General features: G+C 49.8%; 2 protein-coding genes and 1 pseudogene across 2 annotated transcripts; 1 reads left to right on the plus strand and 2 right to left on the minus strand.

Moving 5' to 3' along the window:
• Positions 1–71,604: 71,604 nt before the first annotated feature.
• On the minus strand, positions 71,605–193,614 carry LOC138563973 (zinc finger protein 154-like). Its single transcript, XM_069642877.1, has 3 exons — positions 193,289–193,614; positions 181,778–182,427; positions 71,605–88,234 (listed from the first exon to the last, which is right to left on the minus strand). Exons 2-3 carry the CDS (start codon positions 182,286–182,288, stop codon positions 87,309–87,311), a joined length of 1,437 nt encoding a protein of 478 aa, XP_069498978.1. The 5' UTR covers positions 182,289–182,427; positions 193,289–193,614; the 3' UTR covers positions 71,605–87,308.
• LOC138456868 (Golgi reassembly-stacking protein 1-like) lies at positions 112,733–167,384 on the minus strand (annotated as a pseudogene).
• A 5,544-nt stretch (positions 193,615–199,158) lies between the features above and the next one.
• Positions 199,159–201,555, plus strand: LOC138580534 (uncharacterized). Its single transcript, XM_069651188.1, has 4 exons — positions 199,159–199,839; positions 200,224–200,508; positions 200,992–201,108; positions 201,496–201,555. Exons 1-4 carry the CDS (start codon positions 199,159–199,161, stop codon positions 201,553–201,555), a joined length of 1,143 nt encoding a protein of 380 aa, XP_069507289.1.
• Positions 201,556–248,829: the final 47,274 nt, after the last annotated feature.

The following is a 248,829-nucleotide window of genomic DNA, read 5'->3' on the forward strand; positions in this document are numbered from 1 at the left end:
TCAAGTTTTGCCATGGATAAAGTTCTTGCTCCACCAGGTGCTTTCAGGAGTGCCAAGTACATCATCTCAGCCTGCTGTGGGTTCCCCTGCTGTCTATATAGGTTTCTTACCTATACTCCACCCCTTTTAGGTAAGCTGTGTCACTGCATCTTGTTTGCTCCCTCTGCCAATTGCCTTTTGGGTGTTTCCTTGATTATAACCCTTTGCCTTACAGCACTCAGGGGTCCTTCCGGCGTTCCTGGTACCAGGCTGACGACGACACTCCCACCTGTGGCCTCAAAGATTGCTAGGGCAGTATTTTAGATTCTGCTCGAGCGGTACTTGGGGACGGAGGCATTACATAACTGCACGACCATCAAGTCGGACCCATCAAGTTAGAACAGCACCCTTGAGTGACTTTGCCTCTGTTTCACCACTTCCATCAGGAAGCAATGACACACTGTTCACAGATCACGCAGTGCCTGGAGTCTTAAGGTACGATCTGCGCCCACGGCACTAGAATTACAGCATAGCACAGCTGTGCCCACAGGAAACGACTGTTGAGCTCGTCCTTTGCCACTTTTGCGCTGAAACATAAGTAAGTGGCTGGGACCGGCAAAAGCTGTCTTCAATCAAGATCACGTGGTCAGGAGATCACAGGCAAACGAACTACGGTGTTTATCGCAGAAACTTTTTGGGAAAAGAGCTTCGAGGAACAATGCCTGTCGCTATCTCTACTCGTACGGAGCAACCAATCGTTTGTGTGGTTAACAAAGACATTGGACAGAAAAATTCATGGTCCTTGAGGACGTATTGTTTCCTTGTAATTATGTTAACCGGTCTAACAGTAGTAATTGCTATTGGGTTTTGGTATATTGAGGGGGTGAGTCCACTTGAAACCTTTCTACCTACTGAGAGTGTTCCCACTATGTCTACACCTTTCGTACATCTGTACACTCTATCTCCTAGGGATTCCTAACACAGACAGGGTTATCACAATAATACGCTTTTGTTAATCATGAATGCGACTCATGCAATCTTAAAAAAAATAATTGCTGGATATGTTTGTATCTGCCACAGCACGGGGGAAAAGGGTTGGGCTGGTATATTCATCCTTTGCCTCTAACTACTACTTGTTACGGCTCCCTAAGGGCACTATTGTTTGGTCGTTGGAATGACAGCATCTCAGGGAATTTTGACAGGACTAATTTAAATGAGTTCGAAAGGCAAATAGGAGCAAGCTTAATGTTGCTTCTATTAGGCCTTTCGATAGACTACTCTAGACCTTTCCAATCGCTAATTTCTTTCAAGATGGCTCCCGTAGGCAACCGGATTTGCTACGCCTCCTTCCTATACTATCAATCACAGCCCCAACTCTGTCTCCTTCTGCATACAAAGGTATGGTTCTCAGTCAATGGGTACTTTTGAGGGTGGGTTGGCAGGGTACTTGTTATTTGGGTATCTTGCTACCCGGGGTATATGTAGCTAGCACCTCTGAGGTCTCTAGGGCTCGTCGAAGGCGGGACAAGAACAGTGATACTCCTTCACAAGTCATGGGCGATGTAGCGAAATCTGTGCCATTTTGGGGACAGATCATGAATTCCGAGGATATTAGGAGACTAGCAAGAGTATTGGAGAGAACCATCAACCGGACCACCGATATACTCTACAACATGACGATAGAACAAAAGGCAATTAGATTAGTGGCTCTACAGAACCGGATGGTGTTAGACATCATCCTGGCTGAGCGTGGCGGAGTATGTAAATTGGTGGGATCTGCTTGTTGCGTTTTCGTACCCGACTCCTCCCCTACCATATTCAAGGCAATACGAAATCTGCACGTCCCAAGTATAGGAGTACATGTTCCCGAGGGAAACTGGGATCTTGTACTTGGTTCTGGGATGTTTTGCGGTCTTGGGGATGGAAACTCCTTTCAGTCTTAATGGCAATCCTTGGTATTCTGTTGTTCTGTTGTTGTTGCATACAATGTCTTCCTGCCATATGTTCGATGTTAGAGGATGTTGTGCGCAAACTGTAGGAACATTAGGATCAAAAATACACACACTGAAAAGATTACTAATGTTTTTTTAATGAAGGATATACCTGTTAAGGATTTAATGGCAATTGATATATCTGATGAATGTGATTCAGGATGTACGGACATTGAAACGTGGAGTTACGAGTAAAGCGAATATTTTTAGTAAGGCTTTTGGCTTAGGCTAAAAGGAGGGTTTGTTTAACGGTAATTATATTGTGCCTCCAAAGTTCCGATTTTTGGGTTAACTTCGCCGCCATTTCAAGATTCATCCGCCATTTTGATTTCTACTCGGGTGTTCTTCGTTCTAAAATGGTGGACTATGTTTTCGACTTGCAACCAAGCCTTCCGACCATTGAGTTCTGTTAATGTTTAGGCTGTCCGAGAGCCGACTGTTTAGACTAAGCAATGAGACCTTGTGCTTCATATGAACTGTCGTTTAAGTGTTGTCTGCACTCGCAAGCCTCATCCTTGTATAAACATTGGGACAATGAAGAACAAACCTCGAGCGTATGTGTTAGCTGAACTACATTGAGAAGGAACTTAGTATAAGGCTTACAGCGGTATCCGAGAACATACATCACTATAGTGTCTTCATGGAAATGCAAACCTATGTAATCCTTCGCATAATATTGTATAATCTGAATGTGAACTGGGCACAAACTCTAGACCACAAATTATTAATGTGAAGAGAGGCTGGACAATATTACACGAATTGTATAAAAGCACAAATGTTTAGATGCTCATCTCTCTCTCACCTCTCCTTGTCGGCTGGTACACACTGCGAGGTTTTGAGAGCCAGCTCGCTATCTGTTTTCCTTTTCAGACTGTACAGTAATAAAAGATCTGTGAATCTTTTTAGCCCGTGATTGGTGTATTTCCTTTGTGGTACTCATCCTCGATCGATATTTCTTTGTTCTTTCATTTCCTATACCTATCAATGAAGATTAGATAAGCAGGAGCTAAAAGCAGCTCCTGGGTATCCATCATTAACCAGTGACAAGAAGTTACCACTGAGGAGCTAGCCCCTAGCATACTACAAATCTAACTTCCTGGTGAGATGCAAACATATAATTGTGTCTATTATTCATGACCCTTTATCCTTTAAATGTCATATGCATGTGTCCTAATGTTTATGTATAGATTGTCCCAAATGCTTAGAATGAAATTCACATAGGTGTGCTTGACATCAATCGGCATGGGGAGCCAAAAGTAGCTCTTGGTAGCTGTTGGTGTCAAGCTATCCAGGCTCTTCTAGGCTACAAGCAGGAGCTAAGTAGCCCCCAGCTCCCCTCAATTTCAAAGACTGCCTATCATTAATCTCACTCACATCACACCACTCTCACTGCATCATCTTCACACCACCCCTTCTCACCTCACAAACAAAACCAGCCATCTAACAGCTCTGCTCATATCAGCTAGCCATTCTGCCTCACACACAGACCCTTAACTCATTTACTCCTCCCAACCACATCAGCTGAACATCACACTCTGGAAATCTCAATCTGTACACAACAAGACTCCCTCCATCTATAACTACTCTCACTCTAGCTCTCCTCCAAAACGTTCCTTTTCTCCTCACCTGACAGGCAAAGGCGCTGGTGTCAGGCACCTATTTTCTTGCCACCATAACATGTCTCACTCCCAATATCTCATCTACGTCTTTGAATTTACACTCTTAACCATTGCTCTTCCTTACTCGCCTTATTTTCATCTAACATCCTCCTTGTCCCACTGGTCCATTCTCTTTCCCCAGTTTGTCACCTCATACTCCTAGGTGGCTTCAACCTTCCTTCACCTAACACCCCACAACAATCTGACCTTCAGTCCTTCCTCAATGACCATGCCATCCACTCTATTCATAACCTTCCCACTCACTCTGCGGGCAACTCTCTTGACATCCTGTTTATCTCCAACTCCCTCTCTATAGCTAACACTACTGTCTCACCATCTCTTTCAGACCACTCCATTGTTTCCACCACTGTTAGCTCTCAGCCCTACCCTCTTTCTTACTCATCTCCTCCCATGTCTGAAAGGAAATGTACCCACTCTACTAGTCCTCTGTTCCTCTCTGACCTTTAGCACTCACTCGCCTCCTTATCTCCAGCCCCCTCCTCCACTGACACTGCTTCCGCTAACTTCTAGTCCATACTCCACGACTCATTGACTTTACTTCCCACTGCATACTTTCACCCCTAAATCCTAGCCTCCTCAACCCCAGGTCACCCCATTCATATGTGTTCTCTGTACTTCAATGAAACGACTCCTGTGCAGATGGAGGCACTCTAACAAGCACCTCCAACTATATCTCTCAGCCCGCGACTCTCTTAATTCTTCTCTCAAAAGTTCTAAAAGAGATTTCTATCTTTTCCTCATTGATATGCACTCCAACCATCCTCGTTAACTCCAAAACACCCTAAACTCCTCCGCAATCATCAACTCAAGTCTTTCAGTTGATGACCTTGCTGAACACATTGCTTCCAAAATCTCTCTCCAGCTTTCTCTTACTACCGCCTCCTACTTTCTTCACTCCACCTGTTATAACATCTTCCTCTACCACCATCTCTCACTTCAATTATACCGACATGAAGGCCACTCCTAACGAAGGCTAACCCATCCTGCTCCCCATCTGATCCTCTTGCGCCTCAGCTTTTGTGATTTATAATTTTGTGTTAGGGATTTATAACGTGCCATAGACAAACTAAATTGCATCAAGGCGCAACCAAAATACGCAGACAAACGTATCAAACCTATTGTCCCACTAGAGGCATCTCAGCTTGCTAATCTCTTCAACCTGTGCCTTGACTCTGTCTACTTTCCCTTCACTTCCAGAATGGCTGTGTCCATCGCTCTCCTATAAAAAAGGAGCTGATCCCAACCTTCCAACCAACTTTAGGCCAGTGTCATTCATATCCTTTCTGGCTAATTAACGTTCTCTTGTTTTAGCTTTAATTTATCCGGGTTATCTCTTATCTCATCAACCCCTTTTAGCTGTACTTTATATCCTCCGTTCTCTGGTGTGTTCCATTTGGAATCTCTTGAAGAATGGAATATTCTCCCCTCTTCCGAGGGTAATCCTATCCACTGTTTAACAGTCTCTTTCTCAGGTTTACTTACAATTCTATTTTCCTTAGTATTACAGTTCATGTTTATCAACTTTGCATTTTGGACTTCGTCAATTTCACTGCAACGAGTTTCTCCAATTACATAACGACTCCCACTTGGTCTTCCGGTCCTCCTATTGTCCTGGTTACCTTTACTATCACAGGGGTTTGTATCCAGGGCCTGCAGTCACTCGGGACCTTCTCTCTCTTTTGGTTTCTCTCTCGGCTTGATCTCGCCAGCTCCTGAGTTTTACTCTTCTGTCGTCTGCCATTCCAGTGACCCTTCTAGTGACAGGCTCGGTTGCTCATATTTCAGCAGGGTGGTGTCGGTGCTGTCAATCGGGCAGACTGCCCACCAGGGAGCTTCCCTGGTCACGACACTACCGGGATGCATACTCCTGTTTCCTCGGTTCTGAACTGACTGTACATGCTGGGTCTCCACTGTCTGCTCTTCTCGTTTGGAGCAGTGCTGAAGTTCGCAGGCTCCATGGCTCTTCGCAGCTCCACCTCTTACCTGTGTTACGCTGTCAGGGGCCACCCCTGTTCGCACATGCGTTTCACGTCCTCCCTATGATTCAACGTGTCCTCTATAATCAACCTCCTCGTCACAGTTGATTGGAAGTTTGTTCTTAAAGAGACAGATTTTTTCCTTGATGATCATGGAATACGTTAACTTTGCCTTCAGCCCAGTCTCTGGAATTGCTGCTGTTTTGTCTCTCGGATAGTCGCATGTATGCCATCAAGGGAAACGGTTTAGGGAGTTCCTGACAGGAAGAAGAGTCCTTTTACCTAAGGGGAGTCTCTCCTAGGAAGGTCCCCTCTTGCCTAGACTCCGAGGGAGGGTCTTGCGGCACAGGCTCACCTCCTTAGCCTCAAAGGGGGAGGCGCCCCATGGGGAGAAAGGACGAATTCCCTGAATTCATCACAGTCCCCATAGTGAAAATCAAACGTTGGCCCCCATGAACCCACAGTTCAGTTTTCTAATAACTGATGTAAGCACAACAGAAATGTTTAATTTCAATTAAGAAAATTGCCAATAACATCTTTATAAGTATACCCGGCGATAAAATACTCACAAGAAGGAGCACAAAATTGGCAGGGATTTTGTGGGGGGTTTCCTACAAAACAGTTAAACACAGAATCAAGTAATGGTTTCACCCGGGCCAGGCTCAGCAAACAAAGAGCCTTGCCCACAAATTGCTTACCTTTGCCCTCTAGTGTGGAAAGTGCCAACGCGCCTATGCTGCAGCTGGGAGGGAGAGTCTCTCTGAGCAATCGGGAGAGTTGAATTCCCCGTTCGAATGCATTGAGGCTAAACATATTTTAGATGGGAGCCAGTAAAAAACAGAAACAATTTTTGCTAACAAAATCAGGATTCACCCACCTAAATCGTGAGGATTGGCTTCTATTCTATGGTGAGTGGTTGTTCTGGGTCATGACCCTAGCTCATTAATGAGGTATGTCTGTGCTCATCTTTTACAGCTGTTAATCTTTTTTCATAGTATGCATTTTTCTTTGCTGCTGGCTGAGTGGATAAAGGACATAATGTGTAATTGAAAGCCTCTAGCCTTGACATAGAATTTGGTACCATCTTCCTATGCCCTCCCCTCACTGGCCGGGTCTCTAGGTGGCCACGGCCTTCGTGCTCACTGGCCGGGTCTATAGGTGCCATGGCCTTCATGCTCACTGGCCGGGTCTCTAGGTGGCCACGGCCTTCATGCTCACTGGCCGGGTCTCTAGGTGGCCACGGCCTTCGTGCTCACTGGCCGGGTCCATAGGTGGCCACGGCCTTCGTGCTCACTGGCCGGGTCCATAGGTGGCCACGGCCTTCATGCTCACTGACCAGGTCTATAGGTGCCACGGCCTTCATGCTCACTGGCCAGGTCCATAGGTGGCCACGGCCTTCATGCTCACTGGCCGGGTCTCTAGGTGGCCACGGCCTTCGTGCTCACTGGCCGGGTCTCTAGGTGGCCACGGCCTTCATGCTCACTGGCCGGGTCTCTAGGTGGCCACGGCCTTCGTGCTCACTGGCCGGGTCCATAGGTGGCCACGGCCTTCATGCTCACTGACCAGGTCTATAGGTGCCATGGCCTTCATGCTCACTGGCCAGGTCCATAGGTGGCCACGGCCTTCATGCTCACTGACCAGGTCTATAGGTGCCACGGCCTTCATGCTCACTGGCCAGGTCCATAGGTGGCCACGGCCTTCGTGCTCACTGACCAGGTCTATAGGTGCCACGGCCTTCATGCTCACTGGCCAGGTCCATAGGTGGCCATGGCCTTCATGCTCACTGACCAGGTCTATGGGTGCCACGGCCTTCATGCTCACTGGCCAGGTCCATAGGTGGCCACGGCCTTCATGCTCACTGGCCGGGTCTCTAGGTGGCCACGGCCTTCATGCTCACTGGCCGGGTCTCTAGGTGGCCACGGCCTTCATGCTCACTGGCCGGGTCTTTAGGTGGCCACGGCCTTCGTGCTCACTGGCTGGGTCCATAGGTGGCCACAGCCTTCATGCTCACTGACCAGGTCTATAGGTTCCATGGCCTTCATGCTCACTGGCCAGGTCCATAGGTGGCCATGGCCTTCGTGCTCACTGACCAGGTCTATAGGTGCCACAGCCTTCATGCTCACTGGCCAGGTCCATAGGTGGCCACGGCCTTCGTGCTCACTGACCAGGTCTATAGGTGCCACGGCCTTCATGCTCACTGGCCAGGTCCATAGGTGGCCACGGCCTTCGTGCTCACTGGCCAGTAGCATATTGCACCCCTTGACATGTTGCCCCAATAGGTTACTCCACACCTCACTGTAGCTGTAAAATGCCACTTTTTTGTATTAATCTCATTTTTAAATTCTCTTTTTATAAAAACTTATTTCCCCCCCATAACCACGGTTATATTAGCAATATATATATATTCCCGGTTATCTGTAAATGGCAGCAAATAACCACGGATATCCATGTGATGTACTTTTGTTTCCGATCCTGTTTTCTAAAATAACTCGGCATATGTGAAAATACCCCATAATATGCGAAAACATCCAAGCTTGGTTTCCAGACCCGCCAACTCCCCAATTGTAAATAGGGTCCTCTTTCCCCCTCCACACCACTAGCCTAATGCAAATTCATCCTTTTTCCTCAATATCATTTTTTCCACTTTTTGTTTTTGGCTAACACCAGATATTCCTTAATATTCACCGTTATCCTCTTACATCTTAATAACTTTTTCATTTTTTTGACAAATTGTTCCCAACATTTCATCCATTGTAGCTTTTTGCACCCCACATTTTACAATGCATTTTTGTGCCCTGTTTGATTTTCGAACCTAGGTGTGTGTGTTTGCAACTTACTGCACTCCATATTTTTCATTCATTGCATTTATGTGCCCCTCCTGTAACTACTAGGCCACCTGGTGAGCTTGGGCTAAGACTGTGCAGTGCAGCACCCCTCTTTCCTTCAACTATCCTCTGCCACTCTGATGGCATTCACCATCTCTCCTATTTTCTCGAACTGCTACACTAGCACCTACTCTCTCTCTCTCTCTGTCTCTCTCTCTCTCTGTCTCTCTCTCTCTCTCTCTCTCTCTCTCATGAAGTCTGGAAGAAAAAAGACATTCTGAGTGCAAATCCTGGCCTTCCTATCGCAGACACCTATGTTACTGCATCGTGCAGAGAGATCTTCACTGATATCCCTTTCTCTGTCCCCTCTCCAGATAAATGGACTTCTCATCTTATCTCTACTCTCTCCACTTTCACATCCTCTCCCATTAATGACACTAATGTGGTTCAGGATCTTCAACCCAACCTCCTTCTCTTTGACTGGCACCTGCCATCCCTCATTAACTTCCTTCCCTCACCTGCCTCTCCCCCAACTACTCTCTCTGTCCCTGCCCCTCCGACTGGTGTACGAAGCCCCTGTATTCCTTGGAAAACCTTCAGAGGCAAAGACCTCCTTCACCTGGCCACACTTGATGCCTGTTCAGCCAACAAACACTCCACTGTCATCTGCCTCCTTGAAGACATTGACCTCAACATTCTCGCTCTTATTGAGACATGGTTCAATGCCAGCTCAGTCACTGCTTTTGACTCCCTTATCCCCGATGGCTACAGGATCATTTCCAAACCACGACCTAACCGTGCTGGCGGTGAGGGTCCCTTAATCTTCCCTGAGTGGGTTCCTTCCTCCCTCATACCCAACCAGCCTTACTCCTGCTTTGAGCAGTTGGCCTGCAAGTTGGTCATTTCTCCCTCCTCCTCTCTGACCATTGCCACTATCTACAGGCCCTCTGGCTCTACCACCATGTTCCTCTCTGAATGGGCTGATTTCTGCTCCTGTCTCCTCACTACCACCTCTAAACTCCTTCTCTTGGACGACTTCAACATCCACTTGGACTCCTCTGCATCCACTCTCTTCCAGAACCTCTGCACCTCGCTCTCCCTCTCTATTTTCCCGTCTGGTCCAACTCACTCGGCAGGACACACTCTTGATGCGCCTGACTACAGCAAACCCTTTATCGTCCAGATGGATGCCTGCAACACCGGAATTTGAGCTGTCTTGTCCCAGTTAGATGACAAAGGGAGGGAACATCCTATCGTATTGATCAGTAGACAACTCAAGGGTAGAGAACTTAGGTGGGCTACTGTTGAAAAGGAATGTTTTAGCATAGTTTGGAACCTTAGGCATTTTAGGCCCTACCTTACGGGGTATACCTTCTAGGTCCAAACAGATCATAAGCCCCTGAAGTGGCTTATGCAGATGAAGGGTGAAAACCTGAAACTGCTCAGGTGGTCCATTAGTCTTCAAGGGCTAGACTTCACCATAGAGCACAGACCAGGGAAGAGTCACAATAATGCAGATGGCCCTTGCAGAAGGTATGTTGACTGTCTGGATGAGGGTTTCTATCTCGTGGGAGATTAGACACCCTCCACCTCAGTCTGTGGGGGACTGTGATGCTGGAAATGAGTTTCTCTTCTCAAAAAAGAAGAAGTCAAAGAAGAAGCTCACCCGGCGAGAGACCTCATCAGAAGAAACAGGTGAGGAGGAAGGGGAGGTAGACATTGATATAACTGACAACCCACCTATCTCGGCAGAGCTTGATACCTTACGCCTTTGCCTCCCTATCAGCATGAAGAAGATACACCCTGTATTTCACTCCTCACTGTTAAAAGAGTACAAACCAGATCCTTACCATAGAAAGATACCGAAGCCAAAAACCTCACCCCCTTCAGAAAGTGGATTCCCGATATAGAAAAGGGAGACTGCAATACCTGGTACAACGGAAGGGATACTCTGAAGCAGAACACACTTGGAAACCAAGAAGGAACATGTATGCCCCTTTTCTCATTCCGCGGTTCCATAGATTACATCCGGGGAAGCCAGGGGGCTCCCCGAGGAGAAGGGGGTATACTGTCAAGCCTTCCTGGACGATTTGGAATCGGTGGAAGTCGCCATTAGGATGTTCCATCACGTATTAGACCGTTGATGTATGCACAGTTTAGTTGTTCTTTTCAACATGGCCGCCACCAGGCATATACTGCAACACAATCGGCTCGTCGGTGCGTTGCACCTTGGATCCTTCCGTGCATGACGCTCTCTCTAGTCCTCTTGTTTGCTATTCTTAGCTGATCCCATATCTCTTTCTGTGCTTAAGTTTTCGTCCCTGTTTTGCCTGCCTTACGGTTCCGTTCTGTTTTGGAATCCTTGGGCTCCGGCACACCCTGTGTTATACTTTCTTCCATACTTCGCGGTGCACCCGCTCCTCTCTTTTTTCTTACCGGTCCTGTCCGCTTGTGTACCTTTCGGCACTTTCTCCTGCCGCTCTCCTTTCTCTTTCATATTCGCTGGACTCTTCTGGCGTCCTCCCGTCAGTTGCCGTTGCTACTCCAGTCACCACTCGGCTACGAAGCCCCTTGATACTGGATCTTCCGTATTTGTTTATTTACTTCCTGACTAGCTTACATTCTGTCTCGCGTATCAGAAATCCATCGGAGGCTATGCTCTACGGAATCCACCCGTCTGATTAACATAGAAGCTTTCGATCAGCTATCCTCGCCTTTCAACATCACCTGAAGATTGCAGGGTTTTTCAGCCTGGAGGCTTTTCCCTGCATTCGGGGCTTGCTCCAGGGGAGGCCACGCTGTTGGGGGTTACCCTACCGACAGTGTGGCATCCCGGGGAGACAGACCTTACTTGCTGCAAAAGAAGGAAAGGAAGAAAGACATTACATCAAGGAAGTCTAGAAGGAAGACGAGGGATACAGAAGAAGACACAAGCTTCAGTGAAGAACCAGGTGAGGAGAAAGGGAGGGAGTTTAATAAGGAGTTTGACATACATGCTGAACTCCTGGCAGTGCAGCTCTTCCTGTTTTTGGTTTGGTGTACAGAACCAATGGGATACTCATATGGCACCCATGAGTGGGGGTGCAACCCTGTGCCCCTAGTGTATGTTTTTGGGCACCTGTGTGTGGCCCACAGAGCAGGGTATGGGCTGGTGGCAGCTCCATGCTGAATGTGACAGTGTCAAGATTAGTCAGGCGAGTACAAAGGCAGCGAATATGGCAAGGGAAATGTGCACCCAGGAACTATGACTCAGGTATGCTAGAACCCAGGAGTGCAAATAGAGTGTGACATCAAAACCAATATATGAAAAGGGATGTGGGGTAAGCACCTGACCGCGAGGAAAGTCGGCAAGCGCCTTACCCCCAATTGCTGTTACAGGTACTGACAGCGCTAAACCCACGTGGAGGGCAAGCAATGACAGGTTCTGTGTACTAACACTCTTGATGGTATTACATAAGGGAACTTAAGAACTGTACTCACGAGGACGAGATAAACCTCTTGAATGTCAGCTAGCCCACGAATCCTGTTGAAGAAACTGGAACCCCGAAAGGCTAGTACAGCAATGGAAGGAAAACTAAATACCTAAGTTGGAATAGTGTTTACAAAATAGTGAGGAAAACATAAGCATTCACACAGGAGCTAGCTACAACCGCACACCACACCTAATAATCAAAGGGAAAATAAATGCAGAAGTGCAGTGGAAAACATGGAATGGATCCTCTAGAAAGTAAGGATCAGGAGCAGGGAAAAACGAAATAACCTATGCAAACTTCTCCCTACCCCTCGAAGGAAAAGACAGGAAACTAAACTAAGAGGAAGGCTAAGGCAAATGGGTAACAGCAGCAAAGGACAGAGTCAAAGAAATATAGAACACAGACAAACTGGGCTGCATCTAAAAGGGGAAAGCACTGAGAATTGCTGCCTGCAAACAGAGGAAGACAAAAAGGGAAATCAAGGGAGCAGAAATCAATTAGCCCATGAATCCGAAATTCAGGGCGGAGGAAACAAGAAAACAGGAACAAGGAAGTAGGTACAAAGGCAAGGAACCAGGAACCAGGGACTAGTTGAAAACAGGAACACTGCAAACGATGACCAGCGCTGGACTGAAGTAAGACAGAGGCTTTTAAAGCTGCTTAACGAGCACACGCCTCGGGTGTGCTGATTGCTGCACCTGCCGCCACAGCTGTTACCTATCCTCCACCCAACCTTGTCCTGCAAGGGTGGAGGTGGAGCAGTGGGCCAGGCATTCTGGGAAGCATAGTCATTTGGTTAAAGAAGCATGCTGGCTGCCAAAAACCTGGAATGGATCCGGAAGGGAAGTAGCTGGGAAAATAGGGATTTAGCGCTCCCAAATCATCACAGCACTGTAGCATAAAGTTCGGAGGAAAAGTCCAGTAGGGAATAAACCCCAAATCATGCCCCCAAATGGTGGGAACGGGAGCAAAGGGAGCGAGTCGTGACAGACAGGTGCCCTGAGTATCCTCCATTTTGGGATGCCCAGGCCCTGCCATTGGAATCAGTTGATTCCTGATAGGAAACAAGATGGCCCCTGTGGCCTCTTGCTTTCTATTGCCTGTTACCTTCTTTTCCTAAAGTCCTGGGAAGCCCTGACTCTGTCCCTTCCCCCTAACTGGCTGTTGGGTGGAAGTTCCATATATGGTGCTGTTGTGAAGTCCAGGCCAGACTGGCTGGAGCCGTCCCAGTGACTTTATGTTGTGGGTACACCATGTGGGTGGGACCTGGGTGAATGGAGTGTGTGACCAATATGCACTTCTTGTTGTGGATGCCTAGTATCTGGTGTTTGACGCAATGACTGAGACAGTCCTGCCCGAAACTGGTATGAATGCAGTGTGTAGTGTTGAATGGCTGGGTACTTGTCCCAATACACATTCCTTGTTGTGAGTGTCTGAGAGGGAGAAGAATAGCCTGAATTCACTGTATGCCTGATTGGCTAACTTACTGCTGAATGCCCTTCTGAGTGATTGGTTGCCTGAGTGTGACCCAGCAGAATGAATGGGAGATCAACTAGTATATCTGGGGGCCTCTCACTGCTAGAATTCGATCAGAAGCTGAAGTTGAAACTGCTGCTTGATCTCGACAACCGAGCATGAAGAAGAAGGTGGAATGCTGTCTCCCTTGGCAGAAATATGAAAGCCGCCGAGCCGTCGAGACTGATCCAAGAGAGGACCTGATTAGGCGCCCTCTTCCCGTGCTCCGAGGGACAATCGAGCACTGCTAACCTTCTCTGAAGCTCCCTGGAAGTCACACCCTCGACAGGCTGCCAACCAGAGACAGGGACCGCCAAGGAAAACAAAGATAAGCACCGGACATTCTGTCCACGGTCGTCAACCAGGGTTCGCAGGCTTGCAATAACCGCTGGAGGCCCATCGAAGCCGCGTTGCCCAGAAGCAGGGACCGCTTGACGCCGTGCCATCGATGACCGGAGCCGCAATGCTCCTTATCCTAATACTTTTGATTCACCGACGCGCTCGTCCACACTGCCGCCCGCCTTATCCCACCGGAGAAGGCCAGGCTGTCGACGCGCCAAGCAGCATCCGCCAGTGGGTTTCCCGCCACCCAAAGATCGTAGAGACGCCGGACGACTCGACACCCTTGCTGGGCCACAGTTCTTCACAAACTCTTTGTGGTCCTGAACTATCGACATCGAGGTGCCCTGCACGCCTCTTCCTTGCAGGACGTCTTCGTACCTTCGTCGATGAGCACCGCCAGGACTGAAGCTGCCGCCTCAACGCCAAGTTCACTTTTTTCGAGGGATCTCGACAAACCGTGGCTCCTGCTTTACAGGGAGCCGCTCAAGGACGACCCATCGGTGAACTCTACTATTCCAGGTACATTGGTGTGGTAGAAACATTATAGAAGGAAATAAGACTTATTGAACAATATTTGGACTGGGCTTGTAGTGTATCTTTATTTTACAGGTTGCCCAGGTGGGGGGATCTCACACAGAACTGTGTCTAATGGTAGGGGCCAGTATTCTGCCAATTGTTCTAACCAACTGCTTTCCCTCCTATATCTATTGTTGCTTACTTTTATTAATTGATTTGTGTGACATTTGACCAGAGTATAGTTGATGCACTTTAATGAGATCTGATAATAATTGTGGTACCACTTAGAACTGCATATATTTGCCATTGTAGATTTACTGAGCATAAAGTGAGTTATTGTGATTGTGTATATAACCTTGAACCTTAATTATATAAAGACTGTGTTTTAACCAATACAGTTTGCGGACATTCCTTTGTGGGTGCTTGGGGACTACACTGTACTTAAGAACCAGCCTGCATCACCTCCTAAGAAGCTAGGCCTTGATTGCTCGTCCATTGCTACCAAAATAGAGAATCTTGGCTGGGGTCCTCTGTGCCTCTCCTCTAACATATTGAGAGCAGGAGTACAGCCAGCCCCCTCCAGTCTTTACAGTGTGTATGTGGAGGGTTTGGATATCCTCCAATAGATAGAAGCATTTGAAATGGCTTGTGCAATTCATGATGTTGATAAGATAGATTGGGCTTAGTGTTTTGTAGGCAGAGTGCCTCAGACTGGATATGACTGTATTCTGAAACTGAGTGTGGAAGAAAGGGGTCAGTATGAGTGCATGAAGTCTGCTTTGATTGCCAAGTTTAGCAAGACACCTACTCAATACCTTAAAAGGTTCAGGGAGTTTAAAAAAGAGAGAATGTGTCTTGGGTTGACTGGGTGAGTGCTGCACATATGACCATAATGGGATGGATTGATGGATACAAGGTGAAAAGTTTTGTTGAATTGTCCCACCTTTTGTTTTTTGAGCATTTTTCTAAAGCCTGTTCACCAGAGCTGCGTCAGTATGTTGCTGATGAAAACATTTTGGATCCCTTTAAACTGGCCAGGCTAGCTGACAAGTGGGTCTCCCACTGGGTGTCCCCTAAAGACTCCAGTGGGAAGGACAAGGACAAAGAAAAGGGGACCTCTCAGTAAGCTGAGGAGTCCCCGAAGCAATCACAGTCGGGTAAACCAAAACCTTCCTCTCCTAAGACCCAAAAATCTAGTGGGGATAAGTCATCTGTGGGTGGGAATAAAAGGAGTGGTCCACCTGCTGCAAAGCAGGCTCCAAGTGGTTCCAGTACCATACCCCCCTGTAGAGATTTCCCTAGTGTCCCTTGGAGCCTGGGACCAGTACGCAGAAGTACTGGTGACAATCCCACAGAACACCTGTAGGTTTTTGAGAAGTGTCCTCTTGAATGGCCAGCCTTCTACTGGCCTGAGAGACACTGGGGCAAGCATGACAGTGGTGGACAGGACCCTGCTCAAGCCAGAGGACTATGTAGGTGCTCCTCTGAGAACCACCAGGTTAGCTGGTGGGCCTCCCAAATTATCGCCTGTAGCCTTAGTCACACTCATGATTGGAGACAAGACAGCAAAGCTTCCTGTCCTGTTTCAGGACAATGTCCCTGCTAACATTCTGTTAGGTAATGATCTAGTAGAGTTGGGGTTGATCTCGGATGGTCTTCCCCTGACTGCTGCTGCAGTCACTAGGTCACAGGTGACACAGGGTCTGGCTGTGAGTTAGGTACCCGAGCCAAAGGCGAGGCCTAAGGCAAGAAGACAGAAGAACAAGAAGGTCACCTTTGTGAGTGGGGCTCCTTCTCTTCCTGCTGGTCCTATAGCACCCATTGGGATCAATGCTCTGGACGGGCTGGGTCCAGTGGAAAACCCAACTCAACTCCTGAGGGAGAAGAGGCAGAAGACCCTACTGCGGGAGAGGTTCTCAACCCGGAGGACCACCCCGACCTTCAATGCCTGCTGGCTGAAGGGGGACCCTCCCGGGCAGACTTCTATAAAGGACAGAGAGAGTGCCACCCTCCGAGGGTCTGAGGAAACAGGCCCTGTCCCAGGCACAAGGAGAAGTGCCTAGGACATTCTGGATCTATTGGGAGGGTGAGCTCCTTGTTAGTGATCCCACTAAGCCCAAGAGGTTGGTGGTACACCAGGTTTACAGGCCCTTCCTGCTGCAGTTGGCGTATGAGGTGCCCTTAGCTATTGATATTGATATTTAATTACTATCACGCTCATACACAAGTTTTTCAGAGCACGACCAGGCAGGGAAAGGGAACAGGGGACAACAAAAACAACGATCTTACTAGGCCCAGTGACATTGAGAACGTGCAAGTGCAGGGTAGAGGGGGAAGGGGGAGAAGTGCACGGAAGGGGGAACAAAAGGAGAGTGCGGAGCGAGAAGGAAAAAACAAAAATAATAATAAAATAATAAATAAAAAGGCAACAAACGATGGGAGTGCAGCCAGCAAGTGGCAAGTGCTGGGTTTATGGCAGCAGGCTGTGTAGGTCTGAAAGTGCAGGAAGAAAAGGGGAGGGCTGTATGGGTACAGATACAGACCCTAGTGCAAGGGGTGGCCCGGAGGCAGTGCATGAGGGTGGCAAGATGAGCAGGTACCTGGGCCGGGAGGACAGAGGGGGACCAGGTGCATGGTGCCGAGGGAGAGTAGAATCAACAGGGGAGAGGAGAGGAGAGGGCAGAAGCAAAGAGGAAGATTTTGAGGTGCTTCCGGAACCGGAGATGGTTCTCCTCAAGTTTTAGATTTGCAGGGAGGCTGTTCCAGAGGGAGGACCCAGCCGAAGGCAGAGATCTACCCCCAGCTTGTTTCTTTGAGAAATGACTGACCCTGAGGGAGTTAGAAGTAGAGGAGAGGAGTGCTCGAGATGGGAGGTATTTGCAGAGGGATAGCTGAAGGTATTTTGGACCCAGGCCCCAGAAAGCCTTGTGGACAATGCAGAGGGTTTTGAATTTAATCCTTGCGTCCACTGGGAGCCAATGGAGAGATTCCAGAGCTGGAGAGATACCATGCCATGGCTTGAGACCAAGGACAAGTCTTGCAGTCCTGTTCTGGATAAGTTGTAAAGAGCAGAGAGTAGAGGCAGGTAGATTAAGAAAGAGGCTGTTGCAATAGTCCAACTTAGAGAGAACCAGAGCTTGGGAGACAGTGAGCTTCTGGGGGAATGAGAGGAAAGGAAGAATTCCTCTGAAGAGGTGCAGTAGGAAGTTTGACTTTTTTGATACATCAGCGATGTGGGCGGAGAAGGAGAGTGTGGAAGCAAAGGTGACACCAAGGTTCTTGGCCTCTCAGGTGGGGATAGGAGGAGGACCAAGGGAGGCCGGCCAGAGAGTGAGGCGAAAGGAAGGTGATGGTGTGTCAATGAGGAGGATCTCAGTCTTGCTGGCATTAAGACAAAGATCGTTGTAGAGATAGCTGGTCATCTTGGTACCAAGAAGACTAAGCAGAGGCTCGCAGGGCAGAGGCTCTCTGCCCATTTCTACTGGCCTCGGATGGGAGTAGAGGTGGAGTCCCACTGCAGGACCTGCCCAACTTGTCAGTTATCTGGCAAGCCTGGAGGCAGTGTCATTGCCCCACTGCAGCCATTGCCAGTGGTTGGCACACTGTTTGAGAGGGTGGGCATCGACATTGTTGGTCCCCTTGACCCTCCCACTTCAGGTGGACATCAGTTCATCCTGGTCTTGGTTTATCATGCCACCAGGTACCCTGAGGCTATACCCCTTCAGACTGTTACTGGCAAGGTGGTTGCCAGGGCTCTCCTGAGCATTTTTACCCGTGTCGGATTCCCTAAGGAGGTTGTCTCTGACAGAGGATCCAACTTTATGTCTAGTTACATGAAAACCATGTGGAAAGAGTGCGGGGTAACCTACAAGTTCTCAACCTCTTACCACCCTAGACCAATGGTCTGGTTGAGAGGTTTAATAAAACTCTCAAGGGCATGCTAGGCACTTTGGAAGAGCCCTAAGGAGGAAATGGGATCTCCTCCTGCAATGCCTGCTGTTCGCTTACAGAGTGGTACCTCAAGAGGGTGTTGGCTTTAGCCCCTTTGAGTTACTCTTTGGACATCCTGTGAGGGGGCCCCTTGCCTTAATCAGAGAAGGTTTGAAAGCCACCCCTCCAGGTCCTGCCAAGCAAGTGGGGGTCTATGTGTTAGGCCTCAGATGGAGGATGACACAGATGATGGGTCAGGCAACAGCGAATCTCAAGGCCAGCCAGAAATTGAATACGTACTGGCATGACCTTAAAGACTCACAAGTGGATTGGACTCCGGGACAGGAAATCCTTGTGATGGAGCCTACCAAGCCTAGAGCTTTGACAGACAAGTGGACTGGACCCCTCAGGATCATCTCCAAGATGGGAAAAGTCAATTATCTGGTCGAAATGGGAGTCCCTGGTGTAGCCCCTCAGGTATTCCATGTTAACAGGCTCAAGTCTTTCCACAGGCGAGCATACGTCTCATGTCTCTTGCTAGCTTCAGAGCAAGAAGAGGATGAGAGTGAGCCCCTTCCTGATTTGCTGCATAACAACCCTCAGGATGGCTCAGTGGAGGGAGTACATCTCTCTCCAGATCTGATGATAAAGCAGCAGAGGGCCTGCAGGGCTTTGCTCCGGCAGTATGCCTCTTTGTTTTCACTGACACCAGGCCTCACACCGTGGTGTAGGCACGAAATTGACACTGGTGACAGTGTGCCTGTCAAAAGCAGGTGCTATCGTATGTCAGATACCGTTAAGAACCACATCCAGGCTGAGGTCCCCAAGATGTTGGATCTGGGTGTTATTGAACACTCAACCAGTCCATGGTCCAATCCCGTTGTTCTTGTCCCCAAGGCAAGTTCCCAGGCTGGTACCAAGGATTAGAGGTTTTGTGTGGACTACCGAGGAGTCAATGCCGTCACCAAAACTGACGCGCACCCATTGCCAAGGGCTGATGAGCTTGTGGACACCATATGCGCTGCCAAATTTGTGAGCACCTTACCTCAGACTGTTGGCAAATAGCTCTGACGGACCATGGCAAGGAAAAAACAGCATTCTCAACACCCGAGGGACTCTACCAGTTTAGGTTCATGCGTTTTGGTTTGAAGAATGCCCCTGCCACCTTCCAGAGATTAGTCAATCATGCGCTCAGTGGGCTGGAGGCCTTTTGTGTGGCCTACTTAGATGACATTGCCATCTACAGTTCCACCTGGGAAGAGCATTTGACACATCTGGATAAGGTGTTGCGGGACTTGAAAAGGGCTAACCTCACTATTAAGGCCACCAAGTGGTAGATAGCTCAGGGGAAAGTCACGTATCTTGGTCATGAGGTAGGAGGGGGTCAAATCCAACCTCTCTCCAGTAAAGTACAGGATGTACATGACTGGGAGACTCCCACTACACAAACACAGGTGAGAGCTTTTTTGGGCCTCACCGGGTATTATCGCAATTTCATGGCAGACTATGGAACCATAGCTGCATCACTGACAGCTCTGACTTCACCCAAACAACCAAGGAAGGTTAATTGGACTGAAGACTGTCAGAGGGCCTTTAATGGCTTGAAAGAAAGTTTGCGTAGGGCACCTGTGTTGTGTGCGCCTGACTACAGCAAACCCTTTATCGTCCAGACGGATGCTTGCAACTCCGGAATTGGAGCTGTCTTGTCCCAGTTAGATGACAAAGGGAGGGAACACCCGATCATATTCATCAGTAGACAACTCAAGGGTAGAGATCTTAGGTGGGCTACTGTTAAAAAGGAGTGTTTCAGTATAGTTTGGAGCCTTAGGCGTTTTAGGCCCTACCTTACGGGGTCTACCTTCAAGGTCCGAACAGATCATAAGACCCTGAAGTGGCTTATGCAGATGATGGGTGAAAACCCGAAACTGCTCAGGTGGTCCATTAGCCTGCAAGGGCTAGACTTCACCATAGAGCACAGACCAGGGAAGAATCACGATAATGCAGATGGCCTTTCCAGAAGGTATGTGGACCGTCTGTATGAGGGTGTCTATCCCATGGGAGATTAGGCACACTAACCTCAGTCTGGGGGGGCGACTGTGATGCTGGAAATGCATTGGAGGGACAGGGCCTCCCTGTCCTTGTCCTGCAGTCCTTTTTCATTTGTGTTCTGTATTGTCTTCTGCCCAGGAGTCTATGTGGCACTCCTGGCAGTGCTGCTCTTCCTGTTTTTGATTTGGTGTACAGACCCATGGGATACCCTTGTGGCACCCATGGGTGGGGGCGAAACCCTGTGCCCCTAGTGTATGTTTTTGGGCACCAGTGTGTGGCCCACAGAGCAGGGTATTGGCCGGTGGCAGCTCCATGCTGAATTTGACAGGTGCCCTGAGTATCCTCCATTTTGGGATACCCAGGCCCTGCCATTGGATTCAGTTGATTCCAGAGAGGAAACAAGATGGCCCCTGTGGCCTCTTGCTTTCTATTGCCTGTTACCTTGTTTTCCCAAAGTCCTGGGAAGCCCTGACTCTGTCCCTTCCCCCTGACTGGCTGTTGGGTGGAAGTTCCATATATGGTGTTGTTGTGAAGTCCAGTCTAGAATGGCTGGAGCTGTGCCAGTGACTGTATGTTGTGGGTACACCCTGTGGGTGGGACCTGGGTGAATGGAGTGTGTGACCAATATGCACTTCTTGTTGTGGATGTCTAGTATCTGGTGTTTGACACAATGACTGAGACAGACCTGCCTGAAACTGGTATGAATGCAGTGTGTAGTGTTGAATGGCTTGGTACTTGTCCCAATACACATTCCTTGTGGTGAGTGTCTAAGATGGAGGAGAATGGCCTGAATGCACCTGATTGGCTAACTTACTGCTGAATGCCCTTCTGAGTCATTGGTTGCCTGAGTGTGAACCAGCAGAATGAAAGGGAGATCAACTAGTATATCTGGGGGCCTCTCACTGCTAGAATTTGTTCAGAAGCTGTAGTTGATACTTTAAGCTTATCCTTGAAGCTCAGCTGTAAGAAGAGGATTTGCTGCTGCATTTGCTTCGACCCGATCCGAAAGCTATCGAGTTCATCGAGGACTGATCCGATAAAGGACCTGGTTAGGCACCCTCTTCCCGAGCTCCAAAGGACCATCGAGCACTGCTAATCTTCGCCGAAGCTCCATGGAAGTCAAACCCTCAGCAGGCTGCCAACCGGAGACCGGGACCGCCAAGGAGAACGAAAATAAGTACCAGACATTCCGTCCACCGTCATTGACCAGGGTTCGCAGGTTTGCTATAATTGCTGGAGGACCGTCGAAGTCGTGTTGCCCAGAAGCGGGGACTGCTTGATGCTGTGCCGTCGATGACCGGAGCCGCAACGCTCCACTGATGAAGACATTCGAATCGAAGGAATCTCTCGGACGCACTGCCAACCGCTTTGTCCCACTGGAGAATGTCGAGGCTGCCGACGCGCCGAGGAGAATCCGCTGGTGGGGTTCCCGCCACCCGAAGACCGCAGAGATGTCGGATGACTCGACTCGACACACTTGCTGGGCCAAAGTTCTTAATAGACTCTTTGCGGTCCCGAACTATTGACATCGAGGTGCCCCGCACACCTCATCATTGCAGGACGTCTTCGACTCACCATTGACGAGCACCACCAGGACGAAGCTGCTGCCTCGATGCCACCGAACTTTCTATCGAGGATCATCGACACCAAGTTCACTTTCTTCGAGGCCCCTTGACGATCCGTGGCTCCTGCTTTCAGGGGAGTCACTCAAGAAGGATCCATCGACGCCTCATCGAGGAATTCTGCTATTCCATGTCAATTGGGGTAGTAGAAACACTTTAGAAGAAAATAAGATTAATTGAAAAATATTTGGACTGGGCTTGTAGTATATCTTTATTTTACAGGTTGCCCAGGTGGGGGGGATCCTCATACAGAATTGTGCCTAATGGTAGGGGCCCAGTATTCTGCCAATTGTTCTAACCAACTGCTTTCCTCCTATGTCTATTGTTGGTTACCTTTATTAATTGATTTGTGTGATATTTGATTAGAGTACAGTGATGCACTTTAATAAAATCTGAAAATAATTATGGTACCACTTAGAACTGTATATATTTTCCATTGTAGATTAACTGAGCACAAAGGGAGTTATTGTGATTGTGTATATAACCTGGAACCTTAATTATATAAAGACTGTATTTTAACTTATACAGTGTGTGGACATTCCTTTGTGGGGGCTTGGGGACTACACTGTACTTAAGAACCAGCCTGCATCACTTCCTGAGAAGCTAGGCCTTGATTTCTCGACTACGTTACCAATAATATAGAATCTTGGCTGGGGTCCTCTGTGCCTCTCCTCTACCATATAGAGAGCAGAAGTACAGACCCCCCCTCCAGTCTTTACACCTTGTGTTTCATGGTTCCAAGAGGAGCGCACTGTGGAAGGAGCCTTGTGTTTCATGGTGCCAGGAGGAGTGTACTGTGGAAGGAGCCTTGTGCTTCATGGTGCCAAGAGGAGCGCACTCTGGAAGGAGCCTTGTGTTTCTTGGTGCCAAGAGAAAAGCACTGTGAAAGGAGCCTTGTGTTTCATGATGCCAAGAGGAGCGCACTGTGAAAGGAGCCTTGTGTTTCATGGTGCCAAGAGAAAAGAACTGTGGAAGGAGCCTTGTGTTTCATGGTGCCAAGAGAAAAGCGCTGTGGAAGGAGCCTTGTGTTTCATGATGCCAAGAGAAAAGAACTGTGGAAGGAGCCTTGTGTTTCATGGTGCCAAGAGAAAAACACTGTGGAAGGAGCCTTGGGTTTCATGGTGCCAAGAGGAGCGCACTGTGAAAGGAGCATTGTATTTCATGGTGCCAAGAGAAAAAGTCTGTGGAAGGAGCCTTGTGCTTCATGTTGCCAAGAGAAAAGCACTGTGAAAGGAACCTTGTGTTTCATGGTGCCAAGAGAAGTACACTGTGAAAGGAGCCTTGTGTTTCATGGTGCCAAGAGAAAAGCACCGTGGAAGGAGCCTTGTGTTTCATGGTGCCAAGAGAAGTACACTGTGAAAGGACCCTTGTGTTTCATGGTGCCAAGAGAAGTACACTGTGAAAGGAGCCTTGTGTTTCATGGTGCCTAGAGGAGCGCACAGTGAAAGGAGCCTTGTGTTTCATGGTGCCAAGAGAAGTACACTGTGAAAGGAACCTTGTGTTTCATGGTGCCAAGAGGAGTACACTGTGGAAGGAGCCTTGTGTTTCATGGTGCCAAGAGAAATGCACTGTGAAAGGAGCCTTGTGTTTCATGGTGCCAAGAGGAAACACAGTGAAAGGAGCCTTGTGTTTCATGGTGCCAAGAGGAGTACACTGTGGAAGGAGCCTTGTGTTTCATGGTGCCAAGAGAAAAGCACCGTGGAAGGAGCCTTGTGCTTAATGGTGCCAAGAGAAAAACACTGTGAAAGGAGCCTTGTGTTTCATGGTGCCTAGAGGAGCGCACAGTGAAAGGAGCCTTGTGTTTCATGGTGCCAAGAGGAGTACACTGCGGAAGGAGCCTTGTGTTTCATGGTGCCAAGAGGAGCGCACTGCGGAAGGAGGCTTATGTTTCATGGTGCCAAGAGGAGCGCACTGCGGAAGGAGCCTTGTGTTTCATGGTGCCAAGAGGAGCACAATGTGGAAGGAGCCTTGTGTTTCATGGTGCCAAGAGGAGCGCACTGTGGATGGAGGCTTGTGTTTCATGGTGCCAAGAGGAGCACACTGTGGAAGGAGCCTTGTGTTTCATGGTGCCAAGAGAAATGCACTGTGAAAGGAGCCTTGTGTTTCATGGTGCCAAGAGGAGCACAATGTGGAAGGAGCCTTGTGTTTCATGGTGCCAAGAGAAATGCACTGTGAAAGGAGCCTTGTGTTTCATGGTGCCAAGAGGAGCACAATGTGGAAGGAGCCTTGTGTTTCATGGTGCCAAGAGGAGCACACTGTGGAAGGAGGCTTGTGTTTCATGGTGCCAAGAGGAGTACACTGTGGAAGGAGCCTTGTGTTTCATGGTGCCAAGAGAAATGCACTGTGAAAGGAGCCTTGTGTTTCATGGTGCCAAGAGGAGCACAATGTGGAAGGAGCCTTGTGCTTCATGGTGCCAAGAGGAGCGCACTGCGGAAGGAGCCTTGTGTTTCATGGTGCCAAGAGGAGCGCACTGCGGAAGGAGGCTTGTGTTTCATGGTGCCAAGAGGAGCGCACTGCCGAAGGAGCCTTGTGTTTCATGGTGCCAAGAGGAGCGCACTGTGGAAGGAGCCTTGCGTTTCATGGTGCTAAGAGGAGCACACAGTGGAAGGAGCCTTGTGTTTCTTGGTGATAAGAGAAAAGGTCTGTGGAAGAAGACTTGTGTTTCATGGTGCTAAGAGAAAAGGACTGTGGAAGGAGGCTTGTGTTTCATGGTGCCAAGAGAAAAGCGCTGTGGAAGGGGACTTGCGTTTCATGGTGCCAAGAGAAAAGCACTGTGGAAGGAGCCTTGTGTTTCATGGTGCCAAGAGGAGCGCACTGTGAAAGGAGCATTGTGTTTCATGGTGCCAAGAGAAAAGCACTGTGGAAGGAGCCTTGTGTTTCATGGTGCTAAGAGAAAAGGACTGTGAAAAGAGGCTTGTGATTCATGGTGCTAAGAGAAAAGGACTGTGGAAGGGGCCTTGGGTTTCATGGTGCCAAGGGGAGCGCACTGTGGAAGGAGCCTTGTGTTTCATAGTGCTAAGAGAAAAGGACTGTGAAAGGGGCCTTGGGTTTCATGGTGCCAAGATAAAAGGACTGTGGAAGGAGTGTTGTGTTTCACTGTGGAAAGAGTCGTAGAGGAAACTAATGTGTTTTATGGTGCCAAGGAGGAAGCACTGTTATATTATTGTGTTACCTGTAACCGCAGGAGAAGCAGTACACACTTTTAAAAGAACTTCTTGAACTATGTTTCCTGGATGATCTTTTCAGGGGTGAACTGTGCAGTGTTGGATGTTTCATTCAAGCAAACAGACTTTATCAAGAGCTGTGTTGGAACTCTGTTGAAACCTTGGATTTCCTTGTTGATTTGTGTTAGACCTGACATTGGGCCTCATTCCGAGGTTGGAGGTAAGGGTTAACGGTCACCGTTAATGGCAACGGTGACCGTTAACACTTACCACCATATTCGGAGTTCCCCTTTGCGGGTTGGCATTTAACGCCTGCTTTTAGCAGGCGTTAAAAATCCAACCCGCAAAGGGACCTTGGAGTAAATTACGGCACCGTAATTTACGGTGCCGTAATTTACTCCTTCCCCATTCCCATTGAGCCCTATGGGGGCAGGAATGGGGATGGGGAACCGGTATGGTGAATGGGGAGTTACCGGTCCCTCCAACCTTGGAATGGACCGGTAATTACTCCATTGACCATGCCGGATTTCCATGGAGTAAATAGCTCCATGGTTGCTTACCATGGTGCTATTTACTCCATGGATAGCGCCAGCCTCGGAATGAGGCCCATTGACTTAACACCTGTGGAAGGGGAATTCACTCATTTATAACTTGCCATATACTTTCCTGTTTATGTTAATGTGTAAGTGTGTGTCAGGGTTCCATTAGATGTCTCTTTGTCTGATCATAGATCAATCTCGCACAGGAACAAACATTCCAGAATCCCCAGTAGAGCGAACAGTTTTCATTCCAAATCGGGATTCTCTTTAGCACCTCGGAACTATGGTACGTCTTTGTCTACGCGCTCCTTCAGAGAACGCTATGGGTTGCCTTGGAGACGCTGGCGCTCTTTGCTTTCACGTAGGTGCTCAGGCCTATGGTGCCGTGTTGTGCGAGCGGTCAGCTGACCAGTATTTAAGTCCTGCCCCCGCACACGGCGGTGCTTCTGAGTTTGTAATTTTCAAAGCTATGCATCTTGTTACCTTGCCTTCTGGCTCCTTGAATCCCTGGTCTGCCTTGTGACTTTCCTTGCCTTGTTCTTGTTTTTGTCTTCGTCTTACTTGCTCATTGCCAAACCCGGAACGGTCACGGACTGCAATCACCTCATCCCTCAAGTCTTACCTGCTCATTGCCAAACCCGGAACGGCCACGGACTGCATTCGCCTTATCCCTCAAGTCTTACCTGCTCATTGCCAAACCCGGAACGACCACGGACTGCATTCGCCTTATCCCACAAATCTTACCTGCTCATTGCCAAACCCGGAACGGCCATGGACTGCATTCACCTTATCCCTCAATTCTTACCTGCTCATTGCCAAACACGGAACGGCCACGGACTGCATTCGCCTTATCCCTCAAGCCTTACCTGTTTTTGCCAAGACAGAAGTCTCTTGGATTACTCCAACTACAACCAGTGTCACGTCTTCACTCTCTTACCGCTCAAAGACTCTAAGGAACTGAAAGGACATTGGCGCATTGGCGCAAGCATCAAAGCGCATTAGCGCAACGGCGCAAGGATCAATAGACTCCTTAGGCGTCCTCGTGCCGGCGGGAATAGGAAACAAGACATTGTGTTTCCAGGACTACCACTCCTTTTCCAAAATTTCATCTGCAACATCTATCCAGATCACTCCTTTGGTAAGCACACACATTTGGTTCTTCCTTTCTCTTACTATTCTGTACTCCTGGTAATAGTTACCTTTCTTGTTTCAGGATACTCACCAATCTAGCTTGGAACTTTTCAGTCCCAGTCTGATTTTCTTGCTTGTGAGTATCGGTTCATCACTTTGTTTTGAGATTTCATTGCCTTAAGTCATATGTTAATACTTGGTTAATTTTTCTTGCAGCCAGCTTTCTAGGTACCAGGGTGTACCATTATTTTTGGGCAATACTCTCTTCAATCTGTCCTTTTGTACTCTTGAGGGGTATATTGTCAGAAAGACTCAATTGCATCATGACGTGTCAAGCCACCACTACTGGATTTAGCCGTTGGGCCCTATCAGTGTGAGGGCCAGAAATTATATGTCAAGAGTGTTTTTCCTCAGTTTATTTAGGCTGGGAAATCTCTGTTAGAGTAGGGCAAGTGAGGTGTTGGATTTACAGTTTTGGTTTAATAAAATGGCACCGTTTGAAACACCTCTAAAATGAGTACACCTCACATTTCTGACCCCTCACAGTGGTTACGGGAGATGCAGTTTTCCATCCACGATCATGTGAGAAAATTAGATTGTATAATTTTGCAACATGTGACACAGCCAATGTGATTTATGGTGCTCATGTGGCATCTACTACATTGGACAATCTACAAGACCTGCAGAGAACCAATTGAACACAGATCTATCAAACATACGCACCACAAATCAAAATTATGCAGTGGCACGTCATTTCAACAGTCATCCGCATCACATTGCATAGATTAGATCCCAGATTCTAGAAATGGTGACCACAAAAGTGCATGGTAATATCCGTAATTGTTTGGATTGTAGAGAATCCTACTGGATTGGCAGATGGGACTCACTAACACCTGGAGGAATCAAAGAGGAATGTAATCTGTCCTACTTCTTATGACTTGAATGTACTTTTGGGACACTATTTCACATATGATCCTATATCTTGAAACGGTTATTCTCTTTTGAGAACATAATGTACATTAATTCAATGGACTTCCATTCAATGATATTTACGATGCAGCTGTTTAGCTATTTTCTACTACACTCATTTGCATTTTTGATCATATTATAGTATCATTAGACCGTATGTCCGCCATGACATCCCTTTTCCCGGCATAATTAGCATACTCTTTCATGCTCTGGCATGTGTTTTTCATGGCAATGACTTCACAACGCTTCGGCCATGACCCCATGATGTTAGATATGTACCTTAGCACTCCCGAACCTCTCGATACATGTATTTTATTGTAATTTCTGACGGCATCTTTCTTTTTATGCATTTTTTTCACCCTAGCATTTACTTGGATTATTGTAAATTGTATTCAACACTTTTTGTAGCATTCCCAGATATGGCGTCACTATGCCATGATGTCATCACATGTTTCGGCGCACCCTGCAGCATTTGGGAACCTTGTCACCGTTTCTTTACGATTCCATCCACTCACATCGGTGTGCTTCATAATGCTCACTTGTATTTGGTGGGCAGTGGACAACCTGCCTTTGTTATTTTCTCTTTGGTATTCTTGACACTTTTCCTGCCTCCGCCTTCCACACACTCTTTCCCTTGCAACATTTCCAGATTGACAGCGTACAGATTGGAAGGAAGGGACCCACTATACACGAGTGACACAGGTATATACACAAACATTGTTTATTGACATGAGTTTTTTCTATTTGCTCAGTTGTTGACATGGCTTTACACAGTTTCCCTCTGTTCTCCTCCAGTGTTTTCGGCTGGCATTGACTGTGGATTCATATGTTGCTTAGAAGAGCACCCAGGTATGATCTGCTTTGTTGCTATTTTTCCGTACGCGTGCTGCGCAATGCAAGTCACTTCCTTGTATTTGCATTGTATTTATGATGACTGTTGTTTTTCCTCCGTAGATTTAGTCCTGAAGACGGGCAATGTTCCGAAACACTTTCAAGCATGAATCCGTCTGTTTTCCTTGCTATTCATTTTATCAGTAAGGATTAAAGCATTGAATCATAACATGTAGTTCTCACTTAATTACTTCAGATATGTGCTTGTTCTATGTCTACTTTATATATATATATACTTTGATAGGTATGTGTTAACTCCGTGTCTCCGCGGCCCTGGGCGCCATGAGACCGGATGAATGTGAGGCTAGGCCGCAAGGCCCTTATGTCACAGCTCCAGCGGGAGCTGCAAATAAACACACGCACACAGAATGCAGGTCTGCCCCGGAACTGCCTCCCATGCTCGGGGGCAGGGCTTTCATTGGCACGCCCTGCGTCACCGCGTAGCGGGACGCAGGGCGGATGCAACATTCCTCCTTTATTTCAAACAAGACTAACGATAAACACAAATACTATAAATTCAACTTCAAACCAACTGTTCATGTCCAGAACCCTTTGTGCTCACGGTCCACAGGGGTCCGACTACCATACGTAGTCTTTGAGCCAGGAGGGCGGTCTCGTGGCAGTTCTCAAACTATATCGCCCTCCTCGGGGACCCCAGCCCACCCATCGGGTGGCTCACCTTCTCTGTCTGGCCCCCCCAGGTCCGGCTCGCTCCACTGCTCCCACGTCCTGTCACCCGCTGCTGCCTCATCCTGGAGGGGCACAGGCTCTTCTTCGTTGGACTGAGCTTCTTCATCTTCATGGTGGCCCTCGCCATCAGTCCACAGATTGCGTGGCACCGCCTTGAACCATGACGCATTTCTTCTCACCTGCCGGTGCCCTCTCGTTACCGTCAACATGGTCCCTTGCCTGCCACTGACGGTCCCTGGGAGCTCGTCATATCTGGTGTCCAGTTTTGACTTTGTGGGGTTACATAGCATGACCACTTGGTCTCCCACCCGGTGATCAGACGGTCTTGCCCTCCTCTTGGCACTCATGTGTGCGTTGGCGCTCGTTCTCCTCCTCTCCGTGCGCTCCTCATCAACTTCGTCCGGGGTCCTGCTAGGGTGATGTGGAATTGAGGATTTTATAACTGTGCCAAACATGAGGTCAACTGGCAGGACGCCCGTCGTGCTGAGGGGCGTGACCTGGTAATTCAGCAGAAAACGGTATAGGTCAATCTTCCACGGGCTGTCGTTCGGCTTTTCCACGCTTAGTACTTTGTTTAGGGTCCTCATGAAACGTTCTACTTCGCCGTTCGCCTGAGGCCACCTTGTCATGATGTGATGGTACTTTACGTTCAGTTCGTGCAAGTACTGTTTGAAATCCTCCCCCGTGAAGGGGGCACCATTGTCACTCTTGATGGTGGTGGGTAGACCATATGTTGCAAACATTTTCTCCATGGCAGGGATGACCACCTCCGCTGCCGTGGATTCCACTATTTCGACCTCGGGTTATCGGGAATGGTCATCAATGGCCACCAGCAGGTAGAGGCCTTCCCGTAGTGTGCAGAAGTCGATGTTGATTGCCTCCCACCGGCCATGACCACGTTCTGCCGACTGTATGGGTGACAGGGGGGCATTGCCCAGGGTTCCAGGACCCCCTGCTCCTACAAGCTAAGTCCTAGACTCCATAGACCATGCCACTTCGGGCGGCTACCCCGATCTCAACTCGCATCCTGGTTGCAGCACGAACGCGAGCAGTGCATACGTTTTGCATGCTAATTAGCCACGTGTAGCGGCTAGCAGAGCAGACGCGATTGAGACGCCTGCGGTTCTTGACCACACCACAACTTGCTGCCTGCAATCTAAGGCACTAAAAACACCCGCCGCAACTGACGGACTGAGTCAGGGGCTACATTGGTCAGGAACCGCACGAATTTCAGCGCGGCCTAGATCCGCATTGAATGGGCTGCAGCCCATAGTAGCCAATATTTTAACACTGTAGTGGACCTGCAGCAGCTGCCATAGGAAGAGAGAGTACTAACCCCTGCATGGGCAGAAAACTGTACCCAACCAATGTGTGTGTAGTGTGTGAGGTAACACACTAGTCAGTAACTGTCACTCTCTTTGCAGCACTGCATCTGCTCCGGATTCTGGACCTGAGAGTGCGCAGGCAGGAGGCCAGCACTCACCCCAGAGATAAGTCTCTTCTGGTTTGCCTAAAGTGTGTGAATGGAAACGTAGTATTAGAACTGTATTGCATTGTGTTTTCCTGTGTTCCCCCTTCCCTAACCACTTCCCTTTTTCCCCAACCCTCTTTCCGGTGATCCTGCATGTCTCTACCTATCCAACCGACGAGATCTTAACCCTCTTTCCCCGCTGGGGTCTCAGAGGCTTGTGTGAGCATTGCCTTGCAGAGCGGTTGGTTCACGCCACTCCTGGGCCTGGAAGCCACAGCTGTGACAGAAGCACAAGCCCAAGTGAATCAGGCTCCTGGGTGGTACGGACCAACCATGGAGGAGCTTATGAAAGTTTTGCAGGATCTACAGGCTGAGCTCACTGCCACTAGACAAGACTATGCGGTACTCGCAACGCAAGTGCGAAGTTTGACCGCTCAGGCGTCCCCTCTTTCCGGTGCAGCTACGGGGCCCTCGCCCGTGCAGGTCCATGTTTCTCCAGAAGCTGTGGTGCCTTTGGCTCCACCAGAGAGGTACTCTGGGGATCCCCAGAAGTACCAAAATTTTTTGACTCAGTGCAAGCTTCACTTTCTAACAAAACCTACAGCGTTTCGGGCCACCCAGGCTAGGACAGCGTTCGTAATTTCGTATTTTACTGGGGATGCAGCAGCCTGGGCAAACCCGTTGGTTCAGAGGGACGATGAGGTGTTGTATAATTGGGATGAGTTTCAACTAGAGTTCGGGAAAATATTTGATCGTAGAGCAACAACCATGTGCAAGGATAGGAAATTGTTAACCCTGCGCCAGGGCAATAAAGAATTGGTGACTTATATCACTCATTTCAATTGATTGGTGGTAGAGACGGAATGGCCACGTGAGAAACAGATGTCCCTTTTTTACCAAGGTCTGCGCGATGAGATGAAAGATCTTATAGCTCAAGTAGATCCCCAACCCCAAGATTGTTCGGCAATGATGGATCTTGCGCTACACCTAGATCACCGTCAAGCAGAACGCCGAGGAGACAAGAAGCGAGGGGAATTGAGACCCATAGCAAGGTTTGATCAGTTCCGAGCTTCTCGTTCTACCGTTCCCCCAGTTAAGGGAATAATGGATGAGCCTATGCAAATCGGTTCTACACGGGGCCCACTTGCAAAAGAAGAGAAGGAATGCCGCCGCAAGGAAGGCTTATGTTTATACTGTGGAGCTACTGGGCATTTTGTAAAGGAATGTCCTAATAAACCCAAGTCACAGGGAAACGCCTCGGCTCGACAGTTGTAGGGGTAGTGCGGTCGGGCCAAAGGGAAGAAGTTACCCCAGCCATTGGGTTTGTTAAATTTGCCCCGCATGTCACTATGCCGGGGGAGTTAGGATTCCTAGATAAGGTGGTTCATGTTACTCTCCTTTTAGACTCTGGGGCCACGGGTAACATCATCGATATAGAGTATGCTAAACAGTTGGGAGTGCCTTTGTCCTATAAAACAACCCCAGAAACTGTAAGGGCTGTCGATGGCACAGCATTGCGTTCTGGACCCATCACTCATTGTACACAGGTTTTAACATTACGATGTCAGTCCAATCATATGGAAAAAATCCAATTCGATTTAATCGCAGCACCTCAATTTGGTATAATTTTAGGTCTCCCGTGGTTTTACAAACATGACCCGCACGTGACATGGTCCACAGGAGAGGTTTCCTTGACCTCCTCAAAGTGTTCAGATCACCATGTCACCTCTGTGCTGGAGCAGTTGCCAAAACAGGACCCACAAGTGGGTATATGTCTTGCAACAACAGATGGCATAGACTTAAGTTCCCTACCCTCGGAGTACCAGGAATATGAAGATGTATTTAGTAAACAAGCCGCAGAGACGTTGCTTCCCCATAGGCTGTTTGATTGCCGCATCGATTTGGAGCCAGGGGCAGTACTGCCCTGTAGCAGAAACTACGCGCTCACTGAGGCTGAGACTGGGCATTTAAAAAATTACATAGACACAAATTTGCGGAACGGATTCATTAGGCATTCTAATTCACCCGTCTCGTCCCCCCTCTTCTTCATACCGAAGAAGACCAGAGACTTGAGGACGTGAATAGACTATCGCGGGGTGAACAGAATGACCATAAAAAATCGTTACCCGTTACCTTTGATACCGGTCCTTTTAGATTAAGTGCGTAGTGCAACTATTTATACTAGGTTGGACCTACAGGGTGCCTACCACTTGGTCAGGGTTCGCTCAGGAGACGAGTGGAAAACGGCATTTCGCACCAAATTCGGCCTATTTGAATATCAGGTCATGCCGTTTGGTCTATGCAACGCTCCTGTGGCCTTTCAGCACTTCTTAGACGAGGTGCTGCACGGATATCTGGATGTGTTTGCAGCAGTATACATAGATGATATATTGATTTATTCTCAGAACCTACAGGAACACATAAAACACGTAAAGGCAGTCCTTCAAAGGTTGAGAGAACACCGTCTGTTTGCTAAGATAGAAAAGTGTGAATTCCACCAAACCACTGTAGAATTCTTAGGGTATTTCCTAACACCTGCTGGGGTACAAATGGACCAACGAAAGGTCCAGGCAGTTTTGGATTGGCCAGCTCCCACAATGGTTAAAGAGGTGCAAGCCTTTTTGGGATTTGCAAATTTCTACAGGCGCTTTATAAAAGACTTCTCTGACCTTGTGACCCCTATTACAGCATTGTTGAAAAAAGGGAAAACATACCAATGAAACAAGTCTGCAGAGTAAGGGTTCCACCGGTTAAAACAGGCCTTTACCTCAGCCTCGGTGTTAAGACATCCAGACCTTGCTTTACCATTTATAGTAGAGACTGATGCCTCCAGTCATGCCCTAGGAGCAGTATTTGCTGACAGGGAACTGTTGGCTGTGAAAACAGCATTTGAAGAATGGCAACACTATCTCTTAGGGGCACGACATACGGTGACGGTTATAACTGATCACCGCAATTTACAATTCATAAAAACAGCAAAAACTCTTAGTCCACGTCAATTACATTGGGCATTATTTTTTGCTGATTTTGACTTCCTTATTACCTATCGTCCTGGCACTGATAACAAAAAGGCCGATATGTTGTCACAATATCCCGAAGGAGATACCAAGGAAGATATAGAACCTCGCCCAATTATCCCTGATTCATATATCATAGGAATCGTGGGTAGACCTAATATTTTCGAGGACGTACTTAAGGCTATGTCAGTGCCCTATCAGGGCCCACAGACTTGTGTTTAAACACTGTATGCAGAAGCAAGGTAAAAACAAAAGAATCCAGCCATATAAAGGGCTTTGCTGTCCCTATTCCAGAGAGAACTGCCTACAAACTACATTTCCCAAGAAACCCTAGGCCAAGAACTACTGTCTCAGGCCCACGTTGGGCGTGGCACGCACACGCATGCGCACGCATTGGAAAGCACAGGGCTTGTGCTTAGAAGTTCAACCGAGGAAGACGTGTTCCTGGGAGCTCCGAGCACGGGGATCTGCATGAGGGGCTACGCCCCATCCGACCTCATCTCAGGCCCCTCGCCTGCAAAAGCTAAGTACAGCGGCCCTGGGGAGTCACGGCCACATGGGGGGAAGCAGTCTAACGTCTCAGCGTAGCGAGAGAAAGGCGGAGCGGTGACGGCAGCAAGGAGAACGCACAGGGGGGCATTTCCCAGGGTTCCAGGTCCCCCTGCTCCTACAAGCTAAGTCCTAGACTCCATAGACCATGGCGCTACGGCTGGCAACCCCGATTTCAACCCGCATCCTGGTTGCAGCACTAACGCGAGCAGTGCATGCTAATTAGCCACGTGTAGCGGCTAGCAGAGCAGACGCGATTGAGACGCCTGCGGTTCTCGACCACACCGCAACTTGCTGCCTGCAATCTAAGGCACTAAAAACACCCGCCGCAACTGACGGACTGAGTCAGGGGCTACATTGGTCAGGAACCGCACGTATATCAGCGCGGAGCCACACCCGGCGTAGATCTGCATTGAATGGGCTGCAGCCCGTAGTAGCCAATATTTTAACACTGTAGTGGGCCTGCAGCAGCTGCCATAGGAAGAGAGAGTACTAACCCCTGCATGGGCAGAAAACTGTACCCAACCAATGTGTGTGTGGTGTGTGAGGTAACACACTAGTCAGTAACTGTCACTCTCTTTGCAGCACTGCATCTGCTCCGGATTCTGGACCTGAGAGTGCGCAGGCAGGAGGCCAGCACTCACCCCAGAGATAAGTCTCTTCTGGTTTGCCTAAAGTGTGTGAATGGAAACGTAGTATTAGAACTGTATTGCATTGTGTTTTCCTGTGTTCCCCTTTCCTAACCACTTCCCCTTTTCCCCAACTCTCTTTCCAGTGATCCTGCATGTCTCTACCTATCCAACCAACGAGATCCTAATCTCTTTCCCCGCTGGGTCTCAGAGGCTTGTGTGGGCATTGCCTTGCAGGCACTGAGACCTTGGAGGGGGCGGTTGGTACGCACCACTCTTGGGCCTGGAAGCCGCAGCTGTGACAGCACCACTGCCTGCCTTGATACCCCTACTCCAGCAGTCGCCACTGAGGCACTCCACTGCCTCTGATCGCTCATACTCTCCCTGGCTCTTAGAACCTCCCTTTCCCGATCCTCACCATGACTAAAGGATCCGGTGCCGGGAAAAAGCAAAGTTCACTGAACATGTTCTCCAAAACACTGTCCAGGCCGGCGTCTGACGCCCCTGCGGAGGCGACCACCACCTCGGCCCTCTCAACCCCAGATGACTCACCGAAGATGCTGGAGTATATTCGGGATGGATTCACTACACTGCAGACTAAACTTGACGATATTAATGGTACCATCTCCTCCATAAAAGTCCATATCGAAAAAACCGACGGGTGAGTCGCTGAAATTGAAACTAGAGTGGGTGCTGCTGAGGATGACCTGGGTTCTCTCCGCACCACGGTTTCCACTCTTACCAATCGGGTCTCGGCAGTGGAGAAGAAAAATGACGATCTCGAATCCCGCTCGAGACTAAATAACCTGCGCATTGTTGGGGTACCCGAGGACAACATCATGTAACCCATGGAGGACTACGTGGAACGCATCCTCATGACACTCCTGGATACACCTAAACTCTCCCCGCAGTTTGCGGTCGAAAGAGCACACCGGTCCCTGACAGCTAAACCCAGACCGGGTGCCCCCCCCGCAGACCATCATAGCCAGAATCTTGAACTTCCGGGACCGTGCTGCCCTTCTGCGGGCAGACAGGATTAAGGGAGAACTTTTCCTTGGTGCGGCCAGGATCCACCTTTACCCAGACTACTCCGTGGCAGTACAGCAGGAATGTAAATCTTTGATGCTGTGAAAAAGAGACTCTGAGACTTAGGGGTTAAATACTCCATGCTGTGCCCCGCAAAATGAAGGATCGAACACTCCAACAAAACTTTTTTCTTCACGATCCCGGAGGAGACCTCTAAGTTTATCGATGAGCATTTCCCTGGCTGAGCCCTCATCACCACAGTAGAAGCTTAGTCCGGTGTGATATCTACCAATCCGGCCTATGCCAGCAATAGGCCGTACTCCCCCTTGCTCATAACAGTGTCTAGAACTTCCAAGAATACATCTGTTATGAGTCTGTTCCCTCTTGTTAAGCTGATCCTCTGATTTCCGGTCCTCGCAGGGCGCACAGACTCATTGTGATTAGCTATCACCGATACCCTAATGCCTTCCCTGTTCCAGTTATGGCGAGGCATCGTTTCACAAGCCTCCAAACGTGATACCGGGGACCTGATTGTGGTCAACTAAACTGTAGCATTCCTAACCCTCACGGGAATACATTAACAGGCAGCCTGTGGCCCTCTTGGGTGAACCAATAATCCCCTACACGTGTAACCTACACCACACACTAGCTATTCAACTGTATTGGAAATCTCACAATCTCTCCAGTCCGCGGCACCATCGCTAGGCCAGCTAACAGGCCCCCAGGCGCTGATGCTGAGAAGTTTTTTGTTGTTATGGTTGGGTTGGGGTATCATTCCTCTGTTTGGAGGAGGGATGTGGGTGGGGGGAATGGGATGTTATGAAAAAAAAGTCTCGACAACCACCAGAGATGACACACGTAACGCATTAGTACATCTCAGGTCCACAGATAGGGTGACACACCTGCCCAGGCTGGTGTGGCATAGTCCAACACAAACCTCTAGAGAAAAACTCAAACAACCCCCCGCCGCCAATGGTGGATATCAGCTTAACCTTCATGAGCTGGAATGTGAGGGGACTAGGCAACCATAAAAAGATGCGTCAAATACAACTCTATGCTGAGCGCCAAGGAGTTCAGGTCCTATGCCTACAAGAAACCCACGCTCGCTCTGAACAATGCAAGAGATTCGCTAAACAGTGGGGACCCCAGAGGTACTACACTAACTACTCCACCCAGAGTCGTGGTACACTCACTTTAATTCAAAGGAGCCTTAAGTTCTTCTGCTCCCATTCACCATTTAGACCCCCTCGGGAGATATATACTTATATACTTATTATTGGCAAATTGCAGAACCAAGAAGAAGCCATCTTGAATATATACGCCCTAATATTGACGATCCCGAATTCTACCTTCACCTGGCCACAGTCCTGGAATGTTACCCCCAAATTCTGATAATATGGGGCGGCGATTTCAACACTATCCTGGACGTTAACCTAGACAGATCAGGCTCCAGACCTCGCCAGCTCTCAAGGGCAGCCTACACGATTCTCCCCCGGCTAGCAGTAGTCGACGCTTGGCGCCTAATGTACCCTGACTCCCGCACATATTCCTATTATTCCTCAGTCCATGGCTCACATTCTAGGATAGACAGGTGGCTCTTATCAGACATACTGATCAGGTGCCTGTCCCATCTGGCCATCCTTCCCAGAACACTATCTGATAACTCTCCGGTGATTATATCACTGATCTCGGGCCATGACTATGAAAAAACAAGACAATGGAAAATGAAGCCCCATGCCCTCCTAGACCAGGCCTTTGCCTCCGAACTTGAATCTTCCATCGAAGAGTTCTTTGAGATTAACACAAATTCCGTGTCCTCACAAGCCACCCTTTGGGAATCCTTTAAAGCTTACACGAGAGGTATGGCCATCTCCAAGGGGAGCGGCATTCTGAAAAATATCCGGGGGGATATCGCTGACAGCGAATCGTCCCTAGCTAACCTTGATTCCCAATATGCACAGGACCACTCTCCTGACACGCTGACATCATTGGGTTCGGAGCTTGACAGATTCCGCAACCTTGCGGAGCGTGAGGTTAAGTTCCTGGATGGCCCTCAGGCAGCGAGACGATATTGGGAGGGTGAGAGGCCGGGCCTCATGCTGGCCAGACTGATACACCACAAGTTTGGAGCCCCCAACATTCCAGCAATAGAAAGGCCCGATGGTACACTAGCTACCTCTCCACAAGACATCAACACAGAGTTCCTAACATTTTACACCTCCCTATACTCGAAGGCCGAAGGCCCCCCTGTCTCAGAGATCGACTCCTATCTGGAGGACCTCCCTCTCAAGGTCCTGTCTAATGATGCCATCGTCTCCCTGGAGAGACCCTTCACGGCCGAAGAACTCTCTGAGGCCATCGAGTCGCTTGCAGCGGGGAAGGCTCCTGGGCCGGATGGCCTCCCCATGGACTTTTCCAAACGTTATAAATCTCTTCTAGTTCTGCACTTACTGGCTCTATGGGAAGAGGCATGCGAAAAAGGAATACACCCCTTCTCTCCGAGAGGCTATGATAACAGTTCTTCTCAAACCAGGCAAACCTCCCAATGCGGATCGTATCACCCCCTTTTATTAATCAATTGTGACGTCAAAATATATGCTAAGCTACTCGCTAACCGACTGGCTTTATTCATGCCCCACTTCATTCACCCTGACCAGGCAGGTTTTGTCCCAGGTAGGTCCACATCCCTTAACCTCAGAAGTCTCTTCAATGTAATCCGCAGGACCAATCCAAAGACACAGGCGGTGGCAGCCACTCTAGACATGCCGAAGGCATTCGATCCAGTATCCTGGGAATATCTGTGGCGAGTCCTTGAAAAATGCAAATTTGGACCCAACTTTCGAACCTGGGTCAGGCTTCTCTACACCAGCCCAGTAGCCAGGGTCCACACTGAGGACAGATGTTCCACCCCCTTCCAGATAGCCAGAGGATCGCGACAGGGATGCCCCTTCTCTCCGCTAATATTCGCAATAGCTATGGAACCCTTTGCGGACATGATGCGCCAGTCGCACTCCCACAGAGGCTTGCACACTGCGGGACAGTCCGATATTGTCTCCCTATATGCCGATGATGCCCTTCTCTACATCCACGCCCCAGAAACCAACCTTTCTCTGATTCTGAACGATGTTGCTCAATTTGGACAAATATATGGGCTGAAAGTTAACTGCTCCAAATCGGTCCTATTTCCGCTCACAGACACCACACAACCACCTTCTGATCTAAGGGGATTCACTTGTTCTCAATCCAACATCACTTACCTGGGGGTGGCGGTTTCCCGACACACAGAGAAGTTGCGCATCGACAACTATCAGAATTACCTCACTAACCTGACCACCAAGACCGCTAGCTGGTCTAGACTCCCCATCTCCCTAGCTGGTAAAATCGGAATACTTAAAATGGTAGTGCTACCCCAACTCCTCTACCGTTTCACCAACCTTCCTCTATGGCCAGGTGATGAATTCTTCAAGGCGCTATGCGGCATAACTAACACTTTCCTCTGGCATTCCGGTGTTGTTTGCCTCAAACTATCTACACTTATCACCTCCAAGGAACTAGGCGGGTTCAGTGCCCCCGACTTTCTCAGTGTAAAGATACTGGTGGGGGGTGCCTGTACTTCCGCTCTCTATATGGTAGAGGAGAGGCACAGAGGACCCTAGCCAAGATTCTCAATTGGTAGCAATGGACGAGCAATCAAGGCCTAGCTTCTCAGGAGGTGATGTAGGATGGTTCTTAAGTACAGTGTAGTCCCTGAACCTCCACAAAGGAATGTCCACACACTGTATTACTGAAAACACACAAGATTTTTGGGTCTTCGGAGAGGAGGGTTTAGGTTTACCCGACTGTGACTGCTTTTGGGACTCCTCAGCTTTCTGAAAGGCCCCTGTTTCTGTGTCCTTGTCCTTTCCACTGGAGTCCTTAGGGGACACCCGGTGGGAGACCCAATTATCAGCCAACCTAGCCAGCTTAAAGGGATCCAAAATGTTCTGGTCAGCAACATACTGACGCAGCTCCGGTGAACAGGCTACAGAAAAATGCTCAAAAAACAACAGGTGGGACAATTCAACAAAAGTTTTCACCTTGTAACCATCAATCCACCCCATCATATTCATGTGCGCAGCACTCACCCAGTCAACCCAAGACACATCCTCTCTTTTCTTAATATCCCTGAACCTTTTAAGGTATTGGGTAGGTGTCTTGCCAAACTTGGCAATCAAAGCAGATTTCATACACTCATACTGACCCCTTTCTTCCACACTCAGCTTCAGAATACAGTCATACCCGGTCTGAGGCACTCTGCTTAGCAAACACTTAGCCCATCATAAATAGCACACGCCATTTCAAACACTTCAATCCATTGGAGGATATCAGAACCCTCCACAAACACACCAACCAAATCTTTCATGAATTTAGTTGCTGGGGGCCTGACACTCTCACTGGTTTTAGCTGAAGTCTCCACTCTAGCTTTCTCTAGCTGGATTCTCTGACATTCAGTGTCCTGGCTCTTGAGTTCAAGCTCCTTATTTTTGAGTTCAAGATCCCTATTCTTGAGCTCCACTTGTTGAGCCAACTCCTTCTTCTTAAGCTCAGCATCTATTTCCAACTTGCAATATTCAAAGCCAATTTCATCCTTAATAACTCAAGCTCCAAGGAATTGCTGGAGTTTGGAACAGAGGCAGCAGGAATGGCGGCATTTCCAGAAACAGATTCAGTAGAAACCCCAGGGGCAGAGTCCTCATTGGTTGCATTCCCCCCTCATCAAGAGTTTCACCATCGATCTGGTAGTGTCACGTCTCCCAGTGTGCCCATTACTAGGCAACCCGCTAGGCAACCCAATAGGCAACCCACTAGGCAACCCATGATCAGCCCACATTTACCTGGCACATTTCTCACTGCACATCGGGGCACAAGGAAACGACCTTCTGTTCAACACTGGAGAAGGATGACTGGTTTTCCAGGTGTTTTCCGACCTTCATTGTCCTGGCAACTCCCGTGGAAACTCTCGTATACCTTACAGCACCGCCGAGGAACACGGCCATTCACGCGTCAAGTGAGATGAACTGCTGTCAATCACGTTTATCCTTTGCCATCACGTGATTTTCCACGCTGCCGCCTTTTTGCATCATGTGACTACAACTAACATTCAAAAGCGCCGGAAACCATGTTGGCAGCGCTTCTCAGCTGCTTCTCGTAAGGACTGTTTGGCGTTATTGTTTTCATCAAGGATTCATTGGCTCTACGACCACGGACTGTTTTTTTGGATACTCTACTTCTTCCTGGCTTCATCTGTTACCTTTGCCCTGGAACTTTTCTTGCTTGGTTCTCAAGGTATTCGACCCTGCACCTTCTTCACGGATTGCTCAAACGAACTATCCCCTGCTTGGATCTTGTGCTTTGAACTGGTTTCGACCCCATTACGTATTTTTGAACTCTTTTTTTGGACTCTTGTTGTCAACCTGACCAGGTGTGGTATTGCCAGCCTAGCCTCTCTGAAACCCGACCCACTGTCTCTGCTTATTGCCCCTATTGCATTACAACCAGGCCCACAGTTCACCTAGGTAAGCCTTGCTTCAATCAATTCCTTATTATTCTGTCCATATTGCATTAGTGTGATAACCGTCTATTGTCTTACAGCGGTCAAAGGGGTTCTTCCTGCGTTTCCTGGTTCCAGTTGACGGCTCACTACACCTGTGGCCTCAAAGATTGCACATACAGTATTTGGTCATTCTGTCTGTGTGGTACTTGGGGACGGAGGTATTCAATAATCGGCACGACCATCAAGATCAGAACAGACTGAGAAGCCATTTTTGGTCGTCCTGATTATGGATCCCTCCGCTGGGAACCCCGTGACCGCTTTAATGCAGGCAGTTGCGGCCCTTAGGACTGATATGGTCACCGCAACAACGGCAATCCACCACCGTCTCGATACCTTGCAAAGCACACGCCACCCTCTACCGGCTGATTCCGAGATTGAAGACGCTCCTCAAGCCCAGTCTCCACCCGCTCCGCCCACAACTCCCACTCCTGTACTACTTCCTACTTTCTTTCCCCTTGCTGCCCCAGAACGATTCCAAGGTGATCCAAGGAAATACTGCACATTCTTGAACCAGTGTAAACTACATTTTTTATGTCGACCCCAAGCTTTTCCAGATTCTGTCACCAAGGCAGCCTTCCTTCTTTCCCATTTATCTGGCGTGGCAGCTACCTGGGCGAACCCGTTACTGGAAAATAACCATCCAGCATTATATGATTTTGATCTTCTAGTAACTCAAATGGCTAAGGTATTCGATACCAGGTATAAAGCACAATCCCGAGACTTGGAACTACTAGAGCTCTCACAAGGTAGACAAACACTTATTGAATATATAACACGTTTTAACCAACTTGCTGCAGAGACCTCATGGCCGGAGGAAAAGAAAGCTATTGTGTACTACAAAGGGCTATGTAATACTATGAAAGACGCCCTCTCAGTGATCCCGGCCCTTCCCTCTGTTTTTTCCGAGTTGGTAGACCTAACCCTGCAAGTTGAGGCACGTCGATCTGAGCGTAAGGCAGAGGTTGGTTTTTCAAGTCAAACATCCTCGACTTTGTCGGCCCCTGAACCCATGCAAGTCGGTGGGATTAGGAGTCCCATTACTCAGGCTGAACGAGAACGCAGAAGAACGGATAATTCTTGTTTTTACTGTGGCATCAACGGACATTATGTAAAAGAATGTCCACGACGCCCAAGAAATAAGAATCAGGGTTTTCAGAAGGCTCGCCCCTAAGAGTGGGGGTACGGGCGAGCACCTCCATGTCCCCCACTGAACTCGTTTTCGGTCCCATCAAACCTATCGTGGTACAAGCTTCATTGAAACCTACTAGGGGGCTTACACATCAGGTACATATAGTGATCGATTCTGGGGCCACTGGCTGTTTCATCGATATAGCATTGGCCCACAAACTCAATTTACCCTTGATTAAGAAGGAACACCCAGAACCTGTGCAGGCAGTTGATGGTACCTCCCTTGCTTCCGGTCCTATCATGCATCAAACGGCTCCTATGGAACTGATAATCCAAGACACCCATAAGGAAATTATGTCATTCGATCTTATCACCACCCCGCAATTCGGTGTCATTCTGGGTATTCCCTGGTTGAGACAACACAACCCACTAATCGATTGGGGTACGGGTCAAGTTACCTTTGAATCTGATATTTGTCAAAACTTCTGCCTTACAGAATCTCAGATGCTCTCCTCCCCTGCCAGTATTCTTGGGGCAATGGCCTCTTCCCGTCTAGAGGAGACAATGCAAAGTGTACCCTCAACACATACTGTAGGGGCTGTATTGGCTGGTATCCCCACGGTTTATCATGAATTCTTGACTGTGTTTGACAAGTCCACGGCAGAAGCGTTACCACCACACAGACCCTATGATTGTCCCATTGATTTAGTCCCTGATGCCGTGATTCCAAGGGGCAGGATATATTCTCTATCTCAGTCAGAGGAACAGGCCCTAAAGGAGTACATCCAACAAGCCTTACGATTAGGCCACATACGACCTTCCTGCTCTCCGGCTGCTAGTCCCATCTTTTTCGTACCGAAAAAACAAGGGGACTTACGTCCTTGTGTGGACTACAGAAAACTGAATGCTATTACCATAAAGAACAGGTACCCCATTCCATTGATCTCCCCACTACTAGATAAACTGACACGCGCAACCATCTTTACTAAACTGGATCTCCGAGGTGCTTACAACCTTGTCCGTATGCGTCAGGGAGACGAGTGGAAAACAGCATTCTGCTCCAAACAGGGCTTGTTTGAATACACTGTGATGCCTTTCGGTTTATGTAACGCCCCAGCTATGTTTTAACAATTTGTCAATGAGGTTTTCAGTGATATTCTTGACATATACGTAGTGGCGTACTTGGACGACATTCTGGTGTTTTCCTAATCCTTGGAGGAACATATTGTCCATGTTAAAGAAGTATTAACACGCCTCAAAAATCATGCCTTATTCGCTAAACCCGAGAAATGTGAATTCCACACTAAGGAGGTGGATTTTTTGGGTTTTCACATAACTCCTGGTGGCCTATCCATGAACAGCTGGAAGGTTCGCGCTATCATACACTGGCCTGCCCCGACCAACCTGAAACAATTACAATCTTTTCTTGGTTTTGCCAATTTTTATCGGCACTTTATCGCTGGGTTTTCCTCCATTGTATCACCGCTAACTGCCTTAACCAGCCCCCTTGCTCCGTTCTGTTGGACACCGGAGCATCAAAAGGCCTTTGAGGCCCTGAAGTCCAGGTTCACTTCCGCCCCGGTGCTTCAACACTCGGATCCGGAGCTTCCATTTGTCCTGGAGGCCGACGCTTCCTCCTTTGCATTAGGTGCAGTGCTCTCTCAACCTTGTTCAGCCACGGGGCAGCTGCATCCCATATCCTATCACTCGAGGAAGTTTACGTCCTCCGAATATCACTACACGGTTACTGAAAAAGAATTGTTGGCCATTAAAGACGCTTTGCAAACATGGCGTCATCACCTTATAGGGGCAAAACATCAGACCATTGTGTACACTGATCACAAAAACCTCCAAGACCTGGCTTCCCTTAAATGTGTAAATAGCCGACAGGTACGCTGGCATCTCTTCTTCGCTGCATATGATTTTGTAGTGAAACATAGGCCGGGGACTACCCACGGCAAGGCGGATGCTCTTTCTCGTTCTCCTGGGGGGGAATCCTTGTCTTTGTATCCTGAAACACTATTAGGGAAGGGTCACATAGTCTGTTTATGCACACCATCCCTACCCATACTATCCACCATTAGGCAATGGGTTTTACAACATCCAAATGAGTTGACAGATTGGGACTTGGTACTTCAGGAAGGCTTACCATTTATTCACGGGAAACTCTTTCTCCCCACAAGTGATGTACGCAATCAGGCGCTTGCTTGGTCCCACGATGCCGCCATCAATGGTCACCCTGGACAGTTACGTTCCCTGGAACTACTAAAGCGCTGGTGCTGGTTGCCATCGATGCGGCGCGATGTGGAGGCTTATGTGAACTCCTGCTCCATATGTGCTCAGTGCAAAACACACTGTGGTCGACCACTAGGTCTGCTCCAACCTTTGCCTTTACCCCCCAGACCCTGGCACACTGTTTCTATGGATCTGGTCACAGATCTACCTCACAGACAAGGCTATGACACAATCTGGGTAGTCGTTGACTCATACACCAAAATGGCCCGTTTTATCCCTTGTACAGGGATACCCTCTGCCCCTACATTGGCCCAATTATTCTTCAAATCAGTGTTTTGTCTTTTTGGTTTGCCACAGGTCCTGGTTTCGGATTGTGGCTCACAGTTCACCTCACGTTTCTGGCAAGCCCTCACTAAGCTCCTTGGTATTGACGCCCGCTACTCCTCCGCTTACCACCCGGAGAGCGATGGGCAGACGGAGAGGGTGAACCAGACCTTAGAACAATATTTACGCTGCCTGACTCTTCAGTTCCAAGATATCTGGTTGAATCTTCTCCACCTCGCTGAGTTCGCATACAATAACTCTCAGCATTCCTCCACAGGCTTTTCTCCTTTCTATGCTTTATACAGCCAACATCCCCGAACCCTTCCTTTCCCTGACTTCGACTCCTCTACTGCCCCTGCAGCTACGGCCTGCGCCTGCGATCTGGTTTCGGTTCATAACCAGACCCTTCTCCATTTACGTGAGGCCCAAGTGTCTATGAAGGCAAAGGCAGACCGGAAACGGGCGGCAGCCCCTGATTACCGTGTGGGTGACCGTGTCTGGTTGTCGACCCGCCATCTGCACATCCCTGGTTGCCGGAAGTTGCTGCCTCGATTTGTTGGCCCGTACAAGATTCTCAAGGTCCTAAACCCTGTGGCCCTACGTCTTTTGATTCCATCAACATGGCGTATACACCCAGTATTCCATGTCTCCCTGCTCAAGCCTTGCCTTCCTCCCACACGTATCATTTCTCCTCCTGCCCCTGTTTCGGTCTCCTCTCCAGATGTCTTTGAGGTCAGTGCCATTTTGGGCTCTCGTCTTAGACAGGGTCGACTGCAATACCTTGTGGATTGGTTGGGTTACGGTCCTGAGGAGCGCTCTTGGGTTTTTTCCCGGGATGTTAACGCCCCTAGACTGGTAGCTCGTTTCCATCAGGATCATCCTTCCTGCCCACGGGGTTGTGGGCCCTTGGGGGAAGGCTCTGTCACGTCTCCCAGTGTGCCCATTACTAGGCAACCCGCTAGGCAACCCAATAGGCAACCCACTAGGCAACCCATGATCAGCCCACATTTACCTGGCACATTTCTCACTGCACATCGGGGCACAAGGAAACGACCTTCTGTTCAACACTGGAGAAGGATGACTGGTTTTCCAGGTGTTTTCCGACCTTCATTGTCCTGGCAACTCCCGTGGAAACTCTCGTATACCTTACAGCACCGCCGAGGAACACGGCCATTCACGCGTCAAGTGAGATGAACTGCTGTCAATCACGTTTATCCTTTGCCATCACGTGATTTTCCACGCTGCCGCCTTTTTGCATCATGTGACTACAACTAACATTCAAAAGAGCCGGAAACCATGTTGGCAGCGCTTCTCAGCTGCTTCTCGTAAGGACTGTTTGCCGTTATTGTTTTCATCAAGGATTCATTGGCTCTACGACCACAGACTGTTTTTTTGGATACTCTACTTCTTCCTGGCTTCATCTGTTACCTTTGCCCTGGAACTTTTCTTGCTTGGTTCTAAAGGTATTCGACCCCGCACCTTCTTCACGGATTGCTCAAACGAACTATCCCCTGCTTGGATCTTGTGCTTTGAACTGGTTTCGACCCCATTACGTATTTTTGAACTCCTTTTTTGGACTCTTGTTGTCAACCTGACCAGGTGTGGTATTGCCAGCCTAGCCTCTCTGAAACCCGACCCACTTTCTCTGCTGATTGCCCCTATTGCATTACAACCAGGCCCACAGTTCACCTAGGTAAGCCTTGCTTCAATCAATTCCTTATTATTCTGTCCATATTGCATTAGTGTGATAACCGTCTATTGCCTTACAGCGGTCAAAGGGGTTCTTCCGGCGTTTCCTGGTTCCAGTTGACGGCTCACTACACCTGTGGCCTCAAAGATTAGTTCTGGACCGCAAAGAGAGGATGAAGAACTGTGGCCCAGCAAGGGCGTCGAGTCGTCGGTGCCTGTGTGGTCTTTAGGTTGCGGGAAACCCGCCGGCGGATGCTCCTCGGTACGGGCCTTCTCCAGCGGGATAAAGCGGGCGATGATGCAGACGAGAGTGTCCGATGATCAATTGAAGTTCTTAGACAAACGGGAGCACGGCGGCTCCGGTCGGCGACGGCGGTCGTCGACAGTGGCGGACAACAGTCCGGGTGCTTCTCTTTGAGATTCCGCGGCAGTCCCCGTCTCGGGTCGGCAGCCTGTCGAAGGTCTGTCTACCAGGGAGCTTTGGCAAAGATCAGCTGGTGCACGATGGTCCCTTGTAGCTCGGGAAGAGGGCGCCTTACCAGGTCCTCTCTGGGTCAGTCCTTGGAGACACAGCAGCTTTCAGATTGTGAAGGAGAGCAACAGCAATTCTTCTCATCCAGCAGGGCTTCAAAGTCAAGCTTCAGTTACTCCAGTTATTCATCGTAGTGGACTTCAGCTTCTGAACAATTTCCAGTGGTGAGAGGTCCCCAGATATACTATTCTGTCTCCCCTCCACACTGCTGGCACACACTCAGCAGCCAATCATACAGAAGGGCATTCATGCAGTCAGTCAGCCAATCAGGCGCACAGTGCATACAGGCCATCCTCCTCCCTCTCAGACGCTCACAACAAGGAATGTGGATTGGGACAAGTACCTAGCCATTCAACACTACACACTGCATTCAGGCCAGTTTCGGGCAGGGCTGTCTGAGTCTTTGTCTCTCAACTGTTTGCTCTGCATTGTGGTAAACTAGGGTGTTTTTCTCCCCTCGCAGGATTCTCAAACTTAGGTGGCCCTGACCTACTACACATTACTGTTTGCTCTGCATTGTGGCAAACTAGTGCCCTCCACTCACTTCCTGTCTGCATACTCGTGTCGTCCGCCTCCCATCCTACTCCATGGTGCTCTCTATCTCGCCTATCTACTCTAACTGCTTCTCTATTGACTATCCTGCTCTCCTCACTAAATCCGGTAGGAAAAAGTTTAAAAAGGACATCCTGGTCTCCAACCCAGGCCTCCCTATCGCTGACACCTACACGAGCGCCTGCTCCAAGGAAACTCTCACTGACATTCTCTTTTTCGTGCCTTCACCTGACCTATGGACCCTTCACATGGTCGCTGTGCTCTCTCCTTTCTCTACCTCTCCCATTAATGGCGGCACCCGTTGGGATGTCCTCTTGGCCCCTTTCCACTCCTCTAAAGCCATCATTAATGTCTATGCTAATGGGACCGTCTTGGTCCAAGGCCCTCAGGCCAACCTTCACCTCTTTGATAGACGCTTCCCATGCCTCATCAACTTCCTCTCCGCTCCCGCTGTCCCCCCTCCTCTGTCCTCGGCTACCTTGCCTCTCCCCTCCCTCCCTGCCCCTTCTCTTGCTCCCTCTTCAACTCCTTCTCTAACACCTCCGCAGGGCGTACCTCTGATCTGTACCCCTCCCCGGAAGTTTTTCAAGGATGGCAATCTTCTCCACATTGCCACTCTAAACTCTCGCTCTGCCATCAAGCACTCCTCTGATATCTGTCGCCTTCTTGAGGAACTGGACCTCGACGTCCTCGGTCTCACTGAGACTTGGTTCACTGCCAGCTCTGCCACCAGCTTTGACACACTCCTACCTGACGGCTACAAGATCCTCTCCGTGCCCAGGCCCAACCGTTCAGGGGGTGGTGTTGCCCTTATCTTCCCTGAGTGGATTCCTGCCACTGTCACTCCTACGCAGACCTACTCCTCTTTTGAATGTCTTGTCTGCCGACTTTCTCTCTCTCCTAGCCATTCCCTTACCGTGGCTACTATCTATCGGCCACCTGGCCAAATTTCCTCCTTCCTCTCGGAGTGGGCTGACCTCTCCTCCTCACTCCTGTCCTCAACCACCCAACTCCTCTTTCTCGGTGACTTCAACATCCATCTCGATGCCTCCTGTCCCCCCTCAGGTCTCTTCCGCGAACTCTGCAACTCTCTCTCACTCTCTATTCTCCAGTCTGGGCCTACTCACTCTGCAGGGCACACTCTTGATGCTCTGATCTCTTCTGACCTTCCCCTCTCCCTCCCTCTCTCCACTCCTCTCTCTTGGAGCGATCACTTTCTCCTATCCTCCCACCTCTCCCTCCCTACCCCACAGGCAAAGCCACCCTCCTCACTGCCACCCACCTTCTCGGTCATCCGACCCATGAAGCGCGTGTCAGCTGAGGCCTTCGCTGCTACCTTCTCAGCCCCTTCTCCCCCCTCGGCTGACTCCCACCCTGACGCAGCCCTCTCCATGCTCTACTCCTCTATATCTGATACTCTCGATATCCTTGCCCCCGTCATGAGAATCCGCCTGAAGCCCAAAGCCAAATGCAACTCCTGGTATGACTCGGATCTCGTCACCCTAAAACGCAAGTGCAGGGTGGCAGAGAGGAAATGGCGTGCTTCATGTTTATCCTCTGACAAACTGGCCTGCCGCCTGCTCCAAAGGCAATACCGGCTCTCCGTTCTCACCAAGAAGAGAGCCCTTATCCAAGCCCGCATCTCTGAGGCATCTAACAACTCGGCCGAACTCTTTAAAATCTGCAAAGAGCTGGCCAACCCTGCTGCAGTCTCTACCTCTCCTGTCCCCTCCCAGGCCCTCTGCACTGCACTGGCCTCGCACTTCATCTCAAAAACTCAGGACATCCTGTCCTCGCTCTCCTCCTCTCTCCTCCCTCCCTCTCTTCCCTGCTCTTCCTCTTGCTCTCCTGCAGCCGCCCCTCCGCCCTCCTTCTCTGCTTTTCCACCTTTTTCTGCTGATGAGGTTTCCAGACAAGTCCGATCTATGAAAACCTCGTCTAAACAGGTTCACCCCTGTTCCTCCAAAACCATCAAGGACCACATCGACTCCCTGGCTCCTGCCCTGGCTGACTTTTGCAACCACTCATTCGCCTCTGGAGTCTTCCCATCCCCCCTCAAGCACTCCCTTGTGCACCCCCTCCTCAAGAAACCCTCTTCTGACCCCTCCTGCCCGGCCAACTATCGCCCAATCTCCATTACTCCCTTCCTGGGCAAGCTCCTGGAGAAATTGGCCATCTCCCAGCTTAACCTCCATGCTGAATATGTTGGTAATCTTCATGACCATCAATCCGGCTTCAGAGCGGCCAGAAGCACGGAAACTGCTCTCCTGAACATCCGTGAGGACCTGCTCCTGAACCTCGATTCCAACACTCCCTGTGTTCTCATTCTGCTCGATCTCTCCTCTGCCTTTGACACTGTCAACCATGCCATCCTGCTCAACCGTCTCCGTGATAACCTGGGTATCACTGGTCAGGCTCTGGCATGGCTGACCTCTTTCCTTTCTGGTCGACCCTCCCAGGTCCAAATGGGCTCCTTCCTCTCTGACATCTTTTTCTCCACCTGTGGTGTCCCCCAGGGATCCAACCTCTCTCCCTGGCTTTTCAATCAGTATCTGGCACTCCTTGCCCACCGCATCGCCGCTCTCTGCCCCCACTTTCAGTGCTATGCGGACGATACCCAGCTCATTTTCAGGCTACCCTCGGCCTACTCCTCTCCTTCCCTCATCTCCGACTGTCTGTCTGCTATCCAGGAATGGTGTGCCGCCAATGACCTCTGCCTTAACGCCAGTAAGACTGAGATTCTACTCATCGGCACACCCACTCCCTCCTTTCCTGCAGCTCTCTGGCCGGCCTCCCTTGGCCCCCTTCCTGCCACTACCTGCAAAGCTAAAAACCTCGGGGTCATCTTCGACTCCACACTCTCCTTCTCTCCTCATATTTCCGACGTCTCTAAGAAGTCACATTACCAGCTGCACCTCCTCAGAGGTATTCTTCCCTTCCTCTCCTTCCCCCAGAAGCTCACTGTCTCCCGAGCCCTGGTTCTCTCAAGGCTGGACTACTGTAATAGCCTCTATCTTAATCTGCCTGCCTCCACTCTCCGCCCTCTGCAACTTATCCAGAACAGAACTGCGAGACTTGTCCTTGGCCTCAAGCCCAGGGACCGTATCTCTCCAGGACTGAAATCTCTTCACTGGCTCCCAGTGGCTGCGAGGATTAAGTTCAAAACCCTCTGCATTGTCCACAAGGCCTTCTGGGGCCTGGGGCCACAATACCTTCAACTCTCTCTTCCTAAATATCTGCCTTCACGAGCCCTTCGCTCATCCGTCTCCAACTCCCTCATGGTCAGCCGCTTCTCGAAGCAACGAGCTGGGGGCAGATCTCTCTCCGCAGCAGGGGCCTCCCTCTGGAACAGCCTTCCTGCTTCCCTGAAACTTGAGGAGAACCATCTCCGGTTCCGGAAGCACCTCAAAACCTTCCTCTTCGCTTCTGCCTTCTCTCTCCCTCTCCCCTGCTAAACCTGCTTAACTCCCCTCCGAAGTCTGCACTTAACCTGCATCTGGGCCACTCTGTGACCTCGGCCCAGGGCCCAGCCACTCTCCACTTGCACGGCCTCCCTGGCTCCCCCTGCACTGCGGGACTGTCACTGCATCCCTACAGCCCCCTTCCCAGCACTTACTCTGCACTTACCTCGCACTTGCCACCAGCTGGCCCTTTTATTTATTACTTATTATTTTATTACGCTACTTACCTTGTATTGCACTTTCCCCCCCACCTCCTCCCCCTGCACTTCTCCTTTTCCCCTTACCTCTGCACTTGCGCGATCTGAATGACACCTGGCCTAGTAGGATCGTTTGTCTGTCTTCCCCTTGTTTCCCCCCCTCCCTGCCTCGTCGCGCCTTGAAACACTCGTGTATAGGCGCGTTACAAATACCATATCATATCACAAATACCATATCATAACCAGAAACCAGACAACCACAACAAGAAGTGCATATTGGTCACACACTCCATTCACCCAGGTCCCACCCACAGGAGGTACCCACAACATACAGTCACTGGGAAGGCTCCAGCTAGTCTGGCCGGGCCTTCACAACAACACCATATATGGCACTTCCACCCAACAGCCAGTCAGGGGGAAGTGACAGAGTCAGGGCTTCCCAGGACTTTGGGAAAACAAGGTAATAGGTAATAGAAAGCAAGAGGCCACAGGGTCCATTTTGTTTTCCATCCAGAATCAACTGATCCCAATGGCAGGGCCGGGGTATCCCAAAATGGAGGATACTCCGCGCACCTGTCAAATTCAGTATGGAGCTGCCACCAGCCCATAACCTGCTCTGCGGGCCACCCACAGGTGCCCTAGAACATACACTAGGGGCACAGGGTTGTACCCCCACCAAGGGTGCCATAAGGGTATCCCACGGGTCCGTTCACCAAACCAAAAGAGAGAGAGCTGCACCGCCAGGAGTCCCACATAAACTCCTGTGCAGAAAACACGACAGAACACATGATAAAAAGCAGTAAAGGACAAGGATACGGAGGCCCTGACCCTCCGATGCATTTCCAGCATCACACTCAGGTACTGGGTGGTAGCCCAATCCCAACTCGCTTCCCATTGGTTCGACACCATAGATCCCCCTCCCTATGTCTGACTCGAGAAATTGAAGGTTTGCGAATGAACGATTGGCTCCCTCATTCTCAAGCCCGTCCCACCTGACCTCTACACTGCAGATCCCGTGGTTAGTACATCCTTGGCTCTCACCAAATTAGGGCAATGGTTGCCACGCCTCACCCATTTCACGGGGAACTCCCGCTCTGGAATTTCTTCCCTGATGTTCCGTACATCCCTCAGCCCATTGTGTCTCGCTGGTCTGAGGCAGGCTTCTTGACACTTCGCGATGCCCATGAACAGGGTAATTTTCTCGAGTGGTCAGACCTCCCTCTCTCCCTCAGACGCAAGCCATCAGCATGGCTGCAATACTCCTCGCTTCGAAAGAACCTTAAAGCCAGATACCCCTGTTTCCCCACATTGCCACCAGACAATCCCATAATTACTGAACTCTGCTCCTCCGATGTCTTCAGAGGGAAGGTATCAAGACTGTATAACTTGTTGCAGACTAGGGCTGCCCCCTCTTTTACCAAACTGAGACTTAGATGGGAGGAGGATCTCAGAGTTGAGATTACTGATGAACGCTGGTCCTGTGTGCGCGTACCCAGGAAGTGTCCTACAACTCTAGGTTCAAATTACTGCAATTTAAGGTGCTGCATAGATATCACCACACGCCAACTAAACTGCATCATATGTTCCACGAACTCTCGCCTAACTGCCCCAGATGTGGCGCTGACCAAGCCTCTTACATTCATATGGTCTGGTACTAGACTGGAACGAGGTTTGCTCCACAGTATCCGACATACTAGATCATACTATAGACCCCTCTCCTGTGCGATGCCTCTTCCACGATTTCCCCAGTTTGAAGCGCGATGCTAGGAAATTGGCAGGTCTGTGCATGATGCTGGCAGTGCGCTGCATTCTAATGTGCTGGCTTCGACCCAGTGCGCCCGCCTATGCCCAGTGGCTTAGGGCAGTCACCTGGGCGCACGATACCGAGTGTCACAAGTGAACTTAAGGGAGGAGGATTTCAATCCCCTCTCCCGAACCACAGAAGCCGAATGGATCGACCCCTCCCACCGTGGTTGGCACGGGCGCCTGGATGTTCGAATTACAGGTAGCCACGTGGCAGCCAATGGGGGGAAGAAGGAGTTAGGGAAAGGGGATGGACCAATAAGGGGAAGGAAGGGAAGACAACAAGACATAAAACGACAAAAGACCCCTACAATACCTGACTAGATAGCTTAATACTCCAGCAACCTAACCTGACTCTATCTTCAGTAATTAATCAACACATAACACGCCACCCTACACAAATCGTGAGCAAACATGGATTTGCACAACATAATGCACATAGAAAGGCGCTTTTCTCCATTCTGGGAAAAGCGAATAACTAGAAATGACTTAAAACCATAATACACTGATAATGAACAGAGAACATTGAGATGTTCACATGCCTCACAGAACATGGATTAACATAATACACTGCACATGGAAAAAAAACTGGAAATGCGGATTAGAAGAGTTGAATTTTCCCTGGTGCTTAGAACGTGAGGTAAGCAATGTGCTGGCTACCAGACAGGATTTATGTGCCTGCACTTAACTTTTGGTCCGGACGTTTTTCCTCAGACGTCCGGACATAAATACTTGAAGCTTTTGATTTACTCCATGTGAATGCCATAAACCGGCCAAGTAAACAAACATAGAAACACTTAACTGATGGTCCGGGAGCCTACTGCGGCTGACCCGGACCTGTAGCTCTGGAGCAGATTAAGGAGCGTGTGCCGCCGCACCCCGGGATATAAAGATGCCTTGCGACATAACCGGCGTGATTCCTTCCCTTCAGTGTTCCTGCTTCGCTCCTGCCGCCGTCGCCCATGCTCTCCAACATTAATCAACAGCACATGAGCACGGGCGGGCGGCCGTTAAGAGCCCAATCCCTAATTGCAAAGTGCCGGCAGCTGAGTACCGACAGACCCAAGGAACTACACATTTCCCCATGCCTGCTGGGAATTGTAGTTTTTAGATATGCCGTACCTGCTTCCTTCTGCACCACAGGCCCTTATTCCTGACACCGAGGAGGTCTGGGGTGCATTGCAACACCCCCACTCGAAACCAAGGGACATTTGGCGTCTGTTCCGCAACTACATATCAGACTTGACCTCCATCTCATATTTGGATTCTTCCTCCCTCCCCGGTCCCTTCTCTAATTGCCCCCCTCTGATGTGCCCCCCTGTTAGGCCTGCTCGCAATACATGTGTTATTATCCAACTCCTGGGATCTGCATGATAATCTCGCACTGTACTGCGATGTCTCCTTGTTGTAATTTGCAAATTGATGCCATGCTGTGCCCATCTCTGTTTTGGTTTTGCTGTGTGTTGTGAAGCCGAATAAATAAAGTTTTTTAAAAAAAAGCAATCTGTAGTTTAACATTTGCTCTTTGGCATCTCTCATAGTTTACATGCAGCACCAATGCCTCTTGGTACTTGTAGTTTTCCTTTTGCCCTCTTGGCATCTTTCAAAGTTCACATCCTCTTTACTTTCGCCCCTTGGCGGTTTTCAAAGTTCCTTATTGCTTTTCACTCAATTCTCGTTTGGGATCGCAGTTACTTTCTTGTCTTTGTTTCCCGCTTTCCATAACTCAGAACATTTCACAGAGACTTTTGAATGTGTGATTCTGCAGGACCACTCTGTTACTTTGTATACTTTTCTCAGCATTCAATCATTGTTCTCTTCATTACGTATCTTATCGGCACACACACAACCTTCAACTCTTGTTACATACTTATTCTGCTCTTAACACAAACCAGGCTTTCGCTGGTGGTGTTAATTGCTTCTATCTTCAATGCTTTTCTCGTAGCAGTTAAGGCCATTGCCAATGCCTCCTCTGCTCCTCCACAACTCTGTCATTCACCCGGGTGGGTAGTGGAGCACCTCGAAACACTTTGAAGGTTCCCTTTTTCCTCTCGCATCTTTTCAGTTGTGGGATGCTTACGGCTTCCAGAAAGGATGGAATTCTCGCCTGGCTCTCTCTCGTTCTTGACAGCAGCCAATCAGCCCTTTGGTTATCCAACCACCACCTGTTCTGCATCAGCCCTGAAAGAGCGCTTCCTTCTAGTACCCAGCCTCACCCAGAGTGTGTTGTAAATCTCCCCCCGTCTCACCTGTGATCGGGATCTCCCTCGTTCGGCCGCAGGACTCTTCCTGTGGGTGGTTCGGGTCTTGAATAGGCTCGCCCGAGCCTCGTCAGGTTGCAGGGCGCGTTCTGAGTTCCGGGATGTTCGTGGTTCAAGGGTATCCAGGATTAGCGATAAACAAGCAAAGTAGGGTGGGAAATCCAGGAACAGGATAATAGGCAAGGAAGGAAGTAAGAGGATCAAGGAAACCAATGTAGAGAGCAAACACACGTCGGGTCACTACCGAAGATAGCGTTGAGACGCGCGGACCCGCAGGGGCGTGACCAATTTATAGTACGTGCCACGACATGAAAGCTAGTGCGTAGCACAGAGCTTGGTACGGCCATGTTGGGAGGAACAAGGAGTACAAGCCCTTCGTCACAATGACCATGAGGTCCAGAAGCGGCAATTTCGCCGGGTCATGACAGCATGCCCCCTCAGAAGACTGGTTCCTCCAGGCTTGCCTGGGTGAATAAGATGGAATCTTCTGAGCAAACAAGGGGGTCTTTAAATTAGAAACTGGTTCCCATGTTCTCTCGCTAGGGGGGTAGTCTTTCCACTCGACCAGATATTGTAGTCGACCCCGCCTATACCTGGAATCACATATCCTGGACACCTCATATTCCAACTGGTCGTCCACAACAACAGGTGTGGGTTTGAAGGGTTTTCGAGTAGAACTAACGTAGGGTTTCAACAGGGAAGTATGGAAGACTGGATGTATCTTCTTCCAGGAATCCGGGAGCTTAAGTCGGAAGGAGACAGGATTGATGATCTCCTTTATAGAAAATGGACCATATTAGCAAGGAGCCAATTTGTTCGGTCGAAGATGTCGAGGTAACATTTTCGAGGCTAGCCAGACTTGATCGCCAACTGAATAGGAAGGTGATGGTCTTCTCTTAGAGTCCGCATATCTTTTGGTTCGAGTCTGGGCCTGTTCTAACTGATCCTTGGCCTCTCTTTGTAAATCGATCAGCGTCTGAATCCAAGAGTCAAGGGCAGGTACCGGAGTAGATTCTGGAAGAACTGATGGTAAAACAGACGGATGATAACCTTGACTGCAATAGAAAGGGCTGATCTTGAGAGCTGAATGATCTGAGTTATTGTAGGAGAATTCGGCTAAAGGTATAAGGAGAGACCAATCGTCTTGAACCTTGGTGGCAAAACAACGAAGATATTGTTCCAGGGTTTGATTTACTCGTTCCATTGCCCCATTGGTTTGTGGATGATAGCCTGAAGAAAGGGCACATTGGATTCCTAGAACACGACAGAGATGTTTCCAGAATTGTGAAATATACTGAGGTCCCGATCTGAAATAATCTTGGAAGAGAGGCCATGAAGACGAAAAATATGTTCCAGGAAAATTCCAGCAAGTTCTGAGGAAGATGGTAGTTTATATAATGGTGTAAAATGAGCTAGATGAGTGAACAAGTCATTGGTTACCTGTCATGCATAGACCACTGCGCGTTTGTTCACGCATTTTTAGTCCAGCAAATGCAGTAAGAAAACATTTGAATCGGAGCGCGGCTCGCCACAGTGAATGGAGGTTGCCATGGAAACTACGTGATACGTTGCTATGGAAGCGCAACGTTCGTTTGGGATCACGGCATTGAACAGGTGACCTGGACTATTTAAAACAAGCCTCCACGTTTGTTCAGTGCTTCTGATCGAGCATTCTTTGGCGTTTGGTTTTTGGTCTTTTTCTTGTTCTGATTAAATACACGTTCTTGACCCGGCTTTGGACTCGACTACTCTTTTGGATCATCCTTGCCTGCTTTGAAAACTTTTGTCTTCTTGGTAACGAACTCTTGCTTTTGTCCCTCGATTACGTCTGGCCTTTTTTCCTCCTGTTCCTGTTCTTGCCCACTTGGATTTACGACCCGGTTTGTACTTGGCAACTCTCTGGTTTTCCTTCTGTTGTTTGCACTCTGTAAAGACATTATCTCACCTCTGCGTTTTAGAGACTAACCTAACCGTTGGACACCGTGGGACAGCCGCCGCTGCACCGTGGGACAGCCGCTGCTGTATCGTGGGACAGCCCCCGCTGCACTGTTGGAGAGCCGCCGCTGCACCGTGGGACAGCCGCCGCTGCACCGTGGGACAGCCTCCGCTGCACCGTGGGAAAGCTGCTGCAGTACCGTGGAACAGCCTCCGCTGTGCCTAGGAAGAAGGTCTCACCTGGTAAACTTTCTCCATTGTTATAAGGTCGTACCATTGTTTTTGCCTTACAGAGAAAGGTCTGGGCAAGCAAGATTTTGTTCTTGTTGCTTATTGTCACTCTTCATTTGATCCCAGGGTTATAGGCTCACAGTGTTTTTTTTTTCCTTCTTTCAGAACATCTATTTGGGTTTCTTTTTATCCGTTGTGAAGTCTCTAAACATTAGTCAGGTTAGTTTGGAGTAACTCTAGAGAAATTAATTTCTGTATCCATTGTCAGTTGTTCTAATTACATCATTCTTGTTTATTTTCTACAGCCACGAGGTCTCAGTGGGAATCCAATCTTTCAGTCAATAGATTGCTTTGTATGTTTATTTGTGCATTCAAAGTGATATATTAGCAGGAAGAATTCTTCTTCTACACTACAGGGCCAAGTCCAAGAGGAAGAATTCTGACATAATCAGAAGCCTTATTAAATGGATCCCAACGAGACCCTGGCTAATCTTCTTCAATTAGTGGCAGATCTCAGAACCGACATGGCTAATGCGCATGCCACCACTCAACAACAGATCTTAGAACTACAAACCGCCATACAACCTTTACCCCAAGTAGCACCAGTGATGCCTAATGCTCCAGCCATTGAACCTGCACAGGCGGAAGCTGGCCCGGTGTATATTACATCCCAGTTCCCTCTGGCCCCGCCAGAAAGATTTCATGGAGATCCAAGACAATTTAGGACCTTCTTGAATCAGTGTCGCCTCCATTATTTATGTCAACCCGGTTCATTTCCTGATTCTGCCACTAAAGCTGCGTTTTTGTTGTCACACCTTGGTGGTACTGCCGCAGCGTGGGCTAATCCTCTTTTGGAGGCAGGCAGTCCTTTATTGTTTGATTGCGATGCATTGATGGAGGCCATGGGTAAGGTGTTCGACACCCGATACAAGACTCAAGTTGTGGAACTAGAATTGTTGAATCTACAACAAGATGATTTGACGCTTCTGGCCTATTTAGCCAAATTTAATCAATTGGCTGCTGAGACGGGGTGGCCTGATGATAAAAAGGCATCACTCTTCTACAAGGGATTATCCGATTCTTTGAAAGACATACTGGCTATGGTACCAGTGGTTCCAGTAACCTTTCCGGAACTACTTGAGCTAGTTCTGCAGATTGATGCTCGTAAAGCTGCTAGAAAAGGGGAGAAGAGGGGTATTGCTTCTGATCTTCAACCTGTTCCTACCCCAGTTACGACTGCGCCTGAACCAATGCAAATAGGAGCAGCTACACAAGGTCCTCTTACTCAAGAAGAGAGAGAACATAGAAAGAAAAACAACTTGTGTTTTTATTGTGGGTCTTCAGAACACCTACTAAAAGCATGTACCAAGAAACCTACCAAGAAACAGGGAAACTTGAGAGCTCGGCAATGAGAGGAGTCCGATTGCCGAGCATTCTTGTTTCTAAGGACTCTACAATCAATCAACCAGTAGCCGCTCCGGTGATATTCCGGTTGCCTCAAGGGCAGATCGTTCATGCCACCGCCATTCTGGATTCTGGTGCTACCGGAAACTATATCGATACCTCTTATGCGGAAAGCTTGGGGTTATCCGTTCTTAAAAAAGAGAACCCTGTAATGGTCAATGCTGTTGATGGTTCTACCTTGATATCGGGTATGGTGGTTCAGCAAACCGAAGATCTGATAATGGAAACTATTCACGGACATTCCGAAAACATATATTTTGATCTAATCACTGCTCCGCAGTTCAGGCTTATTTTAGGAATACCATGGCTTCGACTGCATAATCCATCCATTGACTGGCACGCAGGCACTATTGAGTTCTTGTCAGAATACTGTGAGACCAAGTGTCATGATAGGAAGACTCTTATAAATAATCCTTGCCTTCCATTGATGGATACAGCCACTACTATTGGAGCTGTAGTATCAGGGGAATTACCCATGGAATATTCCGGCTTTCAGAATGTGTTCGATGAAGGGGGTGGTACTGTTTTACCCCCTCACAGACCATATGGTTGCCCCATTGATTTGGTTCCTGGGCTAAGATCCCATCAGGAAGGATCTACTCCCTAACCCACAAGGAAGATGTCATTCTTAAAGAATATATTGATCAGGCTCTTAAATCAGGTTTCATTTGTCCTTCACGTTCACCTGCAGCCTCCCCATTATTCTTTGTACCCAAGAAGGAGGGAGACCTCTGCCCATGTATAGACTATAGGGCCCTTAACGCCATCACGGTGCGCAATCAGTATCCCATACCACTCATTTCTGTACTCTTGGATCAGTTGGGATCATCCGTAATCTTTACAAAATTGGATCTCCGTGGGACTTACAATTTAGTAAGAATCCGTAGCGGAGACGAATGGAAAACAACCTTCAAAACCAAGTATGGCTTATTTGAATATAGAGTCATGCCATTTGGGCTCTCTAATGCACCCGCTACTTTTCAATACTTCATTAACGATGTCTTCCATGACATGATGGACCAATTTGTAGTGGTTTACCTGGATGATATCTGAATCTATTCTTCATCCTATGATCTCCACGTGGTTCATGTTACTCGTGTCCTTCAGAGGCTACGTGATAACTGTTTGTATGCGAAATTAGAGAAATGTATCTTTCATGCTACAGAAGACGAGTTCTTGGGGTATGAGATATCCGGTAAAGGTGTACAAATGAGTACCTCTAAGGTCAAGGTAGTTTTGGACTGGCCAGTACCCACGACGTTGAAGGCATTACAGTCATTTTTAGGCTTCGCTAATTTTTACAGGAGATTCATCTAAGATTTCTCATCCTTGGTTGCTCCGCTGACCGCGTTGACTAGCAGCAAAGTAGCATTCCTTTGGGATAAAGTTTGTGATCAAGCTTTTCAAAGTCTTAAATCGGCGTTTACCAGCGCACCGGTACTACAACACCCAAATCCTAAATTACCATTTGTGGTAGAAGCTGATGCATCCAACATCGCTCTTGGTGCCATTCTGTCTCAAGTATGTCCGGAAACTGGAGGATTGCATCCAGTGGCCTTCCATTCAAGAAAACTTACCCCTTATGAAAGGAATTATACTATCACAGAAAGGGAGTTGCTAGCAGTATGTGACTCGTTTTTGACTTGGCGACATCATTTACTGGGGTCAGCCTTTCCAATTCAGGTATTCACTGATCATAAAAATCTGGTAGCTTTACAATCCGTAAAGTGCTCCACGGCCCGACATGCTAGGTGGCATGAATTCTTTTCCATGTTTGATTTCACCATTACATATCGACCCGGTTCCTTGCACACTAAAGCGGATGCACTCTCACGTATACATGGGGATTCATCTCCCCCTAGATCAGACGGTCCGCTTCTCTTACCACATCAGGTGATTTGTGGGTGTACTCTCCAGTCTTCTCTGTGTAATGAGTTACGTGAATGGGTAAAGACCCACCCCACAGACATTACGAACCTAACCTCAACATAGTAGAGGGTTTACCTCATATCAACGGTTTATTGTTCCTTCCGGATGAGGGTAGCAGGAAAAAAGCTATCCAATGGTGTCATGATGCCAAGTTGGCTGCTCACCCGGGTAACAAGAAGACCGTTGATCTTCTACAACGTTGGTGCTGGTGGCCCTCTATGTTAAAGGATATGGCCGTTCATATTGCTCATTGCTATGTATGCGCCCAGTGCAAGACCTCAAATTCCAAACCTGTTGGACTTACTACAGACCATGCCGATTCCAGATTATCCTTGGTACATGATTTCAATGGATTTTGTGGTAGAATTGCCTCCGGTCTGTGGTTATGACACCATATGGGTGGTCATCGATTATTTCACCAAGATGGCTCTTTTTGTACCTTGTCGAGGTGTTCCTTCTGCCCCACAGTTGGCAGATCTGTTTCTCAGGAAAGTCTTTCGTCGTTTTGGGCTACCGTCTGTTATCATCACAGATAGAGGTTCCCAATTCACTTCTCATTTCTGGAAGTCGCACACTGCCTCTTTTGGCATCAATGATAGATATTCCACTGCTTACCATCCTCAAACAGACGGACAGACGGAACGTCTCAACTCCACCATGGAACAATATCTCCGTTGCCTTACGCACCAGTATCAAGACAACTGGTTGTCATTACTCCCTATGGCGGAATTCGCCTATAACAACTCTTTGCATACATCGACGCATTCCTCCCCGTTTTTTGCTATGTTCGGCAGACACCCTAGATCGTTGCCTGCTTCTCCTGTCCTGCCCGCACGCCATCCGGCGGCATCGTCCTGCATTCAACACATGTGTTTAGTGCATCAACGGGTGAAAGAACATTTGGAGACGGCGCAGATTAATACTAAGAGGTTCGCAGATGCCCATCGTTCTCCGGCTCCCGCTTACTTAGTAGGCGAGAAGGTCTGGTTATCCACCAAGAATCTGCGGATACCTGGAGGGAGGAAATTTCTTCCACGTTTTATAGGACCATATGTTGTTACGGCGGTGATTAATCCTGTGGTAGTGCGTTTATCTTTACCTGCAAAGTGGAAAGTGCATCCAGTGTTTCATGTTTCCCTTGTCAAATCTTTTTTACCGGATACTGCCCTTCCTTCTTGTCCTCCTCCAATCATGGTGCAAGGGGAAGAGGAGTACGAGGTTCGTAGGGTTTTGGACATCAAGGTTTCCAAAGGGGTCAGGATGTATTATGTGGATTGGGAGGGTTATGGTCCGGAAGAGAGGACCTGGGAGCCTGTCCAGAACATTCATGCTCCCCGTTTGATCTCCGATTTTTGGGCCTCAAGGAAACGGGGTCATTCATTAGGGAAGGGTACTGTCATGCATAGACCACTGCGCGTTGGTTCACGCATTTTTAGTCCAGCAAATGCAGTAAGAAAACATTCGAATCGGAGCGCGGCTCGCCACAGTGAATGGAGGTTGCCATGGAAACTACGTGATACTTTGCTAAGGAAGCGCAACGTTCGTTTGGGATCACGGCATTGAACAGGTGACCTGGACTATTTAAACCACGCCTCCACGTTGGTTCAGTGCTTCTGATCGAGCATTCTTTGGCGTTCGGTTTTTGGCCTTTTTCTTGTTCTGATTAAATACACGTTCTTGACCCGGCTTTGGACTCGACTACTCTTTTGGATCATCCTTGCCTGCTTTGAAAACTTTTGTCTTCTTGGTAACAAACTCTTGCTTTTGTCCCTCGATTACGTGTGGCCTTTTTTCCTCCTGTTCCTGTTCTTGCCCCCTTGGATTTACGACCCGGTTTGTACTTGGCAACTCTCTGGTTTTCCTTCTGTTGTTTGCACTCGGTAAAGACATTATCTCACCTCTGCGTTTTAGAGACTAACCTAACCGTTGGACACCGTGGGACAGCCGCCGCTGCACCGTGGGACAGCCGCCGCTGCATCGTGGGACAGCCCCCGCTGCACCGTGGGAGAGCCGCCCCTGCACCGTGGGACAGCCGCCGCTGCACCGTGGGACAGCCTCCGTTGCACCGTGGGAGAGCCGCTGCAGTACCGTGGAACAGCCTCCGCTGTGCCTAGGAAGAAGGTCTCACCTGGTAAACTTTCTCCATTGTTATAAGGACGTACCATCGTTTTTGCCTTACAGAGAAAGGTCTGGGTAAGCAAGATTTTGTTCTTGTTGCTTATTGTCACTCTTCATTTGATCCCAGGGTTATAGGCTCACAGTGTTTTTTTTTTTCCTTCTTTCAGAACATCTATTTGGGTTTCCTTTTATCCGTTGTGAAGTCTCTAAACATTAGTCAGGTTAGTTTGGAGTAATTCTAGAGAAATTAATTTCTGTATCCATTGTCAGTTGTTCTAATCACATCATTCTTGTTTATTTTCTACAGCCACGAGGTCTCGATGGGAATCCAATCTTCCAGTCAATAGATTGCTTTGTATGTTTATTTGTGCATTCAAAGTGATATATTAGCAGGAAGAATTCTTCTTCTACACTACAGGGCCAAGTCCAAGAGGAAGAATTCTGACATTACCATGATGGTTGTATATTCTCGGGAAGGTGGTAATTCAACAATGAAGTCAGTGGCAATAACTTCCCAGGGTCTGGTTGGCAACGTAGGTTGTAGAAGCAGACCCGCCGGCCTCTGATTATCGTATTTGTTCTGACTACAAATTGCACAGGTCTTGATGTATTGAACTACACTGGACTTCATCCCTGGCCACCAGAACTGTCTTTCTATAAGACGGAAGGTGTTGGTTACTCCTCGATGGCCGGAGTGAAGAGTATCATGGCATAGATTCATTACCTTCTGTTGAAGTTCTTTTGTCGGAATGACCACTGAATGGTTCTTGAATAAATATCCTTCCTTGATTGTCAGACGCCAGGGATCTTTCTCGGATATGTCCTTCCAGGGTTCAGATGATTGAGTCTGTACTCTGATTTCTTCCAGGAGATTGATCGCTTGAGCTACAAAGATTGTAGGTGGAAACATTTTAGGATAGATCTTAGCCTCCAAGGGAATGTAGTCGGGACGCCGAGAAAGGGCATCGGCAATCATGTTTTGTGGTCCAGGAACATGTGAAATTTGAAATTGATATTGAGCAAAGAAGTAGGCCCATCAAGCTTGTCTACTGTTCCTGCACTCCATGGATTGTAGGACGTGAAGATTTCGATGATCAGTACGGACTTGAACTGGATATTTAGCACCCAGGAGCAGATGTCTCCATTCAGTGAAGGCATGACGAATGGCCAATAACTCCTTCTCCAGAACTGAGTAGTGAGTCTCGCTGGTGGCCAGGGTCGTGAAAGGTAAGCAATGGGATGTTCCAACTTATCATCGGATTCTTGTTTTAAAACTGCTCCTATGGCGTAATTGGAGGCATCTGTTTCCACTAGAAAAGGACGATTTATGTCAGGGTGGGCCAGGATGGGGGCCTGAGTGAATTCTTCTTTCAAGCGTTGGAATGCCTTGTCTTGTGGTATAGACCAGTTGAATGGAACGTCTTTCTTCAGGAGATTAACAATGGGTTTAACAATCTCGGAAAAGGTGTGAATGAATTTCCGGTAGAAGTTGGCAAGCCCCAGGAAGGATTGTATTTGCTTTACAGATGTTGGGGCGGGCGAAGCCAGTATGGCCTTCACCTTTGAAGGGTCCATACTAATTCCTTCTGAACTAAGGACAAACCCCAGATAGTGAACTGATGTAACATGAAACAAACATTTTTCTGGTTTGGCTAAGAGTTGGTTTTCACAGAGACGTTGAAGTACTGCCTTTACATGTTCTTCATGTTTCAAGGAATCCTTTGAGAAGATCAATATGTCATCCAAGTAGACGATAACATTGAGAAATAACATGTCAGAGAACACCCTATCCATAAAACGCTGGAAGACTGCGGGAGCATTAGTCAGACCAAAGGGCATGACTAGGTATTCAAAGTGACCAAATGGTGTTCTAAAGGCTGTTTTCCATTTGTCTCCTTCCCGGATACGGATCAAATGGTAAGCACCTCGGAGATCCAGTTTCGTGAATATCACTGCACCTCTCACAGCTTCAAGGATATCCGAGATCAGGGGTAGTGGGTATCTGTCTTTCAGGGTGTGTTGATTTAGGCCCCGATAGTCCAGGCAAGGTCTGAGCTCTTTGGTATCCTTTTTAGGAACGAAAAACAATGAAGCACCACCTGGTGATTTTGAAGGTCTTATGGTGCCGTTCTCAAGATTAGTGTCTAGGTATTCCCGGAGGGCTCTCTTTTCTGGTTCTGAAAGGATAAACATCCTGCCAAAGGGAATCACTGCTGAGGGTTCAGTATCTATGGCACAGTCTTCGGGTCTATGTGGAGGTAAGGCTTGAACGATGGCAGTAGAGAATACATCAGCATACCCTTGATAGATCTCTGGAACTTGTACAATATTGGAAACCATGAGTGGTGTCTCTGGACACCTTGGTAGACTTTTAGGGGCTGTGACTGAGGTATCCAGGTTTAAACAATGGTTCATACAGAACTCCGAGCCCAGGAATAAGGATCCGGCCGTCCAGTTGATATATGGATTGTGCCTTTGTAACCAGGGCATGCCCAGAACCAAGGGGTAATGGGCTGATTTTATAATGTCAAACACAATTATTTCTTGATGATGATTTATGGAAAGATGGATCTCCCTTGTTTGCAGACTTATGGGTCCTGAGGAAAGAGGTCTTCCGTCAATTGCTTCCACTGGCTGTGAAAAATCTTGCTTCATATGGAATGTTATGACTTCTGACCCAATCTTGATCAATGAAGACTCCCATTGCTCCGCAATCCACCAAGGCCAGTATGGGGTAGACCTTGCCCTTGGATGGCGATAAAAAGGCCTGTAATATCACCAATTTGTTTTGTCCAGGAGAGTTCAAGGATGGAATTGATGTGGAGCAAACATCGCTCTCCCGAAACCTTGCTCCATTTAGGATCGGGAGCTGGCATTTCCCGAGCGTCGGGGAGGAGCCATAGGACATTCTTTAACTAGATGCTTATCTGAGGCACAATACATGCATAAGCCTGTGTGTATCCTTCTTAACCTTTCCTGCGGGGAAATTGGTCTATGAAAGGCTCCAAGTTGCATGGGTTCAGAATCAGTGCTCGGATTCTTGGCAGATTCGGTCCTTGTAGTATTCTCTAGGGAGTTTCTTTGAATTGAGACTTTATTCTTTTTCTTTTCGGCCTTTCTTTCTTGGATTCTGAAGTCTATTTGCATAGACAAGTCCAGGAGGGCCTGGAATGAACTAGGATGTGCCACCCTGGCTAACTCATCCTTAATCTCTTCATTTAGACCTCTGCGAAACAAGGTAAAACTGGCTTCCAGGGGCCAGTCCGCCTCTTTGGCTAGCTGTTTGAATCTGGTAACATAGGTCAACATGTCTTGGGATCCTTGTTGAAAGTCAAGTAACTTTTCTTGAGCACTGTGAACCAGCTCTGGTCGTTCGAACATGGTCTTGAGTTCCGCGATGAACCCTTCATAATCATCTAGGAGAGCATCCCCTGAATTGAGTAAAGGAGTGGCCCATGTAAGGGCATTACCGGAAAGATGCGATATTATGAAGCCCACCTTAGCCCTAGAAGTTGTGAAATAGTAGGGCTTGAAGGTAAAATGTACCAAACAAGAATCCAGGAATCCACGTAAGGTCTTTGTTGAACCGTCGTATTTATCAACCACTCCTCCCAATAATACGCTGTCCTTGTTTGCGGAGTCGCGTGACAAGACAAGCTGTTTTAGCGCCGCATTCTCGGCTTTTAAATTCTGCATCTCTGTGGAAAGTTCTTGCATTCCGCGCATCAGGTCCTGAATAGCATTATCCATGGTAGAATCCGTATTGATCGTTTGGCGTCTCAAACTGTCGTAAATCTCCCCCCGTCTCACCTGTGATCGGGATCTCCCTCGTTCGGCCGCAGGACTCTTCCTGTGGGTGGTTCGGGTCTTGAATAGGCTCGCCCGAGCCTCGTCAGGTTGCAGGGTGGGTTCAGAGTTCCGGGATGTTCGTGGTTCCAGGGTATCCAGGATTAGCGATAAACAAGCAAAGTAGGGGGGAAATCCAGGAACAGGATAATAGGCAAGGAAGGAAGTAAGAGGATCAAGGAAACCAATGTAGAGAGCAAACACACGTCGGGTCACTACCGAAGATAGCGTTGAGAAGCGCGGACCCGCAGGGGCGTGACCAATTTATAGTACGTGCCACGACGTGAAAGCTAGTGCATAGCACGGAGCTTGGTACGGCCATGTTGGGAGGAACAAGGAGTACAAGCCCTTCGTGAAAATTACCATGAGGTCAAGAAGGGGCAATTTCGCCGGGTCATGACAGAGTGTGCCTGTGCACGCCACCTTTTATCCTGGCAGGGAGTGTTAAGAAGTGGAAGGTTTATGTAATTCGGGTTATGTGCCTAACTCTGCCTGACGTCATTCGAGGGACAGAGCCATTGTAATTCAGTAGAGGTCTTCCCCCTCGCCTCATTCCTCATCTTCCTCGGCTCAGTAGTGTTGTCAGTGTGTTGTGGGGATGAATTATGGGAGTTGTAGTTTCCGATAAAATAAGCAGGGATAGGGGCAAAATGGTCAGAGGAAAAAGGGGGATAGCATGTCTCACCATCAGATGCTTCACTCCCACTCCCTGAGGACCGTCTACCCAGGTGATCCTCCCTCGCTTGTCCATCCCCGAGTGTTGGGATCGAAAAGTGATGGCCCTCCCCTGGCCACCGGAGTACGGGATCGCCGGGGACTAGGCCATGAAACACTCTCTGGTTTTTCATAGTAGTCACAATAAATACGTAGAAACTCTTGATTAACCTGACATCCAAAAAGATGTCAAAGAAATGCCGGCAATAGTCCGTCATCACTCCATCTGCTTCTGATATGCCGATTCCCTGACCCAGAAACTCCTGGAGACATCAAGTTCAAGAGGTAACCTGGGGTTACCTCCCTCCTTCCTCGCATGCAGTAACTTTCGTGTCTCGAGTTCTAATCCGCAATACTTCGTTGTTCAAGAGTCCAGGACGTTTAACACCTCCCAGTGCCCAGGCCTCAGAAACCGGTGTCAGATAACTAATTCAGCTAAAGTCACAACGACCTATTAATAATGTGCCATCATTCCTAACAACTGAGGTGTCCTAAGCTATACCAACAACCCTTCAGATGCAGTCTCATAATGGTGATTAATACATGCAATGTCATCTCTGTACTATAATCTTCCAGCTAAAAGGAGAGAGGATAGATCGCAAAATAGAAGAAACAAACAATGATGGAGTTGCAAAATAAGGATAAAGAAAGAGTAATATAATCTCTCACAGGATTGATGAATGGCCCTTGATAGGCTATTTCTTATTCCAGTATCTATGATGGAAAGGGGGGGCTGGGGGGGATAAAGTGGCTGAAGGACCTATGCTGGGCATGCGGCTTAAGCTCATATTCCTGGTCAAGTAGGCAAGCAATGGCATGAAGGCATTAACTGCACTGGGGGTGCCCATGAGGGAGCAATACTGCATGCCCGGGTGCTGTGTCAGAGTGGTGCCTGCATCTGGATACCCTGGGGAACTTTCCCCTTTCCCCTGGAGAGGGGCTGGACGGAGAAAGGAGGCCCCTGTGGTAGGGATTCACAGTTCTGTGCAGTCAGATAGGCATGGGGAAGTCCAAGGTCCTGACCTGGGGCACATGGAGGGGCTCTGGGGAATACCCAGTCTACCCGCTCCAGGGAGCACTTCACACAGTGTGTGGGCATCCTTGGTTCCTACAGCCTCTCGGGATGCCAAAGGTGTGTCTTGACAGTATGACTGCCTCAAGCACTATTTGTGGCACTGTGCTTTACTCTTTACTAAATGCCCCAAACATAGCTATTCATCTTGCACTGGCTTACCCACATAACCGAGAGGTTTGCCTGCATTTGATGTGCTACACCATCCTTCCCTCAGCCTCTCAGGCCTTGGCTGGCAGTGACTAATACCCAGTGGTGCATGAATGATCCCCCATTTCGGCACAAAAAAGTAAAATTTTGCTTTTGTTCACATGATGGAAGTAATGCCCGGGAGGATAGCTCAGCGGGAACGTGCTCGCCTTGGAAACAAGACGACACGGAGCAACACAGGTTCGAACCCCGGGTCCGCACTTAGAAACCTCCGGGTATTAAGCACGTTATAAATACGCAACAAAGAGACATATTCCTGTAACACCACCTCAATGCCCCCGGGCTGTGTGAGTGCTTTAAAAATGCAAATAAATAAAATAAAAATAAATAAATGCAAAGCGCTTTCTTTCGATTTGCATTACTTGTTAAGTGAATCAGAAAATAACTCTGAGATTAAAATTAGATTGGATAAGCAGGAGCTAAAAAGCGTCTCCCGGGTATTAACCAGTGTCCAGGAGCTACTACTGGGGAATGAGGAGCTGGAACATAGTGCTTTGCAAACTAACTTCCACATAAGATGCGAAAATATAATGGTGTCCTTTATTTATAACCCCTTATGCTTTACATGTGGTCTAGACGTGTCCTAATGTCCACAGAGTTAAATTCTCATTGGTCTGTTTCTTCTGCCTCAGTTGGCCTGAGGAGACAAAAGTAGCTCCTGGTAGTTGTTGGAGTCTCGCTAACCAGGCTCTTCTAGGCTACAAGCAGAGCTACAAGCAGGAGATAAATAGCGCCCCTCAATTTAATTTCAAACCTTGCAATTTTGACCAATTGTGTCACCAAATTAGATTGTCTAGTTCACTGTGAGGTCTATGGCTACGGTATATACAGGGCCTCATTAGGACTATGGCGATAGCCGTGCCGGCAATTACAGGCCTGGCTGCCGCCGGAGTCATTTTTTTCTGGCAATGGGCTATTACCGGGGCATTCTAGCCCCGCCGGACCCAGTAATTGCCCATTGCCGGGTGCCGGTATTAATCACTCGCCATTCCCGTTTTGGCCCCATAGGGCTCAATGGGAATGGGGAGGGCGGCAGCACCGGCACCGTCAATAACGGTGCCGGCGCTACCGGGTAGGTCTGCTTGTGGGTGTTGTTCCGCACGGCAGGTCGGACCTGCCGGGCTGACAGGCATCCGCAGGCAGACCTCGTAGTTTGCCGGTCCGGTAACTACGGTACCGGCAACCTTACCAGTACCGTACTTACCAGACCGGCAAACTTATAATGAGGCCCGATGTGTTGCATAATGTTAGTTTAGTTCCAGTCGTTTCTTCAAACATGAAAGCGATTAACTGTCCCGTCATCCACCCCTTGTTGCCTTCTTGCAAGAGACCCACCTGAATGCAATTGAGCGTGCCAAACCTGAGCATTACAGGGTCCACTGCTTGGCAAACCCTAATTAAGAAGGCAAGGGTCTTTCACCATGCATCCCATGTTGTGGGGTAAGATCGGCAAATTACTTTGGTCACGTAGGTGATTGTAACGAGCTGAGGGGTGCAGTTCTGGACAGGCTGTCTAGAGTTAAACTTGTTCATGAGAAGAGAAACAAGGCTTTTAGGACTTGGCTGGAAGAGGTGGGCTAATGGGAAGCATGTTGACTATCCCATGCGAAAGTCAAGAAATACCCTTACCTAGCACATAAACAAATCACATTCCAGCATGGATGACATTTTGGTAACACAGTCTTAGTGACATCTGGGTGACAGAATTCCCCCTTTGCAATCTCAGACTAAGCCACAATCATTACACCTTTAGACCCACAATCCAAGGATGACATCATCCAGTGACATGAGGTTAATAATGGCCTCCTGGAAGGTCCAAAATGCATAAAACCAGTTCACCTGTATACTAAAGAGTTCCTTTATTAAAACTGTTACCCATATCCGTCACATATGCTTCCCAATCATGTAATATTTTGGCGAGAAGAGAGAGAGGCGGAAGCACGGAGAAAGCCGAGATCGACAACACAGAAATATAATATATAGTTTTTCTCAGTGAAAAAACATTACGACTCAATGATGGAAGCTAGAATCGAGATCAGTTCTTTGCCCACTAATGTCTAAATTCTGACACCTTCAATATATACAAGTTACAAACAATAGACCGCATTACCACGGCTTGGTCCCGAATATTTACCACAGGATTATGATGGTAAGGCGTTGTTAGCCCCCTTCTTAGTGTCCATGGGCTTTTATTGGATTAATCATGACCAGTAATTGTGCTGTGGAGAATTCCAGACATTTTGGGGGACAAGTGGATTATTTACCTGGTGCTGAATGCGCTACAAACAGATAATAATGTAAACACATACATTGAATGTAAACCTTTACTCTCTGTGCTCGAGCAGATACACCGTTTATTGGTAATGAAGCAAGAACACATTTATCAACTTCTTTTGCACTGTTTTTCTTATGGATGCATTTTCTTCTAATTACTGGTCAAAATTATTTTTCATACATCAATAAACATTTCAAAAATTGGTATTACTAATTTGACATAATAGAAACATTTTAAAAATACATTTAAAAATGTATTCCTGTCATGTTTGTCTATGGAGGCGATGGAATTAATGGATGGCACATGATTCGAATTCCAACTTCACTTCATTTCACAACTGGTTACAACATTTTACTAAAGTTTATATTTTGGTTTGTTTATGGGTGATAGTTGTTTATGATGTCGTCTACATATGTCTTTTCAATATTCAAGTATTCACGTTGGCTCCACAGTCGCAGTTTACCACAGACTCCATTGTGAGACCGGCATTCGGATGGAATCACATTTGTCGTTTGTTCACTTGTGTTAGGTATTGTCTATTTCCAGGAGTATTTTCCATTTATGGCTAGATTTGTTTGTGCACTGATTAAACTCTTGTGCTTCTCAGGTCCAATTGCAGTGGCGTCAGTTAGGACACAACTTCATTTCTAGCTCTTAGGATTTACGTGTTGTACATATTTTGGGGCTGCCGAAGATGATGTCACCTGAAAAAGATTGTATTCCCTGGACTCTTGTTTTTCTATTTTTCTTCGTAAATTTTTTTGGACTTCTTTGATTGTTTTGATTTTTAAAAGGAAGTGTCAATGGGGGTCCTTCTCACTTTGTGAATGCTTACAATGTCTCGTTATTTTCAGGGTAAGTAACTTTCAGCCTCATTACAAGTTTGGTGGTATCTCAGCGGTAAATCTGCTGAGATAGCACCAAATGGAATTACCATTACCGCCACTTGGTCCCCCGGGTTTTACTGATGGATTATACGCGCGTTTTTAGTCCCCATTAATCAGAGTCCAAAGCACTCCATGGGGGATTTCAGCGGAATTACTTTTGGCAGTAATTCTGACTAAATTGTTGGTTTTTGGCAGAACGTCTGCAGATTTACCTGCAGCTCTTTGCTGGAGGTGAATATTGCATCTCTCTGCCATACCATCAGTGCGGGCGGTGCAGTAATGCAGCTGTAATGGAATTGCTGGTGCATTTTACCACAGCGTCCATTTTGTAATAAGACTGTTGGTTTAATGCTGGGATTCTCCTTGATTGTAAAGTGGAGTGAGAGGTCGTCGATGCAGGATTGTTGATTTTGAGAATGAAACAGTTTTTTTTGGGCAGGCAACTAGTCCCCTCCTGTTTGTCACTTGTTTTTTTGTTATTTTGGGGTTCTTTCCATTTGAATTGTAAAGCATACCTGATGCACATGTGTATATGCGCGTTATAAATGCCATATCATATCATAGCGCAGATTTAACACCATCATGTCTGCATTCACAGTGGTAACCATCTTGGGCTATTAATAGCATTGTGTTTCCATGGCGGGCAGCCTTTTGTTTTAACGTTCAGTGGCTTTGTGGATGTATTCCCCGCTGGCTAAGCGGCAGTTCCTGGTTGTCTTGTCCATTTTGATAGGGGTCATACATTTCCAAAATGTCGGTTGTCAAACCTCATTGTTTCTGAGAAGAAATGAGTCTAACGTCCCACTGCATTGTGGGCATTTGCCTCGTCAGGCAGGATGGATTAATAGGTGTATCCGTTGCTCATTAAAAACCCCGAGACGTCTTCTTTGTCCTGGACTCCCCACCCGCCCCCGTGTCCTCCAAAGAATCGAGGAGCTGCAATAGTTTGTCTTCATGGTTTTTGAAATAGGGGATGTTCTCAATTCCACCAAAATATCGGCCACAACTTCAGATGTCAAAAAAGCTCAAGCCAGTGCCATCGCCTCATCAGCGGCGCCCACCCCCAAGATAATTAATGCAGTCAAACCATACCTCTCATCCACAAACGGCCTCACCGTAGCTAGGGCCACTATTGGGCACATTGGACTACTGCAACGCCCGATTCTTAGGCACTTCCACGAAAAACCTCCGCAAACTACAGATCACCCAAAACAATGTGCTTAGAGTGGTATTAAGTATCCTGAAAAGGGTACACATTACACAGGCCACACGTGAAGCTCACTGGCTTCCTGTCAGAGAGCGCATACTCTTCAAAACCCTGACCATCACTCACAGGTGCCTCTCCTTCTCAGCCCCTCCCTACCTGTCTGCAAAAATGAACAGAGCCACCTCCACCAGACCCAAGAGAGCTCAACACTCCAACCAGCTTCTCGTTCCGACTGTCATAAGAGCCAAATCCGGGGTGGGGGGGGGGTCGAGCTTTCCATTCCTAGCTCCTAAACACTGGAACGATCTGCCGACCTCGCTCAGGAATGAGACATCTCTCATTGCCTTCAGGAAAGCACTCAGGACTAAGCTCTTTAGCAACGCCGACACAGATCTCATCATCCTCCTGTAACCCTCCTGTAACTCCAGGACCTGCCTACTTCACGTTATATGACTGTCTGTAATGCTCCTTTGTATCCACCCAAATGTAATGCATTATGTCTTTTTCCTCACATACCATGTAAACGGTAACCAAGCTAGCTCACTGTAACAGTGCCGCGATGCCCCCGGCCCGTTGTGTGCTTTATACATACAAATAGATAAATAAATAAATACATAAGTGCATGTTACTACCTTTATTATATGCTCTGGAAACAGTAATGGAATCCAATACTATATGGATGGGTAAGCGATAAACCAAACTATTGCGCTCAATTTTGGGGGTTCCAAATGTAGTCCCAGTGCAAGCCTTGCACTGTCAGCTCAGAGTCCTGTTTATATGGACTTTATGGCATGTACAGGGATGTAGCAGCAGTCGATACAAATACCATATATAGGGATCTAGCTGGTCCAATAAATCCCGAACAAAAATAAAAATGTTAACGGGACTGTGTAAAACGGTTAATGGATTCTTATCTAGCATAAATATGACAGTAAATGAATAATTGCAAATTCCCAGTGCTATAGATACATTGAAGCAGAAAGCAAAAGATTGGGATATTATCAATAATATTCAGTATTTGGAAAAGAAGAAAATGTATCGACATATAGCACTCAAAGTTTTTGCAGAAATACTCCCTATGTGTACTGGACTAAGTCATGCTCTTCACCGATATGGCCATTTCTAATATATTTAAGATTAAATACTGTGCCGACTCACATGGAGGAATATACTTCGAGAAAAACAAATATGTCGTATATGTCGCTCCTCGATTGAAACAGCGCGTCGTCTGCTCACCCAGTGTAGCAAGTTGCTGCTGATATCTGAGAAAAGTTATAGATTAATGGCACCAAACCTAGATTTTATCAACACTGACCAATTTTGGAGCATGATGAATTGTGGTATCTGCGTCATGTGTGGAAGGAGGTGGTTAAACTCATAATTTTAAGTGGTGAATGAATGGGTCTCTAAAAACCTTTTAACACCCAACTTTCTATTAACATTTTTATAATAATTTATAACTGGTTGATCATGATATGATATGATAGGTTATTTATAACGCGCTTAATACCCAGAGGTTTCTAAGCACGGACCAGTGGATCGAACCTGTGGTGCTCCGTGTCGTCTTGCTTCCAAGGCAAACACGCTGCCGCTGAGCTATCCTCCCGGAAAAAATGTATGAAGATGTAATATATGTATTTTAATCATCAAATTGAATTCTGAAGTGAAATTATATGTTGAATGTAACTTGTTGACTGTATATGAAGCCTTTGTATATTTGGGGGATTTTAGATTTGGACTTGTAACTTATATGTGCATAAGGTTTTTATATATGTGTGACCATAAGCACAATACATTTTTTTGAAATGATCCACTACACCGCTTTAGTATTAGTTACAAGTGTGAGGGACAGAAGTAGCATTTTGACACATGACGGTGGACACTTCATTTACTTGGACAATCCGACAGCAGCCATAGTTCCTTAGTGGAGGCAGGGAAACCCCTTTTAGATTTAGGGAGATGTAGGTTTCCTCTTTCTTTGTAACTAAATAAATGTTTATTTCAACAAGCATGCCACCTGGGTGTCAGTCTCCTCCTTCTACACCCTTATAATTCCCTTACACAAACAGAGGACCTGTAACTCAGGGAGTACTTAGATACCGCCCTAAAGATCTGACTCATAAGACACTCTCAGTCACCGACTGCAAGTCCTTTGTTTTTCGAGCCCAAGAGAGATTACAGGAAAGTGAACCAATTCACTGGTATCTGTCCTCTTGGATCAATTGCATGAAGCAGTTTGGTTCACAACCCTGGAACTTATAATCGGCTGCGTATAAGATGAGTGGAAGACTGCCTTCGACACTCGTTATGGTCTCTACGAATTTGTAGTCATGCTTTTTGGCTTGTGCAATGCCCTGGCAACATTTCAGCACCTCATGGATGACGTTTTTCATGAGGTCCTCCAGCAATACGTCATTGTTTATTTGGATAATATCCTCATTTGTTCCCCTTATTATCAGACGGGGCCTGAAGTGGACCTTTTGGGGATTTAAGCTGTTAACAGGCGGCGTACACATGAGCCATTCCAAAGATAAGGCAGTCCTGGATTGGCAAGTGCCCTCCTACTTCAAAGTATTACAAAGATTTGCCAATTTCAGGTTGGCTCCGCTATTGCAGCACTCCGATCAGGAACTGCCATTCGTGGCGGAGGCAGATGCACCTTCTTATCACAGATACGCCCTAGCATAGGAAACCATGTCCAGTCGCTTTCCATTCTCAAAAGTTTAACCAAAAGGAAGCGGACCCCATACCGTGAGGAAGGAGGACATGTTGGGAATGAAAGTCGCCTGTGCCAGCAGGATACTCATGCTATCATCACTCCCGGCAGGCCCACGAACAGATCTGCACCCATATATGTGAGGCATAAGAGAGTCCATCATTTCGCTGATCGGCATCGACAGGAGTCGCCACGCTACCAGACAACTCAGTGTGATTATCAACACAACTTTGTCAAGGACTGTGTCACATTTGTTGGGTTTACCTTTCTTCCTAGTTACGATTACTCGGGCTTCGTCTGACTCAGTGGTTGTGTAATATAACACAGAGAAGTATCCCAAAAAGATCCCTGAGTGGATGGAAACACAGGAATCACCCAACACCCCTTGAGTACCCCGAGTCCAGGCTTCCCCTGATTTGCGCCGTACAAGGACATTGCAGAGCACTGGCAGGGGAGTCAATATCGGAAAGGTAAGGCAATACTCCGGTATGCGATGTTCAGGCAGCAGCTGGGCAGAGATGTGAAGATAAGGTCTTGCCAAAACGTCTGGAAAGGCTTCCGGAATAGCAGGATTGAAATAATCAGGCGGTAACAGCAGGAGAAGGCTGAGGATGGACAAAGCCCAGAAGCAGCCAGGAACCGACAAAGGAAAGGAGAATAGACAGGGCTGGCACAGGGATAAGGAGTATAGAACTAGAAAAGGCTTGGGCAGGGGAACAGAATACTGCAGAAGTCGAGCGCACTAGGCATGGACATCCAGAGAGTTGAGACACACTGAAGCCTTATGGAAGCAAGCTTGTATGGCATCCGGAGTGTGCAGTGAGTGCGTCTCTCCATGGAGACCGGAGTGCCTGGCCAACAACAGGGAGCATCAGAAGGGGGCGAGGCCACTACCCTGACGCAGCTGAACAAACGTGGAGGGCACTGCAGAGTTACTGGGAACCTGCCACCGCTGGGGCTGTGGCTAAAAAGCTGCCCGTCCTATCCTGCAGTGCAAAAGCATAGATACAAACGCGAGCCCACTTCAGGTAAGCGAAACGCCACACAGCGGGCATGAAAAAAATCTACACCTCCACGAGCATAAAATGCTACTCTTGAAATATGCAGGACCATACAAAATCGCCCAAGTAATCCAACCGGTCTTGTACTGTTTAGATCCATTCCAACCATGGTACCTATACCCTGTCCGTCACACCTCTCTGCTTAAGGCTTGCAATCCACAGACACGCAGGGTGGAAGGACTGGCCCCCATATTGGTTGACTCTACTGAAGAATACGAGGTCCAGAATATCTTGGATTCAAGGATTTGTAGGAGGTGGTTATATCATCTGATCGACGGGCTACGGCCTTGAAGAATGGACTTGGGAATCTTCTTCCTATGTTCACGCTCCTTGTATTATCCGCCACTTCCATTGGTGACACCCAGATCACCTGCGTAGTGCTCGGGCCTTGGGAAGGGGGTTTGCAAGTCCCTGGTATGACGGGTCCGCGTCCCTGACGTTTGTCGTGGTGGCTTAGGTATTCACGCCGTTTAGGACTTCATTTCCCAGCAACAGGGTCAGAGTCCTCATCCAGCACGTGGAACGCCAAGTTCCTCAGGGTTTCAGGGACACGCATCATAACAAACACAGCAGCATATGGCTGCTGTGCACCGCTCAGCTCTTTGTTGTGCCTTCCCCATGCAGTGAGTGTTTCCTGTTCTGACATTGGACGGTTCTTGGATTGCTTCATCTCCTGTCAGACCTATGACTTCTTTGTGGGTATGCCATGGCTTACGTTTTTGGTTCGGTTTTCTATCTCCCTTTTTGACCACTTGCTTTGGACCTTGGATTGCCTTTTTGGATTTCTGGCTGAGACTTTGGATTTCGACCCCTTGGTTGTGGGTTATGGGTTGCTGTGACCATTCCCAGGATTTTCTTTGCAACTTGTGAATACCTGTTGTGGAATTACTGGACCACCTGCTGGAGTTTAGAGACATGGCTGCTTTTGGATCTTATCTCCTTTCCCTTTTTTAGTTTCGTCCTCGTGCCGTTCGGGTAGGTGCTTTTCCGTGTTCCTTTATATTTTTGCTTACGATGGTTTTGTCTTCGGGGCGTGTCTTTTTTCTCTTCCGTCACTATTTTTGTCCTTTCTTTTCCTCGGTTTGGATTCCCCCTCTTTGCACAGATAGTCGGGTAATAACAGGTATTTTAGGGGGGTTGTGGTGGGGTTTTCAGAACATTTCTTCTGACCTCACTGTGTGTTTCTCTTGCAGCTGGTGATCTGGACGGCGTCCTCCGTCCTATTGCTCAATTATCTGCCAATGTAGTTGTGTGTATCCCCACATGCCTGGGTATTGCCTGGGTATTGCCTGGGTAGTGGGAGGAAGGTTTTTGTTCCTCCTGGGTCTCAGTGAAGCGCATGACATCCTAGACCTAGGCCCATAACATGAACTTGGATGGACATTGAGTTTCTCAGGCCACCATGTTTACTCCTCTGTGCACCTGCGCACAGAAAGTGGGTGGGGCTTAACCCGCTATTCGATATGATATGATATGATATATAACATGTATAACGTGCCTATACACAAGTGTTTCAATTTGTGAATTGTGCTGCTTATAATACCTCCCAGGCGGGGAAGATAGGGCCAGATTGGCAGGCCAGTGATCGAATGGAGGGAGGTGGGCGGAGCATAAAAAGGACAGCAGGAAACAGAAAGTTGTGGGTTGTACGCATGACGTCAGAGGAGGTGAAGGTGGCAGACAAAGAGGCCAGCAGGAGGAACAAGCAGTGGAGTTTGGCGGCAATATCTTGAGAAGGTGAGGTATTGGTTAGTGGGTGCAAGTGGTACTGCGTTGTGAGTGTGACTGAAAGCGTGGCAGGTGTTGTTAGGAGAAGAGTATAGCCTGATTGTGAAGTGACTGTGAGTGAAAGTAAGGCAGACTGAGCACAAGGGTGGTGAGTGTTATAGTGTAGAAGAAGTTATCCTCTTACATACCCTTCACGGAAACTGTGAACCATGGTGAAAAACATCCTGTATAGTTTTAGGGAGAGCACTCAAAAGCCTTCCCGCCCCCCTGGCATCTTAAATAAACCACTTAAAAACGACCTGATTCTCATGCTATATGTTTCATTGGTTAACCATCTACTGATATGGCTTATTTTAGGTACTGGAATTTGGGTCCTCCAAATGACACTTTTGTGTATTTGACATGATAGGAACAAGCTTCATTGTGTGGAGGAGGGAGTTGTAGTAACATCAAAGGGTGGAGCCAGGCTTAAGAGAGAGGGCGATATATCGCAGGAGGAAGACAACGGGAGTAGATGGGAGGAAGGTGGGTGAGTAAATGGGCATGAAAGTACAGAGACCGAATCGGGCAGAGAGGCTGTAGGGCACACCGCTACACGACTGGAGAAAGTAGAGAGAGCTAGGAAGTCCTAGAGGAGTAAAGGTAGAGAAAAAAGTCACAAATGCCAACAATAAAGGACACGAATATGCACGATTTCATCATGGACAGAAGAAATATCGTTATAACCAACATTCGTAAAATAGAAGGAAAAGAGACTAGAGAAGGTCTGCGCAATAAGGTTCTTGCCTGGTTGCGGCAGAGAACTGGACCTGGTGTGGTCAGACTTTCCGATTAAAGAATCCTGCGCAGAATGGACCAAAGTGACTGGTGCTCCCAACCTAACAGTGATTGTGTCTTAGTGGGGCTGTGGGGACAGTACCTTAGCTGCGTTTCTTAGATGTTGTAAATATTTACCCAGAGGGCCTTCGAGCTGTAATTTGATCCTCTGATGAACGTTTAGGGTATAGCTCTTGGTTCTCCTTGCTCACCAACCAAGCTACGGCCCTTTACACCCCCCGAGTCTGTTGTAATCTCCTGAATTCATTCTGTATTTGTCATACTGAATGTATTATTTTTGGTCTTTGTTTTCGTGCTTGTATCTATGTTGTTTGGTCTTGTAAGCGCCCTTAAGCCTTTGGGTACCCTGGCTGCGCTATATAAATTACATAAAGTAAAGTAAAGGTGCATTGCCTTCAGGTCGCCACACATACAATAGGTGTGACCCTACACCGGGTGAATTCTGCTGTATATACTAACATGGGGTGTAGGGGCTCCCGCGTTAGGGAGGACAGGGCTTTTAGAATAGAGCGAGAGTGACAGCATTTGTCCCTTCAGCCGTCTCAGAGTGTTGGAGTATTCTTTAAGCCATCTGTGACAAATATGAAAGCCTCTTTAGAGAAGGAGTCTGGAACTGGCCTCCTGGGATTTTGGGGAAAACGAGTAAACCCCATATCTTTTCCACCCTTTCCGTGCACCAGCTCTTTCCGCATCGCAGGAAAGGGTCACCACTTTTAAGCACTGAATACCATATGCAAAGGATCCCAAAAATCTGTCCTTTACATCATGAAGCTGCAGACAATACATTGGGGCAGAAAGAAACTTGGAGAAGGTGCTACAAGGACTTCACTCTTTCTCGTTTCTACATGATTCTAGCACGGGTTTCTCAAAATATCAAACATGCTCTACACAGTCGGGAGCTGCCATGAAAGCATCTATCCAAAAGGGATAGGCGGGTACGCGTGTGCAGCAAAATCTGACACATGGCAAGACGATACCATGATATCCGTGTGATAGAGAAGGCTTGCTCAAGGGTCCTCCAGCAGTAAGCCAAAAAGTGAAGAACAAAACCTCACTTCACAGAGATCCCTTGGCCATTAATTACTCGCCACCTAGCGGGGTTGCCGTGTGTCTATATCCTGACCATGAGTCCTTGGGCATCACATCTCTGGCTTTTACAGGTGCTGTGGATGGCCCGTGTGTTCCCTTTTATCTTACACCAGTCTGGTTTCCATACATTATTTGCTTAGTGCATTGAGATGCTTGATCACTGACCCCCTCATATTGCCTGGTCTTCAGCCCTCACTAACGCTCAGAGCAGTGGATGGCTTTTAAAAGCAATATTTTTGCTGTTAAACAAAAGTCCTAACTTTGAATGTTCGGCTGAGCTGAAGGAGACACTTCAGCCCCTCCCCTTTATCTGCCCCTTGGAAGATGACGACACGCTTCAGTCGCTCCCCTAATCTGCCCCTTGGAAGATGACGAGATGCTTCAGCCCCTCCCTTTTATCTGCCCCTTGGAAGATAAGGAGACGCTTCAGCCTCTCCCCTTTATCTGCCCCTTGGAAGTTGAGGAGACGCTTCAGCCCCTCCCCTTTATCTGCCCCTTGGAAGATAAGGAGATGCTTCAGCCCCTCCCTTTTATCTGCCCCTTGGAAGATGACAAGACGCTTCAACTCCTCACCTTTTATCTGCCCCTTGGAAAATGACGAGACGCTTCAGCGCCGCCCCTTTATCTGCCCCATGGAAGATAAGGAGACGCTTCAGCCCCTCCCTTTTATCTGCCCCTTGGAAGATGACGAGATGCTTCAGCGCCTCCCCTTTATCTGCCCCTTGGAAGATGAGGAGACGCTTCAGCCCCTCCCCTTTATCTGCCCCTTGGAAGATAAGGAGACGCTTCAGCCCCTCCCCTGTATCTGCCCATTGGAAGATGATGAGACGCTTCAGCCCCTCCCCTTTATCTGCCCCATGGAAGATGAGGAGACGTTTCAGCTCCTCCCCTTTATCTGCTCCTTGGAAGATGAGGAGATGCTTAAGCTCCTCCCCTTTATCTGCCCCATGGAAGATGAGGAGACGTTTCAGCTCCTCCCCTTTATCTGCCCCTTGGAAGATAAGGAGACACTTCAGCCCTTCCCTTTTATCTGCCCCTCGGAAGATGACGAGACGCTCCAGTCCCTCCCTTTTATGTGCCCCTTGGAAGATGACGAGATGCTTCAGCGCCTCCCTTTATCTGCCCCTTGGAAGATGAGGAGACGCTTAAGCCCTCCCCTTTATCTGCCCCTTGGAAGATAAGGAGACGCTTCAGCTCCTCCCCTCTATCTGCCCCTTGGAAGATAAGGAGACGCTTCAGCCCTCCCCTTTATCTGCCCCATGGAAGATGAGACGCTTCAGCCCCTCCCTTTTATCTGCCCCTTGGAAGATGATGAGATGCTTCAGTCCCTCCCCCTTATCTGCCCCATGGAAGATGAGACGCTTCAGCCCCTCCCTTTTATCTGACCCTTGGAAGATGACGAGACGCTTCAGTGCCTCCCCTTTATCTGCCCCTTGGAAGATGAGGAGACGCTTCAGCCCCTCCCCTTTATCTGCCCCTTGGAAGATGACGAGACGCTTCAGCCCTTCCCCTTTATCTGCCCCATGGAAGATGACGAGACGCTTCAGCTCCTCCCCTTTATCTGCCCCTTGGAAGATGACAAGACGCTTCAGCCCCTCCCCTTTATCTGCCCCATGGAAGATGAGGAGACGCTTCAGCTCCTCCCCTTTATCTGCCCCTTGGAAGATGACGAGAGGCTCCAGTCCCTCCCTTTTATCTGCCCCTCGGAAGATGACGAGACGCTTCAGCCCCTCCCCCTTTATCTGCCCTTTGGAAGATGAGGAGACGCTTGCGCTCCTCCCCTTTATCTGCCCCTTGGAAGATGAGGAGATGCTTAAGCTCCTCCCCTTTATCTGCCCCTTGGAAGATAAGGAGACGCTTCAGCCCCTCCCTTTTATCTGCCCCTCGGAAGATGACGAGACGCTCCAGTCCCTCCCTTTTATCTGCCCCTCGGAAGATGACGAGACGCTTCAGCCCCTCCCCCTTTATCAGCCCTTTGGAGGATGAGGAGACGCTTGCGCTCCTCCCCTTTATCTGCCCCTTGGAAGACGAGGAGACGCTTCAGCTCCTCCCCTTTATCTGCCCCTTGGAAGATGACGAGACGCTCCAGTCCCTCCCTTTTATGTGCCCCTTGGAAGATGACGAGATGCTTCAGCGCCTCCCTTTATCTGCCCCTTGGAAGATGAGGAGACGCTTAAGCCCTCCCCTTTATCTGCCCCTTGGAAGATAAGGAGACGCTTCAGCCCCTCCCCTTTATCTGCCCCTTGGGAGATGAGGAGACGCTTCAGCCCCTCCCCTTTATCTTCCCCTTGGAAGATAAGGAGACGCTTCAGCCCCTCCCTTTTATCTACCCCTTGGAAGATGGAAATACTTCACCGAAGGTGGTAGCGCTTCTGAAACTCTCCGAAGTAGCTTTGCAATGAGTAGAGAGAAGGTCTGAGCTGGACATTTGAGAGGCAAAGAGAAGTAACCCTACTCTGAGGCAAGGGGTGTGACAGGTGGGTGGGTGGAGATACAAACATGTGGTGAAAGGAGAAATAGTGGAGAGAGCAGGAGTAGAAGAATTGGCAGAAGAGTGTTAGGTCTCATTGACAAGGTGCACGAGTACCTGGCGTTAGGTGTTTCGGCAAGGCCCAAGACAGGGATGTGGTAAGTACAAGCAGACACTTCTGGTGGTGCGCTGCCGAGAGGAAGATAGATGCTGTTACACTGCTCACTTCTATCAATTGCCAAGGGGAGGAAAGAAAAATAATGGCCAAACGTGCAGGCAATCTAGGGTCTGACATCCAGGTGATGTGGTCTCAACAAAGGCAAAGATGAGGAGTCAAGATGCTGAATATTCAGATTGAGGAGCCAAGAAAGAAGGAGTGTCCAGTGGAAGACGGAGAAGAGAGGTTATCTATAGAAGGTCTGCATTAACTGTTTGAGCTCCAGAGACTTCCGTTGGAACTCTAGAAAATTCTGTTTGATTCCCAATTACTTCTGTCTGAACGCCAGAGATATTTCTTGAACATCTAAACCTTTTCTATGAGCCCCAGCCGCTTTGGCTTGAGCCCCAGAGGATGTTGCCTTAACTGCAGAGACGTTTGTTAGAAACCCAGAGCATTTTTTCTGTGCCCCATAGACTTTTGCTTGATCCCCCATAGATCTTTGCATGAACCCCAGAGACTTTTGCGTGAGCCCCAGGGGTTTTTGTTTGAGACCTAGAGACTTTTGCTTGAGTCGCAGATGAATTGGCCTAATCCCCAGAGACTGTTGTTTGAGGCACAGAGACCTTTGCTTGATCTCTAGAGACGTGTGTGTGTGAACCCAAGAGATATTTGCTTGTACTCCAGAGATATTTTTGCCTCAAGACTTTTGTTTTGAGACCCTTGGACAGCTCTTTCTGAGCCCCCAGAGGTTTCTGCATGAGCCCGAGAGACTTCTGATTGAGCCACAGAGACTACTTTCTGATCCCCAGAGACATCTGCTAGACCTCCAGAGGCTTTTGTCTAAACCCAAGAGATTTCTGCTGGACCCCCAGAGACTTTTGCCTGTTTCCCAGAGATGTTTGTTTGAGCCACCAGATAATTTTGTGTGATCCCCAGAGGCTTTTGTTTGTGTTTTAGCCCTAGGAACATTAGATTGATCTTGAGAGACATTTATTAAAGACCCCAGGGGCTTTTATTTGAGCCCCTAGAGATTGTTTGCATGAACCCCAGAGACTTCTGTTTGAGCTACAGAGACTTTTTCTTGCACACAGAACTTTGAACAAAGGGGAAAATCATCATGTACAGTGTTGGCGAGAACCCTGAAAACCCTTCCGGCCACCCTTGCATCTTAAATAAACCACTTAAAAACTCCCGGATTGTCATGTTATATGTTTCATTGGTTACCCAGAATACTGATATGGTTTATTTTGGGTCCTCCAAGTTACATTGTTGTGTATATGGCCTGATAGGAACAAACTTCATTACTGACTCAGGGGACAACAGAGGAAGGGTCTCAGTTACTATTCTCTCCAGTTAATGGAAGCAGCTACTCCGTGCAAAAGAAAACCTATCCTTGTAGCTCCACATGTGTCCATGTTATACAAAGTATGTCAATGTGTACTTGAAAGCTATTCTTCACAAGCCATATCACACCCACCACCATTATCACGACTTTTCATTTTTTACTTTGACGGTCTCTGTTGGCATCCCCATGCATTTCCTCATTATTTCATGCTCTGTTGGAGTCGGGACTAATGTTTCCTTTGCGACTCATTTTATAATCATTGTGCAATGACCCTTAAGTGTATACACCAGATTCCATGAGGCCCTGGCATCCTCGTAGTCTCTGCACATGTAATCTTGGTCTGCGAGTTTCCAGAGCTTTGTTCTGGTTATTACATCCAACTGGGCAACGTCCGTAGCCTGGGAGTCAGAGAGCAGCTGGCTGTATTCTGGTACTTTCTGTTATGGCTCACGTTTCAGTCTTCTGTGAGCAGCTGGCTCCGAGAGGGTGAACTGCGGTGACTTGTATTCTGGTACTTTCTGTTATGGCTCACGTTTCAGTCTTCTGTGAGCAGCTGGCTCAGAGAGGGTGAACTGCGGTGACTTGTATTCTGGTACTTTCTGTTATGGCTCACGTTTCAGTCTTCTGTGAGCAGCGGGCCCAGAGAGGGTGAACTGCGGTGACTTGTATTCTGGTACTTTCTGTTGTGGCTCACGTTTCAGTCTTCTGTGAGCATCGGGCCCAGAGAGGGTGAACTGCGGTGACTTGTATTCTGGTACTTTCTGTTGTGGCTCACGTTTCAGTCTTCTGTGAGCAGCGGGCTCAGAGAGGGTGAACTGCGGTGACTTGTATTCTGGTACTTTCTGTTGTGGCTCACGTTTCAGTCTTCTGTGAGCAGCTGGCTCCGAGAGGGTGAACTGCAGTGACTTGTATTCTGGTACTTTCTGTTGTGGCTCACGTTTCAGTCTTCTGTGAGCAGCGGGCTCAGAGAGGGTGAACTGCGGTGACTTGTATTCTGCTACTTTCTCTTATGGCTCACGTTTCAGTCTTCTGTGAGCAGCGGGCTCAGAGAGAGTGAACTGCGGTGACTTGTATTCTGGTACTTTCTCTTATGGCTCACGTTTCAGACCTCTGTGAGCAGCTGGCTGAGAGAGGCTGAACTGCGGTGACTTGTATTCTGGTACTTTCTGTTATGGTTCACGTTTCAGTCTTCTGTGAGCAGCGGGCTCAGAGAGGGTGAACTGCGGTGACTTGTATTCTGGTACTTTCTGTTATGGCTCACGTTTCAGTCTTCTGTGAGCAGCGGGCTCAGAGAGGGTGAACTGCGGTGACTTGTATTCTGGTACTTTCTGTTATGGTTCACGTTTCAGTCTTCTGTGAGCAGCGGGCTCAGAGAGGGTGAACTGCGGTGACTTGTATTCTGGTACTTTCTGTTATGGCTCACGTTTCAGACTTCTCTGAGCAGCTGGCTGAGAGAGGCTGAACTGCGGTGACTTGTATTCTGGTACTTTCTGTTATGGTTCACGTTTCAGTCTTCTGTGAGCAGCGGGCTCAGAGAGGGTGAACTGCGGTGACTTGTATTCTGGTACTTTCTGTTATGGTTCACGTTTCAGTCTTCTGTGAGCAGCGGGCTCAGAGAGAGTGAACTGCGGTGACTTGTATTCTGGTACTTTCTGTTATGGTTCACGTTTCAGTCTTCTGTGAGCAGCGGGCTCAGAGAGGGTGAACTGCGGTGACTTGTATTCTGGTACTTTCTGTTATGGCTCACGTTTCAGACTTCTGTGAGCAGCTGGCTGAGAGAGGCTGAACTGCGGTGACTTGTATTCTGGTACTTTCTGTTATGGTTCACGTTTCAGTCTTCTGTGAGCAGCGGGCTCAGAGAGGGTGAACTGCGGTGACTTGTATTCTGGTACTTTCTGTTATGGTTCACGTTTCAGTCTTCTGTGAGCAGCGGGCTCAGAGAGGGTGAGAGGGTGAACTGCGGTGACTTGTATTCTGGTACTTTCTGTTATGGGTCACGTTTCAGTCTTCTGTGAGCAGCGGGCTCAGAGAGGGTGAACTGCGGTGACTTGTATTCTGGTACTTTCTGTTATGGCTCACGTTTCAGTCTTCTGAGGCCTGTGGTGTTTGAGGATGCAGGACTTGTTAATAAAGTGCATGCACTGGCATCTCAGGGCCCGTCCCTCCACAATGATTCTTTGATGCACACATTCTATGCACGCATGAGAATTTACATGTAAGTAGCCTCAGAAACCTTCCCAGAAATGAACTGTGAATGAAGCTTTTCTCACACAACATACTTTACTGATTCTTTCCTTGTATGGGATCTCTGATGATCCCTCAGGTTTGACTCCCGATTAAAATGCTTACCACATTTTGTGCACCCATAGGGCTTCTCCCCAGTGTGGATCCGCTGATGTGTTCTAAGATGGGAGCTCTGAATGAAGCTTTTCTTGCACTCTGTGCACTGGAATGGCCTCTCCCCTGTGTGGGATCTCCGATGCTGCTTCAGGTTTGATGTGTGACGAAAGTGCCTACCACAGTCTGTGCACTCGTGGGGCTTCTCCTCTGTATGCAGCCTCTGATGCCTAAAGAGAGCGGAGCTCTGCGCAAAGCTTTTGTGACACTCTGTACACTGGTAGGGTCTCTCCCCAGTGTGGGATCTCTCGTGCTGTTTCAAGGTGGTTATGTGTCCAAAGTATCTACCACACTCTGTGCACCCGTGGGGCTTCTCGCCGGTGTGGATCCTCTGATGCTTGCTCAGAGCTGACGAATGGGTGAAGCTTTTCTTACACTGAGTGCACGCATAGGGCTTCTCGTCAGTATGGGTCAGCTGATGCATGCACAGGTCTGATCTCTGTTTAAAGCCTTTTGTGCACTCTGTGCACTGGTACGGTCTCTCCCCTGTGTGGGATGTCTGATGCTGCCTTAGGTTTGACTCATTTCTGAAGTGCTTACCACACTCTGGGCACTTCTGGGGCTTCTCCCCTGTATGAATCCTCTGATGCCTGCACAAGTCTGATTTCTGAGTGAAACCTTTCCCACACTCTGTGCACTTATGTGGTTTCACCCCAGAATGTACCATCAGATGCTTGGAAAGGTCCGACTTATAAGTGAAACATTTACCGCAGACTGTGCACTGGTGCGCTTTTTTCCCAGTCTGGATCTTCGGATGCACGTGCAGACTCTTGGTTTTGGTAATGGCACCATTATCTGTTGAAAGAAACAGAGGAACAAGGTGTTATTTGATGCCATCTGATGAATGCACCTAGAGCAGAACTGTGCATTATTGCCCCAGCTTCACTATAAAATACTGAGTAACTGCAGTTTAATCAATTCATTCTCCTGTCCAACAGATACACGTTCAAGTGAGAAGCAGGATTGTTAACCCCATCTCAAGTACAAATTACACTGCAATAAAACAAACAAAGCTGAATTAAACCTATGATTATTTGTATGGTGACAGTGTCTGTGACATGACGATATCGGGGAAACAAATTGACCCCCCCCAATACCGCGGGTGGGTGGCATACTAGGGTGTACGCCAGAGCTGATCCTACCCAAGTAGGGAGGTGTGGGAGTTGGGGAGGGTTGGGGGTAGGTGGGGCTGGCCTGAATGTTAATGTGGGTCCCACTCTCTCTCACACGAGGCCTCCCAGTAGCCAGAGCTCGTTTGTCTTTTTCAGGACAGCACCTCCAAACAAGAAAACCAAGATCGGAATCATAGGAATGGAAACGAGGACAGAAATGGACTCGGATTGTTCTTGCCACAGATAAGACACCCACCCTACCAAACCCCAGAAGGACCCAGGCTAATAGTAGTGCAATAGAAAACAAACAGAGTGGGAGGGACTGTGAGGAAGCTGGGAGGAGGATTGATAGAGAAATCCCCCCAAACCGAATTTGAAGCAAACTTGAGATTGAAAAAAGGCAGTGCTACAAGGTTTTTTGATGTTGTAAAGATTTGCACCTGTGTAACCAATCCTGACCATGAGTCCTTGGGCATCACATCTCTGGCTTTTACAGGTGCTGTGGATGGCCCGTGTGTTCCCTTTTATCTTACACCAGTCTGGTTTCCATACATTATTTGCTTAGTGCATTGAGATGCTTGATCACTGACCCCCTCATATTGCCTGGTCTTCAGCCCACACTAACGCTCAGAGCAGTGGATGGCTTTTAAAAGCAATATTTTTGCTGTTAAACAAAAGTCCTAACTTTGAATGTTCGGCTGAGCTGACCCAGAGTCAGATCAGCACTGGAAATGCTGGAAGGGGTGGAGGAGGTAGAGGTCTAACTAGGAAGCAAACAGTATAAAAGGAGAGTGGATATAAGAAACAGAAGGTGGGTTGTAGGCATCGGGTCGGGGGGCATGGAGGTGGACCAAGAGACTGGGTAGAAGATGGATGGTGGAGTGGAGAAGAGTTGGTGGCTGGGTTGGTGGAAATTGCAGGTTAGGTATTGGTTATAAGAGACAGTAGTACCAATTGAGTGTAGTGTTGTAAGGCGAGGTGTGAGTGAGAAAGAGGCGAGGTGTGAGTGAGAAAGAGAAGAAAGATATAGAGAGAGGTGTAGGTGGGAATTTGGGAGGGAGAGAGTGATCAAGAGAGTGTATGGTAAGTGATGATAGGAGTGCAAGGCAGTGGTGGGAGTAGAGGTGTGAGCAAAGAAAAGGAGAAGGGGGACTTAGTTGGAAGAGATAGGTGAGGAGATTGTGGTAAGATTAAGGGACAAAAGTGCATATAGAAGTCTCTGTGTAGGGCAGAGCTGAGGAGAGGGGTCTGTAGAGAGAACTGGGGAGAAGTGAGAGAAGGGGTGCATAAAGAGGTGAGGAAAGGGGAGAGAAGAGAAGAAGAGTGGTGAGGAGAGGGATGAGGATATCAGTGGAAGAGAAGGGGAGAGAAAGGGGAGAAAAAGAGGAGAGCAAGAGAGCGTGTGGAAAGGCAGAGTCAGGAGGGGGTGAGTGAGAGTAGAGCAGAGGGTGAGACGAAAGGAGAGATCAGAGAATGGAGAGAAAGGTGTGTATGCATGAGAGAATGGTCAAGGGTGCCTGTTACCGGAATAAGAAAATTGTCATTCCTTTTTTTTTTATTTTTTTTTTTTATTTATTTATTTATTTACAAGTATATACAAAAACAACATCATAGTACAGAGGAACAACAACAAGGAATGGAAAAACCGGATTACATAAAGTCATTGAATATGTTCCAAACCTTTTCATATGAAGACAACTTACATTTCAATTTGTAGATCATTTTTTCTGTTCTAGACAGGCTATGCATTTCTTGAACCCATTCCTCAAATGACGGACGGATCCGACCCTTCCATCCTCGAAGGATCAACCTTTTAGCAACAATGGTTGCTCTGAAAAGCCATTTCTTGAGGGAAGAGCTGACTTCAGCCAGCTCAGAATCTTCCCCTAGGATCATTGTCTTAAAGTCCAGGACACACCCTTCACCCAAAATTCTGACACACACATCACAAATGTCTATCCAGAAAGCCCTGACCCTCTCACAGGCCCACAGCATGTGTTCCAATGATCCCACTTCCTGAGCACAACCCCAACAATCCGCATTGTCAGTCATGCCCCTTTTATGTAACGTTTCCGGACACCAATACACACGATTCAGGATCTTAATTTGTCTAGACCTTTCGCCCAGATTTAGCGAACATAATGAGACATTTCCGCTTATATTCTGCCAGGTCTCAAGATCAATACCAGACCCGATTCTCTCGCTCCACACTTCCCGTAAATTGTCATTGCTCCGAAAATATGACACAAAAAGTTTGTACAACCTACTGGCCAAACCACCTCCCTGCCCATTAGAATCTGTCAGAAAAATAGTTATGTCAAAGGAGTCAGTCCAGTCCACCTCACCAACAGACCTCTTGAGTCGTCTATAAGCCGAGTCTGACAAATCCTCAAAACTCCATCTCTCTCTCAGTTCAGCAGCAGTCAGCCACCGAACATCATTGCCCAAGTCAGAGACCTTTTTAACATTCATTAGGAACCATTCGGGCCAAAAAATTGTCCTGGAGTTATCTCTAATCTTAGGATTCAGCCAGATAGAGGCATTCTTATACTTAAAAGCGTCCCTACCTAACAATGTCAAGACCTCAATCCAAGAGTTGCGCAAAAAGGACGTGGTTAACAAACTACCACCCGGAATCTTTGTGTTAGTGGTCAACAGTGCCTCCGGGCCCAGTGGCCCATATGCATTCGACTCCGCCACCGCCCAACTGTCCAGTTTACCATCCAAAAACGGAACAAAAGAATGAGCAGAAAATGCTAAATGGTAGGCCTTAAAATTCGGAACTCCTAGACCACCCAAACAAATCGGACGCTGTAGTTTCCATAGACAAAGTCTGGGCGGTTTCTTGTCCCATAAAAATTCTTGAATAAGGCGGTCAAGATCTTTCCAATAACTACACTTTATTCTTAGAGGGAGCATACTAGTTATAAAGTTTATCCTGGGAGCCAAATTCATTTTCAGGGCATTGACTTTACCCCACAGTGAAAGATTAAGTAAAAACCACCTTTCCAAAACCAGTCTGCAATCTCGTACCAGCACACTCATGTTTTCATCAACCATACGGGAAACTGGAACTGTCAACCATACCCCTAAGTAGCGTAAGCGCCCATCACACCAAGTAAACCCCAGCCCCTCGACCAGGGATTTATCACATCTGCTGGACAGAGGCAACACTTCTGACTTCAGGCGGTTAACCTTGTATCCCGAACAATCATGAAAATCCGACAATATCCTCATCAGGCATGGCAGTGACATATCCAAATTCTGCAACACCAATAAGAGGTCATCAGCATAAAGCCATGCCTTTTGCACCACACCCCAACAGTCAATGCCCTGTAAATTTGGTTCATTCTTTATGCAGGTAGCGAGAGGTTCAATCGCTAAAATGAATAACAGAGGAGAAAAAGGACAACCCTGTCTCGTGCCCCGCTTCAAACGAAAAGGTTCAGACACCACTCCATTAGTCTTAACGTCAGCCGTTGGACTGGCATATAAAAGAGCTACCCAGGAAATAAAATCCTCCCCCAGATTCATCACCCTCAACACCGAATATAGATAATTCCAATCAACTCTGTCAAAAGCTTTTTCAGCATCTAAGGACAGGATGGCTGCATCACCGACCAATCTGTCCGCCAATTCCATAATTACCAATAATTTCCTGATATTACTGGACGTACGTCGACCCCTCATGAAACCAGATTGTTCTTCCCCAACCAAAACCGGCATGAACTGACCTAAGCGTAAAGCAAGAACCTTGGCCAAGATCTTGTTATCTGTATTGATAAGGCTGATTGGACGATAACTAGCTGGTTGATTGCAATCCTTATCCTTTTTTAAAAAGACCGAAATCGACGCATGGCTAGTACTCTTAGGTAACGACCCAACAATTCTGCTTGACGCAAACATATCTCTCAGGAGTTCCAAGGCCGAGTTCGGGAGGACCCTGTAAAATTCACATGGAAGGCCATCCGGTCCCGGAGATTTGCCCACATTCAGCCCGGATATTGCGCCTTTAATCTCCTCTATTGTTATCATTTCACCTAGAATATCACGCTCAGCATTCTGGATCTTAGGTAAATTCAAATCACCAAAACACCTCTCACCCCTACCTGTGATACCAGCCTCATCGCCATACAGATTCTCATAAAAATCGCGGAATATTGAGTTGATTTTAATCGGATCAAAAGTGATTCTACCCTCCTTGTCAAACATAGAAGCTATAGCCGAATCGGAGATCCTTTTTCGCAACCTGTATGCCAGCCATCTGTCGCAACGCTCCCCTTTCTCAAAATATGTACACCTAGAGTAGAACAAACTACGTTCGGACCTCATAGACAAAAAAACTTCCATTTCTTTTTTGAGTTTTTTTAATTCAGCATGTTTCACTGAATCTGACGAATCAAGCATCAGATCACGAGAAATTTCACTAATACGTAAGTCAAGTCCACGCCTCTTACCCTCTTCTCTCTTCCGTTTACCACTAGACAGTCCCAGACACACACCTCGCATACAGCACTTAAAGGCCTCCCATGTATTTGCCACACTGATCTCCTCTGAGCGATTCTCCCTTACAAAGAAATCAGCTTCGGAAACGATCCGGTCCAAAATATCATCATCTAATAGAATAGAGGTATTCATTTTCCATGAGAAACTCCTTTTACACTGAAATTTAAGTCTTAATTGCAACACAACTGGGGCATGGTCACTCAATACAATATTACCGATATCGGAAGAAACCCAACTGTCTGAAACAGTCCCACCAGTGAAAAACATGTCCAGTCTAGAAAACACTGCATGTGCACTGGAATAAAAACTGTATTGCCTCGTATCTGGATGCTCAAGACGCCATATGTCATTCAAACTATGTTCCTCTAAAAGCGACCTAAGTGCCCGGTGATGATAATCGCAACGAAGTACACGGCCATTCTGACTCTTATCCATCTTTGGATCAATCACTGTATTAAAATCACCACCAAGCAGAACATTAGAATTATTCAACTCTAAAAGAGTCTGTGCCACCATTCTGAAAAAGGATCCATCATCCACCGTAGGAGCATACACATTGCAGAGAGTTAACAATTCCCCCTGAATCTCAATCAATAACGCAATCATCCGACCTTCTTTGTCTGCAATTTTGCGTATAACTTTCATAGGCAATTTCTTTCTAAACAAAATGACCACCCCCCTCGATCTGGATGAAAAGGAAGAGCCAACAGCGACACCAACCCACTCCCTCTCCAGCCTAGAAATTTCATCCTCCAATATGTGAGTCTCCTGTATAAAACATATGTCTGCATGCATGTCTTGCAACATTTGAAACACTTTCTTTTTCTTGAACAGGTTATTGATCCCATTCACATTCCAGGAGATAATACGTAAGTCATCAGAAGTCCCACCTAAGCGGGAAGTCATCATCACACTCTGAATATCTAAGACATCAAACGTGAAAAAAACACAAAGAAAACTAAAGAAAATATGTAAAAAATAAAAAGAACGAACAAGACAGTGAAGTCTATTCAGCCAAAAAGCAAATCTGAACAACATTGAGATCCATCCCCAGGACCCCTCCCAATGATACAATAAAACCATCCATATATACATCGGAAAAACTGTTTCAAGAAAATATAGCAATATTAGTAATTAAAAGAAAACCCAACATCCCGGGTCAATCCCCAAAAACCCCACTAACATGAAATCTTGAAAGGCAAATCACAGAACCACAGAATAGGTACCCCAAAACCTCACCACCGTGAAAAAATTCTAACCCCACCTCCGGAAACAACCGGTTCCAGAACAAAAGATATGGAATCAAATCCAGTACTCAGCCCCAACATTGAAAAATCAAGAAAAGTCAGGAGAAAAAAAAAACATAAGAAGGCCATAGAGGGCTACTAAAAATGCCTATATATACTACGTAGAGCACGGTAGCCATGGAGTTTACTGTTGTCCAGACAATGACATGAAGCCTCAATTAGCAGTGGCAATACAAGGAAACACGGCTCACCAAGACACCCCACCATATGGAGCGAATTCAATAAACTAACGGTTTATAAGACAGAAGAGAACCAGCAAGGCAGATTGAACATCCACCTATAACCCAGTTCACATCCGCTCCCTACCCTGTGTGTGACACAAATGTCTCACATATCTACTGAAAAGAGTTATTGAGTGAGACAGGAAAAACAAGTGCTGAGAAAAAGGAAGTAAACTGAAGCTACCATAGTCACATCGGTAATATATAAATTTACATGGGGAGAAGTTCAATACATTACCCTACTACTTCTTATGCAGGCTGCTGTCTGTGCATGAAGCAGTCTTAAATTTCATAAACCCTCCAGCCGCATGAAGAACTGGAATTCAATGATGACCAACCACCCGCCCAGTGCATCTAAAACTAAGAGGGTAGCATTTCTGCTAGTTCAACCCAGCCATAGCCCTGATTGCACACCCAAGTCCAGCAATGACTGTTAATCTCACATCTGTTTAAGTTTGTGTTCCAAACCAACACCCTGAGTCACATTCAAGGCACCAGCCGTGAAGTCGTGATAGCCAAAAAGGGAAGAACCGCCTCTCGGGCAGCTCCTCCCCGGTGCGACACCGGTGCCATGGTCCAGGAAGTCATCCGGAGTGAAATGCCCCAGTGGTCGATTCCAACATGAACCCATCGGCCAAACAGGAAGCTGGGTGAGCAGAGCAGGAGGGGGGAGCGCATATTTCCTTGTCTACCACTGAGGCTCCGCAACACACGCACTGGCAACACATACCTCCGAAGTTCATCCGGCAGTTGAATAACTGAAGTCGTGTGAAGCGGAGCTTCTCCACATGAACTCGCAGTTACATGACAGCAGCACGAAGCTCGTGTGTGCACAGGTATGCACCCGCATGAACTCGCAGTTACATGACAGCAGCATGCATCTCGTGTGTGCACAGGCTTGCAGGACGTGTGCATGCGCCAGGTGGGCTTACCCGTCGTGGACGGCAGCGCCATGTAACCCCCCTGTTCTCTTGCTCTCGCCCAGGTGCCTTACTACTCGGCGCTGTGTGACCACCTGGCCGGGGGAGAGGCCTGTGAGCTGCTGGTGGGCTACTCTGCCGTGCACAGGATCTGCTTCGGGACGGCCTGCTTCTACTACACCCAGGCCCTCTTCCTGCTGAACGTGAGGTCGAAAATTGTCATTCCTATTGAGCAAAACTGGGGAGTGTTAGGTTAGAGACTCCTTTGAAGAATCCCAGAGGGAGGCAGACAGATAAAGCTTTACACTTTAGGTCCTCACCTGTAACCAGCTGTTAGACAGTACGGGTTACTGATCGCTAGTTATCAAATCTGGGGTTAGGGAAGCATGAGCCACATGCAAATATTGCTCACTAACATAGAAACGCAACAGCAATGGACAGCCATCTTTTCCAAAATGGAAGCCGCAACATGATTCTAATTAAACAAAAGGCTTCGAGGCTTCACAAGAACTCAATATGCTGAAATCACAGAAATACAGATCTGTGTAGAGCTCGGGCAGTAGCCGACAACCAGAGCCAAGGTTACTGCCAAACAAGGGAAGGTCATACCGTTGCAGAGAAGGCACGAGATAGCACTCCTGTCTGGCTCATGTCTTAATGACCAGTCAATCGTTCAAGGTTGGTCAGCTGAACGCCAGCAAATTAGAATCTCCTGTGTTAGGCCGCCCAGCAAATTATATGCCAACCAATAATGAGGTGTCGAGGCAATGGGCCTCATAAATTTGCCGAGCCGGGAACTACGGTACCAGTAAGCTTTCTGGTACCGTTGTATCTGGACCGGCAAATGTGCTCGCGGGTGCCTTTCTGCCCGCCAGGTCTGACCAGGTGGAATGAAAGGCACCCGCGAGCAGAGCATGTCGGATGCACCGGCACCGTTCATAACGGTCCCTGTGCATCCGGCTTCCCCACTCCCATTGCGCCCTATGGGACTCAAATGGGAATGGGGAAGACTTTTTTCCGGCTCCCAGGGTTGGGCAAATGCCGGGTCCGGCAAGGCCTTAATGACCCGGTAATTGCCAATTTCTGGGCGGCAGCCGTGTCTGTTTTATCGCCAGGGTTGTAATGAGGTCCAATGTATTTTATTTATCAATTTAGAGGTGGTCCCAGGTGGAGCCATCAAATTGTCATAACCCAAAGTGATGTTTCTACACTTACAGAGTCTATATATAGGTAATCCCTAGTCCCCGTAGGTTTTGTATCAAAACATCTCTCCTATGCACCACATCCCGCCAGTTGCAACCACCTTCCCATCCTGCCCTCCCCTCCCTGCCTGCTGCTGCTCCTGCCATTTGTATATGTACTGCTGCCCTCTCCCTACCCAGGGCCCCTTGTAACTGGTAAATGTGCCCTGATGCCTACGGATTTGCGTGCGCCATACAAATGGAACAAATACAAATGATGTTGTGGCGTCAGCAATGATGGGTTTTGAGTATTTAATCCATTGCTTGAATTGAATTAATCAAGAGCTCCAAGATGTTGCGGCTTGTATGCTGGTCCCGCTTTCGTTTGGATGTCAATAATGCTGGGTTTTGCCTTGCACTCTGTCTGTTAATTAGTCTGGTTTTGACTGACTCCATATCCTCTGGATAATCTGGGACTTTCCTGGGCAGTCTTAAGACATGGTAGCAGAGGCGATGGTTTGCTAGCTGTCGTCGGTGTGTCAAGGGATCCCTACTGTGGCCCTGAAGACTGCAGAGGTGACCTCTGGTGAACAGAGAGGTCGACAGGCGCCCCCCTTGGAGAAAGTCCTATCCCGTCACCGCAGGCCGTGCTGTGGGGCGTGAAGGGTCATGAGCTGATAGGGATTACACGACGCCGAAGACCTTCAGCAGATCCACGGATGCAAGTATGACATTGGCCTGGCAAAACGGGGGGAGGGGATTGTTTGCATATTGTGGGAATGTGATGAAATGGAGAGATACATGATAGAGAGATAGCTTCTGACAAGGGTCAGGGAAGATCACGTGGTATGCCTGGTCACAGGGCAATAATAAAAGAGACGAATACCTCACCAGGAGTTGCGATGTCGGCAGTAGTGTGTTTATTTGTGTAATAATTGATGGTGCCAGCCTTATGTTGCGAGATAATTCAGGCTTTGTAGAAGTGGTTTAGTGTATATTGCGGAAGACATAAAGTGGTGATGTGGACCAAGGAGTGTGGTCCGGTGTGGAAGCAGCCAGGTGGGGCTGCTTAGAGCCTGAGTGACTGTTCTGGTGTCACTCAGAAGAGTTAGCGAGGTGGGGCTGGTTGAAGGATGAGTGACGTTATTATGTTGCCGCTCTGAAGGATTGTGTAATGCAGGAGGTGTGGTCTCAGACAGAGACCCAGAAGTATTTACTCGAGAAGAAGTATTATTGGGGAAGGGTGTGCAAGGGAGGTACAAGAGGGTGAGTGAGAATCAAAATAAAGGTTGGTAAGTTACATTTTGACATATCATTATGGGGGACACTCCCATTATTCACCTGTGCAAAGCATTACCCCGGTATAAGGACAACATCATTAAATATCACACATAGTTGGATCGGGACACGGCAGGCAAAATGTTTATGCCCTGGCTGCAAGAAGGCACTCCCTCGAAGGCATTACTGCAACACATGTGCACCTATTTGTGTGCTGCGTATAAGGGTAAACAGTTGCAGAATAGACCAGCCATTCTGGAACTATGGAAAACGTATGGGGAAGAGGTAGAAGAGCCACCTGTGATGGAATGGATGCTTAATCAGCATAACACCCACGGCTCCTCCTCCCACACTCCAGAGCAGTGATCCGTCTTTAGAAGCGTTGTGATTATACCCATTACGGGCACTAAAACAGCAGTGGGGAATAGCATCTTCACAATGGCGCCCAACCTGGACGAGGCCCAATTGAATGCAACATCAAACTAGTAATTTCCTTGTATTCCTCCTTCTTTCTTCATGCAAACTCCTAGACCATGTACAGCTGAAATTATGCGAGATAATGACCCATTCTCTGTCTTCGGGAGGTGCGAATGTGCAGCAGGAATCTCCAATTTTTCAGCACACACCTCCTTCCATTGCTGCCAACATATCGAAGACGTATCGATTCTGCATTGTCAGTTTCAGGGCATACAGCTCGACCTTTATGATGTTGAACCAATGCTTGGTGTCATTTGCCAACTGAACCAAATCCCAGTTTACAATTGTCGCATTGGCTGCTGCTTGCACGTCGGATATCAATAGTGAAGCGAAGATGTTTCTGCTGAGCTGAAAAGTCTGTATTCATCAGGAATTTCAGCGAGCAACGCTGTTGAGTCTCTAGATAGGTAGTTCGATCTCTTCTTCCTCAGCCGCTTCTCATATCGCCCTCTTGCGGGTAGGATGACAAACTCTGGCGTTGGTAACGGGTTCTGTTCTTCAAACGGGGGAGAAACGGTTGGGGCTGTATCAGGTATTTGCCCCCCTTGCAAATGTTCTTCTGGGATTACCAATAGTGCTGAGTGCAGCATTGCCAGTGAACAGAAGCCCCTCAATGATGGCGGGAGGTGGAAGTATGCTTGTTGGTGCAGACCCAGTATTAATCCATCACTGCCGATATGCCTCTTTTGAGGTCTGGAATCAGGAGGGTCTTATTGCAGCGTTCGTTAGAGCTGATAAAAATAGCTCGTTAACTGTGGAAGCAAAGTTCATATGTTTCTTCTCGGTGCACGTTCACTGGTTTTTCCATTGCTGCAGTCGATGCCAACTTTGTAATATGTTCTGTCCAAATTTGTGCATAGGTTGCTTCCAGTAGAGAAAGGACCTCTGCCATGCAGCTGAGTGTGGTCTCTTGCCATCTGTTGATTAAATATTTAAGTCCTTGGATCACCAGTTATGGTTGTTGCAAGCATTTAATGTCTCTTGGATTATCATTACATTGAAAGGGGTCTGGATCCACAAGCTCTGGTCGTCTGCTATGTGTCTGATAGGTGCATTTTGACCCTACATAGTGGAAGATGAACCAGGCACTGTGCCTTTATGAATGGTACTTCTTGCAATACTAATAACTTGGGTGCTCCCGATGCGTGCAGGATTAGTGAACATACATAACAGCTACCATTCACTGTTTGGGCCTCATTATGAGTCTGGCGGTAGCTGTACTGGAAAAACCGGCTGCCGCCGGATTTTTTTTCCAGCACCCGGCAATGGGGACTTACCAGGGCATTACAGCCCCGGCGATCCCAGTAATTTCCCATTGCCGGGTGCCGGAATAGATTACTCCCCATTCCCATTTGAGTCCCATTGGACTCAATGGGAATGGGGAGGACGAATGCACCGGCACCATTCATGAAAGTGCATTCGTCAGGGTCTGCGAGCGGGTGCCGTGCCGGTCAGATCTGGCGGGCTGACAGGCACCTGCTCGCAGACTCATAGTTTGCCGGTCCGGTAACAACAGTGCTGGTAGCTGTCACGCTACCCACATATCACAGGTTAGTCAGGTCACAAACACCACAGGGTACACATAGGCCAAATAGGTTACAAACACTGAAGGGTACACATAAACCCACCTCTCTGCGCCACCCAACGAGGCAGCAACAATGTGGAAGTTATGGGAGCATGGCCTGCACGTGAACGAGCTTCTGCAGGCGCGGAGTATATCCTGTTTTGATAGCCTGAATTTCATGGGTTGAAAGCCAACAACAAGCACCGATCAAACCCGTGAGGTGGTGGGCTTCGGCTGACCGAATCTGCTGTGTCCATTTGGCCAGACAACTGAGAAACTTTAAAGACAGCGGAGTGCCAGTACCTCTGAGGGCTCACGTCTTAAAATGGCCGACAGCGAGTTGTTTGGGACGGCCGGGCCGACTCCTTGCTGCGGACCTCAGAGGCATTAACATAAACATCCTTCGACGGCCCACCTCTGAACATTAAAATAGTGGCGGGAGGTTGCGGCCGGGCGGCTAGGGGGTGACTGAGCCATGGCGTGGCGGCCATCCTCCTCCTGGGGAGGCACGTGAAGTGCTGACTATTGGGGCATGCCAGGAAGAAACGGTACACCACATTGGGCACTGGATGCAGCAGATATACTGCTAGGATTTACCACCTCTAAATTTAGCCCATGGAAAGTCTAAGGGAGGCACTTGTCCTGACGGGCGCAAGACCCCGGGTGGACTGGTGGGTCGGCTGATCGATGCACTCAGGGGGAACCACCTGAACCCCCCCACAGCTGAGACTATCTCTCGGGGGCCCACCACCTTAATCTGCTGCCAACGGCCCGCCACGGGACACGGTTGCATCTACAGTACCATACAATAAGACTCCCTGCACGGGTCTCCGGGATTCTGCTATCAGTGGTACGCAACACATATTGTGAACAAAGAGACTTCCTTGTGCATGCAACGGTGCTACGCCGGTCTTGAGAACCCCCGGATAGGGTGGAACCGAATTGAATGAGAGGAACCATATCCCTGAAGCACTCGGATAGACCTACCTGGGGGGCGGGGGGAATAGGATTCTCGAACCCCGCCACCCCAGCCCGTGATAACCGACACTGAAAGAGGAGCTGCCTTGGCCTACAGACAGCGCTACGTTGACTCCGCCAGCAGAGCACAAGCTCCACATAACCCGTAAAGATGGGCAAGGATAAACAAAAGAAAACGTCCACACAGAGTAGCATGGACCAATTTGCAGTCGCCACCGCTCCGGCGCCGACGGGCCAAACAACACAACCAATCTACCCCACTGGCAAGGATACTCTTTCATTGCGGCACGTGATAGCTGCCATCGCCAGCTCTCGCTCCTCTATGGAGATCAAAATGGACAGCATCGCAGCAGATGTTTCCTTTTTGCGTCATGATCTTCAAAAACCTACCTCCCGAACAGGGGAGGCGGAACACTGTACCTCAGATAACACCAACGGCATCAACCAGCATCTATCACAAGCCCTGAACTGCCTGAAAACCCTAGAATCCAGGGTAGATGAGGGAGAGGGGAGATCTTGCCGCAGCAACGTGCGCATTCTCTGACTTCCGCAGGGAGAAGAAGAGCACAGCATGGAGTTATTTCTAGAACAATGGCTCGCGGATGTCTTTGCGCCCCTCTCCTTTTCCAAATTCTTCTCAGTGGAAAGAACCCACAGAATGCCCTCAGGCAGACCGATCGCAGGTGTGCCACCTCGAACAGTAATTGATAGACTGCTCCATTACCAGGACAGAGATGCCCTCCTCCAGATGTCGCGCTTGAAAGGGACAATTACTCACAACGGATGCCGGATTGCATTTTTTCCTGATTATACCCAAGAGGTGCAACGTGCACAGCAATCATTCGAGCCACTCAAGAGTCAGCTGGCCCCCATGAACGTGAAATACGGCCTGCTCTTTCCAGCGCAGCTCAAGATCTACCATAAGGGAACCACAGTACATTTCACTGACCCGCTAGAGGCCTGGAAATGGGCAGAGGCTCATATCGAGGGCGACTGGACCGTGAGACCAATAAGACAGAGAGGGAGACCCCAGCCTAGACCAGGACGTGCCTCCCCGGTGAGAGATCCAGAAGGGCTGGGACCGGATGCCCCGGAACTGACAGCGGACCGGAATGAACGACACGCAGGCTACGGTCCCGCACTAAAGAAACACCGCAGACTGTCGCAGTGCAACGCACACTATTTCTTGACCTCTGGTGTTGCCATACGCTTTACTCCAAAATGAAAGGCTTGAACAGACGATGCAGGAGACAGAGCTCCAGGAAGGCCCCGCCACCCTTTGATAGAGCTTTTTTTGTCTTTTGGTTTTTGTTAGTATTGGAGTGTTCAGCTGACACCCAAAATGTTTGAGTGTCAGCAATGTTTGGGCGACAGGTACTTTGTGTTGGGGTGGAGTATAGGGAGGGGAGAGTTGGCATGTTTTCTTTTCTTGTTTCAGGGCTATCACATATTCACACGACGATCCAATCACAACCCTTTGTAAGCTCCTCAAGACCCTCCTTTTCTCCTGCTCCTTCACTCTCCCCCCCCCCCGCTAACACCTTCTTCTGCCTCAGTGACTGGCTGCTTGGTTCCTGCTGAGTACTAATTTATTTTGTATTTATTTATATGGCACCGGAGACCGCAGGCATCAGGGCTCAGGCTTCCCCAATCCCACGCCACCTCCCCTTCTCTGCACTTATCTGCATTCCCTGGCACTTGCCCTCTGGCCTCCACTTAGCGCTTGCACATCATCTCACCCTTTTCCCTTCTCACATTAGCACTTTGTTTTCTTTTTTGCACAGACCGGCACTTCCAACGCCCCCCCGCACCTCTTGTGCTGCACAGTTTTGTCTTGTGGTGTCTTGAAACACCATTGGTTGTATAGGCGCCTTACAAATGTCCAATAAATGCACATAAAATGAAATGTGTTCATTTTAAATTGTTCTCTGGCTGCTACAGGGAGCCAGTGGGGGTCCTTCCCATGATGGGACCCTTGCTCCCACTTGGGGATGCTGCCTTTGGGGTTGCAATAATCAATTCTATGGAGGATTATTGCCAATACCATTGCTTGAGACATAAGGTTTGATATGATTTGGCAATCTGAGGTGGTATTGTGAGCTTTTCACAGTTTTTTGGTGTGGATCTCTGAGCTGAAAGAGGCTTCAAAGTACATGCCCAGTATTGTTGCCTTTTCTGTTACTGCTATCCTGTCGTTATCTATGTTAACGTGCAAGTCCTACGATCTAGTTTGCTCTTAGCTTGCGGAGAACTGAAGACCATTAACTCGGTCTCAGATCCATATATGCACATCCAGTTGGATGACATCCAGCGACCAGTAGATTCATAAATAAGTGTGTCTGCCCACCTCTTTAGTATAATCACCACTCAGTTCCCTTAATAGCTGGGTGTCGTCATGTCACAAAAGGGTTTGCTGTAAACTTTAAACAATATGGAGAGAGGCATGCCCCCTGCGGGACTCCACAGGTGATTTCCTCTGGGTCTGATGTCACATCGTCCCGTTGCACATAGGAAATCCTGTTGTTGAGGAATGAGCAAAATCATTGACACCATATTTTTGGAGCAGCAGCCAACTGTAGTTAAGGTTTACAGCAGTTGTCCATGGTTAACGAGATCAAACGCATAACACAAGTCCAATAAAACAAGGAGGCCATTTTCAATTATATCCGCAATTCTAAGCATTTGAGATTGAAGGTCTGATAGGGCGGTCTCTGTTCCGTAATTGGGCCTGAAGCCAGATAGTCTTGAGTGCAGAATCGAGTTGCATTCCAAGTACTCTTGGAGCTGGATGGCAGCCATTTAGTCTACGATTTCCAGTGGGAATGGGGCATTGGTGATCGCTCTTACGTTTGTAGGATCTTTGGGGTTCGAATTGGGTTTCTTAAAACAGGGGTCACTACCACCTCTTTAATGGTATCAGATATGCTACTGTGTCTAAAAGAGGAGTTGACGAAGCGTGTGAGAAAAGGGGCAAAGATCTTTGAGTTTTCTATAATTATTTTAGATGGAATCATGTCACCAGCACAGGTAGTAGAGCACATCCTTTCTAGTAGTTTGGTTATTTCTAGTATAGAGACATGTTTGAATTCAACAAAGGACAATTGCAGTCATCCCCTATGATTTTGTGCTGAGGTTGTGAGCCAGGATAAGGGTACTTGTCTATTTTACTATATGCTGATCTGATTTTCTCGGCAACAGCTTGCTGTACTTTTATTCCGTTTTCTTTACTGGGGATGATGGATGTAGGGATCTTAAGTCTTTCCAGTTTTCATGGCTATCTCAACAAGCACTTCAAGCTATTCTCTGCGCTCTCAGGTCATTGTAGAACTCTCTTTTTGCTTCGACAATTGCTATTATTTAAATTTTTAACAAAATGTTCCAGAATTCCTTATCTGTTTTGGATATAATATAAACGCGTTTGGCCTACCTTTTTTTCTTCCTTCAAGGTTTCTAGCATGATGGTAAACCATCTGCTGTGGTTGACCCCGTTTCCTAGTGTCTCCATTTTCATTGGGGGTACCTGATTCAATGTGCCAACGATGAGAGATTCATAAGAAGCAACTAGGAAGTCTGGGGAGTCCGAATCAGAAGTGGAAGTCTGGGGTCTAGCATAGCAGTTTTTCGGATTCTCTGGGGTGACTATTTTGAGCATCCTGTGACTTTTTCCATTTTTTTGTGTTACCAAGGGATTTCTCAGGTAATTTGATCTCGAATTCTCCAAAGTTGTGATCCGACCAGATGCAGGGTTTAGTTTCTTTCCCCTCAATATTAATATTCCTAGATGCCACCCAATCTAGGATGTGACCAGCCCTACAGATAAGGAGTGTATCAGCCACTTTTACTCCCTAAAAATGGGCAAATGCTCCCAAAAGCTCTAATTAGGGAGTAGAAATACTCTCAACAAAAAATAGGAAACAGACACATAGAACCGTGTGCTCCTGCTTTCACTCACAAAGCTCCATGGATATGTTTGGAGCAGTAGTGCACGCACTACCACAAGAAGCAACTACTATTCTAACTGCCTGATCGGAAGAGTTAACATGTATCTATAAGTGCTTGAATAACTAGGTGCAAAGAAATCATTATTCATTAAACATTTCCGTTTTCTAGTTAAAACATATTTTACTTGCTTATAAAATACTCTCAGTGGGAATTCGACTTGCATTTCTACTCCCTAAAAAATTATTTTACTACCAACTTTAAAAAATAGGTAGTAAAATACTTCCAAATCTTATCTGGAGCACTGGATGTGACCCTTGGTGTGTGTCGGGGCACTACTGTGATCTGAGATATTTATGTTTTTAAGATCTTTTTCTAGTAGTAAGGCTTCTTTATCAGATCTATTCAGATCACCTAAAAGTATGGTTGAGCAGTCGGGTCTATTACGTATGGATAGAAGTAGGGTTGAGCAGTCGGGTCTATTACGTATGGATAGAAGTAGGGTTGAGCAGTCGGGTCTATTACGTATGGATAGAAGTAGGGTTGAGCAGTCAGGTCTATTATGTATGGATAGAAGTAGGGTTGAGCAGTCGGGTCTATTACGTATGGATAGAAGTAGGGTTGAGCAGTCGGTCTATTACGTATGGATAGAAGTAGGGTTGAGCAGTCGGGTCTATTACGTATGGATAGAAGTAGGGTTGAGCAGTCGGGTCTATTACATATGGATAGAAGTAGGGTTGAGCAGTCGGGTCTATTACGTATGGATAGAAGTTGTGTAAGTTCCTCATTCAATCCGGGAGTGTCACCTAGGGGGCGTTATACCAAATATTATGTTAACATAGCTATTGTGTTTAGGGTAAGTTTAAGATGAAGGATCTCACATCCCTCACAGCTAGTATGGATTCGAAGAAGTGTACGTTATTTCTTGCTACAATGGTCACCCTGCCACCCTTGGTTGGTACTGCTAGGTCTATTTTAGGGCCACTTGGATCGTTCAGCCATGTTTCCATCAGACATAACACGTCAATGTTATTGTCTTCAACTTATTCCTTGATATCGATAGCGTGTTTGCACAGTGTGAGGAGTCTGAGGTGATCATGCCAGAAACCCTTGCCTGGACGCCTTCTCATGTGGCCAGGTAAAGGCAGCTGCTACCTGAACCTGACCCTGGGGGCGGTATTATGTGGAAGGATCACATGGGGGAGGTTCAGGTCAGGAAGAATGGGAGAAGACCCTAAATAACTTCCCTAGTGGACATGGGACCATACCCGCAACAGCTTCAGGCACCATACCCGCACCTGGGTTCGACGCAATGACCTCTGAAACCGTTGACCCTGAGCATTGTGACCTGATGACACACATACCCCTCCACTCTTACATGTAAAATGTACATAATGTATTTACTGCATATAATTTGTTACCTTTCCGCCCTTACATGTAAAGAATGTACATAATGTAATTACTGTATACAATTTATGTTACCAACAACCTGTAATATGCAACCTGTAACCAAGTTCTAAGCATTCTTGTTATTCTGTATGCCCAGCTGCCCAAGGGATTTCAGGCACCCTATAAATAAACAAACAAACAAACAAACATGGCCTATTGATGGCCAATTGTAAAGTTGACAATCCTGAAATTAACATTGGGGACTTCAAGTCCCATAATACTCTGGATACAGGAACGAGGAAGAGGGGCTCCGAGGCACAGAACTGCAATATGCAGTCTAGGTGTTCTGATGACCCACACCTGAGCAGGATTATTAAATATACAAGGCCACTTCAGGTGCAAGCCATCAGGAGAAGCAGAACGAGTAAGAAGCAGTGGAAGCAGCAGAATTGGAGAAAGCTGCAGGAGATGGAACCACCACTGTCATGGAAGCGGGATGCCGTGTCAAAGTTGTGGCTGATGTTGGGAAACCTGTGGAGTGCAGAGAGTGCACAGCGGGAAGCAGTATAAAAACTAGATGCCCGGAGGAAGAGAAAGGCTATCCCACCTCCTGCGTACTGCTCTGGTGTATGGCATGCACCTGAGTACGACCGGAGCGAAGGGTGCTCCTGCTGCCGAAAGCACGAGCTACGGCAGCAGTAACAGCTGTCAAATGCATGTGTTTCCCCGATATGAAAAGGAACAAGAGCAGCGGGTCTGAAGGAGACACGCAAAGAGAGCAGTGAGTTGGCCTTACTTGGGTGACCCGTGGGCGCTCCAAAACCGTCCGCTGGCTCAAATGGAGAGCTTTGAATATCAAACGAATAAATTAAAGCCAATTGGGCCCAGTCTTTATTTTAAGAAAGAAAGTGAAAGGAAATATTGTAACCACCATTGTCCAAGACAAAAGAGGATAATATTCAAACGAAGTGAATGTGATTTACGGAAAGGAAGAGTGTTTCTAGAAGGAGATTGTGACAAACATTGCCTGAGCCAAAGACAGGCAAATCAAGGAAGACATTGGGCCTCATTACAGGTCCGGTGGTAACCCTGCCGGTGCTACCGGAGGGTTTCCGCCAGACCCATAAAAATTTAACACGCCTGACCTCCCGGTGCCACCGGTTCATTATGAGTTCGGCAGCTGGGAAGTCAGGCGCCGGTATATTTGTCAATCCCCATTCCCATAGAGTCCAAGAGGACTCTATGGGAGTGGGGACACAGAAGCACCAGCATGGCTGCTAACGCTGCCAGTGCTTCTGTGAAGGGTTTGCCTACCGTAACCGCTGCGTCCGGCATGGTCAGACCAGTCAGGCACAGTGGCTCCTGCAGGCAAACACGTAGTTTGCAGGTCGGGAAACAAGAGTGCCAGTAAGCGGACCGACACCCTTGTTTCCAGACAGGCAACATTGTAATGAAGGCCCATTGTCAATGCATTATTTTTTATTTATTTTTTTACCTTTGTAAACGCACACACAACAAACTAAATCGTATCCTGGCGCAGATGGAGCGAGTTCAGAGAACTGGGAACAGACAGGACAAATGGATCATATTAAAGACTTCACAAGCTGAGGAATACTCCAAGATCTTAGGTTTATTTGAAGAGATGGGTTTTTAGACATGCTCTAGAACTCATCAGCGAGTTAACTTGTCTCACGTATAATGAAAGACTATTCTACAATCTGGGTCCGGTCACTGAAAAACACTGCTCTCCTCTAGCTCTGCACTTCATCCTAGGAATTACAAGGAGGAGTTGATCCTCCGACCTCAGGGTGCGGGTGGGTTGGTATTGTTTCAGTTTATTTATAAGGTATACTGGAGCCATTCCATGCAAACATCTATAGACCAGGCAACCGATCTTAAACTTAATCCAATCCTCCACTGTCAGCCAATGTAATGATCGGTGGAGCCCCGATATGTGAGTGTTTTTGGCTACGTCAAAAACCAATCTCACTCCAGCATTTTGTGCCTTCTGAAGGCGATGGACTTGATTACTCGGTGCTCCAGCCAGAAGCCCATTGCAATAGTCAAGGTTTGAATTGACCAACGCCCCCACCACTGCTACCCAATCTGCTCGGGGCACATAGGGTAGAGCTTGGCGCAGGAGGCGAATATTATAGAATACAGACTGAACCTTGGCTGAGACCTGGGCGGTACATCCCAAATCACTCTGCGAAATACAGCCCAAATTCTTTACCTGGGCGGAATATTTGGGGCTGGCTCCCAGAAACTGGGGAAGAAGGGGACTTTTTCCTCCCTCAAGGAGATGTGTAGGGCCAAACAAGATCACCTCCATTTTCTTTGGGTTCAGCTGCAGCCAGTTTTCTTCCATCCATGTGCCTATCTCCTCTAAACATCTAGTAACCAGGGCAAGCGCTTCCTCCACATCGTTGAGCCTGATGTGTAGCTGAGTATCATCAGCATAAGAGTGAAACCTGAGATGATGTTTTTCCAGGATATTCATCAGGGCACGAAGATAAATGTTAAACAGGAGTGGGGAGAGAGCCAATCCTGGTGGCACACCACAGCACTGGAGGAGGATTTCTGAAAGAAATAGTCCAACCCGGACACTTTGTTGACGATCGGAAAGAAAGGATGTAAACCACCGAAGAACTCCAGGGTCCACATTAACTAGATCATTTAGACGATCTAGCTAAATGCTATGGTCCACCGTATCAAATGCGGCTGAGAGATCGGGCATTACAAGCAGGGAGAGTTTCCCCGCATCCCCTGCCTGCAACATCTCATCCCTAACTGCCATCAGTGCAGTCTCTGTCTCGTGTAATGAACGGAAACCAGATCGCAAGGGATGGAGCAGGTGATGTTCTTCAACAAAATCCTGTAACTGTTTGGTGACTACTTTCTTCAGGATTTGGCCAGGCCAAGGGAGACCCGCAATAGGGCGGTAATTGCCATAGTCGTCAGGGTCCAGACCAACCTTTTTCAGCAGAGGAGTGACAACCAAAATTTTCAAAGCATCCGGGACTAATACCTGGGCGAGTGAAAGGTTAACAAACTTAGTCATAAAATGTGTAAATTCCAGACAGATTCGTTTAGCAACCAAAGCAGCCAGTGGAAAAAACGAATCATTTGTGGGTTTTAGCTCAGATAGGAGTGTTGTAATATCCTCAGCTGCTATTTGCTTAAAACTGAACTGGGTTTTTGATCCCATATGTTCTATAGTATGGTTAACAACCTCGCATTGCAGGATTTTATCTCGGTTTCTGTGAGTCCTTATTTTGAATATTCAAAATATTATCTCTAAAACAGTTGTTTAAGCCATTAGCGTGGTTCACTGGTGCATATGTATTCGGATGAACAAAATCAGCAATAGTTTTGAATCATTTTTGAGGGTGGTTTATTGCAGTTGAAATTTTTGTCGATAGAAAAAGTGACTTTGCTGTGAACAATGCCTTTTTATAGCTAATTCAAGCTTTATTTGCCAAATTAAGATGTTCCGCTACGTTTGAGCGGTACCATCTATTCTCATGGTATTTGTTTTCTTGCTTTAGCTCCAGAAGATCTCTAGTGAAACAGACCATAGTCGTCACAGGTGCAACTTCTGTACAAATCAGATGCATGGCTTGAGTGCCTTCTTGAAAAAGGGGGTTACAGTCATTAAGCTGAAGACACTTATTCAGTGCTGTACTAAGGTCAGTGCCGGGTATGGCATCCAGGTCTTTTTCTTCTGCATCTGTTTACTACTTGTAGGGCCTTGGGAAAGGGCCTTGCACTGATCTGTCTTAATGTGGAACACCCTGAGATAATGGTCTGTCCAATGAATAGGGAGGGTATCAACCACGCTGATCCCTTCCCCTCTCCCTAGCACCAAGTCAAGGCAATGGCCCATTATATGGGAGGGGGTAGCAGCCAATGATAAAACCTCGAGTTGGGTTAGGACTTCATGTAATAATCTACAGTCAGGTTTAGTTGGGTCATCCAACCATATATTAAATCACCAGTAAACAGCAGTTCTCTATATTTACTGCCTGTGAAACTAAGAAAGTCATCTAAACCCTTCAAGAAAAGTGTAGCTGACCCAGGGGGCCTATAAATTAGTACAATTTGTAAGTGTGCTTTGAATTCAAGGAAAAGGACAAAGTGCCAATCTCTGAGGAATTATCCCAATCTAAGTGCTTCAAGTAATCAAATTTTAAGTGGGACCGGTAAATAATGGCTATACCTCTGCCTATTTTACTTGCTCTATTGATATACTGAATAGAATAGCCCTCAGGGACCAGTTTGTGAAAAGTGGAATGAGAGGTGTCAAGAAACCAAGTTTCAGTGATGAACAACACATCCAGTTTATGGGCCTCAATTAAAAGACAGATCTCCACTGCATGAGTAAGGGCTGGTCTGGTATTCAGTAGTCCTGCTGATATCGACAACTGGTTACTTACGTGCAACAATGTGCTGTCTCTCACCAATTTGCGTTTTTTGATTCCCAATGCACGTGTTTTAGACAGGGCGTGTATAGAAAGCGACCGCCTATCTGCATTTAAGTCCAGGAGTGAGTCTCGAGGATACATGACTTGTGACATGCTTAAATATTCTTACAATTAAAGGCAGAACTTCCAACCCCAGAGAGATGGTTAGGTAGAGAGTAAAAGCATTACCTGCAGCTGGGGAGAGTTGAAACAAAGCTTTGGCAGGATTACGCGCCGACTGCCCTGACCAGGCCGAACAGGCCTAACAGGCTTTGCGTCAGTGCTTTGAGCTGACACAGGCCAATTAAAACCTGGGTCGTGTAAAAGCGTGCGTCAATAGAAGGCGCTTCAATAGAAGGCGCGTCAATAGAAGGCCCCCCTTGTTGAGAATTATCAAGGGGGAGAGGAACATATTTGGCAGTGCCTGGGGCAAATTAATTAGTGTGAAAGACACTGGGCCTCATTACGACCCTGCCGGTCCGGAAAGAACGGTGGTGGTAAAACCGCCGCCACTGTTGTTTCCGGACCGGCTGATTCAAAATCCTGCAGGTGGAAGGGGTCACTCCCACCAGGTCTGACCTGGCGGGATTAACACTACCCACCTGCAGGCCGACATGGAAACACTGGCTCTGTCATAGATGGAACCGGTGTTTCCATGGTCCCCATCCTATAGGACTGCTGGGAATGGGGATTTACAGAATTCCGCCTCTGGAATTACCGGGTCACCGGGGTTGTAATGCCCCAGTGATTCTGGCAATCAGGGAGGCGGAATGGTATTACGGGTCCGGCGGCAGCCTGCTCTTTTTTCCCGTACGGCAACCGCCGGACTCGTAATGAGGCCCATTGTTAATAAATGAAGCAGTTGTTGATATAACTTTCCCTATTGAATATTAAAGTGAAGTTGAAAGGGTGCCTTACTGCATGGCACTGATAGTAGTTGTAGGAGTTTCATCCTGGCAGGCAAGTAGACCAGGAAAGGGACATTTAGTGTTAGTCCTGGCAGGCGAGTGGACCAGGAAGAAGATAAATTACAGACTACAATGTGGTAGAAAGTTGTGGCAGAAAGAAAGTGGCACATCCACTGGTGTGCTTTGTTGAACTATTGTAAAATCATCCTGACAAAACTGTGTTGCGAAATAAGTCTTTTTGGTTTATCAAATAACAGGTTATGGACATTTTTTACTGTTGCATTTAGAAGTGAGAAATCCTATGTGGCAAGAAGCCAGTGGTGTTTCCAAGTGAAAACCCATACTTTGAGTGGAACTTGTCCATTTAAAGAACTTGGATTTATGTTTATAATTTCTCTGTTTCCTCTAAATGTTATTATATTCAGTTTGAACAGCCAGATAACCCTTGTATGATTTTGTTGTATGCATAAGTGTGAGGGACAGAGATGTTTGGAAATTAGGTCTGTTTTCTTTTACTGTGGGTTTGTTAGGTATGGGAGGGTTAGGCGTTTGTCCCATCCCTACTGCATAATAAAATGGCTACTTGTGAGAAAACAATCTACTTGTCTGTATTGCATTTCTGACCCCTCACAACAGGGACATTGGGCCTCATTACGAGTCCGGTGGTAACCGAGGCGCTAAAACTGCCTGGTTACCGCCGTACTCGTATTACCATTCCGCCTCCATGATTCCCGGAATTACCGGGGCATTACAACCCGGTTTCCCGGGAATCACGGAGGCGGAATGGTGTTAATCCCCATTCCCATTGAGTCCTATGGGACTCGATGGGAATGGGGATCATGGAAACACCGGCAGCATCTTGTAATGCTGCCGGTGTTTCCTCGGCCGCCTGCAGGCGGGTGGTGTTAAACCCGCCAGGTCAAACCTGGCGGGAACATTACCTCCCGCCTGCAGGAGTCGGGATGAGGCGGTCCGGATACAACGGTGGCGGCGGCTTTACCGCCACCGTTATTTCCGGACCGCCTGATTTGTAATGAGGCCCAATGTGTTCTAAAGAGATAGTGTGATGGTTTTATTTTCCAGCACATTGTCCACATAGTTGTTATCATTTAGATCTTTGATTTCATTATTGGTGCTGTTTGTCCGTGTTGTACTAGCCTGACTGTCTACACTGTGGTTGTACACCGATTGGTCAGGGGTTCCACCTGACTTTATTACTTTAGTGAATTGTCCTTTTTCTGGTGGCTGTAGTGTAGGTTTGACTGTCATGGGGTCAGCCAGTGGAATAGTGGTGCCTGTTGACATTGATTCTGGCGTGGAACAGGATATTGGAGGGCTTTGATCAGAGATCTTTGGTTCTGTATGTGTGTTATAGGTGGTCTCTAAGGGGTAAGTAGGTGTGTTCAGGTCCCTGTCATTCACTTTGAGATTCAGACACTCGTTAACATGGCTTTGTGCGCTGCTTTCTGTGCTGCTAGGAGTAAATTTAGGCCTGGGTGTATCCCCATATTGGAGAGAGGTTAGGTGTCAAAGTAAGCTGTGCGACAACTTGCTGTATTTCTGCGTGTCCGTCAAAGAAGTAATGAAGTCTGGTTCCATTACGATTTTGTTACAGTTGTCAATCAGGTCAGAATGCTTTACAGTGAACTGATACAAACAATGCACTCACCACAAATGAAAATGTTAATGCAACAATACAGTGGACAGAGAATTACACAGGCTAGTACATTCCCTAGGTAAATTAGTTACAACATTTAATTAAGCAAAGAGTTTGATGGAGCGAGGTGCCTCTAGGGCTGAGAGTACTACACAGAAGGAACATCTAAAGGCCCAAGTAAAGTGGAACTAATAATTCAGCCAACAGTATGAGGCTGGGATAAGTGCCTGTAGTAAACATGTCTAGGGGAACATGCAAGAAAGGAATGGGAAATGAAGAAGCATTAACTGATTAACCGATAGAGGAGCGTGCAGAATGTGATCGCAATCCTTTGCAGTTTGGTTTTTGATGGAGAGTAGGACCTTTGAATGCACCAGAATGTTATATTTCCCCCATCCCTAGCTGAAGTGGCAGGAATTAATGAGCAAATGCCAAGTGACTGCTAAGAAACTGATAAAAGGGGGGATGACAGTGCTCTGTCCTTACTGTCTAATGCCTGCCCCCACCCAGCAGCCATCATCTTGCAGCCTTATGCTACCTGCCACACTGAAAACACTTTGTACTGTATAAGATGCCCATGCAGCATATATTATGTTGGAGAGACAGGGAGAAAAACCAGGATTTCTATTAACGAGCATAAGTCATGTATCAGAAACAAAAACATGACATCAGCAGTGGACAGACATTCACAGCGTGGCACAGCTGAAATTCCAGATCCTAGAAGTGATTGAAGAACGTGACCGCAGGCAGGATATGAAGAAGGGAAGAGGGCAACATGAAGCATATTGGATTGATTGCTTAGACACATCGGTACCGAACAGCATGAATGAAGAATGGGACCTTAACCGCTTTTTGTGAACACACAACAAGCATAGCATTCTGTAACATTTTATAATTTGGAAATCTGATCAGACTCAGGTGATCCAATTCCTATAAAGAAAGCCTTCCACTTGAAGAGTTATATTGAGGTAACAAGCAACATCTCACAAACTATGGGACTCTTGTGTTCTTAGAGAGATACTAAAGCCAGTACATAGAGAACAACCCAATAGCAGTGTGTGTAATCGGTAAGATCGATACTAGAGGGCAACACAGAGTAATACCACAATGACATCCATACAGGTACAGAAAATAGGGTATGGTCCCATATGACATATTTCAGACAAGTGGCCAGACATGAGCCACACAAGATTTTATCACGTTACCACAAGTAATGTAAAGGTAAAAGTATCAGGTTATACCATGTTTAACTCAAAGGATAGGAAAATGTGGTATCAGCTTTTAACAACACTTTAACACTTAGACATTGGTTCCTCAATCCCTAATACCAGGCACACACGTAGAGTTCTTGGTGCCCCGACACAAGATGGCTGCCCATGTCTCACACGGACAGCCATCTTGAAAGGTGGGCCGAACCACCATCACCATAGTAACCAAGTCAAAACATTGCGATGAGATTCTGCTGCAGACAGTTCTACAACCGCTGTACGGATCCCGCGCATCACGTTGACACACAGACACGAGAGGTAAGTGCCAATAATAGTTAAAATATAGATAGCGATTGATAGGTATGAGATTCATGAATGACGAGTACACACGTCTCTTTGCAGACAGACAGCGCAAGTAGTCAACGCTATATGCAATGATCACCAAACACAGGTCAGTTATTTTACAGCTGCACTAGCATGCAATCTTCATACACATAGCTCTACTAGACCACGGTGGCACCGTATGTGATGAAGAGTATTAGTCAAGCGACAGCAAGGACACAAGGTTTAGTGGTTTCCCACAGTGATTAGCGATCGAGGGGTACACAAGTTATAGGGTGATCAGTGATCGTGCGATGCACGTATTGTAAGGAAATGATAATGTAACACATCCATAGGCAGAGTTGAGCATGCAGAGTACCAACACGAATTGTTCTGAAAGAAATTGAGTTTACAAGCAGAACTAAGATGCAGAAGGAATGGTTGTATCTGACAATATTCTTTTATGTCTTTTGTCAATATGTTTTCTCCAGCCTGTCTGTGTGTCTGATCTATGTCTACATTGTGGCCATTGAATGTTTTGTTGGCGCATACGGAAATGTTTAATTGACATGACTGTGTTTTGATACCCTAACGTGGACTTACCCATTGGATGGACATGTGGAAATAGTGTCTTCATGATATTCAACACACATCTCACTGGTCAGTATTTTTCTTCATATCATTTCTTCATATAATTTATCCTCACGTGCATGCATGAAAATTGTTCCCGAATGGGTCAAACTTTGACTGTATTTTATAAACTCTGAATTGATTTTATGATCAACATTTTGATTAGACGAGGAGAACAGGCTCTGACGAAGGACGCACATGTCTGAAATGCATAGGCTACTTCTTGCACCTGCGACTAAATTGATATGAATAAAATATAACACAAAACTTCTTTATCTTGAAGACTCATTGAATCAGTTTGGAGTAAAACAAGAAAAAAACAAGAGATCATTTTACTTTGATGACAAACTAAAGCAAACCCTTGGTGGGTATTAGGGTGTGCGGCCCACACCGAAGGCTGATCAGCCTCGGTCTCCTTCTTTTTCACGGGGTGTGCGGCCAAACCAAAGGCTAATCAGCCTAGGTCTCCTTCCTTTTCACGGGGTTTGCGGCCACACCAAAGGCTAATCAGCCTAGGTCTCCTTCCTTTTCACGGGGTGTGCAGCCACACCGAAGGCTAATCAGCCTAGGTCTCCTTCCTTTTCACGGGGTGTGCAGCCACACCGAAGGCTAATCAGCCTATGTCTCCTTCCTTTTCACGGGGTGTGCAGCCACACCAAAGGTTAATCAGCCTAGGTCTCCTTCCTTTTCACGGGGTGTGCAGCCACACCGAAGGCTAATCAGCCTATGTCTCCTTCCTTTTCACGGGGTGTGCAGCCACACCGAAGGCTAATCAGCCTCGGTCTCCTTCTTTTTCACGGGGTGTGCGGCCAAACCAAAGGCTAATCAGCCTAGGTCTCCTTCCTTTTCACGGGGTTTGCGGCCACACCAAAGGCTAATCAGCCTAGGTCTCCTTCCTTTTCACGGGGTGTGCGACCAAACCGAAGGCTAATCAGCCTAGGTCTCCTTCCTTTTCACAGGGTTTGCGGCCACACCGAAGGCTAATCAGCCTATGTCTCCTTCCTTTTCACGGGGTGTGCAGCCACACCGAAGGCTAATCAGCCTAGGTCTCCTTCTTTTTCACGGGGTGTGCGGCCAAACCAAAGGCTAATCAGCCTAGGTCTCCTTCCTTTTCACGGGGTTTGCGGCCACACCAAAGGCTAATCAGCCTAGGTCTCCTTCCTTTTCACGGGGTGTGCGACCAAACCGAAGGCTAATCAGCCTAGGTCTCCTTCCTTTTCACGGGGTTTGCGGCCACACCAAAGGCTAATCAGCCTAGGTCTCCTTCCTTTTCACGGGGTGTGCAGCCACACCGAAGGCTAATCAGCCTAGGTCTCCTTCCTTTTCACGGCGCGTGCAGCCACACCGAAGGCTAATCAGCCTAGGTCTCCTTCCTTTTCACGGGGTTTGCGGCCACACCAAAGGCTAATCAGCCTAGGTCTCCTTCCTTTTCACGGGGTGTGCAGCCACACCGAAGGCTAATCAGCCTAGGTCTCCTTCCTTTTCACGGCGCGTGCAGCCACACCGAAGGCTAATCAGCCTAGGTCTCCTTCCTTTTCACGGGGTTTGCGGCCACACCAAAGGCTAATCAGCCTAGGTCTCCTTCCTTTTCACGGGGTGTGCAGCCACACCGAAGGCTAATCAGCCTAGGTCTCCTTCCTTTTCACGGGGTGTGCAGCCACACCGAAGGCTAATCAGCCTATGTCTCCTTCCTTTTCACGGGGTGTGCAGCCACACCAAAGGTTAATCAGCCTAGGTCTCCTTCCTTTTAGCGATTTAAAAGTGCCCAGCACAGTGGCATTACTCAATCGGCTGCACCCCACGCACTCAACGTAACATCCCAGAACACAGATTGGATTAAACTAAATGTAGAGAAGTAAAAGAAGCGGTGCCCATGCACCAACTGTATATTTACTCTCACTTCTCTGCCACCCAAGACCAAGTTGTTTGTGACTTGGATGGGCATGCAGAGTCTATCCAAAAGCTTCCAACATTTTGACGATGTGCTGCAGTGGCACCAACAGTCAGGAAGAGGGTGGGAATTACTCAAAACTGCTGTGGCTCACCTGCGTAAATGACACATATGGAAATAGCAAATGTGGAGTGTTTACAAGATTTATATGCATACAAAGGGCCTCATTACGACCCTGGCGCTAAGGGATTAACGGCGCCGTAAAAGGCTGCGGCACCGTTAACCCCTTAGCGCCTAATAACGAAGTCTCTTTGCGGCTCCCGACCTTAACGGCTGGTCTGGACCAGCCGTTAAAGTAGGGACCCGAAAAGGGACCGTGAAGGTAATTACGGTACCGCAATTTGCGGTACCTTAATTACCGCCTTCCCCATTCCCATTGAGCCCTATGGGGCAAAAATGGGAATGGGGAAGGGCCAATGGTGCATGGGGAATTACCGCCCCGCCAACCTTGGAATGGGGTGGTAATTCCCCATTGCACCATGGCGGACTCGTTACAATACCGGCAGCAACCATGGTGCTAATAGCGCCATTGGTTACCGCCGGTGTTGTAATGAGGGCCAAAGTCTAGATAGACCACGTATCTGGAGGTGTGTCAAATCTCTTGGCTTCACCAAATATGGGGTTAAATCGGTAAAATGGTGGAAAATCCTCGTCGAAGGAGAGAAAACACATATTACCTTACCATTGACCAAGTTTGTGCTGGCCATTTTTGAGAAGATCGAATTGGTAGCCCGACCAAATAAAAACAGACTGGTTTGATCTGTAGAGTTGAGGTCGATCCCAGCATATAAACGAACATGGACTTGTAAATCTTCTGCTTGTTTTTTTATGAGGAGTATGTATGATGCTTTGTTTTGGTGTTTTTAAAGATGTAAAGTGGCTAGAAGTTTTCTAATATGTAAACCGTTTTTGAGCCAATAAAAAAATAAAATGTAGCATGTTTACAAGATTTCCATGCATACAATGTCTAGGTACACCACGTATCTAGAGGTCAGTCAAATACCTTGACTTCACCATCAACCCCCACCTTTCCTTCACAATCCACTTAGCTGTTGTCACTGAAACAAGCAACCTGTGGACGTTACGCCAGGGTGGAGTTTACCAAATATAAAGGAAACTGAAGAAGGTCTTGCTGTCTTCTCCTTCAGCCCACGACAAACCCGGGAGTTTCAAATCGCGTGAAGAAAGAAGTATCAGGCGGAACAGCAGACAGAGGCAAACAGCCGTGAAAGGTCCCGAGGAGGTCACACAGGAAGCAACCTCCCCACTAGCCTTGACGAACCATACGGTGGAACAGCTGTAAGAAGGAGCAGGAGAGAGAAGAACGCTGGTGCTGCTGTGAAGAAGCCCAATCCCAGGAAGGACCAGAGAGCTACCCAGTCCCAGTAACAGGTAGAGGGCCAATCGGGAGGCCGGGTAGGGACATGGGGCAGGCAGAAAGAAGGCTCTGCATCAAAGGAATGCTTCCTTGGCCCAGTGGCATCACAAAAACCACTGACCATGGGAGAAGGGTCTGGGACCCACATCAAGAAGTCAGGCATCTCCCTCGCATCAGTACTTGGCGGGGTGGTGAGCCAAGGGAGCTAAGCCTAAGAAGGAGGGAAGCAGGGGTCAGGGACCCATACCGAGAAGCAAGGGATCTCCCTCGCATCGGTACTTGGCGGGGGAGTGAGCCAAGGGAGCTAAGCCTAAGAAGGAGGGAAGCAGGGGTCAGGGACCCATACCGAGAAGCAAGGGATCTCCCTCGCATCAGTACTTGGCGGGGTGGTGAGCCAAGGGAGCTAAGCCTAAGAAGGAGGGAAGCAGGGGTCAGGGACCCATACCGAGAAGCAAGGGATCTCCCTCGCATCAGTACTTAGTGGGGGAGTGAGCGAAGGGAGCTAAGCCTAAGAAGGAGAGAAGCAGGGGTTAGGGACCCACACCGAGAAGCGAGGCATCTCCCTCGCATCAGTACTTGGTAGGGTGGTGAGCCAAGGGAGCTAAGCCTAAGAAGGAGGGAAGCAGGGGTCAGGGACCCACACCGAGAAGCGAGGCATCTCCCTCGCATCAGTACTTGGCGGGAGAGTGAGCCAAGGGAGTTGAGCCAGGGAGTGAGAGAAGCAGGGGTCAGGAACCCAAACCAGGAACTGAGGTATCTCATGGTCTCACATGGCAGGAGAATAAACCAAGGGGCCAAACCGAACAGAAAGAGAAGCCAGGGTCGAGACCCGAAAATTCACATACAACACAAGTCATCTTGTTCATAGCAGTATTTGGTAAAGAGAGATACCAAGTGAGCCCAATCAAAGAAGAGAAGCTAAAAAGTGTCATTCTTAGACGAGAGACCAGGGGAAGGGAGTCATTACCGCTGATTTGAAACTGTAATAACAAGTGAAACGATAACAGGTGAAGGAGCCATTCTTCTGGACCAAGAAGATCCACCACCTCTTTAGTTTAGTTTTAAGTGTAAGGGGCAGACGTGGGGTGTCTGACACAGGACGGTGGACTATTGATTTACATGGACATTCTGACAGAGCCATTTGTCTTTTAGTTGAGGCATGGCAACCCCTCTTAGAATTAGGGAAAGCTAGGTTTTCTCTTTATTTTCGGATATAATAAAACCATACCACCTGTGTGTCAGTCTCCTCCTTCTACACCCTTTCACCGCCCGTGGAAACACAGCAGCAAGTATAAAAAGGTGAGGAAACTAGAATACAGGAAGATGAATCCTATTGAGAGGTGAACCTCTGATGAGAGAACGTCCTGGAAGGACCGAGCCATACTACACCTTGCAGCCAGCAGTAGCATGGAGAGAGCAGAACGAGAGAAAGACGCTGGAAGACTGGCGTTGTGAAGGGTGACAATGTCAAACCGGAGACAGAGAAAGGGAAGAGAGAGAGAGAGAGAGAGAGAGAGAGAGAGAGAGAGAGAGAGAGAGAGAGAGAGAGAGAGAGAGAGAGAGAGGGGGTCTCGTCTGTGGTGGGTCTGGGGCTTGTTAACCGGCGCTGAGATCAGGCCGTAACGGAGAAACCATGTCCCCAATATCCATGCGAGAAGTGTAGCAACTGCCGAGCGAGGCAGGCAAAGGTAAGCGGGTGCTCCCAAGAAGGTAAATCATGGGAGAGGGATGGACGGTTATGTCCCTGTGCTAAACAAATTCACCAGTAAAAGAGGCTTTATTAAAGAGAGCGAGACAAGAAGTTGGAGAAGCCAAAAGGATTATGGGAGCCAGAGAAACTGGACAGGGGCAGCGCCCAAGAGAGACCCTGCTGAGTTGAGCAAATCAGAGGGCCAGTACCTGCTAGAGTACCCAGGCGGTATGGTGGTTCTGCCTGTCTGCTTTCCATGGGGACACGGGGCCTCATTACGAGTCCAGCGGTAACCCTGCCGTTGCAACTGGTGGGTTGCCGCTGGACTCGGAATATTTTACCGGCACCTGACTTCCCGGTGCCACAACTCCAGCGGCCCGGGAAGTCAGGCGACTCTATGGGAGTGGGGACTCAGAAGCACGGGCACCGTTGTTAACGGTGCCGGCACTTCTGTGAGGAGTCTGCGTACTGTGGGTACAGCGCCTGGCAGGGTCAGACCTGTCGGGCACAGCGGCCACGGCAGGCAGACACGTAGTTTGCCAGTCTGGAAACAAGGGTGCCGGTGAGCTTACCGGCACTCTTGTTTCCAGACCGGCAAACTCATAATTAGCCCACAGTCTTATTTTGACTTGTTACTTCATTTTATGTACGTATTAGTTCCTTTTATGACTACCGGTTATTCCTGTGCTGCTGCAGGTGACTGGATGCCTTAGTTTTCATTTTTATTTCCTGCAGCTTGTTTTGTAATTTCTTATGGCTTTCCTTAATTATTTTTAATTTTATTTTATCACTGTTCTGTTCCTTGTAGCCATTATTGGTGGCAGGAGTGTGCCTAGACTTCTTGATGCACCGGGCTCATTCCCGGCTGGCGGTTGTATCAGTTCTTTTCTTACCAGCACTAACTGACTGACCGCAGCCTTTCCTCTCTGCGTATCCACTAGGAATACTTGGATTGGCTTTGGCAATACCATGTGCATTCATAGGTGCCCTACTACCTGGAAGCGCAGCGAATGAACGCAGCGGCAGCGCTCCTTGCACGTTGAAGTCGCGCCAAACTTGAGCCTGTCTGTAGCACGGACTGGCAGTGGTTTCTGGCTTGTGCTATAACTGGTTTTTCTGGCTTCCCTTCCCATGAGTCGTTCCTCAGCATGGTCCGATAAACCCAGCAGGCCAGATGATATCTATCAGTACTTCCAAGGTCAGCAAGGTAAACCTGCCTGCTATGGATGATTTAGCGAATGGCTCATTGGTGAAAGCGCGCTCTCTTGAGGCACAGGCTTCCTTCTGTTTTGGCCTCTTGCAGGACTATGCACTTGAGTTTGTATGCATCATTAGTCCTCTACACCCTCTGCAGTCCAAGCGCTTCCCGACAACTAGAATATCCTTCCTTGTGATCGGGAAGCAGATTGTCCTGGCGGTGTGTTTGCACTTGCGTATAATATTTCATTATCTTCTCCTACTATGCCCCTTAGCCATGGGATAAGGATGGAAGCTCTTTTAGTTTGACTACAATTCTCTGCCTCAGTGACTTACCATTTTTTGAGTATTTATTGTCCTCCATCTAACGATTCTCTTTTTATTGACTCTTTTGTTGAGTTGGTTGCTGATTTGAATTTTAGATTAGTTTGGTTGTTGTATCCTGACACTCCGTCTGTCTCTCACTTTTTGGCAGCAAGGGCTGATAACGACATGTGAATTTGATACATGAACCCAAACATAAGCTGGGTAATACCCTGGATATGATTTTCTCGGTTTTCCCGGCTCTCCGGGTCGGCTGGATGGATCAATTTATCATTCCTTTTTCTACAAGGATTGACCTTTTACTAATCCCAAAAAGCCTGATATAATGAGGTGCAAATGGCGGCCACTGATTTCTGAACTGTACCCTCCTATGTCAACTTGTACTACTATTGCTGACCTCCTGTATGTTGTGACCAGCGGCATCGTCCATCAGAACCATGGTTGAAGTTGTTTCGGTTGAAGCGTAGACAAGCCAAAAGGCAGCAGCAGAAAACGTATTCCCTTGTTGATAAAATCCTATTTTGCCAGACTAGTAATGCTTATCATTCTACCATTCGGACGGCTAAACACAACCATTATATTGTCAAGTTGAAACAGCTCTTAATCACCCTAAAGGGTTTTTTAAACTTGTTTGTTCTCCTTCATCTGTTCCATCTCAGTCTCTGTGCGATTCTCGCTATGCTTTCTTTATTCATGACATTTCTGGCATATGTGGTTAAGTTGTCTCTTCTGGTTTACACACTGGCATATGTGGGTTAACCCCAGATGCCTCACCAGCTGTACAGGCACACTTGCGGTCCTCCTTTCCCCCCTCTTGATATTGATATTTTATTTCTATCTGTGGAGGACATTATACAAACTACAAATCGGATTAATTCTGCATCTCCTCTTGATTCCATTCCTTTGAGTGTCATTAAAGATATGACCTCAGATATAGCTCCACTGGTAGCTCAGGCTACGAACCACTCATTCAGCATTATCCCTCGTGAACGTAAACATGCCTTAGTGGTTTCTCTTCTTAAAAAGCCATCTTCGGATGCTGCTGTTCCAGCCAACTATCGCCCTATAACACTGCTCCCTTATCTCATGGAACTGTTAGAAGCGCTTATTTCAGCTCTGATCTCTGCTTTCCTTGAGGCTTTGTTTTTTTTATTATCCCTTCCACTCAGGCTTTCGTCCTGGTCGAGGCACTGAGAGCGTTCTTGTATCAATGAAGGACAAGTCGGTTCAGCTTTCTGATCAAGGTAGAGTGGGGGTCCAGATATTATTAGATCTATACGCGGCATTCGATACTGCCGGCCGCTCTATCTTGCTTGATTGTATGTCAATGGCAGAATTCTCTGACCAGGTCTTGGCCTTGTTTAAATCATTCTGGTCTGATCGATCACAACCACTCTCACCATTTCGCTCATTACCAGCTTCTCTTTCCCGTGGGGTTCCCCAGGGCTCTGCTTTGTTTGCCATTCTTTTTAATATGTATATTCAATCTATGGTCAAACTCATCCACTCTCTCGGACTCCGCTGCTACTCCTATGCTCATGATACACAAATCACTGTCTGGTGGAATCTTGCTTAGCCAGACACTGCAAATCCGGTTAGGGGTTGCTTGGAGGACATGCAGTGTTGGAGGAGTGATAATTGGCTCAAATTAATGGGGACAAGACAGTGGTACTTGTGACTGGCCCCTCTCCTGCTTCATCTTTATGGACCTCTGCCTTTTGGCCTTCAGTGCTTGGCCCTCTCTGGTTACTACTGTTCGGGATTGTGAGAAACTAAAGGGTGTCTCACCCGGTAGTCCCCAGGGATATCTCTCTCAGGTGGCCAGGGCACGGACATCACCTTTGGATCCAGACCCTGGGGATGGACCAGTGTGGGAGGATCACCTGGTTGAGGGGTATTTGTGGAGTGAGGGTGAGACAGCCGATGGTGAGATGCGGTTTTCCCCCCTTTTACGTTCATCTACCCCATCCTATTTTGTAGGATTTTCCAAAGTCCTAACCCGCGCCCCCTATTTACACAAACACTGGGCAGTGGAAGAGGGTGACTGACAGTAACCAGACTAACTCTCTCACATCGTACTGGACATGTCCCACTAATCAGGTCAGGCAAAGTCAGGCGATTTACCCTAAGTGCATACACCTGATACCAGTTAGCTCTCCTCACACGAATATAAGACAACCCCTCAAGACACACTTTGAGCAAGGCTGAACACGAGTATGAGCAGAACTTCCGGGACGAAGGCTAACCTACTGGAGCAGAGCAACAGACCAAGGGACGGGAGCAGTGGGTCGAAAGGACCAAGGGTTCCCTATTGCAGGTTGTTGCCTCCAGACTGCGAAAGACACTTGGAGAAAGCCAGATCCCACAAGTGAAGGCTGCATTGTGTTTCAAGGACACCAGCGACCCTGCCGAGTGAACGGCAGAGTTGGGGAGGCTAGGTCAAGCCTGTGGTACTAACCTTGACTTGTGAATTGAAAGTAGCAAAAGAACAAAGAAGCACACACAGCCGGTGGGTTGGCAAGCGACCTGAGTCACCAGTGTGTGTCAAAGCGAATTAAGTAGCAACGTCATATCACAAGTGAAGGCTGCACGCATGTGGATGAGATGCTAAGAAAGGCAAACCTGTTAATGCACTTTGAAGTAAAAGGCAGCTCCGATACCAAGTAACGGAGTGGCCCAGTGAAAAGAAGTAGCCCAATCGAAAGTCTCTGTGAAAGGTACATTGTTTGAAACTATAACGCGAAAGTGAATTAAACAAAGAGTAAGTGTCAACTCTGAATTGAAGTGGTCCTGCGCTGGTGTGTAAGAACCACGCACATTCGAAAGTCTTTGACATCCAAAAGGGGTCCGAGTCCGATTGAGGGAGACCCGAAGTTCTAGAAGCTTGGGGAAGGGAGTCCCGGCAGGTTCTGACAGGAGAGGTCTGAGCCAGACAAAGGGGGATCTATATGAACTGTGTGCTGTTAGGTCTGAGCTCTGCAGAGGGGGACCTACATGAACTGTGTGTTGGAAGGTCTGAGCCCGGTAGAGGGGGACCATTGTGAACTTTACGTTGAAATACAACTTTGCGTCAAGAATGAGAGTTTAACATGGAACGCCAGGCGGGTCTCAAACCACGGTTTGAAACTGCTTAGAGTGTTAGAAACCGAGCCAGAGTGGGTCATCCTGCCTACAAGGACAGCCTTACGGCGTGAGGTTTAACGTGAGGAGGAGAGTTAGTTCAACTACAATGCATAAAAAAGGAGTTTTGCATAGCAATTAGAAATGCAATTCTGTAAGTTTACTAATTAAATTGACACTTGTGTAGCAAAGCTAGCTATTTAAGTTACCCTGTTCAAAGAAAGCGCAGCTTACCCTGCATTCCTTTCTTGCCCTCATTGCTCTCTGCACCCTCCTTTCTCCGTTCACTGCAAGTTCAAAGGGGCTAATGGAGAGAGGGCAGCAGTAATCATCTCCTCCACTCCTAGTGCCAAAAGCCTATATGGGAGTGCTAGGCAAGAGTTTCTTTTCTTTTTCCAATAATTGAAAACCAGAAGTAATTGGGATGATACTTGTATTAAGCTAACTATAAGAATGCAGTTCTTCGATAATGCATCACTGCCGTATTGCTCCTGTAAAACACTACATTGCCACCATGCGTTGCTGCAAAGTGTAGGTTAATGTATCTAAATCTCATAGTGTCAGCTAGATTTAATTTTGTTGGGGAAGATGCATCACACTGATGAGTGAACATTCTTGAAGATGTACTTAGTCACACGATGAAATGCTTTTGATGGCAAACCTAGTTCTGTCGTCTGCTGGTTGCATTCAAATGTGCACCTGGTGCTCGACCCATGAGCTGATCCCAAACTCTTTGAAATTCTATCTAATCACCCTGTTGAGTTATACAAGGTACCCTGAAAGTGAGATGGCCGCACTACAATATTCCTCCTAGTGTGCGCAGTTCTCTGCCTGCTATGCCATCCGCTGTGCTTAGTCTTTTATTTTATTTCCTCTTCCATAGTGATTACAATACGCTAGACTTTTATGCAAAGTAGTAATCAATAGTTTGATCCAGTGTGTACATCTACAGTGCTACTGCAATACCATATACTAGTTAGCCTCCAGAGCTCACTTTCCTCTGTGATTATCATTAAGCTTGTATTATATATCAGCACCTGAGGTAGAGAGCTGGCCAAGCTGTTTTCATAGACTTATATCTATATATGTAGGTCTATTCTAGCAGCTAACCTTTTACATTTTACATCCAGGGCTTGCAAAGTCTACTCATTCACTCGTATAGTAGATTTTATGATGGGGGAGGACCATTTGCAGGGGATGTTTGAAACTTTCATTTAACATTGACATTGTTTGCAGTAAATGCCAAATACAAGTTAGTTTCATTGTGCATGGTGGGCCTCTGGATGCTATCATTGTGCCAAACAAAGTGGGTTTGTGGTGATATGCACCATTTTACAGAAAGCACATTTTCATTTTTGTCTTCTGTTGCCATAGGTCGAGTGCATTTCTCTTCGGTCGAGTAGATAAGCTAAGATAATCGACCTGCATATCTAATGGAATTAAAAAAAAATGTGCAAGGCCATATTCCTCACACTAATGTCTTACTTCAGGGGTACACAAAAAAGCTGTATTGATGCTCATTTTATGTCTTTGATACAAATAACTGCTGGTGACATTAAAAATATTAGTCTGAGAGAGTCATCTGGTGAAATAAGCTCAACCTGGAGGGTAGGTCAGGCATCGGAATACCAGATACATCAAGAAATCCTGCATCAACAACTCTCTGAACAGGCAGAGGCAGAAGGGAGGTTTCAATAGCATAGCCAATAATGTCCTGAGGTTGGACCAAATCTAAACTCCAGCGTGGTCAACTACAAGAGGGGCCCCATCATATCCATTTGTAACTGGAAGGGAAGGACTGCTTTCTGAGGACAAGGGCGACAGTAGCATTAGTTCTGGCTTTCTCATGAGCGTCACTGGAACAGACAGCAAATTAATTCTCTGCAAGTGACCTTAACCGATTCCACAGCTCAAGCTCCCTTCCCCGCCTCAGGCTCCATTGGGCATCACCACAATGTCTCTACAGTAATCTGTCTCAGTGTCAAACCATGAGTTTCAAGGGTTTCCCCTCATGCAATTCAATTAATGCTTAGAAATTGTTATAGACCCTTGAAGTATTTGGTCCAACCCATCAATGTAGTCTGAATGGGGCTAGAGGCCAGATGAAGAGGCAGGCGAGTTGGGTCTGCATCCAGCACATGCCACACAAATTCATTGATCTCTTGGAAGCTGCAGAACTGCACACTAACCCCAAGCTAGTGGTGGTACGTATTTTCAAGGTCCCGATGTTATAGACTTCCAGCTTCACTGGTTACACCACAATGGCCTTCTGCAAGTCTTTAAATGTGATATTGACCTTGTACAGTCTTACATGTCCTATTGAGATAATGAAATCATAGAATGGCTTTAGGCTTCCACGCTGAGCAGTAGAGGTCTCTTGCGCCCCGTGCACATGAAAGCCGCCCGTTCCCCCATGGACTCTTTGGTGTGGCTCACAGAGATGCCAATGACTGTGAAGTCTGGTCTTCAATTCCGCACACAGACCGGGGATAGAAGAGGCGTGGGCACATTGCTAATCAAATTGGTTTGTTTGCTAATCAAGAACATTTTAATTAGCAAACTCTGCTAATCAATTTTTGAAAACAAATTCATGCCTTAGTATCTTATACAGACAATTGGCCTCATTACGAGGCCAGAAATGGGCAATTACTGGGTCATTATGGCCTTGCCGGACCCAGTATTTGCCCATTCCTGGGCACCGGAAAAAATTCTTCCCCATTCCCATTTGAGCCTCATAGGGCTCAATGGGATTTGGGAGGTTGGATGCACCAGCGCCGTTTATAATGGTGCCGGTGCATCCGACATGCTGTGCTCGTGGGTGCCTTTCATTCTGCCAGGTCAAACCTGGCGGAATGAAAGACACCCGCAAGCACAACTCAGAGTTTGCCGGTTTGGATACAACGGTACCAGCATGCTTACCGGTACTGCTGTATCCGGACCGGCAAGCTCGTAATGAGGCCCAATGTCTTGGGGACTCGTATTATTTTACCAGTGCCTGACTTCCCAGTGCCACCGGGAGATTACAACTCTGGTGCCTCCGGATGTCAGGCGCTGGTAAAATGTAAGTCCCCATTCCCATAGAGTGCCAGAGGACTGTATGGGAGTGGGGACACTGAAGCACCGGCATTGTTGCTAACGGTGCTGGTGCTTCTGTGACAGGTCTGCCTTCCGTTGCAGGGGCGGCCGTCAGGGTCAGACCTGTCGGGCACAGCGGCCATGGCAGGCAGACAGAGAGTTTGCCGATCCAGAAACAAGGGTCTCGTGAGCTGACCAGCACCCTTGTTTCCGGGCCGCCCCACACTTGCAATGAGGCCCTTGGTCTTGGTTGATCACACCTTTAAGTATGACATTATTCATGTGTGAATAAGCCTTTTTACGCCAAAGATAATGGATTGGTATTAAGCACAGAGAGAACGAAGTTTATGTATTTTCGCAGGAACAAATGCAGACAATCTACCATGAATATTATGGAGGGACAAACTGAAAAGGTTGGAGTACATACATATATGGGAACCCCATTCTGTGAAAATGATAACGACCGTGAGAAACGTGCTACTAAAAATAGAGGGCATTACCGATGAACTTAATTAAGACGTCTGCTGTTGATCATGCACGTGTGTGTCTGCCTTGAAGGTATCATGTTATATAAACAGACCTTTGTCCCTGCTATTTTGTACAGTCTTGAAGCGTTGGCCCTGAAGGATTATAAATGGCTCAAGGTGCTTGAGGGCGGGTTTTGGAAGCACGCGATGGGGCCGCCTGAGTGTGTCTCTATAGAGGTGATCCGGTCACACCTGCGAGTCATATCCTTGCTCGGCCTTAAAGCGAAGAGAGAATTTGTACATAAAAACAAGGAAAGATTCTACATGTCCGCTGCTAAAAATGATGGGAAAGGCGACCAGCTTTGTGAGGAAATAGGATGGAATATCACGTCTGAAACACAAATCTGAGGATCAATTTAACTTGCGGGGTTGGGACAAACATTATCAACACTTAGCATCCCTGAAAACGCTCAGGAAATCATCATGCGTGTGAAAGCACAGGAGTATTTAATAGTGTGTCCGTATCCCACGGTCAGGGGGTGTGTGTTGCTATTAAGGATGAACAGGCTCTCCTCTAAGGGCCCGGAACTAAAGATCCCTTTGGGGGGCAGACCTTTCGTATGTGTAATGACAGGGGTAGTGCTGAGGAGGGCTGTGCTTCAGCCCTGGATCGAGAGTCACATGGTCTTGAAGGGGGGCTGGCAAGAGATTGTATGAAGGCTTCTTTGTGCCACATGAGTGTGAGCAGAAGGGACAGTGCAGGATTATGGCTACAGTGCAGACATATACCTGTGGCCCCTCTACCAGGCTCCAAGCATTCAGCATAATAATGCTCACCGGGCTGAGGGCCACTGTGCCCTTTCCATACTCACTGCATGTGCGCACTAAGTAATGTCTGCAAAAAAACAGTTCTGTTTTGCAGATAAACAGCAATCCGTGTCAAGGGGCCACTGAGATCAAAAACTCTGATCTCAAAGCATGTCTATTCTTGTCTGTATTTAGGGGCCCTTTCAAGGGACCTTTCACTCCCCAAAAAATACCACCCCCTTACCATCCTGCTATACCTCACCAAAATCAGAGAACGCTTTGTCTCTACCCAACTGCAAGAAAACATAAACAACCTACTCAACCCCTCCTAATCTGGCTTTTGACCTAATAAAGCACTGACACCGCTACACTTCACATCCTCGTTGACCTCCACAACATCACTCACAAAGGACACACAGCACTACTCACACACCACGGCCTCTCTGAAGCCTTTAACACCATCAAACCACACCATTCTACTCGACATCATAGCCCACAGGACGAAACTCTCCATACCCTCTTTTCAATCCGACCCCATCTCAGTGAAGTACAGAGTCTTGCAAAGCTCTTCCCTATTTCCACTTCTCTTCGACCTATATGTTGAGCCCTTGGACAGACCCTTATCAAACACAATGTCGATTTCCACGAATACACTGACGACACACAAATAAATATACTTCCAATCTCATCCCCCTCACAACTCCAAACCCTCAAAAGCTCTCTCTCCGCCATCACCAGCTGGATGGCCAACCACTTCCTTAAACTACTCCAAACCCTCAAAAGCTCTCTCTCCGCCATCACCAGCTGGATGGCCAACCACTTCCTTAAACTTGACTCTTCCAAAACGAAATACTTCCTGATCTACCCTCATGGACACAAACCCAAACTCACACCCTAGATCAAAGAACTCGCCACGGACAACTCGCACATAACCCTCTCCACACCTGTCAAATCCCTTGGCCCTCTGCAAAACCAAAGAAGGTGATGGCTGGAAGCTTTAGAATTAATCTTAACCTCTGGCTTCACCACTGACCCCCCAGATTTCCTTCACAAACCACATAGCTGCTGTCACCAAAACATCACATCCTATGAACAATCAGACACATCCTTCCTTCTGACGACTTCTGCACACGACATAGCTGCTGTCACCAACACATGCAACCTAAAACTACAGGTCCTATGAACGATCAGACACATACTTCTGCATCACAATTTAAGCACTCATCTCTTCAAGCTGGACTATGGCAATGCTCTACTCAGTGGACTCGCCCACAGCACCACTGCCCCCACAAGTCATACAGAATGCAACCTCCAGACTCATCATCCACCTACCCTAAACATTCACACATCATCCCAGCTCTCTCCCAGTTCCACTGAACCCCCCTCCCCCCATACTCCAGAGATTTGCTTTCAAAGGCCACTGCATGGCACAAGAACCCCATATTATAATCATGACAAACTCAAACCCATCACCCACACAAACACCAGACAAGCCAGCTAACACTGTCTACACATTCCACTTTGCAAACTCACATGCACACAAAAACAAGCATTTACCCGTTGTGCCCTCAGATCCTGGAATATCCCACTGCACCCTCCATCGCCACTTTCAGAAAAAGCCTCAAAACATCCCTTTTTCTCCACGCGTAATTCTACCCTCCTCCAATACTAGCACTTGCCTATCTGAATCTCACTATTCTATCCTGAAAATATTTAGCAAATTCAGTTCCACTTCAAAACTCTTCAATCTTTGAACCTTGTAAGATGCTCTGAAACCCTCTGGACAGCACTAAACATACATTCCAATGAAATAAACAGTAAAATAAATAAGCACCCAAACAGAGGAATGAGCATCCTTATCGAGGGCAAGCCGGTACTGTGTGCTTCAATAAGGTACTGTTACACTGTAGATATACCACCTTGACATAAAGCATGGCTTAAAAAAGGGCAGGCCACTTTACCATGCATACAGGTCCTGGGCAGATCACAGTACTGTGCACACAGGTCCTGGGCAGATCACTGTACCGTGCATACAGGTCCTGGGCAGATCATGGTACCGTGCATACAGGTTCTGGGCAGATCAGGGTACTGTGCATACAGGTCCTGGGCAGATCAGAGTACTGTGCATACAGGTCCTGGGCAGATCACAGTACTGTGCATGCAGGTCCTGGGCATATCACGGTACCGTGCATACAGGTCCTGGGCAGATCATGGTACCGTGCATACAGGTCCTGGCCAGATCACTGTACCGTGCATACAGGTCCTGGGCAGGTCACTTTACCATGCATACAGGTCCTGGCCAGATCACTGCACCGTGCATACAGGTCCTGGGCAGGTCACTTTACCATGCATACAGGTCCTGGGCAGATCACAGTACTGTGCATACAGGTCCTGGGCATATCACGGTACCGTGCATACAGGTCCTGGGCAGATCATGGTACCGTGCATACAGGTTCTGGGCAGATCAGGGTACTGTGCATACAGGTCCTGGGCAGATCAGAGTACTGTGCATACAGGTCCTGGGCAGATCACAGTACTGTGCATGCAGGCCCTGGGCATATCACGGTACCGTGCATACAGGTCCTGGGCAGATCATGGTACCGTGCACACAGGTCCTGGGCAGATCACTGTACTGTGCATACAGGTCCTGGCCAGATCACTGTACCGTGCATACAGGTCCTGGGCAGGTCACTTTACCATGCATACAGGTCCTGGGCAGATCACAGTACTGTGCATACAGGTCCTGGGCATATCACGGTACCGTGCATACAGGTCCTGGGCAGATCACAGTACTGTGCATACAGGTCCTGGGCATATCACGGTACCGTGCATACAGGTCCTGGGCAGATCATGGTACCGTGCATACAGGTTCTGGGCAGATCAGGGTACTGTGCATACAGGTCCTGGGCAGATCAGAGTACTGTGCATACAGGTCCTGGGCAGATCACAGTACTGTGCATGCAGGTCCTGGGCATATCACGGTACCGTGCATACAGTTCCTGGGCAGATCATGGTACCGTGCATACAGGTCCTGGCCAGATCACTGTACCGTGCATACAGGTCCTGGGCAGGTCACTTTACCATGCATACAGGTCCTGGGCAGATCAGGGTACTGTGCATACAGGTCCTGGGCAGATCAGAGTACTGTGCATACAGGTCCTGGGCAGATCACAGTACTGTGCATGCAGGTCCTGGGCAGATCACAGTACTGTGCATACAGGTCCTGGGCATATCACGGTACCGTGCATACAGGTCCTGGGCAGATCATGATACCGTGCATACAGGTTCTGGGCAGATCAGGGTACTGTGCATACAGGTCCTGGGCAGATCAGAGTACTGTGCATACAGGTCCTGGGCAGATCACAGTACTGTGCATGCAGGTCCTGGGCAGGTCACTTTACCATGCATACAGGTCCTGGGCAGATCACAGTACTGTGCATACAGGTCCTGGGCATATCACGGTACCGTGCATACAGGTCCTGGGCAGATCATGATACCGTGCATACAGGTTCTGGGCAGATCAGGGTACTGTGCATACAGGTCCTGGGCAGATAAGAGTACTGTGCATACAGGTCCTGGGCAGATCACAGTACTGTGCATGCAGGTCCTGGGCATATCACGGTACCGTGCATACAGGTCCTGGGCAGATCATGGTACCGTGCATACAGGTCCTGGCCAGATCACTGTATCGTACATACAGGTCCTGGGCAGGTCACTTTACCATGCATACAGGTCCTGGGCAGATCACAGTACTGTGCATACAGGTCCTGGGCATATCACGGTACCGTGCATACAGGTCCTGGGCAGATCATGATACCGTGCATACAGGTTCTGGGCAGATCAGGGTACTGTGCATACAGGTCCTGGGCAGATCAGAGTACTGTGCATACAGGTCCTGGGCAGGTCACAGTACTGTGCATGCAGGTCCTGGGCATATCACGGTACCGTGCATACAGGTCCTGGGCAGATCATGGTACCGTGCATACAGGTCCTGGCTAGATCACTGTATCGTACATACAGGTCCTGGGCAGCTCACTTTACCATGCATACAGGTCCTGGGCAGATCACAGTACTGTGCATACAGGTCCTGGGCATATCACGGTACCGTGCATACAGGTCCTGGGCAGATCATGGTACCGTGCATACAGGTTCTGGGCAGATCAGGGTACTGTGCATACAGGTCCTGGGCAGATCAGAGTACTGTGCATACAGGTCCTGGGCAGATCACAGTACTGTGCATGCAGGTCCTGGGCATATCGCGGTACCGTGCATACAGGTCCTGGGCAGATCAGAGTACAGTGCATACAGGTCCTGGGCAGATCACTGTACCGTGCATACAGGTCCTGGGCAGATCACGGTACCGTGCATACAGGTCCTGGGCAGATCACTGTACCATGCATACAGGTCCTGGGCAGATCACAGTGCCGTGCATACAGGTCCTGGGCATATCACGGTACCGTGCATACAGATCCTGGGCAGATCCTGGTACCGTGCATACAGGTTCTGGGCAGATCAGGGTACTGTGCATACAGGTCCTGGGCAGATCAGAGTACTGTGCATACAGGTCCTGGGCAGATCACAGTACTGTGCATACAGGTCCTGGGCAGATCACAGTACTGTGCATACAGGTCTTTGGCAGATCACTGTACCGTGCATACAGGTCCTGGGCAGATCACTGTACCGTGCATGCAGGTCCTGGGCAGATCACTGTACCGTGCATACAGGTCCTGGGCAGATCACTGTACTGTGCATACAGGTCCTGGGCAGATCATGGTACTGTGCATACAGGTCCTGGGCAGATCACGGTACTGTGCATACAGGTCCTGGGCAGATCACTGTACCGTGCATACAGGTCCTGGGCAGATCACTGTACCGTGCATACAGGTCCTGGGCAGATCACGGTACCGTGCATACAGGTCCTGGGCAGATCACAGTACTGTGCATACAGGTCCTGGGCATATCACGGTACCGTGCATACAGATCCTGGGCAGATCCTGGTACCGTGCATACAGGTTCTGGGCAGATCAGGGTACTGTGCATACAGGTCCTGGGCAGATCAGAGTACTGTGCATACAGGTCCTGGGCAGATCACAGTACTGTGCATACAGGTCCTGGGCAGATCACTGTACCGTGCATACAGGTCCTGGGCAGATCACTGTACCGTGCATACAGGTCCTGGGCAGATCACGGTACCGTGCATACAGGTCCTGGGAAGATCACTGCTTAGAAACACACTGTTGGTAAAGCGCATAGGGCTATATTTTTAAGACAAAATGGCGCTTATTTGTAGCTATGAGAGGCCAAATGGCAACGTGTCATCTCAGCACAATAGGTTATGGTCACTAGACGCACACACAGTGGCAACGTATAGATATCACCTGCCATAGAATGAAGGCTCGAATCTCAAAACCTGCTGCAAAAGGACTGCTCACATAAAAACCCCTGGCACATCATGACTGTAGACGCCATGTTATTCAGACAACTGCTCTCCATGAGGGATAGGGCTGGGCAGAGTGTGTTACCTCAGCTGGCTCTCCCTTAGGGATCGGCCTGGCTAGAGTGCATTCCCTTGGTTGGCTCTCCCTTGGGGATAGGGCTGGGCAGAGTGCGATACCTCGGCTTGCTCTCCCTTAGTGATAGGGCTGGGTAGAGTGTTATCTCAGCTGGCCGTCCCTCAAGGATAGGGCTGGGTAGAGGCTTATCTCCGCTGGCGGTCCCTTAAGGATAGGGCTGGGTAGAGTGTTATCTCGGCTGGCGGTCCTTCAAGAATAGGGCTGGTTAGAGTGTGCTACTTCGGCTGGCGGTCCCTTAAGTATAGGGCTGGTTAGAGTATGTTACTTCGGCTGGCGGTCCCTTAAGTATAGGGCTGGATAGAGTATGTTAACTCGGCTAGCACTGCTTTAACGATAGGACCACATGAGTGTATTACCTGGGCTGGCTCTCCCTTAAGTATAGGGCTGGGTAGAGTGAGTTATCTCAGCTGGCGGTCCCTCAAGGATATGTCTGGGTAGAGTGTGTTACCTCGGCTAGCACTGTATTAACGATAGGTCTGCATGAGTGTATTATCTCGGCTGGCTCTCCCTTAAGTATAGGGCTGGGTAGAGTGAGTTATCTCGGCTGGCTCTCCCTTGGGGATAGGGCTGGGTAGAGTGTTATCTCGGCTGGCGGTCCTTCAAGAATAGGGCTGGTTAGAGTGTGCTACTTCGGCTGGCGGTCCCTTAAGTATAGGGCTGGTTAGAGTATGTTAACTCGGCTAGCACTGCTTTAACGACAGGCTGCATGCGGGTATTGCCTCGGCTGGCTCTCCCTTAGGGATAGGGCTGGGCAGAGTGTATTACTTCAGCTGGCTCTCCCATAAGTATAGGGCTGGGAAGAATGTTATCTCAGCTGGCTCTCCCTTAAGTATAGGATTGGGTAGTGTGTTATCTTAGCTGGCTTTCCCTTAAGGATAGGGCTGGATAGAGTGTGTTACCTCGGCTAGCACTGCTTTAACGATAGGACCACATGAGTGTATTACCTGGGCTGGCTCTCCCTTAAGTATAGGGCTGGGTAGAGTGAGTTATCTCAGCTGGCGGTCCCTCAAGGATATGTCTGGGTAGAGTGTGTTACCTCGGCTAGCACTGTATTAACGATAGGTCTGCATGAGTGTATTATCTCGGCTGGCTCTCCCTTAAGTATAGGGCTGGGTAGAGTGAGTTATCTCGGCTGGCTCTCCCTTGGGGATAGGGCTGGGTAGAGTGTTATCTCGGCTGGCGGTCCTTCAAGAATAGGGCTGGTTAGAGTGTGCTACTTCGGCTGGCGGTCCCTTAAGTATAGGGCTGGTTAGAGTATGTTAACTCGGCTAGCACTGCTTTAACGACAGGCTGCATGCGGGTATTGCCTCGGCTGGCTCTCCCTTAGGGATAGGGCTGGGCAGAGGGTATTACTTCAGCTGGCTCTCCCATAAGTATAGGGCTGGGAAGAATGTTATCTCAGCTGGCTCTCCCTTAAGTATAGGATTGGGTAGTGTGTTATCTTAGCTGGCTTTCCCTTAAGGATAGGGCTGGATAGAGTGTGTTACCTCGGCTAGCACTGCTTTAACGATAGGACCACATGAGTGTATTACCTGGGCTGGCTCTCCCTTAAGTATAGGGCTGGGTAGAGTGAGTTATCTCAGCTGGCGGTCCCTCAAGGATATGTCTGGGTAGAGTGTGTTACCTCGGCTAGCACTGTATTAACGGTAGGTCTGCATGAGTGTATTATCTCGGCTGGCTCTCCCTTAAGTATAGGGCTGGGTAGAGTGAGTTATCTCGGCTGGTTCTCTCTTAAGTATAGGCCTGGGTAGAGTGTTATCTCGGCTAGCACTGCTTTAACGATATGACCACATGAGTGTATTACCTAGGCTGGCTCTCCCTTAGGGATAGGGCTGGGTAGAGTGTTATCTCAGCTGGTGGTCCCTAAAGGATAGGGCTCGGTAGAGTGTTATATTGGCTGGAGGTCCCTTAAGGATAGGGCTGGTTAGAGTGTGTTACTTCGGCTGGTTCTCCCTTAAGTATAGGGCTGGGTAGAGTGAGTTATCTCGGCTGGCTCTCCCTTGGGGATAGGGCTGGGTAGAGTGTTATCTCGGCTGGCGGTCCCTCAAGGATAGGGCTGGTTAGAGTGTGTTACTTCGGCTGGTGGTCCCTTAAGTATAGGGCTGGTTAGAGTATGTTACCTCGGCTAGCACTACGTTAACGATAGGGCTGCATGCATGTATTGCCTCGCCTGGCTCTCCCTTAGGGATAGGGCTGGGCAGAGTGTATTACTTCGGCTGGCTCTCCCTTAAGTATAGGGCTGGGAAGAATGTTATCTCGGCTGGCTCTGCCTTAATTATAGGGTTGGGTAGTGTGTTATCTTGGCTGGCTTTCCCTTAAGGATAGGGCTGGATAGAGTGTGTTACCTCGGCTAGCACTGCTTTAACGATAGGACCACATGAGTGTATTACCTAGGCTGGCTCTCCCTTAAGTATAGGGCTGGGTAGAGTGAGTTATCTCGGCTGGCGGTCCCTCAAGGATAGGGCTGGGTAGAGTGTCTTACCTCGGCTAGCACTGTATTAACGATAGGTCTGCATGAGTGTATTATCCCGGCTGGCTCTATCTTAAGTATAGGGCTGGGTAGAGTGAGTTATCTCGGGTGGTTCTCCCTTAAGTATAGGCCTGGGTAGAGTGTTATCTCGGAAAGCACTGCTTTAATGATAGGACCGCATGAGTGTATTACCAAGGCTGGCTCTCCCTAAGGGATAGGGCTGGGTAGAGTGTTATCTCGGCTGGCGGTCCCTAAAGGATAGGGCTCGGTAAAGTGTTATATTGGCTGGCCGTCCCTCAAGGATAGGGCTGGGTAGAGGCTTATCTCCGCTGGCGGTCCCTTAAGGATAGGGCTGGGTAGAGTGTTATCTCGGCTGGCGGTCCTTCAAGAATAGGGCTGGTTAGAGTGTGCTACTTCGGCTGGCGGTCCCTTAAGTATAGGGCTGGTTAGAGTATGTTACTTCGGCTGGCGGTCCCTTAAGTATAGGGCTGGATAGAGTATGTTAACTCGGCTAGCACTGCTTTAACGATAGGACCACATGAGTGTATTACCTGGGCTGGCTCTCCCTTAAGTATAGGGCTGGGTAGAGTGAGTTATCTCAGCTGGCGGTCCCTCAAGGATATGTCTGGGTAGAGTGTGTTACCTCGGCTAGCACTGTATTAACGATAGGTCTGCATGAGTGTATTATCTCGGCTGGCTCTCCCTTAAGTATAGGGCTGGGTAGAGTGAGTTATCTCGGCTGGCTCTCCCTTGGGGATAGGGCTGGGTAGAGTGTTATCTCGGCTGGCGGTCCTTCAAGAATAGGGCTGGTTAGAGTGTGCTACTTCGGCTGGCGGTCCCTTAAGTATAGGGCTGGTTAGAGTATGTTAACTCGGCTAGCACTGCTTTAACGACAGGCTGCATGCGGGTATTGCCTCGGCTGGCTCTCCCTTAGGGATAGGGCTGGGCAGAGTGTATTACTTCAGCTGGCTCTCCCATAAGTATAGGGCTGGGAAGAATGTTATCTCAGCTGGCTCTCCCTTAAGTATAGGATTGGGTAGTGTGTTATCTTAGCTGGCTTTCCCTTAAGGATAGGGCTGGATAGAGTGTGTTACCTCGGCTAGCACTGCTTTAACGATAGGACCACATGAGTGTATTACCTGGGCTGGCTCTCCCTTAAGTATAGGGCTGGGTAGAGTGAGTTATCTCAGCTGGCGGTCCCTCAAGGATATGTCTGGGTAGAGTGTGTTACCTCGGCTAGCACTGTATTAACGATAGGTCTGCATGAGTGTATTATCTCGGCTGGCTCTCCCTTAAGTATAGGGCTGGGTAGAGTGAGTTATCTCGGCTGGCTCTCCCTTGGGGATAGGGCTGGGTAGAGTGTTATCTCGGCTGGCGGTCCTTCAAGAATAGGGCTGGTTAGAGTGTGCTACTTCGGCTGGCGGTCCCTTAAGTATAGGGCTGGTTAGAGTATGTTAACTCGGCTAGCACTGCTTTAACGACAGGCTGCATGCGGGTATTGCCTCGGCTGGCTCTCCCTTAGGGATAGGGCTGGGCAGAGGGTATTACTTCAGCTGGCTCTCCCATAAGTATAGGGCTGGGAAGAATGTTATCTCAGCTGGCTCTCCCTTAAGTATAGGATTGGGTAGTGTGTTATCTTAGCTGGCTTTCCCTTAAGGATAGGGCTGGATAGAGTGTGTTACCTCGGCTAGCACTGCTTTAACGATAGGACCACATGAGTGTATTACCTGGGCTGGCTCTCCCTTAAGTATAGGGCTGGGTAGAGTGAGTTATCTCAGCTGGCGGTCCCTCAAGGATATGTCTGGGTAGAGTGTGTTACCTCGGCTAGCACTGTATTAACGGTAGGTCTGCATGAGTGTATTATCTCGGCTGGCTCTCCCTTAAGTATAGGGCTGGGTAGAGTGAGTTATCTCGGCTGGTTCTCTCTTAAGTATAGGCCTGGGTAGAGTGTTATCTCGGCTAGCACTGCTTTAACGATATGACCACATGAGTGTATTACCTAGGCTGGCTCTCCCTTAGGGATAGGGCTGGGTAGAGTGTTATCTCAGCTGGTGGTCCCTAAAGGATAGGGCTCGGTAGAGTGTTATATTGGCTGGAGGTCCCTTAAGGATAGGGCTGGTTAGAGTGTGTTACTTCGGCTGGTTCTCCCTTAAGTATAGGGCTGGGTAGAGTGAGTTATCTCGGCTGGCTCTCCCTTGGGGATAGGGCTGGGTAGAGTGTTATCTCGGCTGGCGGTCCCTCAAGGATAGGGCTGGTTAGAGTGTGTTACTTCGGCTGGTGGTCCCTTAAGTATAGGGCTGGTTAGAGTATGTTACCTCGGCTAGCACTACGTTAACGATAGGGCTGCATGCATGTATTGCCTCGCCTGGCTCTCCCTTAGGGATAGGGCTGGGCAGAGTGTATTACTTCGGCTGGCTCTCCCTTAAGTATAGGGCTGGGAAGAATGTTATCTCGGCTGGCTCTGCCTTAATTATAGGGTTGGGTAGTGTGTTATCTTGGCTGGCTTTCCCTTAAGGATAGGGCTGGATAGAGTGTGTTACCTCGGCTAGCACTGCTTTAACGATAGGACCACATGAGTGTATTACCTAGGCTGGCTCTCCCTTAAGTATGGGGCTGGGTAGAGTGAGTTATCTCGGCTGGCGGTCCCTCAAGGATAGGGCTGGGTAGAGTGTCTTACCTCGGCTAGCACTGTATTAACGATAGGTCTGCATGAGTGTATTATCCCGGCTGGCTCTATCTTAAGTATAGGGCTGGGTAGAGTGAGTTATCTCGGGTGGTTCTCCCTTAAGTATAGGCCTGGGTAGAGTGTTATCTCGGAAAGCACTGCTTTAATGATAGGACCGCATGAGTGTATTACCAAGGCTGGCTCTCCCTAAGGGATAGGGCTGGGTAGAGTGTTATCTCGGCTGGCGGTCCCTAAAGGATAGGGCTCGGTAAAGTGTTATATTGGCTGGAGGTCCCTTAAGGATAGGGCTGGTTAGAGTGTGTTACTTCGGGTGGCTCTCCCTTAAGTATAGGGCTGGGAAGAATGTTATCTCGGCTGGCTCTCCCTTAAGTATAGGGTTGGGTAGTGTGTTATCTTGGCTGGCTTTCCCTTAAGGATAGGGCTGGATAGAGTGTGTTACCTCGGCTAGCGCTGCTTTAACGATAGGACCACATGAGTGTATTACCTGGGCTGGCTCTCCCTTAAATATAGGGCTGGGTAGAGTGAGTTATCTCGGCTGGCAGTCCCTCAAGGATAGGGCTGGGTAAAGTGTGTTACCTCGGCTAGCACTGTATTAACGATAGGTCTGCATGAGTGTATTATCTCGGCTGGCTCTCTCTTAAGTATAGGGCTTGGTAGAGTGAGTTATCTCGGCTGGTTCTCTCTTCTTAAGTATAGGCCTGGGTAGAGTGGTATCTCGGCTAGCACTGCTTTAATGATAGGACCGCATGAGTGTATTACCTAGGCTGGCTCACCCTTAGGGATAGGGCTGGGTAGAGTGTTATCTCGGCTGGCGGTCCCTAAATAATAGGGCTCGGTAGAGTGTTATATTGGCTGGATGTCCTTAAGGATAGGGCTGGTTAGAGTGTGTTACTTCGGCTGGTTCTCCCTTAAGTATAGGGCTGGATAGAGTGAGTTATCTTGGCTGGCTCTCCCTTGGGGATAGGGCTGGGTAGAGTGTTATCTCGGCTGGCGGTCCCTCAAGGATAGGGCTGGTTAGAGTGTGTTACTTCGGCTGGCGGTCCTTTAAGTATAGTGCTGGTTAGAGTATGTTACCTCGGCTAGCACTACTTTAACAATAGGGCTGCATGCATGTATTGCCTCGGCTGGCTCTCCCTTAGGGATAGGGCTGGACAGACTGTATTACTTCGGCTCGTGGTCCCCTAAGTATAGGGTTTTTTAGAGTATGTTACCTCGGCTAGCACTACTTTAACGACAGGCTGCATGCTTTTATTGCCTCGGCTGGCTCTCCCATAGGGATAGGGCTGGGCAGAGTGTATTACTTCGGCTGGCTCTCCCTTAAGTATAGGGCTGGGAAGAATGTTATCTCGGCTGGCTCTCCCTTAAGTATAGGGTTGGGTAGCGTGTTATCTTGGCGGGCTTTCCCTTAAGGATAGGGCTGAATAGAGTGTGTTACCTCGGCTAGCGCTGCTTTAATGCTAGGACCACATGAGTGTATTACCTGGGCTGGCTCTCCCTTAAGTATAGGGCTGGGTAGAGTGAGTTATCTCGGCTGGCCGTCCCTCAAGGATATGTCTGGGCAGAGTGTGTTACCTCAGCTAGCACTGTATTAACGATAGGTCTGCATGAGTGTATTATCTCGGCTGGCTCTCTCTTAAGTATAGGGCTGGGGAGAGTGAGTTATCTCGGCTGGTTTTCTCTTAAGTATAGGCCTGGGTAGAGTGTTATCTCGGCTAGCACTGCTTTAACGATAGGACCGCATGAGTGTATTACCTAGGCTGGCTCTCCCTTAGGGATAGGGCTGGGTAGAGTGTTATCTCTGCTGGCGGTCCCTAAAGGATAGTGCTCGGTAGAGTGTTATATTGGCAGGAGGTCCCTTAAGGATAGGGCTGGTTAGAGTGTGTTACTTCGGCTGGTTCTCCCTTAAGTATAGGGCTGGATAGAGTGAGTTATCTCGGCTGGCTCTCGCTTGGGGATAGGGCTGGGTAGAGTGTTATCTCGGCTGGCGGTCCCTCAAGGATAGGGCTGGTTAGAGTGTGTTACTTCGGCTGGCGGTCCCTTAAGTATAGGGCTGGTTAGAGTATGTTACCTCGGCTAGCACTGCTTTAACAATAGGGCTGCATGAGTGTATTGCCTCGGCTGGCTCACCCTTAGGGATAGGGCTGGGCAGAGTGTATTACTTCGGCTGGCTCTCCCTTAAGTATAGGGCTGGGAAGAATGTTATCTCGGCTGGCTCTCCCTTAAGTATAGGGTTGGGTATTGTGTTATCTTGGCTGGCTTTCCCTTAAGGATAGGGCTGGATAGAGTGTGTTACCTCGGCTAGCGCTGCTTTAACGATAGGACCACATGAGTGTATTACCTGGGATGGCTCTCCCTTAAGTATAGGGCTGGGTAGAGTGAGTTATCTCGGCTGGCGGTCCCTCAAGGATATGTCTGGGCAGAGTGTGTTACCTCGGCTAGCACTGTATTAACGATAGGTCTGCATGAGTGTATTATCTCGGCTGGCTCTCTCTTAAGTATAGAGCTGGGGAGAGTGTTATCTCGGCTAGTGGTCCCTAAAGGATAGGGCTCGGTAGCTTGTTATATTGGCTGGAGGTCCCTTAAGGATAGGGCTGGTTAGAGTGTGTTACTTCGGCTGGTTCTCCCTTAAGTATAGGGCTGGATAGAGTGAGTTATCTCGGCTGGCTCTCCCTTGAGGATAGGGCTGGGTAGAGTGTTATCTCGGCTGGCGGTCCCTCAATGATAGGGCTGGTTAGAGTGTGTTACTTCGGCTGGAGGTCACTTAAGGATAGGGCTGGTTAGAGTATGTTACCACGACTAGCACTGCTTTAACGATAGGGCTGCATGCGTGTATTACCTCGGCTGGCTTACCCTTAGGGATAGGGCTGGGCAGAGTGTATTACTTCGGCTAGCACTCCCTTAAGTATAGGGCTGGGTAGAATGTTATCTCGGCTGGCTCTCCCTTAAGTATAGGGTTGGGTAGTGTGTTATCTTGGCTGGCTTTCCCTTAAGGATAGGGCTGGATAGAGTGTGTTACCTTGGCTAGCGCTGCTTTAACGATAGGACCACATGAGTGTATTACCTGGGCTGGCTCTCCCTTAGGGATAGGGCTGGGTAGAGTGTTATCTCGGCTGGCGGTCCCTAAAGGATATGGCTCGGTAGAGTGTTATATTGGCTGGAGGTCCCTTAAGGATATGGCTGGGCAGAGTGTGTTACCTCGGCTAGCACTGTATTAATGATAGGTCTGCATGAGTGTATTATCTCGGCTGGCTCTCTCTTAAGTATAGGGCTGGGTAGAGTGAGTTATCTCGGCTGGTTCTCTCTTAAGTATAGGCCTGGGTAGAGTGTTATCTCGGCTAGCGGTCCCTAAAGGATAGGGCTCGGTAGCATGTTATATTGGCTGGAGGTCCCTTAAGGATAGGGCTGGTTAGAGTGTGTTACTTCGGCTGGGGCTGGGTAGAGTGTTATCTCGGCTGGCGGTCCTTCCAGGATAGGGCTGGTTAGAGTGTGTTACTTCGGCTGAAGGTCCCTTAAGGATAGGGCTGGTTAGAGTGTGTTACCTCGGCTAGCACTGCTTTAACGATAGGGCTGCATGCGTGTATTGCCTCGGCTGGATCTCCCTTAGGGATAGGGCTGGGCAGAGTGTATTACTTCGGCTGGCTCTCCCCTAAGTATAGGGGTGGGTAGAGTGTTATCTCGGCTTGCTCTCCCTTTAGTATAGGGTTGGGTAGAGTGTTATCTTGGCTGGCTCTCCCTTAAGGATAGGGCTGGATAGAGTGTGTTACTTCGGCTGGTGGTCCCTTAAGTATAGGGCTGGTTAGAGTATGTTATCTCAGCTAGCACTACTTTAACGATAGGGCTGCATGCGTGTATTGCCTCGGCTGGCTCTCCCTTAGGGATAGGGCTGGGCAGAGTGTATTACTTCGGCTGGCTCTCCCTTAAGTATAGGGGTGGGTAGAGTGTTATCTCGGCTTGCTCTCCCTTAAGTATAGGGTTGGGTAGAGTGTTATCTTGGCTGGCTCTCCCTTAAGGATAGGGCTGGATAGAGTGTGTTACCTCGGCTAGCACTGTTTTAACGGTATGGCTGCATGCATGTATTGCCTCGGCTGGCTCTCCCTTAGGGATAGGGCTGGGTAGAGGTTTATCTCGGCTGGCGGTACCTCAAGGATAGGGCTGGTTACACTGTGTTACCTCGGCTAGCACTGCTTTAATGACAGGCTGCATGCGTGTATTGCCTAGGCTGGCTCTCCCTTAGGGATAGGGCTGGGCAGAGTGTATTACTTCGGCTGGCGCTCCCTTAAGTATAGGGCTGGGTAGAGTGTTATCTCGGCTTGCTCTCCCTTAAGTATAGGGTTGGGTAGAGTGTTATCTTGGCTGGCTCTCCCTTAAGGATAGGGCTGGATAGAGTGTGTTACCTCGGCTAGCACTGCTTTAACGGTAGGGCTGCATGCGTGTATTGCCTCGGCTGGCACTCCCTTAGGGATAAGGCTGGGTAGAGTGTTATCTCGGCGGGCGGTCCCTCAAGGATAGGGCTGGTTAGAGTGTGTTACTTCGGCTGGAGGTCCCTTAAGGATAGGGCTGGTTACAGTGTGTTACCTCGGCTGGAGGTCCCTTAAGGATAGGGCTGGTTAGTGTGTGTAACCTCGGCTAGCACTGCTTTAACAATAGGACTGCATGAGTGTATTACCTCGGTTGGCTCTCCCTTAGGAATAGGGCTGGGTAGAGTGTTATCTCGGCTGGCGGTTCCTCAAGGACAGGGCTGGTTAAAGTGTGTTACCTCAGCTAGCTTTAATGATAGGACTGCATGAGTGTATTACCTGGGCTTGCTCTCCCTTAAGTATAGGGCTGGGTAGAGTGAGTTATCTCAGCTGGCGGTCTCTCAAGGAAAGTGCTGGGTAGAGTGTTATCTCGGCTAGCACTGCTTTAACAATAGGACTACATGAGTGTATGATCTCGGCTGGCTCTCCCGTAAGTAGAGGGCTGGGTAGAGTGAGTTATCTCGGCTGGCTCTCCCTTAGGGATAGGGCTGGTTAGAGTGTGTCACCTTGGCTAGCACTGGTTTAATGATATGACTACATGAGTGTATTACCTGGGCTGGCTCTCCCTTAGGGATAGGGCTGGGTAGAGTGTTATCTCGGCTCGCGGTCCCTAAAGGATAGGGCTCGGTAGAGTGTTATATTGGCTGGAGGTCCCTTAAGGATATGGCTGGGCAGAGTGTGTTACCTCGGCTAGCACTGTATTAAAGATAGGTCTGCATGAGTGTATTATCTCGGCTGGCTCTCCCTTAAGTATAGGGCTGGGTAGAGTGAGTTATCTCGGCTGGTTCTCTCTTAAGTATATGCCTGGGTAGAGTGTTATCTCGGCTAGCGGTCCCTAAAGGATAGGGCTCGGTAGCATGTTATATTGGCTGGAGGTCCCTTAAGGATAGGGCTGGTTAGGGTGTGTTACTTCGGCTGGTTTTTCCTTAAGTATAGGGCTGGATAGAGTGAGTTATCTCGGCTGGCTTTCCCTTGAGGATAGGGCTGGATAGAGGGTGTTACCTCGGCTAGCACTGCTTTAACGATAGGACCACATGAATGTATTACCTGGGCTGGCTCTCCCTTAAGTATAGGGCTGGGTAGAGTGAGTTATCTCGGCTGGCGGTCCCTCAAGGATAGGGCAGGGTAGAGTGTGTTACCTCGACTAGCACTGTATTAACGATAGGTCTGCATGAGTGTATTATCTCGGCTGGCTCTCTCTTAAGTATAGGGCTGGGTAAAGTGAGTTATCTCGGCTGGTTCTCCCTTAAGTATAGGCCTGGGTAGAGTGTTATCTCGGCTAGCAGTGCTTTAATGATAGGACCGCATGAGTGTATTACCTAGGCTGGCTCCCCTTCGGGATAGGGCTGGGTAGATTGTTATCTCGGATGGCGGTTCCTAAAGGATAGGGCTCAGTAGAGTGTTATATTGGCTGGAGGTCCCTTAAGGATAGGGCTGGTTAGAGTGTGTTACTTCGGCTGGTTCTCCCTTAAGTATAGGTCTGGATAGAGTGAGTTATCTTGGCTGGCTCTCCCTTGGGGATAGGGCTGGGTAGAGTGTTATCTCGGCTGGCGGTCCCTCAAGGATAGGGCTGGTTAGAGTGTGTTACTTTGGCTGGCGGTCCCTTAAGTATAGGGCTGGTTAGAGTATGTTACCTCGGCTAGCACTACTTTAACGATAGGGCTGCATGCGTGTATTGCCTCGGCTGGCTCTCCCTTAGGGATAGGGCTGGGCCGAGTGTATTACTTTGGCTGGCTCTCCCTTAAGTATAGGGCTGCGAAGAATGTTATCTCGCCTGGCTCTCCCTTAAGTATAGGGTTGGGTAGTGTGCTACTTCGGCTGGCGGTCCCTTAAGTATAGGGCTGGTTAGAGTATGTTACTTCGGCTGGCGGTCCCTTAAGTATAGGGCTGGATAGAGTATGTTAACTCGGCTAGCACTGCTTTAACGATAGGACCACATGAGTGTATTACCTGGGCTGGCTCTCCCTTAAGTATAGGGCTGGGTAGAGTGAGTTATCTCAGCTGGCGGTCCCTCAAGGATATGTCTGGGTAGAGTGTGTTACCTCGGCTAGCACTGTATTAACGATAGGTCTGCATGAGTGTATTATCTCGGCTGGCTCTCCCTTAAGTATAGGGCTGGGTAGAGTGAGTTATCTCGGCTGGCTCTCCCTTGGGGATAGGGCTGGGTAGAGTGTTATCTCGGCTGGCGGTCCTTCAAGAATAGGGCTGGTTAGAGTGTGCTACTTCGGCTGGCGGTCCCTTAAGTATAGGGCTGGTTAGAGTATGTTAACTCGGCTAGCACTGCTTTAACGACAGGCTGCATGCGGGTATTGCCTCGGCTGGCTCTCCCTTAGGGATAGGGCTGGGCAGAGTGTATTACTTCAGCTGGCTCTCCCATAAGTATAGGGCTGGGAAGAATGTTATCTCAGCTGGCTCTCCCTTAAGTATAGGATTGGGTAGTGTGTTATCTTAGCTGGCTTTCCCTTAAGGATAGGGCTGGATAGAGTGTGTTACCTCGGCTAGCACTGCTTTAACGATAGGACCACATGAGTGTATTACCTGGGCTGGCTCTCCCTTAAGTATAGGGCTGGGTAGAGTGAGTTATCTCAGCTGGCGGTCCCTCAAGGATATGTCTGGGTAGAGTGTGTTACCTCGGCTAGCACTGTATTAACGATAGGTCTGCATGAGTGTATTATCTCGGCTGGCTCTCCCTTAAGTATAGGGCTGGGTAGAGTGAGTTATCTCGGCTGGCTCTCCCTTGGGGATAGGGCTGGGTAGAGTGTTATCTCGGCTGGCGGTCCTTCAAGAATAGGGCTGGTTAGAGTGTGCTACTTCGGCTGGCGGTCCCTTAAGTATAGGGCTGGTTAGAGTATGTTAACTCGGCTAGCACTGCTTTAACGACAGGCTGCATGCGGGTATTGCCTCGGCTGGCTCTCCCTTAGGGATAGGGCTGGGCAGAGGGTATTACTTCAGCTGGCTCTCCCATAAGTATAGGGCTGGGAAGAATGTTATCTCAGCTGGCTCTCCCTTAAGTATAGGATTGGGTAGTGTGTTATCTTAGCTGGCTTTCCCTTAAGGATAGGGCTGGATAGAGTGTGTTACCTCGGCTAGCACTGCTTTAACGATAGGACCACATGAGTGTATTACCTGGGCTGGCTCTCCCTTAAGTATAGGGCTGGGTAGAGTGAGTTATCTCAGCTGGCGGTCCCTCAAGGATATGTCTGGGTAGAGTGTGTTACCTCGGCTAGCACTGTATTAACGGTAGGTCTGCATGAGTGTATTATCTCGGCTGGCTCTCCCTTAAGTATAGGGCTGGGTAGAGTGAGTTATCTCGGCTGGTTCTCTCTTAAGTATAGGCCTGGGTAGAGTGTTATCTCGGCTAGCACTGCTTTAACGATATGACCACATGAGTGTATTACCTAGGCTGGCTCTCCCTTAGGGATAGGGCTGGGTAGAGTGTTATCTCAGCTGGTGGTCCCTAAAGGATAGGGCTCGGTAGAGTGTTATATTGGCTGGAGGTCCCTTAAGGATAGGGCTGGTTAGAGTGTGTTACTTCGGCTGGTTCTCCCTTAAGTATAGGGCTGGGTAGAGTGAGTTATCTCGGCTGGCTCTCCCTTGGGGATAGGGCTGGGTAGAGTGTTATCTCGGCTGGCGGTCCCTCAAGGATAGGGCTGGTTAGAGTGTGTTACTTCGGCTGGTGGTCCCTTAAGTATAGGGCTGGTTAGAGTATGTTACCTCGGCTAGCACTACGTTAACGATAGGGCTGCATGCATGTATTGCCTCGCCTGGCTCTCCCTTAGGGATAGGGCTGGGCAGAGTGTATTACTTCGGCTGGCTCTCCCTTAAGTATAGGGCTGGGAAGAATGTTATCTCGGCTGGCTCTGCCTTAATTATAGGGTTGGGTAGTGTGTTATCTTGGCTGGCTTTCCCTTAAGGATAGGGCTGGATAGAGTGTGTTACCTCGGCTAGCACTGCTTTAACGATAGGACCACATGAGTGTATTACCTAGGCTGGCTCTCCCTTAAGTATGGGGCTGGGTAGAGTGAGTTATCTCGGCTGGCGGTCCCTCAAGGATAGGGCTGGGTAGAGTGTCTTACCTCGGCTAGCACTGTATTAACGATAGGTCTGCATGAGTGTATTATCCCGGCTGGCTCTATCTTAAGTATAGGGCTGGGTAGAGTGAGTTATCTCGGGTGGTTCTCCCTTAAGTATAGGCCTGGGTAGAGTGTTATCTCGGAAAGCACTGCTTTAATGATAGGACCGCATGAGTGTATTACCAAGGCTGGCTCTCCCTAAGGGATAGGGCTGGGTAGAGTGTTATCTCGGCTGGCGGTCCCTAAAGGATAGGGCTCGGTAAAGTGTTATATTGGCTGGAGGTCCCTTAAGGATAGGGCTGGTTAGAGTGTGTTACTTCGGGTGGCTCTCCCTTAAGTATAGGGCTGGGAAGAATGTTATCTCGGCTGGCTCTCCCTTAAGTATAGGGTTGGGTAGTGTGTTATCTTGGCTGGCTTTCCCTTAAGGATAGGGCTGGATAGAGTGTGTTACCTCGGCTAGCGCTGCTTTAACGATAGGACCACATGAGTGTATTACCTGGGCTGGCTCTCCCTTAAATATAGGGCTGGGTAGAGTGAGTTATCTCGGCTGGCAGTCCCTCAAGGATAGGGCTGGGTAAAGTGTGTTACCTCGGCTAGCACTGTATTAACGATAGGTCTGCATGAGTGTATTATCTCGGCTGGCTCTCTCTTAAGTATAGGGCTTGGTAGAGTGAGTTATCTCGGCTGGTTCTCTCTTCTTAAGTATAGGCCTGGGTAGAGTGGTATCTCGGCTAGCACTGCTTTAATGATAGGACCGCATGAGTGTATTACCTAGGCTGGCTCACCCTTAGGGATAGGGCTGGGTAGAGTGTTATCTCGGCTGGCGGTCCCTAAATAATAGGGCTCGGTAGAGTGTTATATTGGCTGGATGTCCTTAAGGATAGGGCTGGTTAGAGTGTGTTACTTCGGCTGGTTCTCCCTTAAGTATAGGGCTGGATAGAGTGAGTTATCTTGGCTGGCTCTCCCTTGGGGATAGGGCTGGGTAGAGTGTTATCTCGGCTGGCGGTCCCTCAAGGATAGGGCTGGTTAGAGTGTGTTACTTCGGCTGGCGGTCCTTTAAGTATAGTGCTGGTTAGAGTATGTTACCTCGGCTAGCACTACTTTAACAATAGGGCTGCATGCATGTATTGCCTCGGCTGGCTCTCCCTTAGGGATAGGGCTGGACAGACTGTATTACTTCGGCTCGTGGTCCCCTAAGTATAGGGTTTTTTAGAGTATGTTACCTCGGCTAGCACTACTTTAACGACAGGCTGCATGCTTTTATTGCCTCGGCTGGCTCTCCCATAGGGATAGGGCTGGGCAGAGTGTATTACTTCGGCTGGCTCTCCCTTAAGTATAGGGCTGGGAAGAATGTTATCTCGGCTGGCTCTCCCTTAAGTATAGGGTTGGGTAGCGTGTTATCTTGGCGGGCTTTCCCTTAAGGATAGGGCTGAATAGAGTGTGTTACCTCGGCTAGCGCTGCTTTAATGCTAGGACCACATGAGTGTATTACCTGGGCTGGCTCTCCCTTAAGTATAGGGCTGGGTAGAGTGAGTTATCTCGGCTGGCCGTCCCTCAAGGATATGTCTGGGCAGAGTGTGTTACCTCAGCTAGCACTGTATTAACGATAGGTCTGCATGAGTGTATTATCTCGGCTGGCTCTCTCTTAAGTATAGGGCTGGGGAGAGTGAGTTATCTCGGCTGGTTTTCTCTTAAGTATAGGCCTGGGTAGAGTGTTATCTCGGCTAGCACTGCTTTAACGATAGGACCGCATGAGTGTATTACCTAGGCTGGCTCTCCCTTAGGGATAGGGCTGGGTAGAGTGTTATCTCTGCTGGCGGTCCCTAAAGGATAGTGCTCGGTAGAGTGTTATATTGGCAGGAGGTCCCTTAAGGATAGGGCTGGTTAGAGTGTGTTACTTCGGCTGGTTCTCCCTTAAGTATAGGGCTGGATAGAGTGAGTTATCTCGGCTGGCTCTCGCTTGGGGATAGGGCTGGGTAGAGTGTTATCTCGGCTGGCGGTCCCTCAAGGATAGGGCTGGTTAGAGTGTGTTACTTCGGCTGGCGGTCCCTTAAGTATAGGGCTGGTTAGAGTATGTTACCTCGGCTAGCACTGCTTTAACAATAGGGCTGCATGAGTGTATTGCCTCGGCTGGCTCACCCTTAGGGATAGGGCTGGGCAGAGTGTATTACTTCGGCTGGCTCTCCCTTAAGTATAGGGCTGGGAAGAATGTTATCTCGGCTGGCTCTCCCTTAAGTATAGGGTTGGGTATTGTGTTATCTTGGCTGGCTTTCCCTTAAGGATAGGGCTGGATAGAGTGTGTTACCTCGGCTAGCGCTGCTTTAACGATAGGACCACATGAGTGTATTACCTGGGATGGCTCTCCCTTAAGTATAGGGCTGGGTAGAGTGAGTTATCTCGGCTGGCGGTCCCTCAAGGATATGTCTGGGCAGAGTGTGTTACCTCGGCTAGCACTGTATTAACGATAGGTCTGCATGAGTGTATTATCTCGGCTGGCTCTCTCTTAAGTATAGAGCTGGGGAGAGTGTTATCTCGGCTAGTGGTCCCTAAAGGATAGGGCTCGGTAGCTTGTTATATTGGCTGGAGGTCCCTTAAGGATAGGGCTGGTTAGAGTGTGTTACTTCGGCTGGTTCTCCCTTAAGTATAGGGCTGGATAGAGTGAGTTATCTCGGCTGGCTCTCCCTTGAGGATAGGGCTGGGTAGAGTGTTATCTCGGCTGGCGGTCCCTCAATGATAGGGCTGGTTAGAGTGTGTTACTTCGGCTGGAGGTCACTTAAGGATAGGGCTGGTTAGAGTATGTTACCACGACTAGCACTGCTTTAACGATAGGGCTGCATGCGTGTATTACCTCGGCTGGCTTACCCTTAGGGATAGGGCTGGGCAGAGTGTATTACTTCGGCTAGCACTCCCTTAAGTATAGGGCTGGGTAGAATGTTATCTCGGCTGGCTCTCCCTTAAGTATAGGGTTGGGTAGTGTGTTATCTTGGCTGGCTTTCCCTTAAGGATAGGGCTGGATAGAGTGTGTTACCTTGGCTAGCGCTGCTTTAACGATAGGACCACATGAGTGTATTACCTGGGCTAGCTCTCCCTTAGGGATAGGGCTGGGTAGAGTGTTATCTCGGCTGGCGGTCCCTAAAGGATATGGCTCGGTAGAGTGTTATATTGGCTGGAGGTCCCTTAAGGATATGGCTGGGCAGAGTGTGTTACCTCGGCTAGCACTGTATTAATGATAGGTCTGCATGAGTGTATTATCTCGGCTGGCTCTCTCTTAAGTATAGGGCTGGGTAGAGTGAGTTATCTCGGCTGGTTCTCTCTTAAGTATAGGCCTGGGTAGAGTGTTATCTCGGCTAGCGGTCCCTAAAGGATAGGGCTCGGTAGCATGTTATATTGGCTGGAGGTCCCTTAAGGATAGGGCTGGTTAGAGTGTGTTACTTCGGCTGGGGCTGGGTAGAGTGTTATCTCGGCTGGCGGTCCTTCCAGGATAGGGCTGGTTAGAGTGTGTTACTTCGGCTGAAGGTCCCTTAAGGATAGGGCTGGTTAGAGTGTGTTACCTCGGCTAGCACTGCTTTAACGATAGGGCTGCATGCGTGTATTGCCTCGGCTGGATCTCCCTTAGGGATAGGGCTGGGCAGAGTGTATTACTTCGGCTGGCTCTCCCCTAAGTATAGGGGTGGGTAGAGTGTTATCTCGGCTTGCTCTCCCTTAAGTATAGGGTTGGGTAGAGTGTTATCTTGGCTGGCTCTCCCTTAAGGATAGGGCTGGATAGAGTGTGTTACTTCGGCTGGTGGTCCCTTAAGTATAGGGCTGGTTAGAGTATGTTATCTCAGCTAGCACTACTTTAACGATAGGGCTGCATGCGTGTATTGCCTCGGCTGGCTCTCCCTTAGGGATAGGGCTGGGCAGAGTGTATTACTTCGGCTGGCTCTCCCTTAAGTATAGGGGTGGGTAGAGTGTTATCTCGGCTTGCTCTCCCTTAAGTATAGGGTTGGGTAGAGTGTTATCTTGGCTGGCTCTCCCTTAAGGATAGGGCTGGATAGAGTGTGTTACCTCGGCTAGCACTGTTTTAACGGTATGGCTGCATGCATGTATTGCCTCGGCTGGCTCTCCCTTAGGGATAGGGCTGGGTAGAGGTTTATCTCGGCTGGCGGTACCTCAAGGATAGGGCTGGTTACACTGTGTTACCTCGGCTAGCACTGCTTTAATGACAGGCTGCATGCGTGTATTGCCTAGGCTGGCTCTCCCTTAGGGATAGGGCTGGGCAGAGTGTATTACTTCGGCTGGCGCTCCCTTAAGTATAGGGCTGGGTAGAGTGTTATCTCGGCTTGCTCTCCCTTAAGTATAGGGTTGGGTAGAGTGTTATCTTGGCTGGCTCTCCCTTAAGGATAGGGCTGGATAGAGTGTGTTACCTCGGCTAGCACTGCTTTAACGGTAGGGCTGCATGCGTGTATTGCCTCGGCTGGCACTCCCTTAGGGATAAGGCTGGGTAGAGTGTTATCTCGGCGGGCGGTCCCTCAAGGATAGGGCTGGTTAGAGTGTGTTACTTCGGCTGGAGGTCCCTTAAGGATAGGGCTGGTTACAGTGTGTTACCTCGGCTGGAGGTCCCTTAAGGATAGGGCTGGTTAGTGTGTGTAACCTCGGCTAGCACTGCTTTAACAATAGGACTGCATGAGTGTATTACCTCGGTTGGCTCTCCCTTAGGAATAGGGCTGGGTAGAGTGTTATCTCGGCTGGCGGTTCCTCAAGGACAGGGCTGGTTAAAGTGTGTTACCTCAGCTAGCTTTAATGATAGGACTGCATGAGTGTATTACCTGGGCTTGCTCTCCCTTAAGTATAGGGCTGGGTAGAGTGAGTTATCTCAGCTGGCGGTCTCTCAAGGAAAGTGCTGGGTAGAGTGTTATCTCGGCTAGCACTGCTTTAACAATAGGACTACATGAGTGTATGATCTCGGCTGGCTCTCCCGTAAGTAGAGGGCTGGGTAGAGTGAGTTATCTCGGCTGGCTCTCCCTTAGGGATAGGGCTGGTTAGAGTGTGTCACCTTGGCTAGCACTGGTTTAATGATATGACTACATGAGTGTATTACCTGGGCTGGCTCTCCCTTAGGGATAGGGCTGGGTAGAGTGTTATCTCGGCTCGCGGTCCCTAAAGGATAGGGCTCGGTAGAGTGTTATATTGGCTGGAGGTCCCTTAAGGATATGGCTGGGCAGAGTGTGTTACCTCGGCTAGCACTGTATTAAAGATAGGTCTGCATGAGTGTATTATCTCGGCTGGCTCTCCCTTAAGTATAGGGCTGGGTAGAGTGAGTTATCTCGGCTGGTTCTCTCTTAAGTATATGCCTGGGTAGAGTGTTATCTCGGCTAGCGGTCCCTAAAGGATAGGGCTCGGTAGCATGTTATATTGGCTGGAGGTCCCTTAAGGATAGGGCTGGTTAGGGTGTGTTACTTCGGCTGGTTTTTCCTTAAGTATAGGGCTGGATAGAGTGAGTTATCTCGGCTGGCTTTCCCTTGAGGATAGGGCTGGATAGAGGGTGTTACCTCGGCTAGCACTGCTTTAACGATAGGACCACATGAATGTATTACCTGGGCTGGCTCTCCCTTAAGTATAGGGCTGGGTAGAGTGAGTTATCTCGGCTGGCGGTCCCTCAAGGATAGGGCAGGGTAGAGTGTGTTACCTCGACTAGCACTGTATTAACGATAGGTCTGCATGAGTGTATTATCTCGGCTGGCTCTCTCTTAAGTATAGGGCTGGGTAAAGTGAGTTATCTCGGCTGGTTCTCCCTTAAGTATAGGCCTGGGTAGAGTGTTATCTCGGCTAGCAGTGCTTTAATGATAGGACCGCATGAGTGTATTACCTAGGCTGGCTCCCCTTCGGGATAGGGCTGGGTAGATTGTTATCTCGGATGGCGGTTCCTAAAGGATAGGGCTCAGTAGAGTGTTATATTGGCTGGAGGTCCCTTAAGGATAGGGCTGGTTAGAGTGTGTTACTTCGGCTGGTTCTCCCTTAAGTATAGGTCTGGATAGAGTGAGTTATCTTGGCTGGCTCTCCCTTGGGGATAGGGCTGGGTAGAGTGTTATCTCGGCTGGCGGTCCCTCAAGGATAGGGCTGGTTAGAGTGTGTTACTTTGGCTGGCGGTCCCTTAAGTATAGGGCTGGTTAGAGTATGTTACCTCGGCTAGCACTACTTTAACGATAGGGCTGCATGCGTGTATTGCCTCGGCTGGCTCTCCCTTAGGGATAGGGCTGGGCCGAGTGTATTACTTTGGCTGGCTCTCCCTTAAGTATAGGGCTGCGAAGAATGTTATCTCGCCTGGCTCTCCCTTAAGTATAGGGTTGGGTAGTGTGTTATCTTGGCTGGCTTTCCCTTAAGGATAGGGCTGAATAGAGTGTGTTACCTCGGCTAGCGCTGCTTTAACGATAAGACCACATGAGTGTATTACCTGGGCTGGCTCTCCCTTAAGTATAGGGCTGGTTAGAGTGAGTTATCTCGGCTGGCGGTCCCTCAAGGATATGTCTGGGCAGAGTGTGTTACCTCGGCTAGCACTGTTTAACGATAGGTCTGCATGAGTGTATTATCTCGGCTGGCTCTCTCTTAAGTATAGGGCTGGGGAGAGTGAGTTATCTCGGCTGGTTCTCTCTTAAGTATAGGCCTGGGTAGAGTGTTATCTCGGCTAGCACTGCTTTAACGATAGGACCGCATGACTGTATTACCTAGGCTGGCTCGACCTTAGGGATAGGGCTGGGTGAAGTGTTATCTCGGTTGGCGGTCCCTAAAGTATAGGGCTCGGTAGAGTGCTATATTAGCTGGAGGTACCTTAAGGATAGGGCTGGTTAGAGTGTGTTACTTCAGCTGGTTCTCCCTTAAGTATAGGGCTGGATAGAGTGAGTTATCTCGGCTGGCTCTCCCTTGCGGATAGGGCTGGGTAGAGTGTTATCTCAGCTGGCGGTCCCTCAAGGATAGGGCTGGTTAGAGTGTGTTACTTCGGCTGGTGGTCCCTTAAGTATAGGGCTGGTTAGAGTATGTTACCTCGGCTAGCACTGCTTTAATGACAGGCTGCATGCGTGTATTGCCTCGGCTGGCTCTCCCTTAGGGATAGGGCTGGGCAGAGTGTATTACTTCGGCAGGCTCTCCCTTAAGTATAGGGCTGGGAAGAATGTTATCTCGGCTGGCTCTCCCTTAAGTATAGGGTTGGGTAGTGTGTTATCTTGGCTGGCTTTCCTTTAAGGATAGGGCTGGATAGAGTGTGTTACCTCGGCTAGCACTGCTTTAACGATAGGACCACATGAGTGTATTACCTGGGCTGGCTCTCCCTTAAGTATAGGGCTGGGTAGAGTGAGTTATCTCGGCTGGCGGTCCCTCAAGGATAGGGCTGGGTAGAGTTTGTTACCTCGGCTAGCACTGTATTAACGACTGTTCTGCATGAGTGTATTATCTCGGCTGGCTCTCTCTTAAGTATAGGGCTGGGTAGAGTGAGTTATCTCGGCTGGTTCTCTTTTAAGTATAGGCCTGGGTAGAATGTTATCTCGGCTAGCACTGCTTTAACGATAGGACCGCATGAGTGTATTACCTAGGCTGGCTCTCCCTTAGGGATAGGGCTGGGTATAGTGTTATCTTGGCTGGCGGTCCCTAAAGGATAGGGCTTGGTAAAGTGTTATATTGGCTGGAGGTCCCTTAAGGATAGGGCTGGTTAGAGTGTGTTACTTCGGCTGGATCTCCCTTAAGTATAGGGCTGGATAGAGTGAGTTATCTCGGCTGGCTCTCCCTTGGGGATAGGGCTGGGTAGAGTGTTATCTCGGTTGGCGGTCCCTCAAGGATAGGGCTGGTTAGAGTGTGTTACTTCAGCTGGTGGTCCCTTAAGTATAGGGCTGGTTAGAGTATGTTATCTCAGCTAGCACTACTTTAACGATAGGGCTGCATGCGTGTATTGCCTCGGCTGGCTCTCCCTTAGGGATAGGGCTGGTCAGAGTGTATTACTTCGGCTGGCTCTCCCTTAAGTATAGGGCTGGGAAGAATGTTATCTCGGCTGGCTCTCCCTTAAGTATAGGGTTGGGTAGTGTGTTATCTTGGCTGGCTTTCCCTTAAGGATAGGGCTGGATAGAGTGTGTTACCTCGGCTACTGCTGCTTTAACGATAGGACCACATGAGTGTATTACCTGGGCTGGCTCTCCCTTAAGTATAGGGCTGGGTAGAGTGAGTTATCTCGGCTGGCGGTCCCTCAAGGATATGTCTGGGCAGAGTGTGTTACCTCGGCTAGCACTGTATTAACAATAGGTCTGCATGAGTGTATTACCTGGGCTGGCTCTCCCTTAAGTATAGGGCTGGGTAGAGTGAGTTATCTCAGCTGGCGGTCTCTCAAGGAAAGTGCTGGGTAGAGTGTTATCTCGGCTAGCACTGCTTTAACGATAGGACCACATGAATGTATTACCTGGGCTGGCTCTCCCTTAAGTATAGGGCTGGGTAGAGTGAGTTATCTCGGCTGGCGGTCCCTCAAGGATAGGGCAGGGTAGAGTGTGTTACCTCGACTAGCACTGTATTAACGATAGGTCTGCATGAGTGTATTATCTCGGCTGGCTCTCTCTTAAGTATAGGGCTGGGTAAAGTGAGTTATCTCGGCTGGTTCTCCCTTAAGTATAGGCCTGGGTAGAGTGTTATCTCGGCTAGCAGTGCTTTAATGATAGGACCGCATGAGTGTATTACCTAGGCTGGCTCCCCTTCGGGATAGGGCTGGGTAGATTGTTATCTCGGATGGCGGTTCCTAAAGGATAGGGCTCAGTAGAGTGTTATATTGGCTGGAGGTCCCTTAAGGATAGGGCTGGTTAGAGTGTGTTACTTCGGCTGGTTCTCCCTTAAGTATAGGTCTGGATAGAGTGAGTTATCTTGGCTGGCTCTCCCTTGGGGATAGGGCTGGGTAGAGTGTTATCTCGGCTGGCGGTCCCTCAAGGATAGGGCTGGTTAGAGTGTGTTACTTCGGCTGGCGGTCCCTTAAGTATAGGGCTGGTTAGAATATGTTACCTCGGCTAGCACTACTTTAACGATAGGGCTGCATGCGTGTATTGCCTCGGCTGGCTCTCCCTTAGGGATAGGGCTGGGCCGAGTGTATTACTTCGGCTGGCTCTCCCTTAAGTATAGGGCTGCGAAGAATGTTATCTCGGCTAGCACTGCTTTAACGATAGGACCGCATGAGTGTATTACCTAGGCTGGCTCTCCCTTAGGGATAGGGCTGGGTAGAGTGTTATCTCGGCTGGCGGTCCCTAAAGGATAGGGCTCGGTAGAGTGTTATATTGGCTGGAGGTCCCTTAAGGATAGGGCTGGTTAGAGTGTGTTACTTCGGCTGGTTCTCCCTTAAATATAGGGCTGGATAGAGTGAGTTATCTCGGCTGGCTCTCCCTTGGGGATAGGACTGGGTAGAGTGTTATCTCGGCTGGCGGCCCCTCAAGGATAGGGCTGGTTAGAGTGTGTTACTTCGGCTGGCGGTCAATTAAGTATAGGGCTGGTTAGAGTATGTTACCTCGGCTAGCACTACTTTAACGACAGGCTGCATGCGTGTATTGCCTCGGCTGGCTCTCCCTTTGGGATAGGGCTGGGCAGAGTGTATTACTTCGGCAGGCTCTCCCTTAAGTATAGGGCTGGGAAGAATGTTATCTCGGCTGGCTCTCCCTTAAGTATAGGGTTGGGTAGTGTGTTATCTTGGCTGGCTTTCCCTTAAGGATAGGGCTGGATAGAGTGTGTTACCTCGGCTAGCACTGCTTTAACGATAGGACCACATGAGTGTATTACCTGGGCTGGCTCTCCCTTAAGTATAGGGCTGGGTAGAGTGAGTTATCTCGGCTGGCGGTCCCTCAAGGATAGGGCTGGGTAGAGTTTGTTACCTCGGCTAGCACTGTATTAACGACTGTTCTGCATGAGTGTATTATCTCGGCTGGCTCTCTCTTAAGCATAGGGCTGGGTAGAGTGAGTTATCTCGGCTGGTTCTCTTTTAAGTATAGGCCTGGGTAGAATGTTATCTCGGCTAGCACTGCTTTAACGATAGGACCGCATGAGTGTATTACCTAGGCTGGCTCTCCCTTAGGGATAGGGCTGGGTATAGTGTTATCTTGGCTGGCGGTCCCTAAAGGATAGGGCTTGGTAAAGTGTTATATTGGCTGGAGGTCCCTTAAGGATAGGGCTGGTTAGAGTGTGTTACTTCGGCTGGATCTCCCTTAAGTATAGGGCTGGATAGAGTGAGTTATCTCGGCTGGCTCTCTCTTGGGGATAGGGCTGGGTAGAGTGTGTTACTTCAGCTGGTGGTCCCTTAAGTATAGGGCTGGTTAGAGTATGTTATCTCAGCTAGCCCTACTTTAACGATAGGGCTGCATGCGTGTATTGCCTCGGCTGGCTCTCCCTTAGGGATAGGGCTGGTCAGAGTGTATTACTTCGGCTGGCTCTCCCTTAAGTATAGGGCTGGGAAGAATGTTATCTCGGCTGGCTCTCCCTTAAGTATAGGGTTGGGTAGTGTGTTATCTTGGCTGGCTTTCCCTTAAGGATAGGGCTGGATAGAGTGTGTTACCTCGGCTACTGCTGCTTTAACGATAGGACCACATGAGTGTATTACCTGGGCTGGCTCTCCCTTAAGTATAGGGCTGGGTAGAGTGAGTTATCTCGGCTGGCGGTCCCTCAAGGATATGTCTGGGCAGAGTGTGTTACCTCGGCTAGCACTGTATTAACGATAGGGCTGCATGCGTGTATTGCCTCGGCTGGCTCTCCCTTAGGGATAGGGCTGGGCAGAGTGTATTACTTCGGCTGGCTCTCCCTTAAGTATAGGGCTGGGAAGAATGTTATCTCGGCTGGCTCTCCCTTAAGTATAGGGTTGGGTAGTGTGTTATCTTGGCTGGCTTTCCCTTAAGGATAGGGCTGGATAGAGTGTGTTACCTCGGCTAGCGCTGCTTTAACGATAGGACCACATGAGTGTATTACCTGGGCTGGCTCTCCCTTAAGTATAGGGCTGGGTAGAGTGAGTTATCTTGGCTGGCGGTCCCTCAAGGATATGTCTGGGCAGAGTGTGTTACCTCGGCTAGCACTGTATTAATGATTGGTCTGCATGAGTGTATTACCTGGGCTGGCTCTCCCTTAAGTATAGGGCTGGGTAGAGTGAGTTATCTCAGCTGGTGGTCTCTCAAGGAAAGTGCTGGGTAGAGTGTTATCTCGGCTAGCACTACTTTAACGATAGGACTACATGAGTGTATTATCTCGGCTGGCTCTCCCGTAAGTAGAGGGCTGGGTAGAGTGAGTTATCTCGGCTGGCTCTCCCTTAGGGATAGGGCTGGTTAGAGTGTGTCACCTTGGCTAGCACTATTTTAATAATATGACTACATGAGTGTAATACCTGGGCTGGCTCTCCCTTAGGGATAGGGCTGGGTAGAGTGTTATCTCGGCTCGCGGTCCCTAAAGGATAGTGCTCGTTAGAGTGTTATATTGGCTGGAGGTCCCTTAAGGATATGGCTGGGCAGAGTGTGTTACCTCGGCTAGCACTGTATTAACGATAGGTCTGCATGAGTGTATTATCTCGGCTGGCTCCCTCTTAAGTATAGGGCTGGGTAGAGTGAGTTATCTCGGCTGGTTCTCTCTTAAGTATAGGCCTGGGTAGAGTGTTATCTTGGCTAGCGGTCCCTAAAGGATAGGGCTCGTTAGCATGTTATACTGGCTGGAGGTCCCTTAAGGATAGGACTGGTTAGAGTGTGTTACTTCGGCTGGTTCTCCCTTAAGTATAGGGCTGGATAGAGTGAGTTATCTCGTTCTGGCTCTCCCTTGAGGATAGGGCTGGGTAGAGTGTTATCTCGGCTGGCGGTCCCTCAAGGATAGGGCTGGTTAGAGTGTGTTACTTCGGCTGGAGGTCCCTTAAGGATAGGGCTGGTTAGAGTATGTTACCTCGACTAGCACTGCTTTAACGATAGGGCTGCATGTGTGTATTGCCTCGGCTGGCTCTCCCTTAGGGATAGGGCTGGGTAGAATGTTATCTCGACTGGCTCTCCCTTAAGTATAGGGTTGGGTAGTGTGTTATCTTGGCTGGCTTTCCCTTAAGGATAGGGCTGGATAGAGTGTGTTATCTCTGCTAGCGCTGCTTTAACGATAGGACCACATGAGTGTATTACCTGGGCTGGCTCTCCCTTGGGGATAGGGCTGGGTAAAGTGTTATCTCGGCTGGCGGTCCCTAAAGGATAGGGCTCGGTAGAGTGTTATATTGGCTGGAGGTCCCTTAAGGATATGGCTGGGCAGAGTGTGTTACCTCGACTAGCACTGTATTAATGATAGGTCTGCATGAGTGTACTATCTCGGCTGGCTCTCTCTTAAGTATAGGGCTGGGTAGAGTGAGTTATCTCGGCAGGTGGTCCCTCAAGGATATGGTTGGGCAGAGTGTGTTACCTCGGCTAGCACTGTATTAACGATAGGTATGCATGAGAGTATTATCTCGGCTGGCTATCTCTTAAGTATAGGGCTGGGTAGAGTGAGTTATCTCGGCTGGTTTTCTCTTAAGTATAGGCCTGGGTAGAGTGTTATCTCGGCTAGCGGTCCCTAAAGGATAGGGCTCGGTAGCAAGTTATATTGGCTAGAGGTCCCTTAAGGATAGGGCTGGTTAGAGTGTGTTACTTCAGCTGGTTCTCCCTTAAGTAGAGGGCTGGATAGAGTGAGTTATCTCGGCTGGTTCTCCCTTGAGGATAGGGCTGGGTAGAGTGTTATCTCGGCTGGCGGTCCCTCAAGGATAGGGCTGGTTAGAGTGTGTTACTTCGGCTGGAGGTCCCTTAAGGATAGGGCTGGTTAGAGTGTGTTACCTCGGCTAGCACTGCTTTAACGATAGGGCTGCATGTGTGTATTGCCTCGGCTGGCTCTCCCTTAGGGATAGGGCTGGGCAGAGTGTATTACTTCGGATGGCTCTCCCTTAAGTATAGGGCTGGGTAGAGTGTTATCTCGGCTTGCTCTCCCTTAAGTATAGGGTTGGGTAGAGTGTTATCTTGGCTGGCTCTCCCTTAAGGATAGGGCTGGATTGAGTGTGTTACCTCGGCTAGCACTGCTTTAACGGTAGGGCTGCTTGCGTGTATTGCCTCGGCTGGCTCTCCCTTAGGGATAGGGATGGGTAGAGTGTTATCTCGGCTGGCGGTCCCTCAAGGATAGGGCTGGTTAGAGTGTGTTACTTCGGCTGGAGGTCCCTTAAGGATAGGGCTGGTTACAGTGTGTTACCTTGGCTGGTGTTCCCTTAAGGATAGGGCTGGTTAGTGTGTGTAACCTCGGCTAGCACTGCTTTAACAATAGGACTGCATGAGTGTATTACCTCGGTTGGCTCTCCCTTAGGAATAGGGCTGGGTAGAGTGTTTTCTCGGCTGGCGGTTCCTCAAGGACAAGGCTGGTTAGAGTGTGTTACCTCAGCTAGCTTTAACGATAGGACTGCATGAGTGTATTACCTGGGCTGGCTCTCCCTTAAGTATAGGGCTGGGTAGAGTGAGTTATCTCAGCTGGCGGTCTCTCAAGGAAAGTGCTGGGTAGAGTGTTATCTCGGCTAGCACTTCTTTAACGATAGGACTACATGAGTGTGTTATCTCGGCTGGCTCTCCCGTAAGTAGAGGGCTGAGTAGAGTGAGTTATCTCGGCTGGCTCTCCCTTAGGGATAGGGCTGGTTAGAGTGTGTCACCTTGGCTAGCACTGCTTTAATGATGTCATGCCACGCGGCACTTGGCGCCTGTGGAACCGCTGGCGGCGCGGACATTATTCCGGCGCGCACGCTGGTAGCCTGTCACGCCCACCTGCAGCTCTACCCGTGCGTATGTGCGCTTTCGCGGCCCGGAGAATAAATACAGCTCCTTCCGGGTTGTGTACGCGTTGCAACGCTTCCGGTTTCCTCCGTTAGTGCTGTCTGCCTTTTTGCCTGCTCTTCCCTCGCTCGCTCTTGCTGCAGTATTACCCGATCCCTATCGGGTCCTTGTCCTCTTCCCCCTTGTCTTGCCTGCTGCCCCTTTTTTCTTCTACTATTTTCCTTCCTCTCTCCTCGCCACCCTCCTTCTCCCGTCCCTTCTCTGCTTCTGTCCTTTTTCCTTATTTTTTCCCCTTCCTGTTTTTTTCTCCTTCTGCCTGCCTCCTTGTGTACCAGACCTAGGCCTGTTTTATTGGATTGCTGATTCTTCTGATTCGGATACCTTCCTCTGTGATCTCCCGTGTACCAGATCCCGGCCTGTATAAGGACTGCCTATCCTATTGTGCTTCACCTATGGACTTGGTTCCCCTTGTGAGATTCCGTACTACTTACTGTCTGCCTTCCTCCGGAGCCTCATCCTTTCTACCACGGAGTTCAGCTTCAGCCGACTGCATTCTCCCAGCATACCAGCTCAACCCTTAGGAGAGTCACGCAGGTCGTTTAGGGGTTTTTTGTGCCTTTGGCTTTTTCCCCTTCCCGGCGTTCCCGGGAGGAGGCACCGGAAACCCTTTTTGGGTGACACAGTGGCTTCCTTCCGTGGGCGCCCCTACCTACATGAAAAAAAGGAGCAATTAAGAAGTAAAGGAAAGAAGGGTACAGGAAGAAGAGACGAAGGTGAGGAGTTAGGGGAGGGTGGTGAATCAGATTCTACGTTCTCAGGTGAGGATATCACCGATCCTGGTGACAGTTTGCAACGCCAAATTGAAGTTGAAATGGCTACGCCACAGCAAGTACAGGAACTTGTAGCAGCAGTCCAGAGCTTAAATGTGGAAATGCAGAATCTCAAGGCTGCCAATGCCACCCTACAGCAACGGATAACGGAGAGAGAACGACCTTACACCGATCTACCACCGCTCCCCCTTGTGTCGGGCAAGTTTGATGGCACTCCGGAAAAGGTAAAAGAGTTTTTGGATGCGTGCCATTTACACTTTTCATTCCGCCCTCAGACCTTTTCCTCTGACCATGCCAAGGTGGGGTTTATGATAACACACATGTCAGGTAATGCACTGGCATGGGCCACTCCGTTGATGAACCTGCCGGATCCAGTCTTACAGGATTATGATGCTTTCAAGGGTTTGATGCAACAAACCTTTCTACGTACCGAAAGCACTTACTTGGCTTCAGAAGATCTGCTGGACATCCGTCAAGGGAATTTGGATCTGCTAACCTACATTACAACATTCAAACAGGTGGCAGCTGAAGCTGGGTGGCAGGAGCAGGCTCAATATGCAATCTTTCGGCGGGGTCTGAGAGAAGACTTAAAGGATGAGCTAGCCAGGATAGAAAGACCTGTATCCTTTGCGGAACTCCTTACGGCTACCCTCAGGATAGATTTCCGCCTGACCGAACGACGTATGGAAAGAAGAAAGACCAAGACTAATGCTCCCCCTCTCCTGGAAACACACCCGTCTCCTTTAGTACCCTTCTCACGCTCCTCCAAAGAGGAGCCCATGCAAATTGGGACAGCGTGTGCTCCGATCACCCATGAGGAACGCAAACGGCGCAGGGACGGCTGCCTGTGCATGTATTGTGGAGCTTCTACTCATATGTTACGAGACTGTCCAGAGGTTCCACCCAGAAGGCTGGGAAACGCTTGCCCTCGGTAAGTGTTGGGACTCACTACCGAGGGGCTGGTCCAAGTCCTTACGCTTCCCTATCTGTGTCATCTCCCGAAATCCCTGAAGACTCTCGTCTTATGGTGCTCACAGTTACCCTCAAACTAGAATCTACAGAGGTGACCACATTAGCTCTACTGGATTGTGGTGCTGCCGCCAACTTCATTGACACTCACTGGGCCAAACAAAAAGGTCTTAAAAGAATTGCAAAACAGGAAGACCAGAAGGTTGAAGGAGTGGATGGTGAGCCCTTGAGCTCAGGCATGATCACCCACACCACCGAGGAACTCACCTTGTCGATACAACAGCACACAGAAAGAATTATGTTTGACATCATCAGAGCCGCGCACTTCCCCATCATTCTGGGAATCTGCTGGCTACGCAAGCACAACCCCAGCATTTACTGGTCTAAAAATCTATTGAATTTTCAATCTTCATTCTGTAGAGCTGAGTGTTTACCCGAGCCAAGATTCGAAACTGTCAAGACATCTAATAGTTGTGAGACCAAGTCTGTCCATTGCTTGCCCCATTACCTAAGGGAGTTCACAGAGGTTGTGACAGAAAAGATACCTATTGAACTACCTCCACACCGGCCTGAGGACTGTTGCATCGAACTCACTCCAGGAGCTTTAGTACCATTCGGCAGAATGTTTCCTCTGTCACTGGAGGAAAGGCAATTTCTCAGAGGTTATCTGGACGATAACATGGCTAATGGGCTGATCCGACCTTCAAAGTCTCCTGCTGGAGCTTCCTTGTTTTTCGTTTCCAAAAAAGATTTGAAGGACCTAAGACCTTGCATTGATTATCGAGGCTTAAATAAAGTCACTATCAAGGATCGTTATCCGATGCCTTTGATAACTGAGATCTTACAAGCCGTCCACGGTGCAACAACGTTTACCAAGCTTGATTTAAGGAACGCCTACCACCTTCTCCGAGTGCAGAAAAGAGATGAATGGAAGACTGCCTTCCGAACTCCGTTCGGGCTCTTTGAGTATCAGGTCATGCCATTTGGGTTGGTGAATGCCCCTTCTATTTTTCAACGGTTTATGGACAGACTGTTCTCCGATTTGTTGTGCCAAACAACTCTAGTGTATCTTGACGATATTCTAGTATTTTCCAACAATGCCAAAGAACACGAGGAACATGTCAAGGAAGTTTTCCGTAGGCTTAAGAACAATCACTTATCAGTCAAACTTGCTAAATGTGTGTTCTCCGCTTCATCCATACCTTATCTGGGTTATATCTTGTCCAGTCAGGGTATCTCAATGGACCCCCACAAGGTGTCGTCTATCTTAGAATGGCCTTCACCCTCTTCAGTGAAAGAAATTCAAAGATTCCTTGGTCTGGCGAACTTCTATCATAGGTTCATTCCCAATTTCTCTCAGAAGATCCTGCCCATCACTACTCTCCTCAGGAAATGTTCTGAGCCGTTCAGATGGTCGGCTGAGGCCGAGGATAGCTTTGGGGATCTCAAGAACGCCTTTTGTGCTGCACCCATACTACTACAGCCTGACCAGGAGCTGCCCTTCATCCTGGAGACCGACGCCTCTGCTGCTGCCATAGGAGCTGTCCTTCTCCAAGAGGTTCGGGGAGTAGAGCATCCTGTCGCCTACTTCTCGAAGACACTTAACGCCAGTCAAAGAAACTACTCTGTCATTGAACGAGAATTACTAGCAATGAAATCGCCTTGTGTGGAATGGCGGCATCTCCTTCAGGGAGGCAGGTATCCATTTACTATCCGGACAGATCACAAGAACCTGCAAGTCCTGAGGCAATTCGAGTGCTACAACACCCGACAGGCCAGATGGGCTCACTTCTTTGCCCAATTCGATTTTCACATCACTTATATCCCAGGAAAGATGAATGTGTTGGCTGACTCCCTTTCACGGCGTTGTGATTACCTACCCGATTCCGAGTCTCCTCGTGAACACATGTTTCCCAGACCCAGAAGTATCGGAATGGTTTCGACGTTCCTCAGTCAGGTAAAAAATGAATCGGGAGGGCGCTTTGAAGTAGAGAGACATCCCAAAGGCTTGGCGTACAAAATTAGAGATGGGCTATATCTGGTCAAGGGTAGACTCTACCTAACCACGCCTGCCTTTCGCAAGATGGCCTTGAACTGGTGTCACGACACAAAACTTGCTGGTCATCGGGGCGGTACAGGCACTCTGGAATTTCTTCTTCGTCACTTCTACTGGCCTAGAATGAGGGAGGACGTGGATCGTTATGTTCAATCCTGTATCATCTGCCTCCGAAGTAAATCCCCTCGTCAACGACCTATTGGATTACTCGAACCATGTGCTGTGCCTGACGGCCCCTGAAGCTCTATCTCTACTGATTTCATTGTGGATCTCTCCATCTCACAGGGGTGCACATGCATAATGGTGGTGGTTGATTCATTTACAAAAATGGCTCACTTTTCCCCTTTGCCCGGAGTTCCCACTGCAGCCAACATGGCCGAAGTATTTCTCCAAGACATTTTTAGACTGCACGGTATGCCCTCTAAGATCATCTCTGACAGGGGAAGTCAGTACACCTCTCATTTTTGGAAGGCTCTCTGTGAGCGGCTGGGGATTGAAAGAGCTCTCACGTCAGGGTTTCACCCCCAGTCTAATGGACAAACTGAATGGCTAAATGGAACTCTAGAACAATACTTAAGGTGTTTTACTAATTCCCAATAAGACAACTGGCACTCGTTATTGGCTCTACCCGAATTCTCCTACAACAATTCCGTGCACTCAGCTCTAGGGGTTAGTCCATTTTTCTGTAATTATGGCTACCATCCCCGGTCTATTCTTCCTGTCTCCTGTCTTTCTACTAATGTACCATCTGTAGATTCCTCACTCACCCGCCTTAGAGAGATACACAAGAAGGCTAAGGAAAGCCTTCAGGCAGCGCAGGAACGCTATAGGTCCCAAGCCAACAGACATCGTCAACCCGTACCAGGTTGGGAGGTTGGTTCCAGAGTAATGCTTTCTACGAGATACTTACCTCGTTGGGCCCATCCATCCAAGCTATCCCCGAAGTTTCTAGGGCCTTATAAGATTGTACAAAGGATCAACCCTGTGGCTTTCCGTCTTAAACTCCCTGCCAGCCTGAACAGAGTTGATCCTGTCTTCCATGCTTCTCAGCTTAAGCCCTTTCATGTTGATACCTGGAGGCGTCAAGCTGAGCGAGTTACTGTTCCCCAGGATTCCACTCCGGAAGAATACGAGGTAGATCAAATATGTGACTCCAGGTATCGTAGAGGCAAACTAGAATACCTTGTACGATGGAAGGGCTTCCCCTTCTCTGAGAATTCCTGGGAACCCATCTCCCATATTTCTGCCCCTAAACTGTTGCGCAAGTTTCACTTTTACCATCCAGGCAAACCAGGGGGAGGGTCCCTTGGGAGGGGGCATACTGTCAAGCCACGCGACACTTGGCGCCTGTGGAACCGCTGGCGGCGCGGACATTATTCCGCCGCGCACGCTGGTAGCCTGTCACGCCCACCTGCAGCTCTGCCCGTGCGTATGCGCGCTTACGCGGCCCGGAGTATAAATACAGCTCCTTCCGGGTTGTGTACGCGTTGCAACGCTTCCGGTTTCCTCCGTTAGTGCTGTCTGCCTTTTTGCCTGCTCTTCCCTCGCTCGCTCTTGCTGCAGTATTACCCGATCCCTATCGGGTCCTTGTCCTCTTCCCCCTTGTCTTGCCTGCTGCCCATTTTTTCTTCTACTATTTTCCTTCCTCTCTCCTCGCCACCTTCCTTCTCCCGTCCCTTCTCTGCTTCCGTCCTATTTCCTTATTTTTTCCCCTTCCTGTTTTTTCTCCTTCTGCCTGCCTCCTTGTGTACCAGACCTAGGCCTGTTTTATTGGATTGCTGATTCTTCTGATTCGGATACCTTCCTCTGTGATCTCCTGTGTACCAGATCCCGGCCTGTATAAGGACTGCCTATCCTATTGTGCTTCACCTATGGACTTGGTTCCCCTTGTGAGATTCCGTACTACTTACTGTCTGCCTTCCTCCGGAGCCTCATCCTTTCTACCACAGAGTTCAGCTTCAGCCGACTGCATTTTCCCAGCATACCAGCTCAACCCTTAGGAGAGTCACGCAGGTCGTTTAGGGTTTTTTTGTGCCTTTTGGCTTTTTCCCCTTCCCGGCGTTCCCGGGAGGAGGCACCGGAAACCCTTTTTGGGTGACACGGTGGCTTCCTTCCGTGGGCGCCCCTACCTACATAAAAAAAAGGAGCAACCAAGAAGTAAAGGGAAGAAGGGTACAGGAAGAAGAGACGAAGGTGAGGAGTTAGGGGAGGGTGGTGAATCGGATTCTACGTTCTCAGGCGAGGATATCACCGATCCTGGTGACAAATGATATGACTACATGAGTGTATTACCTGGGCTGGCTCTCCCTTAGGGATAGGGCTAGGTAGAGTGTTATCTCGGCTCGCGGTCCCTAAAGGATAGGGCTTGGTAGAGTGTTATATTGGCTGGAGGTCCCTTAAGGATATGGCTGGGCAGAGTGTGTTACCTCGGCAAGCACTGTATTAACGATAGGTCTGCATGAGTGTATTATCTCGGCTGGCTCTTCCTTAAGTATAGGGCTGGGTAGAGTGAGTTATCTCGGCTGGCGGTCCCTCAAGGATATGGCTGGGTAGAGTGAGTTATCTCGGCTGGTTCTCTCTTAAGTATAGGCCTGGGTAGAGTGTTATCTCGGCTAGCGGTCCCTAAAGGATAGGGCTTGGTAGCATGTTATATTGGCTGGAGGTCCCTTAAGGATAGGGCTGGTTAGAGTGTGTTACCTCGGCTAGCACTGCGTTGACGATAGGACCACATGAGTGTATTACCTGGGCTGGCTCTCCCTTAAGTATAGGGCTGGGTAGAGTGAGTTATCTCAGCTGGCGGTCCCTCAAGGATAGGGCTGGGTAGAGTTTGTTACCTCGGCTAGCACTGTATTAACGACAGTTCTGCATGAGTGTATTATCTCGGCTGGCTCTCTCTTAAGTATAGGGCTGGGTAGAGTGAGTTATCTCGGCTGGTTCTCTTTTAAGTATAGGCCTGGGTAGAATGTTATCTCGGCTAGCACTGCTTTAACGATAGGACCGCATGAGTGTATTACCTAGGCTGGCTCTCCCTTAGGGATAGGGCTGGGTATAGTGTGATCTCGGCTCGCGGTCCCTAAAGGATAGGGCTCGGTAGAGTGTTATATTGGCTGGAGGTTCCTTAAGGATAGGGCTGGTTAGAGTGTGTTACTTCGGCTGGATCTCCCTTAAGTATAGGGCTGGATAGAGTGAGTTATCTCGGCTGCCTCTACCTTGGGGAAAGGGCTGGGCAGAGTGTATTACTTCGGCTGGGTCTCCCTTAAGTATAGGGCTGGGAAGAATGTTATCTCGGCTGGCTCTCCCTTAAGTATAGGGTTGGGTAGTGTGTTATCTTGGCTGGCTTTCCCTTAAGGATAGGGCTGGATAGAGTGTGTTACCTCGGCTAGCGCTGCTTTAACGATAGGACCACATGAGTGTATTACGTGGGCTGGCTCTCCCTTAAGTATAGGGCTGGGTAGAGTGAGTTATCTCGGCTGGCGGTCCCTCAAGGATATGTCTGGGCAGAGTGTGTTACCTCGGCTAGCACTATATTAACGATAGGTCTGCATGAGTGTATTACCTGGGCTGGCTCTCCCTTAAGTATAGGGCTGGGTAGAGTGAGTTATCTCAGCTGGCGGTCTCTCAAGGAAAGTGCTGGGTAGAGTGTTATCTCGGCTAGCACTACTTTAACGATAAGACTACATGAGTGTATTATCTCGGCTGGCTCTCCTGTAATTAGAGGGCTGGGTAGAGTGAGTTATCTCGGCTGGCTCTCCCTTAGGGACAGGGCTGGTTAGAGTGTGTCACCTTGGCTAGCACTGTTTTAATGATATGACTACATGAGTGTATTACCTGGGCTGGCTCTCCCTTAGGGATAGGGCTGGGTAGAGTGTTATCTTCGGCTCGCGGTCCCTAAAGGATAGGGCTTGGTAGAGTGTTATATTGGCTGGAGGTCCCTTAAGGATATGTCTGGGCAGAGTGTGTTACCTCGGCTAGCACTGTATTAACGATAGGTCTGCATGAGTGTATTATCTCGGCTGGCTCTCCCTTAAAAATAGGGCTGGGTAGAGTGAGTTATCTCGGCTGGCTCTCCCTTGGGGATAGGGCTGGGTAGAGTGTTATCTCGGCTGGCGGTCCCTCAAGGATAGGGCTGGTTAGAGTGTGTTACTTCGGCTGGCGGTCCCTTAAGTATAGGGCTGGTTAGAGTATGTTACCTCGGCTTGCAATGCTTTAACGATAGGGCTGCATGCGTGTATTGCCTCGGCTGGCTCTCCCTTAGGGATAGGGCTGGGCAGAGTGTATTACTTCGGCTGGCTCTCCCTTAAGTATAGAGCTGGGAAGAATGTTATCTCGGCTGGCTCTCCCTTAAGTATAGGGTTGGGTAGTGTGTTATCTTGGCTGGCTTTCCCTTAAGGATAGGGCTGGATAGAGTGTGTTACCTCGGCTAGCGCTGCTTTAACGATAGGACCACATGAGTTTATTACCTGGGCTGGCTCTCCCTTAAGTATAGGGATGGGTAGAGTGAGTTATCTCAGCTGGCGGTCCCTCAAGGATATGTCTGGGCAGAGTGTGTTACCTCGGCTAGCACTGTATTAACGATTGGTCTGCATGAGTGTATTACCTGGGCTGGCTCTCCCTTAAGTATAGGGCTGGGTAGAGTGAGTTATCTCGGCTGGCTCTCCCTTGGGGATAGGGCTGGGTAGAGTGTTATCTCGGCTGGCGGTCCCTCAAGGATAGGGCTGGTTAGAGTGTGTTACTTCGGCTGGCGGTCCCTTAAGTATAGGGCTGGTTAGAGTATGTTACCTCGGCTTGCAATGCTTTAACGATAGGGCTGCATGCGTGTATTGCCTCGGCTGGCTCTCCCTTAGGGATAGGGCTGGGCAGAGTGTATTACTTCGGCTGGCTCTCCCTTAAGTATAGAGCTGGGAAGAATGTTATCTCGGCTGGCTCTCCCTTAAGTATAGGGTTGGGTAGTGTGTTATCTTGGCTGGCTTTCCCTTAAGGATAGGGCTGGATAGAGTGTGTTACCTCGGCTAGCGCTGCTTTAACGATAGGACCACATGAGTTTATTACCTGGGCTGGCTCTCCCTTAAGTATAGGGATGGGTAGAGTGAGTTATCTCAGCTGGCGGTCCCTCAAGGATATGTCTGGGCAGAGTGTGTTACCTCGGCTAGCACTGTATTAACGATTGGTCTGCATGAGTGTATTACCTGGGCTGGCTCTCCCTTAAGTATAGGGCTGGGTAGAGTGAGTTATCTCAGCTGGCGGTCTCTCAAGGAAAGTGCTGGGTAGAGTGTTATCTCGGCTAGCACTACTTTAACGATAGGACTACATGAGTGTATTATCTCGGCTGGCTCTCCCGTAAGTAGAGGGCTGGGTAGAGTGAGTTATCTCGGCTGGCTCTCCCTTAGGGATAGGGCTGGTTAGAGTGTGTCACCTTGGCTAGCACTGTTTTAATGATATGACTACATGAGTGTAATACCTTGGCTGGCTCTCCCTTAGGGATAGGGCTGGGTAAAGTGTTATCTCGGCTCGAGGTCCCTAAAGGATAGGGCTCGGTAGAGTGTTATATTGGCTGGAGGTCCCTTAAGGATATGGCTGGGCAGAGTGTGTTACCTCGGCTAGCACTGTATTAACGATAGGTCTGCATGAGTGTATTATCTCGGCTGGCTCTCCCTTAAGAATAGGGCTGGGTAGAGTGAGTTATCTCGGCTGGCGGTCCATCAAGGATATGGCTGGGCAGAGTGTGTTACCTCGGCTAGCACTGTATTAACAATAGGTCTGCATGAGTGTATTATCTCGGCTGGCTCTCTCTTAAGTATAGGGCTGGGTAGAGTGAGTTATCTCGGCTGGCTCTCCCTTGGGGATAGGGCTGGGTAGAGTGTTATCTCGGCTGGCGGTCCCTCAAGTATAGGACTGGTTAGAGTATGTTACCCCGGCTTGCAATGCTTTAACGATAGGGCTGCATGCGTGTATTGCCTCGGCTGGCTCTCCCTTAGGGATAGGGCTGGGCAGAGTGTATTACTTCGGCTGGCTCTCCCTTAAGGATAGGGCTGGGAAGAATGTTATCTCGGCTGGCTCTCCCTTAAGTATAGGGTTGGGTAGTGTGTTATCTTGGCTGGCTTTCCCTTAAGGATAGGGCTGGATAGAGTGTGTTACCTCGGCTAGCGCTGCTTTAACGATAGGACCACATGAGTGTATTACCTGGGCTGGCTCTCCCTTAAGTATAGGGCTGGGTAGAGTGAGTTATCTCGGCTGGCGGTCCCTCAAGGATATGTCTGGGCAGAGTGTGTTACCTCGGCTAGCACTGTATTAACGATTGGTCTGCATGAGTGTATTACCTGGGCTGGCTCTCCCTTAAGTATAGGGCTGAGCAGAGTGAGTTATCTCAGCTGGCGGTCTCTCAAGGAAAGTGCTGGGTAGAGTGTTATCTCGGCTAGCACTACTTTAACGATAGGACTACATGAGTGTATTATCTCGGCTGGCTCTCCCGTAAGTAGAGGGCTGGGTAGAGCGAGTTATCTCGGCTGGCTCTCCCTTAGGGATAGGGCTGGTTAGAGTGTGTCACCTTGGCTAGCACTGTTTTAATGATATGACTACATGAGTGTAATACCTGGGCTGGCTCTCCCTTAGGGATAGGGCTGGGTAGAGTGTTATCTCGGCTCGCGGTCCCTAAAGGATAGGGCTCGGTAGAGTGTTATATTGGCTGGAGGTCCCTTAAGGATATGGCTGGGCAGAGTGTGTTACCTCAGCTAGCACTGTATTAACGATAGGTCTGCATGAGTGTATTATCTCGGCTGGCTCTCTCTTAAGTATAGGGCTGGGTAGAGTGAGTTATCTCGGCTGGTTCTCTGTTAAGTATAGGCCTGGGTAGAGTGTTATCTCGGCTAGCGGTCCCTAAAGGATAGGGCTCGGTAGCATGTTATATTGGCTGGAGGTCCCTTAAGGATAGGACTGGTTAGAGTGTGTTACTTCGGCTGGTTCTCCCTTAAGTATAGGGCTAGATAGAGTGAGTTATCTCGTTCTGGCTCTCCCTTGAGGATAGGGCTGGGTAAAGTGTTATCTCGGCTGGCGGTCCCTCAAGGATAGGGCTGGTTAGAGTGTGTTACTTTGGCTGGAGGTCCCTTAAGGATAGGGCTGGTTAGAGTATGTTACCTCGACTAGCACTGCTTTAACGATAGGGCTGCATGCATGTATTGCCTCGGCTGGCTCTCCCTTAGGGGTAGGGCTGGGCAGAGTGTATTACTTCGGCTGGCTCTCCCTTAAGTATAGGGCTGGGTAGAATGTTATCTCGGCTGGCTCTCCCTTAAGTATAGGGTTGGATAGTGTGTTATCTTGGCTGGCTTTCCCTTAAGGAGAGGGCTGGATAGAGTGTGTTACCTCGGCTAGCGTTGCTTTAACGATAGGACCACATGAGTGTATTACCTGGGCTGGCTCTCCCTTAGGGATACGGCTGGGTAGAGTGTTATCTCGGCTCGCGGTCCCTAAAGGATAGGGCTCGGTAGAGTGTTATATTGGCTGGAGGTCCCTTAAGGATATGGCTGGGCAGAGTGTGTTACCTCGGCTAGCACTGTATTAACGATAGGTCTGCATGAGTGTATTATCTCGGCTGGCTCTCCCTTAAGAATAGGGCTGGGTAGAGTGAGTTATCTCGGCTGGCAGTCCATCAAGGATATGGCTGGGCAGAGTGTGTTACCTCGGCTAGCACTGTGTTAACAATAGGTCTGCATGAGTGTATTATCTCGGCTGGCTCTCTCTTAAGTATAGGGCTGGGTAGAGTGAGTTATCTCGGCTGGTTCTCTCTTAAGTATAGGCCTGGGTAGAGTGTTATCTCGGCTAGCGGTCCCTAAAGGATAGGGCTCGGTAGCATGTTATATTGGCTGGAGGTCCCTTAAGGATAGGACTGGTTAGAGTGTGTTACTTCGGCTGGTTCTCCCTTAAGTATAGGGCTAGATAGAGTGAGTTATCTCGTTCTGGCTCTCCCTTGAGGATAGGGCTGGGTAAAGTGTTATCTCGGCTGGCGGTCCCTCAAGGATAGGGCTGGTTAGAGTGTGTTACTTCGGCTGGAGGTCCCTTAAGGATAGGGCTGGTTAGAGTATGTTACCTCGACTAGCACTGCTTTAACGATAGGGCTGCATGCGTGTATTGCCTCGGCTGGCTCTCCCTTAGGGATAGGGTTGGGCAGAGTGTATTACTTCGGCTGGCTCTCCCTTAAGTATAGGGCTGGGTAGAATGTTATCTCGGCTGGCTCTCCCTTAAGTATAGGGTTGGATAGTGTGTTATCTTGGCTGGCTTTCCCTTAAGGATAGGGCTGGATAGAGTGTGTTACCTCGGCTAGCGTTGCTTTAACGATAGGACCACATGAGTGTATTACCTGGGCTGGCTCTCCCTTAGGGATACGGCTAGGTAGAGTGTTATCTCGGCTCGCGGTCCCTAAAGGATAGGGCTCGGTAGAGTGTTATATTGGCTGGAGGTCCCTTAAGGATATGGCTGGGCAGAGTGTGTTACCTCGGCTAGCACTGTATTAACGATAGGTCTGCATGAGTGTATTATCTCGGCTGGCTCTCCCTTAAGAATAGGGCTGGGTAGAGTGAGTTATCTCGGCTGGCAGTCCATCAAGGATATGGCTGGGCAGAGTGTGTTACCTCGGCTAGCACTGTGTTAACAATAGGTCTGCATGAGTGTATTATCTCGGCTGGCTCTCTCTTAAGTATAGGGCTGGGTAGAGTGAGTTATCTCGGCTGGTTCTCTCTTAAGTATAGGCCTGGGTAGAGTGTTATCTCGGCTAGCGGTCCCTAAAGGATAGGGCTCGGTAGCATGTTATATTGGCTGGAGGTCCCTTAAGGATAGGACTGGTTAGAGTGTGTTACTTCGGCTGGTTCTCCCTTAAGTATAGGGCTAGATAGAGTGAGTTATCTCGTTCTGGCTCTCCCTTGAGGATAGGGCTGGGTAAAGTGTTATCTCGGCTGGCGGTCCCTCAAGGATAGGGCTGGTTAGAGTGTGTTACTTCGGCTGGAGGTCCCTTAAGGATAGGGCTGGTTAGAGTATGTTACCTCGCCTAGCACTGCTTTAACGATAGGGCTGCATGCGTGTATTGCCTCGGCTGGCTCTCCCTTAGGGATAGGGCTGGGCAGAGTGTATTACTTCGGCTGGCTCTCCCTTAAGTATAGGGCTGGGTAGAATGTTATCTCGGCTGGCTCTCCCTTAAGTATAGGGTTGGGTAGTGTGTTATCTTGGCTGGCTTTCCCTTAAGGATAGGGCTGGATAGAGTGTGTTACCTCGGCTAGCGTCGCTTTAACGATAGGACCACATGAGTGTATTACCTGGGCTGGCTCTCCCTTAGGGATAGGGCTGGGTAGAGTGTTATCTTGGCTGGCGGTCCCTAAAGGATAGGGCTCGGTAGACTGTTATATTGGCTGGAGGTCCCTTAAGGATATGGCTGGGCAGAGTGTGTTACCTCGGCTAGCACTGTATTAACGATACGTCTGCATGAGTGTATTATCTCGGCTGGCTCTCCCTTAAAAATAGGGCTGGGTAGAGTGAGTTATCTCGGCTGGCGGTCCATCAAGGATATGGCTGGCAGAGTGTGTTACCTCAGCTAGCACTGTATTAACAATAGGTCTGCATAAGTGTATTATCTCGGCTGGCTCTCTCTTAAGTATAGGGCTGGGTAGAGTGAGTTATCTCGGCTGGTTCTCTTTTAAGTATAGGCCTGGGTAGAATGTTATCTCGGCTAGCACTGCTTTAATGATAGGACCGCATGTGTGTATTACCTAGGCTGGCTCTCCCTTAGGGATAGGGCTGGGTAGAGTGTTATCTTGGCTGGCGGTCCCTAAAGGATAGGGCTCGGTAGAGTGTTACATTGGCTGGAGGTCCCTTAAGGATAGGGCTGGGCAGAGTGTGTTACCTCGGCTAGCACTGTATTAACAATAGGTCTGCATGAGTGTATTATCTCGGCTGGCTCTCTCCTAAGTATAGGGCTGGGTAGAGTGAGTTATCTCGGCTGGTTCTCTCTTAAGTATAGGCCTGGGTAGAGTGTTATCTCGGCTAGCGGTCCCTAAAGGATAGGGCTCGGTAGCATGTTATATTGGCTGGAGGTCCCTTAAGGATAGGACTGGTTAGAGTGTGTTACTTCGGCCGGTTCTCCCTTAAGTATAGGGCTGGATAGAGTGAGTTATCTCGTTCTGGCTCTCCCTTGAGGATAGGGCTGGGTAGAGTGTTATCTCGGCTGGCGGTCCCTCAAGGATAGGGCTGGTTAGAGTGTGTTACTTCGGCTGGAGGTCCCTTAAGGATAGGGCTGGTTAGAGTATGTTACCTCGACTAGCACTGCTTTAACGATAGGGCTGCATGCGTGTATTGCCTCGGCTGGCTCTCCCTTAGGGATAGGGCTGGGCAGAGTGTATTACTTCGGCTGGCTCTCCCTTAAGTATAGGGCTGGGTAGAATGTTATCTCGGCTGGCTCTCCCTTAAGTATAGGGTTGGGTAGTGTGTTATCTTGGCTGGCTTTCCCTTAGGGATAGGGCTGGGTAGAGTGTTATCTCGGCTGGTGGTCCCTAAAGGATAGGGCTCGGTAGAGTGTTATATTGGCTGGAGGTCCCTTAAGGATATGGCTGGGCAGAGTGTGTTACCTCGGCTAGCACTGTATTAACGATAGGTCTGCATGAGTGTACTATCTCAGCTGGCTCTCTCTTAAGTATAGGGCTGGGTAGAGTGTTATCTCGGCTGGCGGTCCCTAAAGGATAGGGCTCGGTAGAGTGTTATATTGGCTGGAGGTCCCTTAAGAATATGGCGGGGCAGAGTGTGTTACCTCGGCTAGCACTGTATTAACGATAGGTCTGCATGAGAGTATTATCTAGGGCTGGGTAGAGTGAGTTATCTCGGCTGGTTTTCTCTTAAGTATAGGCCTGGGTAGAGTGTTATCTCGGCTAGCGGTCCCTAAAGGATAGGGCTCGGTAGCATGTTATATTGGCTGGAGGTCCCTTAAGGATAGGGCTGGGCAGAGTGTGTTAATTCGGCTGGTTCTCCCTTAAGTAGAGGGCTGAATAGGGTGAGTTATCTCGGCTGGTTCTCCCTTGAGGATAGGGCTGGGTAGAGTGTTATCTCGGCTGGCGGTCCCTCAAGGATAGGGCTGGTTAGAGTGTGTTACTTCGGCTGGAGGTCCCTTAAGGATAGGGCTGGTTAGAGTGTGTTACCTCGGCTAGCACTGCTTTAACGATAGGGCTGCATGCGTGTATTGCCTCGGCTGGCTCTCCCTTAGGGATAGGGCTGGGCAGAGTGTATTACTTTGGCTGGCTCTCCCTTAAGTATAGAGCTGGGTAGAGTGTTATCTCGGCTTGCTCTCCCTTAAGTATAGGGTTGGGTAGAGTGTTATCTTGGCTGGCTCTCCCTTAAGGATAGGGCTGGATAGAGTGTGTTACCTCGGCTAGCACTGCTTTAACAGTAGGGCTGAATGCGTGTATTGCCTCGGCTGGCTCTCCCTTAGGGATAGGGCTGGGTAGTGTTATCTCGGCTGGCGGTCCCTCATGGATAGGGCTGGTTAGAGTGTGTTACTTCGGCTGGAGGTCCCTTAAGGATAGGGCTGGTTAGTGTGTGTAATCTCGGCTAGCACTGCTTTAACAATAGGACTGCATGAGTGTATTACCTCGGTTGGCTCTCCCTTAGGAATAGGGCTGGGTAGAGTGTTATCTCGGCTGGCGGTTCCTCAAGGATAGGGCTGGGTAGAGTGTTATCTTGGCTGCCGGTCCCTTAAGGACAGGGATGGTTAGAGTGTGTTACCTCAGCTAGCTTTAGCGATAGGACTGCATGAGTGTATTACCTGGGCTGGCTCTCCCTTAAGTATAGGGCTGGGTAGAGTGAGCTATCTCAGCTGGCAGTCTCTCAAGGAAAGTGCTGGGTAGAGTGTTATCTCGGATAGCAATGCTTTAACGATAGGACTACATGAGTGTATTATCTCGGCTGGCTCTCCCGTAAGTAGAGGGCTGGGTAGAGTGAGTTATCTCGGCGGGCTCTCCCTTAGGGAAAGGGCTGGTTAGAATGTGTCACCTTGGCTAGCATTGCTTTAATGATATGACTACATGAGTGTGTTACCTCAGCTGGCTCTCTCTTACGTATAGGGCTGGGTAGAGTGAGTTATCTCAGCTGGCTCTCGCTTAGGGATAGGGGTGAGTAGAGTGTTATCTCGGCTGGCGGTCCCTCAAGGATAGGGCTGGTTAGAGTGTTACTTCGGCTGGAGGTCCCTTAAGGATAGGGCCGGTTAGAGTATGTTACCTCGGCTAGCACTGCTTTAACGATAGGACCACATGAATGTATTACCTGGGCTGGCTCTCCCTTAGGGATAGGGCTGGGTAGAGTGTTATCTCGGCTGGCGGTCCCTAAAAGATGGGGCTCGGTAGAGTTTTATATTGGCTGGAGGTCCCTTAAGGATATGGCTGGGCAGAGTGTGTTACCTTGGCTAGCACTGTATTACCGATAGGTCTGCATGAGTGTATTATCTCGTCTGGCTCTCTCTTAAGTATAGGGATGGGTAGAGTGAGTTATCTCGGCTGGCGGTCCCTCAAGGATATGGCTGGGCAGAGTGTGTTACCTCGGCTAGCAATGTATTAACGATAGGTCTGCATGAGTTTATTATCTCCGCTGGCTCTCTCTTAAGTATAGGGGTGGGTAGAGTGAGTTATCTCGGCTGGTTCTCTCTTAAGTATAGGCCTGGGTAGAGTGTTATCTCGGCTAGCGGTCCCCAAAGGATCGGGCTCGGTAGCATGTTATATTGGCTGGAGGTCCCTTAAGGATAGGGCTGGTTAGAGTGTGCTACTTCGGCTGGTTCTACCTTAAGTATAGGGCTGGATAGAGTGAGTTATCTCGGCTGGCTCTCCCTTGGGGATAGGGCTGGGTAGAGTGTATTACTTCGGCTGGCTCTCCCTTAAGTATAGGGCTGGGTAGAGTGTTATCTCGGCTTGCTCTCCCTTAAGTATAGGGTTGGGTAGAGTGTTATCTTGGCTGGCTCTCCCTTAAGGATAGGGCTGGATAGAGTGTCTTACCTCAGCTAGCACTGCTTTAACGGTAGGGCTGCATGCGTGTATTGCCTCGGCTTGCTCTCCCTTAGGGATAGGGCTGGGTAGAGTGTTATCTTGGCTGGCAGTCTCTCAAGGAAAGTGCTGGGCAGAGTGTTATCTCGGATAGCAATGCTTTAACGATAGGACTACATGAGTGTATTATCTCGGCTGGCTCTCCCGTAAGTAGAGGGCTGGGTAGAGTGAGTTATCTCTGCGGGCTCTCCCTTAGGGATAGGGCTGGTTAGAGTGTGTCACCTTGGCTAGCACTGCTTTAATGATATGACTACATGAGTGTGTTACCTCAGCTGGCTCTCTCTTACGTATAGGGCTGGGTAGAGTGAGTTATCTCAGCTGGCTCTCGCTTAGGGATAGGGGTGAGTAGAGTGTTATCTCGGCTGGCGGTCCCTCAAGGATAGGGCTGGTAAGAGTGTTACTTCGGCTGGAGGTCCCTTAAGGATAGGGCCGGTTAGAGTATGTTACCTCGGCTAGCACTGCTTTAACGATAGGACCACATGAATGTATTACCTGGGCTGGCTCTCCCTTAGGGATAGGGCTGGGTAGAGTGTTATCTCGGCTGGCGGTCCCTAAAAGATAGGGCTCGGTAGAGTTTTATATTGGCTGGAGGTCCCTTAAGGATATGGCTGGGCAGAGTGTGTTACCTTGGCTAGCACTGTATTAAGGATAGGTCTGCATGAGTGTATTATCTCGTCTGGCTCTCTCTTAAGTATAGGGATGGGTAGTGTGAGTTATCTCGGCTGGCGGTCCCTCAAGGATATGGCTGGGCAGAGTGTGTTACCTCGGCTAGCAATGTATTAACGATAGGTCTGCATGAGTTTATTATCTCCGCTGGCTCTCTCTTAAGTATAGGGGTGGGTAGAGTGAGTTATCTCGGCTGGTTCTCTCTTAAGTATAGGCCTGGGTAGACTGTTATCTCGGCTAGCGGTCCCCAAAGGATCGGGCTCGGTAGCATGTTATATTGGCTGGAGGTCCCTTAAGGATAGGGCTGGTTAGAGTGTGTTACTTCGGCTGGTTCTCCCTTAAGTATAGGGCTGGATAGAGTGAGTTATCTCGGCTGGCTCTCCCTTGGGGATAGGGCTGGGTAGAGTGTATTACTTCGGCTGGCTCTCCCTTAAGTATAGGGCTGGGTAGAGTGTTATCTCGGCTTGCTCTCCCTTAAGTATAGGGTTGGGTAGAGTGTTATCTTGGCTGGCTCTCCCTTAAGGATAGGGCTGGATAGAGTGTCTTACCTCAGCTAGCACTGCTTTAACGGTAGGGCTGCATGCGTGTATTGCCTCGGCTTGCTCTCCCTTAGGGATAGGGCTGGGTAGAGTGTTATCTTGGCTGCCGGTCCCTGAAGGACAGGGCTGGTTAGAGTGTGTTACCTCAGCTAACACTGCTTTAACGATAGGACTGCATGAGTGTATTACCTGAGCTCCCTCTCCCTTAAGTATAGGGTTGGGTAGAGTGAGTTATCTCGGCTGGCGGTCCCTCAAGGATAGGGGCGGGTAGAGTGTTATCTCAGCTAGCACTGCTTTAACGAAAGGGCTGCATGCGTGTATTATGTCGGCTGGCTCTCTCTTAAGTATAGGGCTGGGTAGAATGAGTTATCTCGGCTGGCTCTCTCTTAAGTATAGGCCTGGGTAGAGTGGGTTACATCAGCTAGCACTGCTTTAACAATAGGACTGCATGAGTGTATTACCTCAGATGGCTCTCTCTTAAGTATATGGCTGGGTAGAGTGTGTTATTTCGTCTGGCTCTCCCTTAGGGATAGGGCTGGGTAGAGTGTGTTAGCTCGGCTAGCGGTCCCTCAAGGATAGGGGCTGTCTAGAGTGTGTTACCTCGGCTAGCACTGCTTTAATGATAGGACTGCATGAGTGTATTACCTGGGCTGGCTCTCCCTTAGGGATAGGGCTGGGTAGAGTGAGTTATCTCGGCTGGCTCTCCCTTAGGGATAGGGCTGGGTAAAGTGTGTCACCTCGGCTGGTGCGGCCTTAGGGATAGGGCTGGGTAGAGCGAGTTATCTCGGCTGGCTCTCCCTTACGGATAGGGCTGGGTAGAGTGAGTTATCTCGGCTGGCTCTCCCTTAGGGATAGGGCTGGGTAGAGTGAGTTACCTAGGCTGGGTCTCCCTTAGGGATAGGGCTGGGTAGAGTGTGTCACCTCGGCTGGCGTGGCCTTATGCAGTATCTCACAGCAGAATTGCCTGATACATGGGGAGTAAGGTACCCTGTCTTGTGATGAACACCTGTACATATCATGGAAATGAAACAATGTAGGTTACTGGGTTTGGGCTTTACCTGAAGCTGGGCTTTCAATGCTCTCTCTCTCCCCAAACTCTTGCTGGCGCCTGGTGAAAAGATCCTCCTCGTCGCTAAACATCACAAATGTGGTTAATTCCTGAAATGTTTTGTCATGTTCCTCCCCTTCGTCGTTCTTTACATGGTTTACAAAGTCCTGACCAGAGCTGGGAGAAGGAAGGTCGCCCTCTTCAACCTTCACAAGATGCCTCCACTCCTGGTGAGCCTGGAACAATGGATCCTCACCGGCTTTAACCTTGACCAGTTCAATGCAGTCCTGATAACTCTCCGCTGGGGCCTCATCACCACATTCAACCTTCACCCCGTCCATCGGGGGCTGATCATCCCTGGAAGAAGGTTCCTGACCTTCAACCTTCACCCTGAGGACAGGGTCCTGGAGATCCCTGGAAGAGGAACCCTCCTCTAGTTTAACCTTCACCCAGTCCATGAGGTACTCAGAGTCTGTAAGAAAAGGTCCTGCCCACCCTGGGTCACTCCTCTCCTGGTCCATGGGGCCCTGGCGGTTCTCGCACGGATGGAATCAGGCTCTTCTTTGCTCTTCTTCCGGCCATGCAGTGCGGAGGCCTCTCTACTTCTTCCGCTTGTTCTCTCCTGTTATTCTGTAGCCATGATGTCCAAAGCTGCAAACCCTGGATTAGTGAAAGAGATAAAGAGACACAAAGGAGCAGTTTAGAATATTCCCCACATAGAGCCCATGCGTCGTCTGCTCATCAGGGGCTTCCTCGCAGACTGCAAATATTGGGGTTCAGCTATCACTGGACCCCAGGACATAGGATCAATGGGGCCTTTACTTCCATCCAGCTCATCGCTCCTACAAGAGCACAGCAGGGGCCAGCTTACAATCTAGCTTTAGATCCCGGATACAAGTCCAGCCAATCATGTGACGCGGAGAGCAAGGGGCTGCCCCCCCGCCCCCCCAGGGAAGCAGATTATGTGCATAATTATAAGAGAGTTAAGGGGGAGCCAGAAAACCTGGGGAAAGTAATCAGTGGTTGATTATCAGAAAAGGCACCTCAAAATGGCGGGCAAAAGAAAACCCAACAGGAAAAAGTGAATAGATTACAACTGTGTTCTCCCCATCACACAGGACCCCCACCCAAGCCCTGCAACCCACCACACAGGACCCCCATCCAAGCCCTGCAACCCATCACACAGGACCCCCATCCATGCCCTGCAACCCATCACACAGGACCCCCACCCAAGCACTGCAACCCATCAAACAGGAACCCCATCCAAACCCTGCAACCCATCACACAGGACCCCCATCTAAGCCCTGCAACCCACCACACAGGACCCACATCCAAGCCCTGCAACCCACCACACGGGACCCCCATCCAAGCCCTGCAACCCATCACACAGGACCCCCATCCAAGCCCTGCAGCCCATCACACGGGACCCCCATCCAAGCCCCGCAACCCATCACACGGGACCCCCTTCCAAACCCTGCAACCCATCACACGGGACCCCCATCCAAGCCCCGCAACCCATCACACGGGATCCCCTTCCAAACCCTGCAACCCATAGCAAGGGAACCCCATCCAAGCCCTGCAACCCATCACACAGGACCCCCATCCATGCCCTGCAACCCATCACACAGGACCCCCACCCAAGCACTGCAACCCATCAAACAGGAACCCCATCCAAACCCTGCAACCCATCACACAGGACCCCCATCTAAGCCCTGCAACCCACCACACAGGACCCCCATCCAAGCCCTGCAACCCACCACACAGGACCCCCATCCAAGCCCTGCAACCCATCACACAGGACCCCCATCCAAGCCCTGCAGCCCATCACACGGGACCCCCATCCAAGCCCCGCAACCCATCACACGGTACCCCCTTCCAAACCCTGCAACCCATCACACGGGACCCCCATCCAAGCCCCGCAACCCATCACACGGGATCCCCTTCCAAACCCTGCAACCCATAGCAAGGGAACCCCATCCAAGCCCTGCAACCCATCACACAGGACGCCCATCCATGCCCTGCAACCCATCACACAGGACCCCCACCCAAGCACTGCAACCCATCAAACAGGAACCCCATCCAAACCCTGCAACCCATCACACAGGACCCTCATCTAAGCCCTGCAACCCGCCACACAGGACCCCCATCCAAGCCCTGCAACCCACCACACAGGACCCCCATCCAAGCCCTGCAACCCATCACACAGGACCCCCATCCAAGCCCTGCAGCCCATCACACGGGACCCTTATCCAAGCCCCGCAACCCATCACACGGTACCCCCTTCCAAACCCTGCAACCCATCACACGGGACCCCCATCCAAGCCCTGCAACCCATCACACGGGACCCCCTTCCAAACCCTGCAACCCATCGCAAGGGAACCCCATCCAAGCCCTGCAACCCATCACACAGGACCCCCATCCATACCCTGCAACCCATCACACAGGACCCCCACCCAAGCCCTGCAACCCATCAATCAGGAACCCCATCCAAACCCTGCAACCCATCACACAGGACCCCCATCTAAGCCCTGCAACCCATCAAGCCCTGCAACCCATCACACGGGACCCCCATCCATGCCCTGCAACCCATCACACAGGACCCCCATCCAAGCCCTGCAACCCATCAAACAGGAACCCCATCCAAACCCTGCAACCCATCACACAGGACCCCCATCCAAGCCCTGCAACCCACCCAACACCAAACCTCAATCCCACTACAAAATAGTGCTAATACCTGAGGTGTACCTGCTTGGTGCATGTGGAGAGCTGCCATTGCTGATGACTCTGTTGCATGCATGCTGTGTATGTGGGGTGCATGCAGCGCTAATACCTGAGGTGTACCTGTTTGGTGCACGTGGAGAGCTGCCGTTGCTGATGACTCTGTTTCATGCATGCTGTGTATGTGGGTGTGCATGCAGCGCTAATACCTGAGGTGTACCTGTTTGGTGCACGTGGAGAGCTGCCATTGCTGATGACTCTGTTGCATGCATTCTGTGTATGTGGGGGTGCATGCAGTGCTAATCCCTGAGGTGTACCTGTTTGGTGCACGTGGAGAGCTGCCGTTGCTGATGACTCTGTTTCATGCATGCTGTGTATGTGGGGTGCATGCAGCGCTAATACCTGAGGTGTACCTGTTTGGTGCATGTGGAGAGCTGCCATTGTTGATGACTCTGTTGCATGCATTCTGTGTATGTGGGGGTGCATGCAGTGCTAATCCCTGAGGTGTACCTGTTTGGTGCACGTGGAGAGCTGCCGTTGCTGATGACTCTGTTGTATGCATGCTGTGTATGTGGGGTGCATGCAGCGCTAATACCTGTTTGGTGCACGTGGAGAGCTGCCGTTGCTGATGTCTCTGTTGCATGCATTCTGTGTATGTGGGGGTGCATGCAGCGCTAATACCTGAGGTGTACCTGTTTGGTGCACGTGGAGAGCTGCCGTTGCTGATGTCTCTGTTGCATGCATTCTTTGTATGTGGGGGTGCATGCAGCGCTAATACCTGAGGTGTACCTGTTTGGTGCACGTGGAGAGCTGCCGTTGCTGATGTCTCTGTTGCATGCATTCTGTGTATGTGGGGGTGCATGCAGCGCTAATACCTGAGGTGTACCTGTTTGGTGCACGTGGAGAGCTGCCATTGCTGATGACTCTGTTGCATGTATGCTGTGTATGTGGGTGTGCATGCAGCGCTAATACCTGAGGTGTACCTGTTTGGTGCACGTGGAGAGCTGCCATTGCTGGTGTCTCTGTTGCATGCATTCTGTGTATGTAGGGGTGCATGCAGAGCTAATACCTGAGGTGTACCTGTTTGGTGCACGTGGAGAGCTGCCATTGCTGATGACTCTGATGCATGCATGCTGTGTATGTGGGGGTGCATGCAGCGCTAATACCTGAGGTGTACCGTACCTGTTTGGTGCATGTGGAGAGCTGTCATTGCTGATGACTCTGTTGCATGCATGCTGTGTATGTGGGGGTGCATGCAGTGCTAATATCTGAGGTGTAGCTGTTTCGTGCACGTGGGGAGCTGCCACTGCTGATGTCTTTGCTGCATGCATGCTGTGTATGTGGGTGTGCATGCAGCGCTAATACCTGAGGTGTACCTGTTTGGTGCACGTGGAGAGCTGCCATTGCTGGTGTCTCTGTTGCATGCATTCTGTGTATGTGGGGGTGCATGCAGCGCTAATACCTGAGGTGTACCTGTTTGGTGCATGTGGAGAGCTGCCATTGCTGATGACTCTGATGCATGCATGCTGCATATGTGGGGGTGCATGCAGCGCTAATACCTGAGGTGTACCTGTTTGGTGCATGTGGAGAGCTGTCATTGCTGATGACTCTGTTGCATGCATGCTGTGTATGTGGGGGTGCATGCAGTGCTAATATCTGAGGTGTAGCTGTTTCGTGCACGTGGGGAGCTGCCACTGCTGATGTCTTTGTTGCATGCATTCTGTGTGTGTGGGGGTGCATGCAGTGCTAATACCTGAGGTGTACCTGTTTGGTGCACGTGGAGAGCTGCCACTGCTGATGTCTCTGTTGCATGCATTCTGTGTGTGTGGGGGTGCATGCAGTGCTAATACCTGAGGTGTACCTGTTTGGTGCATGTGGAGAGCTGTCATTGCTGATGTCTCTGTTGCATGCATTCTGTGTATGTGGGGGTGCATGCAGTGCTAATACCTGGGGTGTACCTGTTTGGTGCATGTGGAGAGCTGCCATTGCTGATGACTCTGATGCATGCATGCTGTGTATGTGGGGGTGCATTCAGTGCTAATACCTGAGGTGTAGCTGTTTCGTGCATGCGGGGAGCTGCCACTGCTGATGTCTCTGTTGCATGCATTCTGTGTATGTGGGGGTGCATGCAGTGCTAATACCTGAGATGTACCTGTTTGGTGCACGTGGAGAGCTGCCATTGCTGATGTCTCTGTTGCATGCATTCTGTGTATGTGGGGGTGCATGCAGTGCTAATACCTGAGTTGTACCTGTTTGGTGCACGTGGGGAGCTGCCATTGCTGATGTCTCTGTTGCATGCATTCTGTGTATGTGGGGGTGCATGCAGTGCTAATACCTGAGGTGTACCTGTTTGGTGCACGTGGGGAGCTGCCATTGCTGATGTCTCTGTTGCATGCATTCTGTGTATGTGGGGGTGCATGCAGTGCTAATACCTGAGGTGTACCTGTTTGGTGCACGTGGGGAGCTGCCATTGCTGATGACTCTGTTGCATGCATGATGTGTATGTGGGGGTGCATGCAGTGCTAATACCTAAGGTGTACCTGTTTGGTGCACGTGGGGAGCTGCCATTGCTGATGACTCTGTTGCATGCATGCTGTGTATGTGGGGTGCATGCAGTGCTAATACCTGAGGTGTACCTGTTTGGTGCACGTGGAGAGCTGCCATTGCGGATGACTCTGTTGCATGCATGCTGTGTATGTGGGGGTGCATGCAGTGCTAATCCCTGAGGTGTACCTGTTTGGTGCACGTGGAGAGCTGCCATTGCTGATGACTCTGTTGCATGCATGCTGTGTATGTGGGGGTGCATGCAGTGCTAATACCTGAGGTGTACCTGTTTGGTGCACGTGGAGAGCTGCCATTGCTGATGTCTCTGTTGCATGCATTCTGTGTATGTGGGGGTGCATGCAGTGCTAATACCTGAGGTGTACCTGTTTGGTGCACGTGGAGAGCTGCCATTGCTGATGACTCTGTTGCATGCATGCTGTGTATGTGGGGGTGCATGCAGTGCTAATACCTGAGGTGTACCTGTTTGGTGCACGTGGAGAGCTGACATTGCTGATGACTCTGTTGCATGCATGCTGTGTATGTGGGGCTGCATGCAGTGCTAATACCTGAGGTGTACCTGTTTGGTGCACGTGGAGAGCTGCCATTGCTGATGACTCTGTTGCATGCATGCTGTGTATGTGGGGGTGCATGCAGTGCTAATACCTGAGGTGTACCTGTTTGGTGCACGTGGAGAGCTGCCATTGCTGATGTCTCTGTTGCATGCATTCTGTGTATGTGGGGGTGCATGCAGTGCTAATACCTGAGGTGTACCTGTTTGGTGCACGTGGAGAGCTGCCATTGCTGATGTCTCTGTTGCTGAGGTGTACCTGTTTGGTGCACGTGGAGAGCTGCCATTGCGGATGACTCTGTTGCATGCATGCTGTGTATGTGGGGGTGCATGCAGTGCTAATCCCTGAGGTGTACCTGTTTGGTGCACGTGGAGAGCTGCCATTGCTGATGACTCTGTTGCATGCATGCTGTGTATGTGGGGGTGCATGCAGTGCTAATACCTGTGGTGTACCTGTTTGGTGCACGTGGAGAGCTGCCATTGCTGATGTCTCTGTTGCATGCATTCTGTGTATTTGGGGGTGCATGCAGTGCTAATACCTGAGGTGTACCTGTTTGGTGCACGTGGAGAGCTGCCATTGCTGATGACTCTTTTGTATGCATGCTGTGTATGTGGGGGTGCATGCAGTGCTAATACCTGAGGTGTACCTGTTTGGTGCACGTGGAGAGCTGCCATTGCTGATGACTCTGTTGCATGCATGCTGTGTATGTGGGGCTGCATGCAGTGCTAATCCCTGAGGTGTACCTGTTTGGTGCACGTGGAGAGCTGCCATTGCTGATGACTCTGTTGCATGCATGCTGTGTATGTGGGGCTGCATGCAGTGCTAATCCCTGAGGTGTACCTGTTTGGTGCACGTGGAGAGCTGCCATTGCTGATGACTCTGTTGCATGCATGTTGTGTATGTGGGGGTGCATGCAGTGCTAATACCTGAGGTGTACCTGTTTGGTGCACGTGGAGAGCTGCCATTGCTGATGATTCTGTTGCATGCATGCTGTGTATGTGGGGGTGCATGCAGTGCTAATACCTGAGGTGTACCTGTTTGGTGCATGTGGAGAGCTGCCATTGCTGATGACTCTGTTGCATGCATGCTGTGTATGTGGGGGTGCATGCAGTGCTAATACCTGAGGTGTACCTGTTTGGTGAACGTGGAGAGCTGCCATTGCTGATGCCTCTGTTGCATGCATTCTGTGTATGTGGGGCTGCATGCAGTGCTAATACCTGAGGTGTACCTGTTTGGTGCACGTGGAGAGCTGCCATTGCTGATGTCTCTGTTGCATGCATTCTGTGTATGTGGGGGTGCATGCAGTGCTAATACCTGAGGTGTACCTGTTTGGTGCACGTGGAGAGCTGCCATTGCTGATGACTCTGTTGCATGCATGCTGTGTATGTGGGGGTGCATGCAGTGCTAATCCCTGAGGTGTACCTGTTTGGTGCACGTGGAGAGCTGCCATTGCTGATGACTCTGTTGCATGCATGCTGTGTATGTGGGGCTGCATGCAGTGCTAATCCCTGAGGTGTACCTGTTTGGTGCACGTGGAGAGCTGCCATTGCTGATGACTCTGTTGCATGCATGCTGTGTATGTGGGGGTGCATGCAGTGCTAATCCCTGAGGTGTACCTGTTTGGTGCACGTGGAGAGCTGCCATTGCTGATGACTCTGTTGCATGCAAGCTGTGTATGTGGGGGTGCATGCAGTGCTAATCCCTGAGGTGTACCTGTTTGGTGCACGTGGAGAGCTGCCATTGCTGATGACTCTGTTGCATGCATGCTGTGTATGTGGGGGTGCATGCAGTGCTAATACCTGAGGTGTACCTGTTTGGTGCACGTGGAGAGCTGCCATTGCTGATGACTCTGTTGCATGCATGCTGTGTATGTGGGGGTGCATGCAGTGCTAATACCTGAGGTGTACCTGTTTGGTGCACGTGGAGAGCTGCCATTGCTGATGTCTCTGTTGCATGCATTCTGTGTATGTGGGGGTGCATGCAGTGCTAATACCTGAGGTGTACCTGTTTGGTGCACCTGGAGAGCTGCCATTGCTGATGACTCTGTTGCATGCATGCTGTGTATGTGGGAGTGCATGCAGTGCTAATCCCTGAGGTGTACCTGCTTGGTGCACGTGGAGTGCTGCCATTGCTGATGTCTCTGTTGCATGCATTCTTTGTATGTGGGGCTGCATGCAGTGCTAATCCCTGAGGTGTACCTGTTTGGTGCACGTGGAGAGCTGCCATTGCTGATGACTCTGTTGCATGCATGCTGTGTATGTGGGGGTGCATGCAGTGCTAATCCCTGAGGTGTACCTGTTTGGTGCACGTGGAGAGCTGCCATTGCTGATGACTCTGTTGCATGCATGCTGTGTATGTGGGGGTGCATGCAGTGCTAATCCCTGAGGTGTACCTGTTTGGTGCACGTGGAGAGCTGCCATTGCTGATGACTCTGTTGCATGCAGGCTTTGTATGTGGGGGTGCATGCAGTGCTAATACCTGAGGTGTACTTGTTTGGTGCACGTGGGGAGCTGCCATTGCTGATGACTCTGTTGCATGCATGCTGTGTATGTGGGGGTGCATGCAGTGCTAATACCTGAGGTGTACCTGTTTGGTGCACGTGGAGAGCTGCCATTGCTGATGACTCTGTTGCATGCATGCTGTGTATGTGGGGGTGCATGCAGTGCTAATACCTGAGGTGTACCTGTTTGGTGCACGTGGAGAGCTGCCATTGCTGATGACTCTGTTGCATGCATTCTGTGTATGTGGGGGTGCATGCAGTGCTAATCCCTGAGGTGTACCTGTTTGGTGCACGTGGAGAGCTGCCATTGCTGATGACTCTGTTGCATGCATTCTGTGTATGTGGGGGTGCATGCAGTGCTAATCCCTGAGGTGTACCTGTTTGGTGCACGTGGAGAGCTGCCATTGCTGATGACTCTGTTGCATGCATGCTGTGTATGTGGGGGTGCATGCAGTGCTAATCGCTGAGGTGTACCTGTTTGGTGCACGTGGAGAGCTGCCATTGCTGATGACTCTGTTGCATGCAAGCTGTGTATGTGGGGGTGCATGCAGTGCTAATCCCTGAGGTGTACCTGTTTGGTGGACGTGGAGAGCTGCCATTGCTGATGACTCTGTTGCGTGCATGCTGTGTATGTGGGGGTGCATGCAGTGCTAATACCTGAGGTGTACCTGTTTGGTGCACGTGGAGAGCTGCCATTGCTGATGACTCTGTTGCGTGCATGTTGTGTATGTGGGGCTGCATGCAATGCTAATCCCTGAGGTGTACCTGCTTGGAGCACGTGGAGAGCTGCCATTGCTGATGTCTCTGTTGCGTGCATTCTTTGTATGTGGGGCTGCATGCAGTGCTAATCCCTGAGGTGTACCTGTTTGGTGCACGTGGAGAGCTGCCATTGCTGATGACTCTGTTGCGTGCATGCTGTGTATGTGGGGGTGCATGCAGTGCTAATCCCTGAGGTGTACCTGTTTGGTGCACGTGGAGAGCTGCCATTGCTGATGACTCTGTTGCGTGCATGCTGTGTATGTGGGGGTGCATGCAGTGCTAATACCTGAGGTGTACCTGTTTGGTGCACGTGGAGAGCTGCCATTGCTGATGACTCTGTTGCATGCATGCTGTGTATGTGGGGGTGCATGCAGTGCTAATACCTGAGGTGTACCTGTTTGGTGCACGTGGAGAGCTGCATTGCTGATGACTCTGTTGCGTGCATGCTGTGTATGTGGGGGTGCATGCAGTGCTAATCGCTGAGGTGTACCTGTTTGGTGCACGTGGAGAGCTGCCATTGCTGATGACTCTGTTGCGTGCAGGCTGTGTATGTGGGGGTGCATGCAGTGCTAATACCTGAGGTGTACTTGTTTGGTGCACGTGGGGAGCTGCCATTTCTGATGACTCTGTTGCATGCATGCTGTGTATGTGGGGGTGCATGCAGTGCTAATACCTGAGGTGTACCTGTTTGGTGCACGTGGAGAGCTGCCATTGCTGATGACTCTGTTGCATGCATGCTGTGTATGTGGGGGTGCATGCAGTGCTAATACCTGAGGTGTACCTGTTTGGTGCACGTGGAGAGCTGCCATTGCTGATGACTCTGTTGCATGCATTCTGTGTATGTGGGGGTGCATGCAGTGCTAATCCCTGAGGTGTACCTGTTTGATGCACGTGGAGAGCTGCCATTGCTGATGACTCTGTTGCATGCATGCTGTGTATGTGGGGGTGCATGCAGTGCTAATCGCTGAGGTGTACCTGTTTGGTGCACGTGGAGAGCTGCCATTGCTGATGACTCTGTTGCATGCATGCTGTGTATGTGGGGGTGCATGCAGTGCTAATCCCTGAGGTGTACCTGTTTGGTGCACGTGGGGAGCTGCCATTGCTGATGACTCTGTTGCATGCATGCTGTATATGTGGGGGTGCATGCAGTGCTAATACCTGAGGTGTACCTGTTTGGTGCACATGGAGAGCTGCCATTGCTGATGACTCTGTTGCATGCATGCTGTGTATGTGGGGGTGCATGCAGTGCTAATCCCTGAGGTGTACCTCTTTGGTGCACGTGGAGAGCTGCCATTGCTGATGACTCTGTTGCATGCATGCTGTGCATGTGGGGGTGCATGCAGTGCTAATCCCTGAGGTGTACCTGTTTTGGTGCACGTGGAGAGCTGCCATTGCTGATGACTCTGTTGCATGCATGCTGTGTATGTGGGGCTGCATGCAGTGATAATCCCTGAGGTGTACCTGTTTGGTGCACGTGGAGAGCTGCCATTGCTGATGACTCTGTTGCATGCATGCTGTGCATGTGGGGGTGCATGCAGTGCTAATCCCTGAGGTGTACCTGTTTGGTGCACGTGGGGAGCTGCCATTGCTGATGACTCTGTTGCATGCATGCTGTGTATGTGGGGGTGCAAGCAGTGCTAATCCCTGAGGTGTACCTGTTTGGTGCACGTGGGGAGCTGCCATTGCTGATGACTCTGTTGCATGCATGCTGTGCATGTGGGGGTGCATGCAGTGCTAATCCCTGAGGTGTACCTGTTTGGTGCACGTGGGGAGCTGCCATTGCTGATGACTCTGTTGCATGCAGGCTTTGTATGTGGGGGTGCATGCAGTGCTAATACCTGAGGTGTACTTGTTTGGTGCATGTGGGGAGCTGCCATTGCTGATGACTCTGTTGCATGCATGCTGTGTATGTGGGGGTGCATGCAGTGCTAATCCCTGAGGTGTACCTGTTTGGTGCATGTGGGGAGCTGCCATTGCTGATGACTCTGTTGCATGCAGGCTTTGTATGTGGGGGTGCATGCAGTGCTAATCCCTGAGGTGTACCTGTTTGGTGCACGTGGGGAGCTGCCATTGCTGATGACTCTGTTGCATGCATGCTGTGTATGTGGGGGTGCATGCAGTGCTAATCCCTGAGGTGTACCTGTTTGGTGCACGTGGAGAGCTGCCATTGCTGATGTCTCTGTTGCATGCATGCTGTGTATGTGGGGGTGCATGCAGTGCTAATCCCTGAGGTGTACCTGTTTGGTGCACGTGGAGAGCTGCCATTGCTGATGTCTCTGTTGCATGCATGCTGTGTATGTGGGGGTGCATGCAGTGCTAATCCCTGAGGTGTACCTGTTTGGTGCACGTGGGGAGCTGCCATTGCTGATGACTCAGTTGCATGCATGCTGTGTATGTGGGGGTGCATGCAGTGCTAATCCCTGAGGTGTACCTGTTTGGTGCATGCGGGGAGCTGCCATTGCTGATGTCACAGCCAGAGGCAGCAGCTGCACCGAGTGATGCTCCACAGCACAGACCTTGTCTCCCCGCAGACAGCCTCATGCACACCTAGATCAGAAGCTGGTGCCCAGGAGGAGCTCTAAGCCACAGGCATGGGATGGGCCTTTCAGAGGCTCACCCGAGACGGCAGGGAGGCCGAGAGCGGCTGATCTGGGGCCCGGGGTGGGGGTCTGCTGGGGGCCCCTGTTTCCTCCCTCTTCCGCAGCTGGAAACAGTGAAAACTGCCGGGAATTGGCAGGAATTGCTGCTTGTGCTGCCTCTGCCCCCACTGACCCGGAAGAGGAACCCCGTCTTCCGGTTCTGGAATGGCCCTACGCTATTGGGTGATCCACAGCGCAGCGCGCCCTCTGCTGGCGGGTGCGGGAATCTCCCCACCTTCATGGGCACTTCTTGGCGCCCGAGGAGGGGAGTTTATTTATCACGTTTAAAAATGGATCTGGCGCCGAGAAATGCTCTCCAGACCTACAATGCACGTTTAATATCCCCCCTGCTGAGACATTCCCTGGTATGGGGTCAGGAGCAGCTGCCACCCTGGCACTCCAGTGCTGCCAGTGCACTGGACAAGGGGCACACAAGCACTCTGCCTTCCCTTCCCCCATCCCACATCCTCCCTCCCCCAGGTGAGACCATGAAGCACCAGGCACCAGAGTGCTGCTGGGCCTTCCATGCCCATAGCAGCACTTAGTTTTTCTTCTTAATTTTATTGAATTCAGCTGAGAAAACTCAACTTTTTCAAAAGTAAAACAATTACATCAATGCATTGCTAAAATTCTGTTAAATAATATTATTATCATTAACAGGTGGCATTGATAAGCCAGTGGAGTAGAGCAGGTTAAGAAACTCAGAGTCTTACCAGAGGCAGGTCAGGGGCCCAAATGAACAGACACCTTGTGCCACAAATGTCAAACTATGAACAGGCAAGGGATGGGTCGTCTGGTAGGTAAACTCCCCCAAGAACTGCTTAAAGCACATGCAATCAGCTGGGTCCTGCCACACTAGCCACAAGCAATGCCCCTCTATTGAAAACATCACTGTCTGCCAATAGAAAAGGGGTTACATGCGAGAAGCACAGCATGCGCAGCCTGTCTGGTACACCGGCGCTCATCTTCCATGCGAGAAGCACAGCATGCGCAGCCTGTCTGGTACACCGGCGCTCATCTTCCATGCGAGAAGCACAGCATGCGCAGCCTGTCTGGTACACCGGCGCTCATCTTCCATGCGAGAAGCACAGCACTTCATTTATTGGTTGATTCAGAACTGCCTTTATTTTTTTTAAACAATAGAAAAGGGGTTACATGCGAGAAGCACAGTATGCGCAGCCTGTCTGGTACACCGGCGCTCATCTTCCATGCGAGAAGCACAGCATGCGCAGCCTGTCTGGTACACCGGCGCTCATATTCCATGCGAGAAGCACAGCATGCGCAGCCTGTCTGGTACACCGGCGCTCATATTCCATGCGAGAAGCACAGCATGCGCAGCCTGTCTGGTACACCGACGCTTATATTAGATGCGAGAAGCACAGCATGCGCAGCCTGTCTGGTACACCGGCGCTCATATTCCATGCGAGAAGCACAGCATGCGCAGCCTGTCTGGTACACCGGCGCTCATATTCCATGCGAGAAGCACAGCATGAGCAGCCTGTCTGGTACACCGGCGCTCATATTCCATGCGAGAAGCACAGCATGAGCAGCCTGTCTGGTACACCGGCGCTCATCTTCCATGCGAGAAGCACAGCACTTCATTTATTGGTTGATTCAGAACTGCCTTAATTTTTTTTAAACAATAGAAAAGGGATTACATGCGAGAAGCACAGCATGCGCAGCCTGTCTGGTACACCGGCGCTCATCTTCCATGCGAGAAGCACAGCATGCGCAGCCTGTCTGGTACACCGGCGCTCATATTCCATGCGAGAAGCACAGCATGCGCAGCCTGTCTGGTACACCGGCGCTCATATTCCATGCGAGAAGCACAGCATGCGCAGCCTGTCTGGTACACCGGCGCTCATCTTCCATGCGAGAAGCACAGCATGCGCAGCCTGTCTGGTACACCGGCGCTCATCTTCCATGCGAGAAGCACAGCACTTCATTTATTGGTTGATTCAGAACTGCCTTAATTTTTTTTAAACAATAGAAAAGGGGTTACATGCGAGAAGCACAGTATGCGCAGCCTGTCTGGTACACCGGCGCTCATCTTCCATGCGAGAAGCACAGCATGCGCAGCCTGTCTGGTACACCGGCGCTCATATTCCATGCGAGAAGCACAGCATGCGCAGCCTGTCTGGTACACCGGCGCTCATATTCCATGCGAGAAGCACAGCATGCGCAGCCTGTCTGGTACACCGGCGCTCATATTCCATGCGAGAAGCACAGCATGCGCAGCCTGTCTGGTACACCGACGCTTATATTAGATGCGAGAAGCACAGCATGCGCAGCCTGTCTGGTACACCGGCGCTCATATTCCATGCGAGAAGCACAGCATGCGCAGCCTGTCTGGTACACCGGCGCTCATATTCCATGCGAGAAGCACAGCATGAGCAGCCTGTCTGGTACACCGGCGCTCATATTCCATGCGAGAAGCACAGCATGAGCAGCCTGTCTGGTACACCGGCGCTCATATTCCATGCGAGAAGCACAGCATGCGCAGCCGGTCTGGTACACCGGCGCTCATATTCCATGCGAGAAGCACAGCATGAGCAGCCTGTCTGGTACACCGGCGCTCATATTCCATGCGAGAAGCACAGCATGAGCAGCCTGTCTGGTACACCGGCGCTCATATTCCATGCGAGAAGCACAGCATGAGCAGCCTGTCTGGTACACCGGCGCTCATATTCCATGCGAGAAGCACAGCATGCGCAGCCTGTCTGGTACACCGGCGCTCATATTCCATGCGAGAAGCACAGCATGCGCAGCCTGTCTGGTACACCGACGCTTATATTAGATGCGAGAAGCACAGCATGCGCAGCCTGTCTGGTACACCGGCGCTCATATTCCATGCGAGAAGCACAGCATGCGCAGCCTGTCTGGTACACCGGCGCTCATATTCCATGCGAGAAGCACAGCATGAGCAGCCTGTCTGGTACACCGGCGCTCATATTCCATGCGAGAAGCACAGCATGAGCAGCCTGTCTGGTACACCGGCGCTCATATTCCATGCGAGAAGCACAGCATGCGCAGCCGGTCTGGTACACCGGCGCTCATATTCCATGCGAGAAGCACAGCATGAGCAGCCTGTCTGGTACACCGGCGCTCATATTCCATGCGAGAAGCACAGCATGAGCAGCCTGTCTGGTACACCGGCGCTCATATTCCATGCGAGAAGCACAGCATGCGCAGCCTGTCTGGTACACCGGCGCTCATCTTCCATGCGAGAAGCACAGCATGGGGCCTCTGTGCAATATTTGCACTATGGAGTGCAATTGAGAAGTGCAAAGAGGCTGTAGAATCCTCTGTACTCTTCTCTATTTGCACTCCACAGTGCAGAAAAAGTAAATGCTGGCTACCATGTATGCATGTCAGGCAGCGTTGGCAACGATTTCCTTTGGAAACCACCTGCTGTTTCCTGGTGCAGGCGGCCCCCATGGGATAGCATTGCTTTCACACCAGCAGGAAAATCTTACGCTGAATAAAACAGAGTTGCTTTTGGTGGCAGAGGGCAAACTGGGGGCGGAAACTGAACTTTCGTTACACCCGTGCCTTTCACCTTCAAAAACAATTAAAATCCCCAAGAGCGTCAATGGAGGCACTACGTTTATTTATTGTTACACTTATAAAGCGCACTAAGCACGTAGACATCAAGGCTCTGTTACAGCCAGTTACACTTTAGACTTGAGCCGGCATGCAGAATAAGGGGGGATGGGTCAGAGAATTACCCATAAGGCATTTACACCAATCTGTAGCCTCTGCAGGATTTACTCCGGTGACATTGAAAATGAGCTCCATTGTGCAGTAGTAACCACGGTCACCATGCCGGTTCAGCAGCTCCTGCGAGAAGCAGTAGTAACCACGGTCACCATGCCTGTTCAGCAGCTCCTGCGAGAAGCAGTAGTAACCGCGGTCACCATGCCTGTGCAAGAAGCAGTAGTAACCACGGTCACCATGCCTGTTCAGCAGCTCCTGCGCGTAGTAACCAAGGTCACCATGCCTGTTCAGCAGCTCCTGTGAGAAGCAGTAGTAACCACGGTCACCATGCCTGTTCAGCAGCTCCTGCGAGAAGCAGCAGTAACCACGGTCACCATGCCTGTTCAGCAGCTCCTGCGAGAAGCAGCAGTAACCACGGTCACCATGCCTGTTCAGCAGCTCCTGCGAGAAGCAGCAGTAACCACGGTCACCATGCCTGTTCAGCAGCTCCTGCGAGAAGCAGCAGTAACCACGGTCACCATGCCTGTTCAGCAGCTCCTGCGAGAAGCAGCAGTAACCACGGTCTCCATGCCTGTTCAGCAGCTCCTGCGAGAAGCAGCAGTAACCACGGTCACCATGCCTGTTCAGCAGCTCCTGCGAGAAGCAGCAGTAACCACGATCACCATGCCTGTTCAGCAGCTCCTGCGAGAAGCAGTAGTAACCACGGTCACCATGCCTGTTCAGCAGTAACCACGGTCACCATGCCTGTTCAGCAGTTCCTGCAAGAAACAGTAGTGACCACGGTCACCATGCCTGTTCAGCAGCTCCTGCAAGAAGCAGTAGTGACCACGGCCACCATGCCTGTTCAGCAGCTCCTGCGAGAAGCAGTAGTAACCACGGTCACCATGCCTGTGCAAGAAGCAGTAGTAACCACGGTCACCATGCCTGTTCAGCAGCTCCTGTGAGAAGGCGTAGTAACCACGGTCACCATGCCTGTTCAGCAGCTCATGCGAGAAGCAGTAGTAACCACGGTCACCATGCATGTGCAAGAAGCATTAGTAACCACGGTCACCATGCCTGTTCAGCACCTCCTGCGAGAAGCACTAGTAACCACGGTCACCATGCCTGTTCAGCAGCTCCTGCGAGAAGCAGTAGTAACCACGGTCACCATGCCTGTTCAACAGCTCCTGCGAGAAGCAGTAGTAACTACGGTCACCATGCCTGTGCAAGAAGCAGTAGTAACCACGGTCACCATGCCTGTTCAACAGCTCCTGCGAGAACCAGTAGTAACCACGGTCACCATGCCTGTTCAGCAGCTCCTGCGAGAAGCAGTAGTAACCACGGTCACCATGCCTGTGCAAGAAGCAGTAGTAACCACGGTCACCATGCCTGTTCAGCAGCTCCTGCGAGAAGCAGTAGTAACCACGGTCACCATGCCTGTGCAAGAAGCAGTAATAACCACGGTCACCATGCCTGTTCAGCAGCTCCTGCGAGAAGCAGTAGTAACCACGGTCACCATGCCTGTTCAGCAGCTCCTGCGAGAAGCAGTAGTAACAACGGTCACCATGCCTGTTCAGCACCTCCTGCGAGAAGCAGTAGTAACCACGGTCACCATGCCTGTTCAGCACCTCCCGCGAGAAGCAGCAGTAACCACGGTCACCATGCCTGTTCAACAGCTCCTGTGAGAAGCAGTAGTAACCACGGTCACCATGCCTGTTCAGCAGTAACCACGGTCACCATGCCTGTTCAGCAGCTCCTGCAAGAAACAGTAGTGACCACGGTCACCATGCCTGTTCAGCAGCTCCTGCAAGAAGCAGTAGTGACCACGGCCACCATGCCTGTTCAGCAGCTCCTGCGAGAAGCAGTAGTAACCACGGTCACCATGCCTGTGCAAGAAGCAGTAGTAACCACGGTCACCATGCCTGTTCAGCAGCTCCTGTGAGAAGGCGTAGTAACCACGGTCACCATGCCTGTTCAGCAGCTCATGCGAGAAGCAGTAGTAACCACGGTCACCATGCATGTGCAAGAAGCATTAGTAACCACGGTCACCATACCTGTTCAGCACGTCCTGCGAGAAGCAGTAGTAACCACGGTCACCATGCCTGTGCAAGAAGCAGTAGTAACCACGGTCACCATGCCTGTTCAGCACCTCCTGCAAGCAGCAGTAGTAACCATGGTCACCATGCCTGTTCAGCAGCTCATGCGAGAAGCAGTAGTAACCACGGTCACCATGCATGTGCAAGAAGCATTAGTAACCACGGTCACCATACCTGTTCAGCACGTCCTGCGAGAAGCAGTAGTAACCACGGTCACCATGCCTGTGCAAGAAGCAGTAGTAACCACGGTCATCATGCCTGTTCAGCACCTCCTGCAAGCAGCAGTAGTAACCATGGTCACCATGCCTGTTCAGCAGCTCATGCGAGAAGCAGTAGTAACCACGGTCACCATGCATGTGCAAGAAGCATTAGTAACCACGGTCACCATACCTGTTCAGCACGTCCTGCGAGAAGCAGTAGTAACCATGGTCACCATGCCTGTGCAAGAAGCAGTAGTAACCACGGTCACCGTGCCTGTTCAGCAGCTCCTGCAAGCAGCAGTAGTAACCACAGTCACCATGCCTGTTCAGCAGCTCCTGCGAGAAGCAGTAGTAACCACGGTCACCATGCCTGTTCAGCAGCTCCTGCGAGAAGCAGTAGTAACCACGGTCACCATGCCTGTTCAGCTCCTGCGAGAAGCAGCAGTAACCACGGTCACCATGCCTGTTCAGCAGCTCCTGCGAGAAGCAGTAGTAACCACGGTCACCATGCCTGTTCAGCAGCTCCTGCGAGAAGCAGTAGTAACCACGGTCACCATGCCTGTGCAAGAAGCAGTTGTAACCACGGTCACCATGCCTGTTCAGCAGCTCCTGCGAGAAGCAGTAGTAACAACGGTCACCATGCCTGTGCAAGAAGCAGTAGTAACCACAGTCACCATGCCTGTTCAGCAGCTCCTGCAAGAAGCAGTAGTAACCACGGTCACTATGCCTGTTCAGCACCTCCTGCGAGAAGCAGTAGTAACCACGGTCACCATGCCTGTTCAGCACCTCCTGCAAGCAACAGTAGTAACCATGGTCACCATGCCTGTTCAGCAGCTCCTGCGAGAAGCAGTAGTAACCACGGTCACCATGCCTGTTCAGCACCTCCTGCGAGAAGCAGTAGTAACCACGGTCACCATGCCTGTGCAAGAAGCAGAAGTAACCACGGTCAACCTGCCTGTTCAGCAGCTCCTGCGAGAAGCAGTAGTAACCACGGTCACCATGCCTGTGCAAGAAGCAGTAGTAACCACGGTCACCATGCCTGTTCAGCACCTCCTGCAAGCAGCAGTAGTAACCACGGTCACCATGCCTGTTCAGCAGCTCCTGCGAGAAGCAGTAGTAACCACGGTCACCATGCCTGTTCAGCACCTCCTGCGAGAAGCAGTAGTAACCACAGTCACCATGCCTGTTCAGCAGCTCCTGCGAGAAGCAGTAGTAACCACGGTCACCATGCCTGTCCAACAGCTCCTGCGAGAAGCAGTAGTAACCACGGTCACCATGCCTGTGCAAAAAGCAGTAGTAACCACGGTCACCATGCCTGTTCAGCAGCTCCTGCAAGAAGCAGTAGTAACGACGGTCACCATGCCTGTTCAGCAGCTCCTGCGAGAAGCAGTAGTAACCACGGTCACCATGCCTGTGCAAGAAGCAGTAGTAACCACGGTCACCATGCCTGTTCAGCACCTCCTGCAAGAAACAGTAGTAACCACGGTCACTATGCCTGTTCAGCACCTCCTGCGAGAAGCAGTAGTAACCACGGTCACCATGCCTGTTCAGCACCTCCTGCGAGAAGCACTAGTAACCACGGTCACCATGCCTGTTCAGCAGCTCCTGCGAGAAGCAGTAGTAACCACGGTCACCATGCCTGTTCAACAGCTCCTGCGAGAAGCAGTAGTAACTACGGTCACCATGCCTGTGCAAGAAGCAGTAGTAACCACGGTCACCATGCCTGTTCAACAGCTCCTGCGAGAACCAGTAGTAACCACGGTCACCATGCCTGTTCAGCAGCTCCTGCGAGAAGCAGTAGTAACCACGGTCACCATGCCTGTGCAAGAAGCAGTAATAACCACGGTCACCATGCCTGTTCAGCAGCTCCTGCGAGAAGCACTAGTAACCACGGTCACCATGCCTGTTCAGCAGCTCCTGCGAGAAGCAGTAGTAACAACGGTCACCATGCCTGTTCAGCACCTCCTGCAAAAAGCAGTAGTAACCACGGTCACCATGCCTGTTCAGCACCTCCTGCGAGAAGCAGTAGTAACCACGGTCACCATGCCTGTTCAACAGCTCCTGTGAGAAGCAGTAGTAACCACGGTCATCATGCCTGTTCAGCACCTCCTGCAAGCAGCAGTAGTAACCATGGTCACCATGCCTGTTCAGCAGCTCATTCGAGAAGCAGTAGTAACCACGGTCACCATGCCTGTGCAAGAAGCAGAAGTAACCACAGTCACCATGCCTGTTCAGCACCTCCTGCGAGAAGCAGTAGTAACCACGGTCACCATGCCTGTGCAAGAAGCAGTAGTAACCACGGTCACCATGCCTGTTCAGCATCTCCTGCAAGCAGCAGTAGTAACCACGGTCACCATGCCTGTTCAGCAGCTCCTGCGAGAAGCAGTAGTAACCACGGTCACCATACCTGTGCAAGAAGCAGTAGTAACCACGGTCACCGTGCCTGTTCAGCAGCTCCTGCGAGAAGCAATAGTAACCACGTCACCATGCCTGTGCAAGAAGCAGTAGTAACCACGGTCACCATGCCTGTTCAGCAGCTCCTGCGAGAAGCAGTAGTAACCACGGTCACCATGCCTGTTCAGCACCTCCTGCAAGCAGCAGTAGTAACCATGGTCACCATGCCAGTTCAGCAGCTCCTGCGAGAAGCAGTAGTAACCACGCTCACCATGCCTGTGCAAGAAGCAGTAGTAACCACGCTCACCATGCCTGTTCAGCACCTCCTGCAAGCAGCAGTAGTAACCACGGTCACCATGCCTGTTCAGCAGCTCCTGCAAGAAGCAGTAGTAACCGCGGTCACCATGCCTGTTCAGCAGCTCCTGCGAGAAGCAGTAGTAACCACGGTCACCATGCCTGTGCAAGAAGCAGTAGTAACCACGGTCACCATGCCTGTTCAGCACCTTCTGCGAGAAGCAGTAGTAACCATGGTCACCATGCCTGTTCAGCACCTCCTGCGAGAAGCAGTAGTAACCACGGTCACCATGCCTGTTCAGCACCTCCTGCGAGAAGCAGTAGTAACCACGGTCACCATGCCTGTTCAGCAGCTCCTGCGAGAAGCAGTAGTAACCACGGTCACCATGCCTGTGCAAGAAGCAGTAGTAACCACGGTCACCATGCCTGTTCAGCACCTCCTGCGAGAAGCAGTAGTAACCACGGTCACCATGCCTGTTCTGCAGCTCCTGCAAGAAGCAGTAGTAACCACGGTCACCATGCCTGTGCAAGAAGCAGTAGTAACCACGGTCACCATGCCTGTTCAGCAACTCCTGCGAGAAGCAGTAGTAACAACGGTCACCATGCCAGTTCAGCAGCTCCTGCGAGAAGCAGTAGTAACCACGGGCACCATGCATGTGCAGGAAGCAGTAGTAACCACGGTCACCATGCCTGTTCAGCACCTCCTGCAAGAAGCAGTAGTAACCATGGTCACTATGCCTGTTCAGCACCTCCTGCAAGAAGCAGTAGTAACCACGGTCACCATGCCTGTTCAGCACCTCCTGCGAGAAGCAGTAGTAACTACGGTCACCATGCCTGTGCAAGAAGCAGTAGTAACCACGGTCACCATGCCTGTTCAACAGCTCCTGCGAGAACCAGTAGTAACCACGGTCACCATGCCTGTTCAGCAGCTCCTGCGAGAAGCAGTAGTAACCACGGTCACCATGCCTGTGCAAGAAGCAGTAGTAACCACGGTCACCATGCCTGTTCAGCAGCTCCTGCGAGAAGCAGTAGTAACCACGGTCACCATGCCTGTGCAAGAAGCAGTAATAACCACGGTCACCATGCCTGTTCAGCAGCTCCTGCGAGAAGCAGTAGTAACCACGGTCACCATGCCTGTTCAGCAGCTCCTGCGAGAAGCAGTAGTAACAACGGTCACCATGCCTGTTCAGCACCTCCTGCGAGAAGCAGTAGTAACCACGGTCACCATGCCTGTTCAGCACCTCCTGCGAGAAGCAGTAGTAACCACGGTCACCATGCCTGTTCAACAGCTCCTGTGAGAAGCAGTAGTAACCACGGTCACCATGCCTGTTCAGCAGTAACCACGGTCACCATGCCTGTTCAGCAGCTCCTGCAAGAAACAGTAGTGACCACGGTCACCATGCCTGTTCAGCAGCTCCTGCAAGAAGCAGTAGTCACCACGGCCACCATGCCTGTTCAGCAGCTCCTGCGAGAAGCAGTAGTAACCACGGTCACCATGCCTGTGCAAGAAGCAGTAGTAACCACGGTCACCATGCCTGTTCAGCAGCTCCTGTGAGAAGGCGTAGTAACCACGGTCACCATGCCTGTTCAGCAGCTCATGCGAGAAGCAGTAGTAACCACGGTCACCATGCATGTGCAAGAAGCATTAGTAACCACGGTCACCATACCTGTTCAGCACGTCCTGCGAGAAGCAGTAGTAACCACGGTCACCATGCCTGTGCAAGAAGCAGTAGTAACCACGGTCACCATGCCTGTTCAGCACCTCCTGCAAGCAGCAGTAGTAACCATGGTCACCATGCCTGTTCAGCAGCTCATGCGAGAAGCAGTAGTAACCACGGTCACCATGCATGTGCAAGAAGCATTAGTAACCACGGTCACCATACCTGTTCAGCACGTCCTGCGAGAAGCAGTAGTAACCACGGTCACCTTGCCTGTGCAAGAAGCAGTAGTAACCACGGTCACCATGCCTGTTCAGCACCGCCTGCAAGCAGCAGTAGTAACCATGGTCACCATGCCTGTTCAGCAGCTCATGCGAGAAGCAGTAGTAACCACGGTCACCATGCATGTGCAAGAAGCATTAGTAACCACGGTCACCATACCTGTTCAGCACGTCCTGCGAGAAGCAGTAGTAACCACGGTCACCATGCCTGTGCAAGAAGCAGTAGTAACCACGGTCACCATGCCTGTTCAGCAGCTCCTGCGAGAAGCAGTAGTAACCACGGTCACCATGCCTGTTCAGCTCCTGCGAGAAGCAGCAGTAACCACGGTCACCATGCCTGTTCAGCAGCTCCTGCGAGAAGCAGTAGTAACCACGGTCACCATGCCTGTTCAGCAGCTCCTGCGAGAAGCAGTAGTAACCACGGTCACCATGCCTGTGCAAGAAGCAGTAGTAACCACGGTCACCATGCCTGTTCAGCAGCTCCTGCGAGAAGCAGTAGTAACAACGGTCACCATGCCTGTGCAAGAAGCAGTAGTAACCACGGTCACCATGCCTGTTCAGCAGCTCCTGCAAGAAGCAGTAGTAACCACGGTCACTATGCCTGTTCAGCACCTCCTGCGAGAAGCAGTAGTAACCACGGTCACCATGCCTGTTCAGCACCTCCTGCAAGCAACAGTAGTAACCATGGTCACCATGCCTGTTCAGCAGCTCCTGCGAGAAGCAGTAGTAACCACGGTCACCATGCCTGTTCAGCACCTCCTGCGAGAAGCAGTAGTAACCACGGTCACCATGCCTGTGCAAGAAGCAGAAGTAACCACGGTCAACCTGCCTGTTCAGCAGCTCCTGCGAGAAGCAGTAGTAACCACGGTCACCATGCCTGTGCAAGAAGCAGTAGTAACCACGGTCACCATGCCTGTTCAGCACCTCCTGCAAGCAGCAGTAGTAACCACGGTCACCATGCCTGTTCAGCAGCTCCTGCGAGAAGCAGTAGTAACCACGGTCACCATGCCTGTTCAGCACCTCCTGCGAGAAGCAGTAGTAACCACAGTCACCATGCCTGTTCAGCAGCTCCTGCGAGAAGCAGTAGTAACCACGGTCACCATGCCTGTTCAACAGCTCCTGCGAGAAGCAGTAGTAACCACGGTCACCATGCCTGTGCAAAAAGCAGTAGTAACCACGGTCACCATGCCTGTTCAGCAGCTCCTGCAAGAAGCAGTAGTAACGACGGTCACCATGCCTGTTCAGCAGCTCCTGCGAGAAGCAGTAGTAACCACGGTCACCATGCCTGTGCAAGAAGCAGTAGTAACCACGGTCACCATGCCTGTTCAGCACCTCCTGCAAGAAACAGTAGTAATCACGGTCACTATGCCTGTTCAGCACCTCCTGCGAGAAGCAGTAGTAACCACGGTCACCATGCCTGTTCAGCACCTCCTGCGAGAAGCACTAGTAACCACGGTCACCATGCCTGTTCAGCAGCTCCTGCGAGAAGCAGTAGTAACCACGGTCACCATGCCTGTTCAACAGCTCCTGCGAGAAACAGTAGTAACTACGGTCACCATGCCTGTGCAAGAAGCAGTAGTAACCACGGTCACCATGCCTGTTCAACAGCTCCTGCGAGAACCAGTAGTAACCACGGTCACCATGCCTGTTCAGCAGCTCCTGCGAGAAGCAGTAATAACCACGGTCACCATGCCTGTGCAAGAAGCAGTAGTAACCACGGTCACCATGCCTGTTCAGCAGCTCCTGCGAGAAGCAGTAGTAACCACGGTCACCATGCCTGTGCAAGAAGCAGTAATAACCACGGTCACCATGCCTGTTCAGCAGCTCCTGCGAGAAGCACTAGTAACCACGGTCACCATGCCTGTTCAGCAGCTTTGCGAGAAGCAGTAGTAACAACGGTCACCATGCCTGTTCAGCACCTCCTGCGAGAAGCAGTAGTAACCACGGTCACCATGCCTGTTCAGCACCTCCTGCGAGAAGCAGTAGTAACCACGGTCACCATGCCTGTTCAACAGCTCCTGTGAGAAGCAGTAGTAACCACGGTCATCATGCCTGTTCAGCACCTCCTGCAAGCAGCAGTAGTAACCATGGTCACCATGCCTGTTCAGCAGCTCATGCGAGAAGCAGTAGTAACCACGGTCACCATGCCTGTGCAAGAAGCAGAAGTAACCACAGTCACCATGCCTGTTCAGCACCTCCTGCGAGAAGCAGTAGTAACCACGGTCACCATGCCTGTGCAAGAAGCAGTAGTAACCACGGTCACCATGCCTGTTCAGCACCTCCTGCAAGCAGCAGTAGTAACCACGGTCACCATGCCTGTTCAGAAGCTCCTGCGAGAAGCAGTAGTAACCACGGTCACCATGCCTGTGCAAGAAGCAGTAGTAACCACGGTCACCGTGCCTGTTCAGCAGCTCCTGCGAGAAGCAGTAGTAACCACGTCACCATGCCTGTGCAAGAAGCAGTAGTAACCACGGTCACCATGCCTGTTCAGCAGCTCCTGCGAGAAGCAGTAGTAACCACGGTCACCATGCCTGTTCAGCACCTCCTGCAAGCAGCAGTAGTAACCATGGTCACCATGCCAGTTCAGCAGCTCCTGCGAGAAGCAGTAGTAACCACGCTCACCATGCCTGTGCAAGAAGCAGTAGTAACCACGCTCACCATGCCTGTTCAGCACCTCCTGCAAGCAGCAGTAGTAACCACGGTCACCATGTCTGTTCAGCAGCTCCTGCAAGAAGCAGTAGTAACCGCGGTCACCATGCCTGTTCAGCAGCTCCTGCGAGAAGCAGTAGTAACCACGGTCACCATGCCTGTGCAAGAAGCAGTAGTAACCACGGTCACCATGCCTGTTCAGCACCTCCTGCGAGAAGCAGTAGTAACCATGGTCACCATGCCTGTTCAAGAAGCAGTAGTAACCACGGTCACCATGCCTGTTCAGCACCTCCTGCGAGAAGCAGTAGTAACCACGGTCACCATGCCTGTTCAGCACCTCCTGCGAGAAGCAGTAGTAACCACGGTCACCATGCCTGTTCAGCAGCTCCTGCGAGAAGCAGTAGTAACCACGGTCACCATGCCTGTGCAAGAAGCAGTAGTAACCACGGTCACCATGCCTGTTCAGCACCTCCTGCGAGAAGCAGTAGTAACCACGGTCACCATGCCTGTTCTGCAGCTCCTGCAAGAAGCAGTAGTAACCACGGTCACCATGCCTGTGCAAGAAGCAGTAGTAACCACGGTCACCATGCCTGTTCAGCAGCTCCTGCGAGAAGCAGTAGTAACAACGGTCACCATGCCAGTTCAGCAGCTCCTGCGAGAAGCAGTAGTAACCACGGGCACCATGCATGTGCAGGAAGCAGTAGTAACCACGGTCACCATGCCTGTTCAGCACCTCCTGCAAGAAGCAGTAGTAACCACGGTCACTATGCCTGTTCAGCACCTCCTGCAAGAAGCAGTAGTAACCACGGTCACCATGCCTGTTCAGCACCTCCTGCAAGAAGCAGTAGTAACCACGGTCACTATGCCTGTTCAGCACCTCCTGCGAGAAGCAGTAGTAACCAAGGTCACCATGCATGTGCAGGAAGCAGTAGTAACCACGGTCACCATGCCTGTTCAGCACCTCCTGCAAGAAGCAGTAGTAACCACGGTCACTATGCCTGTTCAGCACCTCCTGCGAGAAGCAGTAATAACCACGGTCACCATGCCTGTTCAGCACCTCCTGCGAGAAGCAGTAGTAACCACGGTCACCATGCCTGTTCAGCAGCTCCTGCGAGAAGCAGTAGTAACCACGGTCACCATGCCTGTTCAGCACCTCCTGCGAGAAGCAGTAGTAACCACAGTCACCATGCCTGTTCAGCAGCTCCTGCGAGAAGCAGTAGTAACCACGGTCACCATGCCTGTTCAACAGCTCCTGCGAGAAGCAGTAGTAACCACGGTCACCATGCCTGTTCAGCAGCTCCTGCGAGAAGCAGTAGTAACCACGGTCACCATGCTGTTCAACAGCTCCTGCGAGAAGCAGTAGTAACCACGGTCACCATGCCTGTGCAAAAAGCAGTAGTAACCACGGTCACCATGCCTGTTCAGCAGCTCCTGCAAGAAGCAGTAGTAACGACGGTCACCATGCCTGTTCAGCAGCTCCTGCGAGAAGCAGTAGTAACCACGGTCACCATGCCTGTGCAAGAAGCAGTAGTAACCACGGTCACCATGCCTGTTCAGCACCTCCTGCAAGAAACAGTAGTAACCACGGTCACTATGCCTGTTCAGCACCTCCTGCGAGAAGCAGTAGTAACCATGGTCACCATGCCTGTTCAGCACCTCCTGCGAGAAGCACTAGTAACCACGGTCACCATGCCTGTTCAGCAGCTCCTGCGAGAAGCAGTAGTAACCACGGTCACCATGCCTGTTCAACAGCTCCTGCGAGAAGCAGTAGTAACTACGGTCACCATGCCTGTGCAAGAAGCAGTAGTAACCACGGTCACCATGCCTGTTCAACAGCTCCTGCGAGAACCAGTAGTAACCACGGTCACCATGCCTGTTCAGCAGCTCCTGCGAGAAGCAGTAGTAACCACGGTCACCATGCCTGTGCAAGAAGCAGTAGTAACCACGGTCACCGTGCCTGTTCAGCAGCTCCTGCGAGAAGCAGTAGTAACCACGGTCACCATGCCTGTGCAAGAAGCAGTAATAACCACGGTCACCATGCCTGTTCAGCAGCTCCTGCGAGAAGCAGTAGTAACCACGGTCACCATGCCTGTTCAGCAGCTCCTGCGAGAAGCAGTAGTAACAACGGTCACCATGCCTGTTCAGCACCTCCTGCGAGAAGCAGTAGTAACCACGGTCACCATGCCTGTTCAGCACCTCCTGCGAGAAGCAGCAGTAACCACGGTCACCATGCCTGTTCAACAGCTCCTGTGAGAAGCAGTAGTAACCACGGTCATCATGCCTGTTCAGCACCTCCTGCAAGCAGCAGTAGTAACCATGGTCACCATGCCTGTTCAGCAGCTCATGCGAGAAGCAGTAGTAACCACGGTCACCATGCCTGTGCAAGAAGCAGAAGTAACCACAGTCACCATGCCTGTTCAGCACCTCCTGCCAGAAGCAGTAGTAACCACGGTCACCATGCCTGTGCAAGAAGCAGTAGTAACCACGGTCACCATGCCTGTTCAGCACCTCCTGCAAGCAGCAGTAGTAACCACGGTCACCATGCCTGTTCAGCAGCTCCTGCGAGAAGCAGTAGTAACCACGGTCACCATGCCTGTGCAAGAAGCAGTAGTAACCACGGTCACCGTGCCTGTTCAGCAGCTCCTGCGAGAAGCAGTAGTAACCACGTCACCATGCCTGTGCAAGAAGCAGTAGTAACCACGGTCACCATGCCTGTTCAGCAGCTCCTGCGAGAAGCAGTAGTAACCACGGTCACCATGCCTGTTCAGCACCTCCTGCAAGCAGCAGTAGTAACCATGGTCACCATGCCAGTTCAGCAGCTCCTGCGAGAAGCAGTAGTAACCACGCTCACCATGCCTGTGCAAGAAGCAGTAGTAACCACGCTCACCATGCCTGTTCAGCAGCTCCTGCGAGAAGCAGTAGTAACCACGGTCACCATGCCTGTTCAGCACCTCCTGCAAGCAGCAGTAGTAACCATGGTCACCATGCCAGTTCAGCAGCTCCTGCGAGAAGCAGTAGTAACCACGCTCACCATGCCTGTGCAAGAAGCAGTAGTAACCACGCTCACCATGCCTGTTCAGCACCTCCTGCAAGCAGCAGTAGTAACCACGGTCACCTTGCCTGTTCAGCAGCTCCTGCAAGAAGCAGTAGTAACCGCGGTCACCATGCCTGTTCAGCAGCTCCTGCGAGAAGCAGTAGTAACCACGGTCACCATGCCTGTGCAAGAAGCAGTAGTAACCACGGTCACCATGCCTGTTCAGCACCTCCTGCGAGAAGCAGTAGTAACCATGGTCACCATGCCTGTTCAAGAAGCAGTAGTAACCACGGTCACCATGCCTGTTCAGCACCTCCTGCGAGAAGCAGTAGTAACCACGGTCACCATGCCTGTTCAGCACCTCCTGCGAGAAGCAGTAGTAACCACGGTCACCATGCCTGTTCAGCAGCTCCTGCGAGAAGCAGTAGTAACCACGGTCACCATTCCTGTGCAAGAAGCAGTAGTAACCACGGTCACCATGCCTGTTCAGCACCTCCTGCGAGAAGCAGTAGTAACCACGGCCACCATGCCTGTTCTGCAGCTCCTGCGAGAAGCAGTAGTAACCACGGTCACCATGCCTGTGCAAGAAGCAGTAGTAACCACGGTTACCATGCCTGTTCAGCAGCTCCTGCGAGAAGCAGTAGTAACAACGGTCACCATGCCAGTTCAGCAGCTCCTGCGAGAAGCAGTAGTAACCACGGGCACCATGCATGTGCAGGAAGCAGTAGTAACCACGGTCACCATGCCTGTTCAGCACCTCCTGCAAGAAGCAGTAGTAACCACGGTCACTATGCCTGTTCAGCACCTCCTGCAAGAAGCAGTAGTAACCACGGTCACCATGCCTGTTCAGCACCTCCTGCAAGAAGCAGTAGTAACCACGGTCACTATGCCTGTTCAGCACCTCCTGCGAGAAGCAGTAGTAACCACGGTCACCATGCATGTGCAGGAAGCAGTAGTAACCACGGTCACCATGCCTGTTCAGCACCTCCTGCAAGAAGCAGTAGTAACCACGGTCACTATGCCTGTTCAGCACCTCCTGCGAGAAGCAGTAATAACCACGGTCACCATGCCTGTTCAGCACCTCCTGCGAGAAGCAGTAGTAACCACGGTCACCATGCCTGTTCAGCAGCTCCTGCGAGAAGCAGTAGTAACCACGGTCACCGTGCCTGTTCAACAGCTCCTGCGAGAAGCAGTAGTAACAACGGTCACCATGCCTGTTCAGCACCTCCTGCAAGCAGCAGTAGTAACCACGGTCACCATGCCTGTTCAGCAGCTCCTGCGAGAAGCAGTAGTAACCACAGTCACCATGCCTGTGCAAGAAGCAGTAGTAACCACGGTCACCATACCTGTTCAGCACCTCCTGCGAGAAGCAGTAGTAACCATGGTCACCATGCCTGTGCAAGAAGCAGTAGTAACCACGGTCACCATGCCTGTTCAGCAGCTCCTGCGAGAAGCAGTAGTAACCACGGTCACCATGCCTGTTCAGCACCTCCTGCGAGAAGCAGTAGTAACCACGGTCACCATGCCTGTTCAGCAGCTCCTGCGAGAAGCAGTAGTAACCACGGTCACCATGCCTGTTCAACAGCTCCTTGAGAAGCAGTAGTAACCACGGTCATCATGCCTGTTCAGCACCTCCTGCAAGCAGCAGTAGTAACCATGGTCACCATGCCTGTTCTGCAGCTCATGCGAGAAGTAGTAGTAACCACGGTCACCATGCCTGTGCAAGAAGCAGTAGTAACCACGGTCACCATGCCTGTTCAGCACCTCCTGCAAGCAGCAGTAGTAACCACGGTCACCATGCCTGTTCAGCAGCTCCTGCGAGAAGCAGTAGTAACCACGGTCACCATGCCTGTGCAAGAAGCAGTATAACCACGGTCACCATGCCTGTTCAGCAGCTCCTGCGAGAAGCAGTAGTAACCACGGTCACCATGCCTGTGCAAGAAGCAGTAGTAACCACGGTCACCGTGCCTGTTCAGCAGCTCCTGCGAGAAGCAGTAGTAACCACGTCACCATGCCTGTGCAAGAAGCAGTAGTAACCACGGTCACCATGCCTGTTCAGCAGCTCCTGTGAGAAGCAGTAGTAACCACGGTCACCATGCCTGTTCAGCACCTCCTGCGAGAAGCAGTAGTAACCACGGTCACCATGCATGTGCAGGAAGCAGTAGTAACCACGGTCACCATGCCTGTTCAGCACCTCCTGCAAGAAGCAGTAGTAACCACGGTCACTATGCCTGTTCAGCACCTCCTGCGAGAAGCAGTAAGAACCACGGTCACCATGCCTGTTCATCACCTCCTGCGAGAAGCAGTAGTAACCACAGTCACCATGCCTGTTCAGCAGCTCCTGCGAGAAGCAGTAGTAACCACGGTCACCGTGCCTGTTCAACAGCTCCTGCGAGAAGCAGTAGTAACAACGGTCACCATGCCTGTTCAGCACCTCCTGCAAGCAGCAGTAGTAACCACGGTCACCATGCCTGTTCAGCAGCTCCTGGGAGAAGCAGTAGTAACCACAGTCACCATGCCTGTGCAAGAAGCAGTAGTAACCACGGTCACCATACCTGTTCAGCACCTCCTGCGAGAAGCAGTAGTAACCATGGTCACCATGCCTGTGCAAGAAGCAGTAGTAACCACGGTCACCATGCCTGTTCAGCAGCTCCTGCGAGAAGCAGTAGTAACCACGGTCACCATGCCTGTTCAGCACCTCCTGCGAGAAGCAGTAGTAACCACGGTCACCATGCCTGTTCAGCAGCTCCTGCGAGAAGCAGTAGTAACCACGGTCACCATGCCTGTTCAACAGCTCCTTGAGAAGCAGTAGTAACCACGGTCATCATGCCTGTTCAGCACCTCCTGCAAGCAGCAGTAGTAACCATGGTCACCATGCCTGTTCTGCAGCTCATGCGAGAAGTAGTAGTAACCACGGTCACCATGCCTGTGCAAGAAGCAGAAGTAACCACAGTCACCATGCCTGTTCAGCACCTCCTGCGAGAAGCAGTAGTAACCACGGTCACCATGCCTGTGCAAGAAGCAGTAGTAACCACGGTCACCATGCCTGTTCAGCACCTCCTGCAAGCAGCAGTAGTAACCACGGTCACCATGCCTGTTCAGCAGCTCCTGCGAGAAGCAGTAGTAACCACGGTCACCATGCCTGTGCAAGAAGCAGTAGTAACCATGGTCACCATGCCTGTTCAGCAGCTCCTGCGAGAAGCAGTAGTAACCACGGTCACCATGCCTGTGCAAGAAGCAGTAGTAACCACGGTCACCGTGCCTGTTCAGCAGCTCCTGCGAGAAGCAGTAGTAACCACGTCACCATGCCTGTGCAAGAAGCAGTAGTAACCACGGTCACCATGCCTGTTCAGCAGCTCCTGCGAGAAGCAGTAGTAACCACGGTCACCATGCCTGTTCAGCACCTCCTGCAAGCAGCAGTAGTAACCATGGTCACCATGCCAGTTCAGCAGCTCCTGCGAGAAGCAGTAGTAACCACGCTCACCATGCCTGTGCAAGAAGCAGTAGTAACCACGCTCACCATGCCTGTTCAGCACCTCCTGCAAGCAGCAGTAGTAACCACGGTCACCATGCCTGTTCAGCAGCTCCTGCAAGAAGCAGTAGTAACCGCGGTCACCATGCCTGTTCAGCAGCTCCTGCGAGAAGCAGTAGTAACCACGGTCACCATGCCTGTGCAACAAGCAGTAGTAACCACGGTCACCATGCCTGTTCAGCAGCTCCTGCGAGAAGCAGTAGTAACCACGGTCACCATGCCTGTGCAAGAAGCAGTAGTAACCACGGTCACCATGCCTGTTCAGCACCTCCTGCAAGAAACAGTAGTAACCACGGTCACTATGCCTGTTCAGCACCTCCTGCGAGAAGCAGTAGTAACCATGGTCACCATGCCTGTTCAGCACCTCCTGCGAGAAGCACTAGTAACCACGGTCACCATGCCTGTTCAGCAGCTCCTGCGAGAAGCAGTAGTAACCACGGTCACCATGCCTGTTCAACAGCTCCTGCGAGAAGCAGTAGTAACTACGGTCACCATGCCTGTGCAAGAAGCAGTAGTAACCACGGTCACCATGCCTGTTCAACAGCTCCTGCGAGAACCAGTAGTAACCACGGTCACCATGCCTGTTCAGCAGCTCCTGCGAGAAGCAGTAGTAACCACGGTCACCATGCCTGTGCAAGAAGCAGTAGTAACCACGGTCACCGTGCCTGTTCAGCAGCTCCTGCGAGAAGCAGTAGTAACCACGGTCACCATGCCTGTGCAAGAAGCAGTAATAACCACGGTCACCATGCCTGTTCAGCAGCTCCTGCGAGAAGCAGTAGTAACCACGGTCACCATGCCTGTTCAGCAGCTCCTGCGAGAAGCAGTAGTAACAACGGTCACCATGCCTGTTCAGCACCTCCTGCGAGAAGCAGTAGTAACCACGGTCACCATGCCTGTTCAGCACCTCCTGCGAGAAGCAGCAGTAACCACGGTCACCATGCCTGTTCAACAGCTCCTGTGAGAAGCAGTAGTAACCACGGTCATCATGCCTGTTCAGCACCTCCTGCAAGCAGCAGTAGTAACCATGGTCACCATGCCTGTTCAGCAGCTCATGCGAGAAGCAGTAGTAACCACGGTCACCATGCCTGTGCAAGAAGCAGAAGTAACCACAGTCACCATGCCTGTTCAGCACCTCCTGCCAGAAGCAGTAGTAACCACGGTCACCATGCCTGTGCAAGAAGCAGTAGTAACCACGGTCACCATGCCTGTTCAGCACCTCCTGCAAGCAGCAGTAGTAACCACGGTCACCATGCCTGTTCAGCAGCTCCTGCGAGAAGCAGTAGTAACCACGGTCACCATGCCTGTGCAAGAAGCAGTAGTAACCACGGTCACCGTGCCTGTTCAGCAGCTCCTGCGAGAAGCAGTAGTAACCACGTCACCATGCCTGTGCAAGAAGCAGTAGTAACCACGGTCATCATGCCTGTTCAGCAGCTCCTGCGAGAAGCAGTAGTGACCAAGATCACCGTGCCTGTTCAGCACCTCCTGCAAGCAGCAGTAGTAACCATGGTCACCATGCCAGTTCAGCAGCTCCTGCGAGAAGCAGTAGTAACCACGCTCACCATGCCTGTGCAAGAAGCAGTAGTAACCACGCTCACCATGCCTGTTCAGCAGCTCCTGCGAGAAGCAGTAGTAACCACGGTCACCATGCCTGTTCAGCACCTCCTGCAAGCAGCAGTAGTAACCATGGTCACCATGCCAGTTCAGCAGCTCCTGCGAGAAGCAGTAGTAACCACGCTCACCATGCCTGTGCAAGAAGCAGTAGTAACCACGCTCACCATGCCTGTTCAGCACCTCCTGCAAGCAGCAGTAGTAACCACGGTCACCTTGCCTGTTCAGCAGCTCCTGCAAGAAGCAGTAGTAACCGCGGTCACCATGCCTGTTCAGCAGCTCCTGCGAGAAGCAGTAGTAACCACGGTCACCATGCCTGTGCAAGAAGCAGTAGTAACCACGGTCACCATGCCTGTTCAGCACCTCCTGCGAGAAGCAGTAGTAACCATGGTCACCATGCCTGTTCAAGAAGCAGTAGTAACCACGGTCACCATGCCTGTTCAGCACCTCCTGCGAGAAGCAGTAGTAACCACGGTCACCATGCCTGTTCAGCACCTCCTGCGAGAAGCAGTAGTAACCACGGTCACCATGCCTGTTCAGCAGCTCCTGCGAGAAGCAGTAGTAACCACGGTCACCATTCCTGTGCAAGAAGCAGTAGTAACCACGGTCACCATGCCTGTTCAGCACCTCCTGCGAGAAGCAGTAGTAACCACGGCCACCATGCCTGTTCTGCAGCTCCTGCGAGAAGCAGTAGTAACCACGGTCACCATGCCTGTGCAAGAAGCAGTAGTAACCACGGTTACCATGCCTGTTCAGCAGCTCCTGCGAGAAGCAGTAGTAACAACGGTCACCATGCCAGTTCAGCATCTCCTGCGAGAAGCAGTAGTAACCACGGGCACCATGCATGTGCAGGAAGCAGTAGTAACCACGGTCACCATGCCTGTTCAGCACCTCCTGCAAGAAGCAGTAGTAACCACGGTCACTATGCCTGTTCAGCACCTCCTGCAAGAAGCAGTAGTAACCACGGTCACCATGCCTGTTCAGCACCTCCTGCAAGAAGCAGTAGTAACCACGGTCACTATGCCTGTTCAGCACCTCCTGCGAGAAGCAGTAGTAACCACGGTCACCATGCATGTGCAGGAAGCAGTAGTAACCACGGTCACCATGCCTGTTCAGCACCTCCTGCAAGAAGCAGTAGTAACCACGGTCACTATGCCTGTTCAGCACCTCCTGCGAGAAGCAGTAATAACCACGGTCACCATGCCTGTTCAGCACCTCCTGCGAGAAGCAGTAGTAACCACGGTCACCATGCCTGTTCAGCAGCTCCTGCGAGAAGCAGTAGTAACCACGGTCACCGTGCCTGTTCAACAGCTCCTGCGAGAAGCAGTAGTAACAACGGTCACCATGCCTGTTCAGCACCTCCTGCAAGCAGCAGTAGTAACCACGGTCACCATGCCTGTTCAGCAGCTCCTGCGAGAAGCAGTAGTAACCACAGTCACCATGCCTGTGCAAGAAGCAGTAGTAACCACGGTCACCATACCTGTTCAGCACCTCCTGCGAGAAGCAGTAGTAACCATGGTCACCATGCCTGTGCAAGAAGCAGTAGTAACCACGGTCACCATGCCTGTTCAGCAGCTCCTGCGAGAAGCAGTAGTAACCACGGTCACCATGCCTGTTCAGCACCTCCTGCGAGAAGCAGTAGTAACCACGGTCACCATGCCTGTTCAGCAGCTCCTGCGAGAAGCAGTAGTAACCACGGTCACCATGCCTGTTCAACAGCTCCTTGAGAAGCAGTAGTAACCACGGTCATCATGCCTGTTCAGCACCTCCTGCAAGCAGCAGTAGTAACCATGGTCACCATGCCTGTTCTGCAGCTCATGCGAGAAGTAGTAGTAACCACGGTCACCATGCCTGTGCAAGAAGCAGTAGTAACCACGGTCACCATGCCTGTTCAGCACCTCCTGCAAGCAGCAGTAGTAACCACGGTCACCATGCCTGTTCAGCAGCTCCTGCGAGAAGCAGTAGTAACCACGGTCACCATGCCTGTGCAAGAAGCAGTATAACCACGGTCACCATGCCTGTTCAGCAGCTCCTGCGAGAAGCAGTAGTAACCACGGTCACCATGCCTGTGCAAGAAGCAGTAGTAACCACGGTCACCGTGCCTGTTCAGCAGCTCCTGCGAGAAGCAGTAGTAACCACGTCACCATGCCTGTGCAAGAAGCAGTAGTAACCACGGTCACCATGCCTGTTCAGCAGCTCCTGTGAGAAGCAGTAGTAACCACGGTCACCATGCCTGTTCAGCACCTCCTGCGAGAAGCAGTAGTAACCACGGTCACCATGCATGTGCAGGAAGCAGTAGTAACCACGGTCACCATGCCTGTTCAGCACCTCCTGCAAGAAGCAGTAGTAACCACGGTCACTATGCCTGTTCAGCACCTCCTGCGAGAAGCAGTAAGAACCACGGTCACCATGCCTGTTCAGCACCTCCTGCGAGAAGCAGTAGTAACCACAGTCACCATGCCTGTTCAGCAGCTCCTGCGAGAAGCAGTAGTAACCACGGTCACCGTGCCTGTTCAACAGCTCCTGCGAGAAGCAGTAGTAACAACGGTCACCATGCCTGTTCAGCACCTCCTGCAAGCAGCAGTAGTAACCACGGTCACCATGCCTGTTCAGCAGCTCCTGGGAGAAGCAGTAGTAACCACAGTCACCATGCCTGTGCAAGAAGCAGTAGTAACCACGGTCACCATACCTGTTCAGCACCTCCTGCGAGAAGCAGTAGTAACCATGGTCACCATGCCTGTGCAAGAAGCAGTAGTAACCACGGTCACCATGCCTGTTCAGCAGCTCCTGCGAGAAGCAGTAGTAACCACGGTCACCATGCCTGTTCAGCACCTCCTGCGAGAAGCAGTAGTAACCACGGTCACCATGCCTGTTCAGCAGCTCCTGCGAGAAGCAGTAGTAACCACGGTCACCATGCCTGTTCAACAGCTCCTTGAGAAGCAGTAGTAACCACGGTCATCATGCCTGTTCAGCACCTCCTGCAAGCAGCAGTAGTAACCATGGTCACCATGCCTGTTCTGCAGCTCATGCGAGAAGTAGTAGTAACCACGGTCACCATGCCTGTGCAAGAAGCAGAAGTAACCACAGTCACCATGCCTGTTCAGCACCTCCTGCGAGAAGCAGTAGTAACCACGGTCACCATGCCTGTGCAAGAAGCAGTAGTAACCACGGTCACCATGCCTGTTCAGCACCTCCTGCAAGCAGCAGTAGTAACCACGGTCACCATGCCTGTTCAGCAGCTCCTGCGAGAAGCAGTAGTAACCACGGTCACCATGCCTGTGCAAGAAGCAGTAGTAACCATGGTCACCATGCCTGTTCAGCAGCTCCTGCGAGAAGCAGTAGTAACCACGGTCACCATGCCTGTGCAAGAAGCAGTAGTAACCACGGTCACTGTGCCTGTTCAGCAGCTCCTGCGAGAAGCAGTAGTAACCACGTCACCATGCCTGTGCAAGAAGCAGTAGTAACCACGGTCACCATGCCTGTTCAGCAGCTCCTGCGAGAAGCAGTAGTAACCACGGTCACCATGCCTGTTCAGCACCTCCTGCAAGCAGCAGTAGTAACCATGGTCACCATGCCAGTTCAGCAGCTCCTGCGAGAAGCAGTAGTAACCACGCTCACCATGCCTGTGCAAGAAGCAGTAGTAACCACGCTCACCATGCCTGTTCAGCACCTCCTGCAAGCAGCAGTAGTAACCACGGTCACCATGCCTGTTCAGCAGCTCCTGCAAGAAGCAGTAGTAACCGCGGTCACCATGCCTGTTCAGCAGCTCCTGCGAGAAGCAGTAGTAACCACGGTCACCATGCCTGTGCAAGAAGCAGTAGTAACCACGGTCACCATGCCTGTTCAGCACCTCCTGCGAGAAGCAGTAGTAACCATGGTCACCATGCCTGTGCAAGAAGCAGTAGTAACCACGGTCACCATGCCTGTTTAGCACCTCCTGCGAGAAGCAGTAGTAACCACGGTCACCATGCCTGTTCAGCACCTCCTGCGAGAAGCAGTAGTAACCACGGTCACCATGTCTGTTCAGCAGCTCCTGCGAGAAGCAGTAGTAACCACGGTCACCATGTCTGTGCAAGAAGCAGTAGTAACCACGGTCACCATGCCTGTTCAGCACCTCCTGCGAGAAGCAGTAGTAACCACGGTCACCATGCCTGTTCTGCAGCTCCTGCGAGAAGCTGTAGTAACCACGGTCACCATGCCTGTGCAAGAAGCAGTAGTAACCACGGTCACCATGCCTGTACAGCAGCTCCTGCGAGAAGCAGTAGTAACAACGGTCACCATGCCAGTTCAGCAGCTCCTGCGAGAAGCAGTAGTAACCACGGGCACCATGCATGTGCAGGAAGCAGTAGTAACCACGGTCACCATGCCTGTTCAGCACCTCCTGCAAGAAGCAGTAGTAACCACGGTCACTATGCCTGTTCAGCACCTCCTGCAAGAAGCAGTAGTAACCACGGTCACCATGCCTGTTCAGCACCTCCTGCAAGAAGCAGTAGTAACCACGGTCACTATGCCTGTTCAGCACCTCCTGCGAGAAGCAGTAGTAACCACGGTCACCATGCATGTGCAGGAAGCAGTAGTAACCACGGTCACCATGCCTGTTCAGCACCTCCTGCAAGAAGCAGTAGTAACCACGGTCACTATGCCTGTTCAGCACCTCCTGCGAGAAGCAGTAATAACCACGGTCACCATGCCTGTTCAGCACCTCCTGCGAGAAGCAGTACTAACCACGGTCACCATGCCTGTTCAGCAGCTCCTGCGAGAAGCAGTAGTAACCACGGTCACCGTGCCTGTTCATCAGCTCCTGCGAGAAGCAGTAGTAACCACGGTCACCGTGCCTGTTCAACAGCTCCTGCGAGAAGCAGTAGTAACAACGGTCACCATGCCTGTTCAGCAGCTCCTGCGAGAAGCAGTAGTAACCACGGTCACCGTGCCTGTTCATCAGCTCCTGCGAGAAGCAGTAGTAACCACGGTCACCGTGCCTGTTCAACAGCTCCTGCGAGAAGCAGTAGTAACAACGGTCACCATGCCTGTTCAGCACCTCCTGCAAGCAGCAGTAGTAACCACGGTCACCTTGCCTGTTCAGCAGCTCCTGCGAGAAGCAGTAGTAACCACCCTGCGAGAAGCAGTAGTAACCACAGTCGCCATGCCTGTGCAAGAAGCAGTAGTAACCACGGTCACCATACCTGTTCAGCACCTCCTGCGAGAAGCAGTAGTAACCATGGTCACCATGCCTGTGCAAGAAGCAGTAGTAACCACGGTCACCATGCCTGTTCAGCAGCTCCTGCGAGAAGCAGTAGTAACCACGGTCACCATGCCTGTTCAGCACCTCCTGCGAGAAGCAGTAGTAACCACGGTCACCATGCCTGTTCAGCAGCTCCTGCGAGAAGCAGTAGTAACCACGGTCACCATGCCTGTTCAACAGCTCCTGCGAGAAGCAGTAGTAACCACGGTCACCATGCCTGTGCAAAAAGCAGTAGTAACCACGGTCACCATGCCTGTTCAGCAGCTCCTGCAAGAAGCAGTAGTAACGACGGTCACCATGCCTGTTCAGCAGCTCCTGCGAGAAGCAGTAGTAACCACGGTCACCATGCCTGTGCAAGAAGCAGTAGTAACCACGGTCACCATGCCTGTTCAGCACCTCCTGCAAGAAGCAGTAGTAACCACGGTCACTATGCCTGTTCAGCACCTCCTGCGAGAAGCAGTAGTAACCACGGTCACCATGCCTGTTCAGCACCTCCTGCGAGAAGCAGTAGTAACCACGGTCACCATGCCTGTTCAGCAGCTCCTGCGAGAAGCAGTAGTAACCACGGTCACCGTGCCTGTTCATCAGCTCCTGCGAGAAGCAGTAGTAACCACGGTCACCGTGCCTGTTCAACAGCTCCTGCGAGAAGCAGTAGTAACTACGGTCACCATGCCTGTGCAAGAAGCAGTAGTAACCACGGTCACCATGCCTGTTCAACAGCTCCTGCGAGAACCAGTAGTAACCACGGTCACCATGCCTGTGCAAGAAGCAGTAGTAACCACGGTCACCATGCCTGTTCAGCACCTCCTGCTAGAAGCAGTAATAACCACGGTCACCATGCCTGTTCAGCAGCTCCTGCGAGAAGCAGTAGTAACCACGGTCACCATGCCTGTTCAGCAGCTCCTGCGAGAAGCAGTAGTAACCATGGTCACCATGCCTGTTCAGCACCTCCTGCGAAAAGCAGTAGTAAACACGTTCACCATGCCTGTGCAAGAAGCAGTAGTAACCACGGTCACCGTGCCTGTTCAGCAGCTCCTGGGAGAAGCAGTAGTAACCACGGTCACCATGCCTGTTCAGCACCTCCTGCGTGAAGCAGTAGTAACCACGGTCACCATGCCTGTTCAGCATCTCCTGCGAGAAGCAGTAGTAACCACGGTCACCATGCCTGTTCAGCACCTCCTGCGAGAAGCAGTAGTAACCACAGTCACCATGCCTGTTCAGCATCTCCTGCGAGAAGCAGTAGTAACCACGGTCACCATGCCTGTTCAACAGCTCCTGCGAGAAGCAGTAGTAACCACGGTCACCATGCCTGTTCAGCACATCCTGCGAGAAGCAGTAGTAACCACGGTCACCATGCCTGTTCAACAGCTCCTGCGAGAAGCAGTAGTAACCACGGTCACCATGCCTGTTCAACAGCTCCTGCGAGAAGCAGTAGTAACCACGGTCACCATGCCTGTTCAGCACCTCCTGCGAGAAGCAGTAGTAACCACGGTCACCATGCCTGTTCAACAGCTCCTGCGAGAAGCAGTAGTAACCACGGTCACCATGCCTGTTCAGCTCCTGCGAGAAGCAGCAGTAACCATGGTCACCATGCCTGTTCAGCAGCTCCTGCAAGAAGCAGTAGTAACCACGGTCACCATGCCTGTTCAGCAGCTCCTGCGAGAAGCAGTAGTAACCACGGTCACCATGCCTGTGCAAGAAGCAGTAGTAACCACGATCACCATGCCTGTTCAGCAGCTCCTGCGAGAAGCAGTAGTAACCACGGTCACCATGCCTGTGCACGGTCACCATGCCTGTTCAGCAGCTCCTGCGAGAAGCAGTAGTAACCATGGTCACCATGCCTGTTCAGCAGCTCCTGCGAGAAGCAGTAGTAACCACAGTCACCATGCCTGTTCAGCAGCTCCTGCGAGAAGCAGTAGTAACAACGGTCACCATGCCTGTGCACGGTCACCATGCCTGTTCAGCAGCTCCTGCGAGAAGCAGTAGTAACCATGGTCACCATGCCTGTTCAGCAGCTCCTGCGAGAAGCAGTAGTAACCACAGTCACCATGCCTGTTCAGCAGCTCCTGCAAGAAGCATTAGTAACCACGGTCACCATGCCTGTTCAGCAGCTCCTGCGAGAAGCAGTAGTAACCACGGTCAGCATGCCTGTTCAGCAGCTCCTGCGAGAAGCAGTAGCAATAGTAACCACGGTCACCATGCCTATTCAGCAGCTCCTGCAAGAATCAGTAATAACCATGATCACCATGCCTGTTCAGCAGCTCCTGCGAGAAGCAGTAGTAACCACGGTCACCATGCCTGTTCAGCAGTTCCTGCGATAAGCAGTAGTAACCACGATCACCATGCCTGTTCAAGAAGCAGTAGTAACCACGGTCACCATGCCTGTGCAAGAAGCAGTAGTATCCACGGTCACCATCCCTGTTCAGCAGCTCCTGCAAGAAGCAGTAGTAACCACGGTCACCATGACTGTTCACCATGCCTGTTCAGCAGTTCCTGCAAGAAGCAGTAGTAACCACGGTCACCATGCCTGTTCAGCAGCTCCTGTAAGAAGCAGTAGTAACCACGGTCACCATGCGAGAAGCAGTAGTAACCACGGTTACCATGCCTGTGCAAGAAGCAGTAGTAACCACGGTCACCATGCCTGTTCAGCAGCTCCTGCAAGAAGCAGTAGTAACCACGGTCACCGTGTCTGTTCAGCAGCTCCTGCAAGAAGCAGTAGTAACCACGGTCACCATGCCTGTTCAGCAGCTCCTGCGAGAAGCAGTAGTAACCACGGTCACCATGCGAGAAGCAGTAGTAAGCACGGTCACCATGCCTGTTCAGCAGCTCCTGCGAGAAGCAGTAGTAACCACGGTCACCATGCGAGAAGAAGTAGTAACCACGGTCACCATGCCTGTGTAAGAAGCAGTAGTAACCGCGGTCACCATGCCTGTTCAGCAGCTCCTGGGAGAAGGTGTAGTAACCACGGTCACCATGCCTGTGCAAGAAGCAGTAGTAACCACGGTCACCATGCCTGTTCAGCAGCTCCTGCAAAAAGCAGTAGTAACCACGGTCACCGTGCCTGTTCAGCAGCTCCTGCAAGAAGCAGTAGTAACCACGGTCACCATGCCTGTTCAGCAGCTCCTGTGAGAAGCAGTAGTAACCACGGTCACCATGCGAGAAGCAGTAGTAAGCACGGTCACCATGCCTGTTCAGCAGCTCCTGCGAGAAGCAGTAGTAACCACGGTCACCATGCGAGAAGCAGTAGTAACCACGGTCACCATGCCTGTGCAAGAAGCAGTAGTAACCGCGGTCACCATGCCTGTTCAGCAGCTCCTGTGAGAAGGTGTAGTAACCACGGTCACCATGCCTGTGCAAGAAGCAGTAGTAACCACGGTCACCATGCCTGTTCAGCAGCTCCTGCAAGAAGCAGTAGTGACCACGGTCACCATGCCTGTTTAGCAGCTCCTGCGAGAAGCAGCAGTAACCACGGTCACGCCTGTTCAGCAGCTCCTGCGAGAAGCAGTAGTAACCACAGTCACCATGCCTGTGCAAGAAGCAGTAGTAACCACGGTCACCATTCCTGTTCAGCAGCTCCTGGGAGAAGCAGTAGTAACCACGGTCACCATGCCTGTGCAAGAAGCAGCAGTAGTAACCACGGTCACCATGCCTGTTCAGCAGCTCCTGCGAGAAGCAGTAGTAACCACGGTCTCCATACCTGTTCAGCAGCTCCTGCGAGAAGCAGTAGTAACCACGGTCACCATGCCTGTTCAGCAGCTCCTGCAAGAAGCAGCAGCAACCACGGTCACCATGCCTGTTTAGCAGCTCCTGCGAGAATCAGTAGTAACCACGGTCACCATGCCTGTTCAGCAGCTCCTGCGAGAAGCAGTAGTAACCATGGTCACCATGCCTGTGCAAAAAGCAGTAGTAACCACGGTCACAATGCCTGTTCAGCAGCTCCTGCAAGAAGCAGTAGTAACCACGGTCACCATGCCTGTTCAGCAGCTCCTGCGAGAAGCAGTAGTAACCATGGTCACCATGCCTGTTCAGCAGCTCCTACAAGAAGCAGTAGTAACCACGGTCACCATGCCTGTTCAGCCGCTCCTGCGAGAAGCAGTAGTAACCACGGTCACCATGCCTGTTCAACAGCTCCTGCGAGGAGTAGTAGTAACCACGGTCACCATGCCTGTTCAGCAGCACCTGTGAGAAGGTGTAGTAACCACGGTCACCATGCCTGTTCAGCAGCTCCTGCGAGAAGGTGTAGTAACCATGATCACCATGCCTGTTCAGCAGCTCCTGCGAGAAGTAGTAGCAACCACGGTCACCATGGCTGTTCAGCAGCTCCTGCAAGAAGCAGTAGTAACCACGGTCACTATGCCTGTGCAAGAAGCAGTAGTAACCACGGTCACCATGCCTGTTCAGCAGCTCCTGCGAGAAGGCGTAGTAACCACGGTCACCATGCCTGTTCAGCAGCTCCTGCGAGAAGGCGTAGTAACCACGGTCACCATGCCTGTTCATCAGCTCCTGCGAGAAGGTGTAGTAACCACGGTCACCATGCCTGTTCATCAGCTCCTGCGAGAAGGCGTAGTAACCACGGTCACCATGCCTGTTCAGCAGCTCCTGCGAGAAGGCGTAGTAACCACGGTCACCATGCCTGTTCATCAGCTCCTGCGAGAAGGCGTAGTAACCACGGTCACCATGCCTGTTCATCAGCTCCTGCGAGAAGGTGTAGTAACCACGGTCACCGTGCCTGTTCAGCACCTCCTGCTAGAAGCAGTAGTAACCACGGTCACCATGCCTGTTCAGCAGCTCCTGCAAGAAGCAGTAGTAACCACGGTCACCATGCCTGTTCAAGAAACAGTAGTAACCACGGTCACCATGCCTATTCATCAGTTCCTATTTGCTGCGTTCCATTTCATGCCACTCAGTAGTTCCTGCTGAGGCTTTGTCTTTTTCACTTTGTGCTCCTCTCATTAGCTCATTTTTGAGTCTCCCGTAATTTGGCGGCAGGAACCCATTACGTTTACAATTTAACGTAAGTGGGACCCTGCCATAACATTCGAGTCATTTGTCCTGCAGGGGGCAAATGTAAAGGGCAAAGGTGGCATACAAGCATTTAAGACAACCTTTGGTCTTCATATTTGCACTCTGCAGTGCAAAGGGAGCAAACGCTGCCTGGAGAGTTTACTTTTAATTGTAAACACTGCTTGACATGCAAGCATGGCAAGCAGCACTCACAATTACAATGAAACCCTGCCCGATATGCTCACATGTCGAACAGTGTTTAATTATCATTGTGAACACTGCTTACCATGTGTGCATGGCAAGCAGTGGTCACAATTAAAAATAAATGCAAGCATGTCGGACAGGGTTTATTTGTAATTGTAAACTCCGCCTGCCATGCTTGCTTGTCAGGCAGCCTTTAGAATGGATCCATATGCAGTCCACATGCTTTATGCTAGTGCATCAAGCTGGCAGACTCCGTAGGGAGCTCCAACAATTGTGCCGGCATGAAAATCAATGCTGGCTAAATGCTGGAGCATTTGTAAGGCAGAGAGGAAGTGAGGCGGCGGGAAATGCAGGCTGATTCCCTCCCCTCCACCATTCAAAGAATGAAAATAGGGGGTAACATAAGGAAAATGCGTTAAAACCTTTACGCAAGGCGTTTTCACATTTTCCTTACGTTACACTCCAACGAAAATTAGCTTCTTACTGTTTAAAGGTTCCTGCACACCAAGTATCGCGTATCCTTGGTGTTTTTGACTGTCCTTACCCTTTCAGGACTCTTTTGACGTAGCAGTTAATTTCCAGGTCCTCCTCTTCCTGCTGGCAGTGCCTTCCCTTTGGGCGCAAATGGCAGACCTTGCTGTTGGGGGTGGGTCCTGGCCCCCATGCGTGCCCGTGAGCCCCCACAATAGACAAACCACACTCGACACACGTCTATCTAGCTCGGGCTCCCCGGTCGCTCTCCTGCATCCGGGAACGCCCCGTTTATTTAAAACGCACGCGGCGACGTGCAACGTCACGCCGCTGCGTGCGCGTCCCACACGGGGCAACGCCACACTCCTCTTTCTTCGGGAGGAAACACAATTGCTTACTCTTAAACACTGCAAACCACGCACACAAATAACAACAGTATTCTGAGCCCATATCCCTTTAATGTCAGCCACCCGGATCCCCTCAATCCGGTTGATTCTCCAAATGTCCCAACACGTATTCGGTGAGATAAGTGGGTTTCCCTCGCCCAGTCCTCTGGGGGTACCTCCCGCTTACCTCCGGGACGGGAAGTCCATCAGCCACAGCTCCCCGGACTGGAGAGTTCTGGGTGCCCAAGGGGACTCCAACATCCTCAGGCACCTCCGCCACGTCAGGGTCCAGGGGTGGTTCAGTCCGGGGATCGCCCAGCTTCTTGAAGAAGCTGACGTTTCGGGTGACAGCAGATCTTCCATCCGAGGCCGTCTCCATGGACCCTTTCACAGCCACCAAGTCCAATGGCTCCGGTTCGTAGGGGAGCGAGAGCTTTCCATGGGGGTGTCTGTTGCGAATGAGCACCTCGTCCCCCGGTTCCAGCCACTGGGGGCGAAGACCCCTTCGCAGGTTCTCCTGGTCAATCCTGGCCCACCTATTGGCCTCAACCTGCTGGTTGTCAATCACCCCGGGCTCCTTCTCCTGGACCTCGGGCAGTAGACCCCTGGGGCATCGCCTGAACAGAGCCTTCGCAGGGGCGACCCCGGTGGAGGCATGGGGAGTGGTTCGGTACACCCACAGGAATTGATAAAGGGCGCGTTGGAGGGGCTGCCCTTGTCCCTGAGCAATCCTGAAGGTCTTATTAAGTGTCCGCATCAGCCTTTCGGCTTCTCCATTAGCTCGAGGCCCCAACGGGGATATCTTCCTGTGCTTGACTCCGCAGCTCTCCATGAGCTCCGAGAACCGCTCACTTTGGAATGGCGACCCATTGTCCGAGCACAGAGTCAAGGGGAATCCATGGGCCGCAAATACCTTTTCCACCGCTACGACCACATGCTCGAAGACCACCGACTCCACGAACTCCACCTCCGGGTACCGTGAGTACTCATCAACAATTACGAGGAAGTGGGTTCCCACGGACGTTGACCCAAAGTCCGCATGGACGACCTCCCAGGGCCGGGTCCCCCGGGGCATCGCCTCGATGGTCGGCTCTCGTTGCACAGGGGAAGCCGCCTGAATCACACACAGGCCGCTACAAAGTCATCCACCCTTCTCTCCAATTCCAGGAACCAGACCTTCAGCCACAGCCTCGCCTTGATCTTGGCGGCGCCCTGATGTCCATGGTGGGCCAGAGTGATCACCTCCTGTACCTTGGATTGGGGGACCACGATGCGATCACCCCGGAGCAGCAGACCCGACGACGAGAAGGACAGCTCGTCCTTAACCTTCCACAATTGCTCGAGTCCAGTCTTGGCCTCCTGGGTCCGCCCTGCCAGAGCCTCCAAGATGGACTTCCAGGAGCCGTGCTGCATGGAGTGCTTTAAGATCTGGAAGCACTCGTCCACTGCCGCTGCAGCCTCCAGCTCCCACAGGGGCATCGCATTTGGCGTGGCACCTTCCACCACCATCCGGACATGGTCATCGGCCTCATCTGCACAGGTGTCATACTCCTCTCCCCTGCGCACTCTGGGATGCCAGGAGAGGTAGTCCGCTGCATTGTTGGCCCCCGGCCGGTACACCAGGGTGACTCCATACTCGGGCAGGGCGAGCATCCATCTCTCAATCCTGGCCGGGGACTTCGAGGATGAACCAGACAGAATCGGGAGCAGGGGCTTGTGGTCAGTCACCACGGTCACCGGACGCCCCAGGACATAGAGTCGAAAATGTCTGCAACCCCAGAGGACCGCCAGGGCCTCCTGCTCAATTTGGGAGTATCTTTGCTCTGTGTCCGAGAGCGCCTTGCTGGCATACACCACTGGGCGAATGCTCCCATCCCGGTCCACCTGAGTCAGAACCGCCCCCAGGCCAAATGGACTTGCGTCCCCAATGATCTCCGACGCCAGCGCCGGATCGAAAAACGCCATGTTGTCCTCCGCTGTTAGGGCGCTCTTGATGTCCTCAAAAGCTGACTGCTCCAGTGGACCCCAATGCCAGACCGTCTTCTTCTTTGTCAACCACCTGAGCGGCTCAGACCTCGAGGCGAGATTTTGAATGAAGCGCCCGCAGTAGGTCACCATGCCAAGGAAGCTTCTCACGTCCGACACCGACTCTGGGGGCTGCGCCTTCTTAATGTCCTGGACCTTCCTCGGATCTGGTGACACCCCCCCTCCTTGAACACAAACCCGAAGAACTCAATGGAGGGGCGCAGAAACTCACATTCATCCCTGTGAAGGGTGAGGCCCAGCGACTGCAGCCTCTCAAAGGTCTTTGCCAGCCTTCTCAGATGGTCCACCTCTGTCCTGGCAAATACCAGAATGTCATCGCTAATATTGAGGACACCCTCTAGATCGGTGAGGGCGCCCCGTATGATGTTCTGAAATACTTCAGCAGCCGATGACACCCCAAAGCTCAGCCTCTTATACCTGTACAGCCCCCGGTGGGTGGTGAACGTTGTTATGTAGCGGGACTCAGGGTGGAGGACAACCTGATGGTATCCTGCTCGTAGGTCTAGCTTAGAGAAAAATCGGGTCCCCTGTACCTCGGCGATAATGTCATCGATAGTAGGGGTGAGATGCCGCTCCCTCTTGATGGCCCTGTTGGGCAGCCTCATGTCCACACAGATACGAACAGAGTCAGGTTGTTTCGGTTTCCTCGCCACAACAATAGTGGATACCCACGGCGTCGGGCCCTCGACCTTCTCAATAATATCCAGACTCACCAGGTTGTCTAGCTCCTTGTCGACCTGCTCCCTCAGATGAAACGGCACCCTCTGGTGTTTTAGGGCAATGGGTTGTACAGACTCATCGATATGCAGCCTGACCAGGTCACCAGTCATCATTCCAATGCCGTTGAAGAGGGCAGCGTACTTATTGAGCAGGTCATTGATGTCCTCCAAGTACACCGAGTACGCAAAGCTGACAATTCCAAGAGCCTCCACAGCGGCACAACTCAGGAGAGTGTTGTTACTCACAGGGGTGACATAGAACCGAACCTTGATCGTCGAGCCCTCGTGCTCCACCTTCGCCACAAATGCACCGTCCAGCGGTATAGGCTCCAGTCCTCCAAAAGCAAATATGCGGGCTCTCGGCATGGCCAAGTCTGGTGACAGGTCCATAGCATCATAGTGTCCCCTCGCCATGACATTGACTGAGGCCCCCGTGTCCACCAGCACCGGAACCGGTGAGTGGTTCACCTCCACCACACACCTTGGCTGCCTCCTGCTCTTCCCCTTCAGGACCCCCACGCTCGAAACAAAGAAAATGTTCTCTTCCTCCTCTTCATCTGCCTCATCCACCTGGGCCTCCTCCTCACCTTGGTCTACCTGGGCCACATTTGCTGGTCGGTTCTGGCGCGGAGTCGATGTCCGGGCCAGACCTCTCGGTACCATCACTGGCAGAGCCGCTTTGCACACTCTTGAGAAGTGGTCAGGCAGGCCGCACCGGCCACAAGTTCTCCCCGCTGCCGGGCACTCTGTCGGGTGGGGGAGGTCATAGCCACACTTCTGGCACGACTCCCCTGATCTTCCTGCCCTGTCCCGGGGTCCTCCACCAGGTCTTCTGATTCCTCTGCCACCCCGCCATACAGCACACACCTCCTCCGACTTCATCGAGCGTGACCCCGCTTCCATCTTGTTGGCCCGAGCCTCGGCCACCTCATGGCACCGGCCTAGTTCCAATATGCGGGGTAGAGTGAGGCCCGGCTCTCTCAGGACCTGCCTCCTGAGTTTGCCGGAGGAGCATGCCTGAATCAGCATCGTGCGCATCATGTCCTCCGCATCCCCCCATGCACATCCTTGGGAGAGGCGGCGCAGGTGATCATAAAAGGTATCCAGAGTCTCATCGTCCTTTTGCTTGGCCGACAGCATGACAAATCTTTCGTAGTCCACATTGGCAAGGGGCAGAAAATGAGCAAGCAGAACTGCCTTGGCCGCATCGTAAGACTGGTCCACCGGGGTGAGCGACTCAAAGATCTCCTGGACCGCAGGCCCCACCGAATACAACATGGTGGCCACCCTGCTGTCATCGTCCGTCACCTGAGAAGCTCTGAAATACATGTTCAGGCGGGCAACCCACCTCCTCCACCGAGGCCCCATGCTGGAAGGTGGGCCCGATGCATCAAATTCAGGGATGGGCTGCAGGGCAGCTTGGGCAGCCTGGGCTCTAGCCTGAGCCATGATGGGAAGTCCTTGTGGAGCACCTCGCTGTGCCACGGGTAAAGCCTGGGGTGCAGGCGCCTGACCACCTCCTTGCGGGGGCTGCTCTGGGGCCTGCTGAGGCTGTGCCGCTGGTTGCTGTACTAGAAACACTGGAGGCTGTAGGGCCTGCTGAGGCTGTGCCACCTGGTCACCGTCCTGAGGATCTTCAGCAGCTGCGGCGGCCCCACCCTCCAGATCATCAATGTCACTCATGGGCTTGAGTGCACAGGCACCCCCACCTTGTGTCCTGAGGGCTGCAACTCAATTACCCACCAGCACCACACCAACAGACCTCCTCCCCCTCTCCAGGCACAATGGCAGTCCAAACTGGGGGAGAGGCGGTGATGACTAGTCCACAAGCTCACCTGGGATAGCATCCAACCACGAGCCACCAGAAGAGAAGAAGAGCATCCACTGCAGCCATCCTCGTGATGATGAAGGAGACAAAGAAGAAGCCACAGCGTCCTGATGATGAAGGGAACAAAGAAGAGCCATGTCTCAACCTTGCTGCAGGCCACAGTGGTGTGGATGTCCCAAAAATTAAGCTGTGACAGTGGAGTGGACTAATTAGGCCCTGTCATTTTAGTCCTTCCTCTAGCTTTCACTCGACGTAGGAATCCCAAAACTGGAGTAAAATACACAAACCAGGCATGGGCATGCAGGTTATACTGCCTGCAATCAGAATATCCAAACATTAGACCTGGATCACCTTCACCCTCCAAACCGGAGCCTGGTGAAGTTCCACGGCCTCATGAACAAAATGGCCACCAGCCGCGTGTACGGTTCGCAGCCACGGCGTGAAACGAAACACTCACGAACGCTCCGTATCATGGAAAAAAATTCCGGAATGCCTTTCACCGCCGGGCCCGGGCATCCGTCTACACTCGTCGCCACTGTTGGGGGTGGGTCCTGGTCCCCATGCGTGCCCGTGAGCTCCCGCACTAGACAGACCACACTCGACACACGTCTATCTAGTTCGGGCACCCCGGTCGCTCTCCTGCATCCGGGAACGCCCCGTTTATTTAAACCGCACGCAGCGACGTGCAACGTCACGCCGCCGCGTGCGCGTCCCACACGGGGCAACGACACACTTGCCCAAATCGTAGTCTTCTACTCCTCTAGACTCACCGGCCCTGGGTAAATACCCTCTGACGAAGCTGAGCTGCTGAAATACACAAACACACACATCAGTTTAGCTCAGCGGCTTGTGTTCCTGTCATGAAATGACTTCTTCTCTGCAAGGCTACAGGGATGAGTAGTGGCTAAACTGCACAGCACAGATTTAAAGGGATGAACATTGAGCCCCGAAAAACGCCTGAACACTAGGATGTCCCTCATAATAGGTACCAAGTTGGCAGCCGGGTTTCCGCATATAAAGAGATCACCAACTTATGCTTATATAGCTGCGCCCTTCTATCTATGTGCCTTGAGCAAACCAGTTCCGCAAACTGCTCCACAGCAAGGGCGAACAACAACGGAGACAGTAGACACCCCTGCCGAGTGCCCCTCCCCATTTCATTAGGCGATGCAAGCTTGTCGTTCACTGGAAGGAGCGCTGCTGGGCCTTTGTACAGCAGTGAAACCCTCCCTGTAAATTCCTCTCCTTTCCCCATGCACTGCAGTACAACAAACCAAAAAGGCCATTCAATCGAATCAAAAGCCTTCTCTGCATCGAGAGGGGCTGCTACCACAGGCGACCTGGAGGCCAAATACTGTCTGAAGACCATATAATGTTGAGCTCTCGCGGATAAACCCTGCTTGGTCAGCCAGCAGGTCCTTGGGCATTATTGGTGCCAGACTACTGGCCAGCACCCTGGCCAGAAAGTTCTTGTCCACATTTATCAATGAGATTGGGTGATATGACGCACAGTCTTCCGGGTTTTTCCCTGGCTTCAGAAAAACAGCGACCATGAGTGCTCGCATGGACTCTGGTAAACCTCCATCACGCAGCGCTTGTTGGTACATGCAAAGCATATGGGGAATAAGTATGTTGGCATATGCTTTATAAATATCGTCCAAGAGCCCATCCGGGCCTGCTGCCTTTCCTGCAGGTAGTGATTTTATAGCCTCATGGATCTCGCACCACGGCTTGCCCAACCACCTTCTCTCCCTTCCTGCACTAGCCAATACAACCCGATCTGATCAAGGTTGGTGCCAAGCTCATTCTTATCCATGGTAGCCCGCGAGGAGTACAGAACACTGTAGAAATCCACAAGGGCTCCCATTATCTCCTCGCCCGTCTGCACCAGCTGCCCTGACCGATCCGCGATAATAGATATGTGGGACGTAGCAGTTTCAGACCTAACCAGACGGGCCAATAGGGACCCGGTCCTCTGACCTTCGCCATATCGTCTCACAGCTGCACTCTTAATAAGAAACCTAACCTCACGCTTGGCTGCGTCATGGGAGAGCTGTAATTCCTCCCAAAACCTAGCCTGCCTCCTGTCATTCCAGAGAAACCCTGTATCAGTTTCTAACTCTTTGAAACGAGCTTCGCGACCAGCCAGCTCTGCCCTGCCCTTATGGCTCTAAGGATCCCAGCTTCTTTTGCAATACAGAGCCCCCTGATCACACATTTGAAGGCTTTTTTTTTATTGTTTATGGTTTATTTTACAAACATTTACAAAATTCTTTTAAAACATGACAAACAAGACAATAATATCTTGTATAATTCACATAAATCGTAACAAACACAATCCTTCACATACAAACACAAAAAACATCTCTACATAGAATAATTCCAAAAGAATCTAAAAACTATTGATTACATATCAACACCGCAGACCGCAGCTAGCATGTCTAGGCTGTTTTTAGGAATCAATATCACATAACTAAAAGTATGAGGTTCACTAATTGGACCTTAGCAGAACTATAAAACACTCAATTTGTTTCGTATTGCAAGTAGTCTCCACTTTAGTATACCCAATTGCACACGAAACATTTACATAAGACTTCAACTTTAAGATGCACTACCCAAGCTGGTACAGAGGTTAGTACAAACACAATATTCCTCTAATGAGGCAATCTTAATATGTAATTCACGATTCATCAAATACAATAGGTAGCTTTTCAGACAGTTTTTGTTCAAGAATTATTAAGAAATTTGTTAAACCAATAATGAGGCTCTGATTCGTCCCTACCATGCATCTTTGCCAGAGGGCCTCTCTGCTTAGGCTAGATACTGTGTAAAGGTATTTGCCAAGTATGTGGGTTCTGGTGGATTCAAAATACGCACAGTAAACTGTCAGATGTTTCAGTGTTTCCATAATACTATTCACGTTACAGAATCTACATTGACCATTATTAGGTGAATTATTACAGGATTTCCATGACATCAGTCGCTCATTCGTAAGTAACTGGTCCAAGCAAAATCTCAAATACGTCTTCCTGGCCCGTTCACAGGGAAAAATGGCCTGATACATAGGTCGATAGCCCCACTGCCGTGTACATTTTGCATATTCACCAAAGGTATGATATTCATTAATTTTGTCAATCAATAAGCACCAATGATATCTGAAATATTTAAGTTTGCACTAAGGCAAGCACAGTACCAACTCATCCCGAGAGATCATGGCGCTAGATAGCAACTCCTCCATCTTATTCTTATATTTTAGAAACGATGGAGGGTATCCTTTCTTTATCATAGTTTCTAGATCTTCATAAAGGGAATCTTTAGGGGGCACTAGCATTTTACCATAGTGCCTAAGAAGTCGCCAGTGCCATTTCACCGATAATGGTAATAAGCCCATCTCATGACACACGATAACATTTGGGATCGAGTAGGCCAGACCCAATACGGTTTTCAACATTTTACCTTGGATCACGTCAAGAATTGGTTCCACATCAAGCAAACATATATCTAGAGCATACAATAAAATTGGTTCAATCTTTTGATTATAACATTTCATAATCGGGATCATAGAGTATTTCCCCAGACGATGATGAATCATTTTCATCTGTATTGTAGCATTTTTGCCTTGTCGGCCAGAAATATCTTCCACCCCTCCAAAGATTACGAGCTAGCAAGTTGGTAGCCTAAATAGCGGATGGCAGTGGATGTAGGAATAGCAATCCCATTCAGACTCCAATCAAATTTAACAGTTTTTTTCCGACCTTCAATAAACGTTATTATGAAGGATTTTTTGAGATTGATCTCTAGATTATGTTTGCTGGAAAAGGAATGAAACAAGGCCAATTTTGTCTGTAACCCAAAGGGGGTCCTATCAAAAAATAACAAATCGTCTGCAAAACTCAACCAATTTAACGCAGTTGCCCCCAGTTTAACAGGAAAAATGATGGCATCCATCCATTGCTCATCCAAATCTAATAGGTATAAATTAAAGAGGACTGCAGTAAGGTTACATCCCGGTTTCAGGCCGATCTCGGTGGGAATTATATCGGTGAATGCCCCATTTCTAGTCAACCGAATACGATAAGTGGTTTTTTTTATGAGAGCCGCAATGATGGACACAAGCTTCTCAGGAAATCCAAATGTAGTCAATTTTGTCCATAAAATGTGTCTGATTACAGAATCAAATGCAGCAGTAAGATCCAGTGACGCCATGTATACGGGTCCTGCCTTATAACATCTCGTCTGTTGATATACATGAGCAATGAGTGTCGCATTAAGTTGACAACCCATTTGGCGTCGAAAACCAGTCAGATATTTCGATAGACGATTGGACTTTATGATGTACTGATTAATCTGTTGGAGTAACAAACTAGTGAAGATCTTTGCTGCAGCATCCATCAAAGCTATCAGCCTATAATTGGCCAGATCATTCAATTGGCCCTTTTTGTAAATTGGTATGATATTGGCCCTACACCACGAATTAGGAATGTAGCCCAAGGAGTAAATCGCGTCAAATTTTATTTTAAGAATTCTTGCCCACAAATCCGGATTAAGTTTAATAAGGCAAGGAGGAATCCCATCCGGACCTGGGGCTCTTGATCTTTTGGATTTCTTAATGATCATAGTTATGTCTTCTATCGTCCATGGGCAACCACACCGGGTAGGCCTAAAGATTAAAATATCCCCATAGCCACAAAAAGCAGTAGGTTTAGTAAATTTAGCCTTGATATACGCCATCCAGACAACTGCAGATATTGCCGATTCTCCAATTGACTCAGTATTGTCAAACATTTGAAGGCTTCCCATAAGGTGGAATATGATTCCACAGTCCCTTCATTTTCTTGAAAGATTTGGATAATCCCTTCCCTGATTCCCTCTTGGAACACAGGGTCTCGCAAACTTCCATTTTTGAAAAACCAGTGTCTACCCTGTTGCCACTTCCCGGGGATGATGAGAGCCACTATCACAGGGGCATGGTCAGACAGCATGTGCGCCAATATCTCACATACTGAGAACCATCCGGATACCCCAGCAGAGACAAAAAAAAGTCCAGCCTAGAGCACGAGCATGTCCAGAGGAACTAAATGCGTATCCCTTCCCCATGCCATTGTCACGATACGGCTGTGGAAGGTGTGGCAAAGATGGAGGCTCCACTGAAGCTGCTGCTCTCTGGGTGACGGTCTAGTTGTTGCTTGAGATGACTGCTTTTAGCAAGACCACGCCCCCTGCTCATTGCGTTGCAACTCGCTATTGTTTGTCCGTTTGGGCTCTCTACGTTTGTTTGCAGTGCCTTCCCTTGAGTCTGTTAACCTTGAGTCTGTACGCTGCCCCTTTCTCTTGCCCTTGTCGGCTTTTCCCCGTCAGCCTTTTGTTTCCTTTCTGCTTGTTTATTTCGCTGTGTTTTCACTTCACTGTACCTAGCCCCTCTTCTATTCGTACTAGGACTGGTGCGTACTCTTTTGGACTTCCCTCCTTGTGTCCGTTCTACCTCTGGGATTTTCTTTCTCGAGTTCCGCTTGCCCATCTTTTGGCAGGCTCGTCTCTATCCATCTTCCTTTCTTACATCTGTCGCTCTCTCCCGATCTGTATCCTCAGTCCACTCGCGGAACCGGTTTGCTCTCTCTCTCGCTCTCTCTCTCTCGCTCTCTCTCTTTTCTTCTGCTTACCTTCCGCTTACCTGTTCATCTCCATTCAGGTTCTTTGCTTCCAAGCTCTATCCTATTATTTCTCTACCTGTCCTGTTTGCTAGTCTTTTCAGACTTGGCTCTTGCTGCTATTGTGGCACACGGGCAGGATACTTATTACACTCTTCCTTCTCTGGGTGTTACGTTCCTGCCTTTCCGGTACGATCCTCTTCAGCCCCAGATACTGCTGGAGAATAGAAGCCTGCATAGTTCATCTTCCCAGAAGACTTTGGAGTCCAGTTCAGCCTATTCAACTTCTGCAGCTTCCTCTTCGGGCTACCAGGTTTACCTTCCAACATCACTGTTTGTTTTCTGCCTACATAGGTTTTTTCCCTGTTTTTGGGGGCAAGCTCCTCTGGGTTCACCAGACCGCTGTACCTTCCACGGTTAAGGTGGCCTCAGGTGCAAGGAAGAAGACAAAGAGACTATCAGAAGGAGCAGAAGAAGAAGACAGAAGACCTCCATACTGGATAGCCCAGTGAAAGAACCAAGTGAGGAGGTTCAGGGGGAGGAATCCATAGGCACTGACAGCAATGGTGAGATCTCCAAATATCCACCAACCCTTTGTTCACACAAATCTGCACCAGTTTTTCAGATGATTTAGGCATGCCTCTAAGTGGGGCTCCTGTCCCGTCAAGTGTGCAGTTCAATACTGTGTTATAATCGCCAGCCCAGCAGATCACACTCTCCGGGTGACTACGTAGATGCATCTCTATGTACTCAAGTGATTCAGTGGCATCAGTGTTAGGGCCATAATAATTCACAAATGTGAATCCCCTCCCCCGTATCAACCCAGTGAGGACTAAAGCCCTTCCCTCCGTCTCCTTAACAACCTCTGTGTAATGAAATCCAACCACCCCACTAATAATAATACAGACCCCCCAGGAATATCTAGAATGAGAAGAGAAATACCTGTGGCAGCCCCAAGTCTCACCAAAACCAGCCTTACCTACCTGTGAAAGTTGAGTCTTCTGCAAAACATGCATACACAATAGGACTTGACGTGCTTTGGAGGGGCAATTTAGGCCTCCGACATTCCACGTTTTACACGTTGTTAGTCATCTGCCCTTAATTGAGAGAACGTTGCAGGCGGTGAACAAGTCTCCACTCCTCATCACCCAGAGTTTCACAAACCCCTCCCTGCCCCACCTGTGGCTGCCATTAACCTTGCCAAAGAAGAGTAGAGCACTGGTCAAGCCTCGTTGCTGGACTTCGCCTACGTCCATCCCCTATCCAACCTCATTCCAGCAAGTAGTGCCTGGGAAGCTAGTTGCCATTTTAAACAAACCAAACTAAACCAAACAACATAACCAAATCTCCTGTGTGTTACACCCCCGCCCCCACCGACAACCCCAATGCTCCGGTAACATTCCCCCTCCACAAGAACAGTCAAGGGCCAATGAATGAGGGGAACTCAAGGCTCAGCCACCCCACCTGCCATTGACACAGAATAGGGTCTCACCAATTGTGCCGCCTCTGCGGATTAAATGAAAATGCAACAGCACCGTGATGTCTCTTCAACCCCAGCACTCCAGAAAGGTTCTCTAGGTAAGGGCCTCCCCTGACCATTCATATGTCTTGCCGAGCCAGTTCCGTTGTCAGTTGCATCGAGAAAGTCCCTTGCCTCCTCTGGAGACTGAAAGAAATGGGTCTTGCTATTGTGCTCAAAGTGAAGACGAGCCAGGAACAGCATTGCATATTTAAACCATTTTCTTTGAGATGTTTCTGCACTTCAATAAAGCTCTTTCTTGACACCTGGACTTTGGTAAATTCGTGAAGACCCGGATCTTAACACCTAGAAAGCTGAGGGAGCCCCGTTCCCTAGATCTGCGCAGAACATGGTCCCTGTCACGGTAATTGAGGAGCTTTGCATTGATGAGCCCTGGAGGAGCCCCAGGCACCAGGTGGCGCCCTCCTGTCATATGATGTTCCCTTTCTATCACAAAGGAAGTGGAGAAATCCTGATCGCCAATTGACTCTTGCAACAGAGCTTCCACCATCTGCTCCAATGGCCTCCTGTCTGCTGCCTCCGGGATCCCAATTATTCTGATATTATTCAGACGAGACCTGGACTCCAAATCATCCTATTTGTTTTGTGGTTCTTTGATCGCTTTCCGGAGCAGGGCTAATTCTCTTGTAGTTGCAGAGGACTCATCCTCTACTATAGAGAGGCATTGTTCCGCTTTGTCTAGCCGGTTCCTTTGGTTGTTCAGGCGAGCATGCATCTAGTCCACTTTGCACGAGAGCATGTCCATTTTATTGTCCAATTAACTGATGCCGGTTTGTAATTGAGGCAGAAAGCATTTTATATTCTTAAGGGTTTCAGTTTGGGTCTCCAAGCGCGGGTCTGTCGTTTCCTTCACCTCTTGTGCCCTTCTTGCTGTATTCCGTTGCTGTGCGGAGGTGACTGTCATGATCACTGCTTCCAAGGAGTCAGGACCAGCCCAACGTCCTTGGAAGCAGGCCCCTAACCTTAATCCTAGGCACCAGCCGGTCCCCACTGGGACCTTTTGGACCTTGTCCTGGCGCCGGTGGCGCCAGGCTCATCAATGCCATCGGTCCCGGCACTGGAAGCGCCGGGCTCATAATCTATATGAAGATGCTTGGGTGGACTTACCTGCAGCAGACCATGCTGCTTACTTACCAGCTGCATAGGAATCCTCAGTAAACCGGAACTACTTTCTTACCTGGGTGGGGCAAGCTCCACTCCCTGGATACAACACTGGAACTCTTCTGGAACAGGAACTCTTTTCTTACCTAGGCGGGGCCGTGGAGGAAGACGCCTCAGCACTCCAAGGCTATTTAAACCACACCCGATTGATGAAACGTGCTTCGCGTTATTCTGCATCTGCAGCAGAACGCTCACCGAGTCTGTTCCAGCTTTTCTTCTGTCCGGGCCCGAACCTGCAAGAACAATACTTACCATTCCTGCATCCAGTCTTCAGCAGAACCTGCAAGAACAATACTTACCATCCCCGCATCCAGTCTTCAGCAGCACCTGCAAAATAAGAAACTACAGGTTAGCACGCCAACCTTCATACGAAGAGCATTACTCACCTGATCCATCGGCAGCGACCATTTCATCACGCTGCATCTCCGCCTGTGAAAACAAAGGCATAGTTATTTCTTACCGGCACTCTGGGTCTCCAACGCTGCAATCCGGACCTGAAAGACAAAAGGAGAGACATTAGACAGGTATTTACTTACGCCCATCGCGCTCGCCATAATAGGACGCCTGCAAATACTCCGGCGTTTTCCAGCATCTCTTCAGCACGAACCCGCAGCTGCAAGAGAAAAGAAACAGTAAGAGCGCTTGCATTTACTCACGCATTTCCAAGCGCTTCATTCCCATTCCAAGGCTCTGGCTCCAGCTACGGCTCCCTTCACACCATCTTCTGTCTCCAGAGCCCTGCAAAACAAATAGGAGAAAGCATTATACCAAACCCTGATCTACATAAAAGTGCCCTCGCACCTAAAGACTTTAAGGACAAAAGGTGTCCGGAAACTCACCGCTCGTGCAGTTAACGGCGGTAGCGATCCTCTGATGTTAAGAGGCCTACGTTTTACCCAGTGAAGGAACTGGCAACGGCACCCTGCACCAGACGCAGATGGAGAGCCCAGCATTCACCTATCTAAGGTGAGCACGTTGACCTGGGGGATTCTACGGGGAAGCTGGGAATAGAGAGAGAGAGACACTCAACTGCCCAGATCATTAACCCCCATATTCTCTCACCTGCAGAAATCTCACTCTTCGAGTTCGACACACAGTGCGAAGAGGCTCTGCCCCAGAAGCCAACCGAGTCCTGCACATCACCTTTCGAGTCACAGACACCTTCCTGCCTAGACCAGCGCCTCCGTGGGAATCAGGTGAGCGTTACAGAACGCGAAGCCCACCGCAAAACTCCTACCCAGGCGCAATGGAAACCTCGGACACTGATCATTTGGCCCAATTGCTTGGGGAATTAAGAGCAGAAGTACATGCAGCTCGTCAGGAAACAAACTCACTAAGAAGAGAGCTGATAATATCCAAGGAGCGAACAGAGGATCTCGCTAGGCAATTGCTACAAACGCAGGCAGGACAGACACCTTTGCCCGCTCCAGGAGGAAGTTATCCTTCAGCATCCTCAAATCCTGTGCAAATCAATCTACCTGGTAATGTGCCCTTGGCTCCGCCAGAACGCTTTTCCGGTGACCCAAAGAAGTTTGCAGGGTTTATTAACCAGTGCCGCCTACACTTTTTATGTCGACCAGCTGCCTTCCTAACAGATCAGACCAAGGTGGCTTTCGTACTTTCTTATCTCAGTGGCAGTGCCGCAGATTGGTCGATCCCTTTAGTCACTCAGGATGATCCGGTTCTTCATGATTTCCAGGCCTTCCAGTCCAGCATGGAGAAACTGTTCGCAAGACATGCACAAGGGCAGGCCTTGGACAATGAACTCCTTTCATTACGGCAGGGTAATCAAGAACTCTTGACTTATATTGCTTCATTCAACAGACTTATAGTGGAAACCCAATGGCCTGAGGATAAAAGAATAACGCTTTTCTACAGAGGCCTGCGTGGAGAGCTCAAGGATGTGTTAGCTCAAGTTGTGAATCCTCCACAAGAATGCTCAGACTATATTGATTTAGTTGTTCAATTAGACCACAGATTACAGAACAGGAAGGCTGATCGTTCCAAATTTGACACCCGAGTGTTTTCTAAACCACAGACCTCTACTAGGGGAGCTGACACCGTGGAACTCATGCAAATAGGGGGCATGAAAGGACCTTTAACCCTAAAGGAGCGGGAAAGAAGAAGACAGCTGCAATTATGCCTCTATTGTGGAAACTAGGGGCACTTTCTTCGAGACTGTCCAGTGAAACCAGCTAAGAAGGCTGTAGGAGCCGCAGATACCAGTGCCACAAATTCTGAACAGGGAAACGACCTAGCCCGACAAGTGTAGAGGTCCTCTTGCCGAGCGTTAAAATCTGTCCCGTGACCTCGCATTTCGTGGTGCCTATGGTCCTCATTAGCCCTGAACGTCCGGATCGTTTGCATGCAATTGAAGCTTACATCGACAGCGGAGCAATCGGTAATTATGTGGATCGTGAAATGGCATCAAGGATGAATCTACCTCTTGTCCCTAAGGCAGTAAAAGACGTCATTACTACAGTGGATGGCACGGAGATAGCCTCCGGACCAGTAACGCACGCCACCCAAGAAGTGACGTTAGTGAGCCAAGATGGACACCGGGAGAAAATCGTGTTCGATGTGATCAAGGCCCCTCAGTTCCAGATCATTCTGGGAATTCCTTGGTTAGAGAAGCACAATCCTCGGATCGATTGGCGAGCAAAGACGGTTCAGTTTCCAGAATGTTTGACCACTTGTTATTCTCGGCCTGATGTCTCATTGGCGGCAATCTCTTCTGAGGTTCCCAAATTACCTCCCGAATACCAGGAATTCCAAGACGTCTTTCGGAAGGACCAAGCTAACACCCTGCCTCCTCATGGGTCTTACGACTGTCAAATAGATCTGATACCCGGAACAACTCCTCCTTGCAGTAGGATTTATGCCCTCACCGAGCCAGAGAATCTTCACCTCAGACAATATCTGGACCAATATCTAGCTAACGGGTTTTTTCGTCCTTCAAAATCTCCAGCTTCCTCGGCTTTGTTCTTCGTTCCGAAAAAGGAAGGATACCTTAGGACTTGTATAGATTACCGCGCCCTGAATCAGATCACCGTTAAAAACAGATACCCGTTACCTTTGATTCCTGAACTCCTGGACCAAGTCAAAGACGCATGTATATATACAAAGTTGGATCTCAGAGGAGCCTACCATTTGGTACGAATAAAGGAGGGCGATGAATGGAAGACGGCCTTCCGCACCAAGTATGGGCTATTTGAGTATCAAGTTATGCCCTTTGGACTTTGTAACGCTCCGGCCGCCTTCCAGTATTTTATGAACGATGTCCTTAGAGAACTCATCGATGTGTGTGTTGTTGTCTACATTGATGACATCCTCGTCTATTCATCATCTGAAGAGGAACATCAGAAACATGTTAAAGAAGTCCTCGAGAGATTACGTCAACATAACCTTTTTGCTAAGCTTGAAAAATGCGTTTTCAACGTAACTGAAGTTGAGTTCCTGGGATTCATATTGTCACCTAACGGAGTCCATATGGATTCGAAAAAGGTCGATGCGATCATCAAGTGGCCTTCTCCAACCTCTGTGAAAGGAGTTCGAAGCATGTTAGGTTTCGCTAACTTTTACCGTAGGTTCATTCCTGAATTCTCTCGAATTGTCCAACCCATCACCGCTCTGTTAAAGAAGAACAAACGTTTTGAGTGGTCTACCGAGGCAGAACAAGCCTTTCAGGACTTAAAAGTTAAATTCATTTCTGCACCTGTTCTAAAACATCCTCGTCCAGAACTCCCCTACATCGTGGAAACGGATGCGTCTAGTCTAGCTATGGGGGCAGTTTTATCACAAAGAGATCCGGTCACACACCAATTACATCCTGTAGCCTTTTGGTCTCGCAAATTCTCGGCTCCCGAGATCAACTATTCAATTACAGACAAGGAACTTTTAGCTATCAGATCGGCCTTTAAAGCCTGGCGGCATTATCTTTTGGGAGCCAGATACACAGTCACCGTAATGACAGATCACCGCAACTTACAATATCTAAAGACGGCCAAGGCTCAGTCTTCCAGGCAACTTCGCTGGGCTCTGTTTTTGGCTGAGTTTGACTTTATAATTACTTATCGACCAGGCAGTAAAAACGGAAAAGCAGATGCCCTCTCCCGGATGGGAATAGATGAACACTTGACCAATCCAGAACCAATACCCATAATCCCAGAACAAAGGATTTTGGGCTTGGTCAGCGCTCAATCCTTTGAAGACATCAAGACTGCAGTCAAATCAAACCTAACTCCGGCCGAATTACAGGACTGGCAATTAAAGGGAAAAGAATTCTCTGTGGATCAAGACCTTCCATATTTCCGAGGACGATTGTACTTGCCCAGTGAGAAAATACAAGAACAAGTGATCTCCTGTTATCACGACTCACTAATGGAGGGTCACCCTGCCATTACCAAAACCATGGAAAAGGTCAAAAGACACTTCTGGTGGCCATCATGGAAGAAGGATATTAGAGACTTCGTAATCTCCTGCGGCGTATGTGCCCAAAATAAAAGTCAGAAGGAGAAACCAGCCGGCCTCTTACATCCACTAGACATCCCTCCCTGTCCATGGCATACCCTGTCCATGGATTTCATCACGGACTTACCTCCATGCTCAGGGTATAATACCATTTTAGTAGTCGTGGATCTATTCTCCAAGATGGCTCACTTCATTCCCCTGAAAGGCCTACCCACAGCTTCAGTATTGGCCCGAGAATTCTTAGAAAACATTGTTCGGCTACACGGTTTTCCCTCGGTTTTGGTCTCCGATAGGGGAAGTCAATTCATCTCCCACTTTTGGAGAAGTTGCTGTCGTTTAGCCCAAATTGATGTGAGACTTTCAACCAGTCACCATCCCCAAACTGACGGACAAACCGAGAGGACAAATCAAACTCTAGAGCAATATCTACGTTGCATGCTCCAACAAACTGAAAACCCTTGGAAGGACATTCTTTGGATCGCGGAGTACGCTTATAACAATTTGACTCATTCGGGAACCGGGAAGACTCCCTTCTTCCTATTATATGGACACCATCCTAGGACCTCGAACCTGGATCCTCCCCAAGAATTCGAAGCACCTGCTGTGGATCACTTGCACTCTGAGATCACTCATGCTTTTAAGGAAGCCACTGCCCATCTGCAAAGAGCTAAAGCTCAATTCAAGAAAGGAGCAGATCAACACCGAAAAGAGGCCCCTCACTACGCAGTAGGAGATCAGGTCTGGTTATCCACTAAGCACCTGCCTCTAAAAGGACCCCGCACCTTCATTCCGAGATACCTTGGACCCTATCTCATCTCTGCTATAATTAATCCGGTAGCTGTCAAATTGGAACTACCTTCGCATATGAAAATACATCCAGTATTCCATGTCTCCTTACTAAAACCAGTACAACCAGAGACCCGATTGACCGAACTCCCAGAACCTGTTTTAGTAGATGGAGAACTCAAATTCGAAGTAAAGAACATCCTAGATTCCAAAATCTCCAAATCTAAATTATATTATCTGGTTGATTGGAAAGGATACGGCCCCGAGGAAAGATCTTGGGAACCCTCAGAATATGTCCATGCACCTCGTCTGGTCAAGAAATTCCATCTGAATCACCCCGACAAACCAAAACCCCCGGAGAAGACACGCTTAGGAGGGGCCTTGAGGGGGGGTACTGTCATGATCACTGCTTCCAAGGAGTCAGGACCAGCCCAACGTCCTTGGAAGCAGGCCCCTAACCTTAATCCTAGGCACCAGCCGGTCCCCACTGGGACCTTTTGGACCTTGGCCTGGCGCCGGTGGCGCCAGGCTCATCAATGCCATCGGTCCCGGCACTGGAAGCGCCGGGCTCATAATCTATATGAAGATGCTTGGGTGGACTTACCTGCAGCAGACCATGCTGCTTACTTACCAGCTGCATAGGAATCCTCAGTAAGCCGGAACTACTTTCTTACCTGGGTGGGGCAAGCTCCACTCCCTGGATACAACACTGGAACTCTTCTGGAACAGGAACTCTTTTCTTACCTTGGCGGGGCCGTGGAGGAAGACGCCTCAGCACTCCAAGGCTATTTAAACCACACCCGATTGATGAAACGTGCTTCGTGTTATTCTGCATCTGCAGCAGAACGCTCACCAAGTCTGTTCCAGCTTTTCCTCTATCCGGGCCCGAACCTGCAAGAACAATACTTACCATTCCTGCATCCAGTCTTCAGCAGAACCTGCAAGAACAATACTTACCATCCCCGCATCCAGTCTTCAGCAGCACCTGCAAAATAAGAAACTACAGGTTAGCACGGCAACCTTCATACGAAGCGCATTACTCACCTGATCCATCGGCAGCGACCATTTCATCACGCTGCATCTCTGCCTGTGAAAACAAAGGCATAGTTATTTCTTACCGGCACTCTGGGTCTCCAACGCGGCAATCCGGACCTGAAAGACAAAAGGAGAGACATTATACAGGTATTTACTTACGCCCATCGTGCTCGCCATAATAGGACGCCTGCAAATACTCCGGCGTTTTCCAGCATCTCTTCAGCACGAACCCGCAGCTGCAAGAGAAAAGAAACAGTTAGAGTGCTTGCATTTACTCACGCAATCCAAGCGCTTCATTCCCATTCCAAGGCTCTGGCTCCAGCTTCGGCTCCCTTCACACCATCTTCTGTCTCCAGAGCACTGCAAAACAAATAGGAGAAAGCATTATACCAAACCCTGATCTACATAAAAGTGCCCTCGCACCTAAAGACTTTAAGGACAAAAGGTGTCCGGAAACTCACCGCTCGTGCAGTTAACGGCGGTAGCGATCCTCTGATGTTAAGAGGCCTACGTTTTACCCAGTGAAGGAACTGGCAACGGCACCCTGCACCAGACGCAGATGGAGAGCCCAGCATTCACCTATCTAAGGTGAGCACGTTGACCTGGGGGATTCTACGGGGAAGCTGGGAATAGAGAGAGAGAGAGAGAGAGAGACACTCAACTGCCCAGATCATTAACCCCCATATTCTCTCACCTGCAGAAATCTCACCCTTCGAGTTCGACACACAGTGCGAAGAGGCTCTGCCCCAGAAGCCAACCGAGTCCTGCACATCACCTTTCGAGTCACAGACACCTTCCTGCCTAGACCAGCGCCTCCGTGGGAATCAGGTGAGCATTACAGTGACATACGGGAGCTTCGACTGCGTTTTATCATGTTTGCCCATAATGCCTCAATAATGTTGACTAGTAACCAAGCCGAGTATAGCAATCTTCTGCAAAGCACCCTATAGAAACCTACTGATATGGGCTCCTAGGTCTGCCGCACACTCCGAAAGTTATGCTTTCCAGGCTAATGCAGCCGACCACTCCACTACAGCAGCCAACTTGCACTCATTGCAACAGGAAAATGCTGGCCTCCCCTAGCTCGAGGATATAACTCACAACTCCATGGCATCCTTTCAGCCTCCTGCCCTTTTGAGCAGCCAACGTCGCCTCTAGATACGTCCACTGAGAGCCAGGGTTATAGCCCCCACTGCAAGTGCCTGTCTTCCAATGAGTTTCTCGGGCCACACACCAGTGCCCAGAGATGGATGCCAGTTCCTCACGGCCCAGTGTTCGTGATAATGTTCACCCCTCAGGTCAATGAGTCTGCGCAGCCCGGCCCTCACTCACTGATCATCAACTCACAGTTCACTCCGGCCCACAGCTGGCAAATCCCTGGTTCGGGCAGTATACTGGGAAAGATAGGTATAGTTCTCTTCTCCCGGCACCACGAGCAGCCGCAGCCAGGATTTCCCAAGGTCACACAGCGCCAGCTTCACCGGGCCCTGCACTGGGCCTGCACGAGAGCCTTCCAAGATCCTCACCCAGCTCCTCCTCATGCTCTAGTCCGGCAGCACCCCGTTGTCTGTTGCAGCCGACTCCGGGGCAGTCCAACGGCCAGTGTCTCACAGGTTGCACTGTAAACTTAGCGTCGCAGCGATCACCGCCGCTTGGCCATAGTTGCGGGGGTAGGGAGCATCTCTCACTGCTCCCACTGACTTCTCAGCCTGGTATTATGTCCCGCCGCGGTAGCCCACCAGGCCTCGTAGATTTCACCCCCTCAGATCCACCACACAGACACGGCAACAGCTATCGCCCAACTTCAGCCAGTTTGGCGTTATCCAGGCAATAGCTCCTCAGCTGTTTCAGCCCTCCTCCAGTAGTGTGTCAGGGTGAAATAGCCTCGGTGGGACAGGATTTTTACTGGATTTGCTGCAGGCTTCACAAGAGCTCACATAAGAGCAGCCATTTTGGCGCCGCTCTCGCAGGCCCTCGCCAGTGTTCTCCCCTCATTCTAACACAATTTTTCCAGTGGGCTACCAGCAGCGGCAGTGTCAGGGCCTTTCATTCTTTTCTGTTGAAATGGGCCCTGAGCCCAGCGAGGCCCAGGCTGCCTCCCTGTGTTGTAATATTAATAGAATGCCTTCTTTTTGACCTTAAACTGCCCTTTGCTGTGTGCACGGGACAGGCGGCTTTTAATGGGACCATCACTAACTCGAGCCTTGAGTAACCACCAGCGTGTTACTTTTATCACCTTCTTAGCTCCTGCCTTTACACGTCTGTTTCCAATACATTGCATCTCGATCATGGTGGTCATGAGGCCGGTGTTCAGATCCAGCAGTCATTCTAACACTGTCCCACAGCGCACGTTTTTAGCACCTCTATCCAGCTTTTTTGCCACATTGGCTCGGAATCCCACCTGGGGCAGGCGGCTGAGTGGGTGTTTGCAGGCTGCTGCTTGCATGTTTTCTTAGGCTCACTACTGTTTACCATTGTTAGGCTGTGCAGCCCTCTCCACCCCAAACTGTGCCTGCCTTATCCAGTGTTTACCCTACAGCCAAAATGAAAGAACGCATATGCCCTACTGGATTTGTTACTGTATTCAAGCTCATTTGTTCTTTCCTGGTGAGTGTTCCCCAATGTTGTGACTAACGCCCCTCCTTGGCTCCTGTAGAGGCCACGTGTCGTATGAAACGTGAGGGGCGCGTCATTACCCAATAAAGGGCCCAGCGGCTTCCCGCTCAGCAGTCAGTTACCACCATGATTCCGGCTGTGTGAGTGTTATTTCAGAGCATGCCAGCGCTCCACGGCATTTATTGGCCATGCCCATCGTGGCCCTCAACCACCAGTGCCCGGGGCTACCGGGCATCTTGACATTGGTGACAAGGATGGGATTCGGCGTCCCACTTGCCCCAAAGAAAAGGGGCCCAACTTGCCCCTGCCTGGAGACCAACGGCGTGGATGAAGCTATGGCACACAGGGCACCACAGCCAAGACGGTGGCCACACTGAGGGACCTAGAGGGGTGTTTGGCCAGTCCTGCCGGCATGGTGAATGAGATTGCGCCCACGTTGGGAGTTTGCGCCAGGCTAAAGGAGACACAGTGTGCACCCTGCCAGGAAGCCAATCTCCCCTGCCCTGGTGAAGCTCGTTAGAGCGAGGTACAACAAGGGATAGTGAGGCCCCACTGCTGGCCTCCCCAACGGGTGTAGTTCCAACCCTACCAGACATATCAAAATGGTAACTCTCAAATGGGGGGTGCCACCATCAGGAAATATGTTAAGGGCGGCAATCCCGCTGTCCTGTCATTGCAGCATTGGAACTGTGAGGGCGGCCTGCAGGGTGGCCTGGAAAGGAGAGAAAAGTGGTG

This window comes from Ambystoma mexicanum, chromosome 1p (genome assembly GCF_040938575.1).
Source record: "Ambystoma mexicanum isolate Mex_15411 chromosome 1p, UKY_AmexF1_1, whole genome shotgun sequence".
In the NCBI taxonomy this organism is placed as follows: domain Eukaryota; kingdom Metazoa; phylum Chordata; class Amphibia; order Caudata; family Ambystomatidae; genus Ambystoma; species Ambystoma mexicanum.

What these genes read in the sequence shown, in the direction of transcription:
- LOC138563973 (XM_069642877.1), bottom strand. Translation starts at nt 182,288, where the DNA reads ATGGACCAGGAGAGGAGTGACCCAGGGTGGGCAGGACCTTTTCTTACA. An exon ending in CATTGAAAGCCCAGCTTCAG is followed by an intron (nt 88,235 to 181,777) that starts GTAAAGCCCAAA and finishes TTCTTTCAACAG; the next exon opens with ATAATGGTGCCATTACCAAA.
- LOC138580534 (XM_069651188.1), top strand. Translation starts at nt 199,159, where the DNA reads ATGCCTGTTCAGCAGCTCATGCGAGAAGCAGTAGTAACCACGGTCACC. An exon ending in AGCTCCTGCGAGAAGCAGTA is followed by an intron (nt 199,840 to 200,223) that starts GTAACCACGGTC and finishes ATGCCTGTTCAG; the next exon opens with CACCTCCTGCGAGAAGCAGT. An exon ending in TGCCTGTGCAAGAAGCAGTA is followed by an intron (nt 200,509 to 200,991) that starts GTAACCACGGTC and finishes ATGCCTGTTCAG; the next exon opens with CACCTCCTGCGAGAAGCAGT.